Source organism: Crocodylus siamensis, chromosome 2, assembly GCF_052110815.1.
Source record: "Crocodylus siamensis isolate JL-2025a chromosome 2, ASM5211081v1, whole genome shotgun sequence".
NCBI lineage: Eukaryota > Metazoa > Chordata > Crocodylia > Crocodylidae > Crocodylus > Crocodylus siamensis.
The window spans coordinates 121136237-121424594 of record NC_143396.1 but is presented as its reverse complement, the minus strand read 5'-3'; the positions used below and the strand labels follow the sequence as shown (position 1 = coordinate 121424594).

General features: G+C 44.1%; 4 protein-coding genes across 4 annotated transcripts; 3 read left to right on the top strand and 1 right to left on the bottom strand.

Annotated features, from left to right (window-relative positions):
• The first annotated feature begins 33960 nt into the window (after positions 1-33960).
• FAM241A (family with sequence similarity 241 member A) lies at positions 33961-59198 on the top strand. Its single transcript, XM_090036683.1, has 2 exons — positions 33961-34164; positions 55708-59198. Exons 1-2 carry the CDS (start codon positions 34060-34062, stop codon positions 55951-55953), a joined length of 351 nt encoding a protein of 116 aa, XP_089892809.1. The 5' UTR covers positions 33961-34059; the 3' UTR covers positions 55954-59198.
• Positions 59199-111616: 52418 nt separating this feature from the next.
• AP1AR (adaptor related protein complex 1 associated regulatory protein) lies at positions 111617-147124 on the top strand. Its single transcript, XM_090036682.1, has 10 exons — positions 111617-111907; positions 124051-124099; positions 128527-128553; positions 130304-130329; positions 132277-132373; positions 133029-133127; positions 136503-136564; positions 137182-137255; positions 138175-138303; positions 144870-147124. The coding sequence occupies exons 1-10, from the start codon at positions 111825-111827 to the stop codon at positions 145130-145132; spliced, it is 909 nt and encodes a 302-aa protein (XP_089892808.1). The 5' UTR covers positions 111617-111824; the 3' UTR covers positions 145133-147124.
• Positions 147125-152231: 5107 nt separating this feature from the next.
• Positions 152232-172414, bottom strand: TIFA (TRAF interacting protein with forkhead associated domain). Its single transcript, XM_090036681.1, has 2 exons — positions 172252-172414; positions 152232-153508 (listed from the first exon to the last, which is right to left on the bottom strand). The coding sequence occupies exon 2, from the start codon at positions 153486-153488 to the stop codon at positions 152916-152918; it is 573 nt and encodes a 190-aa protein (XP_089892807.1). The 5' UTR covers positions 153489-153508; positions 172252-172414; the 3' UTR covers positions 152232-152915.
• On the top strand, positions 171724-271231 carry ALPK1 (alpha kinase 1). Its single transcript, XM_090036680.1, has 14 exons — positions 171724-171817; positions 213671-213850; positions 220845-220999; positions 236125-236323; positions 239159-239218; positions 242096-242182; positions 242959-243035; positions 245640-245735; positions 248612-248716; positions 249141-251310; positions 254511-254664; positions 257724-257886; positions 260696-260882; positions 261677-271231. Exons 2-14 carry the CDS (start codon positions 213730-213732, stop codon positions 261874-261876), a joined length of 3774 nt encoding a protein of 1257 aa, XP_089892806.1. The 5' UTR covers positions 171724-171817; positions 213671-213729; the 3' UTR covers positions 261877-271231.
• Positions 271232-288358: the final 17127 nt, after the last annotated feature.

Below are 288358 nucleotides of genomic sequence, written 5' to 3'. Positions count from 1 at the left end.
TTTTCTTTAATGAAGAACACGGACAATAAAAATAAGAAAAATGCAATACTGACTGCATATGAGCGAAGCTTGCTCTCTATAGTGATAAATTTTAAACATTCCAGATCATCTGTCTATAATTTAAAAGAAACCATGTATTGTATTTCAAAAAGAATAAGGAAAAACAGACTTATAGGACACAGCTACACAATTAATGGATCATGCTAGGGAGAGATATGCTTCACTGGAGCTCTATAGTGAGGTCCTCAAACATGTTCACAAAAATAGCCCCCATCTACTCTACCCCTCCACTTCCTCATTGGATCTCTACACTTCAGCAACAGCTCTTCTCCCTGACCCCCTGACTTTGCTTTTCTGATATCCCAAAACACATTGCATTTTCACTCCTGCTCCTTCAGCTATAGCTCTTTCCATGATGAAATATGTTAAGCATCTCCATCTGTGCCAACAAACTTTGGGCTAAATAAAGAACATTACCTGAAGCAGAAAGGCAAAAGTTATAGGCTAGGGACAGACATCACACACAAACAGGTTTAAGTGATCAGAAACTGGTTTACACCTGTAACAGAACAGATGTTCAGTACACATAAACCAGTTTCAAAATGGCTGAAACCTACCTAACACCTTCCATAGACAAGTCTACGACCTTAACTTCATAAATCTACTGGATACAAAAAATCATGGACTCAGTATAGACATTGGTTTTATGACACATTACAATCTGCCTGATATCTGCTTCACCAGGTACCCACCTGACAGCCTCTTTTCTACCTTGTACTCTATCACTGTCTCCCTTTAGCCTTTCCCCCCCGCTCTCTTTCTCCTCCCCTACTTCATCTCTCTGCCCCACCTTTTATCTTTCTAACTCCACCTATTCACAACTTCACCTACCTGCCTCTCCATTTGCCATTCTAATTCTACCTATTTACATTTTCACTCACATCCTGCCACACTTCTAGCTTCTTTCATTTCTGGGAATCTCAAAACATCAGAGATGCCCCATGCCTGATGAAAGGTGACTACATCCAAAAGCTTACCAAAAAATTTTTTTCCAGCTACTCAGTTGGTCTAATAAAAGCTATCACATCTACTCAAAGAACCTTGCCTGCAAAATGGCTGAAACGAATCTGAGATAAACCTGGTTGAATGTAGTATCAGACTTAACTGATTTGGCTTGAGCCAGTTTATGCAATGTCTGTCTCAGACCCCTGCTGGTTTGAGTTAAACCAGAAACCCCCAGCATCCCGGCATGTTCTCTGGGCCGGGAGGGGCTCTCTGCTCCTGCCCAGCCAAGCTAGCACTGCCCCTCTGCTTCCCAGCCCAAGCAGGGACAGGCAGGGGCAGGCATCTGGCCAGAGAGGGATTTAATTCCTCCCTCTATCCCACTGGCAGGGACCTGAGCCAGGTCTACTGGGCACTCCCCCCTCATTGCTGCAGCAGTGGAGCACCATGGCCCCTAAGGCAGATGGGGCAGGGAGGAAAGTCAGTCTCCCTTTTACTCCACTGGCAGCCAGGTCTGCCTGCCCTTGCTGCCCTCCCCCTGGGGCCCTGCCTGGCTGTGCCCCCTCTCCACCGCTGTAGCAGGAGGAGGCAGGGCCCTTGTTGGGGGCAGCACCCCTGTCATGCGAGGGAGTGTGAGCCCCTTCCTGGTGAGGGGCTGCGCCGCACGGTTGGGAGAGCTGCAGTGGGCTGCACATGGCAGCACCAGGATCCAGAGCAGGCCAGAGCCCTGCAAGCCCCCCACAGTGCCGCCAAGCTCCACAGCAGCTCTGCCATACCCACAGTGCAGCCCCTGCCCGTAAGGGGCTCATGCTACAGGCATCACCACTCGCCACTCCAGCTGCCAGGCAAGAGGTGGCTTATTCAGCTGCTAGCCCTGAGCACTTGCAGTCCTGGAGGGGTTATCTTGCACCCTATGGGCTCCCAGCTAGTGGCTGCTCCCCTCCATTATTCCTCCCCAAGCTTCAGCTGCAGCTGGGCCAGGCAGACCTCACTGCTGTGCCAGCAGCTGAATAAGGCCCCTCCTGCTGGGCGGGGACAGGGCCTGGCCCCAGCCACTCATTCTGTGCTCAGGGCAAGTGCCTTTCTGGCAAGAGAGCTTGCCCTGGCTTGCCCTGAGCACAGAAAGGCCACTGGCACCAGACCAGGGTCTACCCGGCCCAGCTGCAGCTGCCACTCGGCCTGAACTCAGAGTCAACAGCTGAATAAACCCCCTCCTGCCAGGAGGGGGCTTGCCCCAAGCACAGAGAGGCAGCAGCGGCTGGGCTGGGTAGACCCGCACTGCAGTGCAAGCAGCCTCTCTGTGCTCAAGGCCAGCCCCCTCCCAGCAAGAGGGGGCTTATTCAGGTGCTGGCCACTGGCGCCCCAGCGAGATCTGCCTGGTCTGGCTGCGGTGAGCAGTGAGTGACCATGACAGGCAGCAGCCCATCATGGCTTCCCAGAAAGCGAGCCCCTTCCCAGCGGGGGCCTGCACTGTTGGGGCCAGCAGAGCTGCTGTGCAGTGTGGCGACACTGCAGGGGGCTTGTGGGGCTCTGGCCCACTCTGGACCCTGGTGCTGCCGCTCGCACCCTGCCGCAGCTCTGCCAGCATCACAGCATGTCCCCTCACCAGGAAGGGCCTTGCACTCTCCCACATTATTGCAGGGGCTGCTGCCCCCAGTAAGGGCCATGCCCCCTCCCGCTGCAGGGGTGAGGAGGGGGCATGGCCAGGCAGGGCTCCTGGGGGTGGGGCAGGGATGGGGTTATTCCTCCTGCCTCTGATGAAGGGGACAGCAGGGGGCCTATTCCAGGGCAGGGAGTAAGTGCGTGAGTGACAGCGGGCAGACCTGGCTGCTAGGGGGGGTAGAGGAGAGACTAACTCTCCTCCCTGCCCCCTTCTGCCTCAGGGGCCATGGTGCCCCACTGCTGCAGCAGTGAGGGGGGAGCACCTGGCAGACCCAGCTCAGGTCCCTGCCGGTGGCACAGGGAGGGGGGAATTAAACCCCATCCTGGCCAGTCCAACCCAGGCTGGCTATGCCCCACTCCCACAGCTTCCCTGCAGCTGAGGACATGCTCTAGCACTCCCCAGCACCTGGCCTGTGCAACTGCAGGCGTGTGCCCGCATTGTCTCAGTCCAGAGAGAATGCATGTCCTGTTACAAACTGGTTCAGCCTAGCCAGGTTAGACTAACCTGCAAAGGTTGAGTCAGTGCAGGCTCCAGCTTTTTGAGTGTCTGTCCCTAGCCATAGTGTGCTTAATGAGGAATCCCAAAAAGCGTTCAGGCTATTTGGTCTCCCAAAAAGATACTTTGGCCTCCCAAAAAATGTTCAGGCTATTTGGTCAAGGGCCTGGAGATCAGACAGAAGGAAGAGATTTAAGAGTCTGCCTTATGGCACAGATTAGTAAAATTGCTTTAAAGAATCTTCTGCACAGAGCAATTGACCAGTGTATGATTTGTGGATCAGATGTCCTGCTATTCCAGAATAGCCCCCTGTGTGAATACTCTCCTCTAAAATAAAAGTAATCATGGAATGATTGTAGCTTTACAGTCTCAGATAAAAGCATTGGCTATTTAAGTTTTGAAAACAGAGACAGACAGAAATAGAAACAGGTGTTGGATGACTTCCATTTTCTTTTGTTTGTATACCTACTTAGAGCCATTTGGGTTTTTTTCCATGTCTCCTTGTTTTCCTCGTCTATATTTTAATAAGCAAAGCAGGCTTATAGGCTTAGGGACTTTTTACAGTTCTTTAGTGGCTGTGGATTTGAGACGTTCCAGGTGGATGTCTCTCCTGATCTTGAAGTAGATAAGCCAACAAATCCTTCAGCATTTTATGAGCTGAAACAGCTCTGCTTGTATTTTATGAACTACAAGGACTCTATATCATTAGATTATAAATTCTTTTGGGCAGGGTCAGAACTTTTATGATGACTATGTGTGATGGTGCCTGCTGCAGTTGGGCCTGACTGGAACCTTAAAGTGCTACTGTAATGCAAATGCAGAATAATCTTTAAAGTACTGAAAAATGTTGCAGAAGGAGAAAAAAAAGAAAGCTAGTGCACATTTCAAAGGAGACTGCCCAGTGTTCTCAATACCTGGGGCAGATGCTGCTTAAACTAGTTTGCTGATGATTAGAAAGGTCAGCAGCCAGCAACAATCAAGTTTGAGGGAGGAGTAGTGTTATTTGATTTTTTCTTTCATATTACAGGGTTTGTACATTTCTATTTAATTATGTTTTTTCTTTCTCTGCCCTAAGGATTAACTGTGGTAACAACAGTAACTTGTTTAAATTACTTTAATTAAATTTTGAAAAGCTTATATACTTGCATTTTCAATCTCCTTTCTTTAGCCAAAGAACAGAGGAGTTAATCATATAGCAGTCTTCAGTTCACTCTGAACCCAAGCTAGTACAGTACTAAGTCTTGCTACGTAAGTTAAAATATAACCTGTCATCGCAACAGGTTTCTGCTGCATTGTTGTCTATTTGCTTTTCAATCCAGTAAAGAACTCTGCAATTTTAGAACTCTCTTCGTTTTCAGTTATTATAAATCCTCTCTTTATTAAGCTTCTTGTGTACAAGAAAGAGTTTTGGGAAGCAAATGTTCTGATTCAGCCTCTAAGAAGCATCTGGTTCTGTCATAAGGAAATATAATTAAAGAAATCACTATTATTGCTTGGTGACCACAGCAATAAAATTTCCCTAGTTATTTATTTCATTTTAAGCCAGCATTTAAAGACATTTAGATGTCTAAAATTGTAAACACCTACTGGGATCTTCAAAACAGGTTGGGTGCCTTTACACCTTTGAAAATTCAGTCAGTGCCTCTGAAACTTCTGGTTCCTAAATATCTTTTAAAATCTGGTCCTTTAATTGTGTGCCTCCTGTGCATCAAGATATTGTAGCCAATTATTTTACTGGCAGCAACATTTGCAAAATTTTAAGCACATTTTAAATTTAAAAAAATAGGTGTTGTGAGTTCACTCTTGTGAGCATTTATACCAGAAATCGCATTATGAGATTAACTCAGCCAGTCAGGGAAACATACCATAAAAACTAACTGGCATATCGCATTGTGAATACAAATTCTCATAATGAATTATTCCCAGATGAGCTGCAGACTAAGAATAATTCCAAGGAATTATTTAGCAAATAATTCTAAATAAGTAGTAAATTTAGAGAAATATCATACTGGGATATGGATAATTAACAAACAAAGAGGTAAATTCAAATAAATTATCCATTAGCGTGATAATGCGGAGTTTGGGCAGGAGGGTGCGCAGGAGGGCCTGAGGACCTGTGAGCCCCCTTGGGTAGACATTTCCAGCCGTAGCCGGGCTACCAGCAGCATGCCGCGGATGGGCACACACTGCAACCCAAGGGTCCCCTCGGGGCCTGCAGCCTCCTCCTTGGCTCCTCAGAGAATTCCACCCAGACAGAGCCCATGGTTCCAGGCTCTACGCAGACGGAGCCTCTGGCTCTTGGCTGCAGGGGCTGCCTGTCACTTTTTTAGGCTCTGGGGCCCAGGAGCATGGCCACCTCCCCTTGTGAGGTCTGCTCCCTTTCGGGGTCTCTGGCGTGCCAGTTGGAGGAGCTCCAGGCCACAGTCCAGCGACTGTGTGTGTCATCAGGGACTGTGAGCAGGAGATTGACTCCTACTTGCAGACCCTTCTCCCCCAGAAGGTGGAGGATAGACCACTGTCTCCCTCCAGGACAAGGGAGGACTTGGGAACCTCCCTTACTGTCCAGCCAAGGGGTTGGACCAAGGTGGCCAAGGGACCCAAGGCCCACTGCACCAAAGTCCCTGCCCTGCTGGAGCTTTGCAACAGGTATGAACCTCTTGCAGCCTCAGGAGAGCCTGCTAAGTTGCCAGTTCCTGCAGGCAACACAGGCTCTACTGTAACTACCACCCCTGCTCTCCCTAAGACAAAATGCAAGTATTTGTCGTGGGAGACTCCATCGTGAGGGGGAGTGAGGGGACAGTCTGCTGCCCTGACCCCTTAGCCTGGGAAGTCTGTTGTTTCCCAGGAGCCAGAATCTGAGACATTGCAGAGAAGATTCCTAAACTCCTCCAGCCCACTGACCACTACCCTATGCTCCTTATCCATGTGGGCACCAATGACATGGCTCAGAGAGCTCCTAGCTGGGTCGTGAAGCACTACAGGGATTTGGGAGTGGGGCTAAAGGGTCTGGGGGTGCAGGTGGTGTTTTCTTCGATCCTCCGAGTCTTGGCCTATAGGCTGAGGGGGGAGAGGAGGATCCAGGTAGTCAACCAAAGACTGCGGCGGTGGTGTCATTGGGAAGGCTTTGGCTTCCATGACCACAGTCCGCTCTTTAGCAAGAGAGGCAGTGATCTGCTGGAAAGGGATGCCCTCCACCTCTCGCTGCTGGGGAGGAAGCTCTTCTCAGCCAAACTGGCTGACCTGCTCCACCGGGCTTTAAACTAAGCCCACTGGGGGGCGGGGGGCTACCGCCATTGCTGGCCTCCTGAGCAACCCTTGCAAAGCCAGCAGGCCAAGGCACTTAAGGGAGCCCACCCCTGCCCCAACCCTAGAGTGAACTATGGGCAAGGCAAGGGCCCCCAAGGGAACACTTGCATGCCTGTACACCAATGCCAAGAACTTGGGGAATAAACAGGAGGAACTTGTCCTCCTGCTTAACACAAATAATTACAATGTCATAGGGATAACAGAGACCTGGTGGGACTCTACCCATGACAGGACCATGGGTATAGATGGCTATATCCTGTACAAGACAGATCAAGGGGACAAAAGGGGCGGGGGTGTAGCTCTCTATGTTAAGGAGAGCAACGCGTCCCTGCAAGCTGATATTGGCAACCAGGGTGGAAGACTGGATTAAAATCCATAGGGAACATGGCACAGGGGACATGATGGCGGGAGTCTACTACAGACCTCCCACCCAAAGTTAAGAGCTTGATCAGGAGTTCACCAGGGAATTGGCCAAGACCACATGCTCCCGGTCCATAGTTGTCATGGGATACTTCAACTACCCAGACATCTCATGGGAGGAATGCTCAGCCAAATCCAAGTGGTTGCAAAGCTGCCTCTCGTGTGTGGATGACCTCTATATAACACCAGAAGTCTACAGGCCAACGAGAGGTAAAGCGCTGCTCAACCTGGTACTGGCAACCAGGGGTGACCTAATCAGCAACCTAATGATCAAAGGGAAGCTGGGTGACAGCGACCATGAGCTGATCACTTTCACCATCCACCGTAAACCTGGCAGGTCAGTCAGCAATACAGAAGTCCTTGACTTGTTCAAGTTCGCAGATGACACTAAGATATGAGGAGAAGTGAGCACGCTAGAAGAGTTGGACAGGCTACAACTAGATCTGGAAAGGTTACAGAGGAGGGCAGATGAGAATAGGATGGGTTTCAATATGGACAAGTGTAAGATATTAGACCCGGGGAAGAAAAACCAGCAGCATACCGACAAGTAGGGAAACTCCCTTCTTGTCAGCACAGAGGCAGAAAAGGAACTTGGAGTCACTATTGATTCCAAGATGAACATGGGCTGCCAATGTGGGGACTCAGTCAGGAACTCTAACCACACCTTGTCATGCATCCATAGATGCATAACAAGCAGGTCCAAGGAGGTGATCCTCCCGCTCTATGTGACATTGGTCAGGCTGCAGTTGAAGTACTGCATCCAGTTCTGGGCGCCACACTTCAGGAGGGATGTGGATAGCATCAAGAGGGTCCAGAGGAGGGCCACTTGCATGATTGGGGGCAAAAGGGTAGGCCCTATGAAGAGAGACTACAGGACCTGAACCTGTTCAGCGTCCACAAGAGAAGTTTGAGAGGGGATATGGTGACTGCCTACAAACTTGCAAAGGGGGACCAGCAGGCAATGGGAGAGTCCCTGTTCCCCCAAGCACTACCGGGAGTTACAAGGAATAACAGCCATAAGCTGACTGAGAGTAGATTCAGGCTACACATCAGGAGGAACTGCTTCACAGTTAGGGCAACTAGGAGCTGGAACCAACTTCCTAGGGAAGTGGTGCTCACCCCTACCCTGGGGATCTTCAGAAGGAGGCTAGACAATCACCTAGCTGGGGTCGTTTGACCCCAGCATCCTTTCCTGCCCATGGCAGGGGTTCGGACTTGATGACCTGCTTAGGTCCCTTCCAACCCTACCAACTATGAAACTATGACTTCAGGAAAGCTGACTTTGACAAGCTCAGGAGGCTTGTCAGTGAGGCCCTAAGGGACCATGAACCCAAGAAGAGGGGAGTTCCGGAAGAGCGGTTTCTCCTCAAGGGAGCAATCTGAGATGCACAAGATAAGGCTTGGAGAAAAGGCAGCAAAAGGGCACAGCAGCCCCCTTGGCTCAGCAAGGAACTAGTGGACCTCCTGCATCTAAAAAGAAAGACCTAAAAAGGATGGATGTCAGGATCCACCTCTAAGGAGGAATATTCTGCACTGGTCCAGACCTGCAGGGAGCAAACCAGGAAAGCCAAGGCTGCAACTGAACTCCAACTGGCTACTAGTATCAAGGATAATAAAAAGTCCTTTTTTAGATATGTGGGGAGCCGGAGGAAAAGCAAGGGCAACATTGGACCCCTGCTGAACCAGAAGGGGCAACTGACAACCAACACCTAGGAAAAAGCCAACCTACTAAATGGGTACTTTGCGTTGGCCTTTCACCAATCCCATGGGACGCCTCTGCCCACCACAGGACAGGGAGGCCCAAGTGAGGGAGATTCCCTGCTCTCCTCATGAAGGAACACCTTGAGAGGCTGGACACCTTCAAGTCAGCTGGCTCTGATAATCTACACCCCAGGGTACTCAAGGAGCTGGCTAGCATCATAGCTCAGCCCCTGGCACAGATCTTCGAGAACTTCTGGTGCTCTGATGAAGCGCCCAAAGATTGGAAGAAGGCCAATGTGGTGCCTATCTTCAAGAAAGGGAGGAAAGTGGATGCTGCAAACTACAGGCCCATCAGCCTGACTTATATCCCGGGCAAGGTCTTAGAAAAGATTATCAAAGAGGCCATTATTAATGGACTGGCCAATGCCAACATCCTGAGGGATAGCCAGCATGGGTTTGTTGCAGGTAGGTCTTGCCTGATCAATCCTATTTCCTTTTATGACTAGGTGACCTATCACCTAGAAGGGGAGAGGAGATTGATGTTTCATAGATTTCATAGACATTAGGGCTGGAAGGGACCTTGGGAGATCATCGAGTCCAGCCCCCTGCCCAAAGGGCAGGAAGTCTGCTGGGGTCATAGGATCCCAGCAAGATAAGCATCCAATTTACTCTTGAAGGTGTTCAATGTAGGTGCTTGAACCACCTCCGCTGGCAGACTGTTCCAGACCTTGGGGGCTCGGACAGTAAAGAAATTCTTCCTTATGTCCAGCCTGAAACGGTCTTGCAGGAGTTTGTGACCGCTCGACCTCGTCATCCCTTGGGGTGCTCTGGTGAACAGACGTTCCCCCAGATCCTGGTGGTCACCCCTGATAAACTTATAGGTGGCCATCAGATCACCCCTGAGCCTGAGCTTTTCCAGGCTAAAGAGTCCCATGGCTCTCAGCCTGTCATCGTAAGATCTGTTTTCCTGACCTCTGATCATGCGCGTGGCTCTCCTCTGGACTCTGTCAAGCTTCTCCACATCCTTTTTGAATTGTGGAGCCCAAAACTGGACGCAGTACTCCAGCTGCGGCCTCACCAAGGCCGAGTACAAGGGGAGAATGACGTCCCGGGATTTGCTCGAGAAGCATCTATGGATGCACGCCAGCATTTTGGTCGCTTTACTAGCCGCAGCATCGCATTGGAGGCTCATGTTCATCTTGTGGTCAATAATGACCCCCAAGTCTTTTTCTTCTGTAGTGCTAACCAACATAGCACTGCCGAGCCTATAAGGGTGCTGCAGGTTTTTCCTCCCAAGGTGGAGAACCTTGCATTTTTCGGTGTTAAACACCATGAGGTTCTCGTCTGCCCATTTGCTGAGCTTGTCCAGGTCAGCCTGGATCACCCGCCTATCTTCTGGCATGGATGCTTTGCCCCAAAGTTTGGTGTCATCGGCGAACTTGGCCAGTCCACTCCTGACTCCAATGTCCACATCATTAATGAAGATGTTGAACAGTATGGGTCCCAGGACAGAGCCTTGAGGGACCCCACTGGTCACAGGGCACCATGATGAGTGACTGCCATCAATCACAACCCTCTGGGTCCGACCACGAAGCCAATTTCCCAGCCAGCGGATCGTGGTGGAGCCAAGGCCACAACTGGGTAGTTTGGCCAAGAGGTGATCATGGGATACCAGATCAAAAGCTTTTTTGAAGTCAAGATATATGACATCAATCTCTTCTCCCTTGTCCAGGTGATAGGTCACCTGGTCATAGAAGGAAATGAGATTGGTCAAACAAGACCTACCCGCAACAAACCCGTGCTGGCTGTCCCTTAGAATGTTAGCCTGGGCCAGTCCCTCAAGGATGGCCTCCTTAATAAACTTTTCTAAGATTTTCCCCAGGATAGAAGTCAGGCTAATGGGCCTGTAGTTAGCCGGATCCACTCTCCTCCCTTTCTTGAAGATCGGCACCACATTGGCCTTCTTCCAGTCTTCGGGCACTACACCAGAGCGCCAGGAGTTTTCAAAGATCCGTGCCAGGGGCTGGGCTATGACGCTTGCCAGCTCCTTGAGTACCCTGGGGTGCAGATTGTCAGGGCCAGCTGACTTGAAGGTATCCAGCTTCTCAAGGTGTTCCTTCACGAGGTCAGCATTGATGGAGGGTAGGGGATCCCCCTCACCCAGATTTCCCTGTCCCATAGCAGGCATGGGCATCCCGTGTGACTGATGAAAGACTGATGCAAAGTACCTATTTAATAGGTTGGCTTTTTCCTGGGCGTCAGTTGTCACATGTTGTATATCTTGACTTTAAAAAAGCCTTCGATCTGGTATCCCATGATCACCTCTTGGCAAACCTGGCCAACTACAGCCTTGGGCCCACCACGATCCGCTGACTGGGGAATTGGCTCCGTGGTCAGACCCAGAGGGTGGTGGTTGACGGAAGTCAATCGTCATGGTGCCCTGTGACCAGTGGGGTCCCTCAAGGCCCCATTGGACCTATATTGTTCAACAGCTTCGTTAATGATGCGGACATTGGAGTCAGAAGTGGACTGGCCAAGTTTGCCGATGATACCAAACTTTGGGGTAAAGCATTCACACCTGAGGACAGGCAGATGATCCAGGCTGACCTCGACAGGCTCAGGAAATGGGCAGACGAGAACCTGATGGTTTCCGAAAAATGCAAGGTTCTCCACCTTGGTAAGAAAAACCTGCAGCATCCTTATAGGCTCTGCAGTGCTACGCTGACTAGCACTACGGATGAAAGGGGACTGACCGTAAGATGAACATGAGCCTTCAATGTGATGCTGCAGCTAGTAAAGTGAGCAAAACACTGGCTTGCATCCATAGATGCTTCTCAGGCAAATCCCAGGACGTTATTCTCCACTTGTACTTGGCCTTGGTGAGGCCGCAGCTGGAGTACTGCATCCAGTTTTGGGCTCCACAATTCAAAAAGGATGTGGAGAAGCTTGAGAGAGTCCAGAGAAGAGCCACACGCATAATCAAAGGTCAGGGAAAAGACCTTACAACAACAGGCTGAGAGCTATGGGACTCTTTAGCCTGGAAAAGCACAAGCTCAGGAGCGATCTGATGGCCACCTATAAGTTTATAAGGGGTATTGAACAGGATCTGGGGGAACGTCAGAGTGCCCCAAGGGATGACAAGGTCAAATACTTATAAACTCCTGCAAGACCATTTCAGGCTGGACATAAGGAAGAATTTATTTACTGTCCAAGCCCCCAAGGTCTGGAATAGCTTGCCATCAGAGGTGGTTTGAAGCATCTACTTTGAATGCCTTCAAGAGAAAATTGGATGTTTATCTTGCTGGGATCCTATGACCCCAGCTGATTTCCTGCCCCTGGGGCAGAGGGTTGGACTCAATGATCTTCCAAGGTCCCTTCCAGCCCTAATGTCTATGAAATTTGTGAAATTATGAGTTATTCATCTGGATCTACTGGCAACTTTAAATTATGTAAATGAAGAATCATAATGTATTACTTCTTCCCCAAAGCATCTCAAAATTGTAGGATCTCTTTATTTTAAAATGTATGCTTTAATTCAAAAGCCACATTGACTCATTATTATTCCATCTGGAGAACCATTATCAGATTGTAGTTGAGAGATATTACGTTAATTACAGAAAATGAAACTCTCCTGGAAGCTGAAGGGAGTTGCCCTGTATATCTCAGCAACATGAGTCTTGCATAGAAAGGGCATTACTGCCAGAAAACCAAAGAGCTGCTTTAATACAGACAAATAATGGGCTATTCAAGCTTAAACAAAACCAGAATTGTATATCTTTCTGTATGGCTTATTTATCTCTTCCTAATGACTGCTGTCCCACACGCCAACATGCTAAGGAACCTTACCCAGACAGCTACCTTAGATTTGGCACTGAGCCACTGATCTCATTTTGCCTCCTTATTTTTATTCTGTCCTCCTAATATTTATACATACTGGCCATGCTTACACGTCGCCCTCGAGCAACATAGCAATGCACTACATCACCATACAGCATGCTACAGCAGCGTAGCAATCACGCTGGTCCATGAACGTCACATGCCTCCCAAGGCTGAGGGGGGCACGGCGACCACCCGCAGGCAGCGGTGGCAGTGGCGGCAGCAGGGGCATGGTGGTGGCAAGCGGAGAGCTTCCACAGACAGCCATGGCTGTGTCAGCGGTGAAGGGTTGGGGGTGGCGAGCGCCGACTGGTGATCAGCAACCACCCACAAATGACGCTGGCGGTGTCAGCGGTGAGGATAGGGGGAGAGGGGGAGGCATGGGGAGGAAGGATTATATTATGGGGCATGAAAACTACATAAAACTGTTAAAATTAAGCTAAAGATCATTTCTTTAAGAGACAATCCTGCAATGCCAGGGAATGTACCAGAATGACCTACTATAATAGATCTTTTTCCATACCTAGTTTGATTTTTTCTTTCAAAAAAACCCCATGTTGCTTCCAACCATTAAATAAATAACATACACCACTATTGGAAAGAAGGAATTATTAATGCAGGCTACATTTATCATCCTTTTTGTTATAATACAGAATAAAAGAAGACATTTAATTATTTTTTTCATTTCAGTTTTTGTACAGTAAAGTATAATACATTTTCATATTTTGAATTCCAATTTCTTCCTGCACTACTGTTGTAAAAGCTGTTTCTTATATCTCTTAACATGCTTGAAGGATTTGAAGAAATCACAGAATTTAATAGCTTTACTTCAGAATTCCATGTAAGAGTGAAAGTCACTGCCAAGCTGCTATGTTCACAGTGGACAAATTGCCTGAGAGTTTAGAGAATACACTTATATTAATATCTGGTATATAAAGCAGATAAAACCCAAAGAGTTTGAAATGTTTCATCCATCAGTAAATCTATAATTCTGTACGAAACTGCATTGACCTCTCTCCCGTAATGAAACAATTTTTTGTTATCAGGGTCTTACATGTTTTCCTGGCTGTTTTTAAGATTGCCAAATATTAAAGGTATATGGTCAAATTTTGCCCTCAGATACCCATGTGAATCTCATATTGGAAACAATTAAAGTTACATGTGTATATCAGAAGATAATATTTAATCCTTGTTTTTATTTTAGAATTCCTTGTTCACTTAGAGAAAGTTATCAAAGAAGCATCTACTAGTACATTCTAGCTCTATTCCACACCTCTGACAACAGTAACCATATTGTTATGATTCCTAGAGGTAATGATAATGATGATCTTAACTAAGCAAAATGTGGACAAAGGAAATATAATCTTTATTTAAAAAATAGGAAACCAACATAGAGAGAGTGGTACCTGTGGTTTATGTATAAATTAGAAAGGAATTAAGGTACAATAATTCTATGATTCTGTCCTGTGCCTTGAATATCAAAACATCCTTTCTCCCATTGTAACTTTTCAGAGGTGGATTGATTCCCCTGTCTCTGGAATTCTCTTCTACTCATAAGTTTCAGTTTGTACTAGCAATAACATTCAGGCTTTTTCGTAACTAGATGTGCTTTGCTCTTATCTATTTCTCAGAAACTTGCACTATATATTTTACACAAGATGCAACATCACCGTAGTGATGAGCTATGGTGACATAGCTTGTCGTTACAGCGATGTAGCATTGGTGGGCACAAACCGTGATGCTGCCGCTACTGCACAGTAGCAATGAGCTACTACACAGCAGCTCATTGCTACTGTCCAGTAGGGCTGGAAAAGACCCATGCGCCGCAGCTGTGGTGGAATTCCCTTGCAATCCTTTGAACAGAAGTCCCCTGGATTGCTAGTGACCTTGCTGGCCAATTAACACCTCTAGTGCAGCATTTCTCGATCCGTGGGTGGCAACCCAAAAGTAGATTGCAAGAATATATTAAAGGGTTGCAAACAAACTTAAAAAATGGATCAACAAACTTTAAAAATGGCCTTTCCTTTAAAGGAGAAAAACATACAAAAGGCTGCTTGGGGCCTGGGGGCAGGGGACACTGGGTTGGGAGTGAGGGGCACTGGGTCAGGACCAGCCATCAATGTTTACAAATGGGTCCTGGTACGAAAAAGGTTGAGAACCACTGCTCTAGTGAACCTGGCTGTACTGTGGATCTGTAAAGTTTGTGCATCTGTTGTTTCATTTACTGCATACATTTACAGTGGCCCTGGGTATGACCATAAACTGTGTCTGACTGGAGGGCCTGGTAGCAATGTGATAGGGCTATTCATGGTGGGCTAGCTGCTATAAAATACCACAATATTGCAACCTCCAGAGTAAGGTGAATAAAGGGTGCCTCAAAACCCCAGTCCCAACTGGCTTGTGGGTACTTTTTGGTTGGAGAAAGGCTAAGGGTAATGTACCCTCACTGAAGCATTAGGCAGTCAGCAGCAATTCTTATCTGTTGCTCTCTTGCAGAAGCTACAACTATTTAGGCACTGAATGCCTGGACTCGGTCTGGCCTTTGGATTCTGTCTCAATGGTCTAAAGGGGTAATGGAAGGTCTTGGGCAGCCTCCACTCCTCCATACTCTTGCCTAGGTATATGCGTTGAAGGTCTTGATGTGATGGTCACAGGACTCCATACAAGTGGATTCATCAGGCATTTAAGTAGACCTCTTTCACATACACCATGATCCAGAGGATTGACAGTTACCTGCATTTATAAATACGATACAGACTTTATACAGATTTGGCAGGTCATCTGATCAATGTGGCTCTGTGAATAAACATTCAAGGATACTAAAAAAGCCACACTATGAATAATTGGGCACATCTACATGCATGCTTTACTGCAATTGACTAATTAACTCTGCAGCAAAGCAGCACAGTCTACACGTGCACCCCTATTAGGACACAGTAAAAACTCCTCCATAGACAAGTACTATCCTATGGTGGAGTACTTACCTGCACTGAAACACTAGTTTCAGTGCATGTAAGTTCACCTACTCCATGGAGGAAGAATAACAGACTACCTCCTCAAACTGCTGCATATGGGAGAGGTGAGGAAGACTTCCAGCCTCCAAGTAGAGATAGATGTTAGGTACCCTCTTGAAGAGAGGTAGCCTAGTAAGTTGAAGGGACTAAGTGACACAATCAAGTACTTGCAGGCCCTGTACATATCTATCTAATTACTTTCCTTAACTTTATATAAGTTATATATATGGAGATTAAATGTTCCAGATATACTCCTGTATGTGTACTGGAGAGACACATAGTCGAATCAAAACATACACATGATGTCATATGAATCTGTGAGTTGCAGAACTCATGTATTCCAAATCAATTGCTTTTTAAACAAATGTTGTGAAGCTGGTGCAAACTGGTGTGTCCCATCTTGAAATTGGTGAACAACAGGCTGAATTTCAGCTGCATTCTCTACACAGAGGCTGCGTCTACAAAAGATGCTGACTGTGCAGTTGTTACTACACAGTCATTTACTGCTTGTATAAGCAAGTATTAAATACTAACCAGAGTTACTGTGCAGTAGCCTTGCCAAATGGCTTTTAGGTGATGCTGACTGTACAGTAGCTTGTTACTACTGTGCAGTATCGTCACGTCACACTTCGTGCCACGCAACACTACTGCACAGTAATAACAAAATACTGCACAGTCAGCATCTCATGTAGATGTGACCAGAGGACCACATAGGACCTATTTAATCTAATCTAAAATCTTGTTCTGTCTTCTGATATCTCCTGCTTGATGTCCAACCATCTTTTTAACTTGACATAACCAAACACCATGCCATGCCCTCCTTTCTGTCCTTGCTGGTAGATCTTTTATCTAGGACTTCATTGTATGCCTCAGATACTGCAATGTGTAGTTCTCTGGCCATGACAAATTCAATCTTGCCCACTTATATTCACTCAAAACACTGCTGCATATATAATTGTCCTGGCTTTGATCATATCATCTCCATATCCTTCTATCAGTTTCCTCTTTTCCACTGCATCAACAGGAACTACTCACTTTCCCTACCTACCAATATACCTTCAGGCTTCCAATGCAGCCCCCCCAAGCACAGGAAGAGTTTTCTATATGCATCTGCAAAGCTATCTCATTATGCTCCTTCAAATCCCACCTTAAATCTCTCCTTTGTCGCTATATCTACAAAAGTAAAATAATGTTTAGGAAGCCAGTGTACTATTTCACAGATTTCACAGGCATTTCCCGGGGAAAGGTACGGAGGGCCCCATCTGTCGCCAGGATCCCTCAGCACGTGAGGTATACTGCCTGCCCGGAGCGAAGATTCAGGATGTGAAGGGGATGCTCCAGTCCATCATCCAGCCCTCCGATTATTACCCCATGGTCCTTGTCCATGTGGGTACTAACGATGCGGCCAGGAGAGCCCCTGATCGCCTGATGGAGGACTACCATGCTCTGGGAGGCGTGCTGAGGGAGATGGGCGCACAGGCGGTCTTTCTCTTCCATCCTGCCAGTGAGCGGACGCGGCAGACGTCACGAGATGTGCATTGCGGAGACCAACTGGAGGCTACAGGAATGGTGCTTCGAGGCGGGCTTTGGCTTCCTCAGCCATGACCGGCACATCGTGATGAGAGACATGCTGGGATGGGATGGGCTCCACCTTTCCCCTAAAGGTAAGCGTGTGTTCTCTTCCAGGTTGGTGAACCTCCTTCGGCGGGCTTTAAACTAGGCTCGTCGGGGGAGGGGGAAGATGAGGGCGGAGGAGACGATGACATACCAGGCCCAGCAACAGCCAGCGAGCCCAGACCAATGGTCAAAACGGAGAAACAGGTAAGCGATAGGGGACGGGGCATTGCTGAGACTAGGGGGTCAGTGGGCACAACCGCTGAAGGCCTCAAATGCCTCTACACGAATGCTCGAAGTATGGGGAAGAAGCAGGAGGAACTCGCCCTCCTCCTAGCTGTCACCAGCCCTGACATAGTAGGGATCACAGAAACGTGGTGGGACTCATCGCATGACTGGGCGGTGAGTGTCAAGGGCTATAGGCTATACAGGAAGGACAGGATAGGAAGGAAAGGTGGAGGAGTAGCACTCTACATCAAGGAGGAATATACTTCCTCGTTAATTAGCATGGGGGTAGAGGGGGGGCACTCTGAGGTGCTCTGGGTTAGAGTAAAAGGCAGTCCAGGGGAGAGAGACTTAACGGTGGGAGTCTACTATAGACCTCCCAACCAGGGAGAAGAGCTCGACCTGGAATTCTTAGGTCAGCTTACAGAGGCAGTGAGGGCTAAGGATGTGGTCATCATGGGGGACCTAAACTTCCCAGACATCTGCTGGGAGGAGCAGTCAGCCAAGTCTGATCGCTCACGTCGGTTCTTAGCCAGACTGCAGGACCTCCATCTAACCCAGGAGGTGCACAGCCCCACCAGGGGAGACGCCTTGTTGGACCTAGTGCTGGCCACGGGTGATGACCTGGTGAGGGGGCTGCGGGTGATGGGCCACCTGGGAGACAGTGATCATCGCTTGCTGGAATTCACCATCCAGCGTAAGGTGGCAAAGGGCTGCAGCAAGGCAACAGCCCTAGACTTTAGGAGGGCTGACTTCAACAAGCTAAGGAGGATAGTTGGGGAAGCGCTGAGGACCCAGAGGGGAAGGGAATCAGAGGTCGAAGGTGAGTGGTTGCTCCTTAAGGAGACGATCCTCCATGCCCAAAGGGAGGTAATCCCAACAAGGGTCAAAGGGAGCAGGAGGGCACATAAACCCCCATGGCTCACTAAGAGCATCCGGGAATGTCTCCTTGCTAAAAGGGAGGCATATACCCAATGGAGAGATGGGGTCATCGCCAAGAAGGACTATGTTATAGTCGCCCGAGGATGTAGGGGGGCAGTCAGGAGGGCCAAGGCAGAGTTGGAGATAGGACTAGCTTCCCGGATTAAGGACAATAAGAAGTCCTTCTTCAAATACATAGGGGGTAAAAAGAGGGTCCCGGGTAATGTGGGGCCCCTGCAGGACACGATGGGCAACTTAGTCATCACGCCAGATGACAAAGCTAACATATTTAACGATTTCTTTGCCTCTGTCTTCCTAAGTAGGGACCAGTTCAGCCACCTCCCTGCTGGGCCCCCCTCGGGCCCCGAGAGAGACACGCCTGGGCCAAGGGTTAGCGAGGAGTTAGTTAGGGTACTTCTGGAGAAGCTGGACGTGTTCAAGTCCGCTGGTCCGGACGATCTTCACCCTAGGGTTCTACAGGAACTGGCTGAGGTCATTGCGGGACCCCTGGCACGGCTCTATGAGCACTCGTGGTGCTCTGGCGAGGTGCCGGAGGACTGGAAGAGGGCCAATGTGGTCCCTATCTTCAAAAAGGGAAAAAAAGAGGACCCGGGAAATTACAGGCCAGTTAGTCTGACCTCAATCCCGGGTAAGCTCTTTGAAAAAATTATCCTGGCACACATCCAGGAGGGCCTTGCGGGGGAATGCATGCTCAGGGGCAACCAACATGGGTTTATCAGTGGCAGGTCTTGTCAGACCAACCTGGTGGCCTTTTACGATCAGGTCACCAAATCATTAGACGCAGGGGTTGCTGTGGATGTAGTCTTTTTGGACTTCCGGAAGGCTTTCGACACTGTCTCTCACCCTGTCCTCATCAAAAAGCTGAGAGACTGTGGTGTCGATGCCCACACGGTCAAATGGGTCGCCAACTGGTTGGAGGGCCGCACCCAGAGGGTGGTAGTGGATGGGTTCTTCTCGACCTGGAAGGATGTGGGCAGTGGGGTTCCGCAGGGCTCGGTCCTCGGGCCTGCACTGTTCAACATCTTCATCAGTGACTTGGATGAGGGGGTAGAAAGCACCCTGTTCAAGTTTGCTGATGACACTAAGATGTGGGGGGATGTGGGTGCACTAGAAGGGTGCAATAGGCTACAAGCTGACCTTGACAGGTTGCAACGGTGGGCGGATGAGAATAGGATGGGGTTTAACACTGATAAGTGCAAGGTGTTGCACATGGGGAGGAAGAACCGGCACCACACTTACAGGTTGGGGAACTCTCCTCTTGCCAGCACGGAGACGGAAAAGGATCTTGGAGTCGTCATTGACTCCACGATGAACATGGGCCGGCAGTGTGGGGAGGCAGTCAAGAAGGCCAATCGTACCCTATCATGCATCCACAGATGCATCTCGAGCAGGTCCAGGGAGGTGATCCTCCCCCTCTATGCGGCACTGGTCAGGCCGCAGCTGGAGTACTGCGTCCAGTTCTGGGCGCCACACTTCAAGAGGGACGTGGACAATATGGAAAGAGTTCAGAGGAGGGCCACTCGTATGATCAGGGGTCAGCAGGGCAGGCCTTATGAGGAGAGGCTACGGGACCTGAACCTGTTTAGCCTCCACAAGAGAAGGCTAAGGGGGGACCTTGTGGCCTGCTACAAACTGGTCAGGGGGGATCAGCAGGTATTGGGGGAGTCCCTGTTCCCCCGTGCGCTGCCAGGAGTGACCAGGAATAACGGTCACAAACTGGCGGAGGGTAAGTTTAGATTAGATATTAGGAGGCGCTACTTCACAGTCAGGGTGGCTAGGGCCTGGAACCAGCTTCCAGGGGAAGTGGTGCAGGCTCCGAGCCTGGGGATTTTTAAAAGGAAGTTAGATGAGCACCTTGCCGGGGTCATCTGACCCCGGTGCTCTTTCCTGCTAAGGCAGGGGGTCGGACTAGATGATCTACCTAGGTCCCTTCCGACTCTAGCTACTATGAAACTATGAAACTAGAGATAGATGTTAGGTACCCTCTTGAAGAGAGGTAGCCTAGTAAGTTGAAGGGGACTAAGTGACACAATCAAGTACTTGCAGGCCCTGTACATATCTATCTAATTACTTTCCTTAACTTTATATAAGTTATATATATGGAGATTAAATGTTCCAGATATACTCCTGTATGTGTACTGGAGAGACACATAGTCGAATCAAAACATACACATGATGTCATATGAATCTGTGAGTTGCAGAACTCATGTATTCCAAATCAATTGCTTTTTAAACAAATGTTGTGAAGCTGGTGCAAACTGGTGTGTCCCATCTTGAAATTGGTGAACAACAGGCTGAATTTCAGCTGCATTCTCTACACAGAGGCTGCGTCTACAAAAGATGCTGACTGTGCAGTTGTTACTACACAGTCATTTACTGCTTGTATAAGCAAGTATTAAATACTAACCAGAGTTACTGTGCAGTAGCCTTGCCAAATGGCTTTTAGGTGATGCTGACTGTACAGTAGCTTGTTACTACTGTGCAGTATCGTCACGTCACACTTCGTGCCACGCAACACTACTGCACAGTAATAACAAAATACTGCACAGTCAGCATCTCATGTAGATGTGACCAGAGGACCACATAGGACCTATTTAATCTAATCTAAAATCTTGTTCTGTCTTCTGATATCTCCTGCTTGATGTCCAACCATCTTTTTAACTTGACATAACCAAACACCATGCCATGCCCTCCTTTCTGTCCTTGCTGGTAGATCTTTTATCTAGGACTTCATTGTATGCCTCAGATACTGCAATGTGTAGTTCTCTGGCCATGACAAATTCAATCTTGCCCACTTATATTCACTCAAAACACTGCTGCATATATAATTGTCCTGGCTTTGATCATATCATCTCCATATCCTTCTATCAGTTTCCTCTTTTCCACTGCATCAACAGGAACTACTCACTTTCCCTACCTACCAATATACCTTCAGGCTTCCAATGCAGCCCCCCAAGCACAGGAAGAGTTTTCTATATGCATCTGCAAAGCTATCTCATTATGCTCCTTCAAATCCCACCTTAAATCTCTCCTTTGTCGCTATATCTACAAAAGTAAAATAATGTTTAGGAAGCCAGTGTACTATTTCACAGATTTCACAGGCATTAGGGCTGGAAGGGACCTTGGAAGATCATTGAGTCCAACCCTCTGCCCCAGGGGCAGGAAATCAGCTGGGGTCATAGGATCCCAGCAAGATAAGCATCCAAATTTCTCTTGAAGGCGTTCAGTGTAGATGCTTGAACCACCTCTGATGGCAGGCTTTTCCAGACCTTGGGGGCTTGGACAGTAAATAAATTCTTCCTTATGTCCAGCCTGAAACAGTCTTGCAGGAGTTTATAACCATTCAACCTTGTCATCCCTTGGGATGCTCTGGTGAACAATCATTCCCCCAGATCCTGGTGAATACCCCTTATAAACTTATAGGTGGCCATCAGATCACCCCTGAGCCTGCGCTTTTCCAGGCTAAAGAGTCCCATGGCTCTCAGCCTGTCGTCATAAGGTCTGTTTTCCTGACTTCTGATCATGCGCATGGCTCTTCTCTGGACTCTCTCAAGCTTCTCCATATCCTTTTTGAATTGTGGAGCCCAAAACTGGATGCAGTACTCCAGCTGCGGCCTCACCAAGGCCAAGTACAATGGGAGAATGACGTCCCGGGATTTACTTGAGAAGCATCTATGGATGCAAGCCAGCATTTTGCTTGCTTTACTAGCCACAGCGTCACATTGAAGGCTCATGTTCATCTTGTGGATGAACTATGATCACTGCTTTTCAACCTGACCAATATTGTCTCATCATTTTTTCTGATCCCCTGGGCTACCTGTCTAGCTCTGTTGATTACTTTTTGACTTACTCTTAATCTAAGCTCTGGAGACTATCTATTTGTGGTGTGCATATAAGAGTGAGCTCTTGGTTATAAATGTGGTCCCTAGGGGCTACCTCAACAACAATTTATAAATATATTTAAGTGCACTACATTAACTAAACTGATGTAATATAGTTTAACCAATGCACCTTTTGTGTACAAAATGAAGACTCAATTAACACTTAACACTATAAGCAACAATACCTGTACTGGCGATAGGATAGAGTAGGTGATCTAATAATAATAATCTTTTATTTTTTATTACTTTGTAAACAATGTACTAACTGCTGTACATACTATGAACCTATTTCATGTAATGTAGACATTCTGGGCAGCAAAAGTCGTGCACTAATTTCTATAATAATGTTGTACACTCACCTGCACAATAGGCACTGCAGCCAGTTATGGTTGCTGTGAGAACTATGACCTTATATTTCCTCTCGAGTTCTATAACCTAGTGAAAACAAATAATACAGTTGAACTAGTATCATTCACATAAAAGTTATGCTTACAGTTATCGTAGTAGAAAATGATGTAGAAAAAGGAATCAACAAAGAACAAACATGAATGCTCAGCTGAGTTCTTTGCATTAAAGCAGAGGAACTGTTTTGCAGCATTTTTGGGAGGCATAGAGCACATAATAAATCAAATTATTTTAGAGCTGGGAAGAAATGTTTAATGTCGAAACCCCCAAATATGTTTTGATTGATCAATTCCAGGAGCAGCTCCAATGGGGTGCAGCGGTGTAGTTGCACCCCTCCCCACTTTGATACCCATGCAACCCAAACTTTAAAACCAACTGCTGGGAAGAGGACTGGCATTTCTATTCAGGCAGTGCTGAGATAGTCAATTGACTTCTCAGGCAGTACTGAAAGAGTCAGTGGCTCATTGCCCTCTCTGTGATTCAAGCTAATTTCTATCAACTCCTTGGGTATTAGTGACCCTCTGTTCTTTTTTAAGGGTCTTGATCTTCCACTATTCAAAACTACCCTTTCTTCTGCAATTTTGCTGTCTGTTAGCCATTCCTTATATGTCTCTCTCCTATTTCACAGACTTCAGACTATTTTCAGCTCTAGTTAAAAAACTTAATTCAGGTATGGTAATATTAAGTAAGGTGTAGAAATAGCTGACAGTGAAGAATTGGACTATCAAGATGCTCAAGAATGCTATATTTTGTTTTATGAATCTAAATAAGAGACATACATGTAACTATAATGACTACAGGACTAATGACACAATATCTTTAGATTATTTTGACTATTTTTCCCTAGTTTTTTTTGTATAGAATGCAAAATGCTTGTGCAGATGGCTGTACTTGCCTCTTTCCACATTCACATTGCACAAGAAGGCATTTCACATCACCAGTTCTCTAGCCTCTGGCTAAGATCAAGAGATGATCGATAGGTGGTATGGGCAGACTGAGAGCATCTCAACTTCCAAGCCTCTGGGCCTGGGATTTGCAAATAGAACACCTACCTAGATATGGGGAGTATTTGAACTCCCAGGCCTATGAGTCTGGGAGGGAGGGTACAGGCTCAGCTGTAGTTTTATGGCCCATGGATCTTTGTAGATACAATTATTGAGCTTTTCTCAATCCAGTTTGGAACATAATTGGTACTTGGATTAGATTTAAAAAACAAACAAACACACAGAAAAACACAAGGTGCTACAGGAGGTAGAACTGGTAGTTGTCTGCTGGACTTTGAACAGCCTGAGGAATTCAGGGACCAAGCAATCCCCTCTTATGTCCCACCTCCACCACACTACATCCAACAAGTAAGCAGAGACTGAAGAGGGAAAAAGAACAAGGTGAGTAGAACAGGTAGCACAGACATTACCTGCATTCTCTTCTTGTATTTTAATGTAATATAATTCTTGAACTTTAATTTAATTAGTTTACTTGGTTGATAGCACTTTGGTACGATATGATTTGGTTTCTTTAGCTTACTTGGAATTTCTGTTTGATTTGGTTTTCTTATTGTTCCATAATTTTTTTTAAAAAGCTATGGTCTGGGGTAGCCAGGTCTCACTGAACACTTGTTAAGTTATTCAGTGTTTATGTTTTTGAGTTTTACAAAGTCTGTTGTTTGCTGAAACTGTTAATAATGGCCTCTCAATTGTAGTGAAAGGGAAGCTGTGACCTTGCAAAAAAGATTTTAATGAAGTATAAAAACAGAGCAAATGATCAACACCGTCCATTGAAACAGCACCCATTTCCACAAACTCTCCGGCGTACATAATTCAGTAGACCTTACCAACCAAAAACCATGAAATTCATCACAGAAGAAATTAAATTCCTGCATCCTAGAGGTTTAGGGAAAAATTACAATGAGCAATTCCAAGTCAGGAACCTGTAAAATAACATCTGAAGGCAGGTGGCTCATTAGAGCCTTTACACGTGACATAGATTCATAGATTCATAGATTCATAGGTGCTAGGGTCGGAAGGGACCTCAATAGATCATCGAGTCCGACCCCCTGCATAAGCAGGAAAGAGTGCTGGGCCTACATTACCCCAGCTAGATAAACATCCAACCTTCTCTTGAATACCCCCAGGGTAGGGGAGAGCACCACCTCCCTTGGGAGCCCGTTCCAGACCTTGGCCACTCGAACTGTGAAGAAGTTCCTCCTAATATCTAATCTAAATCTGCTCTCCTCCAGCTTGTGGCCATTATTTCTTGTAACCCCCGGGGGCGCCTTGGTGAATAAATACTCACCAATTCCCTTCTGTGCCCCCCTGACGAACTTATAGGCAGCCACCAGGTCGCCTCTCAACCTTCTCTTGCGGAGGCTGAAAAGATCCAGTTTCTCTAATCTCTCCTCATAGGGCTTGGCCTGCAGGCCCTTAACCATACGAGTGGCCCTTCTCTGGACCCTCTCCAGGTTATCCGCATCTTTCTTGAAGTGCGGCGCCCAGAATTGCACGCAGTACTCCAGCTGCGGTCTGACCAGCGCCCGATAGAGGGGAAGTATCACCTCCTTGGACCTATTTGTCATGCATCTGCTGATGCACGATAAAGTGCCATTGGCTTTTCTGATGGTTTCGTCACACTGCCGACTCATGTTCATCTTGGAGTCTACTAGGACTCCAAGATCCCTTTCCACTTCCGTGCCACCCAGCAGGTCATTTCCTAGGCTGTAGGTGTGCTGGACATTTTTCCTCCCTAGATGCAGCACTTTGCATTTCTCCTTGTTGAACTGCATTCTGTTGTTTTCTGCCCACTTGTCTAACCTGTCCAGGTCTGCTTGCAGCTGTTCCCTGCCCTCCGGCGTGTCCACTTCGCCCCATAGCTTAGTGTCATCTGCAAACTTGGACAGAGTACATTTCACCCCCTTGTCCAAGTCGCTGATGAAGACATTAAAGAGTATCGGTCCAAGCACCGAGCCCTGCGGGACCCCACTGCCCACACTCTTCCAGGTCGAAACCGACCCATCCACCACAACTCTCTGGGTGCGACCCTCCAGCCAATTCTCCACCCACCGGACTGTGCAGTCATCCAAGTCACAGCCCCTTAACTTGTTCACCAGTATGGGGTGGGATACCGTGTCAAAGGCCTTCCTGAAGTCCAAGTATACGACATCCACCCCTCCTCCTGCGTCGAGGCGTTTTGTGACCTGGTCATAAAAAGAGACTAGATTGGTCAGGCACGATCTACCTGCCACGAACCCGTGCTGGTTTCCCCTCAGCATAATTTGTCCTGCCGGGCTCTCACAAATGTGAGCCTTGATAATTTTCTCAAAGATTTTGCCAAGGATGGAGGTGAGACTGACTGGCCTATAGTTACCCGGGTCCTCCTTCCTCCCCTTCTTGAAAATGGGAACCACATTGGCCCTTTTCCAGTCCTCCGGGACTTGACCCGTGCGCCACGAGCGTTCAAATATTCCCGCCAGTGGCTCTGCAATGATGTCGGCCAGTGCCTTCAGTACCCTCGGATGGAGCTCATCCGGGCCTGCCGACTTAAAGGCATCCAGTTCCTCCAAGTGACCCTGCACCACCTCAGGGTCCACGCATGGAAGTCTGGTGCCTTGCTGCTGCCTCCCTACACTCCCAGTGAGAGACTTGTCATGCCTCTCACTTAGGAACACTGAGGCGAAGAACTCGTTGAGGAGTTCAGCCTTGTCCCCTCTGTCCGTCACCAATTGTTTCTGCCCATTTAGCAGGGGTCCTATTCCTCCCTGGGCCTTCCTTTTACTCCCTATATATCTAAAAAACAATTTCTTATTGTCTTTTACTTGGGTTGCCATCCTCAGCTCCATGGTAGCTTTGGCCTGTCTAACTGCCTCCCTACAAGCACGAGCAGAAGAGGTATATTCCTCTTTGGTGATCTCTCCCTGTTTCCACTTTTTATGTGCTCCCCTTTTGGCCCTTAGTCTGCCCAGGATTTCTCTGGTCAGCCAGGGAATCCTCCTGGCCCCTTTCCCTCTTTTACCTCTCACGGGGATCGTCTCGCTTTGTGCTCGAAGGATAGTTTCCTTAAGGCACAGCCACCCTTCTTGGGCTCCCATCGTTTCAAAACTACTACTCTGCAGTGCATCCTTCACTAATCGCCTGAGTTTGCTGAAATCAGCTTTCCTAAAGTCCAGCACGTTCACCCTACTGGTTACCTTACCCACTCGACGCCTTATGTTGAATTGTACTTTTAGGTGATCACTGTCCCCCAGATGGCTACCGATCTGTAGGTCCCCTACTATGTCATCCCCCGTTGCCAATACCAGATCCAGTAAGGCATTCCCCCTAGTGGGACCATGTACCTCCTGCGTCAGGTGGAGGTCCTGTACACAGGTTAGAAACCTGCGTGAGCAGTGGGACTTTGCTGTCTGTGTCTCCCAGCAGATGTCCGGGTAGTTTAGGTCCCCCATGACCACCACCTCTTTAGCTTTTATGGTCTCTGAGAGTTGCCTCAGGAGCCCCAAATCTATTTCTTCCCCTTGATGTGGGGGTCTGTAGCAGACCCCTACCACCAAATCCTTTTCTCCTTGCCCCCCATGTAGCCTAACCCACAGTCCTTCTACTTCCTCATCCTTTGATTCTGTCTTGATGAGGGTTGATGTATATTGCTCCTTAACATAGAGCGCAACCCCTCCCCCCCTTTTCCCCACTCTGTCCTTTCTGTACAATCTATAGCCCTCAATATGTACCGCCCAGTCGTGGGATGGATCCCACCAGGTTTCCGTCAGCCCCACTAAGTCGTAGTCGTTTAGTGCAACCAGGAGCGCTAGTTCATCCTGCTTGTTCCCCATGCTCCTAGCATTAGTATATAGGCACTTGAGCCCTGTGACTGGTGCTTTTGCTACCCCCTCGCTCCAAGTCCTAAAGGGCTTTTTGTCTCTAACCTTCCCGTTCCTTACCTGTGCCGTATTGCTGTCCACCCCCTGCCTTTCACGTTCCCAAAGCTCTCTTTCTTCAGGCTGGGCTGTCCTTGTGGGTGCCATCTGGTTTGGTGGTCCACAGCCTCCCCCACCCTCATCTTCCCCTCCCCCCGACGAGCCTAGTTTAAAGCCCGCCGGAGGAGATCCGCCAACCTGGAAGAAAACACACGCTTACCTTTGGGGGACAGGTGAAGCCCATCCCAGCTGAGCATGTCCCTCGTTGTAATGTGTGGGACATCCCCAACCTTTGACTTCAAGCCTGTTTTATGGAGGTGCTTTCCAGTTGTTGGAATTGGCCATGAAATCCATTATTGTCTAGCTTCCAGGCAGTGTGAAAATACTGGCCACAAGCTTAGCTGCACAGAGGAGTAGGCTACAGAAACATGTACAGTGTTTAGTATGTTGGCATTCAAACATGCTTAGATGCAGTATCATCTAGCGTTCAGTTTTCCAAGTGTTCTATCACCACTCTGCAACTGGAAAGGAATTGTCTGAATGGTAAGGTTATAGCTTGATGAGAGAGGATAGCTGAGATCTACTGAACTAATTTTTGCCTAGTTGTGGTTTTTACACATCTCATGTGTAAAAAATGTCATTAGGAGACAATAAAGTTCCAGGCTCTCCAAGCCTGATCTCCCATGCAACTTACTGGTGGTTTTCACATTTTAATGTATGGACCTTCTTCAGAAAAGTTTGGCAAGCTTTACAGAACATGGAATACTACTTCTTTTAGTTAATACATGTGTTTGCTGCTACAGGAGAACAGACTGGGCACTTCCTCACACAAGTCCATAAAGGTTGCCTCTTCCTAGTTATTATATCTCTGAAAAATGATATGATCCTATTTCACTGTGTTAGTTCTGTTCCATAAATGCCAGTGAACCCTTGGACTTACGATGCATGCTTTAATGGCTATTTTGCCCTTCAAATCTGTACACCTGATTGCTTGCTGCCACCTGTATCCTTTCAGGTCTTTGTGAATCTGTGAAAGTCCTACAATGTCACACATCATGCCTGCCCATAACCTGAGCAACTGGGTCAGTAATTTCAGGCCACTACAAATACACATAACTGCGAAATGTCCTGGGCCAACAAAGCTGTATACAAAGAGAAGCTATGTAATGTCCTCCTTCAAAGCCAGGTGCAATACCAGTCGAACATCTGCTCTTTGGGCCTTTGACAAAGGTCATTTCATCCTGCAATGTACCCTAGACTTATTTCTAGGACTCTGCTTGGCATGGCACGTAGGAACCTGGGAACACTGCATTTCTCTCAAGCGCCAAGAATCAGTGTGGTTGATCTGACGCAACAGTGTAGAAGGGTGAAGGGGGTGGTCACATCAGAGGCTTGCAGACTGAGCCACAGAGCACATCAACATCCATCAGTGGTTCCCAGTAGACCAGTGGTTTCCAAAAGAGGGGATGCAACCCCAAATGGGGCTGTAGCCCTTATAAGTAGGGTTATAAGTCCTATCGACAGTCACTAACTCCAGAGTCAGATGAAACTGGTATCACATCTAGTTATGAGTGACTAGAAGTTGTTTTGCAACCCCCTAAATAGGACTGCAAAATATTAGGAACAGCTAGGATATACATACCGTCATGAGAGCTTGGTTTAGCTACAAGATAAATCAACCTTTTACAATTGTCCTGGAAGGCAGTAATAAGAATAGTGACAAGTATAAGCTGCATTTTTTTTTAATTTTGGGGGTGTTTGTTATACCTATGTTGATATAAGACCATAGGCAGACAAGGTTCTTTGGGTAGATGTGATATCTTTTATTAGACCAACCAAATAGTTTGGGGAAAAAAATTCTTTGCAAGCTTTTGGGCACAAACACCCTTCTTCAGGCACAGGGAGAGTCTGCTGGCATTTGTGTGTTCTCCAGAGTGGAATAGTAGTGTAAGCCAATATGTAAAATGTAGGTCTGTGAAAATGCAAATGCATGGCACAGAAGTTCAGAGTGGATGGGAAACAATATGTGCAAGACAGGTATGTGGTAGGGGGGAAGTGGGGAATGTTAACCTGGAGACAGAATGTAGCTGGTAAAACGCAGAGAGGTTACTTGGGGTTATTGGATGGCAGGCAAGTTATAATGTGCCATAAATCCAATGTCTATATTCAGTCCGTGCTTTTTTGTATCCTGTAGATTTATGAAGTGAAGCTCATAGACTCATCTACAAAAGTTTTTTTTGTAAATTCCCTTTGAGGATTAGAACTGAGAGATTGGAGAGAGAGTGGTTGTCTTGTGAAAAGTGCACGCCCACAAGTAATTGGGTATTTTTGTCTTTGATAGATGTTTGGTGTATATTCATTCTGGTACACAGTTGTTGTCTGGTTTCTCCTACATATTTTCCATCAAGGCATTCAGTATTACATTTCTGGAGGTGCAGGTGTAAAATACAGGAATGGTGATGTTTCTGTGGTAGGGTGTAGTAACTGTGAGGGTGGTGGAGATATGTTTGCAGGTTTTACATTTCTTGTCCTGACATGGTGTAGATCCATTTGGTGTGCTTTGGGCCATAGGAAGTTTTCTTCTGGTGATGAGTTTGGTGAGGTTCAGTTCTTGTCTAAAGGCTAGGATGTGTGGTTCTGGAAAAATCTCTATAAGAATTGGGTCTTCTTCTTGGGAGCCATGGGACTCTTCAGCCTGGAAAAGTGCAGGCTCTGGGGTGATCTGTTGGCCACCTATAAGTTTATCAGGGGTGCTCACCAGGATCTGGGGGAACATCTGTTCACCAGAGTACCCTAAGGGATGACAAGTTCAGATGGTCACAAACTTCTTCATGACCATTTCAAGCTGGACATAAGGAAGAACTTCTTTACTATCCGAGCCCCCAGGGTTTGGAATAGACTGCCGCCAGAGGTGGTTCAAGCACCTACTTCGAACACCTTCAAGAGACATTTGGATGTTTATCTTGCTGGGATCCTATGATCCCTGCTGTCTTCCTGCCCCTGGGTCAGGGGGACTGGACTCAATGATCTTCCGAGGTCCCTTCCAGCCCGAATGTCTATGAAATCTATGAATCTTGTATGGGTTGCAATTGCTTGAGGATTTTCTGTCTAGGTTCCAGGGAAGTGTGGTATGTCATAGTTAATGGTGTATGATTTGTGAGGAGATTTTTTTGTACTGCAGCAATTCTTCATGTAGCATCCAAGTGGCTCCTTCAATAGTGTTTTTTAATCTTTGCTTTTCTCTCTTTTTATGTGTGTTTGTTGCACTCCATCTTAAAGAAAGAGGGATTGGAATTCAACAACTCTGCCATCTAAACTAACCATGTCTTTTTTCCTTCTAAATGGGGCAGTTAATAGCTTCTAGGAAAGTGACAGTGCATGTCCCTATAGAAGATGACAGAACAAAGGGGAACAGGAATAGGAGGTCATGTTAACCTGAAAGCCTTGCTTCCTACTTTGTATTTCAAACACTTTAACTGCTTTTATTATTGTATTTGCCCTGAATGAAAAGTTAAACAATAATATGATTGCTATAATGGAATTGTCAATGCTAGCTTGATGCAAAAGCCTGGAGGACATTTGCTTTTAAGCTTAACCTTAGCTCTGAATTTCCTGGTTTAACAAACCTTAGTTTTTAGATCATTATAAATATTAACAGAATACTTTGCCATATGTAAGTCAAGTGTATTATCAACCCTTGCTTCATTTAAATGCAGTGCTTGTTTTGGACTTTGATCTAAGGGAGGTTGCCGAAGAGAATTTGTTGTACTTCCTGCCTCTGCTTCCAGACAGAAAACAACAGGCAGAAATGATAGGCTTGCTCTGAGTTTCATGTTCTAACAATGGTCAAAAGCTCTCTTGGAGAGAGGCAGTTAGTCATCTTAGTTTGAAGTGTGGCAGGGTAGAGATGAACCTTGTAGAGTAACCAAATCAGAGGTGTTGTAGCAGACGCTGTCGTAAGCCTGCTGCTTAGGAAAACTTCTGCTCCATCTCTCTGACTTAGCTAATCCATATAGGACCCTGTTACATCATCATGTAGCTAGAATCCAGCTATGAAGTTGTTACACAGTTTCAAGCACTAACTTTATAGTTGGTTGACTCTTTTTATAGCTGGCAAGTCATTTTTTTATCACATGATAATTACTTTGCATGGTGGCCCATCTACATTTATTTTGCAGTGGACTAGTCACTTGCATGATATATGTAACACTTGACAACGTTGGAGGTTGTTAAGACCTGGCTGGACAAAGCCTTGGCAAGAATAGTTTCATAGTTTCTAGGGTCGGAAGGGACCTGAGCAGATCATCTAGTCCGACCCCCTGCCATGGCAGGAAAGAATACTGGGGTCAAATGACCCCAGTCAAATGACGAATGATCTAGTTGGGGATGGTCCTGCTTTGAGCAGGGGGTTAGACACTAGATGACCCTCTGAGGTCCCTTCCAGCCCTATTTTTGTGACTCAGTGAATGTGTAGCAGCGGCCCGTAGAGCAGAAAAAGTATCTTCCCTTCATCTTTGTTTACCTCTCACTCACAATGACATTTTCCCGCTGTCCCAGCCATCCTGGAAAGTCACTGACGAGGTACTGAATCTCTCAGTGAGATTTGGAGGCTGTCTCAAGTCCACTACAAGCGAGCTCCAGCCCAGAGGCACAGCTTGAGTGGAGGGTTACAAAGCTAGGGTATTAATTCTATGTTGTGTCAGGGTTGATCTTACGTTGAGTTTACAGGGTGGTTGTATGGGACGGTTTGGATAGGACCAATCCTGTCTCAGGCAGGGAGTCACACTGGATGCCCTCTGGCAGTCCCTTCCAGCCTGACCTCTCTGACTGTGACATGAGAGCGGTGAGGTGATAAGGAGTTGCTGATTGTAGCCGTGTTGGTCTAAAGCAGGGGTAGGTAAAATGCAGGCCGTGGGCCAGATGTGGCCCGCTAAGCCATTCTATCCGGCCCATGGGACCCCTAAAAAATTTTGAAAATTAAGATTTATCTGCCCTGGCTGCCTATCATGTGGCTCTCAATGGCTTACCAAAACTCAGTAAGCGGCTCTCTGCCCGAAATAATTGCCCATCCCTGGTCTAAGGACACAGGCAGACAAGGTTCTTTGGGTGAACGTGATATTGCTTCTCAGCCTCTTGTGGGCTAAGATTGAGTGTAGGGGGAATACCTGAAGTCCCGGACTAAGGTGTCTAGGATGCTTGCCTGTACTATCTGGGGGCATCCAAACGCAAGACCTCTGGGCTCTGGCATGCCTGTAGGTCTGGGAGAAAAGGCAACCCCCACTTAGTGGTCTTAATTGGTTCCTGAAAAACCAAGCGTTAAGTGAAATGAGCATTAGGCAAAACCAAAAGTATTTGAGACCCAAGACGGTGACCACAAGTTTTTTTAATGATCCAAGATGGCAACTGCAAGCGTTCTAACAAAACTTGCTGAGCGCTAAGTGGAATCAGGCATCAATTTATAATGAAAGTCATAGCAAAATAGCACTAAGCAAAACAGCGTTAAGCAGGAGTTGCCTGTATCTGAAGTCCCAGATCATATTGCATTTGGGTAAATGCAATATCCTTTATCAGACCAACTAAATAGTTTGGACAAAATTTTCTTTACAAACTTTCAGGCACAAACACCCTTCTTCAGGCACAGGGAGAGTCTGTTAGTGTTTGTGTGCTCTTCTGGGTGGAATAGAAGTGTAAGCCAATCTGGAAAATGCAGGTCTGTGAAAATGCAAATGTGCGGCAGGATGCTTACCAGTTGCGGTGCCGTGCACGACATTTAAAATAATGGAGTTGTACTCATTGGTGACGTGTAGGGGGTGCACACGCACCCCGTGACTGGCCACCGCCACATGCTGGTGGTGCCTGGGGGTGGTTGCTGCTTGCCACCCCCCTGCCACCAACCAACACTGCTGGTGGTGTCTGCAGGTGGTTGCTGATCGCCACTGGCTGCTGCCAATGCTGCCAGCAGCATCTATGGGTAGCCACCCCCGCTGCTCACATTGCTGCCTGCAGGAGCTCCCACCACGCCCCCCAGCCTCTGCAACCACACATTGTTCACGGTTGTGCCTGCTCCATCGATGCCATCCAGTTCTGCTCTCTCCATAGAATTTGGCTCATCAGACCTGGAACACAAAATTTTGTGTGTGTGTGTGTGCGTGCGTGCGTGTGCGTGTCTGCGTGCGCGCGCGCGCATGTATGTATTTAAAAAGCAGTATCTTTGACGGGCATTTGTGCAAAGCAACAATTTTCCCGACTCTTGAGATAATCTAAAAGCTACCCCAGCTGCCCTCGCCTGCCTGTGCGGTGATATGGGCAAGCTCAGGCCCGAGCTGCCCCCGCCCTATCTGGCTGCTACCCTGCAAGGATGTCACGACTGGGTTGGGAAAGGGCCGCTCCCCCCCGCGGGGCCTCCTCCCGCCTGGCTCCTGAAGCAAACACCGCCCTCCCTGCCTCCCCGCGGCGCTTCCCGCGGACGCCGGCGGGAGGGACCGGCTCCCCCCGGCGCCTGCGCGGGAGCCGCTCCCGCCCCTGCCACCCCGTGACGCCCGGGCGCGCCCTGCCCAGCCGGCGGCAGCGGCGCCGCCTCTTTCCCCTGCGGCCGCTCGGCTCGGGCTCGGGGCGATGGGCTCCAGGGCGGAGGTGCTGCCGCCCGCGGACTGCGGCTGCGAGGGGCACCCCGGGGCGCAGGAGCAGGTTGCTGTCGCCCAGGCCCTGCGGGAGCAGCAGGTGGGTGCAGGGGAGCGGAGCGGGGCGTGGGCCCTGGGGCATGGCTGGCTGCTGAGCCGGGCTGAGGGCACAGATTTGCCGGGGAGGGGCTGGAAGGGCGCCCCCGGCATGAAGCAGTATGCACGGCGTCCTGTGCAAGCCATCATCCAAACTCTGCCTAGGAGGGACAGAGAGGGAGCTGTTGCCTTAATACCTGGCAGCATCTGGGAGCTGCTCTGGAGATTCTTTCAGTCAGAAAAATGCCCCAGTGAGAAGGGATGCATGCGGCAGCTGGGGCGTTCTGAGGCAAAAAGGAGTGCAACCCTCTCCAACTCTTGGGTCCTATGTATTTCCTACCTCTGGGGACTCTTTACCATCTTGAGCTTCCTCTGAGCCTGATGAGGGGCACGCAAGCCCCGCAAGTGTGCAGCAAATGATTTTTTTTTGTTGCCATTTCTCAGTTGGTCTCGGAAAAGGTCTCGGTTTAGAACCGAGAGTTCTAGATTTTTTTGCATTTCTGCAAGTGATGAAGGGAGTCTGTGCCCGAAAGCGTGTGAAGAACAAATTTCCCAGCTGTTTGGATGGTCTAATAAAAGATCTCAAGGTGTCCACAAGTGAAAGCAAAGAGCTGGGCGCCTACTGTCTAGGGCCACTGACCGCTGTTTTACGGTCCCAGCTGCCCATGGCACGGGCAGTCACTTGCCTGGTTTCTAGCTCCCATGATGTGCCAGGTTTCTTCCTGGAGGCCTTGGGGTTCAGATGCCCCCAGTCCCACTTGATCTTAGCTGGAAAAAGGCCAAGATGCAATGGGAATGGGCTGATGACAACCTACTTCAAGAATCGGTTAGTATAGCCCATCTGAATGAGGTGATGCCAGGTGTTGCAGAGAGAGAGATGGCAAGCCAGCTGGGGAAGTTCAGTGCCAGGGGTCTCATTCTTTGGTTTCCTGTCTGGAGAGTCGGTGGCAGCGATCCCTCCAAGCGAGGATGCTCTCTGCCATGGCTCATCTGTGGGTCTTGAGGTGACATGAAAGCCCAATCCTCAAGCCACAGGTCCATCTGCAGATCAGAGTTGGTTGCAGGCTGGCATTCCTTTCTTAAACTTCCTCCACTCTCTCTTCTCTGCTTTGAGGGCAAGCGACTTTACCTTGAACCTGAACACTAGGGCTGAAGTGTGTGTGGGGACGGGGGGAGGTAAGGGAAAGAAAGAGGTTGTTGGTATCCCTCCTGCAAATTAAAGTTCTGTCACTTAGTATCCAGGGGGAGGAAAACCAAACAGTTTTAATGATGATCACTTTAGAGTGAGAGTTGCTTAAAAAAAACAAACAAAAAAACCACTGAATTGGATAAGCCATTTAAAATCTGTTTTCTACAGTTCCTGCAACCAGGCACACAATTTCCTCAGTTTAATGACTTAAGCTAGTGAGCGATCTGAATGACAAGATAAAATTGAGGCGTAAGCTACTCTATTAAAAATGGCTCAAAATGGCACTATATTAATAGCCACATGTATGAGACAGGAAGTGCAGATCGGAACAAATTAGGTGATCTTTCCTGAGCATTTTCTTTACGTTGAGGCTAAAAATCCATGATGTTGGAAGCAAAAGTCTGTTAAGTAATGATCTACTACTATAAGACAGCTTTCAGTGTGTGATATAGAACCACACATTGTTAGCTCAAAGTTTTTGATAAATTGCATTTGCACATACAGTATCATTTTTATTACGCTCCATGCTATAAATGGCTGTTTTGATAAGGTGTGTTTTTTTTTTTCTTAAAATTCTGAGAAATCAGATTTAGCATGGAAAAAAATGTAGAAAAAGGTTTTTTTTTGCAGGGGGCTGTTTGTTTATTTGAAAGGGGGAGGTTTGATATTGTCAGAATATCAAATATGAATCCCTAGCCTGTCACATGCTGTTAGCACTAAACTAGTCTTTAAAACCACATGTTGGGCAAAATCTCATAATTTGACCAAGGTATTAAGTTAAAGGGTTTTCTAAAGCCACAGTAAACTCTTACAATAATACAGTAGTTTTTTTTCCCCCCAAATAGTCTTTAAAAATTATTTTAAATTTAGAATTTATTTACTTGGGTTATGGATGCGATGGTATATGGTGAAATTGCATATCACATTCAGTTAGGCAATAAAAATAGATGGGTTAATGAACTTTTGTTCCTTATGAAAATCTATTACGCAACTAACATTTTCATAGTGGCAAAATGTTTGACCTGCAGATTCTAAATTGCCTAACTTGGCTCAGAAATACCTTAATAGGTCAGAATGTTTTTGACGCTATGGATTCATATTTGAAATCCCTAGAGTTTATCTTGTGGATCATGTGGGTGTTTGTCTGTCTAGCAACACCCTTAAAAGAACTTCACTTGCATGTGTGTGTGTGCAGGTGGCTGAGATAGTTCAGATGGGTACAAAGACAGAAGTAGTGGCTTCATTGTATGCTTCCTACTACGTAAGAGGGTCTTATGCAGAAAATTTTACCGTGGTCATTCTGATTGCCATTCACATTACTGTTTTATGTTCTAGGGAAGTATAAGTTCTGTCAGAAGGGCTCAGCCTTTAACACTGACTGGGCCAGCACTAACTTTCCCTCTGAAAAAGGAGCTTTTGCAGACTGGTGATGACAGGCTTTTCTGGAGCTCACCTCTACATGTTTTATGGTCCACTGTGTTTGATCATGACTGTTCTACTTCCATTGCGCCAAAACTGTCATCCTGGAGGGATAATTTGGTGGCCATAAGACTATCTTGCTGTTAAGAATTTCTCCCTCCCATTTTATGCAGTAATGTTGATGTTGAACACAGAATGGTGTCAGAATGCCTACAGCCAATTAAGGGAAAAATACAAGTTTGGATGTAGTAGAAATATTTTCTCACTATAGCATATTTTCCCAGATTAAGGTGCTGAACTATGAGCAAATAATAGAGCAGACGCAGCATTATAAAATGCAACAAAATATAGGACATTGATAAGTTTTTAATGAAAAAAATGAAGGAAAAAAATTTTAAATGTAAATAAGGTCAAAGCATCAGCAATACAAATATATTTTTCTTTTAAATGAGTGAAAAAAAATATTTTTTCTTCCTTCTTTCCAGATCAGCTGATTCTAAATGGATCAGAATGAATCATGCATGGTTCACTAATTTTGTTATTCTGTTTGTTGTTGCTGACTGAGCCAGTAAATAACCACTAAGTCTCCTGTAGTTCAGGAACCAGCTGTTGACATAATGTGTTTTCCTGTGTTTTGTCTTTCTGCATTAAAAAATAACAAGGGATTTAAGAGTGGAGTGAGAAGGTTCTTAGTTCCTCTGTGCTGTATACAAAGTGTAAAAGAAGTGTATAAGTATACACTTATAGTGTATAAGAAGACACATGGCCACCAGGCAGTAAATTCAGTTAGTGTATGTAAGACTTGATTTTGGAACTAAGCCTGCATATACATTTTGTGTGTGACAAGGCCCTGAACTTTGTAAGAGAGATTTCTTTTATGCCCACTGGGAGCCTAAGTAGGGTTGTACCCAATGTGGTTATGCTAAACTTATTCTTCCTGCCTCAAAAGACCCAAATAATTACAATTACTCTGTTCCAGTCACAAGCACTTGTAATATTGAGTGTTTAATGTGAGTAATATGACTCTCTGGCAAGTTGGGTTTTTGAGGAATGCTAAACTCGTTGGCCTTAAAATCTTTTTGAACTTACTAATAAGATATACTCAGTAAAGATTTCCTTTGCGATATTAACAATAGGTAAATTTTAAAAAAAGAAAAGAAAATTGTATTTTATGTCACATACAGTTGCTCTGTGAACTTCTTTGTCACAGGAGGTCATAGAATTAACTGCTGCCTGCGACTGGATTTAAAAATGTGCAGAGAGAAGAGAGGTGTAGTCTCAGACTGCAACTTTTCTTGCTTATAGATATAAATAAGGCTTTGTCTATGCTGGAAGGACTTTTTTGGAGGAAGAAGAGAAATAACTTTGGTTGCTAAGGGATAGCTTGCCTTACATCCACATAACTTTTTAAAATTATACTATCTCACTAATTGATCCTCTTCAGAAGATGAATATTCTGAAGATGAGTATGGTGGTGTACTTCTTGTGGGAAGAGAAGGACGAGTAGGGGGGGAATAAGGTGTAACTTCTCTATCTTGTACTGCCTAACTTCACACTTTGATTCACTTGTCTGTATGCCCTCTAGCGCTCTGAGGTCGTTTTGACTAGATATGATGCACTGCTCAAATGGTGGGTCACAGCCAGGTCTATCCCTTTATGTTTGCATCTTGTGGCAGGTATGCAAACCAAGTGTCGTGTGACCATTACAGCAGCCGCACTGTACTTCTTGTGGCCCTTCTGGGAAGATTCTGGACTTCCCAGAGTCATGGGATGAGAGAAACACGGGTCAGTGCAATTTGAACAGCAGCCACTAAAATGTCAAGATCTATGGGTAGCTATAACTGCAGACGACATGTAGGAGGGGCATTCCAAGGGAAGGGGCCAGTTCTGCTACAAAAAAAACACAACCTCAGGCCTAAGACAGCATATAAGAATATACCCATGCCCTGCCCCATAATCTGGACTGGACTTCTACAAGACAGCCTACTGCTAAAACCTGGCATTGAATTTTGGAGGGTTTGTGGGAGACGACCTTTGAAGTCATCCAAGTTACTACAAACCTGACCAGGAGCTTCCTTCAGATAACATATCTTTTTGGTACACTTGCCCCTATGTTAGAGACCCAGGTAATTGAGATTCAAAAATCCACGCAGGAATTGAGTACAAGAAAGGCTTACTAGTGAGTATTATGTGCTGCTTTATAAAATAACATCCTGAAGTCTGCTTTCTCTAAGCCACTGTGTCACTCCATCCCCAGTCAGAAGGCAGTGTTGATATGCACCTTTATAAATTAAGTAAATGAGTGCACAAGTTTTCATGAACCCAAATTCACTTCATCAGGTGCTGTGGCTCCTTCCCCCCCAACCTCCTGCTTTCTGTCCTACCCCCTTTACTCTATACCAGGGGTGGGCAAAATGCAGCCCAGGGGCCGGATGCAGCCCGCTGGGCCATTCTACCTAGCCTGCGGGGCCCCTTAAAAAGTTAGAAAATTAATATTTATCTGCCCTGGGCTGCTTGTCATGTGGCCCTTGATAGCTTGCCAAAACTCAGTAAGCAGCCCTCTGCCCGAAATAATTGCCCGCCCCTCCTCTTTACACACACTTGCACATTTTTGTGAGCTCATCAGTACTTTAGGCATTTTCTGCTGCGGTTTAGTTGGTTTCATGTTTGCACTTTTAGACTGAGTAGAGAAAGATTGTTCTGAAATGTTTCATTGAGATTTTAGTTGGGAGAGTTGCATTGCTTCCTAGTAAAATGGTTGCACAAGCACATGCTTTACTTTAAAGGGACTCCTCTTATTCTTCACAATGCATAGACCACCTCTTCATCCAGCCTTTGCTTTGGTAGACTTTATGCATAGCCTTTATGCATAGGAGCCTATAACAAGAGGCATGTAATGATCAGAAGCATCCAACTTTGGCTTGCAGCACCTATACCTTTCTTACAGTTCTTCAGTTGCACACTTTACTCTTATTCTACTTAGGATAGAGTTAAGCGTTTCTCTTCTGTCCACATTGTTTTAAGCTAAAACAATAGTGGATAAGTGAAGTCTTCAAGAATAAGAGGAAGAATTGCAATACCATTAAAATCCTTAGGGTTCTTTGTTACCTTAAACAGAACTGAGTTTCTGAAACTCATCATGGACTGTACCAGACTCCATCCTACTTCCCGTGGTGATTAGCAGGGATCCAGGTGTCCATTTGCCATGGAAAAACATGGGTTTTCTCCTTTAAAAGTGAAAAATACGGGAAAGAGTGGGTTTCCATTTGCAGGCTGGTTCCTGATTGGGGCTGTGGAGAGCAGGACACAGGGGGCGCCATGTGCATGTGCGTGGACACATGCACATGGCCACCAGGCAGTACAGTGGAAAGCAGCTCCCACAGCTTTTTCCAGTCTATGGTGGGAGGGGAGTACAGACAACATGTTGGGAGGAGGGCGGGGGAAGGGGGCATGTGCCCCCAAGGTTTCTGTTCCCACAGTTGGGCCTGGAGCTGCAACCTGGCCAGACTAGCAGAAGTCCGGGCAGGAGTTGCCTCTGCCATCCAACAGGCAGGACCCAGCACGGGTGAGAGCAATGTGGCACCATGGCTGCCAAGGTGAGGCACCCCTTGTCCATGCAGCGGCTGTGAGGGCACAACTCCATGCTGCCATACCTAACCTTAACAGCGTGGTACTCCCTCCCATGCCAGGTCCCACTTACTGAGTCGTGGAGGTGGCTCCTGCCCAGAGCTAGTCTGGCCAGGCTGCAGCCCCATGGGGGGGAGGAGGGCATGTGTCCCCTCCAGCCCTCCCACTATGTTGCCTGTGCCCACCCTGCCCCCTCCCACACACATCACCTGTGCTCATACACAAGGGGGTATGGCCTGGGGGCAGGGGGCAGCAGGTTGGGAGTGAGAGGCACTGGCAGGGCCAGGGGGCTGTAAGTTGGGAGCAAGGGACAATGTCATGGGCAGGGGCACTGTCATATCAGCTGCTCAATGCCACAAAGCAGCAGGGGGGACAGCTGCAGGTGAACCCATGTCCTGGTGAGCAAATGGGTCAGCGGGAGCTCTGATTTTTTTCCATGATAAACCATAATCAAATGCCAAAATATATAGGTATTTAGAATTTATTTTATTATAATGATCGAGGGGGTTAGGCTTCCAAATTACTTTAAAACTGTAAATATACCAGTAAAACATGTTCATCTGATACTTGTATATATAGTGACATTTCACCTTAATCAGAGAAAAGCACGGATTTGAGGGGTTTTAATGACAGCATTTGGATTTTTTTAATCAAAGAATTTGGGATTTTTAAAAAGACAAAACCAGGATCCCCAGTGATCAGACAAGCCTTACAGTACCAGGGAGAAATATACTGTTCTGTTGATGATCTCTGAGGCAAAGTGTGAGGACTAATGAATACATTTGTGAATTTTACCAGTGGGCCTGATTTGGCAGGGGAGACATCACCATGCAAACCTGCCAGGCTCTCTGGCCCAGCACAGCTGCACCTTCTCAGCACTGAAGCACAGCCCTCACAATTGAGCTACTAACAGCAAACCAGTAGCAGTCATGATTGGCAGTGGTTTCTCCACACTCAAGGCGAATTTTATAGTGGCAGTCTGCTACTATGGCCTTTGGGGAAGTTCAGCTACAGACTTCTGGGAAAGTAGCCAGTCTCATCCAGTGTTACTGCAGGTCAGCTTAGTTCTGCATTGATTTCCAGTCCCACCAGTCATCAGTAGCTGTCTAAGTCCAGAAGTAGCATTATTAAAGACTGCATCTTCATTTTCTAGTAAAAGCATATAAATTCAGACCAGTGCAGTGTTTCTTGATGTTTTGGTTTGAGAGTTTTTAGGGGCAATATTACGACTTTTAAACTTTGGTTGCTAATTTGGCCGACTTGTGTTGGTACTGAAGCTTTGGATTTAAAGTTTTCAGTGCGTTTTGCTGCTAGTATTTTTCCAGCTTGACAAGAGCAGAAGCAAAGTCAAAGAGGACAGTTTCCATGGCTATTGATGTGGCAATATGTTTTGCCTTTCAAAGCAGCAGCACTGTCGGTTTCTAGCCTACGGGCTATTTTTAAAGGGCTCTGTTTCCAGCTTGCTATTATTGTGCCCTCTCCAACTCATGTGAACTTAATGCCAGGCACTGTTGTGACATTCCTCTCTGAAATGTTTCATCATTCACAGGATTGTAAGATCACTGAATCTTACTGCTAGTTTCCGGTAAGTCCTTGTTCGGTATAAGGAGAGATTAATGCTTTACCTGTTACCAGTTTATTCTGGACCTAGTTAATAATATACAATTTACAGGTCTGACTTTTTCATCCACTATATATAATTTAGTCCCAGTGCTTCTCAACCTTTTTACACTTGGTACTGCTGGATACTACTTGAGACACTCCATGTAGACTCATAGCACCCTTCAGAAAATTCTTTGTTTTCTGTAGTCAGAAAGGTGAAAAAAATAGAAATGTTTTTCTGTTGTGAAGAACTCGGAGACCAGAACTGTGGTTTCTGTTTATCTCTGGGTTTATCTTGTGAACCACATGTGCAAATTTAGGTTAGTAGTGCTAACATTGTATTGCACCCTGCCACAGCCTTGAAAAGATCGTAAAAAATCCTAGTGTGCTGTGGCATCTGGGGTGAGAATCACTCATCTAGCCAGGTATTTTTCGTTGTTTTGTTTTGAAGGCAACATTTCCAGTACTCAGTTGTAAAGTTGTTTTCTGTTAAAAGGTCCAAAATTAGTATCTTACTTTAGGACCTACCAATCCACAAAGAATTGCCTGACTTCTTGTCAGTTGCGTAAATCCTACACCCCATGTACAGATTTACATTCTGTCTTGTGAAAATAACTAGTAAGATAAATCTGTGTGTGCCACTGGACAATTAAAAGCAGTTGCATCTTAAATACTACTCCCTTAATTGAATCTTGCTTATTTTTATAATATTCCTACTGAAAATCTAAGGTCTTGATTTCTCCTTACAGTATGATTCAGCAGTTGCAGGAAAACAGGGGAATTCAGTTTATGCACTCACTGAAACTTTTACGGCATTATGCACTTAAATTATACAAACTGTAGGTTATGAACCAATTTCTATATGTGCAGCCCTAACTGAAGCATAGGTGCAGAACTGGGCCTTTAATAATGTAGTTTTCAGAACGGAAGTTCTCAAACGGTAGCCTCTTCTTTCTCTGAAGTAGTTTCTTGGCATTTACAGCATAGCATAGTCTCTCAAAAAATCTTTGCCAAAAGCCTTCTTCTTTGGAGGTCCCCCTAGCCCATACTAATATGGCTGTGTTGCCTGTATTACCCAAGTTGGCTCACTCGCAAGTAGCCTGGGCATCTCTTCTGCTTTGTATCGGGTAGAAATGACCATGTAAGCATACAGAAGGCCAACACATAAGAAAATGTAAAACTGAGACAGTCTTGCTTTGAGTTTGCTTTAGAGCTCTGCAAATTGTCATCTGCAAAGCTTCTTGGTATGTGTCCCGGGACGTGCTGTATGAGTGAATACTCACTGGCGGCTCGGAGTGCAGCACATGAGGGGCGGAAGGTAGAGCCCGTGTGGCTTGTCAGCCGCCTGTTTATTCAGCTGCGGCCAGTCGGTGATGCCAGTGCAGAACGCCAGCTGGCACAGATAAAAATGGCGGCACATGCTGCGGAGCCGGCGGGGAGCCAGGGGATGGAGCTGCATACGACCCCACAGCAGAGGCGATCCGGTCCACGGGACGAGGGGAGTAGGAGCCGCCGGGACAAAGGCAGGGAGGAAGAGGAGAATCATCTTGGCGACGCTGCAGATGGAACGACGGAGAGACGCCAGGAACACCTCTTAAGGATGGTGGGGGAACGTCTTGGGAGGATGGAGCAAACGGCAGGTGGGAGTGCGTAGATGGGGAACGCTGGAGGAAGTCCGCCCTGAGAGAGGAAGACTGCGAGGGAACCCAGGAAGGGTCGCTGTCAGAGCGAGCATTGCCACTGGACCTAGAGGTGCCTTGGAGTAGGCAGGGAACCTGATTGCCTAAGGGGATGAGGCAGCCGCTGTCCTTTTGAGACCCGGGAAGGTAGTAGGGTAGTTAAATGGGCAGGGAATCCGGTTTATGTTGGAGCGTTTGTCTTTCTTGAGGGGGGCCCAGTCTTAAGGGTCCCAGGAGTGAGATGTCGACCATCCGAACACCGCTCCACAGGAAGCGTGAGGCCGGGGTGTAGGGGTGGTAGAACCCTGTGAGTAACCGGCAGGAGGAACCGCGGGTCTGCAAGCATGCCTGATGAACAGCCCCGGACACTGAGGTCCAACAAGTCGTGGCAGGCAAGCATGGGGTTGAAGATTCGGATGGAAGACACCAGCTCAGGAAGAGGCATGAGCCTGTGAGGCATGTGACATCAGTTACCCAAGTGAGAGTGGCACGAGAGCGACTGGTCGAGGTCCGGCGGCTACAGTATGTAATAGCGTATAGCATATTGTAGCTTTTTTAAGGTATAGGAACTTTTGCACCCTTTTTGCTTTTAATCTCTTGTTTACTTGTAGAGTGTTTATTTTCACACCTAAATAACATGGTATGTAATGGTCTGTTAAATTTTTCAGGGGGAAAATAATTCTGGAGATAAGGCATAAGGAAATAGTTGTAACTTTAAAGAAGAAATTGACCATAGTTCTTTGTAATCATTCTGTTTTCAAGTAAGAATTGTGACAGGTGGTGCAGGTGGTAAATTGTTACTGTTCTTGATAATCAGTAGTATTGCTATGTCAGGTTCACTTGGTTTTAAAGGAGGACCTGAGGAGACTAGAGGATTTAAAAATATTTGATCATTTTAAATAAAAGACAAGGTGCATTTGGGTTAGGAACTAAAATAGAAGGTGTGTATATATAAAAAAAAAAAAAAAAAATGGTAAATGGATTGTATCCATGATGTTCAACTGCTGGAAGCCGCAGTAATTAATAATGCCACTGCCTGCCCACCACCAAATTTCTGGTCCCATGAGGAGACTCAAAGGGCAGATGATCTGGCGTTTAGGATCATACAGGATCATAACCCCATGTTAGATCCATTGTGCAGACAGGCCCCATGCTACTCATCCTATCCAGAAGGCCAGAAGGTTGGGCACCACTGGATTATAACAATATCCAATGACAGCAGAAGGGGGCATTTCATACAGTTTGAAAGAGAAGGTAGACGTACATCTTTGAGTTGCATTTTAAACTTTCTCATTTAACTAAGGACCTACTTAATTCGCGGTGAGACCAAGCCATTTTTATGGCTTGCTTGTGGCATCAAGGGCCAGTTTCAAGGCATATTTCCCACTGGTCCCATCCCTTGATGTAGATTGGCAGAGAGACTTTGCCATTGCTGCAGATAATATCTGAAGCACATGACAGTGGCAGCAGGGATTGCTGCGTTGTCCAAGTATTGCGGTAAGGATTGAGAGATTCTAAAACAGTGTATTATATGAATAATACGCTGAGTTTTTTGGCAGGGTTATTTTTGTGGGAAACTGCAGCTACTGAAATATTTCCTGGTGATCGCAGATACCGCTGGTTTTCCTGGTTTCCATAAAAACCGCAAATCCATGAATTAAGTAGGTCCCTACTTCCAATAAAGCTTCCCTCTCCTTGCTGCCTTTAAACTTTCTACCATCGTGTTTCACCCTACAGTAATTTAATATTATACTTAATGTAATGTGATAATAAATAGCAAGGAGATGATCATAATGTTGAGATCTTTTTCCCCTTACAGTTATTTCAAGGTAGGCTGGTTCTTATGACTATCTGAGGATAAATTCAAGATGATGGTTAATATTTATTTGGTTATTGTCTTGAAATGTTAGTTGCTATAACAACTTGAAACAACTTGCTCTTTCATACTTTTCCCATTGTTTGCATCCTATTTCAACATTAGTTGCCATAACAGCTGAATACAGCTGATGAATAACAGTTGACTTTTTTTTTTTTCCTATTCACTGTGCATTTGTCTCATTGGTCCTTCATATCAACTTGTTTCTGTTGCTTATTTTATAAAACAAGTTGCTTATTGCAATTCAGGTATTTGGTTTTGATTTTTCAGGCCTTGAGAAAGAAAGAGAGAATAACATTTACATGTGTATGTATAATATATGAATTGTACTTAAAACCTAGACTCTCAAATGACTTCAGATCTAAACTTTAGAATACATAATGCATACAAAACCAATCTTCTCCTTAATCCAATGTTTCAGAACTAGACAAAGGAAAAATTGTAACAAAAAGAAAATAGCTTGCACTCAAAAAAGAAAAAAACAAGCTAATACTCATTCCCATGTATAAAGTCAGAGAATGCTAAAGCAGCATTCTTTAAGTTCAAGTAGTTCTGGTTATTTTGGGGATTTCAGACTAATGTGGGAGTAAATGTTAAAGCAGAGTAGTAGAATAGGTCATTTTACACAGGCAGGCATATTTTCATGTACCATGAAAAGATGTTCAAGATCTGCTGTGTTTACTCAAAATTTAACATGGTGAGAGGAAGCCACTCATCTTGGATTTGAGCATGAGGTGGTGGGGGTGCAGGCAGCAGCTGTGGCTCTGGTCCCAACCTAAGTTTAGGGTTGGAGTTGTAGCAGCTGTCTGCCCCCCAGTACCTCTGCTCCTCCACCTCCCTGTAGCCATGGACCCGCAGCCTCTTCTCCCTAGCCTGCCTCGTCCCTTCTCTCCGCAACCTTGAGTGCCTACTCTCCCCCATCTGCCTGCTGGTTACCATTTGCTCTGGCTCTAGTTCCACCTGGCTGTGTCCATGCTCCAGGCTGAGGAACCAAGCAGGTGTTTGAGCTGGCCCGGTAGCAGCTGTGATGGCTCCAGGGCATAGTCTGAGCTGCCACCACTGCTGCTACAGAGTTGAACTGGGGCCAGAAAATGTATGGTTTGTGCACTAGTCTGGAGCAGGGACAGAGCCTGCTGAAGTAAGTGTATGCTGTGTGGTTGGGGGGCGGGGGCGGAGAGGAAGGTGAGGGTGAGGCTGGGCAGGGTAGGGGGGCGCAAAATCTGGGTGGTAGAGAGTGGGATGGGGTAAGGGTGGTAAGGAACAAAGGTGAGGTGGAGAGTGGGGGTAGGAAGCAGAAGCAAGAGGGCTGAGGTGGAGGAAGGGGCAAGGGATGGGGAACCTGAGGCTGTACAGGGGGGCATAGAGGGTCGGGGCAGGCACGGGGAACAAGTGATGGAGCAAGAGGCAGGAGTTGAGTCCCACTACCTCCCATCCTTTTATTGCCTCTCCCACTGCTCACCCTCCATCCTCTTACTGCTTCTCTTCCACTCCATTCCTATTGTGGCGGGGGGGGGGAATGACAAATTTCAATAATTAGATTCTATGCAGGGAAAATTATAGCAAATGTATACATTTTCCCTATATAAAAAATACCATTTTGGGGGGGGGGGTCATCTGAAATGCAAGGTAATGTTGGATTCAGATATATATGATATATACTTCCTAATCTTGAAAAACATACCAAATGCAGAGAGGACAAGAATTTTGATGAAAAATGAGCTACTTTCTTTTCTCAGAATTGTTTTTTTCAGGTCAGTGATGAAACATGTTTTTGGATGACATTGGGAAGATTGTATATTCTTTGGATAAAGAATTTGTATCAAAAGCAGCTAGTCCTCTTTCACAAGCACTATATTTTATTTAAAATGCTTCCAGGCCTTTTGAAATTAATTGCCGCAGCTGGTGATCTGGCTAACACTTACAATCACATGTGACAACGAGTCTAGATACAACTAAAGTCTGATGGCTTTTGTAGCATATGCAAGTCAATTTCTTTTCTTTTCTTTCTTAAATGACCCTTTTTTGAAGGATGACAGTGGTTGATATTCTCTTTCTTGCTATGTGATGAGAACATGACCTAACTCTTTTTCCTGGAGATTTTGTTATTTTGCTAATGCTACAAAATGTACTATATTGAAATTCCCTGTTTAAAAAATAGTATCCCATGGATACTGCTTTTATTATACTGGTGTTCTGAGCAGTTTTCCTATATTAAAAAGTCTTTGCGTCTCACTGGAAAAAAGTGAGTGTTGGATATTCACTGAGGCTGCGTCCAGACACAGACGTTTGGTTCCCCGGGGACCAGTAGCAGCGTCATCCCTTGTGCCGCTGCTGCTTGTCCCTGGGGAAGGTCCATGCCATATATGCTTTGGCATGCAGCAGGTTACCCCTGGTGGCATAGGGGAGTCTGGGGCCAGCACTGGGCTGGCTCCAGGAGCCTTACCTGGGATCCTGGGGGCCTCCCAGGGCTCCAGCAGTGGCAATTCCGCTACATGCAGCCTGGCTGGCTTTTGAGTGATGTGTGCTGCCTGTGCATATGCTGCTCTGCTTTTATTTTCCTGCAAGTTTGTTTTTTTTTTTTTTTTCACACCTGGATATCCCACAGGAAAAAAAAAAGCGGAGAAACACACGCACAGGCAGCATACCTTTGCGGTGTGGAAAACATCTAAATGTGCAGCGTGTTTTTATGATGCCATATACCATATGACCGCCCTTTTCTAGATGCAGCTTGGGTGTTTTTTCTGTCATCTGATAACTATGTGGGACTCCTTCTCAATTGCTTTCCTTATTTTATACAGTGTATATGTATGTAGTAGAGTGAGTATTGGTGTAAAGTAGTGTCCTGGTCCTCTTCTCACCAAGCAAGTTAATGTTTAATGTTTTCTGCCTAATATTTAGTGCTTGAATATCAGCATCTGATACTGCCCTTAGAACTACAAAGTCAGAGGCACTAATATTTAATTTCATGCTGTCATTTCAAATGTTCAGTGTCACTTGAGGTTGATTAGTGTTTTTACATACACATTGATTGCAGGCTAGACCTCCATAGTTGGTAAAGAAAGCTTAATTCCATTTGCTCCAAGATGTAAACTGATACAAAGTTCATCCCTTCCTGATTAGGAGAAGGAGGACACTAAGAAAAGTAAATATAACTTTGGGGAGCTAGGCCAAACTTTGCTGTGCTTACCCAGTGAAATTAGCTTTGTGACAAAATTAGGGAAAATCTCAGTTATCCCTGTAATTGTGAGAGATTTGACAAGCAGCAGAACTTCTTGGGTAACCACTAGAGCTGTGCGAAGTTTCGATGGGTGTTGTGTTTCAAAGCTGTTTTGACACATTTTGAGCTTGAAACAGCAAAATCGAAATGAAACAAAAGGCGCTTTGAAACAGCTTCAGAACGAAATGAGGGCACTTGAAACATTTCGAGTTTCAAAGCAGCCCAGTGACGGGAGGCGGGGGAGAGCTAGGGCTGTGCTCTGAGTGGCTCCACCAGCCCCATGGAGCTCAGCCCAGTGGCAGGAGGAGGCGGGAGTGCCAGTGGCGAAGCCACTTCAAGCACAGCCCTGGCTCCAAACACAGCCCTGGCCAGTGGCTCTCTGCCATCTTCTGCCCCTAGGCTTAGCTCCATGGGGCTGCAGAGCCTCCCACAGCCAGGCTGCGCTCCAAGCGGCTCCACCACTGGCTCTCCCACCGCCAGGCTGAGCTCCTTGGGGCTGGCAGAGCCTCTTGAAGCTCAGCCGTGGCTCTGAGCACAGCCTTGGCAAGCACAGCTTGGTGGTTGGCGGCTCTGTAGCCCCACAGAGCTGAGCCTGGCGGCAGGAGGCAGCAGAGAGCCCGTGGCAGAGCTGCTCGGAGCGCAGCCCTGGCTCCAAGTGCAGCCCTGGCCAGTAGTTCTCCCACCACCAGGGTCAGCTCTCTGGGGCTAGCAGAGCCACTTGGAGTGCAGCCCAGTGGCAGGAGGCAGGGAGAGCCAAGGCCACACTCCACCAGCCCCATGGAACTCAATCTGCCCTCTCAGCACTGCCACTGAGTCCTGGGGAGAGCCTGGTGCTGCCCCTGCTGGAGCACCAGGAGCTGCCTGCAGCTGCTGGGTTGCATCATGCCACGAACCCCCTGGTGCAGCATCTGCCACTCCTGGGGCTGCAGCAGGGGTGGCACCGGGCTCTCCCCAGCACTCAGGGCAGGCCACAGCGATGGAGGGGGGCTGTTGCCACCCCAAAATTTACTGTAGTCCCCCCACCCCTGCACAGTCCCACAGGCCTCCTGGGGGTGCAGGCCCCCAGTTCTACGCATGAGATGACAGCAAGCTACCACTACTACCTGGGGCCAGCAGCTGGTCCCAGGCAGCAGCAGCAGCCTCCTGTCATCCCATGCACAGATCTGGGGGCCCACACACCTGGGAGGAGTCCGGCACAGCTCCACAGCCCTCCCCAGGATGTGTGCCCCCAGATCCATGTGTGGGATGACAGGAGGCTGCTACTGCCGGCACAAGGCACAAGTTTTGCTTGTGCATCTAAGCCATTGTTTGGGTGTATACATCTTAAAAAATAGAAAACCCATGCATGACAGACATGAATGCTGTTCAGTGAAGGTTAGGGTTGGTACTCTGGAAAAGTTCTGTAGACTCAGGAGTTGGCACAAAGATGACCATCACCAGTGGGTTTATATAGTCAATGTAAATCCAATACCCAAACCATTTGCTTGATATATAGGTAGGTCACTTATATTAAAGTATATGGAGGGCAAGGTATTCTACTCCTTTAGACCATATATTAGCATTTATATATCCAGCAAACATCTGTTTTGATGTTTGTTCTTAATCTTAAGAAACAGAATCCTGGTTATAACTAGGCTGTGTGTTTAACATAATGGATACTTTGGGGTCTTGAAAAACAGGTGAAGGAACTATTGATTAGTTCCTTCCTTAACTGGCTGATACTTGCCTTTTCCCTCTTGTAATTTTGGTTCAGATTCTACTTAAATATAAATATTTAAACTGCATAAATATAAAGCTGAAAGGTCATGCTTTACCCTAATGTTTAAGTGTATATACTTCAGACATCAGTTATACACCCTGTTATCTCCTGTGAAAATAACCAGTGAGATAAAATTATCCACTGTGGTTTGTGAAGATCAGACCAAATAGTAACTTACTGTCTCTCTTGTTTTTTAACAATTCATTTTAGTGTTTATTGATTAAAAGCTTTTTGTGCCTCTGCAAAACATTATTAGATCTTAAATTCAAAATCAGAGTTCTTATGAACAAGATAAAAGTGATAGTCTTAAATACTTTTCTTTTTGTAACTTTGTTCAAGTAATTGGGCCTTATTCATTGCTTCTGCTGTGTTTTGAATCATCTCTTCTGGAAATAGGGCTCATTATCTGTGCCCTGCCTTTTCTTTTTTTTTTAATATTGGTCTGTTGGGCTTATTTTTCTCTCTTAACTAATGTATTTTAGTTTTATTTCTCTCTCCTTCTTTCTGACTTTTGCTCTAAGTTTTGTTTTCCCCTAGCTTACAATTACAGGGTTTAAGCTGGCAGAGATTCATGGGAATTTCATATTTCCCAGACCACTGTAGTGTGTAGACATTCCCACCCTGAGGGAAGTCAGCATTTGTTAGTACCCCACCGTGTTGATGTTGTTTTGCTAAAAGAAAGAGAAGACTAAAACAGATAAAACTATAATCAGTTCTGGTATTGCACTCTTGCTGGAGATGCATGCTGCGGAGAGAGAGAGAGATTTTTAATTTTATCTGGTAGGTATCTGAGCACCAAAAATGCACTAAAGTTTTCTTATATCATGAAATAAGTGTGGGTGGGTGGAGAGGAAGAGGGAAGAGGCTTTTGTTTTGTTCTGAAATGTTTTTGTGCTCTTAAAATCTATTAAATGGAGTTTCACTGAACTCCAGAAGCATTCTTTCTGCCTTCAAATCTATGATCATCCAGTCTGACCTCCTGAAGAGCACAAGCCACTGGTACTACAGCTAACAATGTGAGAGAAATGAAAGCCCCTTTTTGTTGACACACCCTATCCCACCCTGTAGTGTGCAGTAGAACTAACTTTCTGAGTTTGAATTTGCCTTTCATGCTTTGCAAGTCATTTCCATCACTGTAGCATGTGTACTGACTTAAGTGGATTACTCGGGTCATCTAGCACCTGAACAAATTGAACCTTCAGAGAGATTAGCTTTGGATTTATACAGTAAATAGTAATAAATAATTTAGAAAATTAAAAATAAAAGTTCAAAGGCAAGTTGTAACGACTGTGGCTTGAATCCTTTCTTCTGATGCAATTGCTTTATTTGGGGAGTTTATAGTTACGGTATAATGGGATCTAAAAGATGGTATTGACTTATTTAAGTGGTTAAAATGGATATTACTGGGGTAAGGTCGATTAGAAAATAGTTGTTCCCACCGCCCCGCCACCTACATCTCCCTCCCCACCCATCTGAAACACTCTTGTACCAACTGGGTATAAACCACAAAGTTATCACATGCTTTCCTGAACATATGCAGTCAGTCTTGCAGTCAGTGAGAAGTAGGCAAACTTATCACAAATAAAATACAGTTGTGAGATTCCAATTTATTTTACACGTTGTACTGATTAAATGCCTGTGGTAAATTATTGATATTTGTTGCCAAGTAAGAGGGCTTTATTGTAACCCTACACAGATTTTTTCACACCAGGCAACTATTTATTCTAACCTTTCTCTCTGACTTGCAATGGACTATTACCGTGATCATGTAAACACTTAAAATCAGGTATAACTTTATTTGGATATAAGAACTTTACCTTCAAGAAGGCTATTCGTGTAAGTAAAGCTACATATGTGTTTAACTGCTTGATGGCTGGAATAGAGTCTACCTGAAAGAGGAGCCACTGACTCTACTAGTAATGACCACTGCCCTTAACATATGCAATATATTTCTTTTTTGTCAGGATTGTATCAATCCATGTTAACAGTTTGATTGGTAATATGAAGACCACTTTGCTTTTAGGATGTATAGACAACCAAAACATTTAAGATTTTTTGTTTTTGAAAAATAGTAAAACTGTTACTTCAGAGGAATACATCTTAATGTGTGAAAATCTAGTAAGATTTAGTTCATGGCTTTCGCTTTCAGTTTTGTAGTTTTTGAAAACAATTTTGCAACTATTGGGGGTAAGAGTTTAGTGGTAGATTCCATCCCCTTTTTGCTAATTCCCTAAGGGGGTTCTATTTTTTGTTCTTGTAATTTTTTTTCCCTACGATCTACAGTGTGTAGTGGCTGCTTGCCTTTGCACAGCTGTCTAAATCCCATAGCTTTCTATAACCTCTGGACTGTGCACCTCATTTGGAAACCATCCATCCAAGAGCACCCTCACTGTATTCACTTCATGTCCTTCTTCACTTCTCAGGCACTTTAAACAGTGGTAAAAGGTGGAACAAGAGAGTTCAAACAGTAATTTTGTGCCAGCTTCCCCTACGCATTTTGGCAAATAAAAAGGTGGTGGGGCTCACTGATGAGCATCTGTTAGTTGCAGGCCTGGGAAATCACCATTAACAATTGCTTTTGAATATAGACCAAATTGGAAGTAAACGAAGTGGGGTTGTAGAGGGCAGGAATTTTTGGTTAAAAGTTACTAAAGAAATTACTAAATTGTATGCATTTTAAAGAAGACTAGCAGCAATTTAAAGTGTAATTTCTAGGGCCTTCACATTGGAAAGCTGGTGTTTTGTGGTCTATAATAGGTCTAATCGAAATATCCCTTTTTGGAAACATTACAAATCTGATTTCTTAAAAAATAAATAAAGGTCAAAAGTCATTTATGAAAAATGAAAATAGGTGCGCACAGGCTGCAATATTGATGTGTGTAACTTTTTATTCTTGTAGTATTTAATTCGGTAGGATTGTGCCTAAAGTTAGGTCGCATTGAGTAAATATTTCTTTAGCAAACGTGAAGTATTTTACCTGTTAAAGTATTTTTGCCTTTGACAGTGCTAGTGTAGCTCTACCCCGAAGAAAATACTTGGCAAATATATGTAACAATTATGTAGTGCTAGTTAAGAAAAATATTATATTATATTATATTTCTATATTTCATGGTTGATTATCTGTTTTCAGTTTCACTTTTTTTTGTTATCCCTAACTTGTTTCTCTCTCTATATATTTATTTTCAGTAGACTAGAGAAATTACTAACACACTGACCTCGCTAAGGAGCATGACAATGTGTATGATCAAGAAGTAAAATTTTAAGTTGAGGCAACCATCTATCTATGTAATAATATTTAACCACTATTTATTTTTCTCTTCTTGTCTCTTGACTAATTACTAATGTTCAAAACACATAGCTAATTTTGAGAACAGACTAGGAAAAAAAATTTCCTATGCAGTGGACCACTATTAGCGAGAGTGCCTCTGTTCCAGCTATCACTAGACATTCTTATAACCAATGTTCTTTTCCATAAAAGAGTTCATCAGCATGTTCTAACATCTGTTTTGGAAAAAGATGCTGAGAACATTGGTTGCCACTTTGCTGTTTTGTTTTTGTAGAAGATGAGTTTCAGTGCTTTATTTTTAATGAGAATTCAGCATTTTAAAATTATAGGTTACTAGATTCTCTAATGGAGGGAGCAGGGTAGATGCATTCCATTATCATTTAGCCAGAAAGGCTCCAAGGAAGCCAATTACTGTCTTTACTCAGGAAGCAGCATTCCTCTACTCTTTTATGAATATAACAGAAGCTGCAAATTATTTTTTGAATATTAATCTAGATTGGGCAGAGTATTCTCTACTTCTAGAAACTCTATTTTATAATGACCCCTTAATAACTACATAAGGTCTGCAGCCAGCTAGCTGCAAATATTGATTTGTTGGCTGTTGCTGCTTTAGTTGTTATGAGTGGAAGAATTAGCCAAATTATGTATCCTGAATGCCTGATCACCTTGACATTGCACTTGTTAAGCATGTATTTCATCTCTTTAGGCCCAAGCAATTAGACTTTGTGCCAGGGACTATACAGAGTCAAGGCCTGTGGCAGGGGGTCAGGCTAGATTATCTAATCAGGTCCCTCCTGACCCTAGCTACTAGAAAACTGTGAAGGCAGGAGGGAAGGCATTCAAGCCCTTCCCTTGTAATCACTGTTCCAGCCTCTACTCAATTGTAAAATAGAGACAGCTGCTAGTCTTTCATTTTTGTAGTAGCTTTTGTGGAGCGGCATGAGAGAGATTCAGTTGCCATGTTCCACGTTGTTCTGTGCAATCCTGTTTTGAACAGGCGTCAAACCCTTTAATGTGGTATAAATGTTCCTTTATTGTCTTTATTTTATCTAGTTCTTCCCACATCTGGTTGCTTCTTGCTGTGCTCCAGAACACTAAAAAGTTTCCACAGCTTTAGCAGCATGTTTTTCACCTAGCCCAGTGTCTTCACTGGGTTGTCTTTCAGAGCTAATAATATTCCCTTGGTTTCCTTTAATCCTGTGCAGAAATTTTTATCTATATCAGAAGACTACAAATCGTCATTTGTACAGTGTTTATGGGTTTGGGCTCTTATGGTTCTGACTTCTTACTGCCAGTTGTAACAAATAACTTGCAAGGAAAGGTTGGAAGAACTGGGATTATTTAGTCTGGAGAAGAGAGAATTTGGGGATGGGGGTTGTGGGCGAAGGTTTTGATTACAGTCTTCAGATACCTTAAAGATGGTTACAAAAGATGATGGAAGATGATTCTCAGGCTGCAAGGGAAAGGGCAAGTGGTAAAAGCCTTACACTGATAAATAGGGAAATTTAGGTTAGATAGTAGGAAGAACTTTAAAGGTTAGTAAGCACTAAAGCAGATCACCTTAGGGAGGTTTTGGAATCTTCAATGGAGGATTATAAAACCAGGTAAATGAGACAAACACTTGTTTAGGAGTGTTTAAATAGGAGTGGTCTTCCTCTGAGTATTAGGTTGGACTAGGTCATTTTATGAAATCCTTCCAGCCTTATTTTTCTGTGAATCACTTTAATCCATTTATTTAACTTGTAACTGAGTTTCTTTGTGTTGGTGTATTTTGTTGAATTCTTATTCCATAAAATGGAAATAGCTAAGATTATCTGCAGGTTGTGGTTAGGTGGAAATGATGATAATCTTTTGTTTTCAAAACTATTTCCCACTCTTGTGTTCTCTTTGCAGGTCCAGCATGAACAAAGAAACCACACCACTGAACCAGTTGTAGATGACTATAAAAAAATGGGGACTCTGTTTGGCGAACTAAACAAAAGCCTCATCAGCATAGGCTTCACAAGGATGTATTTTGGAGAGCGGATTGTGGAACCTGTAATTATCATATTCTTCTGGATTATGCTCTGGTTCCTTGGTTTACAAGCTCTTGGACTCGTTGCTGTTCTGTGCCTTGTTATTATTTATGTGCAACAATAGAGCGTGGTAGATGGCTTCTTGGATGACCTGTTACTGCTGTGTCACATTTTGATGGATTATATGTTGAAGCACATAAGTGGCATATTAAAGGTTCAGTGTCCCAAATCATGTTTCACATGCGTGCAAGGGGTTTTTTTGGGGGGTGAGATTCAGAATAGCATAGAAAGAAAGTTGGTTCTAGCACATCTTCAAAGGAAAGGGGAAACAATACGTTCTTAATGGTACTATCCAAAGTAACTTGTTACTTCCTGCAATTTTGTGGGCTCGGTCCTATTTAATACAGCATAAAAATAGCCAAATAAAATTGGGCAACTGCTTTTTCATGGCATGTCTGGCTTCTTTTAATTGACATTTCCTTTATAGTGGCAATTCCTCTCTGATTTTAAGAAGTTGTTTGGAATGAGATTTCTTTTCTGTTCAGAAAGCCGCGAATCCAAAATCTGGTCAGCTACCTGAATAACAAACCAGAGTGCATGCAAACATTTTAATGTTGAAGGAGGACTAAGCTACAAAAGGTTTGCCAGAGCTTCCAGAGAGAAACAAAGCTATACCAACAAAAACACCTTGATAGCTGGTATAATTTCAACAACACTGGACTTCTGCTGTTATAGAATGTCGTGCATGAATTGCAACCCCAGCTGACATTAACGTACTGACAAATGTTTCTAGTCATAATCTGGTCTGTTTGCCCGCAGGTGTTTGGCTAATCTTACAGTAGGTGGAAGCCTTGTTTTTTTTTTTATAGTATCCTAGCAAGCTCTGGCCCTAGAATAGGGTACGAGTGATTATATTAGTAGGACTCTATAGCTACATTCCAACTGCATTCTTACTCAGATCTGGTTTGAAAGTAACTGTCTGTTGCATCAGTATCTAAGCATAAATATCCAAGACCACGATATATATTTTGTAGAATTACTGAAATTTGTAAAATCCACTTTGGTTATATAGGTAGGGCCTGATCTTGACCCATACTAAGTTAAGTGAGTGCAGAGTGTTGGACAGTATTAAGGGAAAAAAAAGAAGTGAGACAGAATTCTTCACAAAATGGACTGCCATTCTTTCAAAAATAGTATTTAGGAAGTAATTGAAATGCAGTTGGTGCTGCCCAAAGGTAGTAATGAAAACATGCATAGACTGTGACAAACTACAGTTTAAAGACCATAAGATTTTTACTTATGCTTTTTTACAAATATTTTTGGAGTGACAGACCTCAACAATGTATAGTTTTACTTAATTAGAAATGATGGGTCTAATCTAAAAACCACTGAAGTCAACAGAAACATTCCTTGTGGTTCCAGTCCCAAAGGTTTAGGGACCTTAAAGGCAGATTCTCATGTCCACATAGATCCCTGTGGAGTCTCTGGTTTGCATATGTGGATTGCATGGCAGAATTATTACTCATAAACATGTACTGCCATTTAGCTCAATTATTGGTCATGCTGGTAGATACACGGCCTGGTTCTCTAAAGGTATTTCATTTCTTAACTGCCATCTACAAAAAGGTGACTCTTGGCTTTGTGAAATCAATGGGAGTTGGGTGTCTAAGTACATTTAGAGCATTTTGGTAATGATGCTGATGATATGGGAATACACTACAGCATAAAATATTCATAGATATGTTTTTTGTCAACTGCTGCTGGAAGTTGAAAAGCTAAATGCAAATACAGTATGATCTTAATGGCAAGCTCTGGACTCACAAGTGCCTAAGGGTAAATACTTTTCCTTTTGGAAAAGTAAAATATACATTGTACCTTTTGCATATTGAATATGTTTTTTGTGTGTGTCTATAAAAGGGCTCTATTCCAAAAATTTCATAATTTTCTAATTTCAGGCCAAAAATTTCATCATTTACTAATTTCAGTCCCCTCCCGCCCCATGCAAGTTGCAAGTTAGTGTTCAGCGCATTTCACCCTTTTGTCTCATCTGGTAAAAGTTAACATCTTGCAGGATATCCTTAGTGCTGCGATGGTGTATATACTGTATTAGACGGTGTATTGTGATGCACATTGTACTAGTTTTCTGAAATAAAAGGAAACCTTCCCGTGGTTTGCTGTGTTAAGGGAAAGTGAAGCTAATTGATCACAGACAAAAATGAAGCGGGGACAACAATATAGATCTCTTACTTTATTATATGCATGCTGTTTGTGATTATTACTTGTATTAACATTCATCCCAGACATTCTCCTGGCTTTTTTTTAATGAGCTATCATTTAAGAGCACCAGTGGCCAACCTATGGCATGGGTGCCTCATTTGGCATGCACAACCTCTAACGATTGGACAGTGAACCAGCAGCACGATGGCAGAGCAAGCAGAAGATCAGGCAGGGAGCACAAAGCAGAGCAACAGATAGGGAAAGGGATCAGAATGGCACTTGGCGAGGGTGCAGGTATAATTTGTGGCATTCCTGCTGATTTAGATATTCCTTTTTTTTATTTCCCCTTCAGTAATTTCCCCTTCTTCTCTTTATATGCTCCCACATACAAGGGTTCCATACAAAGCACTCCGCTTTAATCTCTGTAAGCTACAGCTATAATTTTATTTCCCTTACTGTTTCTGGAGGGTAAGCCAAGGAGACAGCTCTGTTGTTTTGAAAATGGGGTTGAGTGTGCAAAGAGACTGAAACAAACATGTACATTAAAAATGAATGTGAATTAGTCAAATGCCATAAAGAAATGGATGAAGCCTACTCACATTGTTTTTTCCTCAGAACTGTAGGTTGAAGTTGGTGGGATTGTTTGGTATGCAAAGAATGTAGATTTAGTGCACAGACTAAAAATAAAGGATAAATACAATTGTAATATATTGTTTGGCTAGAAGGAGTATTTTCTCTTAGAAGCTGAGACCCTTAAGGTCTCCTCTGGTTCTCTGAAACTATAATGATGAATTTTCATTGTTAATGTTAATACAATATTTATTAATTCCAGTTCTAGCTATGTATGTGCAAATACAATTGTATGTAGAAGTTACATCCCTCAGATATTTATTACAGAACAAATTACATAATCCTTATTGGTCAGAAATTTTCCACGCAGCTCTCCTGTTTTTTAAAAATGGACCTTTTAGTACATGTATCTGAGCCTTCCGATGTGTAAGTTCTTGATTACTGTGTACAGTTTGCATTGGAAAAAGTGCCACATTAAAACTGTTCATAAGAGAGAAATCTTGTTTCTAAAAAAATTTGTGTGAAATATGACTGAAAGCACTTTGTTATTCTTTCTAATAAAAAGTATTCTGTCATCACTCACTTTGTCTCTTGGTCTGCCTGATAGTAAATGATTAACTGCCACCAAATTGACCTGTTTTGTCCTTGTGAACCACTGAAATCAATAGTTTTCTGGACCCAGTTTAAAGGAAAAAAAGACTACACGGGTATTCATCAATGAAAAGGATAAAAAAAATCATAGGAACTATTGTGTTGTCCCAAACATTAACAATATTGATTAATATAGTGTTTTACACTGCAATCTGTATAATGCGTATAGGCTTATAATCATTTCTTTTTTTGTAGCCAGAATGCAGTCTCTGGAGAAGCAAGATTTGTGCCATACTTTAAGGCCACAATTCTAAGGCTCAAAAGTAGATATGGTTTTTTTTGTTGTGATGCTTATTGTGAGGGTTATATAGCCATGACACATTAATGTAAATCCACTTGAAATTGTTCATTTCTTTTATTTTTTGATACTGCAGTATACCATTATGGGTACACTTTTTGTATACAAATGTCTGCATCTGTTTACAAAGGTGAAGCAGCTGAAAGAATATACCCCACTCCCCTTTATTTCAGATGAATGTTGTTTAAAAAGACAGAAAGATCTTTTGGGTCACTTGGGACATGCTTTTCAGGTGAGGCAGTTTCCTGTCCTAGATCCAGCCATTGTAGAATTGGCTCTTTTCCCAGTCCAAGACAGACATTTAAAGGGTGGAGGAGAAAGGGCTTTTTCTCTCCCCACCAGGCTCAGGACAAAGAGGTAAACAAGATTCCAAGTTACTTGGAAGAAAAGATGGAGAATTAAGAGACTCAAGGATCTAAATTTGTTTGCCAATCTTGCATCTTGTTTTCTTCCATGTATGTAACTTTGTTTTGGGGTTCTGGGTTTGTTTGTTTTTCCTTGCCTAGTTCAGGACTGGCAGTATTTGCTTATTAATCTGTCTCTGCCTGACTCTTTAGGTATTTAAAATATACAATTTTTGTGGTATCTGTTTTAAAGCAGTGGTTACCTTCACCCTTTTTGGCTAGCAGGCCAGATGGGTAGTGCCCTGGCTGTCCATGGGCCAGATCCAGCTAGTGATCTCGATCTGGCACAATGCAGTGGCAGCAGGGTCCTATCTGGGCACTCAGAGGGGGCATGGGGCCTCCAGGCTCCAACCTGGCCCCATGCGGGGAGGACATGACCCAGCTGTGAGAGGAGAGGGGTCGTGGGCCAGCTCTATCCAGCTTGGGGGCAGGGCATGGCCTGGTTTCATCCAGCTATGGGGGTTGAGGGAGGGGTGTGAGCTGGCCCCCAACCTGTTGCGCAGGGCTCAGGTTTTGGGAATCCGGCAGCAGGGGAGAGTAACTGTATTGATTACCACTATTCCCCCAGATACTGATGACTGGATCATTATGCCTCCACTGGTGGTGGCAATTCAGGATTCATAACACAAGAAACTAATCCGAGAATATCAGAGACAAGAGACTGCTTGTCCCACACTGCAGTGCATTAGAAACTAGAGCTGAACAAGCATCTTTTTAATCTTTTTTCATTTGCAGATGTTAGTATCCTGTTTTCAATAAAATTGTACTCTTTATCACCAAAGCAACATAACCTTGAGGTTTTTTTCCAAGTGCTTTCAAAGGGAATGTAATGAATACAATTTTCAGAGAATTAAACTGATATTTAGGAATATAAGTTCTTTTTTCAGATGGAAAGATCATTCAGGAATCTCTCCTTGACTTGCAGGGAGCCTCAGGCTATTTATAAATTGAACTTGGGCTCTTTCAGAAGCCTTGGCCAGTAATCAAACTACCTTGTCAACTGATACATGCATACATGGATACACGCGTATGTACATACATATGTTCTTTATTTATCTTTGTATCCCAAAAAGAAAAATCTTCCCCTCCCAATAAATAGTTTTGAAGAGTGTGCAAATATAGCCAATGTTAGAAACATTGAGTTAGAACAAAGAACTATGACATATCTCTGCTGTCATGCTTATATTGGAGTATATCGTATACTCTGAACCAGTTCTCCAACTTTTCCTTGGCTGTCGCTTTATGTATTGAAGTATCTTGCAAGATGCTTAGCTAGAACTGATACCAGCCAAGTACTTGCTGTCCTCAGGCATTTCAGCCCTTGTAAGCTCAAGACTCTCTGCACTGATCATACTCTGCCTCAGCTGTGCAACGTTGGCCTTGCTTGTCCGTAGGGAGTGGAAATGTACTCCAGCAAACTGAAGTCTTCTGATTCTGATAGGGTTTATGAAAGTGTGATAATGCTGCAGTTTTTCAAGAAGAGCTAAGCTGTTTGTGCCCTTCATCTTACTTCAGTAAATGTCTTTTATTATAATTGCACAAAAAAATTAAACTTGATCTTGTTACCCGACTCTTAATATTTAGTCCTCTAAGCATTGATGTTAAGTGGTATAGTTTAGCTCCACCCAAGGTACTCAAATGCAGCTTTTAGAATAGAGTTCTGTTAATGCTGATTCCCCTTTTTTTTTCATTTGCCAGCAGCAAGCAAAAGGTAAACAAGAAATGACTTGGCTCTGCATTGCTTAGCTCCTCAGATTTAACATTCTTCTCCCCAATATTCAGAAAAGCAAATACAAATTACTGTGAAATAATCCTGTGATTAATTTCCATTTGCAGATGACTCCTTTAATTTACCCATCTTGTGCGGTAACTATTGTATTTTTATTCCTGTTTTACATGTCTAACAACTGTTGAGAAATAGCCTATGAATTCCACTTCATCAACCTCCTGGATACAAAAAATCATGGACTAAATATAGACGTTGGCATTACGATGCATTATAACCTGCCTGACATCTGACTCCCCAGGTACCTCTTCACTTTTTACTACATTCATATCCCCCTGCTCTGCCCCCCCACCTCCAACACCTCAATTTAAATCTTCACTGACTGGCTTTCTTGCATGCATACCAGCCTCTGGCTTCTTTACTATTCATTCCATCCAAGAAGAGCACCCAGCAACTGCAGACGCTTCCTCCTCCTAGCGAGGAGTTAGTTAGGGTACTTCTGGAGAAGCTGGACGTGTTCAAGTCCGCTGGTCCGGACGATCTTCACCCTAGGGTTCTACAGGAACTGGCTGAGGTCATTGCGGGACCCCTGGCACGGCTCTATGAGCACTCGTGGTGCTCTGGCGAGGTGCCGGAGGACTGGAAGAGGGCCAATGTGGTCCCTATCTTCAAAAAGGGAAAAAAAGAGGACCCGGGAAATTACAGGCCAGTTAGTCTGACCTCAATCCCGGGTAAGCTCTTTGAAAAAATTATCCTGGCACACATCCAGGAGGGCCTTGCGGGGGAATGCATGCTCAGGGGCAACCAACATGGGTTTATCAGTGGCAGGTCTTGTCAGACCAACCTGGTGGCCTTTTACGATCAGGTCACCAAATCATTAGACGCAGGGGTTGCTGTGGATGTAGTCTTTTTGGACTTCCGGAAGGCTTTCGACACTGTCTCTCACCCTGTCCTCATCAAAAAGCTGAGAGACTGTGGTGTCGATGCCCACACGGTCAAATGGGTCGCCAACTGGTTGGAGGGCCGCACCCAGAGGGTGGTAGTGGATGGGTTCTTCTCGACCTGGAAGGATGTGGGCAGTGGGGTTCCGCAGGGCTCGGTCCTCGGGCCTGCACTGTTCAACATCTTCATCAGTGACTTGGATGAGGGGGTAGAAAGCACCCTGTTCAAGTTTGCTGATGACACTAAGATGTGGGGGGATGTGGGTGCACTAGAAGGGTGCAATAGGCTACAAGCTGACCTTGACAGGTTGCAACGGTGGGCGGATGAGAATAGGATGGGGTTTAACACTGATAAGTGCAAGGTGTTGCACATGGGGAGGAAGAACCGGCACCACACTTACAGGTTGGGGAACTCTCCTCTTGCCAGCACGGAGACGGAAAAGGATCTTGGAGTCGTCATTGACTCCACGATGAACATGGGCCGGCAGTGTGGGGAGGCAGTCAAGAAGGCCAATCGTACCCTATCATGCATCCACAGATGCATCTCGAGCAGGTCCAGGGAGGTGATCCTCCCCCTCTATGCGGCACTGGTCAGGCCGCAGCTGGAGTACTGCGTCCAGTTCTGGGCGCCACACTTCAAGAGGGACGTGGACAATATGGAAAGAGTTCAGAGGAGGGCCACTCGTATGATCAGGGGTCAGCAGGGCAGGCCTTATGAGGATAGGCTACGGGACCTGAACCTGTTTAGCCTCCACAAGAGAAGGCTAAGGGGGGACCTTGTGGCCTGCTACAAACTGGTCAGGGGGGATCAGCAGGTATTGGGGGAGTCCCTGTTCCCCCGTGCGCTGCCAGGAGTGACCAGGAATAACGGTCACAAACTGGCGGAGGGTAAGTTTAGATTAGATATTAGGAGGCGCTACTTCACAGTCAGGGTGGCTAGGGCCTGGAACCAGCTTCCAGGGGAAGTGGTGCAGGCTCCGAGCCTGGGGATTTTTAAAAGGAAGTTAGATGAGCACCTTGCCGGGGTCATCTGACCCCGGTGCTCTTTCCTGCTAAGGCAGGGGGTCGGACTAGATGATCTACCTAGGTCCCTTCCGACTCTAGCTACTATGAAACTATGAAACTATGAAACTAGGTGCGGCTGCTTCCCGCAGGAGCAACTGCCTGGGCCCCGCAGCCCCCCCAGGGAGCCTGGCCCCCCGGGCTGGGGCCACGCAGCTCTCCTGGGGCCTTTCGTGGGCTCAGGATTTTGGTTTGAAGTCGGATGCTGCTTGGTCCATGTCCTGGCTCCTCCAGGCTGGAGAAGCTGCGTGCAGGCCTGATACAGTGTCACTGGGGCTGTGAGGGGCTGCAAGAGGAATTTTTTATTTTTCGTTTTTTTAAATCAAACTTAAAAAACCAGGAGATGACCTTCCTTGCCTGGGTGCTGCCAGTGCCCTCCACCCCAGCCCCCCTGCCTGCACTCGGACTGGGGCAGGGGTCAGTCCAGGGCTCGGCCCCGGCTCCCGGGAGCGGGCAGGGGACGCGGAGCCAGGCCAGAGCAGCGGGCGCCTTGCCGGGCGAGGGGGCGCGACGGGTCTGCAGGCACCCGGTGCTTCGTGTCCCAGCTCCCCCGGCCCGGCTTCCCCTTCGGCGCAGCGACGTTCCCAGCGGGACTCGGAGCAGGAGCCCCGCGGCGCCGAGCTGCAGCGCGCAGCTGGGGCGGGATCCGTGCAGCCGGGGGCGGATGGGGCTCGGATGTGAGAGGAGAGGGGCAGCTGGTGCGCCGGTGGCCTCCGCTCTGGGCAGCGCTCTTGCCGGACACGGCGCAGGGGCTGCGACCTGGCGCCTGCTGCAAGCGTGATCTGCCCTGCTGCCCCCGCCCGCATTTCTGGCTGAAACAGCGTCCAGAGGTGCCTGCACAGTGTCCCCCGCAGGCACCTGAGCCAGCCGGGAGCTTCGAAGCCGGAGAAAGTGGAGAATAATAAGCCTTGGGAGGAGAAGAAAACCCCCAGGTGTGTGGAGGAAGGAGGCACAGCTGAGAGCGGCGTGTGCGTACAGCTCGCTCCGTGCACGCCGCGGCAGGCCTCTGCCACGTCCGGTGGGGTCCAGCGCACGTAGCGATGGCAGGAGGGAAGCCTAGCCGGGAAAATCCCTGGTCACAGTCCAGGCTTCACGCTGCGAGTCTCCCGCTGGAGACGGGCACGCAAAGGCACCACACTTACAGGTTGGGAAACTCCCCTCTTGCCAGCACGGAGACGGAAAAGGATCTTGGAGTCGTCATTGACTCCACGATGAACATGGGCCGGCAGTGTGGGGAGGCAGTCAAGAAGGCCAACCGTACCCTGTCATGCATCCACAGATGCATCTCGAGCAGGTCCAGGGAGGTGATCCTCCCCCTCTATGCAGCACTGGTCAGGCCGCAGCTGGAGGACTGCGTCCAGTTCTGGGCGCCGCACTTCAGGAGGGATGTGGACAGCATGGAGAGGGTCCAGAGGAGGCCACTCGTATGATCAGGGGGCAGCAGGGCAGGCCCTATGAGGAGAGGCTACGGGACCTGAACCTGTTCAGCCTCCATAAGAGAAGGTTAAGGGGGGACCTTGTGGCCTGCTACAAACTGGTCAGGGGGGATCAGCAGGTATTGGGGGAGTCCCTGTTCCCCCGTGCGCTGCCAGGAGTGACCAGGAATAACGGTCACAAGCTAGCAGAGGGTAGGTTTAGATTAGATATTAGGAGGCGCTACTTCACGGTCAGGGCGGCTAGGGCCTGGAACCGGCTTCCAGGGGAAGTGGTGCAGGCTCCAAGCCTGGGGATTTTTAAAAGGAAGTTAGATGAGCACCTTGCCGGGGTCATCTGACCCCGGTGCTCTTTCCTGCCAAGGCAGGGGGTCGGACTAGATGATCTACCTAGGTCCCTTCCGACTCTAGCTACTATGAAACTATGAAACTATGAAACTATGAAACCTGAAAGCTTGCTAAGAAAACATTTTCCAACTATTTAGTTGGTCTAATAGGGTCCAAAGCAAGGGCAATGTTGGACCCCTGCTAAACCAGATGGGGCAACTGACAACTGACGCCCAGGAAAAAGCCAACCTATTAAATAGGTACTTTGCGTCACTCTTTCATCAGTCACACGGGATGCCCATGCCTGCTATGGGACAGGGAAATCTGGGTGAGGGGGATCCCCTACCCTCCATCAATGCTGACCTCGTGAAGGAACACCTTGAGAAGCTGGATACCTTCAAGTCAGCTGGCCCTGACAACCTGCACCCCAGGGTACTCAAGGAGCTGGCGAGCGTCATAGCCCAGCCCCTGACACGGATCTTTGAAAACTCCTGGCGCTCTGGTGTAGTGCCCGAAGACTGGAAGAAGGCCAATGTGGTGCCGATCTTCAAGAAAGGGAGGAGAGTGGATCCGGCTAACTACAGGCCCATTAGCCTGACTTCTATCCTGGGGAAAATCTTAGAAAAGTTTATTAAGGAGGCCATCCTTGAGGGACTGGCCCAGGCTAACATTCTAAGGGACAGCCAGCACGGGTTTGTTGCGGGTAGGTCTTGTTTGACCAATCTCATTTCCTTCTATGACCAGGTGACCTATCACCTGGACAAGGGAGAAGAGATTGATGTCATATATCTTGACTTCAAAAAAGCTTTTGATCTGGTATCCCATGATCACCTCTTGGCCAAACTGCCCAATTGTGGCCTTGGCTCCACCACGATCCGCTGGCTGGGAAATTGGCTTCGTGGTCGGACCCAGAGGGTTATGATTGATGGCAGTCACTCATCATGGTGCCCTGTAACCAGTGGGGTCCTTCAAGGCTCTGTCCTGGGACCCATACTGTTCAACATCTTCATTAATGATGTGGACATTGGAGTCAGGAGTGGACTGGCCAAGTTCGCCGATGACACCAAACTTTGAGGCAAAGCATCCACGCCAGAAGATAGACGGGTGATCCAGGCTGACCTGGACAAGCTCAGCAAATGGGCAGACGAGAACCTGATGGTGTTTAACACCGAAAAATGCAAGGTTCTCCACCTTGGGAGGAAAAACCTGCAGCACCCTTATAGGCTCGGCAGTTCTATGTTGGTTAGCACTACAGAAGAAAGAGACTTGGGGGTCATCATTGACCACAAGATGAACATGAGCCTGCAATGCGATGCTGCGGCTAGTAAAGCGACCAAAATGCTGGCGTGCATCTATAGATGCTTCTCGAGCAAATCCCGGGACGTCATTCTCCCCTTGTACTAGGCCTTGGTGAGGCCGCAGCTGGAGTACTGCGTCCAGTTTTGGGCTCCACAATTCAAAAAGGATGTGGAGAAGCTTGAGAGAGTCCAGAGGAGAGCCACGCGCGTGATCAGAGGTCAGGAAAACAGATCTTACGATGACAGGCTGAGAGCCACGGGACTCTTTAGCCTGGAAAAGCGCAGGCTCAGGGGTGATCTGATGGCCACCTATAAGTTTATCGGGGTGACCACCAGGATCTGGGGGAACGTCTCTTCACCAGAGCGCCCCAAAGGATGACGAGGTCGAACGGTCACAAACTCCTGCAAGACCGTTTCAGGCTGGACATAAGGAAGAATTTCTTTACTGTCCGAGCCCCCAAGGTCTGGAACAGTCTGCCAGCGGAGGTGGTTCAAGCACCTACATTGAACACCTTCAAGAGTAAATTGGATGCTTATCTTGCTGGGATCCTATGACCCCAGCTGACTTCCTGCCCTTTGGGCAGGGGGCTGGACTCGATGATCTCCCGAGGTCCCTTCCAGCCCTAAAGTCTATGAATCTATGAAATCTATGAAATCAGATTTACCCAAAGAACCTTGTCTGCCTAACAACTATTGGGAAATTGAGTTCCTTTATTTACAACCTTTAACACGGTTCTAACATAGAGCCTGAAAGGACAACATATTCCTAGTGGCATGAGAAAAGAGGACACAGATGGAAGACCCTCCAGTGAGATCTTTCTTTCTACTGCAGAACATAAGAAGTTGAGTAAAACTCTGCCAGTTTTGTTGCTGAAAGTGGTCATCTTCCCTCATCTCAGTGCAAAGAAGCTATTACTTGCTGTTGCATCAGTAGTAATGAAGTGCTGTGTGCAGCTAATCTGCAGTTGCTGCATGTTTGTCTACACCGGATGCCAGTATAATTTGCACTGATGTAAAAAAAAAAAACCCTCCAAACATTACACTGGTTTTAAAATGCCTGTCCAGAGCCGTAGTTTGATAACGTAGTGGTGAAAGGACCATACTGTAACTTAAATATTTTAGACTGCATTCTAGCCTGGGACTTTGCATTGTAAACTGATACAAACAATGATAAACTTTTGCCTGTTATTCCTGTCTTGGGGTACTACTCTTCTATATAAGCAGTGTAAATATGACCTTACAATAGAAGAGCTTATTTGTGTGACGTTTGCCATCTCTACTTTCCGGTGACTCTGAGCAATACATGATAGCAGCAGTGTTTTGTTAGGATTTGCAGCAATAAGCTTTCCACATGAAAGCGAGCTTGTGTTGGTAACTACATTCTGCTGGTCTCTCATTTTTTTGGAATCATCAGAAAATTAGCTCACTGAATTTTTTTTTTTTTATCATTCACGTTTTGAAGTTGATAACATTGTTCCCTATAGTGTTATCCTTCTCTATAATCAGGGTAACCCTTTTTCTGAAATCTTCCTTATAACCTCCATTATCCTCTTTTCTCTGTGGAATATGGAACATAGGCTGGAAGAAAATCACTTCAGCACTTATTTGCACCACAGGCTTCTGGTGATGTTTGCTATTTTCTTCTCTTTAAGTGCTTCCGATTCCTCATGGGGAAACTGAAAGCATTCCATTCCGAATCAGAGCTGCTTATGTATAAAGTGTCCTGTTTCTTTTTAGTCGCTTACATTACAATTATTTAAAAAATGTTAGTTTTGTTCAGTTTTGTCTGCTCCTACTGCTCACTTTCTAAATTAACTCAAATGAGGGCTTTTGAGTTCCAAGAGGGATTAATTTGTCCCATAGTGCCCAACTATACAGTTAAGCAAAACTGTCGTGGTCAAACTCAAACCTTTTTGTGGCATATAGCTACAAAAATGACACAAGTGGTCTAAGATGCACTTGGTGTGAGGTATACTCAATTCAGAGCTTTTTAGGTAGAAGGATAGATCTAACTTGTATACTGTTCCCATATCAATTCAAATTAAATTACTGTCCTCTTTTTTTTTTTTTTGCAGCCCCTTCCCACACAGGGTGTCATGCTAGCGCTTGGCCCACGCTTGGCTGCTCCAGCCGAGCATCCAGCAGGTCCCACCCCCAGGCTCTCCCCATGCTGAGCAAACACAGCCCCTCTTCTCAGCTTTGCCTCTTGCCTGCAACCAGAAGGAGAGGGGAAAGGGAGGTGTCTGTGTCCCCTGTGTGAACCCTGGCATGCAGGCATCTGAGTCCCTGGGCTGTGCCTCTGCACCCCTGCATTACATAGCACCCCATAATGTACATGCAGACCTCAACACTGAGCCTAGGAAAACCTATTCCCTCAGCCATAGGCCCGTGGACCCTGACCCTGGGACCTGTGCAGCCCATCTCCGAGGCAGTGACCCAGAACCCAGAGTAAACACCCCCATGCTGCTCTCAAGCAAGAGCCAGTACAGGCAGCTCATCTCTGGTGGGTCAGGGTGGTGGGGGGCAGATTATTGGGACTGGGCCTGCACAGAGGTGACTCTCTGACCTCCATGATTCAGCCACTACCAGCAGGCACCTGGGGTGCTGCAAGGGTTTTTTGGCCCACAACTACAGGGTCCCAGAGTACTAGGGCTAGGGAAGGCGGGAGGGAGGGAAGTATTACTGACCATCCAAACTGGGGCAAGCAGGCAGATGCCCCTGCAAACTGCAGGAGCAGGTGGGGCTTGTCCAGCTGCCTCAGCCTTGCAGGTACAGGACACTGGAAATTTCTATGCTGAGGCAAGGGACATTGCCAAAATCACAAGGCAGTGGAGCCCTAGTCCCTCTGAAGCAGGGGCCGCACCCAGCTGAAATGAAAGGGAGAGCCACACACCAGGACCCAAACCTATATGCACCCACCATTCCTTCCATCTATCCATCTCCTTGAAGCTGGACCCTCACCCACCCACAGACACCAAGATCCCATGGGCAGCATCATGGACCATAGAAGAACCGGTCCTGTCCTCCAGTACCCAACCCTGGATGCACAAATGAGGCAACAGGGAGTTGGGGAATTTCATCACCATCTGGGAAAAGGAGAAGACCCAGCACCAGCTCTGCAAAGGACACTGCTACAGGGATGTGTGCAAGTGCATTGTCCAGCAGATGCAAACACAGAGCCAAAATGGACCGGGTGCAGTGCCAAGCCAAGACTAAATGGATGAAGATCCAGTATATAACATGCCTAATGCCAATTTAAAGTCTGGGACCAAGAGGCAGGCCGTGCCCTTCTACAAGATGCTGTCCCACTTCCTCATCACAGACAGAGCCATTGCCACCCTGCACATGTACAGCATCACTGGGGAGGGAGCAGGAGTCGCCAACAGGAATGCCACAGGAAGACCCTGGGATGGCAGGACAACCAGAAGCAGGCCCCCAGGAGCCATGGGCCCATGGTCTGCTGATGGCAGCAGTCCCCAAGGACTCTAGCCCAATGGTTCTGTTTGCCAGATCATTACAGGACCTGGAAGTACAGTAGAGTTGTATCTGCAGCTGGACCTGAGCTCCCTTGACATGTTCTTGAGCATTGCTGAGAGCATGAAGGAGGAAAGTTTCAATGCCAAACAAGTCTAGACCCAGGATGTGGAGCCTGAGCTTATGCCCTCCACCTTAACCCTGCAGACACAGCTACCATGGGTGTTCTGCTCCCCCTTCTCCAACACCTCCTCACTGCCCTGTTTCCAGATGCACAGAGTACCCCCCAGCCCCTCAACTACCAATGCAGCAGCATGACCCACAGCCAGCCCTCCCCCCAGTTCTGGTGAAGAGTCTGGCACTTATTGAGGATTCCCTGCTGCTCCGGATAGTATGGCTCTGCCATGCTCCACATGGCCATGACAGAGACCCAGGTACTGAGGGAAATATGAAGCCTCTGCAGAGAAGGGGAGCAGTCAGGTTGTGCCCACAGACAGTGGGGCAGGCAAGTAGCAGCACAATAATGTTCTGCCAGCCTAAAGCCCTCTGTTCAAGCTTGTCTTCAGACCCAAAACTGCTGGCCTTCCCACCCTGCCCCCTCCCAGCCCCTGGAGGGCTAGTGACCACTACAGGGTACCCCCATGATCACATCACTTCTCACAGATCATTATACCTGAGAAGCCTAGAAAGGCAACGGGTGGTGCATGAATGGACAGGTATGGGGGGCTGGTGAATCACCCTGCCCTGCTTGAGAGGCTTCTGTCTTTCAGCACTGGGCAGACCAATCACTCCCTCCCCTTCCATTCCTCCTTCCTGGACCACAGCTGAGGCATCAGGCTGGTAGGCATGCAGGAGTGCCCCCGTACTTACAGGCCTCAGCTCAGGCTGCCTGTGAATCCTCCCACCCCCAAAAGGGCAAACGTGTATACTGTTCACTCCCCATGTAAACTAGGTCTTAAAACTATGTAACCTATAAATTCCTCCCCCCAGCTTTTTGAACGTCTGTGCATGCCCCTAGTGTCATGCTGAATAAACAGAATGTTTTTCAAAGGTTTTAAGGAAGTGACCTTTCAGCTTTGAAAATTTCCATTCTCTCCTCTCTTGGCACTGCAAGTGCTTTCATTAGCATGTGCCTGATCTTTTGTGATCATAGGAGACAAGTTTTCAAGGGGCTGATTTTATTTTTTAACCCTCAGAGTGATATAGAGTGGCTACCCCCTGCTTTTCCTATTTTTCCAGTATATTTTCATTATGCCATATTTTTCATTTGTAACTGCAGTCTAAATTATTCTAGTGATTCTTCAGGTTCTGGTGCAGAAAGGGACCATAAGGCAGTGGAAAGGAATGGTCTGGGAGACATTGTTAATTCTTGGACTCTCTCTACTGACACCACAGCAGCCCTGAATGAGTGGATCCATTTTAGAATAGGCTGGGACCATGGAAGCACTGCATGAATGGGCTAGATGAGGAAAGTGATGTGGCTGGGGTGGAACTGGATGTTCTGCACCCCTGCAAAGTCCCATAGGAACCACTAAGGGGAGCCAACCTTTAGGGGTACTCTTCTAGCCTTAAGTGGGGGAGATAAAAATGGCCTCTCTTCTGTATCTACAGTGGTGCCTATGCAGGAATTCTTCTGGCTCTTTATTAGATATTACCAGTACGTAAAACTTTTCCATGGACTTTTGGCTTGTGGTTTGCGATGATTTCTTTGCCAAGTGCATAGTTGCATGGATTTAAATAGGACAGACTTTGAACTTTGTTGAAAATGAAGCACAGAGGGGTTATAGTTTTTTTCCTTGGAGATTCTGAAAGGCTTGGCTTTCTTTCTCAAGTAGAAAAGTCATGTTTAAACAATGTTTTTTAAACAAAACACAGTAGATTTAATAATTCTGTACCCCATATGAATCCTGGAATTCCTGTTCCTTTTAAATTTGGCTACAGACCTTCTAAATCTACACAGTCACTAAAGTAGCTACATTTTCTCAGAAGGAAGAATGTAATGCTATAAGGCTTCCATATCTGTTTCTAGCCAGGGGTAGAAACAGAGCAGAACAGAGGGCTTTAGAAACAGAGCCAGGGGTAGAAACAGAGCTGTACCAATTCATAACCATGTAACTTACAGTGGCTCCTGGGAGAGATACTAATGGCACCTGGTGATCATTTTTAAAGGGGCTTTGTGGCCCTAAGCTCATCACTGCTGAACTCTGAAAAGCGTCTTCTATCAACAACAAGAAGAGAGGTGCTATGGGGATGTATGAACATGTACACGAAAGACACTGAAAGCAGGAAGGTGGATGGTGTAGTCAGGAAGGAGGATAGTGGATCCCTGTGTTCAGTCCCTTAAATCCATCGGGTCAAGCATTCCTGCCATTATCACTACTATAAAATGCATTGGAGCATCCCACTGGAAAATCAGAATCCTCCCAGCTAAGGGTTAATAGTGTTTTCAGGGTTGGCTGCTCTGTGCCATGTCTTCTGAAGATTATTATTTCTGCAAACATATTCCTACTTCAGTGATTTTATTATCAGCTTCAGTTTGCAAAACAATTTCGGCACTTCACTGTATGAATTTATAATCTATTACTTTTGTGTCTAGACTGTAACACTTTTACCATCGACACAGATTTGGTAGTGCTGTCCAAGAAGTTTTATTGGCTGCTTTTCCTTTCCCAGACAGAGTAGTAATTTGTTTTATTAACACCCAATTTGCAATGTCCCCTGGGTGCTTACAGAGGCTTGCTTAAAATCTAATAAGAACTGTATGTAATATTGTCTGAAGTTTTATGCAGGATCTTTATTTTTATAGCATATGTATGTCATACCACACAGATTAAAGCAGGCTACCTGCTTTTGCATCTGTGTAACATATTTTCTTGCTTTTGATTCAAAATCCTTTTTTCTGTAACTATGGACTTGCATGTACCTCATCTAATTGATGAGCAATGCAAAATATCCCTGAAAGTGACATGAACTTTGTAAAGCCCAACACACATACCAAGATTGGAATGGTGTGTTAAATGGTACTGAGGATCAAGGTAGAGTTCATAACGAACTGGTCTGAGGACTGATTTAATATTTTCATTAACAATAAGAAGTAGAAATGTCCTAATGAAATCCCATGATGCCTGGGATTAGAAGGCAACATCGACATATAGGAAGATCAGCATGCTGTGAATAACCTTTAAGACCAGCATAATTGAAATAAGATGAAATTAAGTAGTACAAACTGCAGGGTCATGTAGTTGGGGGTCTGATAACAAAAACTCCTGCTCTTTCATTTGGAAATGAGGGAAGACAAACTTAGCTATCTTATTCAAAGGATGACTATTAACCTCCAAGATAATGCAGCCATGAAAAAAGTATATACAATCCTAAAAAAAATCAGATATTTCTTTATAAAAGATAGGAAAGTATTAGTGTCATGAACACCGTGTGCCCCTGGAGGCTGGGGTGGGGCACGGTGGCAGTGGCACTGTCAGTGGCAGGAGCTTGGACGCAGCAAGCGGGAAGCTTCTGCAGGTGGCCACGGCACTGTCGGCAGCGGGGGGGCGGAAGGGGTGGCAGGTGCCAACCAGCGGTCAGTGACCACCCACAGATACCACCGGCAGCGGCGGCAGCAGCCAGCAGCAATTGGGGACCATCCACAGACGCCACCGGCAGTGTCGGCAGCAAGCTGGGGGTGGGGATGGTGAGCGGCGATCATCCACAGGCACCGCCAGCAGTGTCGGTAGCACCTTTTTGCAGGGGGTGCACCGTCAAGCTCGGGGTGCACGTGCACCTGCGTGCACCCCCTACACATTGCCAATGATTAGTGTCGTTGTACAAAGTACTGGTGAGATCTCCTCTGGAATACTGTACACAATTCTGGTCACCTGTATACAGGAAAGATTGTTTGAGATTGAATAGGTGCAGAGAGAGGCTTCCAGGATAATAATGGAAAAGAAGAGCTTTTCTTACAAGAGGAAACTGAAAGAGCTTAGGTTGTTTAGTCCAGCAGCTCTCAACCTTTTTCACCTTATGTCCCACCAACCATTTTGTCAAAAAATCCTGGTCCCACCATTATAATAGCAAAACCCCGCTTTTGCACTGTTTGAGATATCTGTTGATTCATCTATTTGAAGTGCAAACAACTTTGATTTTTTTCAATCAGGCAATCAGTTGAAGTCCCACCTATGCAATCTTTGCATCCCACCAGTGGAATGCATCCCACCGGTTGAGAAACACTGGGTCTAGCAAAAGAAAAGCTGGGAGAAGGTATGATTACTGTGTGAGTTCAATGCCGAATTGTATAAGGACTGAATTAAGCACAGGCTCAGACCTGGATGTTCAATTTAAAACTTTTATTGTTTCACAAAGTCATAAACTAAGGAGGTCTGTTGGTTCACGAGGTTCCCAAATCAAGCCCTTGCTTTCTAACCGGGAGGCTAGGTGCGGCTGCCTGATTCAGTAGTCTCAGAACTGGTCAACAGCTCATTTAAAAGGAGTCCCTTATCTTTTTTTAGACAAAAGATACAAAACTGTCCCCATGTTGGCAGTGAGGCATCTAACATAACTTTACTATCACTTATATATGATGACACATATACATATGTATTTCTAATTCTTATTTCTATTGGTTATTTAGTTAACTTATCTATATTATAATATCAGGTGATACGCTTTGTATTATGATTTTTATGCCTCTTATGCTAATTCTTAATGACCTAACTACAACATGTACCAGACTTTGCTTGCATAATACAGAGCTATTTTTTGTCATTGCGGTTTAGCCGTGCGGTTTCCTGTTTTAACAATATAAGTGGCTTGCAATTTTTATCATTGTCAGCATTCTTATCTAAGGGTCAGAAGTTTAGCATTTCCATCTAAGGGTCAGAAGGTGATTACCAGAATGTCAATCGCTGACTCCTCAACCTCCTTGAAGCATTCTGGGAGTTTTAGTGCATTGTTCTTAATGCTAGGCCTTGCTTAGCATAAGCACTATCTCATATCACCTCTTCCTCCTTGATAAAAATTGCTACCTCTGACTGAGAAAGTTTAACATATCCTTTAAAATACGGATAACAATATTTTAACAAAACTGCAACTGTAATGCAAGTTATGAGAAGTCCTAGAAGGATAACAAAAATCCATACACTATCCCTCATCTGCCAAATAAAATTAGACATTTCTTCTGTAATTCTGTTTGAGGTCTGCATATGTTTAATAATTGTCTCCTTAGCCTGTTGGGCAATATCACCTAGCCAATTCAAAGGTTTACTAAGTCCTTCTAAGTCCTTCTCAAGTAGTCGGGAACTTGACCAGTGGTTGAAAGATTCTGATAAACTACAGAAATAAACTTAGTCAAGTTTTCTTTGATGTAATCTCCAGAAGAGAGCCATATTTCAATTTCGTTGCCCAACTTTTGGAGTCGTAAACATCAATTCCTTGTTTATGTAAAGTTAAATCTAAATCTTTCAATAAAATTTGCCAAAAATCTGCTTGAATAGAATTAGGTTCTTGTATGAGGATATGCGCTTTTCCATGATGAATATAAATACTTTGGTTTTGATATGTAAGCAAGGAACTTCCTCGAATAAGAGAACAATTAAGATCCAGGCATAGGACTGTGCCTGAAGTAAATTTCCACGTACGGACCCCTCTTTGTTTTAAAATCAGAGGTGTTTGACAAGGTCCTACAGCTGAAATGGAAGCAACATCTGCTGTCCATCTCAGGTCTTGATATACACATAAGGTATAAATGGTGTTGATTAAACACTTGGCCTTACTATCCTGATTACATAGAACTAATATTGGTTGTATCATTTGAGGAGTAAATAAGCGACACATTATTCCATCAGGAATTAAACACTCAGTGGTTATTCGACCTGTTGATTCTTCTAAGATACTTCCTGGCGGTGTACAAAATCTTAATGGATTTAATCCATCTATTCTGGGGGTTCTTGCCATAACAGCTGTTAATAACAATTTGCGAACTGTAATATTTTTAACTAATTAATTACAAGGTTTTTCCTGAATTATCTTTTGCAATGCTTTTCCATATATTGAAGTTCGATTAGCTTGATCTAAATCAATAGACACTAACTGCTGAACTTTTCTACCTATGTTCTGGGTATACGTAACAATACTCTGTAATAATTCAATATTATTTTTAGTTGTTGCTAATTGGCTTATTCGAGCAAGTGATCTTTTTTGTTTACAAACTACTTCTAATGTAATTTTTTGTGGAGGGTTCATAGAACTTCCATAGCAATCTGCATTGGAATGGAGTTCTGCCAAGTCATTATGAGGCAAGATTAACATTAAATTTAATTTTCAATGTTGTTGAGCATACCATAATGAAGCATTCAAATATGTCTCATTTTGGGCAGTACTCTATCCATCAACAGCTGAATTTATCTGCCATGTATCGGGTTCTATAACATAATCTTTTCATTTGTCTTATTTGATATGGTTGATCTGCTCCTAATACCATACCAGTAGCTCCATGTACATACGTAAAATTATTTAAGTAAAAGCAAGGGGAACAATTTTTATATCGTGAACAGTTATTTCTACTTAGTTCCCAACAACTAGATTTATACTAGACCCATGATGAGTCTGTACTATTGACTACAGGGAAAGAACCTGAATAGTTCTTACTCTGTTCATACTTAGAAGTTCCTGCAATAAGTGAAAAATTGTAAATTTGACATCCTTTTCCTAATGGTAAACTAGCAACTTTAACTGTAATATTGGCTTTTTGACACCATTTATGAGATAATACCTGTTCAAAGGTTGAATAACAGGTCTTAGGTAATTTAACAAAAGTACCCGTAGTGTTCACATAGTTACAATTAGTAACATTATAAGAGCGTAAAGGGTTCCAAGTAGTATTACAGTATCTGCGCATAGGGTCATTCTGGTACTGAATCACTGGGACTGAACACTGATAAAAAGTCCAAGGAATTTTCCAATTTTGAAGAATTGCATCGGTGGTATTATATTGGTTCACAGTCCAAAAAACTGTAAGCTTCCCAAGGGGTGTATGTAAGGTCAGTCCATCCATTCCAGTGAGGTTATAAATCAGAGTTCTATTCCCGGCCAACTTTGTTTCCTGCACTAGCAGAAGACTGGACACAGTGACCCAGAAGGTTGTATACCGTTCTGTTTCCACTCAGGGCCAAATTCTGTCCTGGCTTTCAGCCTATTCATCCCTATTGAAATCCAATGGTATTGCAGCAGAAGTTAGTGCAGAACTTGGCCCTTTGTGGTTTTCCCTATTTTATGTATTAGATCACTGCTGTACAACATTGATGTCATGAAAATACAATGTGTAGCCTCACTCTGCAATCCTGTTTTGCCTGGTTTGACTAGCAGATTCATTTCCAAGCTTTTAGGAATTATAATTCTCTTAATGTTCTATGCTTCTCAATGTCTAACTTTTTCCGTTTTGGAAGCACAGAATGTAAAAGCTATAATGCTTTCAATGGAATCATCAAAGTGATTTGATCTATATGAGCATGATTAAATCATTAGATAGGAGTCATAGTTACTGCAAATTAAATTCTTGCCAAGTTCTGCTTTGTTTCTGCCATAAATTGTATATTACAGCAGTGAATTTCAAGGAACCTGGAGCTGGGCATTAAAATATTTGCCTGTGAACATAAAAGCTGATAATGTTCTAGTCAGTAATGCAAACACTCCCTTTTGACTTGAACAAAGAAATTGCTTTATCTGCTAGGATTAAGAAACTATCTCATGGTACTGACAATACAGTTAAAAACCTTTTACTTCTAATTTACCAGGTTGAGTCCAATCCAAGACACTGGGAACCAGAACTGCTACTATTTGCAAGCCTGGATGAATTAATTGAAATTTAGTCCTGCCCTCATGAGCACATATGTAGCTAACAAAACAACCATCCCAACTGGCACTATTTGATGTATTTGTTGACAATGGGAATGAAAAGGTGAAAGATTACAAGGACATGAAATCTGAACTGTAAATTCTCCCTCCATTCGAAAAGGGATGGCCCAGAGGTTTGCATGGAAGTATAGGACTTGAGAGACTGAGTTTGTTCCATGCTTGTCACAAGCTTCCCGCGAGACCTTGGTTAAACAACGTAGGACTTACGTGCACAGACAGTCAGGAAAGTTAAGATAAATTAATTAAAGCTGAGAAGTTAATAAGCGCAAGTAAAACACGTCAAACCCATGTAGACACACACATTCAAAAGGAAGGTGATCTAAGGTCACTGTTCCAGTGAGAATTAACCTACCATAAAATAAGATCCCTTTGCTTCTGAATGAGAATGTTTTCAAAGAGATTTAATGCACTTAAATTAATCTTATTTCTGCTGTGTATCCCCTTATAGAGAAGCCGTTAATATCTCTTACTCCCCTTAGTACTGGGTGCCAGATCAATATGTGAGTACATCAATTAAGGCAAGCTAGATTAAGTGGGGAGCATTTTAAGACTTCTGTGTAGGTAATTTTCATTATTTCAGTCTTCTACTAGAAGCCTTCAATCGTAAGGGATAGACATAGTCTTAGATGAGATGATTAAGAAGGGATGAATCCTGCCTTGAGCAAGGAGCTGAACTGGGTAACTTCCTAAGGTCCCTTCCAGAAGTATTTTTCTGATTCTAAAGGTTTACAGTCTGGAAACTTTCCTTAACCCCAAATTATCTGGAACATTTACCAAAGATCTGTGTTATATGTATACTATATTAAAATCCTTCATCATTTTCAAGGCTGAAGAGAACATAGTTAAACCAATATGATTTTAAACTCCTTTCCATTAAGTTTCAAATAACTTTGTTGTTATAAGTTAGTTTCATTTGTGTAAGTCATAGTTACCATTGGGGCAAGAACAGTGAGTGTTCTTATGCGTCTACAAGATAGTTCATGTATGTTTTTGTGTAATCATTTATGTCATGCAGACATACCCAGTGTCTTTGTATGTATACAATAGAGCCCTATCCTGACTAGGTACTCCAATTTAAAAAATGTTAATGTTCATTACACAGTAGTGCCTAGAGACCTTTTTGTGTTGGACACTGTAAATCCACATAAGAAACAACCCCTGCCTTGAAGAGTCTACATACTAAAGAAGTGAGTAAAAAAAAATGACAGACAACATTCTTTGGGTAAATGTGATATCTTTTATTAGACCAACTAAATAGTTGGAAAATGTGTTCTTTGCAAGCTTTCAGGTACAAACACCCTTCTTTCTGGCACAGGGAGAGTTTGTTGCTGCTTTGTGTGCTGTCCTGGATGGAGAGCACACAAAGCAACAACAAACTCTCCTTGTGCCCGAAGAAGGGTGTTTGTATCCAAAAGCTTGCAAAGAACAATTTTTCCAACTATTTAGTTGGTCTAATAGAAGATATCATGTTTACCCAAAGAACCTTGTCTGCCTATGTCCTTAGATCAACATGACTAAAATCAAAAACCCTAAAAGAAAATTCGTCTTTCTAGTCAGAAACTAAGGCACAGAGAGAGTATATGACTTGGTCAGAATCAAACAGGGAGTCTGTGAAAGAATCGAGAATTGAACCCCTGTCCTCTGAGTCCCAATTCAGGACCCTAGCTACATGGCCATTTTTACTATAATTCCTATTCTGAGTCTCTCTAGCGTGTTATTTTAAGAGTAGCTTTCAGGGATTAAGAGAATTTATATAGCAAGACTGAATTCACTGAATTCTGAACTATATCAAATTACTCGGCTCAGTCCTCATAAATTTGTTTTCCTATTGAACTGGTATAGCATGACTGTCCAAGGAATATCTTTGTAAGAAGCACCAGCTAGGCTGCTGAACATGCCAGATATACCCTGAACATTCCATTATTTTCAACAAAAAGTTGAAGACATGATGGCAATACAGCAGGGGGGAGGATTTTATAAGTTACACATCATTAATTAATTGTAATTGTGCACACAGGAGCAGAGTTTACTTTCCATTGGTTTCTGTGTTGCAAGGGACAAGTTAGTTCTGTATGTATAACTTCAGTGCACTGTAATGTATACCCATTTCTGCTTCAATGGTGTGTCAAAAAGATGGTAATTTTGAAACGATAGTTTAAATGCTTCAGTGCTCTGAATGTAATCATTGTTCAATACACAGAGTCAAATTCAAATTCACTGATTATCTACTGCAGTATCCAACTTCCTGCTCACAGGGTTGGTCTGCAGACTAGATCCCACACAGGCTGCAGTGACCCTGCATGCCAGCACCATACACACTGTACAGGGCCTTGTTATCCAGCCCGTGGGGCTCCTCACAGGTTTGGAAATTTGGCAGCAGGGGAATGACAACTCTCCTGAGACTCCCCTGCCACCAAATTTCCAGACCTCAGGGGAGCCCTCTGTGCTGGATTTGGCCCTGCAGGCCATAGGCAAACATCACTGCTCTACTTTGATCTTTCCCAATAAATTACCTTGACTTCCAAGGCCTACTTTTGGATGAGGTGATAAATCCTCAAATTGGCAGTAGAGGATTTGACTCAGACAAATGGAGAAAGTAAAGATGGGGACCAGGAATATGCTGTGAGGTAGCCGCAAGGCAAAATAATATAGCGCTAAACCAAAGGAGTGAAACTAGATATTCATTCTTCTCCCTATGTAAAGCCACAAGAAATAGTGGGCTCTGGCTGTCACCACTCTGAACTGTTCTGTGTGATCTTTTGCAGGGCATCCAAATGTTGTGAGAGAGACTGTGCTGGCAACATGCCAGAAGCTTGAGGTTGACACCTAATTTGCATGTACACTTATTTAATGTTTAATAAATTAATGCACCCAGATGGTGCTTCTATCTGTCTAGGTAGGTATAGACAGATGGATATTCCTTGTGGGTGAGTTCACTGGCAATAGAAACCATAAGTTGATTAAGCTGTCACCATGCCGTTACAAGGGGGGAGAGTAGCAGCAAACTGCATTTTTGGATTCTGCAAATGACATAAAGCCCTCAGGACAGTCTGAGTCAGAGATCTTTTGGATCACAGCCCTATAAGCTAATCAACATGAAGGAAGCTGCTACAGTACATTCACTTATTCAGCAGCCTTTCAAGAAGGAAATTTCAGTGCTTTCATCAGATTACTGCAGAATCTGACGTCAAGCACACAATAAAGAAGCCTACAGTAAGAGAGGAACAGCTATGGAGAATTAGGGTTTGATTCTGATCACTCAGTGGGGAATATCAAGAGCAGTTATCTCCTCTGAAGTCACAAAACTACAAAATATAATATCCACCCATGGGTATTCACCATACCTGAGAGAGTCTCTGTGCTAAATACCTCAAAAAGCCTGATGCAGAATTGATTCAATCTATGCAGCTTTCTCTAATCTGCATAGATTGGGCTGTTAATGAGCAGAATATGCATTTGGTCATCAGCTGGCCAAGGCAGGCAGATGCCTGCAGTGGCCAAGGTTGGAAGACAGGGGATTCTCACATACACCTCCCAGTTCTGCCAGCTACAAACCCCCTGCCACACCTCCTTGCCAGCCCCCAGCCTGTCAGCTGCAGGGATGGGTGGGGGGGATGGACTCCCAGTTGGAGTCTGCACAGTGGGTGGGGAGGAAAGCCCTCAAGGTGAGGGATTTCCCTCCCACAACATGAATCCACCAGGCTGTGAATGTCCCAGTCTCCCACATCTCAAGCCCCCAGCTGGTCAGCCATGGGAGGGTCGAGTGGGTGGGGAATGCAATAGTCTGCACAGTGCAGAGGCAGGGGAAAAGCCCACAGAGGGTAGACAGGTAGAAGACTGGGGAGGGGGCAGGCCTGGGGCATTCGCAGCTGTGTGGATCCATGCTGCAGGGGGGAAAGCTGCTTCCCCCCAACCCACTATACAGACTCCAGCTAGGGGGGAGCCAGGGCTAAGGCAGGTGTCTGTTCCACCCCACCCAACCCCAGGGCTGGGAAAGCTGCCTCAGCTCTCTGACAGCAAGGGGGAGGGCCCCCCCAGCTTGACTGAAGCAGACAAGCTGCTGTGGAGGCTAGCCTGCCTAATCTGTGAAGTGGGGGGGGTGTTAGCAAGGGCTGCAATGCATCCGGGGATACAGGGGGACTGAGACCTAGCTTGTACCAGGACAGGATCTGAGATGGAAGTTCAATAGACTGGTTTAACCTAAATCAGTTAAAGTCTAATACTACTTCCATCTTACACTGGGTTTGGCCATTTTCAAACCAGTGTGTGTGCCCTAAACTTCTGTTCTGTTATAGGTTTAAATCGGTTTCTGATCACTTATACCAGTTTATTCTATATATATAAAGGGCTTAGTCCATCTGTCTGTGTGTCTGTCTGTGTGTCTGTCTGTCTGTAACACTCTTTAAATGTGAATAGCTTGAAAACTGTAAGACATAGAACATTCCTAGGAAACTACTGGACCCATGAAACTATAGGCCCGTTAGTCTTACCTCGGTCCTGGGGAAGCTTTCAAGAAAATTATCCTGGCGCATGTCCACAAGGGGCCAGCGAGGGAGGTTATGCTTAGGGGCAACCAACATGGGTTCATTAGAGGCAGGTCCTGTCAGACCAACCTGGTGGCCTTCTATGACCAGGTCACCAAATCCCTGGATGCAGGTGTCGCAGTGGATATAGTCTTTCTGGACTTTACACGGTCCTCGACACCCCATTCTCATTAAAAAACTAGGAGACTGTGGTGTCGATGCCTTCACTAACTGGGTCACTAACTGGCTGAAGGGCCACACCCAGAGAGTGGTGGTGGACGGGTCTTATTCAACCTGGAGGGATGTGGGCAGTGGGGTCCCCCAGGGCTCAGTCCTCAGGCCTGCACTGTTCAACATCTTCATCAGCGACTTGAACAAAGGGGTAAAATGCACCCTGTTCAAATTTGCAGATGACACTAAGATGTGGGGCGAAGTGGGCATGCCAAAAGGGAGGAATAGGCTGCAATCTGACCTAGACAGGTTACAGGAGTGGGAGGATGATAACAGGATGGGTTTCAACACTGACAAGTGCAGGGTACTGCACCTGGGGAGGAAGAACCAGCAGCATACCTACAAGCTGGGGAACTCCCTTCTCATCAATGCAGAGGCAGAAAAGGATCTTGGAGTCACTGCGGGAGTCCCTGTTCCCCTGAGCACTACCAAGAGTGACTAAAAATAATGGCCACAAGCTGGCAGAGGGTAGATTCAAGCTAAATATCAGGAGGTGCTACTTCACTGTCAGGGCAGCTAGGATCTGGAACCAACTTCCAAGAGAAGTGATGCTGGTTCCTACCCTGGGGGTCTTTAAAAAGCAGCTGGATAAACACCTGGCCAGGGTCATCTGACCCCAGTACTTTTTCCTGCCATGGCAGGGGGTCGGACTTGATGGTCTGCTCAAGTCCCTTCCAACCCTATCAACTATGAAACTATGAATTCGTGTCTTCAGAGAAATTTCTTTGCTAAACATTAGCATGTGTTTAGTCATCATAACAGGATGATCCCAACTTCCAGAACTGGGAAAAAAACTTGGGGGCCAGGGCTGTTTCTACTGAGCTCCTCCCAGGAGGGCGCCCGGAGCCAGCAAGGCGGGCAGGGCAGAGGGAGGGGCCAGCTAATGAAAAGCAAGAGCCGGGCAGAGGCACAAGGCAGTGTGTGAGTAGCGGCAGCTTCATCCAAGCCCTGAGCAAGGAAGGAGGTGCCCGAGGGTGATGCAGAGGAAGCCCCAGGGCATGGGCAGCTGTTGCGTGGCACGGAGCCCACCTGTCCTTGCCCTTGCCCAGCAAAGAGGCGTGGAGGCAGCCAGGTGGTAGCATAGGCAGGTCCGCCTCCAGCCCGCTGGACAAAATCAAGTGCAGGAAGTAATTGGTATCTTCAAACGTTCAGCCTATTTTATTTAAGTTTTATAAATATTTGATTTATTTAATAAATATAAAAGGTAACATCTATCTGTCTGCTTTTATTTGAAATTCATATGCCATTCATGATGGGCAATTTGCTAGTGTGTAATATCTGTCCCTGGCCTGGGTGGCATAGAGCTCCCAGAGCAGGTCTAATCCACTCCCATTGCCCCAGTAAGAGTTTCAACCTTTGCTGTATTATGTACAGTATATTACTCAGTGACTCACTCAAGGACTGGCAAAGCATGAGGGTCTCTGAATCCAACTGAGCTATCAGACCTTCACTGATGGTCTTATAACCTTCAGGCTTGCAGCCCACCTGAGATATCCCTGTTTTCCAAGAAAATCTTATTTTCAGATTTGCACACAGAGCCACATTTTGTTGCATATCACCTATTTAACAGAGAACAGCATCTAACCTTTTATTTTTGCTTATCATAGCAGGCTATCCCACATAAGTGAAATGATTAAAACGTTGAATTCTTCCTGTTCAACCCTCTCTCAGATAAATTTAGGTACTAATTAGTCCTGAGGAAAAATGTACATATACCTTAGTTTATTAAACTGTTTAGGTTATGAGTGTCTGTATAGTCTCTGATCTTATAAACCGGGGTATGTGTTAATTTGCAGGTGGTACTTAGTTGTGTCTTCCTGTAGAATCACATCAATGCTTATTGCCATCCCTCTGTAAAACAGCTGGGAAATTTATGGTGCATTTACTTACATAAGTAGATTACTCTGGTCCATTAATTTTGTAATTTAATCTCTAAACAATCTAATCTGTTTTTAGAATCACGGAAATGTAGGGTTGGGAAAGGACCTCAATGGGTCATCTAGTTCATTTCCTTCCACTGAGGTAGAACATCTATGGCAGATGTTTATCTAACCTGTTCTTAGAAACCTTCCACCTGGGTGATTTCATAATATCTTTAAGTAATCTGTTCCAAGTCTTAACTATATCATTAGAAAGGGGTTTTTTTTAAATACCTCTTTCTCACTGCTTGTCCTAGTCCTAGTGGACATGATGAAAACTTGATCATTGTCCTCTTTTAATTACCTTTAACATATTGAAATTTCTTCAACAATTCCTTATAGGCCATGTCTGTAAACCTCTTATCATTCCTGTCACTTTTTCTGAACTCCCTCCATTTGTCTATATAATAATGTGATTCCCAGAACTGGACACAGTATTCTGGCTGAGGCTTTGCCAGTGCTGTGTACAGTTAAACTTGTCCCTCTTGGTCCTGCTGTATTGCTTTTTCAACAGATATCCAGGTCAGAAAAGACTTTTATCATCACTGATCCTGCCTTTTGGATGCTTCTATTAGTTGCTCAGCAAAAGTTCAACCTCCTAATTAGGTTGTATATTTTAGATCCTACCGTGAAATCATCCTTGTTCCTTTTCCTCTTTTATCTTCACCAATACATGTTCAACAAGTCTGCATCTCACCTCTTCTTGATATTGGGTAAAGTATATGCATTCTTGCTACAATATGCAACAACTTGACCCTTTTTCCCCCTACATGTACAAGAAGAATATTCCTATACAAGCTCTGCCCTTTGTGCTGTGGATTATGATTAAGTCAATTTCAGTTGCATACTAAGACTTCAGTTTCTTCCTATGTATTCCCCATGCTTCTGTCATTTGTGTATAGACATCTCAGGTTCTCAGAGGTGTGACAAGCTGAACTGCTATGAAGACAAATCTTGTGATTACTGATTTCTGTCCCACTCTCCCGCTTCTCCTCCAAGTTTTTTATTCACTTATGGGCTTTGGCCCATGGACCTCTTCAGAACCTTCAAGTCAATCTCTCCTCACTTAGTGGCAAGTGTGTACTCTTCCTTTTGTGTGTTCCATCCCTTCCCAGCAGTCCTTCTTCAGTGAACACTATCCCATGATTGAAGAAGCCCAAGCAATGCATTCATGTCTAAGATTTGCCTGCCCTTACCAGGGTCCTAACTTTCAGCTGGGAGATTTGATAAGACTACTACCTGTGCATCTCTGATCTGTGCTTATTTGTTTCTTTAGCTGTGTTGACCTTCAGCATGCCACATGGCTCCACATGAGCTGCTTCCTAAACCAGAAGCAGCATAGCTGTAGTCATGGAGGCAATCTAATGAGTGTGGGTCAAGCTAATTGGCATTATCACACGTAAGTGTCATCCCTCAAAAGCACCAGAGGGAGGTAGCTGTCATTTTAGAAGATAGCTTGAGGGGACCACTAGTGGGGATGGTAATGTCACCAACCCTACACATAACTTTCCTTTCTCAAGTGATTAGAGTAGGAAACTTTATCAAAGAGATTGCTTTTTCAGCATGCTCTGTATCTTAGATCTGGTTGAATTCCATCTATTTGGAAACTCTTCCATCTAGTGTGCTGGCTCCCAGTTTGCTGAGCCCACTGTGTCTTAAGCCTCCCTGATTCTTAGTGGGAGCATCTACATGTGACACTACGTCACTGTAGTAATGCACTATGGCAACACAGCATCGGTGGGCAATAGCCATAGCAGCTATGTCACTGTAGCAACACGCTCCCTTGGTATAGCCATGCACCACTGGCACAGTGCAGTACGGGCTGTTACTGCACTGTCATTTAGTACTTCCAAGAGGAAGTACTAAATGAAGTACTAAATAACAGTGCAGTAACAACAGTGCTGTAGGGGCATGTGTAGATGCACCAAGTAAACTTCAGAATTGTTTCCTTCCTGGGCCTCTCTGGCACATTTCCTAGGTGCAGGCTCTCAGTGTGGTATCTTTTTCACAGAAATATAACTCTACAGCCTTATGTAGGTCTTATGTAGGCCCTCAAGATCAGAGCTGAGCCACAGCTACCCCAATAGCTTAAGCATGCCCTTTCTTTGAGTTCCAGATGCGTGGGCGTTCTGCCTGGACAAGTGAGAGCTGAAAACAGAGAGGCATGAACGGGGGTTCCAAAAACATGGTCACTCTTTATTTGACTGATTAAGAACAATAATATCTGAAAGTCTAAGAAAACAAAAATCTTGAAGGCCATACCTGTAAATCCAGCTTGCTCTTTCCTTAGTAGTCATTAGGAAGCATGCTCAGGATGTCAGAGCTCTCCCATCGTCAGGCTTCTGCAGAAGCTTCTCTTTATCTTGAGCTGTTGAATATAGTAAAAAGAACAAAAATAACCCAGAAGAAAACTGACCCTTTCCTTTACCTTTTGGTTCCATTCTGTCATGAGACCTGATCAGTTCTAACAACAGATTACAGATCACCTTACTACAAAGTGATCACTATCTTGGTAAACCAGGAGCCAACTGATTGATTTTGGCAATTATAGTTCAATGATAGAACTCTTAAGTCAGTGACCCCTACTGTTAGCTCTTTGTCACCAGCCTTAAAGATTTCCTATGAACCTAGGCAATAGGGCAACTGAAAAGGCAGAGGTTGCCTTTTCCATTGCCCTTACGATTGAAATGTGTAGTCTGACATGGATACATAAAGAGAACCCATAAGCAATACATGGAGAATCCCCAGATCAAATTAATCTCCCCACTCTATTGTGGTTCTCATCACCTTTTATAACCCTCCTGAATTTTCTTGGCAGTCAAATGTTACAGTTTGTCTTCCCCCTCCCTACAATCTATTGAAACCTTCATAATATAGCATTTAATGCACAGAAATCCAATACATGTGCTCATGCTCTTCACAGCATGTTGGTATTTTGTAGTTCCAGACAATAATTTCCTCATACAATAACCACAAAACATATAGCTATAAAGCACAACAGGTGGTGCTATTGGATGACTCTAGACTTCAGCACATTAGAATTACTGATTCATAGATATGCCTGAGAGTAATCTCCAATTAAAGCATATAGAAGAGTAAAATCCTCAGCTTTTTTCCCCCTGTTGTTGCCATGCTACAAATTAATGAAGTTTCAGGCTTAATTAAAGTGAATTCTTCAGAGGGTGTTTTCTCCCCATTGTAGTCCCTATCTGTCACTGACTTATAGAGACCATAAATGACTGGTACCATCTGAAGATATTATAAGCATCCTTATGATGCCTTCTTCACACATTGTGGGGGCCTTAAGGGGGCATATTTCAAGAAGCTTTGGGCTATGGCCCAGCACACTGGCAGCCCTTGGGGAGACTGTCATAAGCTAATAAAATGAAATAGATGGACATATTTCAGGCTGCATCCTCCAGAGCTAACTAGTAAAGGGGGAAATCTAAATATGCCTGGAAGGCAAAGCCACAATTTAAATTTTAAAAAATAGAACAAACATAATTATACAAACTTATGTATTTAAAACAAATATACCTATAGAGAATGCACAAAACAACTTCCTCACTCTGTCTTAGGGCTGCTCTTCTTCCTCTGAGAGCCCCCTCACTGTCTTTATTTTAAAACTTCAGCTGTTGAAAGATTAAATTGTAACACAGTGGATATATCTACATGAGATGCTTACTGTGGAGTTGCCTAATTAACTCTGCAGTAAAGCATCACTGTCTACATGAGCAGTGCTATTTGGCTGAAGTAAACTAATTAACTCCACCATAGGATACTATAGCCCAACACAAGTACTATTCTATGACAGAGTTTACTGAGCCACAACACACATGTAGATGGTCACAAGGACTGACTGAGGCACAGAAATGCTACAATGCAAGGATGCCTGCCCTCTAGCACTGCACTGGAGCATCCTTTTGATCCTCTGGGCCCCCTGCCAGCCAGGGCTTCGCTGTGCCAGCTCAATATGCTGCAGTCTGGGCACATGAGTAAAGGCTGTGCCTGAGAGCAATAACTGTGCTGGAGTTTATCAGTGCATGTGTAGATGTGCCCACTGTGGCTCACCATTTATATACTTGTTTTTTCTCCTTTATGCATTTCTTCTTATACATTTCTTCTTCTTATATATTATAAATCTGAAAATAAGTTTTCTTCATATATATATATATATGAAACACTAGATGGTGGAGTTAAGACTAGATGTCTTTCTAAAAGATGTGCTTTAGTTCTTCAGGGAAGTATTGGAGTCACTACTAAACTACAGTTGCCTAAAAGTCAATAAATGATTCCTACAGCATGAATTTCAGAGGTCTTGAGTGAACAGCTACTAATGCAATCGGTGTATGATTACAGGTGCTTATTATCTCTGAAAATCAGGCTGTGCATGTCCAGTTGCTAATGAAATCAGTTGTAATTATAGGTGCTCGTAAACTCTGAAAATCCGGCTATTCATGTCCAGTCTCAAAAAATTGGTAGAAAATGCATAAAACATTTCTAGTGTTTCTAGATTTATAATTTTTGTTGCAATCAATATCTGCATGAACATAATACTTCTGCTGGACCATGTTTCCTCTTTGTTGTTTAAAAACAAGCTAACTGATTTAAACTGGTGTCAGCTACAACTTTGTTGATCTCCCTTATTAACAGGTGTTGGTATTTTGCTGGGAAACACTGGTTGATCCCAGCTGGTTCACTGTGGTAGGTGATGCTCATAGATCCACCTGATTAAGAGATGGGAGTGATCCCCCTGACTAGACAATTTAGAAGCAGGAAGTTCTACTAAATAATCAAGCCTAAACTGAAGGTTTCCTGTGATCAGAGACCTAAAGAAGAATGTCTTGCATTTGAAAGCTTATCTAACTTTATCCCAACTACATAGCTGGTCCAATAAAAGATATTGCCCTAAGAAATACTTGCCTCTCATTCCTTTTAATTTAATTTAGAATTAGGGTCACTTAAACACATACATTATGATATTTATCATCCTATCCTATCCTATTTTTTAGTATAAAATAAAACCTTAATTCAAGATACTGCAATTTGTTCTAACTCAATACTCTGCCAATAGCAGTGGTGCCATCTAAAAAGATTATTATAAATAGGAATCACTAAGCCATTTAGCATGTGACTTCTAGTCTATTCTCTTGTGTATATTATTATGCCACTGTTCTCAGATGTATTAATACATCAGAAGTCTCCTGCAGTTAGTGTGTGCTCTTCCTAGATGGAATGAATAGTAAAGAAGCCAGAGGCTGGGCTGGTATGCATGTGAGACAGGCAGTCAGTGAAGATGTAAATTAAGGAGTCAGTAGGTGAGAGACAGGCAGGGAGGGGGGTGGAGAAGGGGGATGAATGTAACAGTTGCATAGTGAAGAGGTACCTAGGGAGTCAGATGTCAGGCAGGTTATAATGTGTCATAAATCTAATGTCTACATTTAGTCCATGATTTTTTGTATCCAGGACAGGAGGTTGATGAAGTGAAGTACATAGGCTTATCTCTGAAAGAAGTAAAGCACACTTGTATATGCATCATAGTGTTTCCTGTGATCTTACTTCCATATAATCCCTGGGCCCTGTTTCATACAGTGAATGGGCTGTGTTATAGGTGAATCCTCTGCACAATGCATGCTCTTCTGTTTTGCTGTGCACTGTTGAACTTCTGTAGTGACGCAAACAGGTGTCTGTTCAACCTGTATTATTCAATAGGTAGCATACATTTTGCAAACTAAACTCATAAACATGCTTTTCATCTACAACTGTGTGAATTGCGATTTACTTTAGGTCAGTGGTTTTCAACCTGTGGTCTGCAGACCTATGCGGGTTTACAAACTATGCCTACGGGGTCTGTGAAAGATGACTATAATCAGTCAAAAGTATGTGAATACAGTATCCACAGCTTTCATGCCTTAACACACACAGTAACACCCATGTCACAAGTTTTACTTGTCTGCAGCTTGAGGTACAGTTTCCCCCCAAACCGCTGCACCTAGCTCCTTGAAACTTGGCAGCCGTTGTAGCCTCAGAAGAGGCTGCCATTCCTGCAAGTTTCATCCAAATCAGGCCAGAAATTACAATGTTACAGGCTGTTTTGTCCTTCCCCATTATATCCTATTGGCAAAACATTGAACCAGTTTTGCCTTTTCGACCCTGTTTCCATAGAACGGAACAGAACAGCTGTTTGGAATCGAAACAAAATTCAAAACAGAATGCTGTTCCATCAAAACATCAAAGCACCGGTCAAAACAGAACGCTGCCATTTTGCACAGGCCTACTGATCATTCCCTGCATTGATTATTGAGGACCCGCTGCTTCTCTGGCTCATGAAGCTGTATGTCAGCCAGCTGGACTTCATGGAGGAGCACTTCATTTTTGGATCAAGTAGCTGTCAGCGGGTTGGAGAATGTACCTAAAGTGCGCTGGAGGTTTCATAGTTTCATAGTAGCTAGAGTCGGAAGGGACCTAGGTAGATCATCTAGTCCGACCCCCTGCCTTGGCAGGAAAGAGCACCGGGGTCAGATGACCCCGGCAAGGTGCTCATCTAACTTCCTTTTAAAAATCCCCAGGCTAGGAGCCTGCACCACTTCCCCTGGAAGCCGGTTCCAGGCCCTAGCCACCCTGACTGTGAAGTAGCGCCTCCTAATATCTAATCTAAACTTACCCTCCGCCAGCTTGTGACCGTTATTCCTGGTCACTCCTGGCAGCGCACGGGGGAACAGGGACTCCCCCAATACCTGCTGATCCCCCCTGACCAGTTTGTAGCAGGCCACAAGGTCCCCCCTTAACCTTCTCTTGTGGAGGCTAAACAGGTTCAGGTCCCGTAGCCTCTCCTCATAAGGCCTGCCCTGCTGACCCTTGATCATACGAGTGGCCCTCCTCTGAACTCTTTCCATATTGTCCACGTCCCTCTTGAAGTGTGGCGCCCAGAACTGGATGCAGTACTCCAGCTGCGGCCTGACCAGTGCCGCATAGAGGGGGAGGATCACCTCCCTGGACCTGCTCGAGATGCATCTGTGGATGCATGACAGGGTACGGTTGGCCTTCTTGACTGCCTCCCCACACTGCCGGCCCATGTTCATCGTGGAGTCAATGACGACTCCAAGATCCTTTTCCGTCTCCGTGCTGGCAAGAGGGGAGTTCCCCAACCTGTAAGTGTGGTGCCGGTTCTTCCTCCCCATGTGCAACACCTTGCACTTATCAGTGTTAAACCCCATCCTATTCTCATCCGCCCACCGTTGCAACCTGTCAAGGTCAGCTTGTAGCCTATTGCACCCTTCTAGTGCACCCACATCCCCCCACATCTTAGTGTCATCAGCAAACTTGAACAGGGTGCTTTCTACCCCGTCATCCAAGTCACTGATGAAGATGTTGAACAGTGCGGGCCCGAGGACCGAGCCCTGCGGAACCCCACTGCCCACGTCCTTCCAGGTCGAGAAGAACCCATCCACTACCACCCTCTGGGTGCGGCCCTCCAACCAGTTGGCGACCCATTTGACCGTGTGGGCATCGACACCACAGTCTCCCAGCTTTTTGATGAGGACAGGGTGAGAGACAGTGTCGAAAGCCTTCCGGAAGTCCAGAAAGACTACATCCACAGCAACCCCTGCGTCTAATGATTTGGTGACCTGATCGTAAAAGGCCACCAGGTTGGTCTGACAAGACCTGCCACTGATGAACCCATGTTGGTTGCCCCTGAGCATACATTCCCCCGCAAGGCCCTCCTGGATGTGTGCCAGGATAATTTTTTCAAAGAGCTTACCCGGGATTGAGGTAAGACTAACTGGCCTGTAATTTCCCGGGTCCTCTTTTTTTCCCTTTTTGAAGATAGGGACCACATTGGCCCTCTTCCAGTCCTCCGGCACCTCGCCAGAGCACGAGTGCTCATAGAGCCGCGCCAGGGGTCCCGCAATGACCTCGGCCAGTTCCTGTAGAACCCTAGGGTGAAGATCGTCCGGACCAGCGGACTTGAACACGTCCAGCCTCTCCAGAAGTACCCTAACTAACTCCTCGCTAACCCCTGGCCCAGGCGTGTCTCTCCCGGGGCCCGAGGGGGGCCCAGCAGGGAGGTGGCTGAACTGGTCCCTACTTAGGAAGACAGAGGCAAAGAAATCGTTAAATATGTTAGCTTTATCATCTGGCGTGATGACTAAGTTGCCCATCGTGTCCTGCAGGGGCCCCACATTACCCGGGACCCTCTTTTTACCCGCTATGTATTTGAAGAAGGACTTCTTATTGTCCTTAATCTGGGAAGCTAGTCCTATCTCCATCTCTGCCTTGGCCCTCCTGACTGCCCCCCTACATCCTCGGGCGACTGTAACATAGTCCTTCTTGGTGATGACCCCATCTCTCCATTGGGTATATGCCTCCCTTTTAGCAAGGAGACATTCCCGGATGCTCTTAGTGAGCCATGGGGGTTTATGTGCCCTCCTGCTCCCTTTGACCCTTGTTGGGATTACCTCCCTTTGGGCATGGAGGATCGTCTCCTTAAGGAGCAACCACTCACCTTCGACATCTGATTCCCTTCCCCTCTGGGTCCTCAGCGCTTCCCCAATGATCCTCCTTAGCTTGTTGAAGTCAGCCCTCCTAAAGTCTAGGGCTGTTGCCTTGCTGCCTCTGGGGGATTCACCTTGATCTCAGGCTAAGGAACATTCCCAGCTTAATGACTACTGTGTGCATCCTTCACAATGTATGTGAAGTAAAGGGTGCAGCCATCCTGAAAATTGGCTTTTCTCTGAATGGACCCATGGGTAGGAAACCCCTGGTACTTTGAATAGTGCCTGGGCCAAAGCTGCATTCCCAGCTGAGTGTCCTGGACAAAGCCACCGACAGACCATTCTGATCAGGGAAACCTTGTCTGACTACTTTCTGAGACAACATTCTGTGGGATGGGAGAAGGTTCAGGGGACCTCTGAGTCGTTGTGAACTCTTCAATCGCCGCCCTGTACCTTTTTAATATGTTTTTCCAAAACTTCAGTAAATATATTTTGCACTAACTGTTGGACTTAATGCTCCCTGATGTGGGCAGTGTGGAATGGAGAGGGAGACTGAGGAATGGAGCACCAGGAGATTCACAGGGCACCTTGGATCCTGTATTGGGAGTTTGTGAGGTCTGGCTGAGAGGGGGAAACCAAGGCACAGGCTGCTGGGTGAGTCAGGGTTGTGGGTCAAGTTGAGGCCTGGACAGGAGGTACAAAGTGATACGTTTCTTACCTGTGCAAACTTTATTTCTTCCAATAAGCTGTGCTAAATGTCCTGGGGGTGGTTTTGGGTCCACCCAACTCTCTTACTACAGCTCTCCCTGCTGGCTGGAAGGGTCCTTGGAGGTGCTATGGTGTGGAAGCATTCCTCCCAGTCTGAGCCAGATGGTTTCAAGGAGCTCAATAGCTGCATCTCTGTGAGCAGATCTGAATTACTATTACTTGGGAGCTGGATGGGAGAAATAGGATCCCAAACCATTCTCACATGTCATCATTGAAGTTCAGCCCTGCCCCTAGTGCTGGGGTGCAGGCACATGGGTGGGTGACCCCCACTGTGAGTCACCCCTGAGCCATGAGCCACCCCAGAGTCCCTAGTCACTCCACCAGTTACCCTTTCCACTGGAGTTGCTGAAACTTTCCAGCCATTGGTAATGGGTTATCCATGTTCACTAGCTCCATGGGGGTCTCATCTGAGCTGTCTAATTGGAGCTGGGTTTGGGTGGTGAACACATCCACTGAGCAGGCAGCCACATCCTCTTCCACGGCTGCTTTGATAGGAGGCTGTAAAGAGGAGGCTGTAAAGAGGGGACTCTCTCATTGTTTTCATTGTTGCTATTACATTGCACCAGACCCGGGGGTAAGCAATGCATAATGTGGTGGTAAGCGACAGTGTAGTTCACTTTAAGGATCCTCAACCACTCTTTATGGTAGGGGAGTACAGTCCTTGCAATACTTGAGATCTTACTGGCATCCCTGCCCTGAACACACTGTAAATTCATGCACTTGATTTTAGTGCAGATTTGCTGCCAGTCCCACTGGTGTCCTCAAGCCACCATCTGAGCTGCAATGCACTTGTAGAACACCTGATTTTGTCAGCTGGCCTTCCTGCCTTTAGTGTTAGTGGTGATGGTTCTCTCCTTGTCCCAGATTGTGATGAGGTGAAGCAGCTCATCCTAAGTCCAGTTCATGGCCCTCTCACATGTTCCATGGAGGACATTCTGTGGTTTGATTAAGTTCCTGAAGCTAAGTGATTGCTGTTTGCACTGGAGCACTCAAGCAGAAGCGGCAAGCCTCAGCAAACCTTGAGGTGTTCAGTAGGTGCTTTGGGTGGTGCCTTATGGGCCAGCATCTCATTCCCCTGGGCAGGTTGGGCAGGGGTGTTGCCTTGGGATTGGTATCACCCCTATAGGTGGTAGAGTTCAGATAGGTAGACGAGTGGACCTTTGGAGTAGAAGTTGCGGGGGGCTGGAAGCAGTGCATTCTGGGTTGTTGAAGGACTGGAAATTGCTGGTATTATCTCCATAGTGCAGGCTGACAGTATCTGAACATGTGTTATGGACCTGTTCCCCCTGCTGCTGCCAGGTAAGTAGGGGGTGCCTCAACATGTTGGCATGGCCAGCATGGGGTTCCCAGCCATGGCACTGAGCCTCCCCACCTCACTCTACCATGGAGGCCCCAGAGGGAGGGCAGCAGGGCAGGTAGCCCCAAGCCCACAGCAGGCAGCCCGCATCCATCCTTAGCCCATGCACTAATCTGTGGAAGCATGTTCCTCCACCCCATAACTCCCACCCTGGGAGTGCACTCGGTGGCAGGGTGCTGGTCCCCCTACTACCCGTAAATGAGCCACCTGTGGCTCCATCCTGCTTCACCAGCTGGGCCTAAATTCCCATCCCAGCCCTAGGCCCCCTGTACCAGCCTGGTTGGGCAGCACCCCTACCCCCAGCCCTACTCCACTCTTTCCCTCCTCTTGGGGACCTGAATCTGCCCTCCCCCCATAGGCTTATCTGCAAGGAGCTGTGGGAGCTGTTCTTCATGCTGCCTGGCTGCCATGTGTATGTGTGCATGTGCACATGCATGTGGCGCTTCCTGCCTGATGCCCCTCCTGCCGCTCCCCACAACCCCAAGCAGCTCTTTGCAGGCTAGAACTCTGTCATTCCCCACTTTTTTATCCTTTAAAGGATAAAATCCACGTTTTTATGCAGCAAATGGAAAAGGCAAATCCCTGTTTAATCAGTCAACACTGTCGAGTGTCTTTGTGACCCCATTGTTTATTGTTCCCAAATGGAGTCATGACCCCAAGGTTGGGCACCCCTGCTCTAAAAGAAGCTGAACTTTTAACCAACCCATCTGGTGCCCTACATAGATAGCATGGGCACATGGGGTTGTGCGGATTGAGTGGCAGGAAAGGTATGCTTGAGTTTGAGCAATTGGATTTCAGTGACAGCTGATTTCAGTGAGAGAGTAAGCTGACGGAAATGATTGAAAGCTGTCTGATTGACAGTGAGTGACAGGCCCTTTACCTCAAAGGACTGAATGATGAAAAGTGGAGTAAATGGAGCCTGTATAACCTGCACCTGGGTGCTGTGACAGTATGTCTGTATGAGATGTTCATTGTTGAGGTTTGTGACTGTGTGGGTGACTGTGTTGGTGTGAGGTAGTGTGTTCATGTGAGGTGCTTGTGCTTGTTAGCCTGAATAGTGTGTTGATGAGATCCTTGTGTGCTTTGTGTCAGCAACAGCAGACAGTAAATTAGAGTGAAACTTGCAACTGTGCTTCATGGAGAGCTAGAGTAGCAGCCTGCTCCAGCCTGTCTCCCCTGACCTCCTGGCTTTCCTATTATCTCTCTGGATCAACAACTGTTTTTTGATGCAGACTGTTTTGGATCTGTTGGCTTTTGTTTCATATTTTTCATGATACTGTTTAATCTTTATACTGTTTTGATAAACTGTTTGTATCCCTGTTATAATCCCTTTTTATTCTCCACTCTTCCCTTTTACCCATTCCCTATTTTATTACCTTAATAAATTTCACTTCTTCTACTTTAATCTTTCATTTTAATTCTCTGTGTGTGTGTGTCCAACTTCAGCAAAACTTAGGCTAGACTCCCACTCTTTCTGGGATCTTGGGACACTGTCAGAGATGGTCAGCCTAATATTAACCCAACTCCACTTGCATCACCTAGGACTTAAATTTAGTTAGTGTTTAGTGCCTCATATTGGAGGTAGTAAATGTAATGTGCATTAGTAAAAGCACATTAATGCATGTATAGATGGGCCCATTGGATCCAAATCTTAAATTCAGGCACACAATAGTTTGGCACCCCTGGATGGATAAGTAAGGAGTTAATTTTACTAAACCATTACCACTTTGTTTGCCTGTCATCATCAAGCTTGAGACTAACCACATTAACAAACCAACATATTTCAAAGTTTTCATAGATTTCATAGACATTAGGGCTGGAAGGGACCTTGGAAGATCATCAAGTCCAGCCCCCTGCCCAAGGGGCAGGAAATCAGCTGTGTTCATAGGATCCCAGCAAGATAAGCACCCAAATTTCTCTTGAAGGTGTTCAGTGTAGGTGCTTGAACCACCTCCGATGGCAGGCTGTTCCAGACCTTGGTGGCTCGGACAGTAAAGAAATTCTTTCTTATGTCCAGCCTGAAATGGTCTTGCAGTAGTTTATAACAGTTTGACCTCCTCACCCTTGGGGAGCTCTGGTGAACAAACGTTCCCCCAGATACTAGTGGTCACCCTGATAAACTTATATGCGTCCATCGCATCATCCCTAAGTCTGCGCTTTTCCAGGCTAAAGAGCCCCATAGCTCTCAGCCTGTCATCGTAAGGTCTGTTTTCCTGACCTCTGATCATGTGCATGGTTCTCCTCTGGACTCTCTCAAGCTTCTCCATATCCTTTTTGAATTGAGGGACCCAAAACTGGACACAGTACTCCAGCTGCAGCCTCACCAAGGCCTAGTACCAGGGGAGAATGACATCCTGGGATTTACTTCAGAAGCATCTATGGATGCAAGCCAGTATTTTGCTCACTTTACTACCTGCAGCATCGCACTGAAGGCTCATGTTCATCTTGTGGTCAATGATGACCCCCAAGTCTCTTTCTTCCGTAGTGCTAGCCAGCATAGCACTGCCAAGCCTATAAGGATGCTGCAGGTTTTTCCTCCCAAGGTGGAGAACCTTGCATTGTTCAATGTTAAACACTATCAGGTTCTCGTCCTCCCATTTGCTGAGCCAGTCCAGGTCAGCCTGGATCACCCTCCTATCTTCAGGTGTGGATACTTTGCCCCAGAGTTTGGTGTCATCGGCGAACTTGGTCAGTCCACTTCTGACTCCAATGTCCACATCATTAATGAAGATGTTGAACAATATGGGTCCAAGGACAGAGCCTTGGGGGACCCCACTGGTCACAGGGCAACATGATGATTGACTTCCGTCAACCACCACCATCTGGGTCTGACCATGGAGCCAATTTCCCAGGCAGGGGATCATGGTGGACCCAAGGCCACAGTTGGCCAGGTTTGTCAACAGGTGATCATGGGATACCAGATCGAAGGCTTTTTTAAAGTCAAGATATATGACATCAATCTCTTCTCCCTTGTCCAGGTGATAGATCACCTAGTCATAAAAGGAAATGAGATTGGTCAAGCAAGACCTACCCGCAACAGACCCGAGTTGACTATCCCTCAGGATGTTGGCATTGGCCAGTCCATTAAGGATGGCCTCTTTAATAAACTTTTCAAAGACCTTCCCTAGGATAGAGGTCAGGCTGATGGGCCTGTAGTTTCCTGGATCCACTTTCCTCCCTTTCTTGAACATAGGCACCACTTTGGCCTTCTTCCAGTCTTTGGGCACTTCACCAGAGTGCCATGAGTTCTCGAAGATCCATGCCAGGGGCTGGGCTATGATGGTCTCCTTGAGTACCCTGGGGTGTAGATTGTTGGGGCCAGCTGACTTGAAGGTATCCAGCTTCTCAGGGTGTTCCTTCATGAGGTCAGCACTGATTGAGGGCAGGGGATCTCCCTGACCCGGACCTCCCTGTCCCATAGTGGGCATGGGCATCCCATGCGACTGATGAAAGACCGACGCAAAGTACCCATTTAATAGGTTGGCTTTTTCCTGGGCATCAGTTGTCAAATGTCCCATCTGGCTTAGCAGCGGTCCAGTGTTGCCCTTGCTTTTCCTCTGGCTCCCCACATATCTGAAAAAGGACTTTTTATTGTCCTTGATACTCAAAGCTACCTGGAGTTCAGTTGCAGCCTTGGCTCTCCTAGTTTGCTCCCTGCTGGACCGGACCAGTGCAGAATATTTCTCCTTGGAGGTGAATTCCATCCTCCATCCTTTGTAGGCCTTTCTTTTTAGCCTCAGGATGTCTGCTAGGTCCCTGGAGAGCCAGAGGAGCTGCTGTGCCCTCTTGCTGCCTTTCCTCCAAGATGGAATAGAATTAGCTTGTGCATTGATGATTGCTCCTTTGAGGAGGAACCACTCTTCCTGAACTCCCCTCCCCCTGGGGCCATGGTCCCTTAGGGCCTCACTGACAAGCCTCCTGAGCTTGTCAAATTCAGCTTTCCTGAAGTCAAGGACTTCCATGTTGCTGACTGACTTGCCAGCTTTACAGCAGACGGGAAGGTGATCAGCTCGTGGTCACTGTCACCCAGCTTCAAACTGATCTCTAAGTTGCTGATTAGGTCATCTCCCATTGCCAATACCAGGCTGAGCAGCACTTCTTGAGTCAGGTAGAGATCATCCATGCACGATAGGAGTTAATATTAACTGGGCTTATATTAACAGAAGTTTGATTAGTTTCTTGTTGGTCATTAAAGGGTTAATAGGACATTGATGTTGTTTTGGTGCTTGGATTTCTGGGATACTTTTGAATTTTGTTGGTAGTTATTGTTATTGTGGTGAGGTGTGGTTGACATGCAGTTGGTTACTGATGAAAGTGTATGCACTCCATAGTTAGGGAGTTTGAGGATTGGTTGGAGCTGGTGATACTGAAGAAGAACTTCTGGCACTTCCCACTCCTAGAGTTGCACTTTTGGAATGCTGCTAGCCTTAGGGGTACTGAGAACATTTATGGAAGGAGAGTAGCAAGCATACACATTCCCAGCTAAAAAAGGCCAGCATCATGGGCATTTTTGCATGCAACCGTGAGATATCAAGGAAAGCCAAACAAGAGATTGAGTGTGCTAATGCACTGAGGATGGAGATTGGTTTAAAAATTCAGTAAAGGAGATTACTGAGGAAAAAGATTTGGAAATTGAACATTTGAAAAACCAGATTAGCACCCTCCGGGCCAATTCATGGAAGGACACTAGTCATACTGTAGAACTTAAGCACATTCATAAATTTGAACAGGAGGGTTGTTGTGTGGAAAGGGAGAAGAAAGCATGGCATAGCAAGGCACTCAACTTGCAAGCAGCTTTCCAGCTAAAAAGTGAAGTATTTAGTACACTGGAGGCAGATCACTGTGGCTGTAAGAAAAGCTATTAAAGCTCTGGACATGAAGCTGTTTATGGTTTGTGGAATGCTTTCAATATATCAGAAGGTGCTGGAAGTACCTGAGGTTAGTAGTGATCCAGAAAGTGGCATAAGTTGTAGTTTGTTTACTCACTGTGATCGTAAGGTTGAAGCTAAGGAACTTAGCATCATGGGCATCATGGACATAGTTGTTACTGGAAACCAGATCTGTTGAGGTACCACCAAGATGTTTGTCTCCAAAGGAACCTAGAGTGGCACCATCAGCACCTATGGCTTCTCTTTGGACAAAGGAGGTTATGAGGCTAGGCGTAAGAAGAAAAGCAGAGACTGTTCAAACCACCACTCCATTTACCTGAGATCAGCCCCAAGCTATAGGGCAGGGTTTGTCAACTGGGGGTACGTGTAACCCCAGGGGTACTTGAGAAAGCCCTAGGGGAATGGAGCGCTGCCACACACCATCCTGCATCGATGTGCATGTGCTGCCACATAGGCACTGCTTGCCTGGCCAAATGCAGGAGGCGGGGGAAGAAGCTTAGCTGCACCATCCCAGCCCCTGCTCTGCATCTGGCTGCCAGGGGTACACTAATCCAAAAAGGCTGAAAACCTCTGCTATAGGGAAAAGATTAGGGCCATTGAAACATAAATCTGTTATAAGTTGGCTTGTTGATATTATGGCTGTAAATTCTGTTAATCGGGATACTGTGAGTGATGTAAACTGACCTCATACAAGATTGAATGGAGATTTTTCAGCATTCCCAATTCAGATCAGAAATAGAGCCTATAAGTACATCGGGGTGTGCATCAGGATGTGGGGGGAACAACTGTTCACCAGAGCGTCCCAAGGGATGACAAGAACCAACAGTCACAAACTCCTCCAAGACCATTTTAGGCTGGACATAAGGAAAAACTTGCCTGCAAGGCCTGGAATAGCTTCCTCCAGAGGTGGAGCAAGCATCTACTCTGGACTCCTTTAAGAAGCATTTGGAGGCTTATCTTGCTGGGATCCTTTGACCCCAGCTGACTTCCTGTCCTTGGGGCAGGGGGCTAGACTCGATGATCTCCCGAGGTCCCTTCCAGCCCTAACATCTATGAAATCTATGAACAGTTGTAGACACCGATATGATTAGAGATGCTATATTAGATTTTTACTTCTTTTTGCTTCTTCTGGGACTTAAACTTGGAGGTTCCTGGCTAAAGGAGCTTGTCCTCCCACTCTGGGTCAGAATGATCATCATATTTGGTGTCAGAAAATAATTTTATCCCATGATCAGATGGGTATGTACTGTTGGGGATGGGGTTGCCCCCTCTGTAGTGTGGGGTGTGTCCTTTACTCGGGATCTCTTTAGCATATATTAAACGTTTTACAGAAGCAGGTGTTGGCTGCTGTGGTCCCCCTGCTTCACCTGTGTCTTGTGTTGTGTCAGGGTAGATTGTGTAGTTTTGCTAAGAAGTTAGACAATGGATTTGCATAGGATGGTTTGGCTAGGGATGATCCTGCATCAGGCAGGGTTGATCTAGATAACCTTCCAGCCCTACTTTTCCACACTTGTATGATTTCAGACTAACACAGCTAACTGCACCTCTTTATACTTTTTTTTCATTTTGTTTATAATTCCCTTCTTTAAAATGCCTAACATTGTATTAGCTATATTATTAACAGCTAGTACAGAACCCAGTACTCTGTACATATAATCTAAGTTATTTTCCCCCCATATGGACTTGTTGACACTGAAGCCCAAATGCCATTTTTTGCACACTCAGTTTACTTTGTGAGGAAGTGAATGTGAATTGAGGAACAGAACTGTGGAACTGCATTTTACAGGACTGTTCCCTAAACTCTGCAACTGAGATTTCAGCTATCTCCTGACTGCAAGGTGGGGAGGGACGTTGGGGTCGGAGTCTGCCTTACAGGAAACCTCTGGCTCTGATCTATATCCTCAGTGGGACAAACAGCCTGGGCATAAGAGTTTTGCCTGTGGAGGGTAGAAATCCAGCTTGCAGTGAAAACACAACCATATAGGCTGATCTAGATCTTTAATATTAAGTTGTAGTACGGGATAGTGTCTAGGAGCCTTAATCCTTGACTAGGACCCCATTGTGCTCAATGCTGTACAAACACAAAATAAAAGGACCTTAGTCTAAAACGTACTATATCACCTTTGATCAAGCATCTTTCCTTTGCTCTCTTCTCCTTGTCTTTGCTGTATGCAGTTTGTAAAGGATCTAAGTACTATTAAATAGCTGCTGTGGGAAACTTCCAGCCCATGTTGATTTTACTACTTTTGCATTTGCCTAGAAGTAAGACACTCTATAGTGAAGAGATGGCAATTCAAAAAAAAAAAAAGAGAGAGAGAAATCAAGTGATTCTTTTTTTAACAATGTGAGGAAATATTTTGGTGCTTAAAAAACTGATTCTGCCTTAAGTCTCCAACTGTCAGCATTGATCTGGATGCATGGTAGTCACCTCTGATTAAACTTAGCCATGTGTGCTGCATGACCTTAAAACCTAGAAAAGAGCTGACCTCAGTATCTTCAGCAGAAAAATGCCTTGCAATAATTGTCTCACACTCTGAAGGAAATGGCCACCTCCATTACATACATTCCAACTTTAATGGAAAATTGAAAAACTTTAGTAAGCTCAGAGGATGTTTTCTTACTATTAATTAGAGAAGTAATGAATTGTAAGTGACACTACACTTCGCACTTTGCACCTCAGGGAGTTTAGCAGTATGAATAATTGTTTCACTGTCTAAGGATGTGATGCCTAAATAGTCTAGTTCAAAAAAGTAACACTGTGACATGTCCTATGTATATTAACTTCATCTTCTCAGAGCATCTGTTGTGCAGTGTCATTCCAGAATTAAACCAATCAATGCACTGAGGCCCTCTTTTAAAATCCAGATGACTAGACTCTCCACTACTTATATCTCCCTTCCAGTAGTTGGTACTCTATTTTACTGACATTTTAACCTACTGACTCCCAAATATGCCCACTATTGTGTGGGAAAATGTTAGGATAGATAGTTTAGTTATCTTGTATTTTAGCTCTATAAAGAGGGTTCCCTGCCCTAGAAGTTAGTCATATGAACATATTTTGACACTTCAATTTGTAGTTGGATTTAAATGGACAATAGGAGAATATTCTGTGTTCAAACAAAGGATATACTTTACAGGTAACTTCAAGATTGATACTATTGATATATGAGCTACAAATAAAACCAAAATGATTGGTAGTCATTCAGAGAAAATCAGAATTATTGTTCAGAATATTCCTGATCAGTTCTCTAGGGAAATTCTGTAGTTCTCAGATTTGGTTCCTTTGGCCTTTAGGCCCATTTTTTCCATCAGTCCTGAGTCAAAAACTGCCTCTGAGAGGGATTGGATAAGAGCAGGACTTTAGTCTGCATGAATACATATATCCAGAGTCACGTTGACCTGGCAGTTAGAAGTAGCAGAAGTGTAAACTTTCTAAACACAGTTCCAAATCTTAGAGCCGTGCCATATTTATTACTTTGAAGCTAAGGGAACTGTACCACAGTTTTAAGCCAAAAAATCTTCCAGATGTACAAAACTTCCTATTTCCTCCATTTTAGACATTCTTCTCTCTCTGTTCCTCCATTCTTTTAGTCTCTTTCTAAGAAAACAATTACCCTAAAATCAATTAGAAAAGACAGGAATTTACATGATTAAAAGTCCTCGAGGAATGATATAAACTGTGAGCTTATGGGATAGGCAATGCGTTTCTCAGTGATGAACACCAGTTCAGCCAAAGCCAACAAAAGATGATGCCTCGGGACATGCTCGAATGGTTTTTTTGGTTACAGTAAATTCAAAGAACTTGTACAGGCATTCTGCTTTGAGATTATTGGAACTATTGGTTTTCTCAAATCCATTAAGATATAGGAAGGACAAATGACTGAAGAATCTTATCTTGGCAAGACAATGTGCACTGAGCAGAATGCCAAGATAAGAACCAGAATAAATCCATGTAATAAACATAATCTATCTGAGATGTGTGCTGTTGCAAAGTGGCCTATGGTGCTAAGCTTGTAGCAAAACCAAAGATGGAACAATTTGCTTTAAAAATGTCTTTATTACTGTTATTGGTGTGCATTTTGCTTTAAAATACAGCCATATACACATGCACATGAACAGATCCAACAGAGTATTCATATGCACAGGTAAGGTGTAGTAAATGATCACAGGATCTAATTTAACATATGAATAGTGTCATGAGTAGCAAATACAGGAGATGTGGCATCAGTGGGATACAATAAACAGCAGATTTGTCTCATTTATGTATTGCTAACATTGCCTCTCTATTTAGCAAATACATAAATGAGACAAATCTGCTGTTTATTGTATCCCACTGATTCCACATTAAAATGACAGACAGGAGTAGCAGTGGAGGTTTCATGAAGAACAGTAGTAGAAAGTACATTGAAAAAAGAGTTAAATAAATAAAGCAGGAGCAGGTGATATCACCTAGGCTACTCCAAATTTTGAGGCTGTATGTATATAGTTTTAAAGAATTGTGGGAAGAAATAAAGGGAACATTGAGACAAGCAGATTTAGCAGAGAGTGTAAGAAGGAAACGAGCAGAGAAGCAGAAAAAACAGTGAGAGTAGGTAGTAACAATAAAACTACTGCAGCTACAAAGGGGATCCCTTGAGGAAAACCAAGCTTAGATTAGTGGGAGCAGGTGGCATGGTTGGGTGAAAGAGCTAATGACTAGCAGTGACCTCAGAGGTGAGCAACCGTTAAAGGGAACAGTGTTTTAGGGAGAGAAATGTATTCAGAGCTGGAAGAAAGGATGTTTCAGTAAAGAAGTATAGCAGGCCCTGTTTAGGCCTTGTAAGGAAGGTCCATGTTTGAACTGATGAGAAGAGTAGACAACCAGAGAGGCAATACACAAGTATATGAAATATATGCAAAATAACATAATTAAAGGATGCATTTTTATGCAAAAGCAGAGAGGCTTTAGATGGATGTGCCTTTCTTGCATCTGATAATTCCAAGTTAATGCTGACTGGCTTCCTGTGTAGTCAATGATGCTTCCTTCCTGTGCTTCTGCACTTAATGTGGAGGAAAGATATATCTGCACCTTCCCTGTCTAAAGCACAGCTGCACAGGGCAACCATAAGTTGGCATAAAGCAGGCTTTAATAACATCTGTGGGGAAAGTCTATACTCTACACTTTAGTCTATAATTACACAGCTTTAAAAGTATCTGCAATGTCTTGCTGACCTAAAATTATACAAATCACAAATTACACAAATTTGGTTTCATTCAGGAAACATTTCTGCACATGGTGGAATTCGCTTACTCTGCTTTAATGAACAAGCAGTTTACTAACATTTTTAATACCACCACAATGAACAGGGAGGTTAGTTCCAACATAGTTCACAATGGTTATACTTTCTAATGTGTTGCTTTTAAACTCCTCTTCTGCCTCATCAGCTCATCTCCAATTTTTAAATGGAGTTAAAATATACACTAGCAAAATAGAGAATTTGAAAAGGTGAAAGCAGGGTGAAATGTACATCACAATGGTATCTTATGTCACAAAACATTGAAACTTCTTTATTTCACTGTGATGATCTAGTTCCTATTTCTATCACTGCTGCACTGGATGGAATTGGATCTGTTTTCTTATTCTGTGTCAAAAGCCTTGTACTGCTAATAGATTATTTGGTTTAAATTGCTGGGGACTTGTTGTTTTTAGAGCACTGAGTTTTAAACTAATGGTTCCTCCCCCGCCTCCCCCTTCTAATCTTAATGCTATTGCATGAAGATATGGTAATAATGACAGCCAGAAAGTCTTCAGTGGCCAGGGGAGCTATTATAGAATGAATGATCTACTAAATAGCCTTACTGGCCATGTCTACATAAAACACTAACTGCGCAGTCATTACTGCACAGTAATTTAGTACTGCATAGATTCATAGATTGTTAGGAGCTGGAAGGGACCTTGTAAATCATTGGGTCCAATCCCCCTGCACTAGGCAGGAAAAGACCACTGGGGTCAAGTGACCCCAGCGAGGTAACTGTATAAGTCTCCTTTTGAAGATTTCCAGGGTAGGTGACTGCATCACCACTGGAGGGAGTTTATTCCACAGTTTGGACACTGTGACTGTGAAGGAGTTTTTCCCAGAATTGAGCCTAAAGCGGCCTTCCAGGAGTCTGTATCCATTGCTCCTGGTCTTCCCCAGGCGTGCCCTGGTGAACATCTGTTCACCGAATTCTTGATGTACTCCTCTGATGTAATGGTAAGCTGCTATCAAGTCCCCTCTCAGCCTTCTCTTTTATAGGCTGAAGAGGCCCAAGTCCTTCAGCCTCTCCTTATATAGCTTACCTTGCAAGTCCCTGACCATACAAGTGTCTTTTCTCTGGACCCTCTCAAGTTTTTCCATGTCCTTGTTGAAGTGTGGTGCCCAGAACTTGTATAAACAAGTACTAAATAACTCTGAGCACTGATGAACAACTTTTTTGTAATGCTGCTGCACAGTAGCCTAATACTACTGTACAGTAGTGTTGTGTCACGGTTTCTGCCACATGACACTACTGCACTGTAGTATCGGGCTACAGTGTAGTCAGCATTTCATGTAGACGTGGCCACTGTTTGCATTATTGTCAACTGCAAGCTGTAGGCTACTCTTCTGATATGCCATAAAAGACAGTATCTTGTGCTTTCCAGTACTCTTTGAGCACTAGATACAACTTATGAATACCTGCCAATTTTGACAACTACTTTATTTCTCTTAATACTGTACTAATGTGCTAATTCCTTAGGAAATAGCATGAAGCTAAATTCCAGTGATCCCTTCTGAAACTTGCATCATAATTCTCTTAAGTTGTGCTGACATGCCTCATCTTTTCTAATTTACTTATGGTTATTTTTATCTCTCTCCTTGCCCTGACTCCCAACCCTTACCATCACTTTTTGTATGCAATCACTGTAATGTGCCTTCAAGACTGACCTCATATATCTGGTGGGGGGGAACATCAGAGATCACCTATTATTAATGTATTATATTCCTCCCACCTTCTACTGCTCATCATTATGATAGCAATTTCTTTTTCTAGCTTTCTATATCTGCTTGCCAGTGGTGACAGACAGCAAACTAAGCAATGAATTAACCTCTTCATTGCTGACTTCTTAAGAGAGTATCCATTCAACTGAATGGAAAGCTGAACAGTTAGTCCCTAGTCCACTATATTTCTATCCAGACCTCCAAAGCCTATTTTGTGGATGCAGATACAGTCCATGCAGGAAATATGACTGGATATTTCTTTTGATGCTGGAATATTCACAGCCCTTCACCAAGGAACTCAAGGAGGAAGCAAAATGCTATGGCACTGCTTCCATATAAGGCCTATTGAGTCCAAAGCTATGTCTCACATTGTGGTCCATAGACATTTTTTGGGCTTTCCAGAGAGTTACTGACAACTCTTAAGTCAGTACCACCTGTCTCCACCCCTACCACCTTGATAGCAGCACAATAACACCTGCTTATATAGTTTCTTGTAATTATGCTTTTCTTAGTGCAGTCACAGACTTCACCATTGCACATGGCAATCAGGCTGGGCAAATTGGCATGTGGGGGATGACATTCGGAAATGTACTAAGTATTAAATGTTCTTTTTACATGTTAACATGAAGAGTTGCTTTATCAGGAGGGTGAGAAATTATCATACAGTGTTTCAGAGACCTCCAATATTTGAATCATTAATGTTTGCTAATTCATGAAAGATGCAATATAGTTTCACACTTTTTCTCCCTTCTCCAACTTCAATTTCCATAGGGACAAAAACATATTTACTCATATAAATAACAATGTAAAATGAGATACAGTGGCAATAACTATGCTGACTTGCCCAGGAAGCCTGTTAGAAGTGGATGGGGCTTTCAAGAGCTTAGTATGAGCAACTAATTCCTGAAGAGTTCTGAAGTGTAGGGTGCTGCATGGTATTACTCTGCATCCTTTGTATTTTAGGGTATATATGATTTAATGATATAATGGAGATTATATTATTATGATATAATGGAGATTTAGGGAGGAAGCATGGAGCGTGGTGTTGTCAACATATTGACAGCACTCAGAGGTGTATCTCATGCAAGTCTGACAGTGCAGTTGAACACTGCTGCCTAGCTCAGACTGAGGCATGGGTGGAGAAGAAGCTAGCAACAGCTCAACTCAGGCAATACTGAGCCATTGAGGGAAGCAACCAGAGGAAGTGTAGGAGGTAATATCAGTTCCTTTTATTTAAGAGGCATGGTTCATGTTACCTACTAGGGAACACAATTTGGGGATTATTTTTGAATCTCAGTTCCTTTTGTAATATGATCAAGCATTAACTCAGCCAGATGCATATGATTAAAATCTAAGAGACTGCAAACTTTTTTTGGATAGAAACCTAGTAACAAAATTAGATAACTGTGGCCACAAGATTAAGTTGCATCTACTTTATATAAAGCTACATTTTAAAAACATTTGGAGACATGTTCATATAGAATGCATCAGCCTGCTTATTAGGTGAAGTGTCTTGTTGGAGAATGGGGTGTTGGTTGTATGGGGTGCTGGTCTAATAAAAGTTATCATATTTACCCAAAGAACTTTGTCTGCCTTGTTGAAGAATGATACCACGGCCTCAGCAAAGTTTAAGACGGTGGTTATGCCTCTAATGGTTTGCGACGTACCAATTTTAAGAGTGTTGTGTTAGAATCTCCTTCTCATAAAAGAAAGGGGCAGTTCCCTGGATCCAAAATAGCGTGAATGTGGTAACCTGCTAAAGACATCTGTAGGGAATTTGGAAATGGATGAAGGAAACAGTGAAAATTTTTCAGCGGCTGGTTGGTTGATTGAATTTCTGCTGAATTGATCATGTTGTCATTGCTGAGACTTAAATTGTATTAGTATGATAGGGTGATGAGAGATTTGGATCTAAATAAATATGCTAATGCCATTAATCTTTTAAGCATGTACAGGGTAGACTAGATCTCTTCAGAAGTCTGAGCTGAGACTGATTTGATTGCTATGGACTATAGGTTTTTTTGAGCTAACAAGTCCTGCACAATAACTTTGTTCACATATTCTACGATTCTGTCCTACCTGCTTGCTCAGGTAAAAAACTTTTCCATAAATGTCCTCCTTTTTTCTGGAGGCTGATTGCAACAGCAGTTCTAAACCTTGTTTTGTTTCCAGGAGTTTTTACGCACCATATCACCCACAAGCATCATCATAATGATCTTTGTTTTAAAGATCACTGCCAAATAAGGCAATTAAGACAATCTAGGCCCCACAAATCTTACAGGTTAAAAATCAGTCACAGCACTAACCATTCACTTACTATTTTGAGACGCTATGAGCAAAAAAATAGTATATAATCATATGCAGTGTCAGACTCTGTTCCTCTTGAATGCTCATTTGTAATGGATGATTTCTTCCGATGTCAACAATACACTATGCCCTAGTCAGAATAACCTAATTTTCCTCCTCACCTCTTGGCTCAGCTACTATACAGCATGTAAAATAATACATCCTCTACTTGAATTTTAAAAGCTAAGGTTCATACAGAATTGGCACACCCAATTAAGCGCGTGTGTGTGTACGTGCATGCGTGCGCGTGCACTATTTTTTCCAAAAACAGATCGAGCCCTGGGTCCTGATCTTAAGCATTCAGTAGGCAAGGCCTGTGCAGGAAGGGAAACCACCTTTCCTGATTTGCTTCCCCTCTGTCAGCCATGAGCCATTGGCCACCTGCAGCTGAGGCTTCAGGTTGAAACCCAGATACTCTCAAAAGAGTTTGACCTGTCAGATTCCAATAAATGAGGAATGGTGTTAAGTCTAAACCTCTTGATTAACTATTGCAGTGGTTCTCAAGCCTTTTAGACAGACTTTCAAGGCACCTCTCCATAACTTATCTAAAGTTATCAGCATCCCACTTCAAAACGCTCATTTCACTTGTTTTTTGACGATACAAAACCGCAAGCACAGTTCTCCTGTGCTAAAAAACTCTGAAAAACCAACACAAGTCAAAATGTTTTGCAGATTCCTAATTGCCATCTCTGGCTTTTGTCTTGTCATGTTAAGCATCTTTTTTATATATATATTTATTGTTTATTTTAAATTTTTCGTATTCCAAGCCAAAATTGCCCAATCAAATTCCAAATCCGTGAGTCAGTCCAGAACCATAAGTGGCCCTACAACTGGCAAACATCCTCCACCCCCATCTGGGATTTCAGATGTTTCCAAATCCTTTGGCAGGCATCCTACTTGCAGGCCCAAGCCCAGAGGCTTGGGGTTCGGATGCCCCCAAACTTTGCCTGCCCTCAGCTATAAGGCTGCAGGAGCAAGTCTGGGGGGAGTCTCCCCTTTCAGTAAAGTGGGCATAAAGCCAAGACCTTCCCACTCCAGTAGCTAAGTGGGAGGTTTACTATACATTACCTTGGCAGGTACTATTCCCGTGCCAGGAGAGCAGTCTTCCCCAGGTACAACTAGGAAGATCGCCTCAAGGTCCTGGTGTTTCCCTTGCCAGGCAGGCATAGGACTACGCTTGATCTAAGCCCGCAAGCATATACACACCGAACAGTGTTAATAATGGCCTCCCAGGGCCCCAAGAACAAGCTTTGTCTGGTGCCTTTCCCCCCTCCTCTCACTCTGAAAACAGGGAGTGCTGGCAGAACCCAGGGCTATGGGTCCCTGGCTATGGGAACCTGGATTCCCCTCTCCTCTGAGTGAACTTCTGTCTGGTCCGGGATAACAGTTATAACTCAGAGCGCTTTGTAGAAACCGTTCTGAGTGGCAGCTGCAAGCTGCACTGCTGTCTGCACCCTGTGGCATGTGGGTCCAGAACCACCAGGCTGTCATCCATATGACGTCCCTTATTTTTAATTCCCAAGCAGCTAGGGCACATCCCTCCCGTGAAGGGTCTCACAGAGCTTGAAGTACTGTTGACATGGTGCCGCGAATCAAACGGGTGGTAAATAAAGGCTTTCTCACAGTGACACCTACGTGCGGGTGGGAGGCGCATGCAGGGCCCGTCAGCCCTGATGCTGGGAAAGGCTCCCAGTGCTATGGCACAGCCTCACAAACCTGGGCGGGGAGGAACTGAGGGGGGGCTGCGATGAGATCTGCACACCAGACGGAGATGACAGTAGACAGCCGGGGGCAGCAGCGGTGGGGGCGGGGCGTGGCTTGTGCCACCTCCCAGAGGCGGGGGGGGGGTGGAATGAGCGCCTCATCCAACCCCCGCGCGGGACGCACTGCCAACTGTCACCCTACGCAGACCTCGGCGCGGCAAGGGGTGGGGCCAGCCGTCGGCTCCGCCCCCTCCGCGCGTACGCACGCACGCACGCACCTGGCGGCTCTACCCCCGGCGCACCTCGGCGGGGCGGGGCCTGGCGGCGGTTGGGGCGGTTGCTGGCTCGCGGGGCCATGCGGCGGGCGGAGCGGAGCCGCCGCCGGGCGCTGCCTCGGCCGAGCCCCGGGCCGCCCTCGTAGCCGCCCGCCGCCGTGCGTGGGGCCGGGCCGCAGCATGCGATGGGGAACGGCTGGGCGCAGGGGTGCTGCGGGCTCCTCCTGCGGCGGGACGCGGCGCGGAGCCAGCGCGGCGGCGGCGGCGGGTGAGAGCCGGGGGGGAGGCGCGAGGCCTGCCTGGGCTCAGCGCGGCCCACGTGGGCAGGCGGGGCCGCCGCTTCTGTCGCGGCCCGGTTCCCCCCGCCTCGTGCCGCCCCACAGCACTGGGCGGCTGGGCGGGGGGAGGGTGGTCTTTGCGGGCTCCCACCATGAAGGGGGCGTGTGGCAGGGCGGGCTGGCTTCCAGCCGCTCCTGGTGGGGTTCGGGGACCTGTGCTGGGCCATGGGAGGGTTTCCTCGGGGGCTCCCAGCTTGGGCAGGTGGTGTCCCCTGCCCATCTGCCCATGATGGTCTCCTGGGAAGGTGACCGAGCAGCCCAAATGCACCCCCACCCTTGGCTTCATGGAAGTCTTTTAAACCAGGTCAGTTTTAGGAAGGAGGGGGCTCCTGAGTTTGGACATGGCCCCAAGCTGCTTTGGGAAGCAACAGCGGGTACTATAAAGGCACATCTTGCAGGCTGGCAGCATGCCTCATCTTCCTTGCACACATGGGTCTGCCCAGAAATGGGCTGCTTCCTAGGTCTCGTGGAGGCTTAATGGCAGGAGAGTGGATGTATGGTAGGGAAGAGGATGTGGAGCATTTTAAGTTGTACTGTGGGTGATAGTCGGTGATAGGCATGGGAGGAGATTGCAGTTATGCATCTGGCCGTTGGGATGGCTGCTCTGGGACTAGGGTAATGCAGTTCAGCCTTGAGACCGCTTTGAATTATGCAGCCGACCGTTTGGTTGCTGGCCAGCCCAAGGTCAGAGGACAGTTGTAGCAAGCTTGTTTCTGTCTGAAGAAACAAGTTAGCCAGATCAGAGCAGGTATGTAGGCCAGCATTGCTTGATATAGGATGTAATGGCATTAATCCTGGCTTTGCATGTGGTAGTTACTTGTATCCTAAATAAAATACCATACCAGTCATGAAAGAGGGCATGTAAGTCTCATTACATATAATCCTTGATTTAGAGACCAGACATAATCTATATACACCCCTTTGTTCCCTAAATGGAGTCGCTTATATAAATGGTGGCAAAAATATTTTAGTGCACAGCTGAAACTTTTTCACAATTCCCTCAGTATTCTCAGCCATTTGCAGCTGTAGGTTGATCAGAAAAAAATAATAATAATCTGCTTGCATTAAGGATATTTATGAATTCCTAAAAAGCTGTAGTGGGGGGGAGGTATATGTGTGTCTGGGTATGCTACAGTCATCCCATCTAAGGAAAGGCATGCAAGCTGGCAGTGGTGCTGAGTGCCCGCATGTGTGTGCACATACTTCAAAGGGCCGGTTATTCTAATCCATCAGAAGGGTTTTTGTTCAGAAGAGCATGCTTCTTATGAATATTTTAATGATTGTTATAGAAGTCTGTCCAAAGTTCTGTGTTTATGCAAGCAGAAAATAGGCAATGGTATATGCCCAACACCAGAGGAAGGAAAACTTTTGGGCTTGTGTAAACTTGTCACTAGGCTTTTTGGGTTTTGAACTTGGTATTCATTTGGTCTGCTCTGCTGTGTATCTTCAGTGTTACAGACTCTGAACTTCAAGACAATTTTAATTAGTTTGCGCTAATTTTCATATTCTAGAACTTTTTTTGCAGTATTTCAGAAGAGCATTGAAAGGCACAGTTCAAGGCGAATTATATTAATATGTGTTTTTGGCAATATCTGTTTATAGCTGGAGAACATCTGAGGCTCTTCTTTAGAGCTGTTTGTCTAATTTAGGTACCCAGGAATTTGAGAGAGCACTGAATGCTATAAAGGTACTGCTCTCACTGATGAGGTTTCGTTTAGTGCTAGGCTGCTAGTTGGTTCAGTCTTGATTTTGGTTGACTTTTGCCTCCTTGTTAGGAGACCAAGGCTGAAAATGAACAGGATTTTCTGACTCCAGCAGGAGACTATGACTTACCAACTCTCCCCTTCCTGTCAGATCAAATGTGATTACATTTTTTGCCTTTGTTGTGTTGGTGCTTATATACAGTGCTCTAGTGTTGACTTCTTAGTGTTTGCCTCAGTTCTTTAGTACTGGTCTATGCTCAGTCTTGGAAGTTTACCCCTCAAGTATCAATGATCACTCAGCGATGTTTTAGATGTGCTTAGTCACCCGTTTATTGTGTAGTAGGTTTCCACAAGGCTGTTAACGGTTTAAGTGCTCTTGCAACAAAGTTTGTTAGGCTCTTCAATATCCTTTGTAAATCTCTTGGATTACTACTTGTTTGGTTATCAGGCAACTTCTTTCTTTGATATGCTGGTACTCATTTATCTTCATGTATTTTAGGTGTGGCATCAGGTCAGATATTCAGTAGCTTTAAAAACTTTCAGTCATGGCAGAACACTGTTGAAGTCTGTCTAGTTATCTGGCACTGTTTGTGTGAATCTATTTTGATGTCCATGAGTGTCAGTGCTTAGAACGGCCTAAAGAAACTCAAGAAATAGCACTTAGTCTTCCCAGAGGTATCCAGAGACTCCAGCAAGTCTTGAGTATCTCCAGCTGACTTGAAGTGGGAAGTGCATTCTGATTCATTTAGCAGAATTGGTTGCAAGTGTAATGGTGATAGGAGACTTGGGGGGTCAGGGAGAGAGTGATCATGATGGCATAATATTTAGGATTCTAAGAAAAAAGAGAGCATGAGGTTAGCAAGAAAGTTGAAGTCTGCATATTTCAAGTACAGTATCCTAACGCTGAAAAAATAGTTGGTAAAGTCCCATGGATGGACAGATTGAAGAGTTACGGGGTCCAGAAGGGCTAGCGGTTCCTAAAAGATATAGTATGGAAGACACAGCAAGATGCTTTTCTCACACAGTAGGAAGGTAAGAAGAACCCCAATAGATCAGTGTGGTAACCCAAGAAACTTCTTGGCTCCTGCAAAATCAAGAGAGAAACATATAGAACATGGAAGGAAGGCCATATACCAAGGAGTAGCAAATGCTTACAGAGCCAAAATCAGGAAAGTGAAGGCAAAAAATGAGATGCAATTTGGCAAGGGTGTTAAAGAGAATACAAAGAGGTTCTACATAGGAAAGAAAGACCAGGAAAGTTGTGGGACCTCTACTCAATAATGATGATGAGCTGTTAGTAGAAGACTAAGGGAAAGCAAAGCTACTCCATAACTACTTTGTGTATCAGTCCTCGCACACAATAGTTTGTGATCAGACAACTAACAAAATGTAAGCAAAGAAGGGGCATGGATCACAAAGAGAGCTCATTAAATAACTTTTGATAACATCTGAATGAATTTGCATCAGGAGGACCTGACAATTCATTTCATGGCACTGAAGGAACTGGCTGAAGCTATTTTGGAGCCACTGGCAATAATATATGCGAAGTCATGCATGACAGGTGACATCCTAGAGGACTGGAAAAAGCCAATACCCGTCTGTAAAAAGGGGGGAAAGGAGGGCCTCTAGAATTATAGATGTCAGCCTGACTTCAGTCCATTGAAGGCTACTAGGGCAACTAGAAATGGATTGATGTCAGAATGTCAGGAGGGTTCAAGCAAGGTTCCACAAGTCTGTTTGGAGTCCAGTGCTGTTTGACTTCTTTATTATTGACTTGGATCAAGGAGTAAAGAACTTCCTGATCAGGTTTGCAGATGACGCATAATTGGAATGGGTGGAAACATGAGAGAGAGTGATAGAATTCAAAAGGACCCTGTTAATTTGAAGAACTGGGCAATAAACAACAAACTAAAATTCACCAAAGGCAAATGTAAGGTGATATAGATACAGAAGAGGAGATAACTGGTTAGGCAGCAGCATGCTGAGAAAAACTGAAGATTATGCTGGATCACAAATACGATACGAGTCAGCAATGTGTTGTGGTTACAAAAAAAGAGTTTTTGGGGTGTTTTAACAGGAGTAATGCCTACAAAGCAGGGGAAATGATAGTATCATTGGACCCCAGACAGATTATGCTGGTTATTGTTTGCAGTTCTAGGCTTCACATTTAGTTCTAGGTTCTACATGAAGAAGAATGTAGTGCAGTGCCTGTGGAAGGATCTAGGATTTTAGAAAGGAGGGTGCAGATTCTGTGGTGCATCATCACATAACACAATGCATATTTTTCTCCAGTTAAAAAAAAAACTAGAGTCTTTATAAATATGTTAGAGAAATAGAGCTATATTATTCAGTTTAAGATCCAAGGAAAAAATACTGTATCTGGGTTTGGGGGAGCCTGACTGCTAGCTTCAGTGTGGGGCAGGCCCCTGGTGCCAGGGGTATACAGTTGTTACCCTCCAGCCTGAACACAGATAAAACTGATCCCTGCATGTCCACACATGGGTCCCCCAAACACTCCATTGTGACCCCAAAGTGCCCCTCCCCAGCCTTTATGCATTGTCCCTGCCCACTCAAATCCCCCTGGCTTCATTCTGTCTTCCATTATTCCATTTATTCCCCCCGCCTCCCACATGCTCAACCCCACACCATCATGCCGAACCATCCCCTTTGCATCTCACTAAGTACTATCATGCCCCCTCACTGCCCCCACTACACAGATGTGGTCCCTTATCATCCCTTTCATGCCACATGGAGCCTTCCCGTACTGCTCATACACCCAAACCTGCCTGAAGTGCCTCTCACCTCTCCTCCCAGCTCCTCCTTACTCACAATTCCCATTTCTCCCAACTCCCCTCACACCTCATTTTACTCCCATTGCCTCTGCTCTGGCCTGTCCCTAATGCTAGCATTTCATGGAATTGCTCACAGTGGGAAGAGCCTAGCCTGGCCTGGCTGGGACCAGAGGGTGCTGGCAGTCCTTAGTGCCCATGGAGAGAGGACAGTTACAGCTGCTTGCAAGGAAACAGCACATGGAAGTGGGAGTTGCAGGGAACAGGCTTAAAGTCGGAGCTCAGGGTTGCATCCATGCTGGGGCATAAAACCAGGCCCTCTGACACTGGATAGCATTACCAGGGCACATTGATTCAGAGGGAGCTCAGCCTGCTATGCACACTAGTCGTGGATGAGGAAGGAAATGAAGTTTCCGTTATTCACATGGGTGCTGCTAGCCTTGGTCCCTATCCTGTAGTCAGACCATTGCACCCATGTAACTAAGGGACTGTGACTCACAAGTGTTTTTATTTTCTGACTTCTTAAGTACCTGTAACTGTTTAGCTGTAATACTGGCTTAACAGTAATGTTTCTGCCTTATCTAAAAAGATCTTTCAAAAAGAGACATTGAGAAATCTACTGAAAGGAAAAGAGATTTCATGGAAAAAAAATTGATGCCCATTCATTAGGGATGCACTGATATATCAGTTGGCTATTGGATCAGCACCGATAAAAGGCGAAATGATGTTATTGGCTTTTTTTGGTCATTGTAGCCGATAATTATGACCGCATGCCCAGAGCACCCTGGCAAGCATAGTCTGGTCCCTGCAGCCTGCTGCCAGCCCTATCCTACAGCAGGCTACAGGTCCCAGTGGGGAGTGGGTAGAGACAGTAGGAAGTAGTCTGGGGGCACTGCCCAGCAACAAAGGGACCATTATTGGCTCCTGCTGCTGCTGTCTCCACCATGGCACCACCACATGCGTAGCTGGGGCCTGAGTGCTAGGGTTGCCACAGAGATGGGTTGCACGCAGCCAGGGTAAGGCACTGCACAAGGGATGCTCTGCTCTGCCAGGTGCCTTTACAAAAGAAACTTCTCCCCTGTGGCCGCAGGAGCTCAGCATAAGGGTCTGCCTCACCCGTCTGGGATGGCAGCACAGCCTTCATGGAACTGTGGGTAGGAGCTGTGGGTAAGGGGGGGATGTGCATGGGAATAAGGCGGTCACTGCCTTCGTCACTAAGGGCTGGAGCAGGCAGGAGGTCTGCATGTGTGTGATAAATGCAAAACAGAAAAAAAAAAAGGGTTTATTTATATCAGTAGTTTAAAATGCCTTGCCTTATTACTAAATATCGGTTATTGGATCGGCATCAGCCAATATGTTTGGTTAACCATCACCTATCAGTATTGGCCAAGAAAATCTTTATCTGTACCTCTAACGTTCACGAATGTGATGTTTATATCTTATAGCAATTTGAAATGGGGTGCCACTAAATCTAGAAAAGTTTTGGAGTGCCTTGAGTCTAAAAAGGTAGAGAACTGCGAGAATCCAAAGGTCAGCAAAAAAGATGTTGAAGGGATTGGGATGCAAGTCCTGTGAGGAAAGGTTAAGAGAGCTAGTAGTTTCCTTTTGAGAAGAAAATTAGATTAAAGAGGGGAAAACATAACAGCTGTTATCAAATATTCAATAGGTTACCATAAAAGAGGAAAGCAACTGTTCTCTTGTCATGAGGTAGGGCATGAAGCAATAGGCTTAAACTGCAACAAAGCAAATTAGTTAAATCTTGGGGGGGGACCAAAAACCACTTCCTTACTGTCAGAATAGCAGGGCAATGGAATGAGTTCCCTAGGATGTTGTGGAATTTCCTTCATTGGAAGTTTTCAAGAAGCTGGATAAGCATTTGTCTGGAGTGGTTTAGGAACAGCATGCCATTCTAGATCAGGGCTGTTCAGGTGGTTAAATCATAGGGGCAACAGTATTAACTCTTTTGGCAATGACACTATAGCTACTGGAGGCTGTGTAAGAAACCCCATTGAGCTGACCCAGAGATCTGACTCATGGGGCTTCATGCTGTGGCAGCCAGAGCCACTTTGTTAGTGCTGGTGGTGAAGGAGTTAAAACCATTGTTGCCATGATTGAACTATTTGTGGCCTGCCAAGTCAATTGAGTTGGACATCCCTAGTCTAGATGATCCCTGGGATTTCTTCCAAACCTATGACTCTGGGACACACACCGTGTGTAAGAATTGTTTTATCCCTTATAGTGTACAGCAGAAGTGTCAAACGTGTGGCCTTTTGGCCTCATCCAGCCCCCAAAGCTGCTTTATCCAGCCTGTTGGCTACTGGTACCCACCAGAAACTGGGGGCATGGCCTGCTGCAGAATCAGGCATCCTTGGGCCCTAGTGAACATGGCGATTGGCAAATGAGCGCTGATACAGTGCCCCCCCACCCCTCTGCCCCACCCCTTCCAGCCACTTCTTTGCTGCTGCTACTGTGATACTACCTCCCCAGCTGCCAGCCCTTACCTCATGTCCTATGGTGGGACCACGGCTGGAGCTGCCACTGCAGCACTGGGAACACAGTGCATAGCAGCTCTGGCAGTGGGCATGTGGTAACAGCTGGAGCCACTGCCACCTGTTCAAGATCAGAGCTGCTACTCATGCTCCATCATACTCTGGGCTGGATCTGGCCTTCAGCAAGCCCCATAGTCTGGATCTGGCCCAGGGCTCAAGGTGAGTTTGATGCCTTTGATCCACAGGGCTGGAAACTGATTTTTACTAGCTAACTAACTACTGCTTTCCATCAAAGATAATGATGAGAACTAAGAGAGAGCTCCACTTTTGAGAAAATTAGGGCTTTGCCATTCTTGTGTCCTTTGTAAAGTAACAGGAAAAAATATTTTAAACTGCTTTAAATGCCTTGGTATTTTTTTTTTCAGTATTATACCCTACAAATACTGCTGTAAATTGTCCTTGTGTGAAACTGCTTTGAAAATTATTTCAAAGAAATCTCCAAAATGTCTACAATAGGTATTATCATAGTACTTAAAAGAGCATTTTCAGTTAGATTGCTAAATGTTGTCCAAAAGTTGGCCTTTTTAAAAATATGAATGGTGGGAGGGGAACTTCCAATTAATGTCTGTGTGTCTAATTGAATAGCCTTAAAATTCTTTTGAATTGGTTTTCAAGTAAGACTCATTGTCTGTGATCGGTCACTGTACTTAGAAAGTAGGTCAGTTTGTCACTACCCTCTATAATAAGCATTTTCTCTTTACTTCTAGAACAGTGACACTGAACCATTGTAGACTTGATACATTAAAGTACTGGCTTTCAGCTTTCATTCATTTTGTTTTTTAAAGTAGTAATATTTATTAAAAATAATAGAGCAATTCTGTTGCAAAAAAATTCAGACTGCAGCAGGTCAGAATGTGTTTGGCGCTATGGACTCCTATTTAAAATCTTTGGGTTTATCTTGTAGATCATACATAGGTGTTTGTACACCCAACAGTGCTAATATTGCTAAGTTCTCTTAAAAGAATTGCATGATGCATTGGTAAAGAATCATTGTTCTAGAGGGGCGACTTCATACAGCTGTGGGGGAATAAATATAATTGGAGCATCTGGTTCCTTTTGCTACTGAATACCATCCCCTCCCCGCCAAGACCCAAAACTGAAACATGACAGAAGAGTCTGTGTTTAAAAATCGGTTAAAATATTTTTGGAGTGTTTCTTGGGTTAGGTTTTGTTTTTGTTTTTGTTTGGTTGGTGTTCTGGCACAGGTAGTTTTAATAGTGAAAGTTTTATTTGAAATTCCCCTGCATGTGTAATTCAAAGAAGATTTTTATGGAGTGTGTTTCTACTTTTCTGGATGGTCAGGTTAACAGAGTGTACATGTGAACTTTGTGATTCTTGTAATGTTTACACTCCAAAAGTTTATATGGCTGACTGCCTATGTTGAAAAGTTTAATTTCTGTAGTGATCTTGTTTGAGCTGAAAGGAGTTGATACTTAGTCTGTGTAGTCTTTAATATGCAGCAGCAGTGTAACTTTCCCTTAGGAGTTTCTTCCAGAAACAGCAAAATATATCCATATCCTTTAAACAAAGGAAGCTGACAAATAAATATATTGCTGATCATAATACGTGTTCCCTCTCAACTAGATAAGTGGCAAGGTAAGGAGAAGGGACCACTTCCTTTTTTTGTACTTTTGCCTTCAGTAACTGTAGTAGGATTGTTATAGTTCTCAGTATCCCAAAGTATTTGTGACTTTTTTTTTTAATGAAGCCTGTACAGCAACAGCAGACCCAGGGACTAGATTGCCTTTTGTGTGGCCCATGGGCTGAATCCAGCCTGTGGGGTTTACGTCACTCAGCTCACAGTGTTCCCCACTGGCCCATAAATTTGGCAGTTGAGGAGCAGTGGCAGCATGAATTACTGCAACTTCCACTAGATGTCTCTGAAAGCCATGGCAATTAATGTTGCCATTGTTCCCCCACTGCCAAATTTTTGGACTCATAGGAAGCCCTGCAGGCTAGACTGCTGGCACATGGGTTGTTCCACAGCAAGATCTGTCCTGTGGACCAACCTATACAAGGCTGGAAGATTGAGGGTTACTGCATAAGAGGTTGTATTCTGGAAGAGACCGTTATTAAAAGCTGCTTCGGAAATAAAAACAGGGTGGAGTGATTTTTTTTTCTTTTTTTAATCATTTGATATTAAAAAAAATGATTTCAGCCTTGATAAGACTTTGTTAAACTAATTTGATTACTTGCAGTATTGCAACTTCTAGTTAACATGTAGCAAATTGAACCTTAAAGATCCTTTGTACGTTCCTTGTTTGTATAGAAATAGGACTGATTTATTTTAAAAAGCATACACATACAAGAAGGTAGGTCAGAATCACATGACTTGCTAGTTGCCCATGGATCACAATTTGGAAACCATTTTACTCTCTTTTTTTTATTTAAGCCGAGGCTGGCTGAAGCATAGCAACCACAGGAATCCAAGATCTCCCTCAGCTCCCAGCAAATAGCCATAATATACCTACAGATTGCCATTACTGCCCAATTATCTCATTTGAACTTTTCAAGAGTTGCTACAAGCACAAAACAAAATACTGTAAATTTGAGGCTTGATTCTATGTAGCTATTTGCATAAGGCCCATTAAATTCAGTGGGTCATTTCTGTGTTTAATAGCATAAGCTGCATAAGTGTTTATGCAAGTGTTTTTTTTATGCAACTACATTTTTAATATCTCTTACTAAACATTTTCTTTGTTTTCAGTACATTAAATGTATTTTGAAATATTTTAATATACATATACCACAATATTCAAAACTAGGAAAAAAATTAGGCACTGAAGTGTAGTATTTTCAAAGGCACTAAAATGGCTTCGAACTGACCCCAGTGCTCTTTCCTGCCCAGGGCAGGGGGTTGGACTCTGACCCTAACATCTATGAATTTGTGAAAACTCTGGTGGTAGATTATAACTTGGTCAAATAGTTTGGCTTCCTGGCTGCTGGAATTTCAGTAAATTAGAAAGTTGTGTATGAAACATTGTCTAGCTGCTTATAGAAGGCTCATTTGGCAAATAGCTAGTTGCCCAGTATTGCACAATGGATGGTTAAACCTTGTAACCCAGTTCAGTACTATGTAGCAATGCCTGCTTTTCAGCCACAGACTTATCTGGAAAGGGGAAAACACTGAAACTGGCTGGTAGTTGGTGCCAGGGCTGCTGGTAGTTCTTGATTTCAAAACTACTAGGAGCAGCCAAAAAATGACTAGTAGTCATGGAGATCCAGTTGATTTTTTAAGTCTACTAGCCTTCTTAATGACAAGGTAATTGCACTATAAAGAGGTATGAGCCTCTGATTACCCATTATGTCTGTACCAACTTGGTGGCTGGCTTAATGCAGCTTAAGTGGTGCCTGTCATATAGAGATCAATGGGAAATGGCTTATGCTGTTCACACAATTATAAAAGGCTACTGAATTAGCCATTAGTTGCTGCTGAGGCTTGGCAAAAGACCTTGCCTTGAGAGTGGCAGTATATGACCGTGTTGAATTCTAAGCATCACTATGGTTTACGCTTTCTTTCCATCGCAGTTCAAGGACTTGAACCATTTACTTGGACTGTGTCTTATTTGTGACCCGCTGAATCTTTAACACTATAGCTCTGTCCTCTCATTATTCCTAGAAACCCCGTCCATAGCCTACTTCATCTTATTGTTTGAAAGAATTTTGGCACCAGCTTGGTTTTTTTTCCCTTTAATTTTATTCTGACCCCTCCTCCCCCCTTATCTTTTTAACCACATATTTGTGTGTGCATGCTTTCTTTGTGCTGCAAAACATGCTGAAAAGCTTTAAAAGTTACCCTGACGATGAATTATAGCAGTTATTTTAAATTGCCTGCCCTGAAATAAATTCTAATGCAACAGAAGTATTGGGTCAGTGGTTTCAACCTGTGGCCCATGGACCCCTGGGGATCTGCAGACTGTCTAAGGGGTGCCTGAAAGATGACTATGATCGATCAGAAATATGTGAATACTCACACTTATAATTCAAAGTTATAATTCAAATACAATTATAATTGTACCTCTGTTTGAAATTTTTAGGTGTCCACAAATGAAAAAAGGTTGAAAATCATTGTGTTATAAATTCTAACAGGAATTACCTAAATACAGCCTACCAAAAATGCTCGTTCTCTGCCAGCCATCCTAGATCCTACCTTCTATTTTGGGGGTGAAAAAAAGTTTGGTTGAAAGCCTTAGGGAAACTGCATAGTATGATAAGTTTAATTCCTTAATTTTAGAAAGAAAAACCTTCTTTCAGTACATTAACAGCTATTTGCTGGGAGCTGAGGGAGTTCTTGGATTCCTGTGGTTGCTGTGCTTCAACCAGGCTCTGCTAAAATAAAAAAAGTAAAATGGTTTCCAAATTGTGATCCATGGGCAACTAGCAAGTCATATGATTCTGACCTACCTTCTTGTATGTATATGCTTTTTTTTAACAAATCAGTCCTATTTCTATAGAAACAAGGAACCTACAAGATTGACCCTCCAGCTATGTCAGACTGTCAGAGACATGTTTCCTCAGGCTGGCATTTGTTACATAGGACACTGCTCTTGCAGACACAATGAATTACTGTCATATCATGAGCTGTCAGCTTTTCAGAGGCTGGCTAAAATGATCTGCTTTGAGAAGGAGTTATGTCAGATTTATTGGAGCTGCTTAAAAATGCTAAACGACAGCAGATGCAGAGATCAACATCCTGATAAATCCTTTCCCAGCAAAGGTGGAATTACTTCCATTGCTCCCTTCCTTTTTTTCTTCAAGTACCTTTTTCATATTCTAGTTTACTTCTGCTTTATTACAGTGCATATGTTAATAAATAATTTAAAAAATAATTTAAGAAGTTTTAAGTCAATTTATCTAACTTATTTAAATTAGACTTTAATGTATTTTGCATTTCAAAGTATCCAAAATAAATCATTAAAATGTTCGTTATCAGACCTGGTTTCACTCTTCCATAAATGCAATTTTAGCATAATTTGAGAGACGCTAAACTACAGAACTGCTTTTATGCAATGTAAGTTGTTTTCTTTTCCAGATCAAAGTATTTTAGAACATGTTCAACTGGAGAACATTTCACTATAGAGGCAAGTACTTTTTTATTTTTGTTTTAAACCTTGAAAACTTTTGTAAAGTGTGCAATCTACTTAGGCCTTTAACATTTTTCAAGGCTTGTACAAAATGGAAGCTCTTAATGCTTTAGCCAGCTGAAGTAACAGTGCTGTGAAAAAAAAAGTGGCTTCAGTGGTGCTTTCTGTGGTGGAGCAGGTAAAGGTAAATAAGCCTTGTTGGACCAGTCAGAAATTAATTTGTAGTGCATGTAGGAATGAAAGTATGACATCTGCAGCACAGATGGGCTGCAGGAGCCAGCACTGGGCCAGTGCTGACAAGGACCCGCCAGGAGAGTGCCCTTTGGGGCACCAGCAGCAGGACCAGGTGCTCTCCCCACCCTCAGCTGGCAGCACAAGCAGCCTAGTCCTGTGCCTTCCTGCTAACTCAGGCCATGCAGCCCAGGCCAGGGACGGCCCCTGTGATGAGCAACTCCAGGCCCTATCCAGAGGGGGCCACTGCCCGGGCAGCTAGGTGCTATTCTGCTGTGCCCCAGGAAACTGCAGGCAGCTGGACCACCTCACCGCCACCAGAGATGGAGTCAGACCGCCTGCCATACTCTTCTGGTAAGCCCCAACAGGGAGGAGAGTGGGAGGGGAAACGATGCACTGCAGCCACCTGTGTCTGCACCAGTTGACCTAACCTGCCCCCTGGCGGCACACCTGGAGTCAGGACCTGCAGCAGGGGTGGCCCTCCCACCATACCTTCCCCGACCTGCCTGGCCGAGCTCCCCCTGCTCCCTGGACTTTCCTGCTCCAACATGCAGGGAGTCAGGAGGCAGTTCAGAACTTTATTGAGCAGGTTGTGACCTCCTAGTTAGGCAACCAAGGGCCTGTGACTTGCAGAGAAACTCGTCAATGGCAGCGGAGAGCTTCTCCTCAGCTGCAGGTGTCAGGGACTCTTAACATAGGCAGAGATACCCCTCCAGCTGGTGACACACATTGCAGGATAGTACAGGCTTGCCTGAGGTGCCATCAAAGCTCAGAGTCCTGTGCCACGTTCTCAGCTGCGCCTGGGACACCATGGCAGTCAGCAGTAGCTGTGTGTAGTGAGTTGGGCACCCCTCACTGTATTCAAACAGTTCATCATTGCATGCCTGGGAGGATTCTCAGTAGGGGCAAACTTAGGGTGCAGGCCATGTGCAGCAGGAACCCTGGTCCTAGACAACTCTCCGGAGAGGGCCACCAGGGAGAGTGGGGGACATCACCAGTTGTGCATCCTGGCCAGGCAGGAACCCCTCATCCACCCCCAACCCTGGGCGCCACAGGCCTGGTGGCACAGGAGACAACTACCTGCCCTGTAAGGTGAAGAATGGAGAGGAGTTGGTCCAGAGTTGCCATGGCAGCTGTCAGTAGGAGCAAGCCCTTGCCTGGCCTGGGGACAGGACAGAGAAGGCAGGCTGCCTGCTGCAGATAACAAGTAGCCTGCCTGCCCCTGCAGAGGGAGTGGAAATGCAGGGCTTAGCCAGTGACCATCTATGGCAGGGCCTGCCCGACCAGCTTACCATGGTTCGTGGGTACCTGTGCACACATAATCCCCAGTCTGAGGCTGGGCAGTGCACAGCCCCTCTGTGTGCTACCCAGTGCATGTTATCTCTGAAATGCTGCAAACTCTTACAGATGGCCTTTCTGTCCTTGCTCTGCAGGTTCAGCAGCTGCACGTGGTGAACAAGCACCAGTCATGAGCAAGGACACTGCCACCATCAGCTGGTGCCCTCCACATGCGCTGCCTCCACCACGGCACACGCATGACTGCACCCTTCTGCTGGACAGACTGGTCACAGTGGCAGGCGGCTCATGGGCTTGGCAACCCTAGGATCTGGAGCAAGAGAGGGACCAGGAGGTCCTCACCTTCCAGGACAGGCTCCTTGCCTCCTCCACTACCTACCTATCACTGTACTTCTACCCCACTGATCCCCTCCCCCCTTTGCCTCCTTACAGTTCAGAAAGGACATTGTACATGGTCACACAGGAAGCAGGACCTTTATTGTTGGTGTATGTTGGGGTTCGGGAAGGATGCGTTGCTGGGAGGGAGTGTGCTGTTGAAGAAGAAGGGGAATCTGTGTTGCAGGGAGGGCGGGTGTGTTATTGTGGTGGATGAAAATAAAGTTTGGTGTTGGTTACAAACTGCCCATCGTGTGCATGGTTTTGGAGTTGCCCTGTCGACGTGGGGTTCGTGGATGGCTACTCAGGCGCCCTACTGCAGGGGGTTTCATAGTTTCTAGGGTCGGAAGGGACCTGAGCAGATCATCTAGTCTGACCCCCTGCCATGGCAGGAAAGAATACTGGGGTCAAACAACCCCAGCAAGATGTTCATCTAACCTCTTAAAAACCCCCAGGGTAGGAACCGGCACCAATTCTCTTGGAAGTTGGTTCCAGACCCTAGCCGCCCTGACTGTGAAGTAGCGCCTCCTGATATCTAACCTAAACCTACCCTCTGCCAGCTTGTGACCGTTATTCCTCGTCACTCGTGGTGGTGCTCGGGGGAACAGTGACTCCCCCAATGCCTGCTGATCTCCCCTGACTAGTTTATAACAGGCCACAAGATCCCCCCCTCAACCTTCTCTTTTGGAGGCTGAACAGGTTCAGGTCCCGTAGCCTCTCCTCATAGGGCCTGCCCTGCTGCCCCCTGATCATACGAGTGGCCCTCCTCTGGACCCTCTCCATGCTGTCGACATTCCTCTTGAAGTGTGGCGCCCAGAACTGAATGCAGTACTCCAGCTGCGGCCTGACCAGTGCCACATAGAGGGGGAGGATCACCTCTTTGGACCTGCTCAAGATGCATCTGTGGATGCATGACAAGGTGCAGTTGGCCTTCCTAACTGCCTCCCCACACTGCCGGCCCATGTTCATCTTGGAGTCAATGATGACCCCAAGGTCCTTTTCCACCTCCGTGCTGACAAGAGGGGAGTTCCCTAACCTGTAGGTGTGGTGCCGGTTGTTCCTCCCAAGGTGCATTACCTTGCACTTGTCTGTTGAAACCCGTCCTATTCTCATCCGCCCACCCCTGTAACCTGTCTAGGTCTGATTGTAGCCTGTTGCATCCTTCCAGTGTGCCCACGTCCCCCTACATCTTAGTGTCATCAGCAAATTTGAACAGGGTGCTTTTTACCCCCTCGTCCAAATCACTGATGAAGATGTTGAACAGCGCGGGCCCAAGGACAGAGTCCTGCGGAACCCCACTGCCCACGTCCTTCCAGGTTGAGAAGGATCCATCCACTACCACCCTCTGGGTGCGGCCCTCCAGCCAGTTGGCAACCCATTTGACTGAAATGGTGGAGGAGGTGGTCCACAAGCATCTCATGGACACAGTGCCCTGTCTGCCACTACCAGAGGAAGGGTGGGGAGTATTCATGTCACACTGGCCACAGGCTCCTAAGACAGCATCTCCAGCCAGGCTGTTCCTGCCCCTCCCAGAGCCCCCTAGTATCTGGGCAGCTGCAGCTCCTTCTGACTGCTGCAGGGGGACAGAGCAGGAAAGGAGCAGGCCTGGATCTGCCTACCCCCATTGGGAGCAAATCTGTGCCTGATAGGGTGCAGGTGTAGACACGTTCTTAGGGCAAGTTTACTGCATCTTATTTTATTGCTCAATAAGCTTAAGGCACATTAATAGCACGTGTAGATGTGTCCATAGCATTAAGAAAATAAGTTATAAGGAGGGATCCTGGTTTTCTCTGTTTTAAAATTCTCAAACTCTCTGATTAACATCGCCAAAATCCTCAATTAAAATGAAATACCGCTGTATATAGGCATCAGTTGAACACAATGTTTTATTGATATATTTGCAATTTGGAAGCCTACCAGTGCCTCAATCACTAAAACGAGTTGCATGCAGCTCTGTCCCACTTCCTGCCAAGGCCCTACAGCCACGCATTCCAGTCCTGGGCCCTAAGCTTCACACACCCTGCTCCAGTGGCAGTAGCCTCAACCCTACTCAACTCCCTCCCTATGGGGTCCTCCATCCCCTGCCCTCCCCGCTGAGACGTAGCTGAGGGAGCTGCTCTCCAGGATGCTACGTACATTGCCTGACTGCCTTCCTACCACCCCCCCCGGACTTTGTCAGCCTGCAAGGAGCTCTTTAGCTCTTTGCAAAAGTGACAAATCTGCATGTTTCTCGGTTAAAATGAAAAATCTGCGCTTTTCTCAGTTAAAAGGGAAAATCCATGTTTTTTTTCTGGTTTTCTGCAGGAAACAGAAAACCCAGATCCCTGGTTATTAGGTTTTGTAGGGATGTTGATCAGGCAAAACATATCTATTTTTTGCAGTTATTTTGATAAATATTTTGTCTTTATGTAACATTTCTGTAACATAAACCAACTAAACAAGTATATTATATTAAAAGAAGTACAGTGTATCAGAATGACCAGGCTTATCAAATAAGTCTTTGTTTTTTTTTCTCTTTGCAGTTTGAAAATCTAGTGGAAAGTGATGAGGTAAGTATTTCTGTGCTGTATTATAAAACCTAGTTGTAAAACATGTTTTTTATTAATTATATGTAGTCCTAAGATCAATATCTCCAACCTAGCTGTAATCAACTCATGCATTGATTTATTTGGAATGGAATTGCTGCTATTTAAACCAGTAAGTTTCCTTCCCCAGAAGACTAGTACTGTTAATAATATTCTACTGATTGGGAACAGTTTTTGAGTGGAAGAGGCATAGCAAAAAAACCCACAGATTCTTGCAGTCCTTTGGGAGAAGGGAGGAGTTGTGGGTATTTTGAAAGCAGATTTTTCAGAGGGGTGTATATGTATCCTTCATAACTAAAAATAGTTGGTTAAATGAAATGTGTCATAAGAGCATTAACATTGTCAATACTGTGTTTATATGGGCAATTTGAGGAATGTTAGTTTGGACCCTAAACTATTACAGGCTCTAATTTGAACTTTTATAGAAGCTTTGGAGGCTGTACTGAACCCCTTCTAGTAGTATGCACCTTAGAATTGCTCTCTTGTGCCCTGAACTTAATTTCTTATGCCAAATGCAAGGAGGTAGGTCACTGATTATACAGTTCATTAGTTTCTTATTGAATCTATATCTGCAGTCATATGGAAAAAGGACTTCTGCTGCATAGCTTTTTTCTTTTTTTTTGTCCTAATGAAGGTATTCAAATCTAATAGTCCTGAATCTGCCAAAAAGATGCTACTGCCTTGACTGGAGCAAATTTCTTTGAGGTATTTGTAGTGTTTAGTTCTACTGGACAGCATCAAAAACAAGAAACAAAGAGCAACAAGCACAAAAGCCAAAAGGAAAATTCTTTCTGATCTAGCTCTTCAGAAGTGTTTAGATAAAGTTCTATACTTTTCTAGAACAAGACAAGCTAGGAAATCGCAGCCTCCCCTGGGAAGGGATTGCCTAGGTCTCTTCTCCCTTTGTAATGGAGAATTAAATGAACAGATCAGTGATGAAAACCACTGTTCTACAACCTTTTCTCATTTGCGGACCCTTAAAAAATTTCAAATGGAGGTGTGGACCCCTTTGGAAACTTCAGATGGAGGTGCAGACCTCTTTTAATTGTAAGTGTGGGTATTCACATACTTTTGATTGATCATAGTCATCTTTTGTGGACCCCTTAGATACGGTCTCTGGGCCCCCCAGGGGTCTGCAGACCTCAGGTTGAAAAACACTGATGTAGAAGTATGGAATGGAAAGATGTACCCAAAGGTACTTTGTCTGAATCAGACAAGGGCGTGAATTATGTAAGTTGTATTGCTGAGGAGATAAGGGACAGAATAAACTGACTTGCTAAAGCTGTGAGGTATTTGAAAGAATGTCCAAAATAAGCCTTACAAATTCAGTGACAAGCAAGTTCATCCTAATAATGATAGTGTTGTGAATGTAATCTTAGAAAAAAAAATTGTAAAGTTCCCCAGTCCATCAAAGAAAACAAGCGTTTTTCATAAGGACCAAAAACACTCTTGTTCCAGGTGTGGTTCACAGCTGGGTAAAACTTGAGTAGCTAAGCAGATTATTAGAATAAGGAGGGTGGAACTTTATCATGAAGTCCTCAGCATTCTGGAGGTTTTTTTCAGCAGCCAGTGATGAAACTCTTTGCATCCATCTACACCAGTAAAAAGGTCAAATGCACATTGACTTGTTTCTATTTTAAAGATTAATTGGGTAACATGCCTCTTAATTACTTGGATTTAAATGTTTAATTTGTATTTATAATTTAAATTATAGGGGGAGAGCCCAGGAAGCAGTCAGAGGTAAGAATTATTTGTCTCAAGTGCTTTTTTTCCTGATCAACTTTTCTGTCATCTCTGTCATGTATGAGAAGGTTTGAGCTTACCTGTCAGAACACATACTGACACTCAGCTATCTGTTTCAGAAATTTCTATTATATGCTTCTAAATGGGTAATTTTATTCATTTATATTTCTGTTTCTAATAGTTTATTAAATGTAATGCAACATTGGACAATTTAGAATGAAATGACAATATTGCTTTAGTCTGGAACAGGAAAATCATCTAATATATTACGTTAGTTTTTGATACTTCCACTTCCTTCATTGAAAGGTTGTGACATTTGGGGGGGTTTTCAGATGTATTTAAGTTTCTTCATTAGTAGGTATTGTTTTAAAATGCATTAAATGATTGTGCATAAAATAGTCTTAAACAGCTAAATTAATATGCTGATAAACCAAAGCTTATCTATACAGCAAGACTGCTGTCATGTTTAAAATATAGGTATAAAAATTAAAGTTAATAACTTTCTTCAATTGTACCAAGATAAAGCAGTGCAGACGTTCTGTCTATATTTCACTTCCATTACCATTTTGTTGTTTGTTCTATCTTGTCTCTCCTTTAAACTTATATCTTCGAGGTGTAGTTTTGCTGTATGCTAGCAGTGCAAAAGTGATTATGTTTGTAGCATCGCTTCTGCCTGCCCCACATACTTTGCTCAATACTCACCCCGCCGAGTCTCCCTCATGTGCCATGAGAGCAGGCTGGAAGGAGGAGGCTGCATGCCGCTTCAGCTTCTCCCCGCAGCACACGGCACAAGCAGCTCTGGGCTGCTCCCATACCTGTGTCAGCTGGGTATTAAACTGGTCCAGGTAGGAGCTGTAGGGAGGAACTGTGCAGGGAACCCAGCTCAGCCAGGGACAACAGCAATGGTGTGCAGATTCTTCCTTCCAGTGTCTGCTCTCTGCCAGAGAGAGAGGGGATCCAGGCTGAGAGGAGGAACTTGACTGCTGCTGATGGTCTCCTGGTCAAACCAGGCTCCCTGTACTACTACTTCCCAGACCTCCCAGGTGAAGCAGTCTGATGCTTGATTCTGAGACCAGGCTTTGTTTTCCCCATGTTGAACAAGGGGAAAACCTCATTCTAGAACTGAATAAATACAGTAATCTGTTTCACACATTCAGTTGTTTGCCAGTTTTAGCTTCACTAATTTAAGGAGTGGGGAAGGTATTTTAGTCTGCCAGTCTACCTGTTGGAGAATGTATTAATTTTATTAATTTAATTTTATAAATTTCATTTGAACTTTTTACTAACAAAAGGTTTTTTGGTTGTCTCAACATGCAGGACATGTTTGAGAGGAAACACAAGGCACTTTTACATGTGCCCCAGGAGTTAGGAGGGGGTCAACTCTTTTTAATTAGAGTGGCTTGGAGAGTCACTCTAATTAAAGCACTGCTGTGTCTTGTGTATCAGCTCCCCAAGCTTAAAAACGGTGGCAGGGATGCTTGAACTAAAGCTCTTCAAACAAGCTTTAGTTTAGGTATTCCTGCTGCCATTTTTAAGCACATGGATGCTGATACACGAGATGCAGGAGGCTGCTGAAGCATAGTAATTGACACGCTCCAGCAGACTCAATTTAATTAAGTCCATTTGATTATTCCATTAATCAAGTCTGCTCTGACATACTGGAATTACAGCGCGTCAGAGCAGCTACCATGCTTGTGTATAGGTACCCACAGTGAATGACTTGCCTTCAGTTCAGTGGGGCTTTAAACTGTTTGGATGTGAATTGTACTTTTAGCTTCCTACTATGTTTGGATTAAGAAAACAGTCAAATTAGACCATGAGAAACAAGGCTGTTTGAACAGTTTAGAGACCGAAATTAACTGCCTTTTATTAGCTTGTCTCTTGTAAACTGTAATTGGAGACTTAGAGCTAAAGTGTGCCACCTTTTTTTCCTCCCTCTTGCAGACCTCTGACTGAGGAAGAAATTGCCGATCTGAGAGAGAGGCATTATGATTCCATTGCTGAAAAACAAAGAGCAGTTGATGTGAAACTTCAGTCCGAGGTAAATAATTGTAATGGTTTGTATTACATGAGTAGTCTAATGGTTAAAGATAATGGTCTACTTCAAAAAAGAACTCAAAGAACAAGACCTTTTAATTTGTGGTGAAAATTGCTTTTGCATTATTTTTTCATATGTTTAAGAAAGAAATAGTTTTTATAATGTTCACTTAAATTTTAACAGTTTTCCTTGGGAGAGCAGAATGAGCTGTGTGTGGTAGTCAGGGAAAAAGGAAAAATGTTCTTAATGAAAAACGTAACGTACCCATCTTAACCTGTTGTGGCAACTCACTGAATATGATGCGGGGATTAGGGACCACTTTGGATTAAATCTCTTTATTTAAATAAAATTTATATGCTTCATGTTTGACATTTTCTACCTTACACTATAGTGTTCTTCATAAAACTTACGTATGCATTTAAAACATTGCACTGTTTTCAAAGTGTCCATTTAACAAGTCATTAGTTTTTTTCTTGCAATCAAATTACAGTACTGTAGATAATCAAAGTTTCTGGTGATTACGTGCTGTGGTCAGTTTTATTTTTTGTTTGTCTTCATGAGTAACATTTTCTTTTAATTTAATAAGCTTATGTTTGTATTTATAGGAAGATAGATAGGTTCTGCTTTTGTTAACCCTTATTATTTTGTTTATATACAGTTAGCCTTACAAGAGGAGAAGTTAAGAATAGAAGAAGAGGCTTTATATGCTGCACAGCGTGAAGCAGCCAGGGCAGCAAAGCAGAAAATGCTTTTGGAGGTGAGGGGAAAAAGACCCCAATATATATCAGAGCTGCTGTTCTGTTTTTGTGTGTACAGTTTTATTTTCTCAGAAGTTATATCTGAGAAGCAGTTTGGCTGGCAGCAGTGCCTGTTTCCATGTATAGTGCCTGCAGTCCTAGCATCAAGTATTTTTAGCAGAGTAGCTCCCATTTTGTATAATGCAGCTATGCTTATGAACAGTGATGTTAAATAGCTGGTGCTTATCGCTTTGGGTGTTTTCATTAACCTTCACTTAAATTAGGTGTATATGTATATTGAGGGGGGGTGTGTATATATATATAATTTTTTGTTTGCTTGTTTGTTATTCAGAGAGCAGTTGCTGGTTGGTCTTCTAATACTTATTGCTTTTAGTTCTTCATATGGGTACAGTTTTATGAATAGTAACTCTGGGTTAAAAATTCAGCATGCCTTTTTTTTTTTTTAATGGTACACTTCACTGAAGAATGATAACATTGTTGAAAGATTGCAAGTATGTAAATATTACGTCTGATTTTTTTATTTTTTTTTTCACCATCAGTTTGAACATACTTTAATTTATATGGGGTGGTGGGGTCAATTTAAGTGGAATTTGTGGTTGTGGTCGCAATATATCCAGGAGAACAGGACTTCTTCCGGGACACTGATATGTTACTTTTAAGCAACTTTTATCACTCCATGTATCACCTCACAGAAGAAAAGAATCCATGCATTCACAAGATATCATGGCAGAACAGTTCATCAAATCTTCAGTATTACAAGTCTAACAACTATAATATTTGGAGTACAGTTTATTAGTTACTATAAGGCAAGGATAAATTCTAGTTGTCTTCTATTATCATGTGGTCCCATAAATTCCAGGTGTCTTTCTAGTCTACATTTTTTTTCTTATCCTGGTACCATCTTCTCTCTTCTTTCTTGATCTTTTTAGACTGACTACACTTCCGGATTTTGTTTTTGTTTCTGCTCCTTTCTGTGCTTAAAATAGACCTTCTTAAGACTTCTATAATACATCTTTTATTTTTAATAAAATTACTTTCCTTGAAAAGGGACTCCAAATCACATTAATTAATAAAAAGTGGAGAGGGATAGGAGGAAGTCAGTTAATCTTTCAAAATATTTAAGGTTGTGTAAGAGTGTTGTAACCATGATAGTCTGTAAATTATGCGAGAAGCAAGGATTTCTTTCGGTGAGATCTGTTTTTGGATCAACTATGTGGCTGAATGCAAGATATTCTTCCTTAGGTCTGATCACAAAAGATTTTAAGTGATTTTTATTAGCAAAAATGATTTGTTAGCTGCAGCTAGACAAAAACAGTACACACCTTTTTTTTTTAAAACTATTCTATAAAGTACATTTTGGGAAAATGACCTCAAGTTGTAACATTGACACGATGATCTAGAAATCAGTTCAAAATATGTACTAATCAGCAGCAAACATTGGTTTCTGTGTACTTTTTGGCAAACGCTGTTCTACTAAATCAACAAACTAGTTTTTAATTGGAAATATAGTGTTATGAATCTGATTTGGACACTGTTATTCATCTTAAATATGCCTTAAGTGGATAGTTTGATTCTAGTAGTAGTCACAGTGGGTGTCTTTACAAGTGCTTCGAAGTGGGCGAGGGAAGGGAGAAGGGGGGATACTCTAATTAGAGTGGCTCTTGGGAGCTACTCTAATTAGAGTGGCTCTTGGGAGCTACTCTAATTAGAGCACCCACAGGATTTCATGTATTCAGTGTCCTACACTTCCAAATGGCAGCGGGAATACTTTAACTAAAGCTTGTTCAACAACCTTTAGTTAAAGCACCCCGGCCACCATTTTGAAGTATGGGGATGCTGAATTACACATGCTGCTGCAGCAGATTCAATTAATCAAATCTATTTAGAACACATTGGAGCAGGTGTTGGGCACATGTATAGGTTGCCACTGTGACAAAAATTGTTTAACTAGGTGTTATATCAGCAAAAAGATGTCCTGGGACGTATTATCAGTTTGCTGCTTTTCTTGTTGTTTGTGTCTCATAAAGAGATAACTTCAGAGAATTTTTGGGAAGCTACTTTAACAAATTTAAAGATGGATCTATTGCATACACCAGTAGTTAATATCAAAATTGACTTAATTTATGTCACTGGCAGTGTTATCCTTTCCTCCCTCCAAACCGAATTCTGCCCCCAAATAATATCATGGAATTGTGGAAAAGGAAGGCATTCCATAACTTTCCAGTTCATCAGAAAATTATCTAGTTATGCAGCAATGTTCGCTAAGTGTTGTAGGAACTCTGCTAAGAGAAGAAGTATTGAAGTTATAACTTAGAATTGTGTTAAGTAATATATTTTCATAGATTCATTCAGCCAACCAGAAAGAATCCTACTGGTCATGTTAGAGTGCTTACATAAATCTTTCATTTCACATATTTCCATTATCCCCACTTTTCTTTGCTCTTCTCTTTATTCTACATCTGGGTAAATATGCAAACATATGTAAATATGTGTGTCTATGTAATCAAATCCTAATTTCACTTTTAGCTTTTATTAAATAATCTTATAATGGGGCAAACAGTTTACCTTTAAAATATATTACCAGATTTTTTGTCCGAGAGGTCTGAGGAAGAAAATGCCAGGCAACTTAAAACATCAAGAATGAGTGGAACCTGCTTCTTGGGGCTGAAAAGGGGATGGTTTTATTAGACTGTCTGTCCCTTTTTTTCAAACTCTTCTTGCATGAGAGTATATAATGAAGCCTGTAAACTGCAGAATTTAAACAACTCAATAAGCTTTGGCCACAACACAATGAACTTCTGCTCATATAAATCAAACACTTGCAATGTGTCAGTATTCCTTTGTGCTGAAGTAAAATAGCATGTAAGGAAATATATTTTTCTCTTTTTAAAAGTAGATTTCATTAGTCTGTCAGCTTCAGTGTTACCTATTGATCACATTGCAAGGACAAAATAAACCAACCAGATCTTCAAATCTCAGCTCCTTCTAGAAAGCCTTACTGGCTGTACTGAGGATACAATAAACAGAAGGAATAAAAGTAGTTTGTGAACAGGCTGCATCTCATGATCAAATTTGCACACAAAATGTGCTAGAAGCTCTTCCCTTTTCCATTAAGATGTGGAATTGTTACAAAGACTGTCTTTGGGATTAGGAAGAAAAGAACTGCTTGTATCCATTACATACTTGTGACTTTTTTCAATCAGATGCTTACTTAGGTGAAGTTTCACAATGATTACCCTAAATTAGGGGAGCTGGAGGTGGTAGATTCTAAGGAAAAAGCAGCTTGTCATTGTATGACATTTAAAAATAATGTTCTCTGTTTCATTCTTGAAAACTTGCTGATAGATGGCAATGTACACTTTTTTTTTTGGTAGCATCATAGACTACAAAGGATAATGCAAAGAAGCCAAGTGGGTAATAATGGAGAATATCAAAGGTAAGACATGAAACAAAGTTTTGTTTTTTTAATTGTTAAGGATAAATAAATAAATAAATAAATAATTGTTAAGGATAAATAAAGGATGTTCAGCAACTCTCTTATATAGCCCATACACTTATTTTTTTTTCCGTTAGCAAGGGGGGGAAATAGTCATTCATGCATCTATGTTGTACTGCGTTTCACTGGGGTTACTAAAATAGCGCAAACAAAACTCCATCCCACTTCAAAGTCCCTAAATTATCCCCCTCCCCCAGTGTGGTGTTCTTAATGACTTTTAAATTGTACATTTGTGTCATAACTGGAGATTAGTCAAGTGTAAAATAGATGAATTAGGAAGGCATTTGCCAGTCTTAAAAGACAGAGATGCAGACTTGGACTAGTGAGAGTTAAAATGATGTTTATGTAAACCTGGTAGTTTTACATAAGCTTACTTTTTCTTTCATCAAGTTTATAATTAAGTATTTAGGTAGGGCCTCAATCGGGTTGCCAGATGAGGACTCACTAAAAGATGACCATTTACAGAGACTTAAAAATGATAAGCCTAGATACATTCTGAAGAACTGTAAATGCCACACATTATCCAGAGTGGTGGTAATAATGTATTGTTTTTACAGCACAGTGGCAGAGGAAGATTTTGATTCTTATTTGAGAAATACAAAATTCCAATATGAAGCATTTCGGAGTAGTAGTAAGTCTCTCATTGCTTTGCTTGTTTGTTTGTTTGTTAATTGTTTGCTAAATATCTTGAGGGAGCAGACTGAATGACTGTGATTCTCCAAGGAGAACTTTTACTGTGCCCTTTTTTTAAATCTATACTTTCTGAATAAGACCAGGTAGGACCATGTATCCTTGCTTTTTTTTTTTTAAAGCTTTTGAGGCTTCTCTAGGTGTGCCTCTTGTGCATCACAGGCAGATGTTCAGACTGTATCCAGCATTCAAGCAGAAGTTCCTTCTAGTAAAATAAAGTATATATGAATTTGATGTGTTCTAGGAAAAGTTGCTTTATATTGGGATGGGCAATTATTTTGGGCAGAGGGCCACTTACTGAGTTTCAGCAAGCGATCGAGGGCCGCATGACAGGCAGCCCAGGGCAGATTAATATCAATTTTCTAATTTTTTGGGGGCCCCACAGGCCGGATAGGATGGCCTGGCAGGCCGCATCCAGCCCCCGGGCTGCATTTTGCCCACCCCTGCTTTATATGCGTGGCACACTTAAATGAATTACAATTGATCATTGATAATGCTTAGATTTTAACTTGTATGTTGTTACATTGTCTATTTAAATCACCATACGCTTTTAAGTAGCAGCAATGGAGGGGAAAACGGGACCGAGTTGGTATGGGATCAGCAGCAGCTCTGGGCCTGGGTAGGCACTAAAGTTAGAGCTTCAGCAACCACCTGCTCCCCCCTCCCCCCACCTTCTACTTGAATGCAGGATAAAGAGCTTCTTTCCCCATGTTAAATGGGGTTCAGAGGGAGGGACCCTTGTCTTGGGTTCTAGTAAATACAGTAGATCTTGAGTAAAAGTCACTGTCAAAGTGGTTGCTCTTTCTGTTAAATCTTGAAGCCAAGAACATGTGTGTGTTAAAAATACATTTTTGATGTAGGACTTTCATCTGATGCTACTGTTCTGACCCCAAACACGGAGAGCAGCTGTGATTTAATGACCAAAACAAAATCAACAAGTGGAAATGATGACAGCACTTCACTAGACCTAGAATGGGAAGATGAAGAAGGTATTTATTCTTTCACATAGTTTGTCATGCTGACCTTACACTGGTCAAAAGTACTAACCCATGAACTGACATTAAGTTTAGTCTTCCTTGATATGTTAAATGGAAAGAAGTGGTTTAACCCTTTGAAAACATGCTTTCTTAAATGTTTGCCTGTGTTCTGATTACTGCAGTGTTGATATTGTTCAGAAAGCGTGACATGGAAATACTAGCTAATTAATAAACTTGGCTGTACATCTAATAGGAACATATTAATTTCCTTAGATTTTTCAGGAAATTTGCTTTTTTTTTTTTTTTTAGCATTCCACACTACCAGACCTACTAGTAAACCTACAGCAAAATGAATTGTAAAGAAATGCTGCCCCCTTGTGAATTATCAAGCATCAGGAACAAGCTACTACTCTTCCTTCTGTTGTTTCACTACTGAAGAGTAAAACTAGTCAATTTTTTCACTGAAATGGTTTTATCAAAAGAATCTGATTTTGATGAAAAGCTTTCACTTAAAGAAAATGTGTTAGCTTGAATGAAACTTTTATCAGGCATACTTGTCAGCACTTAACCTGAGTTAGTGCACGTACCAATGCACAGTAATAGGATTTTCTTTTGCCCCTTCCTGTTAAAGCTGTGTTCATTTTTGTTTAAATAAATTATCATTGGGAGAGAGACAAATACTGACTTGCTCTTTAAAGCTAGTGGTCACTTGGAACATGGGAGAACCCAGGGTCAGGTCTCTTGTAAGCAGACAGATTTTGAACTTGAATTTTCTATATTGCTGGATTAGTGCCACAATCTCTTGACTGCTTGGATATTCTTATTTTTTCTCTCTCCTACCACTTTCCACAAAAGATTCTGAAACAAAGGGGAAAGTAATGTTGAACATTAGTGTCTTATGAAATACTGGTTGTTTTCCAGACACCTCTAAAATGTAGGTAGAAACTTTTTTTTTCCAAAGAAGAAAGCTGGCAATAGCAATGTAACTACTGGTAGACACTTTGAAAATGAAGCAAGCTAAAACCACAGCACTGACAACATGGTATATTTAATCAGTGGTGTTTAATTAGCTGTCAGTGCTGTGGCAGCCCTGAAACTGACTAGTTCCCACTATTTTTAGGGCTTCTGCTAGCCCTCTGAAAACTGTTTTTTCCCCTCACCATTTCTATTGCCTTCAACAGTTGTGTCCCATGGGGGTGCAATACAGTTGTATTAAAGGGTTGATGGTAAGACTGAAAGATGGATTTGTGGTTTTCAGGGCAGCAGGGCAGGGAGCCTGAGCCTAAAGAGGAAAGCCCCCACCTGTCCCCACCCCCCACCACAGGCTCTGCTCTGGCTGCGCTGCCAGTGGGCTGCTGTAGCAGCCACCACCTCCCACACAAGAGGCAGCAAGGACTTGGGCACTGCTGCAGGGGGCTGCATACCGAGGTCCCTGGCCCTGTAACCCTGGCAGCTGGGGGCCCCTCCAGCAGGGCTCGGGGGGAGCATATGGGGCTATGGGGGGGGAGCAGTGAGGGGCCTGGACCTGCATCATGGTGTGCAAAGCAGGCAGGGGGAGCTCAGATTTTCCATAATTAAAACCAAAATCAAATGCCAGAATTTATAGATATTTAGAATGTATTTTATTATAGTGATTGATGCACTGGTAGGCTTCCAAATTGGTTTAAAATTTTAAATACATCAATAAAACTATGTTAAATAGATACAGATATATAGATCCCTCTCCTTCTGTGTGTGTGTGTGTGTGTGTGTGTGTGTGTGTGTGTGTGTGTGTGTGGAGAGAGAAATGGACAGATGGGTCTCTCTAGATAGCTATATGAAAAAAATGAGAGATCTCTCTGTCATGCGTGTGTGTGTGTGTATATAAAAAATGATAAAAGCTTTAATCTGTCTGTCTGTCCATAATGCTTTATTAGCACTCTGATTGGCTGACAAATAGAAACATTTGGACAGGTAGCAATGCACTGCCATGATGTCAGGGTTGGGGGTAAGGCCAGCTGTTACCCTCCAGCCTGCTCCCTGTAGGTGTGACGATGGAGCAGGGGGGCAGCCACTGGAGCTGGCCTCACACCCCTTGCTGCAGGTGATGGCAGCGGCCCAGGGGGAGAGCGGAGTCAGGATGCTGCAGGGGGGTGAGGCCAATGGCGCTGGCCTCCACCTGCCCCTCCCTGCTTCAGTCATTGCAGCCTGCATGGCCAACCTGGTGGCGGTGGGGGGAAGAGCAGGCCCGATGCAGGGGCAGAAGCAGCAGGCATACCGTGGCCATGAGGAAAGGAGAGGAGTGGGCCCAGGCCTGATGTGGGGTGGGGAATGAGTCTGGTGGGGTGGGAGCAGCAGGCCCAGCCCAATGTGCCCTGACACAGCAGCAGCTGGGGAAGGGGAAGAGCAGTCTCCTCCCTGCCTTGGACCCAGGCCTAATCCTCCCCTCCGCACCGCCCCACCCCCCACCACATTGGCCCCAAGCCTGCTCCTCCCAACCCCCACTGCCACCAGGTTGGCCCAGGCCCATTGCTCCCAGCCCTGGCAGCCTGGCTTTTCCCCACCCTTGGGCCCAGGCCTGCTCCTCCCCTTCCCCCACCACTGCAGCAGGGAAGGAGGGGGAATGGGCCTGGACCTCAAGCAACAGGAGGGAAGGGGGAAGTGGGTCCAGATGGGGGGGGAGACCACAGGGCTGTATCCCCGCCCACTCCCCCCCAATCCCTCAGGTCATTCTTGATGGGCAGTTGGCTAGTGTGTGTGTGTATGTATATATGAGATAGATAGATCTCTATGTATCCAAATGCCAAAGTGCCTGGCCAGAATGATGGGTGAGTGGTGGGGACAGAGTGCTGCTCCGCATCTGGCTGCATGCAACCGTCGCCCTCGCTGTTTGTCTGTCCCTGTATACCCCCTCCACACAAGAATGATGGGATATAGCTGTAGGGTGTCACATGGGGAGTGGACAGGGTGGCGCATCCGCCCCACAGCCATGTGCTGCAGCCAGTGGGCACTGCCTGTGTCCCCTTGCCCACTCCCCTTGTACCCTGCAGCTCTGCGCCATGCATCCCCCCACCACGTGGGAAGCACCTGCCATTTGCGGGGAGGGGGGTGGTATGGGGTACGTGGCCACAGGGTACCGCATGGGGAAGGGGCATGCCAGGTGCAGGCAGCACCTGTGCCTGCTCCCTGCACAGTACCCTGCAGCCATGCCTCCCCCCACCCCCAGCAAAGGGAGCACCTACCTCCTGTGGGCCGCAGAGGGGGTATGGCATGGGGGGGCTGGTGCACGGGCACAGGCAGCCCTGAGGGGTAGGAGGATGCGAGGAGCGCCCGCCAGCTGCAGCACATGGCCTCAGGATGGGAAGCGCCCCTCATTTCTGCTCCCCACACGGCACCCTGCAGCTCTGCGCCATGCCTCTCCTGTGTTTTGGGTGCTGCCGGTGCAGGGGCAGTGTGGCTGCAGGGTGCTATGCAGGGAGTAGGCAGGGAGGCAGTCCCTGCCCCACAGCCATGTACTGCATCCAGCAGGCACTACCTGCACCCCCCCATCCCCTCACTGCACCCTGCCCCCCACAATTAATTGCAAGCCATGCCCTCCACAGTGGCAAGCCATGCCCCTGCAGCTGGGAGCACAGCCTGGTCCTGCCTGCTTTGGCCCCCGCTTCCACCTGTCTGTCTGTTCGCCTGTCCTAAGGCTCTGGGCCGCACATGCACAGTTAGCCCAGAGTGTTACAGACAGACAGAAGTGGTAAGTTTTTTATTATATTCTAGAGAGAGAGATCTCTATATATGGCATTTCATTTTAATCACAAATTTGGGGGGTTTTAATCTGACAATTTTGCATTTTTAAACAAAACCAGGATCCCTGGTTATAATACAAGCATTGGACAGCAAATATGGATTGGTGTTGTGCTTTGTACTGATTGAATACTACTGAGAGTAAAAGAAAGTATGAACAAAGACACTTATTTTCTCTTGCCTTTCGGTTTGTACTTGATTAACTTAGGCTTGGATACAGTTTTCAATGCAATAAAAAATGTGAGGGAGAGGTTAGATTTTGTGCTCTAAGATAGAAAGATTGGAGAGTTAAAAAGGAAGCTTGAGCTCTGGGCTTATTTATGGCTTATTTATTCACTCCTGTGGTTAATGAACTGAAAGGTGTTTAGCCAAAAAGAAAGACTACTGTCAGATGGGGGAGGAAAAAAACGCAGTGCTTTACCAGAAGAGGAAGCATGTTAGTTTGACCCAGCTCCCCAGCATCTCTATACGTTTGGGTGTTTCAGCAGGGTGCTTTTATCTAAAGCTGATTCAGTCAGTTATTGCATAAAAGTGCCAAAAAGTCCCACTGAAGTACGCAATCTATACAGACATTAGGTGTGCCTGGTGGAACTAAAACTGTGCTTCTTCTGGGCATGCACTGTGCTTGGTCTGGGGTTGCACCAAGCTTAAAGTAAAGCACTGTTTTGTTTTGGATTTTTTCATGTCTAAGCAGCCACAAGGAGTAACATCTTCTTTAAAAGGTTTTTTTGCAATATCAATGCCTAAACTAAGATAAACATTGATAGGGAATTAAATTATGCTTGGCCTTCTAAAAAGTTGCTCAATTTGGAAGGGCCAAACAGCTAGAAATAGCTTTGTCTGTGTACTGCTTACTTCATCTTCAGATGAGGTTATTATAGGAAATAGCAAACGTTTATGTTACAGCAGTCCTTAAAATTGCCTGCTGGGATGGGCTGCATTGTGCTGGTCACTATACAAAAAGAAATCACATGATTGGCTTTGCATAGTCTAAAGGCAGAACAGATGAAGACAAATGGGATGTAGTTATGTGAAGGATTAAATTTCGAAGTAGGTACAAAGCTGCCTTTGGGTCTAGTAGCTTATTCTTACTCTGAATATTTTTATGGCTCACAAGCTGCCAAGTACATGTAGCATAGAGGAATGTGCAATAAGGCAACATGTTTAACTTCATCCTGCTGACAAACATAAATTGTGAAATAGTATATATTTTTCTTGATGACACCTTTAGTGAACCATCAATAGCTAAAAACAATCAGACTGAAATATATCTGTGCTTCACAAGTATAGGGAGTAGATGTAGCTCTTTCCTGTAGTCAAGTGACACATGGGTTTTATGCAAATAACAGTTCTTTTTCACTTGCAATATTGAAGTCAGTTTTAAATGGCAGGAAGTTAATTAGGAAGGTAGAAGAAACTTGACTGATTAAAACAAAAGGAACAATAAGGCTGTCTTGCTTCTCTCCATTTGGAGAGGAACTTGTATGTCACTGGGAGAAACAGCCATATTAGTTGTGTAATTAATACTATCTTTTGAAAAACCTCTGCCTTGCAAGTTTCTGATCAGTTGGGCATTGGGTATATTTTAAATTTGCCCTTTGTGCATAAAAGAACAGTGGTTAATGCATCCAGGGAATAGAGTTGCTAAACTTGACAATCTGTTTAAGAAGTTTTACTGGGTGCAGATTTTTTTGAAATCTCTAGAACCAAATCCATTTCTGTAGACCAAACTTTTTTGATTGTACACCCCTATCAGTAAAAAAATTTTTGAGCATGCACCCCCAATATGTATATTTATTTATTTTTAAAGTATATACATGTACTACTGTACTAATATAGTATGTACATTATAAAACATAGACAAAAAATAGAAATTAAAAAAGGATGAAATAAAGATGAACAATATTTTTAAAATATTTTTATTTTATGTATTTAACAGTACAAAAAACCTTTTTGCTCTCACTAAAAAAAATATTATTTAGTTTTTACCTTGTAATGTGGCTGATGAAGAGCTCATACTAGGAGTAGGAGAAGTGTCAGCTCTGCTATTTTCTTGCTGTTTGCTTGTGCTCACTTCAGTAGTGTTATCTTCAATCCACAGTTTCTTTCAGGAATCTTTTTAAGCCTCTTGTCCATTTTGTGAGGGTTAGTTTAGTTAAAACTAGAGAATATAATTTGTAAATCCATTTAACTGGGCACACAAACTGCAATACATTGCAATACGCTGAAAGCGAACAAACACTTCTTCCCTCAGGATACCATACGTGACCGTCCGACATACGGACTGAATGAGGGCGCCAGTGTCAATCTGTATATTAAATATTAGTAAAGCTTAATTTCTTTCTTATTTTTTTTAGATAAAAAGTAAAAATACAAGTTCTAATATTTTCTTCAAGCACCCCAATAGATCGTCTTGTGCACCCCACTTCGGAGACCACAAGATTAAAGAGGAGTTGATAGCTTTTATAGCAGGAAGTTTTTAACGTTTACATTGTTTTCATGTAGGAAGGCCAATGGATTAGATTTGAGAGAGATTACCAATAAGAACTGGTCCTCTTAAACTGTTTATTTGCCTTTTAAGTGTTAAAAATACAATTTTTTTTCTTTACAGTGATGTGAACCATATTTGATTGGAATGTAAAGTAAGAGTCAATGCAAGCAGAATTATCAAAATCTGGATCATAATGTTTTTGTTCATTAGCTCAAATGTGGAAACATATTTTTCACTCCTTTTTCACCCCTTCCCCCCCACCCCCCAAAAAAAAATTTATGGCTTTGCAGAAAGTTCTCTTAAATTGTAGGCATGAACAGAATGATCCCATTGAGAGAGCGCTCTAAGACAGAAGAAGATATACTCCGAGCAGCATTAAAATTTGGCAGCAAAAAGACTGGAAGTAATCCAACGTCCGCTTCTGATGAATCAAATGGGTTGGAATGGGAGAATGATTTTGTTAGTGCCGAGATGGATGATAATGGCAATTCAGAGTATTCTGGATTTGTGAATCCTGTACTAGAACTTTCTGTGTCGGATGTCAAGAAATCTGATACTAATCAAGACAGATAGTAAAATTACATTGCCCTTATTCATGACCAAATGTTTAAAATTAAATGGAAAGGATAGAAATGCATTGAGTCCTTCTGTAAGAAAAAGGAGGAAATCATGCGGTAAAGGTCACTTGCAAGGAACAGAAGTGACTTGCAATCTGAATGATTTTAGAATTAAGTGCAATTTTATCATCTACCTGCTAAATTTTTATGAAAATTGAGGTGATTCTATTGTGTATATTTCTGGATATCTGGGTTTACTATAAATTATCTGCACTAATTTAAGCTTCATAGCTTGACATACCTATATTTTAACTAGCTATTTTGTCTTGATAATATTTCTACTGATTTGTTTTTAGAAGTTGTCTTTAGCCTAATATTTATCTCAGAAATAAATAGTCTGCATAAGTTCTCTAATACTTGAATGTGGAAACAGAACATTTTATAGATTGTATTTATTTCCATGATGTGGTGGTTGATTTGCTTTTTGACATTTTGAAAGTGGTAGTCAGCAATTTATCATGTGAAATTGACTGTTTACAACATTTTTTAATCCCTGTTTAGTGCATTTTTCTTGCCTCTTTCATTTTAATTATTTCCTTACTTAAGCACAACACATCTGGATAATGTATTAAAGCATCAGTTTAGACTAGAGCCTATCTTGTATAATAAGGTCTTGTGCATACTTGGGAGTAGGCTACAAAAAGAATTTTTTTTTAGCTGGTTCTCTGTGTGCAGTGCAGCTATTGACACTGGAAATTATCTACAAGAGAACTTGGAGGACCAAAGGTTCCATTTTTTCCCCTTAAAACGCACCAAATGCTTCTAATACAAGGTTACTTAACTGAATGTTTTTCTCACCTTGTGCAGCACAATTTCTTCAGCTCCACATGAGTTTAGGCAGCATTGCACAAACAGACTGGGAGTACAATAGAAAATTGCTCTTCTGCTAGGTTTGGAAGAAAAAAGCTCAATTGGAGTTCTGGTAGCTGTACAAACACAAGGAGAAAGACCGATCCTTTCCAATTACGCAGCAGTGCATTCAAGCTTTTTAGCTTTCCTATGCCTTGTAACTGAACAGTTACCATGTAACATCAGCAGATACAAGTCTAAACTGTGCAGTCTGCCACATAGTCTCCCATTACATTTGATATACTTTATATAAAATAAAAGCTAACTGAGGAAAACACGTACAAAACTATAGTTCTTTTTTTCCCCCTGTGATTGCAGTAAAGCCTTACTATGTGTAAATTATGTATTGCTCTGCTTCCTCCTGAACAAGGGTTTCTGTGTGGTTTCTCCTTTTGGAATAAGGGCAGTGCTGTTCCTAAGAATAAGTAGCAGCAGAAAAAATTGACAAGTACCAGCAACCCCCACTTAATGCTGTTTCGCTTAGTGCTATTTCATTATGACACTCATTTTAAATTGATACCTGATTTCACTTAGCGCTCAGTGAGTTTTGTTGTAACGCTCATGGTTGCTACCTTGGGTCATTAAAAACACTTGTAATCGCCATCTTGGTTCATCAGATACTTTTGGTTTCACTTGACATTTAGTTTTTCAGGAACCAATTAAGAGCACTAACCGGGGGTTGTCTGTATATAATAAAAAGTTGTGCAAGTATTTAGGTATCTGAGCCCATGTCAGGCCAGGGTACTATAGTTTGATCATCTTTTCCGTGTCTTTTAGCTAAAATAAGAACACCAGACACTTGACCTAAATATGTACGTATGTGGACGTCTTAACAAACAGCTAAAACTTTTGTTAATGTATTTAACATTTCATTTCTTAATTTAAACTGTAGCTTTGTCATTGGAGATGTTGTAATGTAATACTTAATTTGCAATGCCTGTAACATGCTTCTAAATTTGTATGCATCAAATGTATATTTTTGGTTTGGCATAAGTTACTACCAAGTAATTTTTCCTGACATTCATATGATGAACCTTGAAGGTTGAAGGAAAAGTAACTTTCTTAAGCTGTAAATAAAGACTTTTTTTACATGCTTAAATCTGTAGTTTTCCAGTTGTCATTTTTTTCTTATATTGAAAGCCTAGTAAACTTGTGCTAACAAACTTATCTTCACTTGAAAACTAGTTACCATATTTATTTAAATCCAAGACAAGGTTTTTACATCATTTTACATGTGGGAGGAGCACGTTGCATTTGAGTGCAAGGCAGCTGCTACTGCTGATTCCAGGCCCTGACCTAGGATCAGAGCTGGAGCCACAGCCTCTGCCCCCACAACTCCTTGACCTCCAGGCCCAGCATGGCTCTGGCTGCACTCCATCCCCAGCCCCACCATGCAGCAGCAACAATTCTGGTGGCAGCTCTGGGCCTGTCTTCAGCTCCAGGGTCTGGCTGGAGCTGCTACTGCTGCAGCAGCTACTTCATGGATAGACTGAGGCTGGGGCAGCGATGTGCTCTAACAAGAGCAGGGCTGCAGCCTGAAGGTAAGCAATGGAGGGAGCATGAAGAGGCAGTGGTGGCAGCAAAGGGGACAGGTGCCAGAGAGTGCAGGCATTGCAGGGGAAGGGGGTGTAAGTAGTAAAGAGAGCAGACACGGGACAGGTATCAGGAGAAGCAGGCACTGGGGGAATATGGAGGCAAAGGCCAAGGGTTTAACCATAACATCAATAGAAGCCCCAGATATACGGAGCATTTTGGACAGAGGAAGAAAGTGGCTGGGATAGGCTTCTGCTCTGTGCTGTATGCACCTACATACAAGCAGAAGCCATTGCAGTGTGGGGATCAAGTTGACAGAGCCCTGGTATTTGGGATAAGAGCAAAGCAGTTCATAGGATCATAAGAAAGTACGGCTGTAAGGGACATCACAAGTTTTATCTAGTCCAGCCTCGCTCAAATCAGGGTCCTCTCTGACTACACCGTCCGAGTCAAGTATCTGTTGAACCTGCCTTTGAAGGTTGTCAAGGATGGAGATTGCATAATTTCTCTAGGTAGACTGTTCCAGTGCTTGACCACCGTCATAGTCCAGAAGTTATTACTAATTTCCAACCTAAGTTATCTCTGCTGTAGTTTAAGGCCATTGCAATGGGTATTCTTCCTGCAGCCACAGAAAAAAGCTCATCCCCATCTTCTCTATAATAACCCTTCAGGTATTTGACAGTTATGAAAACATTCCCAAAACTAACCATAGCTTTTTCAATTTCCTAATAAGGCATGCTTCCCAGGCCCCTAATCATTTTGTTGCTCTGCATTGAACACTTTCCAACCTGTCCACATCCTTTTTGGAGTGTGGGGACCAAAATTGGACCTAGTACTCAAGATGAGGCCTCACCAGTGCTGAATAGAGAAGAAGAATCACTTCCCTTTATTTGGACGTCACACTTCTGTTAATATAATCCAGTATGCTGTTAGGGGTTTTGTTGCAGCCTCATAAAGAAGAGGGAAATCCACTTTTTTTCACTAGCCGCAGGGAGCAGAAAATGGACAAGGGACTTGAAGTTGCAGCAAAGTAAGCTTATGTTGAATAGCAGGAAAAACTGTTTCACTATTAGAACAATGATGCCATTGCATAGGGAAGTTGTGAAACTGCTGTCATTGGGGGGCATTCAGGAGAAGGCTAGACAGCCATTGGTCAGAGATGATCTAGGCACAGCTACACCTGTGTTCTACTATGTGTATTTCCCATGCTTCTGGACTATGCTGGTTGCCACATGGGGTGTGGAGGGGATTTTTTTCCCTTCCTGCTTTTACATGTATCATGGTTTGTTCAGCCTTCCTCAGAAGCCGTGGATGTTGGCTGCAGCTAAGATGGGTTTTTGACTGGGTGTACCAGTGCTCCTGCTGGGACTTAAACTGAAAAGTGCCTGCCTAGAGGATCTTGCTCCTTTGTTCAGGGTCAGACCAATCACCATATTTGAGGTCAGAAAGAAATTTTACCCCATGGTCACACATGTATTGTGGGGGTTGGGGGGAGGGGTGTCCTCTGTAGCAGAGGGTGTGGCCCATTTCCTTGGGTCTTGAGCAGATTTTAACAACTTTTGCAGCAGCAGAATGTTGGCTGCTGTGGTCCCCCTGCTCTACTTGTGGCAAATTAGAGTGTGATGTCTTGTGGCTGTGTGAGGGTTGACTGTGTAGCTTTGCTCTACTGTTAGACAGTAGATTTGTATGGAATGGTTTGGATACAGATGACCCTGCCTCAGGCTGGAGGTTCGACTAGATCAGCATTTCTCAATCCGTGGGTTGCAACCCAAAAGTGGGTTGCAAGAATATATGAAAGGTTCACAAACAAACTTTAAAAGTGGATTATTCTTTAAAGGAGAAAAAGTGGGAAAAGGCAGGTTTTCCCTTGCAGGCTGGCAGTTTCAGCTTGGGCCTGCAGGGAGCAGGAGGAAGATGATCAGCAGGGATCCGGGTTTTTCATTTCCCAGAGAAAAACAGAGAAAACACGGATTTTCACTTTTAGAAAAGGAACCCATGGATTTCCTCTTTTTGCAAAGAGCTCTGCAGGCTAGCTGAGTTCCAGCCTGCAAGAGCTGTTTGCAAAAGGGTGGGAAAGCCCCAACCCTGCCCGGAGGGGAAAGGCAGAGCCTGACGCTCACACTTACTGGAGACTGCTTCAGGATCACTCTTCTTGCTGGAGGTAAGTGGGGCTTGGGGGTTGCAGGGCAGGAGTGGGCAGAGGCTGGCTAGGGGTTAAGGCAGCAGGGAGGTTTGCAGCCAGCTGGGCGCTCTGGCCAGGAGGGGGGTTGCAGCCTCCCCGTGCCCAGCCAGAGTGCTCAGCCAGCTGCAAACCCACACTGCTCCCAGCCAGCTGCAAACCTCCCGTCTCCTGGCTGGAGTGCCTGGACAACTGCAAACCCTGGGTTGTAAATGCTGCACTCCCCACCCTGCTGCTCTATCCCCAGGCTCTCTGGAGCACAGCATGGGTGACTGGTGGGGCAGCACGCAGTAGGACCATGCATGAAAGCTGCCTGCTGCTGCAAGCTCTACGCTGCCCTGACCAGGCTTTCTCTGTGCACAGGGACAGTGCAGGGTTATGTCCCTCGCTGCTGCCCCCACCTGCAGAGGAAGTGTGGCCAGGGCAGCACAGAGCTCACAGCAGTAGGCAGCTTTCATGCGTTTCCTCCCTGTGCGCTGCCACACCAGGTTGCACATGCACTCTGGAGCGCCTGGGGGAGTCCAGCAGGGTGGGGAGCACAAGCCCGCAGCGCACACACCCGCTCCCCCCACCCCCCCCACAGATCTGGGAGATGCAGGCCCTCCCTGCCCCTGGGAGTGCACGCTGCCACTGGGAGCCAGCCCTGCCTGAGCCAACAGCAGGCAGGCAGGGGTGGAGGGGAGGCCACTCATTCTCCTGCTCTAACAATCCCTGCCTTCCATTGGGGGCAGTTGGCTGAGAACCTAGGTCCCTGATCCCATAGCCCTGGCAGCTGGGGGCCCCCTCCATTAGGGCTGGGGGGCAGGAGCTGTGGGTAGGGGCAAAGGGCACAACCAAGGCTGGAGGGCTGTGGTGGGGAGGGACACCAGCAGGGCTGTGGGGGGCGTTTAATTTTAACCACAGATTTTGGGATTTTTATCAGAGAATTTGCGATTTTTTATCAAGAGAATTTGTGATTTTTATCACAGAAAACCAGGATCTCTGGTGATCAGGCAGGGGGGGCACCACATGTATGTGTACATGCACATGTGCACATAGTAGCCAGGCAGTGTGGAGAGCAGCTTGCACAGCTCCCCATAGATAAGTCTATGGGGCAAGGGGGGCATAGACAATGCATTGGACGTATGGGGGGAAGCACGTGCCCTCCCAGATTTGTGTGTGCACAGCAGGCACAGGGCTGCAGCCTGGCTAGACTGGCATGGGCAGGAGCCATCTCCGTGGCCCAGCTGATAGGACCCAGCATGGGAGGGCAGAGCAGGCAGAGAGACATTACCATTCCCAGGACCCCTGCACAAGCTGTGCCACCAACAGCATGAGGAGTAATGGATGTGAGGGATGAACGCACTGCCCTCACTTCCTACCACTACCAGCCGCTCATATGCCAGGCTGTGGCTCTACCCCACTGCCATGGCCTGGCTTCCACTTCCACTCAGGCCATGGTCCTACCCTGGAGGTACGGTAGGGTAGTGGGGAGCCTAAGAAGTGTGCAGAGGGCAGTTGGGCCATGGTGGGGTAGAGCTACAGACCAAAGCCTGAGCAGCTGGCCACAGGAGGAGGTGAGGGCAGTGCAGCCCCACCCCCCGCCATTATTCCTTGTGCTGCTGGTAGTGTATGGGGGCAGGAGGTTTGGAGAGAGTGGCACCATGGGTGTCTGGCGCCTCGAGTCAGACACCACTCAGTGACTGGAGGGGGGTCCCCTGGCGGTCGATCCCACTGGCCAGGGGGGTGCCTCAGTTGATCCTGCTGGCCAGGGGAGGGAGGGGAGTCCGATTCTGCTGGCAGGGGGGGTGCCAATCTCACTCACCGTAAAAGCAGCTGTGCCACTTCCAGAGCTCTGCAGCCACTTCCCAAAGTGCTGGCAGCCCTTGCTCCCCAGCCAGTGCTTGCAGGGGGAGCGCTGGTGCTCCTGCCTGCCCCTCCTGCTCACCAGCTACATGGGGAGTGCAGCCTGACAGGGAGTACATCAGTGCTCTCAGGGGGTGCATGTGCACCTCTGTGTACCCCTTACACCTTGCCCCTGGCTGACACAGACAGAGGACTTTTTTTCTATTTAAACTATTTACTGGGTTGGGACTGGCCTTCGATGTTTACAAATGGGTCCTGGTACAAAGAAAGGTTGAGGACCACTGAACTAGATGACCTCCGGAGGTTTCTTCTGTATGATTCTATGAGTTTAGGCCTGCCTGAAGCCCCCTCTCAGGTACAGCCATTTGTTATTAGTTTTGTTCATTTATTTTAAATTTAAATTAATTTCACTGAAAAACGCAAAAGTTTTTTGCTGAAATTATTTCAGCCAGCTGAATCTTGGAATAAAGCATTCCAGCTGGGAAACCACTCATTAAAAGCTAAATATAATTTGTCCTGGGATCGCTATCAGTAAGGATTGCTTCTCCTGTGAATCTCTCTAAGAATCATTTTCTTTGTGGTAGCTACTTTCAAAGTACCTCCAAAAAAGGAAACAATTCCCTACTGGATGTGAACATATTTTTAATAAAAACCTCAGCTGGACAGTCACATGAGATGAATACTGGTATCATACGCTCATATGTTTCCTTATAAAAATGCATAATAAAAATATATTCTTAGAAGCATATGCTGTTATTTCCATTATACAATTAGAAGAAAAAATATGATTCTGTGAACCTGGATATTTCAATTAGAGTTTATGTGCATAAATATGCATAACATATTTCAAAGCGGGGAAAAGAACAGATTAGGATTGGTAAGAGATCTCATCCTGCATACTGACTGCACATCAACATGAAACTTATTAATACACAATATAGCTATGTTAAGTATAGTATGACTAAGTATTCATACAAGGAGAGAACTTTGTGTTGTGCTTTGTATTTACTACACCTGTGTGTGTGCGTATGCGTACGCGCACACACACACTCCTTCAAATGGACCTGCTGCCATGAACCTTTCAACTGACACAGATAATGAGGCTAAAATGTAGTGTGTGGGAGGAGACAGGGAAATTCAAACCTGATCATACTGTAGATATAACATTCTGATATATTTCAGTTAAGAGTGTGTGTAGAATTAGATAGCCTAAGTGTAACAACCATAGAAAATAAGGCAAAACAGTGGGTTGAGTGTCCTGGGATTTTGGTCTCTAACATGATATTCTTTCAGGTAGAGGACACCATTGAAGCCAGACTTCTTCTCCCCTTCATCACAATTCATTTTCATCCATCTCTACTGGTTTCTCCACTGGGCTTATAGCTTGGGAATGAAACAAAGAAGGAGAAATACCACACTCAGGTATGGGCTGCAGTGAGGGCAGGTAATGCTCTTGCAGCAGTGAAACCTGGGACAACTCCAAGAAAGTCTCAAAAAAATCCACTGACTCCCCTTCCTGTACATGCATTAGAATCTGGTAGTCTCCAAAGCCAACCATGCACTTAAAGGGCAAGTCAATTTTGTTTAGGTAGCCTAGTTCCAGGTTGTTCACAGTCAGCTTGGTCCTTTTGCTCATGTTCTTGATCTCAAAACACAGTTCCGAGCTGCTGAGCTTTCTGAATAACTGCAAGGAAAACTGAATCCGGGAAACACGAGCATCCACTAAAATATAATGGCAGATGTTACTGTCTCGGCCAAACTTTGCCACCTCATCTGCTCTGAGCTGTTCTCTCCTATAGAAGTTTAAGTGGCGGAAGACCTGCTTTTCCAGTTGGGAAGGATGGTAAAACATCATGTGGAGACATGTTATTGTTTCTTCGGTTTCAGCTTCTTCAAAACTAGTCATGATGGCATTAATTCTCAGAACTATAAGAAGCAAACAGATCATGAAATTATGCAATACCAAAAAAAAAATCATTCTGGAATTTCATGAATGAGAGAACTTTATTATTACTACTACTACTTCTACTAAGATTTTGATCCCACCCTAACCAGAAAGGCTGAGCGTGGCTTATAATTATAGACAGACAACCCTCAAGATAAGAAATAACTCAGGCATACCTGTTTAAGGAGAACTATTGATAGTAAATGTAGTCTAGTTAAAGTGCAGATTTGGGCATTAAGATCCTAGGTTCATCACAATAATTTCGTTCCCAGCTTTGTCACGGACTTGTTACACGACAATCAGTAAGACAAAAACCTCTCTGAGCTGTGGTATCCCCATCTCTAAAACAAGGCTGATAAGCACAGGCTGTTTGTTGTAAAGGATACTTAACATTTAAAAGGTGAATATTTCAAAGTTTGCCAGGATCCTCTCTAATATTTGAGAGTGGGTTTTTTTCTAACCATGCACCGAATTAAGTCTGAGCACAGGAGCACAGCCGAGGCAAAATAATCCAGCACAATGATCTTGGAGGAACTACAGTGCATAAAATAAATAATAAATCCAAAAGACAGAACTTGCAAAGTAACTCAAAGAAGCTGGTATCCCAAACTCCATTGACTTCCAGTGCAATTTAAGGGCACTGAAAGACATGCAGCTCCCCACCGTTACTCATGGTGTTTTGCAGGATGCGCCATAAGTAAGTTACAGTGTCTACCCCCGACCTAACAAATGTTTGCTGTTGGATCTGGGGTATTAAGGGATCGAGTTCGAGTTTCCCCTAGCCTGACCCCCTCCTCCTCCCAGCTTCAGAATAGGAGAGGGAGAAGGGAGGGACAGGAGTTTGTCGGAGAGTTCCCCAGCCTGCACTGGAGGACGGGGTGGGCGGATTGGAGCCCCCTCCGGCATCTCGGTGCTTTGCTCCACTTTGAAGTGTCTTCATCTGAACCCTCATGTAATGTAATGAGGGTTCAGATTGTCGTGCAATTGGGCACTTCTAAAGCGCTCTGCAGCCGCGCTCTTTTGTAAGGCCCCAGCTGTTGTCAAGGGGGCAATTATGGGACAAATGTAACGTCTGTCCATACTGCTTTGAAAAATCCCTGCCTTAACAGGCAAGTTAAAAGTGTAATGCCTGGCCTTGACACTGATAAGAGATTAAGAAAACAACTTGTGAAATGCAGAACTCACCAAGAGACATAATCTTTATTACTAACCTCATGCCAATAGCAGATACATTATAGGTAGGGATCTCTGTAAATCACGCCAGAAGTGCCCTCTGCAGTGGCTTCTTTAATGCTTTTCATTTCACCACTTGCCCTCCTCCCACCCCCCGGCGTGATAGATGGAGGTTTTAAATATGCCATGGTTTTCAGTTCCTTGGCGATCAGCGGCAAATGACCTGGCCTGCAGGGATCCTCTGCCAATCGGGGCAGGGTGGGGGGAAGCAAATGGCAAAATAAAAAATATTAAAGGAGCCGCTGTGGGGAGGACACTTCCAGCGCAATTTACAGAGAACCCTAATTATATGGTATCATAATAATTGTATGGTGCTCACGGGGTAGCTGCTGTATGGAATCTATATGTTACAGGTATTAGAGCTGAGAAATGAATTTGAAAAGGATGTAAAAATGTCTCTGCTTTCCTCCTGCCTCAAAAGAAATTGCTACATAGGACTGTTGTATTAGGTAGTATCCAGCCTCTAGTTCTGGCTGGCACAAGCTACTTCAAAAGAAGGAACAAGAAACTGGATGTGGCAAGCATAGGAATCTGCCCTGAGAGGAAGTTTCTTTCGATCTTCTGTTCACTGTTGATCAGCTCACACATGGAAATATAGGAGATAATACACTTCACAGTTTCTGGCTTTCATTTGTTTGATTTAATCATTTTTTCTCAGTACATGAACAACTATTTTGGGTTGGAAGCTTCACATTTGCTGCCTTCACATTTTATTGAATGTTTTCAGCAAAACAAAAAAACTTTAAAAAAATGTAGTTCCTTTGAGATCTAAAGAAGTTTGTCACTGAAACAGCTAAATCCTAGTATGTGTCCTCTGCAGTATCCATTGCTTTACTACTAGAAACAGTTTAAAATTTAATCTGTTCTACATTACAGCTACATGAATCACCATGTGATATCTACTTGGAACTACTATTGCCTTTCCCAGCATAGATTTGATCACTTTGGTTAATGATTTATAATGCCACAGACAATGGGTTGCTGTTAATACACCACTCTTCACAGATGCCAGTATTAAAGATCACATCTCAGTCTTGAGACTGTTGTGATCACTATGTTTGTTAAGTGGCCATGTTCGCCAATCAGAAAAAAGTTACACAGAGTTATGTAACAGTTGCTAGGCAGACCATAGTTGTTTTTCTGCCATCAATGTAAGAGATAAGCGGTAGCTAGAACTTTCCTCAAGGCGGAGTCCAGCGTCAGTCAGTCAGTGCCATGGGCCTATCGAAAGGTGCCTCATGCAATCACACCACCGCACGTCACCTAAGCTATAAAAGGAGCCTCCACCTAATCGTCAGGGTACTTTCTGCGTCTAACAGACTCGGAACGATTTATGGCAAATTATTACGGACATGGCTCGGCCTTCGGAGTGGCCAACCGAAGGAGGACGCAGAGACCCGCCTGATCCCGGCGACCTGAAACCCCAGAAACTACTCACCAGCCAGGTTCATCGGTCTTGCACACCATTAGGGCGCGTGAGGCGTGGCGAGTTCTAGCCGCTGCGCGGCTACGTTAATAGTCACTAATAAAAGTTACCAAGCCTGTTCACTGTTCTCCCGCCTATTCGTGGTCTGTAGTAAGCCCGACCAGGGAAAGATCCTGCAACACGGCGTCACGAACAGGATGGTCGGCTGCAGATCACGATAGGGATGACCAGTCACGGTGTCAGGTTTGTCCTTGGGCATCTGGCCATCGGACGACCAGAAGCTCTGATGAACTGTGGGGTCATTTACAGTTTCACCAGGCCCCCAGCCACGTGGATAACGATGGCACCCAGCCGTTCTGTGTGTGGCATCAGTCCGACCCACGGCACCCCTGGGAAGTTTGCTTAACGGGCCGAGCACTAGGGTGTGTGCTGAGGGACTCGGATGTGTTATTCGCTGTTCCGTCAAACCAAGATGTCCCTGATGCTTTGTGTAGTAGTAGCCAAAGAGCTTCCCTCGGGTGACCAGCAAGATACTGACCCCTCTCAGGATTGGGACGCTTTCACGAAAAAGATAGTGGCTCTGACAGGCGAGAAGCGCTGTACAGAGGGGGTGAATCTTTCTCAGTTTGTCATCCCCGGCGGCACAAGTCACCGGAGGTTACGGGGAGTCTTCACCGCTGTTGGGGCAATAAACAATAAGCAAAAGGGGAAGAAAGCGGAGTGCTTGCATGCGTGTTTAGAGGGTTTTGCTGCCACGCTTGGGCGCCTTAACGATTATGAAATGGCACTGATCACCATCAGCCGCGCGGCGGGAAGAAATGACTCTTCTTCTGGCAGCAGCCATGAGCACAATGTCTTTGAGCCGTTACCCGCCACCTCAACGGCACCACCTACTACTCCGCCCCCACCACCTTATCCGGAAGGGAAGGCGCCGCCTTCAGTGGTGACGCCGCTGTACCCGCCCCTCCCTGACCCAGGGGGCAGGGCCCAAGCAACGCCTCCTATGGACACCACTCCGCCAACGCCCGGCTCCTTGCTGATCCCTCCACTCCAAGCCCAGCCTGTCGAGATACTAAAGACTCGGCAAGACGGAGATGGGAATCTCATTACTGAGCGGACCACCCGAGATTGCAACCGCGGCGAGATGAACGAGCTTATTAACAGGACAGCAAGACAAGAATATGAAACCCCAGCGCAGTGGCTCGGACGATTAGTATTGGAATGTGGCCATGAGACACTCAGCCAGCGAGAAGCCATCAGTCTTGGTACACATAGAAGTTTCAGTTTGGGACTCCTTCCCAGTTTGACTGTCCTGGAAACTGACAACACGCCGTGGCCTATCTCCCTCTCAGCCTTGTTTGCCAGTGCAGTACATGAAAAGCCACACCAAGTCCACGAGGGAGCTTAACCCATTCATGCCCCACATTTGCAGTCATTCATCAATGCCCTCACAGGAGCTGTTTATCTCTCCTTACCCAAGCGGCGGATCACAGCTTCACGCGCGCTTCTCACAAAACCAGCATGTTCGAGCGGCAGCACCGAGAGTTCCAATGAACTCGCCGATTCGGCAACAACGCCCACCCGTGGTGGGGGGGCCGTCCTTTCCTCGGCAACTCCTTAACACATTCACTGGAATCAGCGATGATGGCGGTCCAGAAATTCCGCGTCCTTCACAGACCAGTTGTTCATCACGATCCGTGACCACAGAGACATTGTAAGGATCCCCTTCAACTTGAGTTCCCTCCAGCGATTCTTCAAGCTACAATTGATATTTACACTGATAACCTGGAGATGGCGGAGCTCCAAACCAGCTCTCTTCATAATCAACCCCTCTCATCACTGTACCGCTTCCAGCAACGGCGTGGAAAACCAGAACCACTGTGCGTGATAGAAGTCACCCCAGTCGCGACTGCTGCACATCGCAAAGAGCAACACCAAATACTGAACTCTACGCAAGGAATCCCACGTCATTACCCTGAGCGTACACCTGAGGACTGTGCCCGTTTCAGGTTCCTGCTAAATCAAGCAGGCATAAAAAAGGAGGTCCTCAGGAATTTAGATGATGACACCCAGAAGCAACTGGCAACTCAATTGGGATTTCAGTTCCCACAAAAACCAAAAAACGAGTAGGGGCGGATGCCGGCCATGAAAAGGAAGACGTCCACCAATGAACTGAGTTGAGAACCCTATTGTCTTCAGATCAAACTTTTTGTGAAGCTTCTTGCTTACCCATTAGTACTCGACAACTAGATCCCCACCCCATGCTACCATTCCCGTCATCCATCCCACCATGGGAGAACGAACTCCAGTGTGCTTTTTGCTGGACGCTGGAGCGGAAATCACCGTAATCGACTCCACCGTCCCGAACCAACCCACAAACCACATCATTTATGTAGCTGGCATCAACACCACCACCACAGCTCCGTTGGTTAAGGTACGTGTCGGCGACCCACCCATAGGCATCGAGGCTGTCTTAGGCAACCAACGACTCCTAGGAGTGCACGAGATATGTGTCTTAAACCTGAAAAGCAAGGTTTGCAGCGTTCTCCCAGTTCTCACCTCAGTGACGGGACTACCACCCCCATACATACCTCGACTCAAGAACCCTACAGTTGCCCCATGGAAATACGTTCCCATACAGACCAAGCCTCAGCTTATTCCATCGCTAATCACCCCCTTAGACCACCTCACCACCGAAGGGAAAATAGAACCAATATTTCATAGTCGCTTCGTGTCCCCTGGCTGGGGAATACTGAAACCGAAGAATCCCACCGAAGCCCGCTTGGTAGTAGATTATCACCAAGCCAACAGGCGTTCAGACCTCATTCAGCTAGTACCAGTGAAGACACTCCCAGATATCCAAGCCGACATTCTCGCAACTATGGCTCGCGGAAGTTGGTCAGCATGTACCATTGATTTGTCCAACATGTTCTTTAGTCTCCCTCTTAACGACAAAGGTGGAATCTTATGTATGGGAGTACAAGGTCGAATTTACCGTTGGAATGTTTGCCCTCAAGGTATTCCAACTCACCCGCCTTAGCCACGCAAGCCTTGAACAGCTCGTTGCGATGCTTTAAGCACCCTGACGATGAAGGCAGTACCCAGGTATTCAACTATGTTGATGACATCTTAGTGTTGGGAAGTAACCCCAGGGACATCAAGCTCACTGCCAATCAACTAGTTGACCATTTATGCCTGGAAGGGTGGGAGGTCAACATTGCAAAGTCAAACCTCGAACCATCTGTCACGTGCACGTTTCTTGGAACAGAATACACACAAGGAGGCCGTGTAACGCCACCCGCTTCTGTTCCAACTCCACCGTGGAATATCAGCTCAGATATGTCCCCTACACCAAAACAAGCTCAGCAGTTTTCGGGGCATATCAACTGGTTCCAGCATCATATCGCACCCAAGCACTTACCTGCCTTGAGCACACTCCAGAGTTACTTGCGTAAGAAAGTCGCCAAGCACCAGTAGTGGACGCAATGCAACAACCATCGCATCCAAGCCCTGATTGATTCTGCTACTACTACCTCACTAGTACCTTTTGGACCTACAACACCGCTTCAACTTACTGTTGGGTGGACACCCATTCACTTGTGGATCACACCCCACACTGCCGACGGGAAGCCGGCAATTTTCCTCAACTGAGCCCTCCATAAAAAACAATATTGCTACGGTCACCTAGGCAAGCTATTGTTAGCTCTTCGCCTCGCACAGGAACACAACCTACACCATGGGAGTGGAACACTAGCCGCTCCCGGTGTCACGTTGCTCCCCATCATCGATCCCGAGCGGACTCCAAGCGACTTCCACGGAACAGCGGCAACATGGTATACCTTAGCCCCAAGTGGTCAGTATGCTTGGGTAAATTGGATGTACCACAACAGTGCATCAGTTACCCCGAACCCTGAGCAGCGTCCAGTGTTACACGGTACTTCCCTTCCCAGCAACGTTGCTAGCGACAGAACCTCCCGATTTGGAGGGGGGCATGCTTGGAAGTGCACCCTCTGCGGTAAGAGCTCCATAACGTGGATTAACCCCCCCGGCCAAGTATTGGCTAATGCGCCAACACCTACGAACGCCCAGGAGATGGAGCTAAGAGGAGCCAAAGCGGCATTGTCACACATCAACAACATTCACGACCTGAATTTTACCCCAGTCATTTTGGTACTCGACTCACAATGGATTTGTAGCACGCTTATGGGCACAGCCGAACCCGAACAATACTCGGATGAATGGGACGATATCTTCACCATCATCGAATGCATGCAATACCCGCCAATGGTTCATCATACCCAGTCTCATCAAAACGATACAGACCCACTCCACACAGCGGTTGATGCAGACCTGTCTCTAGCCCCAATGCTAACAGAGGAGTTCACTAGCATTCACACCAGTGAGCGCCAGATCGCTAGCACAGCAGACGCAGGAACATCCAGAAAACCCATGGGTGATAAATATCTCAAGTGGTTACACGACACGTGGGGACACCCAGGAAAACGAACCGCCGTAATTCGATACTGCAGTACCAGAGGATGGAAACACTCCGCTTGAAATGGCCTACCAGGCCCCCGAGACTGGGAACGCGTCACCAAAGCTTGTCAGCAATGCACCCGGATTAAACCCCAAAACCACAAGTTTCTCAAAGGAGCTTACAACTCCAACCAGTTCCAATCTGGAGCCTTCTGGCAGGCTGATTTTGCAGGACCTCTGCCAGGAGCCAGTCAATGTCATCGACCTTGGATCCCGTATGATTGGTGTTATTCCAATGACCAAGACGGATGGGCCCCGTTGTGTCCAGGCCTTCTTACAGCAGTTCTCATGGTGGCAGATACCCGCAGAAGTTCAGACTGACAGAGCACCCCCATTTAACAGTCGCTGCATTCAACAGTTCTTTACCACCCACAACATCTGTCATCATCTGCATTTGCCGTATCATCCGCAGTCGAACGGCGTTGTAGACCGAGCGATAGGCGAGCTAACACGTAAACTCCTCTTAACCCTCCAACGCACCGACTTCAAGGGCTGGGACCACATATTATCTGAAGTTCTAATCAACTTAAATGCTGACAAAGCCCCTTGGGCCGCGCATACCCTCCAAACTCGGAAAGGATGGCAGCCAAACTTTAAACCCGGAGATCTCATATGGGTTGCCGTTCCCACTTCAACACCCACCAAATATCCACCCGTGTTCCCAGGCGAGATTATCGAAGCTACAGCCCTAGCCCATACTTACAAGCTTTGCCTGGTTGATTCATCCGATGACCGCGAGCACTTAGTTCATCTCAATTGGTTAAAACCGCGTAGTGATTTATTGAACTAACATCTAATTATTTTACAGATCAAGTGACCTTCCGAGATGTTCGATCGACAAGACAAAAGAGCTGACACCGAACCTCTGCTTCCCCAGACCACCATGCCATTGCCACAAGACCGGCGGGTGTCACCCCTGTCATTTGCAGGATTATGGGAGAGGCTTGTGGGAAGGTCGAAAGAACCAATAGCAGCTGTACGCCCATCCCGCCGACAGCAAAAGCTTTGGCTAATTTTTCTGATTTACCTTTCACTATCAGCAGGTATCATTTTGATGTGCATCTTACACCGCGGCATCACCGGACACATGAAGCAGACTCTCATTACATCCCCATCGTCCATCGCAGACAACCTGTTTCTCCGTACCTCGCTAGAGTGGATGCTGCTTACTGGGCACACATCAGGTTCAGTTTGTGGGCATACACCTACCTCCACTGCAGACAGTCCCTTTCGCATAGCTGTCACCCCTGTTAATTACTTGGATTTATTTCTAAGTTTTGTACGTGCATCCCCCCGGTAACAAAACCATTCGCTACTTAGCCTGCGACACGAGTTGTTCCATTCAATTCCTCACTTATGCGTGGGAATGGAATGGCACATCCCCAATCAATTGAACTGTACAAGGTATCCCACAGGATTGTTTCAGTTTCACCCATGGGCCACCTTGGGGGGGCACCACACTCCATTGTGCCCGACCCCGACAATGTTACTCTCCCCATTCTCCCACTCCCTCAAACCGTCTTACGAACGGTGAAAATTGAATTTTCCACTCCAGGCACCCCGTGCTATTGGCCAGGATGTCATACTACTCCGTGCACTTTTAGAACCTCCATGGCGAGGAGGTCTTTTGAGGATGCTGAAGTATTTTGCCTATTCCCCGTAAAAGCATTTATAACGATGGGCAGTCACTTTGGTCCACCTGCTCATCGCGCTGCATTCAAGTTCATTACTGGACACTTTAGCCCACATCTAAAACCATTATTGTCCCTCTTTGACACTAGACACCCCCCACCAATAGCACTGATCCCACCTCCCCACGATACTATGTTCTATTGTCAACAAGACGAAAACTCAACCCAAGCCGTTCTGTACAGTCACTTTCCCTATCATTTCAATGTGTGTTGTATTTGGTCCAAGTTACGCTATGCCCCTATGAGTTTTCCAATGTTACCCATTGGACCGCCCCGCTTACGTTTCCCAACCATGTCCGGAGCACCCGTAATGTGATCCCCAATGAAGAAATTACAGGTGTCATGGGGGAGTCGAAATTCTGGTCTAATATGACTGAAACTGAGCGCAGGAAGTTTACCACTGGGTGGACCCTGTATGGCATGTTTGTTACTGGAGCCTCCGCCTCGGCATTGGCCATCCAGCAGCTGCAAACTCTGGAATTGCTAGCCAGACTGGCCAATAGTACGGCGGACACTTTGGAAGTATTCAACCGGCAGTTGCAGGATACTTCTAAGGTTGCCTTCCAAAACCGCCTTGTGTTGGATTTCATGTTGGCCAAAGAAGGTGGGTTCTGCGCAGTGCTTAACCTCACTGTGCCAGACGAGACCTGTTGTCTGGTTATCTATAACACCTCGGAGCCCCTTTCTAGAGCCATCAATCAAATCCAAAAGGTATCTGAGGATACGCGTACAATTGTCCAGACCCCCTTTAATTGGCTAGCTGAAACATTCCAATCCGCATTTAACCTCCGGCTTTCACCATGGTTGGCGAATCTACTAACTCCCCTATTTACAGTTCTACTTGTTGTATTGATAGCATTCTGTTGTGTTGGTTTGATCATTCATTGCATTCGTCGTCAAATTACCTCAGCTATGCAGGTCACCTACTATGAGTGCCTTCCTCAAACGAATAACAGCTGCCGTGAGATCCAAAGTGTACTGTAATATTGACCTGGCAGCCTAATCGCACTTTGGTTTAGTTGATTGAATTTATTCACTTAACTCATTACAGTTGGTATTACGCCGCACCATTCATTTGTTTGTGTAACTGTTTTATTTTTTTTCTTCTGTATAACTGCCGCGCAGCACTCTCACATTTATGTAACCTTGAAGTCTTAACTAGTATGCTAAATGAGCGCTTTGTATTTTTCTCTGTTGGCATTAAGCTACACATGCGCATTTTGTAGATTTTATTTCTTATCTAGAAGTGTTATTTTTGCAGAAATGAAACTTATGTAAAAAGTCTGCCTAGCAATTACTATGTAAAAGAAACTGTATCCCTGTATGCTCAGCTTATATTGTAGTTAGCGTCACAGAGGCAGTCCAACCAACATCTATAAAGAGGCAAAGAAACAGAAAACAGCAGAGACGATGGCTGGAAAACTCTATAGGCCCGATCACCCTATAGACCAGTTCTCAGGCTCTCCGTCTGGGCATACCCCAGCGAAGACAAAGGCCTCGAAAATCCGACAACTGACAACGATTCACCGTGTTACAGTTTTGTACTGTATATCCCATTCATGAGCTGTTGACCGGTTCTGGGACTTAAAGAGCCGGCAGCCGCACCTAGCTTTGGACTAGCTCCACTGTTGGAACGCAAGGGCTGGCTCTGGAACCCCGTGAACCAACAGACCCCCTTTGTATCCAGCATACTGTAACTGAAGAAACATCGGAGACTCCACTCCTCGACTGCCTCCCATCATAGCTTAGACAGCATATCTACGCTCGCTATACTTGTATTTACTGCAGCTTCGTTCCAACCAGCCTCCCCTCTTATTCGTAAGAGGGTGAGGCCAGGTGAGTGAATAAAATCTTTTTGTTTTACTCTATATCTACTCTGTAATAACTTCTACTACTAACAACCCATATCAATGAGCCGTTGACCAGTTCTGGGACTTAAAGAGCCAGCAGCCGCACCTAGCTTTGGACTAGCTTCACTGTTGGAACGCAAGGGCTGGCTCTGGAACCTCGTGAACCAACGGACATCCTATAGAATAAGAAAACTAACAACTTACTCTAAGTCGTCTACTTGTGCCAACTTGGCGAACCTTGAGGGCGGCTATAAAGCTTTCTCCAATCCCGGCCCACAAGCCGTGCGCTCGCACAGCTCCGCAAAGCCCGCAGCTCCCCTAAGCGGTGCCGGAACCGCTAGCCCAGCATTCCGCCACAGTTTGTAACCTCCCTAGCAGAGATCAAACATGTTAAGTCTGTTTTGGTATCTGTTGTAAGTTTTTTGGCTCACATGGCCGGGGGGCATGTTGTGATCACTATGTTTGTTAAGTGGCCATGTTCGCCAATCAGAAAAAAGTTACACAGAGTTGTGTAACAGTTGCTAGGCAGACCATAGTTGTTTTTCTGCCATCAATGTAAGAGATAAGTGGTAGCTAGAACTTCCTCAAGGCGGAGTCCAGCGTCAGTCAGTCAGTGCCATGGGCCTATCGAAAAGTGCCTCATGCAATCACAGCACCGCACGTCACCTAAGCTATAAAAGGAGCCTCCACCTAATCGTCAGGGTCCTTTCTGCGTCTAACGGACTCGGAACGATTTATGGCAAATTATTACGGACACAGCTCGGCCTTCAGAGTGGCCAACCGAAGGAGGACGCAGAGACCCACCTGATCCCGGCGACCTGAAATCCCAGAAACTACTCACCAGCCAGGTTCATCGGTCTCGCGCACCATTAGGGCGCGTGAGGCGTGGAGAGTTCTAGCCGCTGCGCGGCTACGTTAATAGTCACTAATAAAAGTTAGCAAGCCTGTTCACTGTTCTCCCGCCTATTCGTGGTCTGTAGTAAGCCCGACCAGGGAAAGATCCTGCAACAGAGACCTCTGGAATTCTTCTTCCTCAACTGATAACCCACACAGAGTGCATTATTCTGTGTTCCTGCAGAACAGCATCTCTGGTGTGGAAGACACCCTCTGTATCCCTGGGTACATCTGGTCAAGGCAGTCACATTAGTGCGTATGTGCATCACAGCATGTCCTGCCAGAGGTGCTCCCAAGCATGCCCATACTCGCACGTTCTGAACAGGGAACTATAGCAGTGAAGGTGTTTTGGAAACTTCCCTTGTGGTCACTCCTGAAACATCAGTTTCTGGAAGTGTTTGCTAGAGACAGCCCCAGAGTGGCTTCAGTGGCTCATTTCTGAGTTTGGAGGTTGTACACACGATGGGCCCAGGGGCATTCGTGCTGGAACCCACTGCCATTACAGCATACAGTGCTTAAGCACAACCTCTATAATGGTGACATGTTAATACCAAGTAGATTAAAAAACAAGATTAACTGGTTTTTGCTCACCTCACCCTAGTTGCTCTACTGTGCATTCATCTCTGTGCTCCTCTGCTGCTTTGTATTTTTTTGTGAAAGCAATGCAGTACATGAACTCGGTGCAGGCCTACTAGGAAACCAACTCATTTCATTTAAGCAACAGACCAGCTTGCAGAAGAATATCACTTTATGTCACTGCTGATCTGGACTGGATCTGATGTTGCAAGTTACAAGTGATGGTCTCTGCATCCCATCATCCTTGTCCTCAATCCATTTTAGAAGCACATTAGTACCAGCTAACAGCATGGGGTAGCACATTGGGAGGAATTTGCAAGGTAAGTGAGGCTGTGATATACCAGGGCAGATTTTTGTGCTGTTTATAATGTGGCTTATTAATTTTCACAAAATATCATAATTCATACTTATGGCTTGGCAGAATTTGATTTGTATTTTTTAAAACATTTCGATGGTTAAAATTGATGTTTTAAAAAATTCAAAATTCTCTGGTAAAAAACCCCCCAAATTCTCTAATTAAAAACCCTCAAATCCATGTTTCACCATGATTAAAATGAAATGTCACTATATGCGTGTGTGTGTGTGCATGCGTGAGTATCATTGAACATAATGTTTTACTGAGATATTTATAATTTTAAAGCAATTTGAATCATTATAATAAATACATTCTAAATACCTATATATTTTGGTGTTTGATTTTGGTTTTTTTATCATGGAAAATCAGAGCTCCCCCTGCCCCCGTTGCTCACCAGAATGTGGATCCAGTTGTGGCTGTCTCCTCTGCTGCTTCGTGGTGTTGTGCAGCCCTGACATGCTGCTTAGCCCTGCCCCTGCCTATGTTGCTGCCCCTCACTCCAAAGCCACAGCGCCCCCAGCCCAGCATGGGGCCCGGGGCAGCATTCCTCCTTGTGCTGCGCAGTCACAATGTGCTTGGGAGATCCAACCTGTCGGCCCACCATGCCTGCTACAAGGAGGAGCCATCGGTGAATGCAGACTGGGCAGGCTGCAAAGCTCCAGCCTCCCACCCTGCTCTCAAACAGAGAGGAGCAAGGCAATGGGGACTGAGCTGGGCATCCGTGGCAGCCTGGCACAGGGTTTGCCGTGCTCTGAGGTGGAGGACTGTGACATCCAGGCCCCGGAAGTCCCCATGTCCTTCTGGGAAGTCTTTGACTGGGACTGGGACTGGGCCTGCCTCTGGCTGGACAAGCCCCTTCCCCTCCATTCTGACCTCCCCTAGGGAACCAGGGGGACTCTAGGGGACCAGGGGGCTCCAAGCACCTTCCCCTCCAGGCCCGGCTTTGGTGGCTGCTTATACCCAGAACAACCCTGCCCATCTCTCACATGCACATAATTCCCACTGCAAGGTGCCCCGGGGCCCACAGCATAGCAGAATGCATGCAGCAGCAGGTACCACCAGGGAGCAGGGGGTGGGCTGAACCCGGGTCCAGACCTGGATGCTTGGCTCTGGCAGTGGCCAGCACCAGCTCCATGTGTCCATCCCACCCTGGGCACATGCTGACCCCCAGTGCTCTGAGCATTGCACACCGCCCCAACTGGGCAGCATCCCTAGCTGCAGCCCCCAACCCTGCCCTGAGGACACCCGGCCCAGCAAGCACAGGCGCAGTGCATGCTCCCTGCAACCATCCCTGCATGGGCTTGGTGTGAGCTGCCACTGCCACCTGTGGAGCACAAGGTTGCAGTCCAGCTGGACCCAATGCCCTGGAGCAGCAGGGCAGCCATAGTTTCACAACACATTGCACACTAAAAGAAAAATAATATAAAACAACACTATTAATGTTGCAAAGTCAACCCTTCCAAACACAAGAAATGCCAGAGTAATGAGTATATGCATGATGACTTGACCTGTTATTTCATATTCATATGGTATTTATTTTCTATAGGATCATTGCCTCATTCAGTGCACAGTATGAATGGTACTCAGTAAGCAGATATTCCTTATTTTGTTTTATTGTCAGTGTTCAGTATACAGTCCTAGGTCTTCTTTACTGTACACCCTGTTCTGAAGATACAATTATTTGTTTTCTCTTGTACTTATACTGTGACTATCCAAATGGTTCACAGGTATTAATTTATCTGCATAGACTCTCCATAAGGAAGGGAGAATTTGTATCCCAATTTTACTTGTTGGGCGCTAAAGCATGGAAATTAAGGTAATAAATATCACTTGAATGCCCAATTTGAGAGGGCAAGTTCCTGATTTTTCCAAGTACTCAGCATTACATTGTATGGTATTATATATACAACTCCTACGCCCACTGTCTTCTGCTACAGTTCTCAGTGCTGCACATTTCTACAAAGTCAGGATTACAACGCCTGAAAGACCACGAAATGAGGAAAGCACAATTTGTGATATTTCTGGTTTAACTTCCTGGTATCACAAGGGAGCTTTGAAAGAGAGGCAGAGATAAAATCCCGTTCTCCCAGGCAGTGTTCAGTTTTCTTTAACGTGAATCTCTGATTTCTATTCATGCAGTCTAGTGCTTCCATCATTTCCTGTCTCCCAACCTGTAACAAATGAGGCAGGGATGCTACAGACAAAAGCCTCCATTCCCATACAACTCTGATTCATCTCCAGAGCACAGTCCATTCTGTACACTGAGTGAGACAGGAGTCCCACAGAAAAAAATCCATGTGATCATACAATTAAAGACTGTGTCAAAATGTATAAGAGGATGAAGTAAAGCTGGACTCTGTTCTGGCATTTTCCCAATTTTTGACTGACTTTTGCAACCCCAATAATTTCTTTGGATATTGTTTTTGTGCAAATATATAATTTTACAAGGAAATATAAAAATATTAAACCCTGCCCTGACTGGGGCCAATTACTTCTATGAATACAGACTTTTTTTCTGAGCTTTGCATGCATTAGGACAATGGAGGCTTTCTCACTCATGGGAGATGCATGCCAAAATGTCTCCATTTACAATGCTCTCAAATTTTTCAGCAAAAGGTCCCAGAGCCTTGGGCTAGGAACAGAAGTTACACATACACTGGTTTAAGTGATCAGAAACTGGTTTATACCTGTAACAGAACAGAAGTTCAGTGCACATAAACCAGTTTCAAAATGGCTAAAACTGTTTTAAGATAAACCTGGTTGAATGTAGTATATCAGACTTAACTGATTTAGGTCAAACCAGTTTATGAAACTTCTGTCCCAGACCTCTTCCTTGTTCAAGTTAAATCAAAGTCCTCCTGCAGCTCAGCATCCTTTGCAACCCTGGACTGGGCTGTGCTGTCTGCTCCAGAAAGCAGGGCCAGTCCTGCCCCTCTGCTCCCTAGCTGGCTCACTGCCCCCTCCCCTCTGGCAAACCCTGGCTGGCATCTGGGGCCAAGGAGTGGGGGGTTAAACACTCCTTCCCCAACTCAAATTTACTGCTGGCTGCAGCTGTAGACTACAAATTCCAGAGATACCTGAAAGCAGGAAGAGGAAGTGATAAACAACCCTGCAGAGTCCTACTGTTGTGATTTTTTACTATAAATCCCAGAGATCTCAGGGGCAGCAGGAAGAGGACGTGAACATACAGTCCATGCTAGCTGTTCTAGACAGTTATGCTGTGGCACGCCTTGGCTTCTGGCCTGAGCCAATGCAGGCATGTGGCTGCATTTCCTGAATCAAAGGTAAATGTCTGTTAAGTTGTTTTTCAGATTAATCTCTGCATCTTAAACTAACCTGCAAAGACTGAATCAATTCACCCTTGAGCTTTTTGTCTGTCTGTACTTAGCCCTGATGATTGGCATTACAAAGGAGAGGACTACTGTGGATTTTTTGCTGGCAAGTTAAGATGACAATACAGTCATCCTAGAACTTATTTTTCCTTATATTCTAATTTAATGTTTGCTGACAAAAAACCTGAAACATCAGAGGGTCCACTAAGCCAGATTACACATGAGAAGACATTCATTGTTGTAAGAAGAAGTAGTTAACAACAGAACTTAGATCATCAGGTCTACCTGTGTCCCAGGATGTCATGTCCCAGTCAAAGCTATTATCAAGTTGTTTGTACATTTCTACATTATAAAGAAGTTCTCAACTACTAAAGACACCACCACAATGCGTATGCCTAAATAACATAAGCAGGGGATTTAAATACAGAGCTAAATTCTATCCTCCAAGGGTGCATCTGCACATGCTATTAAAGTGCTATAGGCTTACTGTGCAGTAAGTCTATGTGTACCCTATTGGGAGCAAATCTGCTCCCAATGGGAGCAGCCCAGTACAGGGCTGTTGTACCCTGCTCTGCTGCCCAGCAGCAGCCAGGCTCCCCCTGGATGCTAGCCCAGGGGCTTGCAGGGGACACAGAGCCAGTCCTGATGCTCATGGGACCAGGAGCGCTCTGTCAGCTGCAGCAGCAGCACCTGTCTCCTGGCCCTATGCACATCAGGAGGGATCCTGATGTGCATGGGGCCAGGAGACAGATGCTTCTGCAGCCAACAGAGCAATCCTACCCCATGCACATCTGGACAAACCATGTAGTTAATCTAGTACCTGACTAATTCTCTCCACAGTAAAACATCACTGTCTGCACATATGGTGTTATTAGGATGGACCATGGGATAATACTGCCAGAATTATTTACTCTGCCACAAGGCACATGTGGGTGCTGATGGGCCTGGCTGGGGCACAAAAGTTGCTGGGTAGCCCCGCACTGAAGCACTCTTGTGCCCCAGCCAGCCTTGTGCAGCATGTTGATCTGGGTTTGAGCAGCCACTCTGGTTCAACATGCAGCAGACCCAGGGACACTGTAAACAGTATACCTAGGAGCAATAAACTATGGTTTGAATTGCATCAGATGTTATTCAGTAACACTAATTTCACTTGTAGACACACCCAGTTTATACTATATGTAAGCTGGTACAAAAGTACTGTTTTAAAAATGAGTTTATGGAGTCCTTTTACTAAAAATTGCAGCAGTTTTAAAAAGTGTGAAATGCATCAATTCTAGATGAACTAAATCTATATGCAAATTATTACAGGTATGTTTATTTCAAAATCAGTGGTTTGAAATATGCATTTCCATGTGCTCAGGGAAAGCAGGGGCCGACAGCAAGGATGGAGGAAAGGGACTACGGGGGAAGAAATTTAGTGAGGGCAAAGGGGGTACCTGACAACCCTCCAGCACCCTCAACATTTATTTTCCCTGCTGTAAAAGTGGGAGGGGGACAAATTTAAGGCAACCCTCCAATAATTAGATTCTGTACCTGGAAAATTATAACAAATGTATACATTTTCCTTATATAGAATCTAACTATTGCGGGGGGGGAGGGGAGGTCATCTTATATTAAGGGTTATCTTGTATTCAAGTAAACATATCTTCCCAGGTTTATTTTTTTTTAAGTTTTCCTTTTCTTGAGAGTACATATACTGCCAGCTGACAAGCCAGCTGGTGAGTCTAAGAAATATGTCAGCAACCTATGGCCTGTGGGCCAGGTGCAGCCCATGGAGAGTTTTTTACCCAACCCTCCAAGGTGGCAGTGGGAAAAATCAGTGGCAGTGAATCAGCCGCAGTAACAGCAGGAGACATGAGCAGCGGCCAGGTGGGCAGCAGTGGTCTGCCTTAGGAATGAGCTGTAGTAATTTGGCTGAAGAGTTGGTGAAAGGTTGTCAACTTCCAGCCTAGGATATACATCAAGGGACCAGATTCTTAAGGGCTCAATCCTGTTCCAAAATTTCAATTGCCTTCAATTGCAGGGTCAAAGTCCTAAAACTGCCTGGGGATGTCCTGATGAATACCCACCAATCTATGGGATGGAGGGAGTCAGGGGACATATATCCTCAGAAAAGTAGAAACAAAATCACTTTAAATGGAAGAGGAAGGCAAGTCTTAGTGAATGCAGAGTCCTACTCAAACCTCAGTCTCTGAACAAGAAAAGACCTATCCCATTCAACGACAGTAAAAATGATATATTCACTTCCTCACCACCTGGGGTTTACATCCGGTGTGAGAAAGTTTCTTTTTCTCCTTTCAGCTGGGAAAGTCCAGAGAAGCAGTTAACTTTCAAGTACATCTGCAAAAGCCAAGGAAGTGATCACCCCCTTCAGTGCTGCTTCCAGTATATCAAAAGGTAACAAGAACATTTGCATTGCTTCTCACATTTGTAGCTCATCTGATCTCTCTTGCACAGAAATCTCACGCTGCACTTTGCCAGCACTCAGAACTGGTGCACTAAGGCTGTGTTTCCTTCTCTAAAGCAGGCAAGACAGACCAATAGGAAGCTCCTTGCCTTGCTACCAATAGCACAATGCCACTCAATTTACTGAAGTCAGCGCAAAACTCCCACTGATTTCACCGGCACAGCCCCCCTTTGCAATCTAGCCAATCCTTTTTGAGGGCAATCCAGAGTGGTCCCTCTATCCCTGCCTCCTCTCCCTGTTTTTCTGTCATAGTTGCAGTCCCTAGATCTGTCTGCCCCTCTTTCCTATCTGTCATATCATCCTCCTAAGTTGCAACCGCCAAAGAAATAGTGGCAACAAAACTCCTCCAGATCTGTGCTCTCACCTGCTCAGTGTCACCTTAGAAGGCAGCAAAGTGGATCTCTAGGAGGTGTCTGGGGAGCAGGAGGCTGGGCAGACTGTGGGTTTCTGACACTGTTAGCCTTCTGATTTCCGGGCTGGGAGTAAAGAAAAGTTCTGGCAGAGAGCTGCAACACAAGACAATATGATTCCTCTGTCCTTCCTCTTCCCTCCCACCAGCTGCCCGGGGGGGGGGGCGGGGAGGGGACTGGAGAAGCAGCTGCAACCCAGGACATGCAGTTTATTACAGAACAAAGTTCTGCAAAGTTTCATGCACGACTTTTACCAAAGGCAAGCAGCGGGCTTGATTCATTCAGCTGTGGGGGACCCTGTTACTCAGAACGTAAAATAACGACATGGTCACTGTCAACTTAAAATCACAGTTTGAACCTAGTTATGTGTTACACCTAGGGACTGCTAAACTTCGAAAGAATTAGCATGAAAAAGAATGCCTTTTCTTTTTTCCACTGTGTTTACTTCATGCCTTTGATAGCACTCTGTATATAACTGTGCATACTGTTTTGCTACTGACTCAGGCAGTCGGTCAGGTTCCCTCACTAGCGGTGTGAGCCTTTCACCTGAGAAATGAGGAGAGAAACAGTTTAATAACAATGAAAGTGTGATTGAAACCATTACAAACACTGTTGCCAGACAGGTAAAGTGTCTGAAACTACATCTAGTTCATTTAATTCATAGTTATCTCTGTTTGATCAGCATATTAGTCATACATTTCTTAAGTCCAGGAAGGATGCATTTAATGACAGGAGAACAGGGATAGGCAACCCCTGGCATGCGTGCCAATTAGGGTTGCCAACCCCCCCGGATTGGCAACTGGAGTCTACTGGAATCAGCAATGATCTCCCAGTGACTATTGAAAGCAATCCAGGAGACGGATATTGTGAACGGGCTGAACAGTACAATTAACAGCATTACATCATGTTGGGGGGAAAAAAATCTCCCAGAATAGCTTCAGTCACCATTGACACCCCTAGTGCCAATTAGTGGCACGTGGAGGCATGAGAGGAAATTGTTTTAAAATGATTTTTTTTTAAGTTGCTGCTCCAGGCTCTTGGGAGCAGCCACAGGTTGCAGTGCCACAGCAGGCAGCAGGGGCAGCGCCAGGAGAACACAGGCAGGGAGGCTGGCTGCTTTCTGCTGACCCTGCCCCCTGTCCCCGGGCTGTGCCCTCCAGCCTGGCCCGGCCCCTGGAGGGGAGCTGCAGGTGGGTGAAGCTGGGGCCTGGGCAGGCGCTATGGAGGGCCGCTGTGCTGGAGGCTTCCGCTGGCTCGGCCCCAAATGCTGCCTATGGTGGCTGTTCCCAGGGACCAGCCTGCCCCTGGCGCTTCCCCCAACATGTGCTTCTCCCCACACTGCCCTAAGCCATGGCCCTGGTGCTTGGCACCCCAGTGCTGTCCCCCCCACCCAGTGGGAGGGGGCATCCATCTGCCCGAACCCCGGCTGGGCCCTCCCTCCCAGCCCTAGGCCTGGATTCCCCCGCACTCCAGGACTGCTGGGGGGGCCTGAGCAACCTGGCCGTGGTGGGTGCTGCTTGGGTGCCACTGCCTCCCTCCACAGGCACTGCCCTAGACCAGCGACCCCAAGCTGCAGCTGATAGCGATGGGAGACATGGATGGCAAGGGACACACCCTCTTTCTCTTTTTCCTTTTTTTCTCTCTTCTCTTTCTTTCTCACTCACCTCTTTTTCTCTCTTTCTCTTTTTTCTTATCCTCCCTTTTTCTTCTCCTTTTTTCTCTTTCTCTTCTTTTTCTCTCCCCTTTTTTCTTTCTCCTCTTTTTTCTTTCTCTTTCTCTTCTTTTTCTTTCTTTACTTCTTTCTCTCTTTCCTTTTTCTCTCTCCCCTCCCCTTTTTCTCTCTTTTGTTCTCTTTCTTTTTTCTTTCTCTTTCCCTCTCTCTCTCTCTCTCCTTTTTCTCTTCTTCATTCTGGCCTGAGGCACAGAGCACATGGTAACTCCAGCCCCAGTCCATCCAGGTAGCAGTTGTGGGAGTGGAGCCAGAGCCGCAACTGTTTGAGTTGCAGCACAGGGCGGGAAGGATAGCAGAGGCTGCAAAAGACAATTGGCAGAGGGTACATGTAAAGTGGTTGGGCGGCAAGCACTGGGGTTACAGACACAGGGGAGAAGGCAGCAGGGATACAGGCACAGGGGGCAAGCAACAGCAGCAGGTATCATGGGTGCAGGCACTGCTGGGGGGGCAGGCAGCAGCAGCGACAAGTGGCAGGAGCAATGTGCAAGGGATGAGGGTCAAGTCACTTGCTTTATCTGCTGCTTGGCCTGCCCCGCTAACTTCCAACCTCCTGCTACTGTTTTTCCTGCTGTAGCAGTGGCAGGGGGAACACATTTAAGACACCTCTCCAATCGTTAGACTCTATGAAAGGGAAATTATAACAAATTTATAAATTTTCCAAGTACAGAATCTAATTATTAGGAAGTCATCTTAAACACAGGTGTCTTCGATTCAGGAAAAATATGGTATATGAGCAAGGGTTTGTGGGATCAGGCTTCGTAAAGGAAGCTCATTTCAGATGGAAGCTTTCAAAAAAATTAAAACATTCAAAAGGTTATAAACACGTTACAGATTACAAAAATCATCTGAGAATGTTTTAAAAGCAGGAGGCCTTGAAAATTATTGGAATATATCAAGTTAGGTTATTTATTTTTCGTTAGTTACATGCAAGTGACTTTGAGGAAGTCATACAATAGGAGGAGGGAGAATCAAATTTCTAAATCCTAACTGTCCCTGCTAGACAATTCCGCATGCCTGTATTACAAAACTCATAAACTATATTTGTTAAAGGTGATTCAAGGGAGCTGTGTCTGAGTAAGCACTACAGACTCTGTTGTTCTTATGGCAGTCAGCCAACAAAGCGTAAAGACGAAACAGAAATTTTAAAGTCTATAGCAAGCATGTACATTCCTACACACTGACAGCATGCCTGCTTCTGGAAAACCCAGAGCTCTGCAACCCTTCCTTCCTTTCCTGAAACTGAACTCACTTACAAGAATCCTGAACTGTTAGCTACCCATAAGGAAAGATCACCTTCCCAAATCAAATGAGCTTGATTCAGCATTTGTTTCTTTAGATTTGGGTGAGTATTTACCTGGCTTCCTGTTTTTATTTTTCCACCAACCCCCTGACTGCTAATTGATTCAACCTGGGTGCACATGGATTTCTGTAGGACAGTGAAGTCAATGTGAGGGTAAGGAACCTTAGTGACTTGGGTGTTTGTAGTACTATGACTGTAAGGGTGAGGGTGTGATTACATGGTAGAGCTAACAAGTGTTAATCCTAAAGAATGTTAGTCTGTGTTCAGGTGAACAAGTGCTAGTGATTAGTCGTGCATTCAGCATTAATACCCTCTCTAATGTGCACTGCTCAGAGCTGCTGCTAGAGGGCTGGTGAGGAGGGGCATGACTACGGGCTGCAAGTCTGGTCTATGCCTGCCCTGTTCACTGGCTCTCTAGCCACAGTGTAGGCCAGGGAGGAGGGGGAGGGGTACCCCATGCTACTTAGATCACTCTCCCTGCCCCCCAAATCAGTCCACTGCCCCCATCAGCCCCTGGATCACCACTGTACCCCACAATGTGCCCCTCCATCTGCAGATCACTGCCCTGCCACCCCAATCAGTCCAAGAGCAGGAGTGGTGGCAGGGAGGGTGGAGGGGTCCCCCTCCCTGTCTGCTCTCAAGCTCCCTGCAGCTCTCTAGCAGCAGATCTGAGCAGTGCACATTAGAGAGGGTATTAACCCCAAACATGTGACTCATCACTATCACTAGTTAACTTTAACACAGATTAACATTCCTTTGAATTAACACCTGCTAACTCTAACACGTTATCTCACCCAAATACTGCCCTATGAGAGTCCATACATGGGAAAAGAGCACATGTGTTTAATTCTTAGATGTTTACATTGTCTGGTGGGTCGCAAATTGGCTTGTGGGGGAGGGATCATACCCAGAGAGTGGTAGTAGACGAGTCGGTATCGACCTGGAAGGATGTGGGTAGTGGGGTCCTGCAGCGCTCGGTCCCTGGATATGCACTCTTCAATATCTTCATCAGTGCCTTGGATGCGGGCGCAAAGTGTACTCTACCCAAGTTTGCGAATGATGCTAAATTGTGGGATGAAGTGCACACTCCAGAAGGGTAGGGAAGACTTCAGGCAGACCAGGACGGGTTGGAAAAGTGGGCAGTACACAATAGGATGCAGTACAACAAGGACAAGTGCAGAGTGCTGCACCTAAGGCATAAAAATATCCAGCACACCTACTGGCTGGGAAGTGACCCTCTCAGCAGCACAGAAGCGGAAAGGGATCTCAGAGTCATAGTGGACTCCAGGATGAACATGAGTCATCAATGTTCATCAGCAAAGCTAACCACACTTTATCATGCATGCAGATGCATGACAAAGAAACAGGGAAGTGATACTTCCCCTCTACACAGCATTGGTCAGACTGCAGTTGGAGTACTGCATCCAGTTTTGGGCGCCGTACTTTAAGAAGGATGTGTATAACCTCGAGAGAGTCCAGAAGAGGGCCACTCATATGGTTAAGGGTTTGCAGGCCAAGCCCTATGGGGAGAGACTGAGGTACTTGGACCTCTTCAGCTTCCACAAGAGAAGGCTGAGAGGTGATCTTGTGGCCGCCTTCATTAGGGGAACATAGCAAGGACTCAGAGATGCTCTGTTCACCAGGGTGCCTCTTGGGGTAACAAGGAACAATGGTCACAAACTGACAGAGAGCAGATTCAAGCTAGACATTAGGAAAAACTTCTTCATGGCAAGGGTGGCCAAAATTTGGAATGGGTTTCCAGAGGAGGTGGTGCTCTCCTCTACCTTGGGGGTCTTTAAGAGAAGGCTGGATAGGCATCTGGCTGGGGTCATCTGACCCCAGCACTCTTTCCTGGCCAGGGCAGGGGGTCGGAGTCTCTCAGTCAGACTCTCTGTTGAGGTCCCTTCCGATCTTAGCATCTGTGAATCTATGAGTCTTCTCTCTGCAACAGTCTTACATTGATGGAACTCTCCATACTTTAGCAGAGAGACTCCAGACATACATGGTTATGAGACAGAGGAGATTCAGGTTCATTAGGTTCATTCTTCAAAACTCCTGTTGTTAGTACAATAGTACATTCAGCTAGGTTATTAGAGTTCATTTCTTTCTCACAGTGACTTCTTTATTGGCACTGTGCTTCAATCTTCAATCTGACTGTGAAGACAGATGGATTGCAGACTGGCTGAAGGGTCAAACTCAGAGGGTGGTGATGGACAGGTCATATTTGACCTGGGGGGAAGTGGGCAGCGGAGTCCCCCAGGGCTCGGTCCTTGGGCCCACTCTGTTCAATTTCTTTATCAGTGATTTGGACAACAGGGTGAAAAGCAACCTGTTTAAATTTGATGAAGATACCAAAATTTGGGGTGAGGTGAGCATGCTAGTAGGGAGGGAAAGACTGCAGCAAGGCCTGGACAGGTTACTGGGGTGGACTAACAAAAACAGGATGCGCTTCAATACCGACAAGTGCAGGGTGCTGCACTTGGGCAGTTGTAACCAGCAGCACACTTATAAAATGGGAAACTCCCTTCTTGAGAGCATGGAGGCAGAAAGGGATCTTGGAGTCATTATTGACTCCAGGATGAACATGGGCTGACGATGTGAGGTCACGGTTGACACGGCTAACCCGGACCTTGTCGTGCATCCACAGGTGCATCTCAAGTAGGAGCAAGGAGGTGATCCTCCCCCTCTATGCAACACTGGTCAGGCCACAGCTGGAGTACTGCGTCCAGTTCTGTGCGCCCCGCTTCAGGAGGGATGTGGACAACATTGAGAGGGTCCAGAGAAGGGCCACCCGGATGATCCAGGGACTACAGGGCAGACCCGACAATGAGAGACTGCGGGACCTGAACCTGTTCAGCCTTCACAAGAGAAGGCTGAGGGGGGACCTGGTGACCATCTATAAACTCACTAGAGGGGACCAGAAGGGTTTGGGAGAGACCTTGTTTCCCCTAGCGCCCCCAGCATAACAAGGAATAACGGCCACAAGTTGTTGGAGAGGAGGTCTAGATTAGACATCTGTAAGAACTACTTCACTGTTAGGACAGCTAGGAGCTGGAACCAACTTCCAAGGGAAGTGGTGCTGGCTCCTACCCTGGGGGTCTTTAAGAAGAGGCTTGATGCCTACCTGGCTGGAGTCATTTGAGCCCAGGCAGGGGGTCGGACTTAAAGATCTATAAGGTCCCTTCTGACCCTATTTCTATGATTCTATGAATCTTGCCTTAGCCAAAAAGTTAGATCACAAGTAAATCCTAAGTGAAAAAATTTAGAAAACTAGGCCATGTCATCTCATGAAAAGGGTGCTGACCTTGGAGTCAGAGGCTCTGATTTCTGTTATTAGCTTGGCTTCCAATAGCTGTGCAATCATGGTCAAGTCTCTTCCCCATTCTGTACTGCAGTTTCCCCCTTATGGAAAGCTGACAGGGAATGACTGAGGTCATGGAAGGAATGGTTACTTGCAATCAGATGCCCTGAACTAGACCTGGAACCCCAGAAGGACCTTTGAGAGGGGCTGATACAGGTTGGTCAACAACAAGGCCCCTGTTAGGATTTCTGAGATATGCCTGATATTGAGTGATGATTTGCTGTGAAGACAGGGCTACTGATATTGCTGGTTCAGAAATTAACCTGAAGAGCTTTCTGTCTGCTGACTCTTATTTTTACAAATAGCAATTCTGAAAAAATATATTTTAGCACTGATCAAATTTTATGACACATGGACAACTACACACACATATGCATGAGTGACTGGTGCCTCCTAAATCTGGGAGGGGCACCCGCAAAAGCCACTGACAACAGCGGCCCTGTTGGGGGGCACCAGCCCTACCGACAGCATCACGGTTGGCCATCGGGGGGGTGGTATGTGCACCCCTGTGTACTCCCTACCAGTTGCCTATGCATGCATATATAACATGCTTTTGTTATTTGGGCATATTTAGCTGATTAGAGTCCTGCTCTGCCCCGTCCGTTCAGATCAACAAAAGATGCTTCTGTTTGTCCCAAAGCTTCCCAGTATATTGGAGAACAGAAACAGTTTCAATGCCACAAAGATACTGCCAGCCTATCCTAAAATGTACTTTCTCTAATGGAAGGTACATCCAGTATGGCATCCCTGAAACTACAATTTCAATAAAGGCAACACAAAGGGCTAAAAGTACTAATTGCCTGTGGGTGCATCTACATGTGCAATTAATGCAACTGAATATACTCCCAATTTGAGCTGGAGTAAACTAATCCCAACATCACCATTTACATGTGTGTTTAAGTGTAGTAATATACTGCGCTGCTGGATACCATTTGTATCTGACGGACTACCTGGCAGTGCAGTAAATTACTCTACTGTGCCCTAATTGACATGCATGTGTAGATGATGATGGTTTACTGAACAGCAAATTAGTCTGCTGCCCAATAAAGCATCTCATGTTGATGCACCCTGTGAGAGTAAGTGCCATGAGCTTCTGCACAATCTAATCTTTTATTAAGAATAAAAAGATGCACGTAACAGTTTCAAAGAGAACCTTCAAAAGGGAGCTGAATGTAAATTGAAGCAGTGCTGTTTCCTAAGTCTATGGAGAGGTATGGCCACATAAAATACCTTCAACTTTTACTTATTACACAAGATCAAGAAAGCTGGTGACCAGGATGCCCTTTTGTCTCGGGCATGGGCACCATCAAGGAGGGAGTTTCTGGCTATGCTGACTCTGTCCTATTCCCACATACCACTGGCGCTGTCAGCACTTGAAAGACACCACATATTTGTTAAAGACAGAGCTACATAGAGAAGCTTCCAAAAAACACAACGTTAGCTACCCTAGCTGTCATATCTTTGTACATCTTTGTACAGCATTCCCTGTAAGGAAGGACTACAAGCCATAAAGAAGTCTTCATGAACAAGGACATTGTTTCTGTTTCTGTCACACTCTCCTGCTTTGTCCTTACACATAACTGTTTCAGATTTGGAGAATCTCTATACCCACAAATGAATAGCACTGCTATGGGCACATGGATCTCCCCCCCGCCCCCATATGTCATATGCTTGTAACAGACTTTGAAGACCATTTCCTATGTAGCTGCCCTCTCATCCTGCTGATTTATCTAAGGTACACTGATTACATTTTCATCTTATGGACATATGAGAAGGAATCGCTAGAGAAATTTCACCAGGACTTTAACAACTTCTACCTCCTCCCCATCAAACTAATTCCAGAATACTCCAGCCAGAAAATTAATTTCCTAGACACTGCAGTGAAGGTTTGCAATGGCCACATTGTCAGCACATTGTATTAGAAACCCATCAACTGCCACGGCTATCTTCACACCATCAGCTTTCATCCTAAACACACCACACATATCTGCTCTGATTCCACTGACTGGGACAAAACTTAAGGATCTGAAACTGGGATTCCTAAAGTTACAATACAGTCCCAAAACTAGCCACTCAAATCAACAAAGCCAGACTCAGACCTGGCTCTGATCTGCAGCAATACCAAGTCTGAGACCAGGACAATGGAATCCCTCCGGTGGTCACCTATAGCCCCAGCTTGAACACCTTGGACACATCATTAATAACCTTCAATTCCTCCTAGAAAAGGACGACCATCTTAAAGTAACTGTGGGAGACAAACCTGCCCTGATTTACAGACAACCCTCCCCCCACCTCAAATGGCATCACTCAAACAGCAAGCTCTATAACTCTCAGTTTCTCTGAGGCACCAGGCCTTGCATCAGACTCAGATGCAAGATGTTCCCCCTCATCAATACAGACCCACATCATCATTAGAGCAAATAACGTGGATTATAACATCTGAGGTTCATTCACCTGCACCTTTACCCACATCATATACACCGTCACTTGCTCACAGTGTCCCTCTGAAGTCTGCAATGGACACACAGGGCAATCCTCAGTGTAAGAATGAACGAACATCAATCTGACCTCAGCTTCAGAAAGATGCACAAAGGGCTCTGGCTGAACACTTTAACCTCCCTGGACATTCCTTCACTGACTTCAGGGTAGCTGTTCTTAAACAAGAAAACTTTAAAAGCAAATTCGAACGTGAAATTGCAGACAAGAAATCATCCACAGGCTGGATTAAGTATGATCTAAACAAGAAGTATGGTTTCTTGGCCCATTACCTGGATTAGCTTTGGTGATGCCTTTGTCCTTATGTGATTATTACTCATTTCCTTCTCCCAGCACTGCTCTGCCAGCCCCCCATTCTCCTCTTACTCCCTCCTTTCCTGGCTTTTGTATTCAAATCACTCTCTCTATATGACACACTGCTCTGTGTAGGTCCTGTCACAACTACTGATGAATGAGTTTGGGCTTACAAAGCTAGCTGATTTGGATATGTTGGATATTACCGGCTTACAGTGCCTGTTTGTTGTCTACGTGGGACAAATGGGGCAATCCCTACATGAAGGAATGAGAGGACTCTGATTTGACATCAAGTCCAAAAACACACAAAAGCTGCTGGCAGAATACTTTAAAACTTCCTAGATATTCTTCGAAATATCTTTTCTTAAGTAGCAGTCTCTGATTGATTTCCATCACAAATCCAATAAGCATCACCCCTCCATCCGGCTATCTCTTGAATACTCCAGCACCAGCATCTCCTTTTTAGACACTATGATCGATATCTAGAATGGAAAAATACAAACCACCATATACAAGAAACCCATGAATGAACATACATTTCTACACAGAACCAGCAATGATCCTAAACACCCCAAGAAAGCTGTAATTTACAGCCGAGCCCTCTGATAACACCAGATTTGCAGTGAAGCGAATACCTGCAATTGCCACCTCGCAAATCTCAAATGGCTTTCACCTGAGAAGAACATTCCTTCACATTTTTTAAAGAGTCACCTGGATACCACATGAAGAATTGCTGCAGTACAAAAAGAAAATCTCCACAAATTGCACACCATTATGACATATCGATCACGCTTCCCTGAAACCTATACGGAAAATCCTGAAACAGTTGCACCCCATACTAAAAGAAGACCCAATTCTTAAAGAGATCTTTCCAGAACTACCCATCCTAGCCTTTAAACAAGAACCAAACCTTGCTAACCTCATCCCCAGAAGCAAACACCCTATGGTCCAAACCACACTGAATGGATTCAGAACATGCCTGGATCAGAAATGTAAAACTTGCCAACACATCTCCACTAGTCCCACAGTAATTACATCCCACAATAGAACCATCACCATTCCTGGATGTTACATCTGCACCTTCAGAAATGTAACCTCCAGTGCACTAAATGCTCTGATGGAAAATAGAAGAAACCAAACAACAATTAAGTATCAAAATAAATGCACACGGAAAATCTAACAAAGACAAAAATATCCAATTACCTGTACTTTTCACAAGACAACCACTCTCTTTCCAATCTCTCTAATTCTAGTTCTAATTCTCAGAGGGAATTTACAGAACACCTGTTGTAGACGAGCCTATGAACTTGACATCATAGATCTACTGGATACAAAAAATCATGGACTAAATATAGACAATGGATTTATGGCACATTATAACCTGCCTGCCATCTGAGAACCCCAAGTAATCTCTCTACATTCTTTCACTGGGTCAACATTCCTCTTGCCCCCCATTCCCCCAGCCCCAATGCATCTACCACACATATGCATTTTTACAGACCTGCATTTTTGCATATTGGTTTCTAATCTACCCAAGAGAGGACCCAAACCAACAGCATACTCTCCCCAATGCCGGAAGAAGGGTGTTTGTGCCCCAAAGCTTGCAAAGAACATTTTTTTCTAACTATTTAGTTGGTCTAATAAAAGATATCACATTTACCCAAAGAACCTTGTCTGCCTGTGTTTTTAAGTGGCAGAACTTAGAAGCCAACTTGAATGCAAAATTGCAAAACAAAAAATCATCCATAGAATGGATTATGTTAAGCATGGCCTAAATAAGGACAATGGAGTTTTATGGCAGTACCTGGATTCACTTTTCTGACCCCTTCATCCCTACAGGTTTCTTTCCACCTCTTTTCCCCCCTGTCTTTGTATTCAGATCACTCTCTCTGTTTGATAGCCTGCTCTGTGCATATCCTTTCATAGCATCTAATGAAGTGAACTCTTATGCATCTGAGCTTATGCGTTTGCAATTCAGTGCATCTCTACCTAGCCTTCTGTCTGACTTCAGACTAATATAGCTAACTACCTCTTTGCACAATAAAATGCATGTTTTAAAATCAAATAATACAAAGATATAAGACCATACAAAGCTTATTACTTTAATTTTGTCTCAAACTTTTATTATATGTACTTTATTTCTAAAGTGATGTGCAAATCCATATCTACCCACATGCAAATGGCAACAAATAAAAACCTATTAAAGTGCTCTAGGCACTTTTGACAACACTTTAAGTAAGTGCAGCAGTACAGAAGCAAACAGATTTATATTCCCTTCCCTCTAACTTTGCAATTCCTCTGCCCTCACACTTGTTTTCTCTCTCTTTCTCTCTCTCTCTCTTTCTCTCAGTGACCCCCACACCCACATTTTCATATCCCTGGACAAAAAGATAAACTTGCAGCATACCCTGAAAGTCAACAAACCTGTGCTATTTCAGATCATAGGTCACATTAGTTTTCCATTTTGGTCTTAAATACTCTTCTAATACATAGAACTCATACAGTTAAGTTAGACTTAAAATTCAAGATTTTTGTTATATCATATTTCAAGGAGATGATGAGAAAATGCTGTATGACGTTAGTTACCAATGCAGAAGTATTTTCCTGCCTGATTTGAATATTTATCTTATCCAGTGTTATTGTTTATCTTCTAATGTATTAGACATGTCTAAGGAAGAACAAGTAGTGTTATAGTGTTGTATTAACTTGGGTTCATATATGTAACCTGATAACATATGCTGCTAGGTACTGAATGCTTCAGTCATACTTAATTGTTAACATGTGATAATTGAGTTCTTCTTTTCAAGGAATTAAAAAATGTCATCCTTTTTTTTAAAAATCTGAAGACCATTTAGTCCTTGACAGCTCATTTCATATTGGGGAAAATTTACTACGTGTTCTCTCAAACTAGGAAAAAAGGAAGAAATGTTGCCCTATATATAAAGATGTAGTATGAAATGGCCTGTTAAAAGTTGCTAGGTAAACATCAGAGGGGAGAGCAGCAGAGGGGTATGTCCTGGGCCTATCTTGACCAAGGGGCTAAACTAGATAACTTTGTAAGGTCCCCTCCAGTCCTAATTTCCTATGAACTAGGATGGATGTATTTTTAATTTATACTTCCCTGGAAGTCATCTGAAAATACTAGTTGTAGGTGTCTACCCCTAAGCGAGAATTCTGGACTTTGGATCCCAAGTGAATGGATGTTCCTAAACTCCAGAGGGGGGCTAGATACCTGCCATACCCGTGTCCTCTGGCTAGTTTTAGGCAGCTCCTCACTCCGCGTGTGGATTTTCATATCAACCCATGCGCTGTACTGAGAGTCTAGGTACCTAACCCAGGGCTGTAGATTTCCCTGTGGAAGTCAGGGCCCTAAAAGTCAGGATTTGTAATGCTCAGTATCTCAACACCTAATTTCCTTTTTGGATCCAGCCCTTAGTATCTGCATCCCATTTCTCATCTGTCAAATGGTTATGATATTACCGATCTACCTCAGAGGGATGTTGCAGAGATAAAAACCTATTAATGGTTCAGATACAATGGGACCCACATAACAATCTAAAGAGATTGATGTTTTCATTCTGCATAAAAATACTTCATTGTTTTTTGTAATCCTGCTAAGTTCTTGGCCATAGTTTTTTGCAGTAATGGATTTGCGCAAGTTGATTATGTGTTGCATGAGAAAGGTTTTCCTTCTATGAATTTTAAATGTTTTGCCCTTTGATTTAATTAAGTTTTGCAACCAGTAGTCTCACAAGAAGGATGACAAAAAAACGATTCCTGCAATGATTAAAGGCATGTAATGGTATATCAAGCTGTATAATGTTTTGAAAACATTTTCAACTGTTAAAAAGCACCACTTGCACTTCTACTCTTTCAATGAACTTATCTTTATCTTAAAATCTATATAACCCAGCTTAGATGTCTATTTTGCTAGAAGTATTTGTACTTCAGCACTTAAGGCTCTTTTTCTCATTGTATATACAACTTTTTCTATAGACAACGTACATTAGCCACATATGATTGGCTTTCCCTTTTTTTTTGGCTAAAGATGGTTTGTACCTTGCTTTTTCAGAAGAAGCCAGTGCTGAAAATCAACAACAAAACATTTATAGAACTTCAAAATTTTTTCAATATTTCTTGAAACCTGGGCCTAACAATTACTTCCTTAAAAGATTTTGTCACCGTGCATCCTTGTATTTACAGTTTCTTCCACTAACAACAGATTTGCTACTTCTTTTTTGGGGCGCCGTACTTTAAGAAAGGCGTGGATAGCTTTGAGAGGGTCCAGAGGAGGGCCACTCATTTGTTTAAGGGTTTACAGGCCACACCCTATGGGGAGAGACTAAGAGACCTGGACCTCTTCAGCCTTCACAAAAGAAGGCTGAGAGGTGATCTTGTGGCTGCCTACAAATTCATTAGCGGGGTGCAGCAAGGTATCAGAGATGCTCTGTTCACCACGGCGCCTCTTGGGGTAACAAGGAACAATGGTCACAAAGTGACAGAGAGCAGATTTAGATTAGACATCAGGAAAAACTTCTTCACGGTAAGGGTGGCCAAAATTTGGAATGGGCTTTCAAGGGAAGTGGTGCTCTCCGCTACCTTAGGGGTCTTTAAGAGAAGACTGGATAGGCATCTGGCTCTTTCCTGCCTAGGCAGGGGGTCAAACTCAATTATTTGTTGAGGTCCCTTCTGACCTTAGCATCTATGACTCTATGATTTAAACTTGTCTAAAGAGCATAGTTAGTCATCTTATTCTGAAGTCAGGCAGAAGACAGGGTAGCGATGCACCTTACAGGCTAACTGAATCTGAGATGCATGTACTTTCATGAGCAATGGCTCACTTCATCATACGCTATGAAAGGACAACTTTAACGAAGGGAGCAGAGAATCATAGCCAGGGAAGCACAGATAAACTAAGCCTTCTTCTTCATCATATTCTAAGTGTGTTGCATTCATTTCTTTAATAAAGAATCAGCATTATCTGTATGGGTACCCTATGGCTCGGGAGTGCAGGGGGCTCAACCTACAGCCTGCATGCCACATCCAGCCCACAGACCCATGTTATCTGACTGGAGGGACTCCCTATGGATCCAAGAATTTGGTGGTTAGGGACCAGCAGTAACAACTGCCACTCCCCTGCTGCCAAATTTCTGGACCCAGGGCAGCCCTGAGGACTGAATAACATGTCCCTCTATGCTATACTTGGCACACCGGAGCTGGTGGAGGGAGCGTGGCCCAATCCCAGCATGTAGGGACAGGCAAAAGAGGTGCAGCCCAACACCAGTGCCCTCGACCAGGCAGAGGCAGTGCAGGACCAGTTGGGGAGCACAGGACCCACAGCAATGGTACAGGGCCCAATCTACATATGTGGGAATGGAGGAAGGCAGTGCAGGGCCCAATCCCGGTGAGGTGGCATGAGGCCTGATCCTGACAGCTGGGGCCTGATCTGACCAGTCCCACACCATTCACCTAGCTCATGGGGCCAACAGGTAATACCACCACTGATATAGCTGAATGCATATGACAATTCTCACTGCAGTGAGTTCCACAGAAGTCCACTGAGTATAAGGAGCTAATGATGGGACTGGGTGCTTTACGGCCTTACTATCTAGATTTGTGCATATCTGTATACTTGTGAGTACAGATGATACTAAGAAATAAGTTATTAGCTGTATCTGTGACTATACACTGCATAAATGTGGATCTTATTACCAAGAAAGATACATGCATCAGCAAACTTTAAAAATTGATTCTCCTTCCAAGGAGAAAAACTGTGGAAACTATGGCTTTTCCCTTGTGGGCTGGCAAAGTTCCAGAGTTTCCCTTGCAAAGGGCTGCCTAGGGCTCCCCGTGTCTCCCACATGCCCCCTTGCCCCCTACATGCACCCATGCCCCACACACTGGGGGCCTGGGGCCAGGGGGCAGCTAGTTGGGAGTAAGGGACACCGACCGGGTTGGGACTGGCCATTGATGTTTATAAATGTGTCCTGGTACAAAAAAAGTTGAGAGCCACTGGACTAGATGATCCTTGAAGTCCTTTCCAGTCCATTGATTCTTTGATTTCTACTCAAATATCTAAGCTTTATGCATGTTGTCAACTACAGGACAGTTAAGCCCTTACAGTCAGTAGGTGGCAATGTTGCATTAGACGTACGTGTTACATGGACAACAGTTACTAGGAGCCCTAGTAACTAATCAAGTCATTGATTTGTTGTTCTTTCAAGGAGTTTTTTGATAATTAAAGTCCTGTGAACACATGAGCTAGAAACTATTTATTCACAAGAGTTTGTTTATGAATGTAACCATCTAATCCTTCTAATACTAATAATATGAGTACTAATTAATACTTGATACTGTGAGCATCCTAATAACATATTATCCTAATAGTGCCTAAATCTTCTTGATGGAAAAGTTTGGGTGTATGATTGGCAAGAATAGCCTTTTTCTGGCAAGATGGATTTATCGCCATCACTCTTGTTGCACTGAGTTCAGTGAGACTCCTCATGAGCATGCTTGCAGAACCCACATTTAAAGTATGGGATTGACAACTCTGAGAGGTGAGGATGAGATTTTCTCTCTAAGGCACAAAAGGGAATAAGTTGCATAACGTTTCTTTGTGTCCTTGTCTTTGTGTTCTTCTCCAAAGCCTTTAGTGTATCCAAAGGACAGGAGCGTAGCAGCATGATCAGATCCTCTGTCACTGTCCCATAGCCCTGGTGTTGATTCAGGTTGGAATTTAGCAACTGCAAGAGCTGTAAACCTAGCTATTGCAATACGTTAAGTGAATGCCTAGGAGTGATGCCAGTGATGGCTGGTTATAACCCACTGGGGCAAGGCAATAAAAACATACTATCAATCTGTATTCAGTCACTAGCATTGCAACTCTATTAGCATTAGGATTAGTATGCTACAGCTACCAAAGTGTCTGGGTGCTATATAGTAATTAAGCAGGCAGTGATCCTTACCCTAATGAGACCGTGATCAAAATATGACAAGATTTATAGCTGCTTTGGAATGAAGTGGGGGAAGGAAGGAAAGAAGAGAGATGTAGGGTTAGGAGGATAAATTTGCTGGAAGCTTACTTATCGTTTCTCAGTGGGAAACAGAATTTGCAGAACAGCTCTTAAACCCTGACGAAAGCAGCACAACTCAGAAACTGTTTCCTTGGTTCACTTCCATTTCTAGTTCCCCTTTTCTTTGCTCAGAGGAAAGAGGATTCTTTCCTTTCACTCTAATGCTGCCCTGGTATCTAAATCAGCTCTTCTTGATGGAGAAGCAACAAGAAGAGCTGTTTCTGGCAACATGGTTTTCCCCCCTCCCCACCGCACACACCATTATGCCCTCCTTATCCTCTCTTGTTTTTTTCCTGCTTCTCTCTCCTGATCTGCCTGCAATTCAACTCTGGGCCCACCCTGTTTCTCTTCCCTCCTGGACTTCCCTATGCTCCTCTTTATTTCTCTCCTTTCTCCTCCCTGTCTCACTCCTGCTTTCTCTACCCCCTTGCTCCCCTGCTGTTCTGGGTTTGTTGATCTCGATTCTCTTAGCTCTCTCTGTCATTGCCATGCCATTCTTTGCCCCTGCTACTGTTCACTCCTTTGCTGTTCCTTGATACCCCTTCTTTTACTCCCACCCTAGATAACTGCAATTCTTTGCCTTTTCGTTTATCCCCTCTGCCTTTCTGATTCTCTTCTCACCTGCTCACTCTCCCTGAAAAGACCTTGTGTGACAAGTGAAACCACGCTGAGCTGGTGCAGCAGGCCATTCAGTGAACACATAGCTGGGGGCTATGAACCAGAAGGGGACAATTGAATGTGCTGTTAATCTTGATAGGGCAGCAGAAGCTGACCCTCCAACCACAGGCTTGTACCCAGGTGTGAACCCCTCCACAGACCTCATAGATCTGCCCCAATTCTGGATGCATAGTCAGAGCTACTCCTGAACTGGTCTCTGGCAACAGAGAGGGAAATGAACCACAGGCCATGGCATGGGGGTGACTCCATGGCAAGAGAGCTAGAGGGTTCTGCCACAGAAAAAGGACTCTTGCATCACTTTGACCTGGAGGAAGGTGCCCTCTCCAGAGGAGAGAAAGTAGCAGGTTCCTATGTGTACTCCATCAGTCTTTTCACTGAACTTGCCAGTAAGATGCCAATGGTTCTAGTGCTCCTTAAATAAATGTTAAATACATCATACAGCAAGTATCTGTCTAAAATACACTGTCTCTTCTTTTCCACCTAGTCACAAGCAGTAGGGCCATTTATTCCCTTTTTGTTTCTGAGCTGACATCTAGACAGACAGCTTATAGTGAGTGCCATTACAGACCTGGCGTTTACTTCACAAGAAACATAATGTAACTGGATAATCTTCCTATAGTCCCATGAAACTGCATAGAGAATGGCAACCTTGCCACAGAGCTTTAAACCAATGGAGGTCTAAACATTTATTTCTGTTTTTTACGAAGGACTTTTAGAAAAACACCAAGTACCATGAGTCTTGTGAGCAAACAAGGAGAATGGGCAAAATTTGAACACTACCGTGAACAATCTTCCATACAATTATGCTTGCAGAATTAATTCTGTATGTGTGCAACTATATAAATAAATCAGTCAATTAGTTAATTTTAAAAGGGGTCTTCAGGAAATATTATGCCCTGTGAAAATCCTTATTTTTGTTCCAAATGATCTTTAGTAAGTCACTGCCTGCACAAAAATTTGCAAATAAGTGACTCTTAGGTAAATCTGGTACAAGTTTTCCAAAAGACAGCATTCAGGATTTACGGCCATTTTCAGTTGTTCAGTGGAGGATGAAGAATGATGTTCACCTTCCTGAATGGTTGCCTTTACCTGTCATTCTGCAGGAGGATGAGGCCATCCTGATCTTATCAAAGATGGAGCTAGGAAACTTTATCACATTTACCAGCTGAAGCAGCTGCTACAATGGCAAACCAGTCCAACTTCTGGCACACACTACTGTAATGGAAAGACTATTGGCATCATTTATCTATCCTCCTCCCCCCTGGCCCACTGACAATTTAGCCTAGAATGATTCAAGGTCAATGGAATTAAACTCTGAAAAATCAGAACCTATACTGCACAGTTAGAAACATGGCTGATAAACAATGGAGAAGACTGTGTGTGAATGCAGGGCGTTTAACAACTGTGCCAGGGATAGCAATCACTAGTTAGCAAGTCAGCTACTCTGTGTAACTGGCTTGATAAATCAGGAAAAGATTCCTAGAGCCGCCTCTCCTGGCACATCACTCCTTTCTCAAGTAGATCATGGTTCTCTTTGAGAAAAGTAGAATAATATCCTGGTGCTATGGGACTGGGCTTTGTTAATTATGACTAGTTTATCACAAAACGAGAAAGAAAATAATATTAGCAGGACCAAACCAGGACAAGGAGGCACTTCTGTGTGGCTCTTGATAGACCCCTTCTGGCTGCGTAGCATTTTGAGGAAAGGAAGCCTCATGTATGCAGCCTGCAGAGCAGAAAAGGGTTACTGTGGTGCAGAGTTTTGTGAGTACGAAGTTCAAGTGAATGAAGGAAGAATAATAAGGAAAATGCCAGCGTGACCTCTATAGAGGAACAGCTGCTAAAAATCTCTCCCATTGTTTAAAATTGAGCATAAATCATTCTTAAAATCTGATTGAAACAGGACAGAACTAAAAGAAATACTTCCATTTTCACCCATTTTCTTTATGAAAGCAGGAACCAAGGGTTCCAAAGCATTATGGAGAGTACAAGTTTTTGAGAAGGAATTTCTAATGGATTTCAGTAAAAGCTAGTAATCTCTGATCACAGGGTACAGCCATTGTGATGAGTTACTATGCGCCTAATTCTTGGCTGTAATTGTTTTCCTTAACTCACAGCTATACAGTAAAGGAGTTCTTTTGCATTTTCTCTGTAAAACATCAAAGCAGGTTTCTGTTTGGTGGCTAGCCCCAATGGAGATATGCTTATCTACATAAACTGTGGATCTCCCCTACACAACCCAAATGAGGGTAGGGACAGACAAAGCAATTAGACCTATTTAAAAGAGGGGGATTTACCACATGTTAAACTGTTACGCTGCAACTGCCTTGTGTCTGCTCTATCCTACAGTAAGTGGAATTTCAACTGCAATAATTTATTTTGAAATGAAACAAGGTGTAACTTATTATGGGTCAGCTTGCATTTACCATGGGGTAGGGCAGGCAAACAAAGCATGTGCAGTTTAGTGCACAGTAAAGCCTTTCTCCTCCTTTTTAAGTGGTATAATTGTTTTCCGTATTGCTATCCTGAGACCACCCCAAAATATGCATTGGGAAAGCTGATTTACACCAGTTGAAGATTTGCCACAATATTTTAGGAAATCTAAATACTGTAACTTAGTCATTAGAATTAAAGCCAAACTGAAGAGGAAACATTAAATGTATGCCAAAGGTTTTATTCAGTTTGTGAAAAGCCCTCCCAAAATTTCACTTCAATTAATATTTTCTTAATCAGACAACTCAGAGACGTTTTTGTTTATACATGAAAAGACAAACTTAATTCCTGTTTTCAAAAAAGTGTTAATCCCTATAAAATGGTCTGTAAATTAGTGGTGAAAAATAAATTATTAGAAGCTGTCCCTAACTCCCCACAGGCAAAGAATTTGGATGGCTTAAGTGACCATAAAGAGAAGCTGAAATATTGTAAGCTCAGTCATATTGTATTCATTCAGAGGTGTTTACATGCATTATCTGTGTGCATTCAGGAGCTCCACCACTCATATGGAGATGTTTAGACCTTTTATCCTTTTAGAATGATGCACCATGAGTCTTTCACACATTAATCTTGAAAGCTGTTATGTCTTCTCAGCCCGTGATCACAGCAGATCTCATGAGCTGAACAAGATTTAACCTACTCAGTACTTGGCTGGGAAATGCCTTTTATGCTGTAGGAAGTGGCACTGATAATTCAATGTAGGGTATAGTTTTCCCCATGTAAGTAAAAAAGAAATTCTTCAGACTCTATGGGCAACTGGAGGTTCCACCTTTCAAATGAAAAATAAAACTGAAGATTTAACCATCAGAGAAAGCATTGGAATCAGTGGATTATGATCCATCACATAATGAGGTATTAACCTTTGTAACCCTTCTGACCAGATATGACCATTAAGACCCTATGGCACTCTTTGCAAAAGTGAGGGTATTAGTTTTGGTGTCACAGTCAGATTACACTTTAGGAAATTATGTCTGCCTAGCTAAAATCTTCCTGCACATCCAACTAGATACAGTGCTCATATCCAATACTTACTCTAAAGAACTGGATACCTATGAATAGCTTGCACGTTCCAGAGAGGGTTGTATCACAGTGGTATATAAAATGGTCTTTCTGCATAATTTGCCTAGTAACGGGTTACTTCAAATACCATACTGGGCATGGAATTGATGCATGGAAGGGGTTTTTTTTTAAATCACATTAAAAAAAATTCTTCTGCCCCCTGACAGCAATGCATTGGGTATAAAGGAGTGTGTGCAATATTCAAAGGTCTGATGTAAGTCAGTTTGCTGAAAGAAGAAAAATAATCAACTTACGAGTTTTGAAACAGGCCTGTATAAATACTGCACATATAGTCCTTTGAATTCACTGGGTGATGACTTATGTGTTTTCTTCCTTCCAAATATATAGCAGTGACGCTAAATAAATTGTAGATTAACAATATTTGGGGTGAAATCCTGGCAGTACTGAAATCAGTGGAACTTTAAACATTCACTTGGCTGGAGCCAGAATTCTGGTCTCATTAGATTCTCACTGATGTAACTACTTTTTAAAAAGGAATCAATCTCAATGTGTACCTGTGGAACATAGAATAAAACCTCCAAGTTGCCTCCAAAATTAAGGAAGGTGATCAAATAAAGAAGAATACATTTAAAAACTGAAGTTAGCTTAAGCCCTAAGAGTAATAAACAATTTCCTCTGTGATATATTGCAGGAACAACAGCGAAGATTGTTGATTTTCTCTTTTTATTTGTTTTATTATATTTGTTATGCCCACACGATAACATATCTTGTGCACCTGAGTGTAACCTTGGGCACTGGACAGCAGGAGCAGGGGTCACAAGTGCTGGAGACCTGGGGCAGAGGAGAAATGCCAATTGTCAGAGAGCAAGGGTGCAGAGTCCTGCAGGATGCTGCTGGCATCCCCTCTAAACTGACTCCTGGGGTTAGTGCCTCATTCATCCTGCCCTAGGGCACATCTACACATTCATTAATGCACTTTTGCTCATGTGCACTAAATTTAGTACCTCCATTGTGAGGTACTGGAAAAAAAGGTTTATTAACCTATTTTAATGCCCATTAGCAAAAGTACACTTTTTTGTGATGCTTTAATGCACATTAAAAAGGCTAATGTGCTTTAAAGCACATTTGTAGACACATCCCTCGTTACCCTACTGTTGTGCAGGCTGACAATTCCACTATCCCAACTATAAAAGAGCTAAATGAAATGCACTGAGGATCTGCCTCTGTGAGAGGAAGCCTGTGCCAGAGGTGAATTACATCCTTTTCCTGAACAGACACCTATGGGATAGCCAGCAGAAGAGTGACAAAATTGTCCTGGCCAGCAGTTACCTGTGGCGACTGTTGCACAGTGAATCTGACTGGGATGATACAATCCTGCCAGTTACACTCAGCAGTAGGCATTGATCATAAACCTTCTTTGGGAGATCAGTCTGGCACCACTCACATTTTACAGCTGCCAGAGGATTTGATCCAAATACCACTCCAGTAAGAAAGGGCTTTGGATCAGACCCACAGAAAAGGATATAGGAAGAAAAAAGAGGCAGAAGCAATTATGGGAGATACAGATGATAGCACACAGGACTGGATATAAGAAGGGAGAAAGAAGGATGGAGTGGGAGGAGAATAAAGGAGGAAAAGCTACATGGTTCAAAAAACTATAGTATTCCACATCCCCTTCACACTCAGGAATATACTGGCCATCCCTCTTTAAAATGGGACTGTCAGCATTTTCCTATGGGAAATCATGCTGTAAGACCATGTGTTTATCTCAAAAAGCTGATCCATCTTTATAAACTGCAAACTTTTCAGAAGTTTGTTTCCCAGTAACAGCTCTGTTTGAATAACTGCTTGTTCATAGATTTAAAGACAAGGTATATCTTATTACTTGGAGCTGCTTACACTTGTTTGCTAGACTTACTATACATATGGCACTGAGCAGAAATGAAGGCAGACAAGCATCTCCTTCCTCTTGTGTATAGCCTGACCTTATTTTGGGGGGAGGGAGGTTCTGTCCCTTTATAAAAATTCTTCATCATGAAAACAGTAGGATTTCACAACACAGGGAGCATTGGTTTATGGGTTTGTGTATAGCCTCACAAGGGAACACTGTTCAATAGCCTTCAAAGTGATTCAGTCATGGCATAACTGTGGCTGCGGCCACATGTAATATAGCCTGTAGCTCTTTAAAGAGGATTAGCCTTAAGATCAGGAGGAGCATTCATCGCTGGATTTCATGTAAAGTAGAATATGCTAATGAAATGGAAATGTCTACAGCAAACATTGCATAATATTGTAAACCCTCAAAACTGAGCTTTGTATCTTGATAGCTCTACTGGAAGGCAGGCTTCTTTATTTCATTATTATTTTAGAGACAAAGTAAAGTATTTGTTGTTACAATATATAGTTAGTAAATTAAGTTTTGGTTTGTACCCAAATCAGCTTACCAAAGGCCAACAACAGTAACAAATGCCTCAAGATAACTGTATAAATAATATTGGATGTATTAATAATTGTATAACATTCCAATAGGGAAAAATCCATGTTTTCAGCTAAGGTCTATAGATGCAAAAAGTTTCTGGCATATATTTAATGATACTCCAGCTTTAGAACCCCATTTCTTCCTTCCTGCTGTACATAAACCTCAATGCAGTTTTGTAAAATACCATGGGCTAGATCCTATTTTGACATATTTCAGATTTAAGCCAGTTCTTTCAGTTGTTATGGATTTTACCTTTTGCTATAATGAATATTCTATTTCAGAAACAAGAATTTCATAAAAAAATAAGAGCCAATTTTCAAAAGGGGCTCACAATTCTGGCTGTTCAAACTGAAATGTTTTAAAAGGGTTTGATTTGCAGAAAGTCAAGCCCTTTTGTCTCAAGGTGGGCAGTGAAAAATATCATTAGTTGCTTTTGAAATTGTTGACCAAGTCATGTATAAAGCAGGGGGACCCATTTCTGCTGTAGAAAATATCAATATAGCAAACATGTCCGCAGGTCTGATTTAACCCATATATATTTTTAGTCCATTTGTAAATTCCACAAGAGTGAAATCAGGATGTGGGTGAAACAGACCATGGGTCTGGCCTTGAAACCCCTGCACATGCACATAGTTGGCATCGCATTAGTAATCCTCTTGAAATCAGCTAGACTACTCACACGAGTACGCTAGGCTTCACGTGAGTTTGGGTTGCCTAAGTCCAGGTTAGTAGCTTATGCTTTCAATGCTTGTGCAGTACATTTCAACAAATGCTTCTTACAAAATATAAAAAGATACGCATAATATTCCCTTATGGGCCATTTAGCTTGTGTATATTTGCTCATGGAGACTTCAAGTGTTCTATAGACTTTATCCCATCTGACAGGCAAACAAAAGTCCACAAGACGACTTTGAGGAGAGGTTTCCTCGGCTTGATTTCCAAAGCGTGAGGTTTCATTAGTTACTAGCATTTCACTACGTGCGGCTCCATAGCTAAGGATTTTGTTGGTTTTTTGTTGGTTGTTTTTTCATATTGCAGTTTTGAAGGGTTTGTCTCTGTAGACATGGAGGGATGGTGATACATATTCATGAAAGAAAGTCTTTCCAAGCCCTGTTAACATTGACAAAGACTTAGCTGTTTCACACAGCAAGCTGACTGGAATTGTGTGTGGGGGGCTGCCTGGCCAGATTAGTGCAAACAGCAAGCTTATTTCTCGAGTCGTTAGGCCTTGCCTTCCTAACAATTTCCCCAATTGTCATTTTGACAAGGCTGTCATTAGGTGATGGCTTCTTTTGGCCATTTTCAGATGAAGATAATTTCCTTAACTTCCATTTTATTTGACAACAAGTAGTTTGGAAGAGAAAGGAAGTGCTTCAGTAGTTTATGGATTAGGGGTTTGTCACTTCAAAGGCATCTTTGATCTAAAAATATGTGCTGTACCAAATTCATTATGTCTTTTTTAAGAGCTTTTTAATTTATTGATCTGTCTCTCAGTCATTCCTTTTTCTGCATTCATTAATGGTACATGAGATAGCAATGTTGAGGGGGAAAGAGCCAAAATTGGCACTTCTCAAGTCATTTCAAGAGCAAAACAACAGGTGCTTTTGTTCACCAAGTACCGACTTCCTCACAGTTCAGCTTTTCCCTTCTGCTATTACTATCCTGTGCTATGGCAGAGGTATCAGTTGAGGGTGGAGGAGTTCAAAGTTTGGGAATTGCAGGGCTGTTAAGGCAAAATATGAAAATATTAAAAACCCCATGTTTCAGAAGTAATAGTTCCTAATATGTTTCATATACACTGATCAAGCATGCTCATGTGGCCTATGAATAGCACGGTAAAGCAATGACTGCTTAGCAAGCAAGCACTTGCCTTGTACACAAGCATAACTTGAGGTCTGTTAAGATCACACCCCTGAAGGTTGTCCAATAGGATAAATGACTGGGGGTTTGTATTTGTTTTTTAAACAAATTGAAACTTCAGTTTCTGCTGCAGTATCCTCTCACAGATATCCCTCCAGTATGTAAAGTCGGTAATTTCCCTACTGTTACCTAGCAAAGGTCTGGGCTAGGTGACTATATTTCACCAAAAAAACTATGCCATTCCCCCTCAAAATCCTTGCAAGCAGCCTCTTTTGGTTCCTATGGACCATACAAATAACTTGTCAATAAAAGAAATGAGTATAAAATGAGAAGAGTCTGTCACCATGAAATTTATGGTCCATTTCAGAAAGGATTCCTAGCAAGATAAGCATATGCTTATGTCCTTTTCTAAATAGAGGACACAAGGCCTGATCTTAGCAGGTGTTTAGCACCCACAGCTCCATTTAAGTTCACTGGGAATTCTGGGGCCTTGATACCTCTCAGCTTCAGTCTCTTTTTCCGTAGTATGCTTTATTTTGTGGATGATTAACTGAAAACATATTGGAATAAATTTAGAACTGCAAGGATTATTTATGCTTAGGAAGACAGGGGTGTGTCTACATGTGCATTAACGTGCCTTTTCTAATGCACATTAAATTGAGTACCTCCAATGTGAGGTACTAAATTAACATGGTAGTGCATTTGCACACTTTTTAGTGACACTTAATGTTTGTAGACTTTTACTGTGCATTAGTGTAGTGTCACAGTTTTTTACATGGCACTTTAATGTGCAGTAAAACAGTTTACTGTGCATTGAAGCACACATGTGGACACACCAAGGGAGAAATAAAGGCAATTATTTTTAATTCCCATCCCTAACTCTCAAGGAAAATGTGGAAGGACAATACATGCAGGAAAGCAATAGAATCTAAATGGTCTCCATATTTTTTAAATATCCAAAACACAATGTAATCTGGCATTGTATCTTTTAAAACAAAAACTTTCTTTCCCAGGTATTTAAAATGTGCAATGATATCTGGATGTCTCAAAAAATCAAGAAAAGCTTTACGGAAATATCTCATTTGTCTAAACTTTGGACACTCCCTAATTCAAGTACTTCATGCCACTTCCCTTAAAGATGCAGATCGCACCACAAAGTACTGAAACGATAGCTTTGAAATAAGTCAGTGGAGACTTAAACAAGCAACAGTTATTTCTGATGTTCTATTTTGTATCTACGCTGTATGGAAAAATCCCTGAAGTTTTCTAAAAGAACAATCACAGATGTGTGAATACTAGTCAAAGTAGTGCCAGGCTGAAACATGCCATCTCTGTGCTGAGATACATTGTACTTGCCCCATGTGTGCTTTTTCCTCAACCACTAGTGCAGCTTGGAGCACGAGTCAGGAACTCTGTCTCTAGAGCCACTGACAGACGTTCGCCTGTTGGATGGTGGGGGTGGAGGGGGGGCGGGTTGAGGAGGAATTGAGCCTGGCTGCAGGAGCCTGGAGAGCCTGCCTGAGTCACCCCTCTCTCCCAGCCCTGCTCTTGTGCTGTCTACAGGAAGGAAGGGGGGAGAGGGGAGAGGGAGCAAGTTGTGGGGTGGGGTTTGCCTGGTCTGAGCTGAAGTGGGGAGGCTGAAGGGACCGCAAGTGGGGGGCAGTTCCAATCCATCCAGCCTCCCCTCCAGCTCACGCTGAGGAAACTCCAGCTCACAGCTTGCTACCCCTCCTTTCCTGCAGACAGCCCCAGGGGTAGGGCTGGGCTGCATCAACTCAGCCCCAGCCACACCACAAATGAATCCTAGGGAATAGAAGTTCCCAAAGGTGCTCCAAAGTTGGAGTGCCTTCATCTGATCCCTCATTTGATGAGGGTTAATTTGTTGAGCTATTTGGACACTTTTAAAGTGCTCTGCAACCATGCATGTGTGTCATGGTATGGCTGTAGAGTGCTTGATCATGTGACAAATGTAACTTCTGTCTGCACCTTAGAGTACATAGCACGTATGAGTACAGCACTGCTTCCTCTGATATAGACATAGCCCTCACAAGTCCTTTCCTCAAAGTATTTTTTTTCAATTATGGACTAGCTTAGTGGTTTGCAACCTTTTTAGACTCAGGGCACTCCTAGTTAGATACAAGACAGCCCTCAGAATATACCAGCTTCTAATTTTCACTCGTTTTTTGACTATGGAAAAATAATAGAGCAATTTTTCTGTTGCAAAGAACTCAGAAAGACCATGACAGGTCAGACTTTTTTAATACTGTGGATTCCTATTTGAATCCTACACATTTATCTTATGGATCACGTTTGTACACCTAATTGCGTGGCACCCTGCAGCTCCCTTGAAAGAGCCTCAAGGCACTCCAGTGTGCTGCAGCACCCTGGTTGAGAATCACTGGACTAAGTGAATAATGAGGAGTCTGCTTGTAATAGAAAACTTTTGTCTATGGATCTATATGGCCACAAATAAAGATGTAACAAGCTGAAAGTCAGCAGCCAGAAGTATGGCCGGGTATATCTGCACTCTGGTGCAGCACAGCACACAAGGCTGCCAGCACAGGTGATGTGGCCAGGCAGCAGTGGCAGCAGTGTTATTTTTGCACCCTCTCCCCATGAAATCAGCCCCTCCTTGGTTACAGAGCTAGATTTAAGGGTGTTTAGATTCAGGTTCTTGATTCATCCAGTTAGCGTTTGGCTCTGCAGCTGGATCCAAGTTTCTGCAAAGTTTGTAGCAGTGGCTAAATCCTGGGTTCCGCTTTGGGCCTATATCTGCACTGAAACATTGGCCCAAGTTCTGGTCTCTGTTGCCAATTTAAATCTATCACGGTAACAACATTAGTATGGACTGGTTTAACCAGGGGCAGAGTGTGTTCTCTTTTAATAATAACATCTACTCCACCTCGCTAGATGTGAGCTCTCTCTGCAGCGCTCATTTCTGGTCCCTAACAACAGCAATCCCCTCACTGCTGTGCACTGTTCCTGATCCTATTTCTAAACACAGACACTTCTGCTTCAGCTTTGGCTGGGGGTAGCGGTGCAGAGGCCGGCCTCCCTTCCCCCTCCTCTTTTTGCCTGTTAATTGGCTGAGACCACCAGAATTTGGAGGACACAGATGTCACTGATAGTTTGCCTAGGGAGCACATTCATGCCCATCTGTTGCAGTCTAGAAGGCTGTTCATATATCCACAAGGCCTTCATTTAATTCTTGTCAGAAAGTAATGTAAATCCAGTTTACCTCAGAGGTCACAGCCGAGATTTATGCCAATGAGCCCCCTGCAATTTACACACACTGTAGTTGTATAGGATGAAAAGAAAGCCTTTCATGTTGGTGCATATTAACAAGAACGCTTGCCTTAGGAGAGGCTTTTTGATTGAGGTTCTTCCTTATTTTAATACAGCCGATGCCAGTTGGTATACCCAGCTTTACAGAAAGAAAAACATTTCATCTTTAAACCAGAGAAGTAAAAAAATAAATAAATAAAGCCCCGAGCAAATAGTACAGCCACCATGGCTCTCTTATTCTCTCTTATAAGACAAAGCTTCCACGCACAACCAAATAATAATAATGATAAATGCTTGAGTGAAGCGAGGAGGTAATCATTCGAACATGCAGGAAACTGAACTTGCTTGCTGCTGGGAATGATATTAATATTGATCAAGTGAAGTGTTCACTGGTGATCTTGTTAAGTCCTTGGTTGCTAGCCCTTTTTTGTAACATACATAGGGAAATGCTAGGATGCAGAAGGCCTGACTTTCAGTTGATATCGATTGGTGTAGATATCGTTTACGTCAGCTAAGAATCTGGCCCAAATTTGCTCTGTTGTACGTGCATAATTGGAGTATTCTCTGTTCTCTAAGAGTACTCTAAACAAATCTCATTTTTCAATTATCTTTGACACAGACACATGGCTCTGAGCATTTGGGTCTAAAAGTATGAGGCAGAATAATATGGAAATATTATTAAATATTATTATTATTTATTATTAAATAAATAAAAGCACATCTAGACCTCTGGATTTCACAAGTCTAGGGCTAAATCTTGCCCGTCAGGGAAGTGAAAAGGCAGTTTGCTACTGGCTTCTGAAGGTTGGATGATCAGGCCTTTTATTTCTGATGCATGCAACTCACAGTGCAAGTAAAGAAAAAAACTCCATGTGATTTTTCATAAGCATCCACCTCAAAGTCATAAAGAGAAAAATGGTAGTTTATGTTCTCCGTGGCCTGTTTAAAAATAAGATTAAATAAATCTATGTGATGACTGTTCTAATGGCATTATTCTGCATGTTTTCAGTCCCCATATGGAAAATAACAGGACAGAGATTGAGTTTTGCATGCTTTGGGGGGGCATGAGATTATAATCCAATTAATTAAATGAAGGTGTACAGCAAAAGTGGTTCTAGAACAGCAGCTGGAGGATCACAATTCCAGCAGTGTTTCCATTCATCATGTGGCTTCCAGCTAGATCCTCAACTGGTGCAAGTTCTGTGCATCGAAGAAGCTACTTGCATCTATATCGTATTGGGTGTTGGCTGCGGTGAAGGCTGGGGATTCTGACTGGGGCGTCCCAATGCTCCCGCTGGGTCAGAGGTTCCTGGCTAGGGGGTCTTGTCCCTCTGCTGAGGGTCAAACCAATCACCATATTTAAGGTCAAGAAGGAATTTTACCCCGGGGTCAGATTAATATGGACCCTGAGAGCAGTTTTGCCTTCATCTGTAGCAGGTGGTGTGGCCCTTTTCCTGGAATCTCTCAAATGCATTTTAACAAACTTTTGCAACACTCAGATGCTGGCCACCATGGTCCCCTGGCTCTACCTGTGACAGATTAGGGTGCTATATCTTGTGATGTAGACTGTGAAGTTTTGCTAATAGGTTGGATGATAGATTTGTATGGGATGGTTTGGATAGGGATTATCCAGCCTCTGGCAGGGTTGGACTAGGAGACCTCTGGAGGTCCTTTCCAGCCCTGCTTTGCTGTGATCCTACAACCATCCTGTGAGGATGTTATGCTCAGTTTTCACGTTGGACATTTTATACATGCATCTAATTATTTGGTTAGAAGAAGGAAAATGAACTCCATTGCCAGCCTAGAATAAGTGCTCCTTTCCTCTCCACCCATCTGAAGTGTCATGTTGAATATGGTGCTGGCATGAGTAAAGGTACTGGGAGGGGGACGAAACTGTACACCTTACTGAATTAGGCAGGAGAGGAATTTAAAGACTGTATTTTCTTAAATGGAATTTTACACTTGATTTTAATAGTAGTGTATTCATATCAAATAAATTATCTATTTTTTAAGTTGTTTATTGTTAGGACAAAAGAAAAATATTACCTAGAAATGCAGACATGCAGACAAGAAAGATTAAATCCTTTTTGCAAGAGTTATTATCAGAGTATCTGAGTAAGACACAACAGAATTACATTTCAGAGGCATTTCCAGCTCTAATAGAATACGGGCAAATGAAGAGTGCACCTTTATACCTATCACATCAGTTTAACACTAGTGAATCTACTCTGACTGCTTGGTGGAAAGAAGGCATCTCTCCCTCTATGTGTCTTGTCAGTGGATTTTGCTTTGGGAAATGCTTTCTAATATCACTGACATGAAGATCAGCATCATTTACATTGTGTCATTTAAAGCTAGCATGATTTTAGGGTCAGAAGGGAGCAAGGGAGGGAGGGAGGGAGGCACAGCTGACATAAAAATGAAAACAGTGCTTGATTTCTGAGTTTCTGTGTAGCACTTAAAATAATTAAAATGTTTATTTGAAAGTCAAAGCAGCCCTGGTAATAAATAACTCCCCATTTCTCAATTGACTGTGTTGAATGCTCCTGGGCTGAGGTTTATCTGCTCCCTGTTGGGATTAATCCATAAATGCAGTCTCCACATGGAACTCATCAGGTCTTTGCTTCCCCTTCAGGGGTCTCCCAGGAATTGTAGCGTAGCCTGAATAAGATCAAAATTAGGATAATATATTTTCAGAGGAAAAAGGCTCAGGAGCTCTTAATTGGTATTCCAAGCCCACCGCCCAGTCTTGTCTCCAAAAATCAGATGATTATTATATTTGCTAAGTTTTGAAGCATGTGTTGACTGAGTTTTAGAAAGGCTTCAAAGCCTTGTATTCTTAAGATAGATTAAGTCCCATGTTTCATTCCATGTACAATAAGACTTAAAAAGTCCTTTCCTTAGACCAGTTCTCCAACTTCACAAGCATCCTCACACTGTTGTCCAGATCTCCTTAAAGGTGGTATGATTTTCTTTCTTTTTTTTTTTTGCTTTTCAGTTTATCCTCTATATTTTCTTCCCCCAGTTCAAACACACACCCTTGTTTCTTTGTCATTGGTTCTTGTCCCCTTTGGCATGTTTTGTTCCCCTCTTTTTTCCCCCACACAGCATATGCTTCCTTTTCCTATGGTCCTAACCCTCACCGCTTGGTTGCCTTATCATCACCATGCTTCCCAGCCTCCTGTTTTCCTTCACCATCCAACATCTTGTCCCCATCTCCCCACTCCCCCCACACTGTACTGCTGAGCCAGTTGGTAACTTCTTCCCTAGATGTTCCTACTGAAAAAATATAAAGCTGCAGCTCCTGGTGGTAGCTAAGAGATTCAGTCCTCCTGGCAGCAGTCCTCCAGTCCAACCCTTCGGACAGGCCTCTAGCTCCCATCTCTGTGCAGCACTGGGGAGCATAAGAGCTTCTTCTCTTATTTATGTCTAGCACCTACTTGTTAGAAGCAGGTGGGAACAGAAGGAACCAGCACCATTTGACCTGCAAGCCCTCCAGAATTCATGAGCAGTTTGGGAACCATAGTTGTTGCTACTCTATCCCTAGTGTCTCCCTAGTGTCCTATCTCTCAGGCTAATTCCCAGTGGCAGCTTCCTGTTTCAAGAAGGATCCCCGCAAAGACGTTCCCCCTCCACTGACCTCATTGAATATCTGCCCCGTGGAAAGGTGAGGCAGAGTGCTGTTTACAGCAGTGATACATGTCTGGTTGCCCCAAACTTCAAAAATGTAGTACCTTCCTTACTTGAACTGGAGATGCAGGCACACAGAAGTCAACAAAGGTACATGCAGAAGCATGAATTATTGCCTGTGTGAACAATCCTGCCTAATCATAAAGAACCTATATTGAGGGGTCAATTACCTTGCTTTTTACCTTGGGTGAAAAAAACAAAATCAACTTGGAATCATAGAAATACAGGCTGGAAGAAATTTAGGGCTAGAAAGGACTTCCCTGTTCAACCCCAGTCTGAGCCATTCCAGAAGGGCAGGTTAGCCAGCAAAACAAAAAAAAAGACTTCCAAAGACACAAATTCCAATTCTCTCTAGGTAGTCAGTCCCACTGCTTAACAACCCTCCTTAATCGTGGGCGATTATTGTACCAACTGCATGGTTGAGATAGACTAGACAAGCTTTTGAATTCAGAATATTTTTCTTCAGGTCAGTAACTCATTAGTTGTAGACGGTTCTTCTTAATTACCCAACCTAGATTTCACTTGTTGCAGTGGAAACCCACTACTTCTTGTCTGAGTGGACACAGAGAACAAACTGGCACTACCTTCTTTATAACCCTTTTGTACCTGAAGACAACAAATCTCCCCTCAATTCTCTTTCTGCCTAGAAGAAATAATCCCAGTTCTTTGCGCCTTTCCACATATGTCAGGGTTTTTCCCACTCTGGATTTTATCCAATTTGTCCACATCTTTCTTAAATTGTGGTGCCCAAAACTGGACATACTGGTGCTGAGTAAAATAGAAGAATTACTTCCCATAACTTGCATGCGACATTACTGTATTATATCCAAGTTGTAGCTGTGTATCTGATCATTCCTTCCTACGTATAGTACTGTGCAGTTGTCCTTACTGACTTTCATAGTATGCTTATTTCATACTTTTTTTTAGAATTTAGTAAGGTCATTATGAATCCTAACCTGTCCTCTAAAATAGGGGTGCACAGCCCCTGGCCAGTGGGTTAGATATGGCCATCAACATTGTGTTTTCTGGCCTGCAGGGCTCCCCATAGATCCTGGCACCCACAGAGCCAGGCAAGGGCAGTACAGGGCCTCCAGAGCCTGATCCCAGCCATGTGGAGATGGCACAGAACCCAGGAGCACAGTCCCAGCCAGGTAGGGGTGGCAAAGAGGCCCACACCACCCTCATCTGGCCCCCACACATAGGGTTCAGACCCCAGGGCCCTATGTTGCCCCTGCCTAGCTGGAATCAGGCTCCAGTGGGGTTGAGGCAGTGTGAGGCTCTGGGGTTTGATCCCAGCATGTGGGAGTGGCACAGGGTCTGATCTGGCCTGAGGACTGGCCTCACTCCATTCATCTGGTCCATGGGCCAAAAGTGTGAGCACTGCTGCTGTACTCTAAAGAGTCTGCCACTCTGCCCAACTTTGCGTGTGCACAAATTGAATAAATGTATACTTGGTTCCATCATCCAAGTTACTAATGGAGCTATTAAATAGTACTAGACTTAGGGCCCAGGACAGACCCCATGTGATATATCCACCTAGTTCGACATTCAGCATCAATGACTATTTGTTCTTCTTTCAGTATGTGGGATCTACCTTTATTCAGCAGGCCAACTTCCTGAAATACTACTTCTTGGTTAGAGAAGTCAGAGCCTTGAAGGCAACACCATCTGCACAGCTATGCATTGATCTCTAGGTTTCATGCGTCCCTGTCCCTTGACCACTGGAATAGACAGGAACACAACCTAAGTGCATGCTTTCTTCACTTTTGCATGGTGTAGTCACTTCTGATCTGCTCAGGGCCAAAGCCCTGGCTACCGTGGAATATCTGAAAAGCTAAATTTATACCTCAGCTTACCTTCCAACTTGTTTGAGAACCCATAACCTCAGAGAGACTGAGGTGCAGCCAAGGCACAGCTAGCCTTGTAAGCATGACAGGCTCACCAAAGCAACACTCTCTGGCATGCAGGGTTCTTTATTCCAGCCACCACTTTTGCCTCCCTTTTAATCTCTAGTTTCCTTCCTTTCCATTGTTGATAAAGAAAGTGCAGTTGCTTTAAGTCTGTAGGCTCCATGCTGTTCACCCCAGCAGTCTTTCACTATTAGTGGTGACCAAGGATCCTGGTTTTCTCTGTTAAAAAATCCAAAATTCTCAGATTAAAAAACCCCAAATGTTCAGTTTTCCACGATTAAAATAAAATGCCACTATATATATAGGTGTTAGTTGAATACAATGTTTTATGAATATATTTACAAGTTTAAAGCAGTTTGGAAACCTACCATTCCCTCAATCACTAGAATAAAATTAATTCTAAATAACTATAAATTTTGGTATTTGATTTTGGTTTTTTTATCATGGAAAATCAGAGCTCCCCCTGCCCTCTTCACTCACCAGGATACAAGTCCAGCTGCAGCTGTTCCCCACACTGCTTAGTGGTGCTGTGCAGCCCTGATATGCCATTGCCCCTCACGGCCAAGCCACAGTCCTGCCAGTGCCCCTCATTCCCAACCCACAGGCCCCTGTACCCCCCAGCCCCACAGGCCCTACTTACCGCAAAGGCTGCAGGCCCCCTCCCCTTACCCTCTCCCCCTCCGGGTAAGACTTAGGGTTTCACCAGTGGTGGATTTTCTGTTTTCCCTGGGCAAACAGAAAATTGCGCCCTCCCCCCACCCCCCAGGTGAGGCCAGGTTCCCTCTGCACCTGCCAGGTCGCTGCGGCTGGACCCACCCAGCCTCCTCGGCACATCTGGGGCAAGTTCATCATTACTGAGAGACTGCAGGACCTGAACCTGTTCAGCCTTCACAAGAGAAGGCTGAGGGGGGGCATGGTGACTGTCTATAAACTCACTAGGGGGGACCAGAAGGGTTTAGGGGAGACACTGTTTCCCCTAGCGCCCCCTGGCATGACAAGGAACAAGGGACACAAGTTATTAGAGAGTAGATTTAGATTAGACATCCGCAAGAACTACTTCACAGTCAGGGTGGCTAGGAGCTGGAACCAGCTTCCTAGGGAAGTGGTGCTGGCTCCTACCCTGGGGGTCTTTAAGAAGAGGCTTGATGACTACCTGGCTGGACTCATTTGAGTCCAGTCTTTTCTCCTGCCCAGGCGGGGGGTCGGACTTGAAGATCTACAAGGTCCCTTCCGACCCAACTTCTATGATTCTATGAAGTTGGGGACATGAGTGCTGCTAAGGTGAAGGTGGCCCCGGCCCCAGCCCGGCCTCACTCCACTGTCCAGCGGGTGTCATGCAGCCAGGGCTGTAGTCCCCAGTGCCATGGGATGAGCGGGGACTGGCTCTGCGCCACCCTTGGCTGCCTACCCACACTTCTGCTGGCCTCAGCAGGGTGGGGCTGTCCCAACCCCTCCTGTCCCAGCAGCACTGGTGCCAGTGGCCACCTGCAGCATGTGGGAAGCAGGAGCAGGACTGCCCGCCTGGGTGCCCGCAGCCAGGATGCCAGGGGAAATCCGCATTTTTCCGCAGGAAATGGAGAACTCAGATCCTTGGTGATGATGCAAGACACAAGACTATACTTGGCATCTGTTTAAAGGATGGTGCTTTCTTTTAAAGCTCTTTGGTATACATTACATTAATTTAATTATACAGGTCATTAATTTAATTATACAGTCTTCACCTATGCCACAGAAAGGACATTGTAATATTAGTTATTATGGTGTTGATGTAGTTATTATGTCTTGGTGATGTGCCTGGTTCTGTCATTTTGTTCTTACTGTTGTTGTAATTCTTCATTACTGTAAATTTACTCGCCAGCTATCTAGCCTTATGAAAAACATGCAATTGGCCAAATTTCTCATTTGCTGAATTGTGTACATAATCACAGTAAGCATTTGTAAAGTTTTAGCTTACTGTAGTCATTCCAGATCTGGAAAGGGAAAGTCTGCTTATTCAGATGCCAGTGTAAGACTCCCTGCTAAGGCCCATCAATTCTTTGTGATGCTCACACTCTGTGCAGATCACACAGCCACATGGCTACTCCTTACAGCTGACCACAAGTGCAATCTTACAGTCTGCAGCACTAAGGCCTGTCAATCCTCCTGATGTGTTCAGCAAAAAAAAAGAAAAAAACAAAACCAGTTATAGGAAGGTAAATGGTTATATTCCAGCTGTTTTCCTCAGCTGCTCTATAACTTGCACTGACATGCCCAGCTCAGAAGAAAGAACAGCTAGTGAAGAGAAACAAAGGATACAAACCAACAATTGTTGGTTGTAAGTGGTGAATACAATTTCAGCATTAGTATTAGTATTATGCCATAGGATTACAGCATGTATTGAGGTGTGTACAGAACACAATGAGCTCTGCTTGCTCAAAAAGAAAACTTTCTGGGTAATTCTCACTATCCATAAAAGCACAGGTTTTTTGAATGAGTGGGATGGCTCACTCCATTCCCATTGTTGTAAAGGGCTCCACAGTCAACTCCATTCACAGACAGCTATGTTGAAACCATACTCACCTTCATAAAGCGCCAGATAATCCTCCATTTCTGTGACCAAGTCATTAGTTTGTCTCCAGTGATGTGTACTGCACAATGTCATCTAAAGGGATGGCAGTACAGTGTCCTGGCCTCCTTATCCCCAACCTTGTCTGATTAGTTATCTGGTCCAGGGTCCAGTGTGTGACGGTATCCCAATTTGGTTTTTGTCTTCTTCCAGCATTGCAGTGGCAGCCTATCTTTGCACCAAGGGGTGATGGCAATCTGCTTTTTTATTTGGAATCTAAAATATCAACATCTCTTTTTGTTCCTGCAGGCCATCAGGAAGATAAACAATTTTTTGCTGGAAATGGTGCAGATTTATAGTTTGATATTTTGCCAAACAAAGAAAGAGTTTGATACTGTAGTTGACATTTATTCAGGGCTGAAACTGGAAGATATGAGAGGAAAAAAAAAAGTTTTCAGGATAGTCTTCTTGTTGCCTTCTCCCAACTGATCAAGTACTTTGACTAGGCAAAAGTACATCAGAATCTACACTGTGGTATGCAGTAACTACAAGATATATTTTCTTTCCTGATTACAACCTACAATTCCTATATATCCTTTAAGGAAAACTGTATCTAGAGTAGCTAAGTCAAAACCTTACATTTTTTACCTGTGCTTTCATAACAAATCATAAATGATCCCCCTCCGTGAATTTAGGGAAAAGATGTGTTTCTATATCTTTGGGTGGGTGGGTTACCTGACAACCATACCCACAAAATCACAGGTAAAACCTATAGAATCATTGGAAAATTCTTCATGAAGAATAATGAGATAGATTTTGGGGTCCAGTTTTAATATGCACAGCATATGTCAGATCATGTATGCAGTGCTCTCATTTGACTCCCCTGGCTCTTGGGCCAATGTATATATGGCCTGTCTCCCTTATTCTGCCATCTTGGCAAAGATCTCCTCTCACACACATCCACCCCTACCCCTGAATATTTATCAGTGAAGTTTAGGATCTGTTGTTCAGAACATCCTTTGTCCAACAACCTTCTACCATGTGCTATTTCTAGAGGTTATGGAAGTCTCTCCCTCTCTCTCTCTCTCTCATGTGAGTGCATTTGTGTATGTGGCCTATAATACATACATGTCTAGATAAGTATACAATAGGCAAGGATTTGGGGGGGTTGACATTTTTTATTGGGCAAACTGCATGGTTGAGATAAAGTTAGACAAACTTTTGAATAAAAGGTGTTCTTCCTTAGGTTTACATAACACTACATAAATATACACATACATGAATGTGTATCTTAATGCAGGGCACTCCAAGAAGTCTGGATTTTAAGTAATCATTTACATACTTGAATGACGCCAGAGCCAGATGGCAGGGATGCTTCATTTTGACCTGTGATCTACTCATGGGATTCACCCATACTCACCCATTCACCAACAGGATTGTTTAACCAGATAAATCAATTGATGGATGTCAATGGATCTAATAGAATGGGTAACGATAGCATCAGTGCTTTTTACAGTAGCTTGAATAAGGGGATCTTTTCTTTCTTTCTTTTGACTGAAGGGGAACCTTCAGCTGGTTCAACTACTGTAGTCCTGATGGGGAAAGGAAGAGAGAGTTTTGCTGTAATAAAAATACCTTTCCAGTAATATTGCAAGTCTTAACAATTTCTCCCTATTTATAGCTGTACAAAAGATACTTAGGAAATTAACTGATTAATTGCACGATTACCTGGAGACCAGCTCCACATGCAAAGTAGCTATCACACAATAAAAAAGCTCCAACCAGCTATAAATTAGAACTTGAAAAAGTGTACTGACTTTATAGCTGGTTGCTATAGAGCTTTAATTTGCAAGTGAGCAGGGTCTCCCCTGTGGCTGAGAGCCCCATTAGCTGACCAGGCTCCTAGCTGCAGGAGTGCACCATGCCCAGCGTGAAACCCCTGTGCCCTGAGGATTCTGACTGCACAAAGGAAAAAGAATATTATCAAGGTTGTGAAGTCAGGGATTCAATAAGGAAGACTGAAATTGCCTGATTGAAATTAATTCAGCCTCCCTCGTATGTACCCATGATGATACCCTCTTTAATCACAGGATCATTTTTTCCTTAAGCCCCCTGCCTCACTGCATGGGATAGATGGTGCTCACTTAATGAGCAGCCATTCATATACTGTTTTCTTCTTTTCATTCAATATATGGCCCTAGGCCCTATTTGGTACATGCTACTTAAATCCTGCTGCAAGACAAAATTATTTACCTCGGGGCTCCCCTACAGCACACCTCACTATAGCATCTCAATACTTCATAGATATGCATGAATTTATTTTCACAACACTCTGTTTGATGGGGGGGGTGCCATTATCCCCATTTTTACAGGCACAAAATTTACATACTTAGAAACTAAAATCAAAAGTATCCCCTGATTTGGGGTGTTTAGGAAAGACTTGAGTCCTAATTTCTTCAGACCATTACCATTATACATAGGTATATATGTTCAGATCTAGTTCCCATGAACTGCAGCTGTAGCTGGGAGTGTTCAGCACTTCTTCAAATCAGACCCCAGGGTCTCATATTGGGCATTTAGAAAATGAAAAACTCACAACCAATGTTCACGACTGAAAACTCAGTTTAAGCAACTTGACTAGAATCATATGGAAACTCAGTGGCACAGGCACAGATAAAATCCAGGTCTCCAGAATGGCATTTAGCTCTTAACTATGAGCTCCCTTCTCCCTCTTCCTGCAGGCCCGAGCTCTATTCACTGCACCCCTTGCAACTTCTACAGCCAATGGAGCAGACATCCTACGGACAACAGCCTCCTTACTTACACCCCCAGAGTAGGTTCATGAGTATGTGGGGCCAATTTAAGATTGCATTTGCAGCCCTGATTCTGGCATTTTTCACTTTAAGCACTCTTAATAATGCTTGTTCAATACACATTTCTGGATAATGTCATAGGTTTTTAGGAAAGGAACTGAAGAAAAAAGAAGAGAAATTCTTTTATGTAGCATCATGTTGAAATTCACATGGGCAGTCATTGCATTGGAAACCACCTCACAGACCTCTATCACTTGAGCTAAGGGAGCAATTAATAGCAGTAAAAGGTTTGCAGCCTTTCTTGGTACTTGCTCTATAGGGAGGTTGGACTCTCCACTAGAACGTTTCACAGCCATTTTCTGGCAACAGAGGAATGGAGAAACTCAGAAAAATTGGGTTCCTTTCCGGGGTCTATTGGAGAGCATTCCCTAGCAGATAGAGACTCAGCTACCATTTCCCCCTTAAGCTTGACGTCATCTACCCTATGCTTTCCAGTGTGGCCCAGTCTCAGTCTTCTCTTTATTGGCTTAGTGTCTCTTCCCAGATCCATTCTCCTTACCTAGCCATTGCTAATCTTTGCTTTCAGCCATTTCAGACCAGGATTTACCCAGGACTAGGATGAGACCCAGCCTTTCTCCCAGTTCCAGTTTCCTTGAACAACCAATCCCAGTTTCCCTTTCCCAGTTTCACCTGGTGTCTCTCCCCCATGCTAGCCTCCAGTTGTCCCACTTATGTTTCCCTTCCTCAGCGGCTCACAATCCCACTCTCATTTATCAATCCACTCTCAATATCTGTCCAGCCCTACCACTGGCTTCTTGTCCCTGTTTTCTTACAAACCCTTGTTCTTCATCAGGTCCACCTCCCTTTGCTCTTCACCATTTTTTCCTCTGCTCTGCTTCAGTCCCACCCTCTTTGCCCAGTCACTCTCAGTCCCTGCCCTTGGTTTTCAGTTCTAGTCTCCTCATCCAATCAGTCTCAACTCTCTCCAGCTCCCAGTCCCAATCTTTTTGCCTAGCTGGCCCTAATTTCAGCCCCAGTCTAATCTATGCACAGGTCTAGCTCTTGTCCTTTCAGTGTTTCAATCATGCAGTTTCTTCTACCCTGGCACCTGAAGCTAGCTGGGGAGTCAGTAAGAGCATCAAATCCCTACATTCAGGTCTGGGACTGGTAGCTGCAACTTTAGGGAAACTCCTGTTCAGTTGAGAGGGCTGAATCTTCAGGGAACTCAGCCACTGCCATTCTAAGTTGTTTCTACTGAGAAACATTTGGGCTGATTTTCAGGAAGATAGCAAAAAGCACAGCAGGCCACACTCAGCCACATTTTAAGCTCTTGCTTCTGAACATAGGAGCACCACAGCATTTCAAAAGGAAAGGCCACCAAGATTTTTTTACTGGGGCTAAAACAATTTTTTTCCCCATGCTTGAAAACAGCTGAATCATTTTGGCTGCAATATTATCCAAACATTGTGCCAGGAAATTGTGGCAAAGTTAGAAACGACTGAAACAAAATCTGAGAATGGGAAGCATTGAACATCCTTGCTCAGAGGGACGGGATTCCTTGTTCCACCCTTGCTGAATGTCACACGCTTGTTGTAGCTGAACTAATTTCACAGTTCTTTTTTGCAACTTCATGCTGGATCTTTGTTGTATAGACTGTACATATACACTGTTTGGACAGCTGTTGAAGCAGTCAGAAAGATCTTTAGTTTTAGTTTGAGTATCAGGATAAACTTCTTTCCAGACTTTACTTGTTATCACTTTCTTATACAAAGAGAAAATTCTATTGGGAAGATTAGCCACCAGTTATATTGCCTGGAGTAAGAAAGGGGAGAGCCCCATTCTACCGTGCCATGAAGGGAAAAAAATTATACAGCCTTACTGTTTCCTGCTGGGTCTAGTAGGCACATGCAGCGTCACCCAGCAGGCCCTCCAAAAAATGTGAAGCCTGCATTAAAAGGTCTGCAGTGCAGTTCAGACTAAAAGCACTTGACTGCATGAGTCTCCTATGTGCAAAGGGATTCAGTGCACCCTGGCTAGTCACTTCACTGCCTGTGATGTTATGGCTCCATTGAAAAGGGGGTCATTTCTCTCTGCTCTCTGGTACCCCGGAGATGTTTGCCTTGCACAGTTTGTCACAGAGACCCTGCAGTAATTTCACACACTCCTCTAATAAAGTCCTCAGAGGCTGTCATGTATTTTCATGTATTTCCCCTATTATCTCTCCCTGCTTGAGTCTCACAGATAATTGATGATGCTTTAGTTAATCATCTTCCCCCTCTTTTGTTCACCAGGTACCTCAGCCTTGAAGGGATCCTTTTCATTTAGAATTTGTGTCTTCTCCTAGGTAATTGATCACCACGCACCCGGGGACACCCAATTCACAGCAGAGTGGGAGCAGGCATCATGAATAATCAAAAAGTCGTGGCTGCGCTGCTGCAGGAGTGCAAGCAAGCCTTGGATGGGCTTTCGTCAGAGGTGTCTGACACAAGCAGGGAAGACGAGAGAGAGTACCAGCGGTGCGGAGGTGAGGTCCCAACCAGTAGGTTGCTCTGCGCTTCCACGCCACAGTGACAAGTCCCCATCCCTGCCCTATTTTTCTTCTCCTGGCAGATGAGTGTCAAGAGATGACTGGATTTCTAGGGCATGAATGGGATATGGGCTACTGGCAGGCAGGGAAAGAAGCCCACTTTGTTGCAGTGAATTGCTGTCAGTTCTAATTTTCAGCTTCAGTAAACATGAGGCTAGAAGGAACAGTTTAGTTTGGGAAGAACAATGCCCAAAAGTTTGCTGGTGCACATAAATTTCACTTATTAAAAAAAATGCAAGTCCTGAATGCTGGCACATGCTTACTTTCCCTCACTAGGAATTTGTGTCTGTTGCTGAAGTGTTTGGCAGTTCCTCCTCATGCAAGAGTTCACCACTTGAATCTCTTTCTTGTAAAACAAATGTCATCTCTACAAGTGGCGTCCTAAGAAATATACACATGGAAGAAATAAGCTCTGCCATTTAACACTCAAAATAAAGCCACGGAAAATGAGGACTATGATGGAAGAATTTTACTGTGGGGGAGCTAGCATTTTGTTTTCAGCATTGTTGCTGTAGTTGGAAATTGGAGGTGAATTTTAAAGTCACACTAGACATGAAAAGCTATTAAATGCTTCAGTTAGTTCTGTAAAAGTTTTCCAAGGGGTTACTAATATAGCTGTTACCTTTTAAGCTTGTATTACTGAATCTGTCTGAAGCATGTGTCTTTCCACCTAGGATTTTGCATATTCTATTTTGCTTCAGAGAAAAGTCAAATCACACTTGTAATGAACAAAAAGGAAAAGATGAGCAATTGAAGATTGAGTAATTGAGCAATTGAGATTGTTTTTCAAGTTTTTTTTTTTAATCAGAGCCAGTGCATGGCTCTCACTATCTAGTTCACTTGTCTGCTGTAGTTAGTGCTGTATAATTTCCCAGAGTCCTTACTTTACATGAGTCCATGCTAAACTTCTTTTTTTTCCGTATTTTATTCTGTTTGGGACACATGCAAATGCTGTGCTCTTACTAGGGGTCAGCTGGCTGGACAGCACCTATGTTTGTGTCTGACTATGGCTGCGGGTGATGCATAGGTTATAGATACGGGAAGATTTTCTTTTCTTTTCCTTCCCCTCCACCCCGCAACAAAGGGTACTTTGTTTTCTCATCACAAATTCCTTTAAGCTTTATTATCACTTGTCAGCATGGGCTCTTGAGCTCCTAATCAGGTAGTGCTTTATTTTTTCTCCTCCTCCTGCTCTTTTCTCCTATTAAGGGCCACAGAGCATGAGAAATGGTCAATTTAGTTCCAGATAAGGCAAATCAGTGCCCTTATAATCACTGAATTAGACATGGCCCTTCAGGTAAACTGCTTCAGGAAATGGGTGATCAGAGACCAAAGTGAGGCTCAAGCTTTTCTTGGGAAGCTGCCTGAAAGCAAAAAGGATCTTCTTGCAGTGGGTCAGTGACACTAATATTAATAAGTAATCGTAATTACGAGCAAAGTGCATGTCTCTCCGACCTGCAGGTTGGTTGATGGTCTCAGATTGCAGATCCCCTTGCCTCTGGCAGGTGGTTTTTAAATACCAGTAACAATCAGAGTGAGATATATAACTGATTCATCAGGCCCACATGTGCTTCCACAGAATGGCATTAGTACAGGGTCACTTATGGCAGCAGTTTGAGCCAAGGGGATTCTCTGAACACAAACACTGAGGGGTTTCTTCACCGCCCCCCCCACCCCCTCCCCCAGACATTGCCTTTGTTAGCTTGGCTTTTTCAGACCAAACACAAGAAGAACTGAAAGCCAAACACACATAAATGGGGGGGAAAGAAAATCCTCATCTTACTTTACTTGAGGGAGATGGAATGGTATCTTCTTTTCTTTAAAAAAAATTACAAATCCTTCCAATCAGTATCAATGCAGTTTTACCTCCCTCCCCCACACCTCCAATCACAGTAATTGATAGTGCATTTACGTGACTTATGGTGATGACAATGCCATGCCAAAAACCTATTACTTTAGGGGTTAGGTAATCTGAAGAGTTCAAGATGACTCAGAGCCACTAACTGCACAGTTTGGGGACTGTGATACATGTTGTCACAAAATAATACAGTAAGGGTATTTAGAGTGATTATTTTTACTGTAGTACTACCCTAAAGTCCCAATCAGGTTGGAGCACATTGCAAGCCCATAAAAATACATAATCCCAAAAACAATCTAAGGGTAAAAACAGACATCACCAAACAAAATGGATCAGCCATGGTGAGATATGACCCATCATAGATGATCTGCTTTATTGGGCAAAACACATATCACCTGTTGTTGTTCCCTGCCTGATGCAGAACAATGGGCAACATGTTCCCTTTGCCTGGGAATTTCCTGTGTCCCTCACTGCCAAGGTGATGGGATGCAACACTGTGTACCTACACACCGGGACCTGCACCAACCCATGCCTGCGCATAAAACATGGGTCAGTGTGTGACCTGGCACAGGTCCCAGTCTGGAGAAACTGAGTGCAAGGAATTCCCTGGGTCCTGCAGCATGCCACAGCTTCTTGCCAGGACCCACGCTGACCCGTGCTTCACATGGAGCCACAGGTCAGTGCAGGTCCCAGCATGAAGGCATAGGGCATCAAAAATTCCCTGGGTCCCATGTCTCCATGCTGGGACCCATGCAGGCTTTCTCTGCTTACAGAGACATACCCTTGGAGATCTTGGGGTAGGTGCCCATAAGCAGGGAACCCTGACTTACCCTGTTTCCTGGGAGGTGCCCTGAGATTCCCTGGCTCATGTCTCTGTAAACAGGGAAAGCCAGGCAGGCACTCACATTGCTTGAGGGGCCTAATCCTGTGTATAATTCCTGGGGAAATCCCAGGGGGCACAGGATTGGGCCCCACAAGCCCCCAGAGCACCTGCCTGGGGCAGTTAGAGAGTGTGGGAAGCTCTGGACTGCTCACACTCTTCCACCACGGAGCAAGTAGATGTCCGCAACACTAAAGCAGCATTTTTACGCTACCTTTTGTCAGCCACTGATGTGGCACCATAAAAATTTGTGCTGCCATAAAAAATGTTATGGTGACACAAATGTGACATTGGGTGAGGTCTGCTTCTACCCCTATCCTCACTGACTTTCATTGGAACTTTGATTCCTAGGTGCTTGAATACTCACTTTTGAAAAATGAGACTTTTTAGTCAATGAGATGGTTTTGAAAATGTTGCCTCAATCCAGTTCTAACCAGTAGAGCAAAAAAGGGTGCTTGATGACTGTGTTTGCTCCTTTTTTTTCCTTTTTTTTTTGACTGCAGCTACATAGAAGCAAGATTCACCTGCAGGATAGGAGCCAAAGGAAAGCAAGATGTAAAAGAATGTGACAAAAATAGAGGAGCATAAGAGTAACAGTTACAGTTATGCACACAGAGAACCCACCAATGATCCAGACCACAATATTTACTATTTTTACTAATTACTACGCCTAATGTTATTATAGTTCCATAAGTATTAGAAATATTTAATGCATTGTGGGGGTTTTCATATGGGAGATATGAGGAAGATGGAGAGAAGTAGGACACAGCAAAGGATGAAAACAGGAAAGATGGGTAAGCTGCAAGCTAGAGGTAGAGCAAATGAGTACCAGAAGGTGCAGATCAAATTTATCTTAACACAGATGGCTGAGCCAATGTTTCAAGGTATTTTCTGGAGGAGAAGCTGAGTCTAGCATCTCTGTTACCTTCTTGCTTTTCTAGGCTTTTAGAGAAGCTGAAAGCTTTAAAGGCCCTCCCTTGGAGCTATCAGTCCCATGGGACTGCGTGCAAAGTGGCAGAAAAGCACTTGCTGTGACTTGGTGTCTCCAGCCACACATCACCATGCTCCACTGGGAAGAGGCTCTCTTCATGTATTAATTTATTTCAGACCACCCTGTAAAAAGGTAGGTCCATAGTTAAGTATTTCTTGTGCTGAGCCATATTTCTTTCAGCCCTTTTCATGTGCTACTAGTATCATCATGGAGAAGTTGGCAGCAATCGTTAAATAGTCCTTTATCCTGCCCATCCATAATATTTATTCACCTTTCCGTGGTTTGCAGCAATAGGAAATAAGTAGTTCAGACAGTACTTGAAAACACTGGGGATACCTGGCTGTGCGGGGAGCACCAGCAATATATAATGGCATTACTATACTGCACACTCAGAACTAAAGCAATATCTGAGAACACATGGGCAGGAAATCATGTGCAAGAATGTGGGCATAATTTTAGAAGCAATTTTTGAAACTTTGGCCCTGAATGTCTGCCATTTTCCAAGGAAAACTATTCTGTAAGCCAACAGATCTAACTGTTAGACAGTTGGCTTTAGTGTGAGTAGGAAAGGTATGTTTCAATTTATTATTATAATCTCTAAAATATTACAGTTTTGTAGCAATGCAGAAGTACATTTCTCTCATTAAGCAATGATGATCTCAGCACATGGCTTTTTCCTGGGAATTAATGACCAGATGGGGCCAGATATGCAGCTGATGATCACCATTAACCCCAGCTGGTCAATAATCCCTGGCTTAATCTATTTTTATTAGCACTGGGAGTTAGCGTCACTTGATAGTTAGCACAGAAGACTGAGAGTCACAAGCCTTGGATTCTATTTCTAGCTCTGCCACTGACTCACTTGGTGATATTTGGCAAGTCACTGAAGGGCAGATAAATAAAATATACTTGCTATATTTATTTGAATCCAAGACAAGGGTTTTTCCCCACAGTCAGCATGTGGAAAATAAAGCCTCAACTTGGTTTTGAATACCCACCTGGGGCAGGCAGTGGCTCAGTTCCAGCTTTGGGCTCTGCTGCCTGCCCCAAGCTTGAATGGCTTGTTTGGGGGGGCAGGGGTCACGTGGCCAGGAGGAACCTAGGGGAGACCAGGGGTTGGGGGGAGCCTACAGCCTGCTCTCCCACCCCTTGCACTCTCCATGCCTGTCCTGCCTTCCCACTTCCTTTTACTCTTACCTCCCACTCCCCCCAGCTACCCCTTTCCTCCCCTTACCTTCTGCTCCAGCTCTGGTTCTTCTAGCCCCAACCCAGCAGGGCCAGAAGCTGCTGCTGCTGCTTCACTCTGACCAGGCTGGGCTGAGGTTGGTCTGAGCCACTCTTGCTGCTGGCTGCCCTGGAGGAGCAGAACTGCAGCAGAAGGTAAGGGGCAGACAGAGAGTGGGGGGACAGGCTGCAGGGGAGAGCAGGGGGTGAAGGTGGCAGCGAATGGGGAGCAGGCACAGGCATGGAGGGTAGACAGCAGGGGGATGCATGGTGGGGCAGGAACAGGCCCATGGAGACAAGCAGGGGAGCAAGGGGTTGGGGCCTAGCCCTTCATCCCCCACTACTGCGTTCCCCACCACAGCAGTGAGGGGGATGGATTTCAGATGACCATCCACTAAGTAGATTCTATACATGAAAAATTATAACAAACGGGTGTTGAGTGGGGGGTGCACACTATTGCACATCACATGCACGCGCTGAGCGTGGCGGTGCAGCCCCTACAAAATGGGCCACCAACACTGTTGGTGGGTGGGTGGTCGCCGCTTGCCCCTGCCACCAACACCATCGGTGGCATCTGCAGGCAATCAGTGATCCCTGCTGGCTGCTGCTGACACTGCCATCGACTTCTGCAGGTGGTTGCCGACCACTGGTTGGTGCTTGCCACCCCCAGCCCCTGCCATTGCTGTACCACCCCCCAGCCACTGTACCCCTCTCGCCCCATTTTCCATGTACAGAATCTAGTTATTAAGGATATTTTTGAAGTCATTTTGGATTCAGGTAAATCTGGTATTGTATATGTCATTAGGAGAAGCTGAGATGAAAGGTACCATAAGAGCGGTTTTCAAAAGGACAACACTATACTAACTGTTCCCACTGAAGTCCCATTGACTACAACAGGAGCAGAGTTCAGTTGGTGTAGAGCACTTTGGACAATATGCCCGAAATTTGTGCCACTACGTTTTTGCTGCTGTGTACACCCCTGCACGTGTGCTTTGGTGAGGGCTCCACTCCAGGCAAACTGCCCTTACCTGGTTCCTTCCAGCTCCCAACATGCTGGAGAAGCCAGGGCACAGCTGCAGGAGTGGAGACACATTGGCCAGCAGCCAAAGCATCTCCCTGGAGGACTGAGCCTCTATGTCTTCTGGTGCGTGCTCCTGCCATGTGCATCATGCCACTTTTTTTCCTGGGCTTGGGTTGGGTTTCTTTTGGTCTGGGATTTCCCAGTAGCAGATTTTGGCCCCATGCTGCAGCTATGCCACATGGAGCACATTTCAACATTCCCTGTGTGTGGGTTGGGGCACCACAAAGAAGTTTGCAGGACCACAAACTACATGTGCCTGCATGTCTGGACATGACCTTTTATTGCAGTCAACCTGTTTCTGGGACTGTGATCCCTAGTTATTTCTGTTAGAGAAAGACAGATGGCTTGTGGCCAACAACCTTATCTTTTTCATCAAAAAATTATTCCTGAATACATATAATTGTTATTCAGCTTTGACAAATCTCTGTGTACAGCCCATCCCCCAGATTTGAAAATAATGTTCTAATTACCATGGTTTATTATTAGTAGTAGTATGATTATTATTATCAGTAGAATCCTAATATGGTCCTTCACAAAGCAGATAAGTTTACCATTGGCTTCATGCACTCTGCCAAAAATCCCCTGCTCACTGCGGGGAAAACATTTCCTTCATTTCTCTAGTTTTTCATGCACAGATGGCCACCGAAGTGTTTTACTTCCTGCTAAAAACCTTTTTAATGGCTGGCAGCTCTAATTTACCTGCAGGGCACAGCAGAGCAAAGTAACTGATGATAGGCAACCTCTCATTATTAGTCTTGTGGCAAGAATAAAGGACTCTTAGCAACTGAGAAAAGGTGCAAGCCAGGAGGGGAATGCTTTTTGGAAGCAAGGTGCTACATGACAACATTTACGGCTGAATCACCTGTCATTTCCTTACATGCACTTTGACCTTTTCAGCTTTGCTCCCCGATGATCTAAGGACCCTTATCGAAGAGGCAAAGGAAATGAAGTGGCCCTTTGTGCCAGAGAAGTGGCAGTACAAACAAGCCCTAAACCCAGAAGACAAAACAAACCTGCAAGATATAATCAGTCCAAGGCTGCATGACTTGCTGGTATGAAGTTCAACACACCTGTCCTTTCCAACTACAAATGCAATGCTTGAATGTACAGTGTCCTAGTAGATAATCTTCACTGCATGCCCATGACTCCACTCTTCACTGGCGTTTTAGCAGACAAACAGAAATGAGGAAGTTTAGATCAGAAAACGGGCAGTCACAAATGCACAGAAAGACAAACTAGAGTTAGGACTCCATCTCTTCAACTGTTACTTTCCTAGACAGATATTTATGAGCAGCTTGGAATTAGTCTTTTTGTGATTTTAATATATGTATTGGAGACAGGGTTTTGTTGCCATCAGTGTCCATTGAATAACTAATCTCCAGGTAGGAAGGACGTGATAAAAGGGGAAAGAATGAAGGACAGCAGTCCTTAGAAACCAAGGAGCTGGTCCTTAATTGAAATCAGTAGGAATTTTGCTACTGACATCAGTGTATGATTAGGCCTTTAGTTTGGGGCTAAGTATAGACAGTCAAAAAACCCTGAGACTGAATCTATTCAGTCTTCACAGGTTAGTCTAAGCTGCATGGATTGCACTGACAAGCAAGTGAACAGACACTCATTTCAATTCTGGAAATGCAGCCACATGCCTGCAGTGGCTCAGGCCAGAAGCTGGGAGGCTCTAGAGCACACCTCCCTGCTTGGGTAGAGCAGACAGCTTCGGCCAAGCCTAGCATGCCCACCCTGCGAGAGGGCATTTGCGCCGGAGGTGCAAAGCATCCTGGGATGTTGGGGGACTGTGAGTTAACTTGAATCTGAAGGGGATCTGGGACAGAAATTCAATAAATTGATTTAACCTAAATCAGTTAAGTCTGATACTACATCCATCCAGATTTATCTTAAACTGGTTTGCCCAATTTGAAAGCAGTTTATATGCACTGAACTTCTGTTGTGTTACAAATCTGAACCAGTTTCCAATCACTTATAATGGCTTATGTGTAACTTCTGTCCCTAGCCTGGATGTCTCTGTTATGCTGTGTCAGACTTCAGCTTGAAGTCTCAGGTTGGGTTTCCTATCACTTCCTCAGCTCACCAGTCTACTGAACAGCCTTTATAACAATCATTAAGAGAATCTTTTGCTGTCCCTTATAATGGGAAAAATGCCTTAACATACACAGCAGAGCTCAAGGTGGGGAAATAAGTCTTGATGAACAGGGCAGGCAGTGGGTACCATGCTCCCAGGCAAAATAACATGGGTGAAACAAGAGACATCTTCCATATATGCAAAAAAATTGTGACAGTGCCACAAGGAAAGTATCTCAATTATTAATGAAAAAGAGTATGCAGAACCTAAAAGGGCTTTGGTGGTTTTACCTCTTCTAAGACTGTTTATATACAGTTGCAAACTCCGGCAACAAGAAGCAGTGTGCACAATCAGTTCCTTAATTCAGTAAGCTGGAACAAATTATTTTTTAAAAATCACTTTACAAAATCCTTTTGGTCTAACACCATGCTGTTGCACTGGGGCTTCCAACAATAGATGAGAATTTTCTGGGAGGATTTAAATACTCTGCACTAAAATGAAATCAAACCCTGAAAGTATGTGCACAAGTAAAATTTTAATAAACCAGATTTGGAAAAGAATATATAACTGATGTAAATCAGTGGGACTGCTAACAGTCAAATGAGCTGGTTAGACCAGGTCTGGCAGGTTAGACCATCCATTTGAGGATAAAATTATCTGACAGAATCTCTTTGGAGACCTCATCCTGCCCAGAAGTATTTGTATACAGAGAGGAATCCCCTCTGATACAGCTTCTCATGTAAGAAAAGGAAGCTCCCTCAAGTATGGATTTTCAGGATGTGACCATATCAGGTCCCTGAAATGTCCCAGCCTGGGAAGTGATGAGCTTCAGCTGGAACAAAATGGGTAAAAAGTAGAGGAAAATATTATTTTCTCTGATTTTGTGAACAAAATGGGAGGTGGGTAAGAAATGCAGATGGAAATGCGGTGTTTAGGTTGATGAGGTCCCTTTAAAACTGGGATGCAAAGGGAAGATGAGGCACCACATTTTCCTCCTGCTTACACTGAAGTAAATCAGGACTAATCAGTAGAATTACACTGGTGTAAGTGAAAGGGGAGTCAGGACCGAGAGATCTGAAGGAAATCCAACCCCATAGACTTCAGGGAAGCTAGGATTTCATCCTTCATCTGTGTGGTTCAGTGGACATGCCATCTGAGTTAAGGACAGCAAGTTTTGTATCCAAGAACTTTAATCACTTTTATACATGAATATAATTAGCTTTATAAAAGCAATTTGGAAGTTTGTGTTAGTCACTGTTCTTGTTACTGATGAGAGGGGAGGTTTCATTTTTATACACTGCACTGGTGAGGGAGATTTTTATTGTAATTCAGAATTTGTTTTGCTGTTTTCTTTTTCTCCTTTTCTTTTCTTTTGTGCATGATTTTTTTGTGTGTGTGTGGCCTTAGACAGAAATTTATGGCAGAGGCCGACCTCCTTTACAACACACACAAAGCTTTCTAAGTTTGGAGGGTTTGTCTGCTCTCTCCCAGGATAAACACCTGCAGTAAACTCCCCAAGAAACCTGGATAGATGGGAGATTAATGTGGCTGTAATAGTGGAGCAGTGTTTTCAGCATTATGCCCTCTCCCCAGGTAGATGAGTCTTTTCCGAGATGATACCAATTATTTATTGCCGAAACATCTGTTGATAACTGCAGCTGCCCTTGTTAAACAAAGCATATCATGGGGTCATACACTATAGGGACCTAAAATCCTACCGCATGCTAGTTTTAGACTATTCACCAACACCCCCTGAAGTCCATGGGTTACCGTCTTCTTCAATGTTTCATCGTGCCGTTAAAAATACTTTGTAAACACTGTGCTGCCTTTCCCCATGTGCTTTGAAGTATTATTTCATCTTCATTGGTAATTTATATTCCAGTGCTATTGTACTGTGGGAAAAAAGGGAAAACCTTTTTTGTTTTCCATTTAATTGTAGATAGACTGACATTTTGACCTGTATTATTAGTATTAGTCAGGAAAAGGGATTTTTTCCTTCTCTCTGCCTTTACCCCCCCTCCTTTTTTTTTAAATAAAATTTCAAGGCAGAGCAAGAACTTCTTCAGCTCTTTGAATAAAAAGCTGAGAGGAAAAAGAGGCTGAAAAGAAATGTTTACAGTTTGATGAGGAAAGATAAAAGTCTGAACAACTTTTTTTTTTGGTGTGAGGGACAAGGGGATAATTTAATTCTCTGAAAGAAAAATACGCCTTTGTAGACATTGCTTGGGAAAACCTTTAAAATTGTTCATCTCCATTTATTCTAAATTGTTATGTTTAGAATAAGCTCTTAAATTTAATGAACTAGGTTTTGTAAAGCGCTGTGAGGATACTTGAATGAAAGCATGTTATTACCATAAAGCAGTGCTGTTCTTAGGGAGGGCTGGATTTTGATGCCTTTGCCCATGATAAGTAATATCTTACTTGGCAAGTAGGCCATTGATTACATGGAGATGGTCAAAGTGCATCAGAATTTGGTGTTGTGTGTTCCATTTTTACAAGTATATCAACTACAGGCTGATATAGGCCATATAAAGAATTTGTCCAATGTGTCAAGAAGACAGCATCTTTCTAAACTGCTCAGTGTGAATTTGCTAGAAAATTGCTGTCTTTCCAAAGTGACAGAGAGAGAGAGGAATACTCAATGTTTTCCAAAGGAAGAAGAGGAGAAACTAATTTAATCAAGTTATTACAACCTGAGCAGGAATTATACAGTTATAAGTGAGCACAGGACTTAGCACCATAAGCAGATTTTCTTCTTGTCTTCCCAAGTTACTGGACCTGTCCAGTGACTGGGAGGCAGAAGATTTATTGCAATACTTGAGTGGTGTTACACAATCTGTGACTATAACTGAAATCTCTTCAGAGGACAATTCACTAACATATCCGAAAGGTCATCTCAACTCAGCTGGTTTAGCATATTGTCTCTTGCTTTTTCTAACAGAGAAACAGGTATGGAAAGACCACTGCTCATTTTTGGCTAACTGATACGACAGTCCATCCCACTGGATCCAATTTAGCAGTCCTTAATTGGCCAGAAACCCCATATATCCATTAAGTAGGAATTTGGGCTCAGTGACGATTTCAGGGTGGGAGCCCAGTACTTTTATTCCAAAAAGCTATCCCAGCTATCAGTGAGATCCTAATGCTTACAGCCATAAACATTTGGAAGTTTAAGGGCTCTTTACTCATAAAGAAATAATTAAGAAGCAAAATCAGCCTTATCATGTAAGGTGACAACCTGTATCTAGAGAGATTCTCCCTTCCCCATAATAAAAAAAACACAAAACCTGCAGAGCTCAGACTAGAATCCTGATCCTGCAGAATAGGCTTTTCCCACCTGTGTTATTGGAAGATCTTGGGGAGTTGTTAATTGTTAGCTATAGAAAGATCTCTGTGTTCTGTAACCAGCCAACAGAGGGCAACGTACCCACACATGGCTGACCTTGATTGCAAGCATTTTAGTACATGAGTAGTTTCACTGAGGCCCAATTTTATGCACAAGTGTGATCCTCTTGTGGGACTACTCATGTAACTTTGTATTTTGCTAGATCAGAGACAGAGAGCATGGCCTACCACAACTGATGCCAATAGCAAAAAATCTCTCACTGGGCACGTCTATAGGTGCATTAATGCACTTTTCCTAATGCGCATTAAATTTCGTACCTCCAGTGTGTGAGGTACTAAGTTAATGTGCATTAGGCTGCCTGCTCAAGCACAGGCTTTTTAGGTGATGCTTAATGCACAGTAGCCTATTTTATTGTGTATTAGCCTAATAACACGGTTGTTTACATGCTGCTTTAAAGCACAGTAAAATAGGCTACTGTACATTAAAGCGCACATGTAGATGCACCAACTGAGGCTAATGGGAGCAGGATTGTGCCCTATGTTCTCATTGTTACTATTAATTTTCATGGAGGCAGTGCCCATGAGTTCCACTGTGCTAGGCACCGTACAAACACCAAAAATAAACATAGTTCCTGCTTCTACAAGTTACAATCTAAAGGCTCAGCTATCCAGGCAGATGGAAGGATGGATTTGGACCTTATATAAACTAACTAAATCAGAGATGCATAGCAAAAGTTTTCATAAGCAGCAGCTTACTTCATCATATGCTGCCTTCCACAGATGCTACCCTGCCTTCTGCCTGAGTTCAGACTTACACAGCTAACTACCTCTCCCATCTATCCAGGGACATTCAGGAAAATTCACCTGAATTACATTCTTAAAAGGATCAGATTAACTTCATTAAATCTCTACAGACCAGTGATTCTCAACCAAGGGACACAGCATCCTGGGGTACCTGGATAGCCTTCCAGGAGTGCCACAGGGTAGCACACAATGTTAGCACTGTGAGGTGTGCAAACATGATTCACAAGATGAACCCAGAGATTTCCGGTAGGAATCCATAGTGTCAAAAACATTCTGACTTGCTGTGGTCTTTCTGAGTTCTTTACAACAGGAGAATTGCTCTATTATTTTTCTGTAGTTAAAAAATAAATGAAAACCTAACAGCTGGAATTTTTGAGGGCTTTCTTGAGTTTACTGTGGGGTTCTTGGGCCTAAAAAGGTTGAGAACCACTGGTATAGACACTCATCCAGCATTAAAGTGACTTTTATTCAGTTTAGTTTAATTCACTTTGGAAATAGATTAAGATAAACAAAATTAAGGCCACTTCAATTGTGAAAGGAGTGTCCATCCAGAGATTAATGCTGTTTAACTACTGCACTTTATATATACGCTTTGTTAACTCAAATTAACTTTCCTGACTGTCCCTATGTAGACAGGTCACACATATAAGACACGAGACAACAGATGAGTACAGGCAGACAGACTGACCAGGAAACAATGAGATAATCTGGTCATCATCACAGGCAGTGATCTTGGCACATCAACAGCATTACCATTTTCAAGTGGTTTGCAGGCACCAGGACAAAGAAGAATTACCCTCAGATAGGAAGACAAGGTTCTTTGGGTAAATGTGATCTCTTATTAGAGCAACACAACAGTTGGAAAAATTGTTCTTTGCAAGCTTTTAGCCACCCTTCTGCAGCTTGCAAAGAACAATTTTTCCAATTATTTAGTTGCTCTAATAAAAGAGACCACTTTTACCCGAAGAACTTTGTCTGCCTGTGTCCTTAGTCCAATATGGCTACAACCAACACCCTTCAGATAGGAAGAAACTTGCAGTCTTAACTACTGGAAAACTTATACAGACCTCACTCCTGCAAAACTCCATTGAAGTTAATAGGAATATTTAAACGAACAGGAATTGTCCCTGAGTAAGGACTGTAGAGTGTCTGCTTAATTAAATGTTAATGAGTTATCGTGGTACCTAATGAAGGTACCATGGGGTCCACATGACAATTCAGAGATGGGAGTCTTTGTAATGGAAGGGAAGAAGGAGATGAGTATTTGTTTTACTCCTTCTTGTACCAGTTGTTATGGTAATAAGGAGCATTATAATATAAAGCCCTAATTCTTAGCCATGGCTTGTTAGATATCCAGCTGGCTTTTTTCTGTCTGACTTTCAAGAGCTCTCTAAGGTGTTCCAAGTGATGTAACCAAGAGCCGTGCAACTGAGAATTCAGGTTTGTTTGTTTTGTGCCAAGTACATTACAAAGGAGAGTTCATGACAGTATGGACCCCCTTCCTTTCCGTTGGTCTTAAATCCCAGATATCCCAGGTCATCTTTTTTACAAGAAATATTGCAGATCAACTTTAAAGCATGAGAGAATAACAACTCTCTAACTACAACACAGTTTGTAGTACTCAGGATGTTGTATACCATACAAACTCAAAACTCTTCACTTATCCTACTAGATCTTGACCTCCTGGTTTCAGGAACTGACTGAGAATATTTGCCACAAATGTTGAAAATCTTCCAAGCCTATATAGTAGTTTTTCTATTAATTAGAGTGATCAGTGTGAGATTAGGCAACAACCCACAACCACTTTAAACTATGATATCTCTTTTACCTTCGGGGATTAAAATTAATTTCTATACGGGTAGGATTCCCAGATTTCAAATGATTGTATGACCGCATATTTGAGCGCTGATAATTAGCATCTGAAATTCACACCATGCACATTACCACGTTGCATATTTTCCTCCAACTTCAACTCTGACTTCACGTCAGTGGTTTCTGTCCTGAGAATTATTAGCTTTGGCACAAATGAAGGAGGAAAGTGAACTTTTACATTCTGATTATAAAAAGGTCTGATCCTGAGAAGTTTTGTCACTAACTTCAATAAGCAGCCATTCTGTCTTAACTATTTAAATAGATTTGTTTACTGTAGTGTCTTTACTGCATTTTTCCTCACATCTCTGAGAGGCAGGGAAGTTACTCTTATCCCCATTGTACAGATAGGGAGCCGAAATACAAAGAAACTAAGGACTGAGGTACTTCAGTACAGAACAGAGGTATCTAAATTAAGAGTGTGATACCTTAGACATATATAGTCTTCAGGAACTTAAGTTTTTGCCACTAAAGATCCATAGTTGCCTAAAATGTTCTGCATGAGCCCAGAATGGCCTGTACCTAGGCAGTGCTGAACTGTTCAGCATTTACATCACCCACAACACCATTCAGGATCCTCATAGTATGCACTCATGCAAGTCCTGTCTGGTACCTGACTTAGTAGCTATGTTCAAAGCATGCCTAGCACTTACTGACAGCACTCAGTTCACAAAAACACAGTAGCCCTAGCCACTTTCATTCAAAAGCTGAGTCAGGAGTGGTGGTGACCAGCTATTAATTCTAGCATTTTTACCCAGGATTTGAAAGATTTGGCTTCAAAATCCCCCTTAGCTTCCCCGCTGTTGAAACCATGCTTCAGAAAAGAAATTTTGCATGAAAAGGCTTCAGGAGTCACTATATCAGAGAGAAGGAGCAAGCATGATCTTCGCTCCCTAGCTCATTAATTCAGGAACTCATGTGGAAAAGTGAAGACCCTAGGTTCTAACTCCTGTGCAAAGGTCAGCATCTGCATTAGTTAAATGCATCAATATCCTTAAAGCAGGGGTCAGAACCCAAACTCAGATGAATGCCCTGGCCATAGGCCTGCAAAGTCATGATCACACTTGCTTCCTCCCTCTGGCCCAGTGGATCTTGAATTGCTTTTTAGCGAAGTCAGACAAGGTTCTTTGGGTGAACCTGATATCTTTTATTAGACCAACTTAAATAGTTGGAAAAAAAAATTTTAGCAAGCTTTTGGATTTAAAAACCCTTCATCAGGCTGAGAAAATTTCTGCAGTTAGTGTGTGCTCTTCCTGATGGAATGAATAGCAAAGTGACACAGCTTCAGCAGCAGGAATGGACAGTGCAAACACCCCAGAATAGATGACAGCCTGGCAACAGCCCAGGGGATGAGAGATATGAGTTTAAAATCCTGTTCCATTGAGGGCCTAAATGCCAGCTATCTCATATCTTGGGAGAGTGCTCTAACCACTGAGATGTGGTAAAGCACGGCTGTCCAACTTCAGTGCACACCAAGCTGACCATACACTGTGAAGACAGCATCCTCAGATCCCCACCCCACTGCATAGGCTATACATCCCACCACCTCCCTATTGGCATACACCCCCCAGGAGTCCCTTCCTATTGCACAGCAATGGGAGAGGCCGCTGTAGAGTTGGACAGCCCTGGCATAAGGTTGGGGCAGGAAGGTGTGAGGGAAGCTGGCATAACACCTCCTCTGGCTCTGTTCTGAAGAAAAGATTAATCCTTCCTTTACTGTGAAAAGAGTGACTTAGGCACTTACATTCAGGGGAAAGTTTCTGCAAGAATCCTGGTCTGACATAGACACTTCCCTGAAATCCTGAGTTAGGTATCTAAGCCCTTGGGAGGAATAGGATTTAAGCAACACCTCTGTCCTCAATATTTCCTACTTCCTTAGATGGATACCACCTCAGTACCCTGGGCAATTTTAACCCCATTCAAGGGATTAGGTATCAAACTTCCACTCAGCGCACATGGATCACCTAACTCAAGGTAACAGATTCCATTCCAAGTGCCAGGCACCTAAAATAGTAAATTGGTGCCATCATTGCAACACCCAGTTCCCTTTGTAGATCAACTTGGCCCTATGTCAACATGGAAAGTCTGTAGCAGAGCTGAGTATTGAACTTAGACCTCCAAGCCGCAAGACTGCAGCCTGGCAGTCACCTAACCCCCTTGGATCAGGCAAAAACTTAGTACTTGTATAACAATTTACAGCTGTCCATTGTAGCTATAAACATCTTGGCAGCATTCTGGAGAGACACAAGTCACCCAGGGTCTGTGTTCCAGCTTTCTGATATCTCCAAGACCCATCAATGTAAGCATAGTCTTGGTGACTTACAAATGAACAGTTGTCAATGCTCTTTTCATGCACATGAAGTCTACAGGCTATGCGTAAGCAACAAAGGAAATTGCCACGACATGTCATGACATGACATATTACATATATAATATATAGTAATAAAAACAAGAGTTGAATGCTGCTGCTGTTTTCATTTGGTGATGAAAGAGATTTACTCAGACAAAAAATGTCCCTTAGATTCTTCTATATTTGGGACTACTAGTCATAAAGGACTCAATCCTGCTCCTAATCCTATGGCTCATTAAAATCTGATCCCAAAGTGAGAGCCATTATACTAGATTGCAGCAGGGTCATCTGCTAGGGTTGAGCATAGAACTAAACAGTACGGAAGTTCAATAAATCATTCTAACCTGAATCAATCTCATTTGAGTATACCTCGCACAAGATATATCTTAAGCCACTTGCACCATTTTTAGACCAGTCTACGTTCACCAACCTTCTATATGGTTATGGGTTTAGATCAATCTATGTCTAAAGACCAGTCTAAGTGTAATGTCTGTACGTGCCCTAATTATTAGTGTCTAGAATCATGGGTTTCACTCCCCAGTCTAGAGATGATCTGCAGTATGACTTGATCATCTTGAGCGTCATCTTGTGCGTCAGTGCATCTCTCTGCACAAAGGTGGGCATGTTGCTAACACCTCTCAAAAAGTTGCTGCCAAGCTGTCTAATGTTTGTAGACTACAATAAGATTATCAGATAAAAACTTCAAGATTTGACAGAGAACTCTTGTTCAATGCCCCACAGTTAAAAATGCCCAGCAGATTCTGTCTTCCCTGGAGAAGATGGGGTCTTCTAACCCTGCTTTAGACAAATGGAGTGAAATTTCAGATTGTGGTATTACAGCTCCACATACATTTGACAACAGCTGGTACAGATAGATAGTATAAATATAGGTTATATACAAGTACATATTATATATACTTATGTGTGATATAAATTTAGGATAGGTTCAACCTAGGTGAAATAACTAAGGCTTCTGGAAATATACACCCTGTTGCATGGAATTAGAGTCTTTCTACTGAGCAAAACTGGTTTATTACACATTTAAATTTTCAGGGACAAAATAAATGGAGGCAAAGATATTCAAATGTGGATGACTACAACTAGGTCCCTAAATTCATAGTTGGGCATCATAAAAATGACAGAGCACCCATAATCTCAAAAAAATGGGGTATTTATTTAAGTGCCACATTTCTAACCCTCTTAGCTGCAAAAGCACCTTCCCAAATTTGTACTTTCCTGAGTCTGCAGACAGGCAGTGCTTTCATTTATTTCTGTGATCCTTTTTTATGTAAGCATTACTTCAGATATAAGACTGATAAATATTGATTCAAATCTATTTCTCTTCTTTATGCTTTTACATTCCTTTTACAACAATTATAAGGATTTCCCTTCTCTCCCTCCACCCCTCCTCCTCATTTACTATGCACCAATAATTTCCTTTTTACACAGTTTCTTGCCAGTTCTAGTGCCAGATGGCTCTGGTTTGGAGTTTTTTTTCCCTCTTGGGAACAATTCCCATTGTCATAGCAAAGAAGGTGTCATGGCTTTAAACTCAAAGCAGGGACCCAAATTTAAGGCACAGTGTGAGGAGGAGTTAGAGCACTAATGCTAGAAACCATGAAAACAGCACACACTTCCACTCACTGCTGTTAGGCAAAAGCCCTTCAGCAAAGGCTGTTTTGCATTTTTCCCCAAACGTCTGTGTATAGAAATCTAGTGCAAATTTAATTCCGTCACCACCTGACTCCATTCCCAGCCATGAGGTTCCCTTTGTGTCATAAACTCAATTAGACATATGCATTTCACATTGTCGAAACAGATGTTAAAACAAAGTGTGCGTGTGTGTGTGTGTGTGTCCCCGTCCGTCCGTCCCAAGGTATAAATATAGATAGATGCATACTTTAACAAGAAGAAAATTAGTAAATCCTAGTTTTTGGATAGGTACCTATGAAAGACCAAGTATTCATTTATGAACAGCAAAGCAGAATTTGTGTTTGTTCCCAGGGAACCAGTCACACCTTTTGAAGTCAGTGGAGTTTCTCTGAGTTCTTACTCATGTGACCAAAAGCAGAACTTGGTCCTCTGTCTCATTTTGTTTAAAAGTTGTTAGGAGACTTCCTTTGTATACCCTTTGTGTATATTCCCAGCAGGTCAGTGCATTATCTGTGGGTGCTGGGGAATTTTACACTGCTGTAATTTGGCAGAAAATGAAAGACGTGGGTATTAATTTCTCAGTGTACTGCTTGAAACACCCAAGCATAATTACAAGGACTGACATCAAACTACACTTCTCTGTGCCACACAGCATGCAGCCGTTCCTTTAAAGAAATAGTGAAGTTTCTCCCCCTGCCTTGACTTTTCTACATTTTGTGTCCATTTGGTTTTGGAGAGGGATACAAGAGGTTTCAGCATTGAGCAGAGAGTTAAATTATGCAGCTGCAAGGCTGCCAAGCCCTCCAGAATAGGATGCTTCGTTTAGATTTTTCACAATGCTATTGAAGTGCTTATTTTCCTCCTGAAGAGACACAAACAGATGCAAACTTCTGTAAACACTTTAGAAATGAATTCAGTGAGTTTGGCCTCTCAGCAGTGCTCAATAGCTGACAGAAAAATGTCTAATTAGTGCAAGTGGAAATAATAGGGCCACTTGGATTCTTTCCATCCTCCTCCAAGTCTACTTTTCCTAGGAACTCAAAGGCCCTTTTGTTTGGCAGGTCACCCTCTCTCAGGCTTTTGTGCTCCAATCTATTAAGGGAAGGAGGGGAGGAAAAAAAATAGATTAGGCGATGCTCTGTGCTTAAATATATGGCATGTTCATGAGCATTTGGAATGGGTAGTTTGCAGTGTCAGTTTACAGGTGCTTAGAGAGAGAGATTCCTCCACTGTCAGCAGCCACGAGTACAGCATGTGCATGCAGTGCAGGGAAGCCTTTTCAAGAGCCAGCCTTTGGGAGGATGCATACACCTCACATTCAAGGGGAAGTAAGCTTTTTAAAAAATCCATCTTTTCAAAGCATGAACATGCTGGAAGCTGGCAAACACGCTGCTGCGGTTTGATTCCACAACCTTAAGATCAAAAAGTGCACTTTAAGGTTCTAGCCAAACCATCTCCAACTTACTTTTCCTTTCATCTGAGAGATGCATGATAAGCTCTACATTTAAAAGCTACCTGGTGCACCTTTGGATAGATTACTATGATCACCTCCATGGGTTTGAGCCTGATCTCACTTGCACCAGAGTGACTCAAGAATAACTCTGTTGATGACAAGATAAGAGCAGTATGAAAAGAAGAGTAGTTTCCATAGCCCACATATTTAAATATACTAGGGTTACCATATTTCCAATTCCCAAAAAGAGGACACCTGTGGGGGGAGGGCCATATAATTGTGGTGAGGGAAGCAGTGATATGCCCCCTGCTCCCTCCCACCCCAGCCCTGCTTGTGCCTCTCCCTCCTGGACAAGGGGTCCAAAAAAAAGAGGACATGTCTGGGAAAACCCAGACATATGGTAACCCTGAAGTTAGGTACCTAACCTAAATACTTCTAAAAATCTGGATCTGTTTCCACACAAAGAAAAAAAATGAGAGAAATGTTATGGGCCAGATATAAGAACTGAGCTACTGGCCTAGCATTTTTCTTTTGAGATTTTGTGCCGACTTGGGTAACTTTCTCTCTCCTGCTATTCAATAGGGTTTGGAGGCCAGATTCTTCCTCCTTCCGAAAAGTTTTAACTCCATCAGTTTCACTGGAGTTAGTCCTGATTGATGCCAGTGTGAAAGAAACAAGAACCAAGCCCTTCCTGGGAGAGAGCTCGACCTCTCATCGCTCTGATACTTTTCTCTATGTAAACAGCCCCTTTCATCCAAGAACCTAAAACAGAAAATACAGCACAAGCTTTCCAAGTTGGACACGTATCATTCCAAGTCTCATTATTTATAGGGGGAGAACTGAGGGGCCTGTGAATGTGGTGGCCAAAAGCCACCATGCTTGTTAATTTTGTACAGGAAAAGCATAAAGGGGATGGGTCCCTGATTGCAAGAGTCACTTTCTGAGGCCACGTGCATCTCCCCTTTGTACAAACAACCCCTTTTACTTCCCTCCTGCTTCAAACAGAGGGCTAGTGTAAGCCATGGGAATAATATAAAACAGGGTCCCAGTTAACAGCAGTTAGAGACAATAAATCCACTCTTCTGCAGTCGGTGCTCAGGGAGTAATTTCCAGATGGGGAAGAAGTTTCCTGCCATGATTACTAGCCCTTCATTCTCAACTAAGCATACTAATGTAATTTGTGTACCTCCGTGGAATAACTCTACTTCCCCCTCTCTCAAGGCAAACCCTTGCAGGAGGTAAGAAACTCTGAATGTCAGCATGTGCAGGTTCCCTCCCCATTGTTCCATTGGGGGGCTGACCCCCAACCTCCATGGAGAAGGCCCCCTAACCTGACAGATGTCCCAAGATCTGCATGGATCTCTGGACACCCACAGAGGCTCTGTGCTTCCACACAGCTGCCCTGCTGGCCTCCCTTCCCCCTAACAGCATGCTCCTTCATGAGCTCTGGCTGATTTCTCCTGCCAGTGTGAAGGATCAGCTACAGAGGGGACACCAAGGGAGTTAATACTGCTTTAAAAATCATTAAAGGTGACCTAAAAGGAAAAACATTGGACTCCTGCCCTGTTTGCTGCTTTGTGATGTATGAAGGAGTGTTTGATCTTGCAATCTTTAGTGTTGAATTAATGCCACTTGTTTATATTTAGGGCCTGATCCCACAGAGAGCTGAGTGCCTCCCCTATCAGACTTGTAAAGGGGGAAGAAAAAAAGAGGAAAAAATCTGGAGGCAAAATACACTCCCACTGAAGTGACTGGGAACCCCCCACAGCTCAGTCCTGACAAGCAGGCCTCTTATTTAAATATGATTTGAATATTCACACACAGTTAAACAACCGGCCTGATTTTTCAGAAGCACTCTCAAAGTTTGACAGTTTTCATCTTGACCTCTCCATGCCACCTGGAAGGCAGGAATAGTAAGATATACATACCTCCTCTAGGTACTTTGAGACTTGTGGTTACCAGTTACAATACAGCGCTGTTTCTGAAGTCATCCTGTGCAACTGCAGCTCTCATTGGCATCGGGCAAGAACTACAGAGCTCAGTGCTTCACAAGGTCAGGTGCTAGAAGGCCCAGCCATTATTAATTTTTTCAGTATTCACTTACATGTATCTGCAGAACACCAACCTTTATAGTTCATGGGCTGCAAATAAAAGGACAAAGATTAAAGCCATAGTACACTACCACAAGCAAACTCAAACTACCCAGCCAGAATCTCCCCTGCTAAAAAAAAACAAAAATCAAAACAAGGGCAGAATTAGTCATATTTATAACATGAATAAACACTTCATCATTATCACCCTTGCCTATCCATAACTAAGAGCACAAGAACAAACTAATTGCAAGCAGGTTTTGAAATGCACGCAAAACATTCAAACCAGCCAGTGGAGGTTTGTTTTTCCTCGTGTTCATTTATTTCATCTCTGTAAAATTGTATTTCTGTCTTGCAACGATTATGGAAAATTTTGTGTAACTGGAAATTTGCCTGCCTGCATAATGTTTTTTAGCCAGTATCATTAGACAGAGAATTGCTAGACCTGAATATTTTCTGTAACCAGTTAACTGAGCTTCTTTTATCTCTTCAGTTTCTTCCTGGCTGCCTCATGGTTTTGGCGTTCTTTTCAGGTTTATCTGAAAGCCTCCATCATGGTCAAGGACTATGCAACAGCAGCTGCTATTGTGTTCTTGACTGACCGATTCCTATATTGGGTTGATGCCTCCAGCAAACTTCTTCAGATTGCCAAAGGCCTGCATAACCTGCAGCCAGCAACACCAATTGCCCCTCAGGTGGTTATTCGCCAAGCTCGCATCTCTGTCAATTCAGGTAACAGCACTTTTGTTGCATTTTCTTTCCATTTTTTTCAGCTCAGTTTCAATTAGGAGCTACTTGACTTTCAAGAAGATACTTTGTCCCATTCAGGGGCTGACATTCCTATGATCCCAGTGCCATCTTTTTAAACCTCCATCCCACTCCCAGCCCCCTTCATCCCTCCCACCTCCTCTTGCCAGCACAAAGGGGCTGGCATAAAGGGCTTCAGAGCCAAAAGCAGTAGAGAAAATTGTGAAAGGGTGTGGAAAATACTAATTGGAGCTTTTGTTCCTTAACAAATCTGCCCTGCTGGTTTCAAACAGGGGTATCTGAATTGCTATATTTCTGATCAACAGCCTTTAAAAACTAGATTAGAATCCTGGTATTTTCTCTGTACTATCCCAGCCGCTTTTCATTAGGGCCACTTGACTATGCAAACAATGCAGCAGAGAAACCCGCTCATATACCCTGGTATCTTTTTATTTGTTTAATTTTTTATCACTTTTTTCCAGCATGGACAGAAACTGAATGTTCTTTAAAATACCTTCCTGCTGTGGCTTTGGGCATCAAATAAAAAGCAACAAAGCTAACCTAATCCAAGCTTTAAAACCTAAGCTTTATTTAAAAATATATATATATTTTCAGAAATCATGGTTAGAGAAACTATATAATCTACCTTAACAGCAGCTCTTGTCTGTCCTTATGCATTTCTAAAGTTTCCATTGCTGTGGGGTTCAGTTATTGGACTACTCAAATGTATGGCCTAATTCTGAAAACACTGACAACATTTTACTCACTTAAGGAGGCCTGTCATTGTCAGCTGGACCAGGCAGTGGTCATTATGAAGTCTTTCAGCTTTACGTCCTTTCTCTTGGCCGTCAAACCTGTCCTGTGCGACACAAACCATTAAAATGTGTAAGCAACAGCTAATGCATGGAACACCCACAGTTAGCTGCACATTGTGCCACAAGTGACAGATCTCACTGTTGTTTTCCCACAGTCAGTCCTGTATTTAGGATATGTCCAAACTAAAGGAGTCAGTGCTGAGTGGTGTTACAGATGGTAACAATCACAAAGAAAGTCAGGCCCAACTTGCTCAAAAGTTGGTGGTGCACGAAAAGGCTCCCCGAGTCAGTTTGCCAGGGCACAAGAAGAGGGAGAAAGTATTCAGGGAAATAGGATGTCCTCTGCTCAGACTACCCCAAAATAGTCAACTCAGGCCAAGCCAACCTCACCCCCCTCTCCTCTGATATAAAGAGTTCATTCCCTTTCCCTGTGTCTCTGCAGAGCTTTAAAACTACTGCCTCTGCTCTCTCCAGCCCTCCTCTCTGAAGAGCAGAGAGATGGATCCAAGCTGCCCATGATTTCAATGGGAGGCCAAAGGGAGCAGTCTGGCATACTACATTTTTCATGAGAAGAAGAGGGAGAGGGTCTGCCAGCCCTCAAAGAGGCCAGCAGCTCGTGGTCTGTTCCACGTTCTGCTTTCTGTCCCCTTCTGAAAATACCTTCAGCCCAAGATCCTCTCCCTATCCTGTGCCTGTGCCTATGACCCTCCCTCCTTAATAAGGGGTGCTGAGAGAATGAGGTGCTCTGACTTATTGGAGGAGAATCTACTCTTTTCCACAACTTCTTGCCTGTCAGCTGCTGCTGCTTCTGGTCCTCGAAAGGCCTGCCCTGGGAAACTAGAAACACAAGTGAAGCCCTCTCTCCTAAGAGCTAGATCATGCCTGCTCCATACATGCTGCACTAATGTGCACACACACACAGAAGAGGCAAAATGCAAGGCATCTTTACAGTAAGCTTAGCTGCTTGTCATTTGAAGGGGAGTAGAGTAATGAATGGCTCCATCTACCTCCAGCCCTCTTGTAAATGCCTTTTTCCCTCCCCATAACTATGTAGCTGTACAGGGGCTGGCAGACATGATTAAAAATATGATATTAATAACTTCAGTGACAGTCATGTTTGAAAGGAATGAGGTAAGACCACACTAGGAATCCAACCAACTTCTGTCTCCCTGGAGTGGACAATACCATCATTAGTCATTAAGAGAACGAGAATGTTTTCGTTCAGTCCCCATCTCCTTCTCAAACCCACCTATGTACAACCCAGGCACTGGATGACAGGCCACTCCTTGCAGTATTTTATATCCCTATAGCCTCTTCTAATGGAGGAGCATGGTGCTTTACAAACTTGCACTTCCCATGTAAAAGAGATGGGTTTATCAATGGGTTTTTTACTACTAATCTTCCCTGTCATATCTGAACACCTTCCACATAAAATCAACAACAACAGTGAAGTCCTTAGTTGATTTAAGAAAAACTCTGGGTCTCCTCCCTTTTTAAAGTTAATAGTTCATATTAGGATTATGTTTTTGTTGCTGTTTTCTTCTGTTAAAAAAAAAAAACTAAGTAGCATTATCAGGCATCCTGCAAACACACCACTGAATATATCACATTAATATAAGAGGAACTACAGTGTAGTAAATATATACTCAAATGACTTCAGGATGGTGCCACAGATTCCTTGTTTCTGCATGCACAATTTTCTAAGTACAAAGAAACAGTGGTAGCCTAGATAAAGAGACTTACTTTCTTTATCACTTCTGCAAGATTTCTGTGTATTTAAATATGCATGAGTCTTACAGATTCCCGACCACTTGTTTAAAACTACCTGTGCATATTTAAAAAGCAATTCTTACTCTAGAAACTTACTTTTCTATACATTATGGAACTAAAAACATGTAAGTATGACTAATGAATGCACTAAGAACAGAAAGACAACTTCCAACAAAGACGCCTTGATTAATGAATAATTCAACACACTTTCAGTGTTTGTTTTTTATTTTTTCAGGTAAACTTTTAAAAGCTGAATATATTCTAAGCAGCCTCATAAAAGACAATGGAGGTACAGGTATGCTATGATATTTTGCAGTTTGGTAAATCTTTTAATGTATTGTACCATTCATTACACTTACACATCCTTTGAATATGCTGCTTCACTCCCCAACTCTCAGTAATGATAATTCTTTATATCATATTTTCCCCCTTAACCTTAATATGATATGGATGGAAAACCTTTTTCTTTTGGAACTTTCTTAATTCATTCAAAACCCAAACTCTTCAAATCTTTGCTTATATCAAGAAGTACTTTGCACCTTTGCATTGCCTGTCTTCTGCTTTTTTGTCTTGGGAATTTCTAACATTTTGAACTTTTGAGTAGTTGAGTAGTTTGAGTAGTGTCAGATTTGCAGGGGGGAGGGAGGGGAGGGGAGGGGAGGGAACGGAAGGGGGGGATAGAGGAGGGGAATCAATCAGCTATCAGATAAATATTTTCTTTCTTCCATTCCAAACATGAAATTACTCTCCAAAATTACACTGATCTTATCCACAGAAATATGTCAGTGCTGATTACAGGTTTAAATATCATTATTTAGTGACCTTCATATCTAGAACTGAAAGGAAGATAGAGTGAGTCCCTGGGTTTCATACTCCTTGTTCCTAGTCTTGGGACCTGTAACAGAACAGACATTCAGTTCACATAAACCAGTTTGAAAATGGCTGAAACCAGTTTGAGATAAACCTGGTTAAAAGCAGTATCAGACTTAACTGATTTGGGTCAAACAGATTTATGCAAGGTCTGTCCCAGGCCCCTTCCTGGTTTTACTTAAACCAGATTCCCCCAGCATCCCAGATGCTTTGTAGCCCTGGGTGGGGCTCTCTGCTCCAGAGCAGGAGTGGCCCCACCCCTCTGCTCCCTGGCTGGAGCTCTGGCAAAAACTACAGGCACTCCCCCCACCCCCTGCTCAAGCAGGGATTCCTCCCCTCTCCCACAGCATAGACGGTAGCCAACATGTAATATGCTAGCTAAGGCAGACAGGACAAAGGTAGACAGGACAGTGTCCGCTTAGGGCTTTTTGGTGCTAATCAACAGGGCAGCTGGTAAATTTCCTCTATTCCTTCCTTGGAAAGCTGTTTAAGAGCTTGAACTAATGAAAGAAGCTTTTGTTTGCTTGATGGGGTGCTAAATGCTGTGTTATCAACTCCCTGATGGCTCCCTCACTGGTAAGCAGTGGGGAATTCCTTCATAATCAGAGCATCCTGCCCAGACCTAGCCATGCCCCCACTTAGCTCAGCACTATTGAAGGGAAGGGAGGGATCCTCTAGTGCCCCCCGGTTTCTAACCTGAGCCAGTGTAGACATGTGCCTGCATTTTTTCAGTCTCCAGGGAATGTCTGGGTGGTTGCAGACTGGTTCAGCCTATCCAGGTTAGATTAACCTGCAAAGATTGAGTCAATTCAGGCTTTTTGAACATCTGTCCCTAGCCAGAAAGATCTGAAATGTTCTTCTACTATTTTGATAAGTATGTTAGCATTTAAAAATGTTCTAGTTATCATTTCTCTCCTCTGCAGAAGCCCCTATAGTTATTGTTCACCTTAAGCTTGGAATGATATGTGGCTCTAACACTCAATAAGCAAGAACCAGGCCTCCAAGAAATATGAGATTATTAAAGAATCTTCTCCACCAAATTTTAGGTTCCATTTGTTTTCTGGTTTCTGTGTCATTAGGGCTTACTTGACTCACATAGTCAAACTTTTCTTTGTAACCATGAGGAATAAACTCTGGTTATTTCTTTTTTATGAAACAGATTCTCACACTCATGAAACATCAGAAACTGGGTTTTTAAGGGGGAAAAAAAAAAGAAAACCACCAATTAAGATAAAACCTATGATAAAAAAATAAGTTAGAATTGGCAGCCCTGGCTACTGAAAACACCATCAGACTAAAAAAATAAAAATAATAACCTCTTAGTTGGGCGGCACTCAGTGAGGACAGTTATCTGTAACCTTTGTTTGTCACTTCCTTTGTTTATGTTTTTTAGTGATGTACGGTACAAGTGTGTCTGATTTTGATTTGCACTTAGCACATTTACCTTTTAGCTATTAACATTCTATGTATGTGCATTTATATGTGAATCACCGCTAAGAAGAATTAAGAATCAATTTATTTTCTTAATCAAGGTAGGGTATTATGAACACTAGCATTTTAATATAATAGAGGCTGTCAAACTTCTAAGTGGCAGGGGCTGTACCAGTGGAGGGCCACAGGCCCCAGGGACTGTATGGCCCTCACCTCTCCCACTGTACTGAGCTCCCAGGTGTACCCCCTTTCCCCCCACTTCTCCATACACACTGCCCTACCCCACTGCTGCACCTCAGGTGCTCCCCTATCCCCCTGCTGTACCACATGCCTACCCTGCTGCTGCTCTTCATACCCCTACTTGGACAGCCCTGGTATAAGGTATTGATAGGGGATAGGAAAACAACTTATATAGATAGCAGCATAACACTCCCTCTTTTCAGCTAGTAATAAATCACCACAAATAAGTAACCCTATATTAATGCATTCGACCCCTTAAATTAATATGTACGTATTTCAACATTATTTTATTAATAGTTGTACATAGCCAAGTTTTGCAAATCACCTCAAAATCCCCAGAGGAAAGGTTCTATATAGAAGTGCTAATTATCCACTCTTACTACTGCTGCTCAATACTACATCTGTTCATGGTTGGTAAAAAGCTTTGTACCTGTATATTTATATAGGATCTTATTATAGCCTGTTACCTTGATATCTGAGTACCTCTAAGATATCTGAAGGTATAGCACAAAATGCATTGAAGTCGATGGGAAAAAATCCTAGTTGACTTCACTGAGATTTGGATAAGGTTTTAAGAACTCAGAATGTAACAATACTTAATCTCCAGTGAGTTTTTAAACTGTAATTTCAGGTACATGGCTGTATCATAAGGGAAGTGATAGGATTCTTGTTCAGTCAGTCTGCTTACAGATCAGAGGACAGATTCTGCAAAAGCTTGGTAAGATTCCTCTCTGCTACACTAGTATTTTTCCTATAGCAATTCCACAATTTTTAAGAGATAAAGAATACACTTCTCATATTCACAGCTCACTATAAGGTAATTTTTGGGTTCAAGACAGCTTATCTAAAACTTGCCCCTAGCTTCTCTGACATAGAAAGTCACAGAAAATTAGTTCTGCACACAGCTGGTTGAGACAATAAGAACTCACAGCTGACAGGAGCCCATTGACCAAGCAAATGCACTTTGCAAATAGGCAGTCTGTTGCTGAAACAATGAGGTGGTAGGGAGCACTCACAGATGATGTCTATATTGTCATTTTTAATGTTAAGCTATTCTGTCTTCATCCACACTCTTTCCCAAATGCTTTATTCCTGAAGCCAGTAGCCTACCCTGAGACATATTGCATGGAAGCTCCCTGTGCAAGCATGAGATATCTTCAGGCCGAGGGGCTGACAAGTTCCTGTATGCAGCCCCCCTGCATGGAAGGCTTCTCATCCAGACAGACTAGGGCTGCACTGTTCCTTGTGTGTGAACTACTGTTTTCACTGGCTGCTAATCTGGGCTCTTTCAAAGGTATATTGACATGTACAAACCAAAGCAAAAAGGAATTAATAAATTTTCCATTGTAAAATTTGGAAATGTGCCACAGAATGGTTTTATACAGCCTTGAAATCTCCCTAATCAAGGCAGATGAAATAAACCCAGAGACATACAGCAACAGTATCACTTAAGGATGCAGCCCACTTATTGACTGTTTCTCTGCTTTATTTCAGGAATGTGGTATGAAGCAGCAGAGTTGATTTGGGCCTCTTTGGTGGGCTATTTAAAACTTCCTCAGCCGGATAAAAAGGTTGGTTTGGTTTGGTTTTTTCACACTGAATATTCTTACTAATTCAAAGTCAATTGCAGAATCCTCATAACAACATTCTCCTAACTAAATAAGAAAAATATATGCTAGATAGAGTCAATAGTAAAGTGGATACATAGTTGGCTAAACAATCTCAAACTAAAAATAACTAAAATGGATAAATGTCAGGATGGCAGGAGGTTCGTTTGGAATCGAGTGCTATTTAATGTTTTCACTACTGACTTGCAAGAGAACTTTCTGATCAAGTTTGCAGATGATACAGAACTGTAAGGGACTCCAAACACTGAAGGAAATGGGTAGGATCCAAAAGAACCTTGATAAATTGGGGAACTGGGCTACAGACAACAAAATGAAATTCAGCAAAGGCAAGCGTAAGGTGCTATATTTGGGGAAGAAAAACCAAATGCATACATACAAAATGGGAGGGAGGCAATTGGGTAGGTAACTTTGATGCTGAGAGAGTTATAGCAGATCACAAATGCAGCATGAATCCACAATGGTCACAGAAATATGGCAATTTGCAGCTGCTTTAACAAGAATGTTGTATGCAAGACAGTACTCTACTCTAGGCTGGTTAGGCCTCAGATGGAGTATTGTATGGAATTCTAGGCTCCACAATTTATGAGGGATGAAAAGAAAATGGAGTAAACCAAGTAAATAATATGATAAAGGAGCAGAATGAAAACTGTGTGAGAAAAGGTTGACAGAACTAGTTATAGTAAGTTTGGAGGAAAGGGGATTAAGGGGGAATGGGACAGCAGTTCTCCAATATTTGAAAGGCTGCCATAAAGAAGTGAGAGAACAATTGTTTTCTTGCTACAAAGGGTAGAACATGATATAAATTGTAGCACAACAAATTTAGAGTCAATCTCAGAAAATAAGAATTCCTCATTCTGAGAAGAGAAGAACCAAAGAATAAGCCACCCAGAGCAGTGTGGACTCTCTTTTACTGGAGGTTTTCAAGAAAGCATTTGTCTAGAATGGTTAAGGATAGCGTATCCTGTATTTGTGCTGGACTAGATGACTGCTGAGATCTCTTCCAAACCCAGGGTTCTATAATTCTCTTTACCACAACCTTATTTCAAGATGCATTCAGTTTCATGTAGTGCTGGTTTTCCTTCAACCAGGGTTAATACTTGGGGCAAACAGAGCTGAAGATTACACCACATTTTGCATATATTTGTATTTTGACCACCATATCTTGACTTCTGTTTTATTTCTGAAAAGAAATAATGGGATGGTTTTCAAGTGGCAGCACCATCAGATGCATGTCTGTCACTGTCCAATCGAACAGGACGCTGCAATGCAGACCTCTGACAGAGTAATGCCATGATACACAACTATTAGTATTACTAATTGCAGGGATTACTTCTTTAACCTTGGAACAAAACAGCAGAGTGTTAAAACTAAACACAAGCAAATAAATAAAATGTCTTGTTTTCTTAGACACATTTAGCCAGGATGTAATGTAACTTATGTCCATACGTGCTGCTTATGGCTTCTCTTAGGCATACTCTTTAGCTCAGACTTGCTAATCATCCACATTACAAAACTTTTAGTTTGCTCCCCCAGCAGCAGTCCTGCCCACCCATAGAGCCTCTTGTGAACATCATGACTCAAGGTCAAGCTGTCTGATAGTGCACACCATCCCCATGCAAGATGACTTTTACTGACTACACATGTGTACAACTGTGTACCCACCCACCTACCATGTACCCTACTTCACACACCTAGTAGGTATGTACACACTTGTAGATCCACCCAAGACCTGAATCAGGATTATAAACTCTGGACAAATGCCAAAAATGGCAGTTACCTGACTGGGTAACTGCTATTTGAGCATGTCATCAAGAAAAACAGGACTCCACCTATATCATCTGTGAATTTGGAGAAGCCCACAGGTCTGAGGCAAGTCAGGAATCAAGGTACCAACCAAGCTTGGGAGAAGTGAACAAAATTCAGGCACAGGCTAGGTCTGGAAAAGCCAGGAGATCAGTCAAGAGCAGGGTTTAGGAACAAGCTGAGATGAGAAAGCCGGAGATGAGGCAGAGAGTAAAACTGGAGATCAAACACAGAGAGAGCACATGCAAGAAGGAGCTTCAAAGCAATCTAAGATCAGACTGAGCTCCATTCATCAAACGCTTCCAGTTCCAGCTCAGGGATTTATGTGGAGGAGCTGGAGGGTCAACTGGCCCTAGCCAGCCACTCCAGTGAGAGGGGGGAGAGTTAGGCCCTTCTGGAGACTTCAGGACAGTCTTGACCAAGTCTGTGACAAATTGTAGGGTGACAGTCTGGGCTGAGTGGCTGTGCTGGTCAAGCCACACCAAAGTTGTAGGTCTGAGATGGTGGCCTGACAGATGCCAGTCTATGTTAGTACTTACTTTTCTGCATTGCCTACAGGTGTATGATAATCTGACTAACCAAAATCCAACCAAATAATTCGTCTCTGAATTTCCAGTCCTGTCCTCTCTTCTCTGTTTCTATCATTGCTTCTTTCAGAGCACCAAGCACATTGTAAGCATTAAATAAAAACAGATAATAAAAAGGGGAGGAGGGAAATAAAACTTATTTTCATTTCTTTCCCAGGGAATTGCTACATCACTGGGTATTATGGCGGACATCTTTGTTTCCATGAGTGAGAAGGATTATATTCGTTTTAAAAACACTTCAGAGGTTGATCTGGTAAATATTTATGTCCGAGAATTCCCTTTATATAGCTGTACCACACTCATCCACATTTCCTGCTCTTGGCTTTGCACTGAGAATGCTGCTGTTTCCCCCAGGACTCCAGTGAAAGAGTTTATTTCCCCTAAAAAAAAGATCTTTCTCTTTCTTTCAGAGTAAATTAAAGGAACATTGTGAACAGTTTCTAAGAACAAGGTTGGACATAGTTTAAACTTACACAGGCAGCAAAGGTGAACATAGTAGACTACAAAAAAAAAGAAAAAATTGTTACAGATCCAGTCATTGGGAAAGCTGGTCTGTACCCTACTCCTGTCAATAGAGAGTCTCATTGTGATGATCGAATGCTCTTATGGAGCCAAACCTTAGAGGTAGTGATTATCTACAAATCCTAAAATTCAGACTCTGTGCTTACTAGGTTCTAATCCTCAGTGATGTTATAGCAGTTCATCTGTGTACACCAGGGGCAGGGAAAGTCCCGCCTGGGCCTTCAGCGGACTCCATTTCCCAGCAGCCCTTGTCTGTGTTGCTGTGGCTGGTTTCCATGGAGACCCCAGGAGCTGGGGTGCTGTGACAGTGCAGGGCCAGGGTTTCATGGGGATCGGCCCCGGCAGGGTGCACAGCTGGGTGAGGAGCTGCTCTGGGGCTGGGATCTTGTGGCAACTGTGGTCCAGAACCAGGGCAGAGCTGCGATCCACTGCCTGCATGCCCCAGGCAAGGGTACGCAGATAGTGGATCGTGGCTCAGCCCCAGCTCTGGACCATGCTGTCACCACTTCTAGATCCCAACCCCAGCCCCGGCCGCAGAGTAACTCCCTGCCCAGCCACACACCCTGCCAGTGCTGCTGGGACCAGTCTTCATGGAAACCCTGGCCCCGCGCTGTGATGGAAGTACCACTCCTGGCATCTCCATGGAGACCAGCCACAGCGGCACAGGCAGGGACAACTGGGGAATGGAGTCCAACCTCTGGCTGGATCCTCCATTTTGCCCACCCCCGGTGTAATCACTGAGGTTTAACTGATTAAGGAGGTTATTAAATTGTAAGTGAGTGAGAGCACACTGTGCATCTCAGGATTTGGCCCATAATGAATGTATATCTAAGGCTTCCCTCTACATGCAGAGGTATAGGCACAATGGGATCTAATGCACAGTTTACACAATCACACATCCTGTCACAATCACACATGCATGGTAGGAGGCATTATTGTAGGATTGCGTATTAAATCCCAGCTCATTTTATTGCCAGTTGGGAGGACCCTTGGGGCTGGGGGATCATAGCAGCTGCAATTTCCCAAGCTCAGGGGTGTGTGAAACCCATGGGCCCTGGGAATCATGGTAGCCTTGATCCCAAGGGCTCAGGGATGCATAAAACTTCCAAGACTGTGGATCAAGGTAGCTGTGATCCTTAGCACTCAGGGCCTGCATGGAACCCCTGAGCCTGAGGCATCACTGCTGCCTCAATCCCCAGGACTCAAAGATTTCATGCTGGACATAATGCACCCCTGCAGCTGGGAGCCCTGTCAGCTGATAAGGCTCTCAGCTGCAAGGGAGACCCTGCTACACGTGCAAATTAAAGGTCAGTAGCAACCAGCTATAAAGTCAGTACACATTTTTGAGGTCTAACTTCAGCTGGTTGGAACTTTTTATCATGTAATAGCCACTTGGCATGAGTAGCTGGTCTTAAGGTAACTGCACAATTAAGCAGTTAGTTGCACCATACCTGTAATGTGTAGAGGGGGCCGAACAAAACAACTTGAGAAAAGTGTGTTCCCTGAACCCAGAAGTGCAAGCTGCTTAGAGCATTGCACTGAATAAAACTTGAACTTCCATTCTTTTCCACACAAAGGCAAGACTTGCAGGCTGAACCCAGTGCTTGTTCAGGCAAAATTTCTATGGAACTGTATAAATATATATAGTAAGGCTCCACACTTAAAGTCACAAGAATTCAAAGTATGTAAAAGTTAAGATCCTATCTTAATTTGTATGTGTTACCCATGTTCAGTACCTTCTTCCCCTGTTTTTTAGTTAGATGTGTAGCTTAATTTATCAATGACATCAAATGACTTGCATAAAATCCCTGGCCAAGTTAACACTGCAGTAGGCCTCCCTATTTAAATTCATAATCTGAGTTCCTTTGTTTTGACTGCCCAAGTGCAGCATTTTGTCAACATTGGACGAAATCCTGACTCAGTTTTCATCACTTCAAGAGCTGAGCCACAGCTAAGCCCTGCAAGGAGGGCAGGGCCACTGATTTCAATAGTTACTGTAGATTACAGACTCTCATGTGTTGATTCTGAAACTACTCCCTTCCCCCCATCTCTGCCATTTCTTTCAGTAATGAGCTGTCTTGAGTATTTTTAATGGTTACTTGCCTCCCCAACCCCCAACACACACCATTTCCTGAACAAAAATGTATCATTATAAAAGCAGGAATATTTATTCTACGTACTCTTTAATAGTTCTTTTCTTTAAACATATGTAGCTTTTCTGTGAAAGTTGGGGCAATAACTTCTCCAAGTAGCTTTCTCCTTATGACTGCTTCAAGTTAATGTTTTGTCATGTTGAGTATGATTTTAAGAGGAAAGGAGAAACCAGGCCAGCATGTCCTGTGATTTTTCTGCCTCGTTAATACTTCCCACATAATTTGCAACAGATTGTCAGAGAGACAGGTATTGAAAAGCCACTATAAGTAGGTAAAGGTGTCCTATACCATAAGGTGTTTATTTTAAATTAAAGTTAGGACCTACAGTTGTGGAATCCAGCTAACAACAAATTGTTTTGACTTTGGTTCTCATAAAAAGGAAAATCAAAATTAAGTCTCTTTTTAAAAAAGAAAACTAGTGTCTGGATCATTTTCCCTTCTGCTATTTCAACAGAGCCTTCTCCAAGAGTCTGACCATCGCTTACTGTCAGCTGCTGAAGCCTGTAAGCTGGCAGCCACCTACAGCCAGTATACCCCACTTTTTGTGCTCACAGCAGTGGTAAGTGTGAAATCAGAAGTTAGCACTTCCTAGAAGTTAGTGCTGCATATGCTTTCAAAGAGCTTGGACCATGGCCATAAAATATAGATCTATAGCCAGATAGCCAGCTCTCTATTATTTGGGATGCTCTCTATTATTACATATGCTGGCTCCCAGCTACCTTCCAAAACCAAATAGAGAGAAAAAGGGCAGAGAAACACATCCCCAAGAGCAGTGATGATTTTCAGATCAATATTGCACTCTACCTGCCATTCTAAATGAATTTAAAAGGTGATGATGTCTTATTTTCTAGAAATGCAGAAGCTGATGGTGAAAGCTGGCATGTGCACTTTGAAATCCACAAAGACGAGCATTTTTTAGTGTTGGTCTGAAGCACATTACTATATTTTTAATTCATTGGTTTCTAATCCATTTTCCTTTTCAGAACATCCGTGGGGCATGTTTACTGTCCTATAGTCACTCCAGTGAATGCCCTCCAGAGAGGAAAATGTTCTATTTGTCTGAAGCTAAGGAATCCTTTGAGATTGGCCTTCTCACCAAGAAGGATAATGACCCCATAACCAGCAAGCAAGAGCTTCACAGTTTTGTTAAAGCAGCTTTCTGCCTTACAACTGTGCATCGACAGCTCTATGGGGAAAGCGAGAGCCTCTCTGAGGTGAGATGCCTATGTACAGAAGCCATGGAGAAACTGTACATTTACATCACTTCATTTACAGAAGAACAAGACAAAGGAATGCTTTCCAAGGAGATCATGACTCTGATCATGTCTGTGAGGGAGCATTTACAAGTGCAGAGCTTCCCTAATTCAGATGCCAGGTCTTACATTCCAGACAGCTACAAAAGCAGTGTGGAAAAACCTGTCTTGTGTGGTGAAGTGAACTTTGAGAAACTTCTTGAAATGCATTCCCAGCATCATAGGTCAGTGTGTGAAGTGTTTGAAAACACTTGCAGGAGCCATAAAAACCAGCTAGGAGAGTCCAAAGCAGGCGCATGTATCACTGCCTTGAAAACAGAAACCAAAAATGTAGACACGGTGTGTAACACTGAAGAAAGAGGGTTCTGTAGGAAAGATACTGCCAAAGCCTCTGCCTCACAAAAAGCCAAAAGAGGCCATGAGAAGCTCAGTGGCCAAACAAGAAGGAAATGGACTGATTCTGGTGCAGTGAAAGTCTCCCTTAAGGAAGAGATGGAGACTGAGCCATTAAACGGAGAAGCAAATAATGAAAGAAACAAGTTGCAAAGCAGAAGTCAAACTACTAGCTCTTTAAAGTCTTGGAGCAAGTTGTCAAAATCAAGTTCCTCTTCCAGCTGGGAGGAGATAGATTTTGATGACAACAGTGAGTTGCCTAGAGAAGGGCAGAAATGGGAAGAGGGCTCAGTGGCTGAGAAGTGTTGCACAGCCATTTCTGAAGCTGCTGAGGAAGATGTTCAGGCTAGTAACCTGTCTTCCAGAACTCATCATCTCTCTCTTCAAGAGCCTCAGGGCAGCTGCTCAGGTTCTCCCCAGTGTCCTTTAAAGAAAAATGGACCCTCAAGTAACGGGGTAAAGACTGCACCCTCAGACTGTAGAGAAGGGCTCTTCGGGAGGACAGAACATGAAAGGGATGCTTCAGAACAGAAAGCAGAGGCGGTCAACAGCATAGATTGCCAAAACAGTGCTGTTTCTTTCTTGGATCCTCACCCTTCTGGTCCCAAAAGATCTGACAAGGAGGTAGGCTCCTCTTGCTTGACAGAACAAAAATCCTTCGAAAGGGTTGACCCCTCAGCAGAAACTGATTCCAGAACCAAGGACAGCAACAGAGACGCCAGTGTTATTCGCAGTCCTTCTCCCAACAGCATCAAGAGTGGAAAAGTAAGAGATGTGGGAAGGTTTAACAGAGTCCCAAAACCATTATCAAGAAATAACTATATGTCGATTGACCCAGAAGGAGAAACTGTAGACTCTACAGAGGATCTATCAGCTGAGCCACACATAACTATAGATAAGGTGTTTTCTACTAAACCTACAAACAAGCCAGAAATGGCCACTGATTCCTTTGCAGATGATTGGATTAAAAAATCTTCTGCTGCCATGGCTGGAAATGGATCATTTGAAATATCTGAAGTTGATACCCAAGCAGATACAGTGGATGACTGGGAATTTGCTTGTAGCAATAGTGGAAGCTCAGTAAACAATTTTCCTGCCATAAGTGTTTCAAAGCATCGGGCTAGCCACCAGGATAAAACTAGGGCTTCATTATCAGGGAGGAAGAAATCAGTAACTGACCACTTCCACGACTGTGCTACCACTGAGGAGGATGAAGGTGAAAATCTCAGGAACGTTCTGAACAGAAGCCACATTTCAAGTTCCTCTTGGTATAAATCATCTCAGTTTTCCAGCAGTTTTTCTGAGTTAGAGAGTCCATCATTTCTGAACTCCAGTGGGAGCTCTTTTGTTTCTGTGTCCGGGAGAAGCAAGGAAGAAATCCTAGAAGCTCGCTTTCTGAGAGATGATGAATATGAGAAACTCTTGTCAGGTGCTGAGCATAACTGGCTTGTGCAGAGACTGAAAGCTACCGGAATATTCAAAGCTAATCATCTGCATCAAGCATATTGTAAGTACCATCTCCCCTTGGTGCATATGTTGTATTCCAACATATCCTAATCATATGTAGAAAGTTCATGCTTTCCATAAGTGGAAAGTTCAAGCCTCAAGTGTATTTCATATTGCATACATGCTGGTCCCCATACTACAGTGATGAGCATGTTACAAGACCCTAAAAGAGAGATATAAGTATCAGAAGGAAATCTGGAGTCTAATCTTTGGACACTTATTCATGTGTATATACGTTCTGGCCTTCTACATCAGAGTTCAGAGCACTGGTCTTGTAAAATAACAGTTGTACATTGATTATCATCAGGGCCTTACACCAATAATTTAGGTCAAAATAGACTAGGGATTGCTCCCTTCTGGCCAGAAAGATGCATGAAATTGTGTGTGAATGAGGCCTGCTTGAGTAAGTAGAGGCCACAGAATCAAGTTTCTCCTTTTTTATTAGCAGCATGCATTTCTCAAGGCTTTGGGTATTTTTAGGCTCTTCCTTTCCCACAGTATCTTGACTTCACTCAGGAAAGAAGCAGGCAGGAAAGAATAATGTTTTGCTTTAGTTATCCACTGCATTTACTATTATATTTAAATGTTATTCTTTAAGAAACACAAGTTATATTTTACCTGCTGCCAAAATCCCTCAATCACTTTTCATTTGGCTCATGTTCCTGTAGAATTTGCTACCTTTATCTTTTGTTTATTCCAATAAAACTCCTATCAACCTCTGAAACTAAGGGCTCTGGTACTCCCAGAGTTAATAAGTATGAATACTGCAGCAGATAGCCACTGTTTAAAGCCTGCTTCTAGTCCAAAAAATCACCACTTAAAAATGGTGCCATAAATTCCTCACTCATTCCTTTCTGATTACAGAATAGTAGTAGCCAGTTTGCCAGTTAAACAATGTTTTCTTCTATCTTAAAGCCCAGTAAACTCAACCTGGGGTTTGGTAGTTAAACTGTGCTCTCTCCAACTTCTTACGTGTTACCAGTGATGGGGATTTAACTTACCAAAAGACGGTCTTTATTATGTCTGTTTAACATTATCATATGCAATATCTATCCTCATTGCCTTCATGGGGTCTACACAGGTATTATTTCGGGACACTACAGCCCTGTGACTGGAACTTTGTTGGCAGTTTCATTATTATGTCCAAAAAGCAATCAAGTCCACATACGTTCCTCATAGCCAGATTACTTCCACTGGGGTAAACAGGAAAAAGATTGGTAAAAATGAATTTTTACTTCAAAAGTGAAATTGAATTCACAACAGGCAGGCAATAGATCTGCTTGGCAAAGAGATACCAGTTTGCATAGATGCTTTTCAGCATGTTTAGCAGATGTGCAGGGCTATTATCAAAATTTAATCTACAGTGTCAGTTTCTTGCATTGGCAGTTTCAGGAACTTGCTTTCTTTGGGAAATTCAGTAATCTACCTCTTCTGAAATCCTAAGCTGAAACCTTGCAGGCAAAATAAATTATGTCAGTGTAGTCTATCAGCAAAACCCCATAGAAACACAGTTTTAATAACAGATGAAATTTTTTTGATTTTTTTTAGTTAAAAACTATCAATTCATTAAAACTAGAACTTTCTGTGGGAAATGAATGAATTTCTCAATTAATTTCTCATTTCAAAATACTTGTGGAAATTATAAGTATTGAAACTACAGAACTATTCTGTTTTGGCATTCCAAAATATGAGCTTCAGTTTTGGGGTTCAGAATGACTTTTCACTTCAAGGCGTAAGTTACATTACAGTAAAAAGCTTTGAAAAAAGGATGTATATAATTGAAACCAACCATTTTAAATTAATGAACTGAAACATTTCTGTTGATCCCATCTGATTTGTTCTTTATTTAATATTTTAACTTTGACTTTATTTGAAAAAGAAAAAGTGTTTGACAACTAGATAGTTCTAAGAGGGTAGGAAGACTATTTCCCACACAGCTCTAACTGTTATTTTAGATCAGAGCCTTAGTCCTCCTGACCTCCCATACCAAAAGCTTCAGAAAAAAAGTTTTCTGAAAGCCCCATAATAGGCAACTGTGGGATAATCTGCCCTCACTGAACTTCTCATCCTATTCTCTAACAGTAGGTTGGTTAAGCCCTGCAGCACGAAGTTTTATATCCCTTGTAAAAAATTTGTTAGTATTAACTTATTGTTATTCTGAATATTCTTATTATTCATATACATAATTATAGATAAATACCCATGAACTCTGGTATTTTTCAACATTATATAGTCTGTGTTCAGAAAAGATGAAAATACCTAGGCACTACAAACAAGGCTAAAGTGTGTTTGTTTCCTTCTGTTTCTTTTTTGTACTTTATTATACTTTACCACTACTTAAATATTTATTAGTATGCTAGATGTGTGCAAGAGCAGCTTGCTACCCTAAAAGTAACTGTACATTGTGCTGTCCTGCCAAAGCTGGTTATTTTTCTTTATATTACCATCATAACTCAAAACTGTATGAATTTCAACCCCATGGCCGCATCCAGATGAGCAGGGGTTATGTGGTTTGTGGTGCCACAAACCTCTTTCTGGTGCTGCAAACTGCATGTGGTGATTGTTAAAACGTGTGCCATGTGGCAAAATTTGCTACTGGAATTTCCCAGTAGCAAGAAAAAATGGCAAAACGCGCACAAAAAAAGTGTTCACCAGCACAGAGGGAGGCCTGGCCCTCCAAAGCAATGCTCTGGCTGCCAGCCAGGCATCTGTGTTTCCTGAGTTGTGTCGTTGCTGCTCCAGCATGCCACCAGGACACCAGGTAATACTGGTGGGCCAGCACAAGTGCTGGCCCCAGCCTCCAGCTCTTCATGGCTGAAGAGCTCAGAGGATCTGGGCAAGGGTGGTTTGTCCCAGGTGGGACAATGTGTCCCGCAACAAAATGCACATGTAGGGGCATGCTCCGTGGCAGAAGGTAGCGGCACAAATTAGTGCCACTACCATCTGTGTCGCTGCAACCACACACCCCTGATCATCTAGACGTGGCCTATGAGATGAAACTTATAACCATATGACTTTCAAAAGATGCTATTTCAACAGGTCAGTGTAATAAGCTGTAGGGACTTAGTGCAGGACATACTAGGTCTTGGAGGCTTGGTGTTCCCTGATCCAGCCAGGATAACCTGACAGCACTCATGATTCATCCTTGGTTACTGATATTGAACAATCTCTAATTATAATTGTGGATCTGTCTTCTTGTAGCTGCTCTTCTTTTGAAATACTCTAAGAAATCTGGTCTGTGGACAGGCCAGGAAACAGCTGTATATATTGGAGACTACCTGAGGGTGGCAAAGGAAGGCAAACAAAGGAATGCATTTTGGATACACTTTTTGCATCAAGAAGAAACACTGGGAAGGTACTGATGGGCTACAAATTGCTGGTGTGAAATGTTTAATCAGTATGAATGCTGCACTGTATTGTACCTGGCGCAAACACACTTCATTGCTGCAGTGCAGCAGCATCTGCATGGCAGTCCAAGTAGACTGATTACTATGTGGGCAAGCTAACTGCCCTGTCACTCAACTGTGCTAATTAGCCAGTCTGAAGCTTCAGGTGGACATGGACATACTGCTTACATCAGATTAGCACAACACGCTTTATGGCTGCTGGAAATGATAGAGGTTTACCTTGTAGACACCACTGTAGGAAAAAAAGAAATTTCCGTAGATCATCAAACCTGTGCTTAACTTTGTCCAGTGTCCTTCCTAACAGTGGCCAACATCAGATCCTTTAAAAGAATATGCAAGAAAACACACTGTAGGAAGCTGTAAGCCATTATGTTACCAGGGAAAGGCTTGCCCTAATCTTCCCTAAGGTAGAAACTGGCTAATATCCTGAAGCAAAAGGCTGTTATAAAACTTTTCTGAAGCTCTTGGTCATCATATTGATCCTGATTAACATAACCCTGGGAAAAAAAGCTTGTTATCTAGTGTGATTCTCAAATTATGATTTTTTTCAAAGGGACAGAGTATTGGAAAAGAATGAGCTGCATCGCTATGCTATCTGACACAGCCATATGTATTCTTCATTTTCCCATTATGATTTTGGATTTGCCTACACATATGTTTTTGCCTATACATATGCTTGTACTGAAATAATTAAATGAGTTTTAAATAACTGTTTTTTAGCATTCTTATTTTGGTTTAAAAGTGTCCACTATCTGATTTAAATTAAATCCTTATAGGACACTCTTAACCTGAAATGAGTGTGGCCATGCCTAGGTACAACTGAATAGGAAATAAAACCAACTCAACTAATTTCATTCCAAGTTGGGTATAAGCAAGCACCTTAATTTTGCAGGGCCTTGCAAGATATCCAGAAGGTTGTATAAGAGTGTTTTGCTGGAGTCCAAGTATGAGCAGAGGTGGTTCATGAGTACAAGGTTAAGGGCTAGGAAAAGCCTTTCTCTTTGTAATTTCCTAGATTTCATAGACATTAGGGACAGGAAGGGACCTCATGAGATCATCGGGTCCAGCCATAGGCTGGAAATCAGCTGGGATCAAGTGACCCCAGCAAGAAATAAATCCAGCTATTTTCTGAAGGAGTCCAGAGTAAGTGTTTGCACCACGTCTTGGGGGAGTTTGTTCCAGACCCTGGACACATGCACCGTAAATAACATTTTTCTTATGTCTAGTATAAATCAGCCTTCCTGTAGTTTATGGCTGTTAGGCCTTGTTATCCCTTGGACAGCTCTGGTGAACAGATGTTCTCCCAGGTCCTGATGTACCCCTCTTATGAAGTTGTAGGCTGCCACCAAGTCCCCCTGAGCCTTCTCTTCTCTAGGCTGAAAAGTCCCAAGTCCCTCAGCCTCTCCTCTTACAGCCTTCCCTCCAGGCCTTGGATCATATGAATGGCTCTCTTCTGGACTCTCTCAAGCTTCTCCATGTCCTTCCTGAAGTGGGGGACCCAATACTGGATGTAGTACTCCAGCTGCGGTCTCATCAGGGCTGAGTAAAGCAGGAGAATGACTTCCCTGGTTTTGCCTGAGATGCATCAGTGAATGCACACCAGAGTTTGGTTAGCTTCGCCCTCCATTGCATCACATTGGTGGCTCATATTCATCTTGTGGTTCATCAAGACCCCCAAGTCCCTTTCAGTCATGGTGCTAGCAAGCATAGCACTGTGAAGCCTGTAAGTATGCTGAAGGTGCTTCCTACCGAGATGCAGCACCTTGCACTTCTCTGCATTTAAGGCCATCAGGTTTTGGTCAGCCCACCTTGAGACTGTGTCCGAGTTGGCCTGTATTCTCAGCCTGTCCTGCGGTGTGATGGCAGTCCCCCATAATTTGGTATCATCTGCAAACTTGGCCAGTTCATATCTGACTCCCAAATCTAGATCACTGATGAAAATGTTAAAGAGTACTGGCTGGTATCTCTTTGCCAAGCAGATCTATTGCCTGCCTGTTGTGAATTCAATTTCACTTTTGAAGTAAAAATTCATTTTTACCAATCTTCTAGTACTCTTTGGGTCCGACCCCATAGCCAGTTGCCTAGTCATCGGACCATATGATGATCAAGGCCACATTTCCCCAGCTTAACCATGAGGACATCATGGGGAACTAGGTCAAAGGCCTTCCTGAAGTCCAGATAAATGATGTCCACATCATCTCCCTTGTCCAGGGAGGAGATGAGGTTGGTCAGGCAAGACCTGCCAGTCACAAAGCCACATTGGCTGGCATGCAGAAGCTTGCTGTCTGCTAGTCTGGCATTCATTGATTCCTTGACAATTTTCTCCAGGATTTTTCTAGGGACAGACATCAGACTGATTGGTCTATAATTCCCCAGGTTATTCCTCCTCCCTTTCTTGTAGATAGGGACCATGTTGGCTGTTTTCCAGTCATCTGGGAACTCACCCAAGCACCATGATTTTTCAAATATCCCTGCCAAGGGGGATGCAGTGATGTCTGCCAGCTCTTTCAAGGCCCTCAAGCACATTCCATCTGGGCCTGTGGACTTATGAATGTCCAGTTTCTTAAGGTGTTCCTTCACCTGATCCACATTGATTTTGGGCCCATCACCCGCTCCCAAATTGGATTGTGCCATTCCGGCCAGTGTGATCCTCGTGGAAGTGTGAAAAACCGATGCAAAAAAGTCATTTAGGAGATTGGCCCTTTCTTGGGCATCTGATGTCAGTTGTCCCATTGGATCTCTCAGGGGCCCAATACTATCCTTGTTTTTCTTCCTACTTCCCACATATCTAAAGAAGGACTTTTTGTTGTCCTTGATCCCCGTAGCTAGCCTAAGTTCAGTTTGTGCCTTGGTAAGACTTTTAAGTAATTTTAAGTAAGACTTACCAATAAAAAACTTTGCCTTTGGCCTACCCCATTTTAATTTATAGTGACATGTTGCATCACATTCCCTTACTGCCATCTGCCCAAGGCTGAGCTGACTATGCTGTTTGCTTTTTATTATTTAGGTATATTGGGAAGGAGTATAAAGAAGAAAAAGGACTGCTTCATCATTTCAATGATGTGGAACGACAAATGACTGCTCAGTACTACGTGACAGAATTCAACAAAAGGCTGTACGAGCAAAAGATCCCAACACAAATCTTCTACATTCCTTCTGCAGTGCTTCTGGTAAGAACCCCTGCCCTGAGGGCTACAGACAAGTCAGCTGAAGCAGGGATCATAAAAAAGCCAGCAGGAAATGACCAATGTTTCCTCTGCACTCTGCAGAACAATAGGGAGAGTTAGAGCTGGGGTGAAAAAGGTATGGTCGCAGGCTGGATCCAGCCCCCAGTGCTGCCCATGAAGTGAACCCACATGCTGCCTGTGGTGCACACTGGATCAGCCCAGTGTTGCATGTAATGTGGGCTGGGGCGGATATACATTGCATATGGTATGCAGGGCTGCTCTGGGATATGCACTGCACACAGTACCCACACTGGACCAAGCTATATGCTGCACATGGAACCCAGGCCAGGCTGAGCGAAGCTGCACACACCACATAGTGCCTGCACCAGGCCATCCCTGCATGCTGGATCTAGCATACAGGGCTGGTTTGTAGGCCCACTCTGACCTGTGAACCAGCCCTGCACCATTTTCTGATCTGTAGGCTGGCCCTGCACCATTCACCCAACCCACAGGGCCAGAGGAATTTGACACCCTGAAGTCAGAGTATAAGACAAGGAGAGTTACCCGGTCTCTGCATGCCAAACAGTGAACGACTTGTAAATATATCATCATTCCAAACAACAGCACTAAGTCATTTGTGTCCAATACACTAAAAGAGAAATTATATTACATCAAGGGTGTCAAACTCAGTGGGGCCCCCAGGCTGGATCTGAACTGTGAGAAGCTTCATGAGCAGAATCTGTACCCAGCAGCAGCAAAGGGGTAAATATAAGCAGCAACACAGGAATTATAGCAGCAGTCTCTCAACCTCACCTGTCACCAATATGTATCTCCAGAGCAGCTGCATAGCTGGGAATTTGTCAGTGGGTCCACTTCCACTTGCCCTGCCCGCTCTAGGAGCACCATGACCCAGGTGAAATGGCTATGGGCCATATCTTTGGCACCCCTGCATTTCATGTTTTCATACATTCATACATTGTAGTCACAAGGGACCACAAAGGATCATTGTGTCCGACCCTCCTGCCCCTGGCAGGAAAGAGGACCGAGGTCAGATGACCCCAGCCAGGTGACTATTAAGCCTCCTCTTGAAGACCTCCAAACTAAGTGATAGTACCACCTCTCCTGGAAGCCCATTCCAGATTCTGGCCACCCTTACTGTAAAAAATTTCTTCCTAATGTCTAACCTGAATCTACTCTCCACTAGTTTGCACCCATTATTCCAAGTTACTCCCTGGGGCGCTCTGGTAAATAGCGCATCTCCGATTCCCTGTTGTCCTCCCTTGATAAACTTATAACCAGCTATAAGATCTCCTCTCAGCCATCTCTTGTGAAGGCTGAAGAGATCTAGATCCCTCAACCTCCCCTCGTTGGGTCTTTCATGGAGGCTACGAATCATGTGAGTGGCCCTCCTCTGAACCCTCTCCAGATTCTCTGTGTCTTGAAGTGTGGCGCCCAAAACTGGACACAAGTACTCCAATTGTGGCCTGACCGTTGCATAGAGGAGGAGCATCACCTCCCTCAATATTTTGGTCAAAAAAATAATCCTGGATGTGGGGGTTTGTTTGATCATTTAGAAGATGGAAAATACCTAAGCCTAGATGCACATTTTTTCAAGGAAGGGCAAAATGGGTGCACCTGGCAAAAGCATGTCTCCTGTGTTTTATGTGCCAAACTTCAGGTCTGCTGAATTAGGCAGATAAAAAAGTCAGGGGTTGGGAAGTAAGTCTTTAGATTGTCATTTCCTTGGGACAAGAACCTGCCTTTTTTAAAATGTGGTCAATAAAGCGCAATAGAACAATGAATAAGTAATGAAGGCACGGGAAATAATCTTGGAAGCATGTGGGCCAGCCTGAGATTTGTACCAATCTGCCTTGCTTTGTACTTTTCTGTATTACTTTGTAATTGAACCCCAGAACTTATTATAATGGGAGTCACTAGAGTGCAAATTCCCAGCCTTACCCCCAAAACATATAATGCATTAAGATGGGAGGATTTAAGCAAAGGTAACTAAATAGCCTGGAATAATCTCTATTTGGCGACTATCTATCCCAGTACAGAAGGACTAGAGCACGGCCCAGTCCATGTAAAGGTACAGTTTTGTACATCCAGGTCATACATTTAACTGAGTATTTACTTGACCTCTGTGTTTCAAATACAGATTGTCAAGTAAACTATTCTGTAAAGAGTCAGCATCCTATTTTTCTGTCACTACATGGTAGAGAGTGGAAGTTAATGTTTCAGTGCTAATGTATACCTTAAAAGAAATATGTACATGACCTCAGAAAAAAATAACTTGACTGTTTTTGCTAAGTCTGCTGCCTTACACCAGAGCACTGGCAAGCAAAACTTAATGCAATTTTAGCACCAACATACTGAAGCCCATAAGTATGTAGAAAGTGCTACATCAGCCAGTCATGAACAGTGTAAAAGAGGGAGAGTTGCCAGTTGCTGACCTGCCATTCTTCTAGTTCTTTCACCTGCTCCTTACACTGATTTTCATAAAGTCTGTTTCTGATTTGCATTGCAAGCAAGGTGGTTAGAGAACTGGTTGCTATCCAGTCCCATCAGTCTGAATTGTCATTTCCAGAGCTAGCACTGTCTTATCTATTGTTAGATATGAGCTCCACTTCTAGATGTGCTATGATGAGGAAACAGCAAACTGTGGCAGAGTATGGATGTTCTTGACATGCATTTTCCTTGAGCAGGAAAAGAAATAGTGAACATAAGAACTGAGATTTCTGAGATGTATGACATGTCCTCATTTTCATTTCTAGTGGGATCATTGTAACACTTATGTTCTGGTTTCTTTCAGATATTAGAAGGCAGGTGCATAAAAGGTTGTGTGAGTGTGGAACCCTACATCCTGGGAGAGTTTGTGAAGCTATCTAATAACACAAAAGTAGTAAAGACAGAATACAAAGCCACAGAGTATGGGTTAGCCTATGGACACTTTTCCTATGAATTTTCCAATGCTGCAGATGTGGTTGTTGACCTACAAGGTTTGTATTATGGCTGATACTATTTTTGTATCTCTTCCCCATCCCGTCCCCTCCCCTCAAGTGTAACACTCTATAAACAGAGCAAACCATTTAAAATGCTACAAAAGCAAGAGAGGCATGTAGAGAAGATTTAAATCCAAGCAATGTAAGAAAACATCAGGGTCTTTAATTTTTGGCATGTGCTTTGCTGCTAACATGATATTCTCACTCTCTTGTTGAGAAGAGACAAATTGGAACAAATCCTACCTAGTATAACCTTCCATGCAGCAGGAAAAGCCTTTTCACCCTTGTAATGCTAGGCTGCTGCCCACATATATAAAACTATATATGAGGAGCTCTCCTGTAAAGGGGATACTCAGATGATGAAGAACCACTGAAGCAGCACCTCTGATGTCACCCTCCCTCTCTTCGTGTAACTAGCAGGTCCCATGATGGCTCTCTTTGGTTTGAATTAAGAATCTGGCCTTCTACTTTTTATGTTCACTCATACAGTTTTTAGACAAACTCTTATTCTTTGTTTTTTCCTTGTCAGAGCTTAGTGAAATAAAATAGAAATTTGAGACTGTTGGGACCTACTGGTCTGCTTGTGTCTTTCCATGAAAACTGATAGCAATAGTTAGGGCCATATTTTGCTTTTGCTTACACAGGTTTAAAATTGAGAGCAACTCATCTGATATCAGTAGCATTCTCCCTATGTCAGACTGGCAGAAGGATGCTCAGTCTCCCAGCCTTAGTTACAGAAAACAATAAAGCAATGGGATGATTGTGCTTAAACTGTTTCCGTTGCTCTGCAGGTTGGGTGACAGGTAATGGAAAAGGCCTCATCTACCTCACAGATCCCCAGATTCATTCGCTTCATGGGAAGGATGCTTCACACTCCACCAACTTTGGGGAAAAAGGCATTTATTATTTCTTCAACAATCAGCATGTGGAATGCAATGAAATCTGCCACCGTCTTTCTTTAACAAGGCCATCAATAGCAAAACCTACTTAGTCACGTGCAAAGGTAGCATAGCCAGTAATGGCAACCATAGTGTTTGATCCTGTACACATTTGTAGAAAGCTGTCTCTACATGTGATAACAGACTGTAGCAGGCTTGGACCAAAAGAGGAATTGAGCCTACCCATCATGGTGGGATGACCCTGCCTCCTGCAGTTCCCTAGGGTTTTTTCCCTCTCATTCACCTGAAATGATTCTTTGATGAAATCTGGATCTCTTGAGAGGTTGCCTGTAAATCTGAAGGGGAGGGGCAATAATCTGGTGTTACTAAACTAACTAGATTCTGCAGCTAGCTTATCTAGCCAACTCTGTCTCTCTCCGTTTCTTTCTCCTCCTAATTTGCCTTTTGTGGGTTCTGCACCTCAGCAGCCTATACAGTGGCTTGTGGGCCTTTCTTGTGGCTTCCCCCCTCCTCCCTAGCAAAACCCATGCCTCATGAGAGCCAGCCTCAATTTTGTGGGGCCTCCCAGCCAAGACAGTAAGTTCCATCCCTTTGTCCAGGCGTAAGCCTTTTTGGCTTTGGCTCCCTTTTCTCTAGCAGAGGCTCTTGGCACTGGCCCATTGGTTTGGGCCTCAGCCCGGAGTATACCTATGCAAGGCTCAAAATGCAAAATACCCTGCAGGCACTATGCTGTGTGGCCTCCAAACTACCCCTTAACAGCCACTCCCAAGCCACCAGTCAATAACACCCAAAACTCAACTGAAGTCTTTGACTCACCTGAGTACACAAAAAAAAGAAAAAGAAAAGAGGGAGTAAAATATGTATATACAAATACACACGCACGCGCACACATGCGTGCGTGTGTGTGTGTGTGTGTGTGTGTGTGTGTGTAAAAGTATTATGTCTCGGGCCAAATCAGTTCTGTTTTCTATTGACTGAGCAGAGCTCAATCGTTCAAGTCTGTGTGGCAATACCACTGGCAAATATCCTACCTCCTAGGCTTCAGATACTCCCAAATCCATGGTAGGCATCCTAATGTGCAAGCCCCAAGCCAGGAGGCCTTGGAGTTCAGATGCCCCCTAGTCTTGCTTGCCTCCAACCAAAAGGCCAAAGGAGCACTCTAGAGGGAACGCCCGAAGGCAGTCCCCCATCCCCCTAAATTGTGTAGCCAAGATCCTCGCATTAGAGGCATTATAGACTCTCTCAGGGATTAACCTGTCCACAGTGCAAGAGACAGGCCTTCACCCTCAACTATACTGAGTCATTCAAGGCCAATAAAAAGGGTATCTCCCCTGCCAGGTCAGTAAAACCACCTGGACCAAAACCATCATCATGGTATCCCCAAGCATACCCCACTGGGTAAACTAAAATAGCCTTTAAACATGCGTCTTAGCCCACCATTGTATACTCAGGAGCCAGAAGAGGGTGAAAGTGGCCTACTAACAGTCCCTCCTTCTTCTGGAAGCCCCTTTCTCCTTCTTTGGCATGGACTTATCCACTTTTCCAGGGACAGCTACTTCCCTCTAACATCCAGGGCCTCACTGAAGTCATTTACATGTTACTTCCCCTCTTTTTCCCCTAGGGAAGCTTTTTGTGCTGGCCCAGCCCTTCCCCTATTGGGCTCTATGCTGCTGCTCACACACAGGTGTTGTCCCTTTTTCATTCAGCTGTTTCTCTGGCCGGTTACTAAAGGCAAGTCCACAGCTTTGGAGCTGTCCCTACTGACTCCACATTTTTCCCATCAGCTGGAAGTACTCAACTCCCACTGAGTTTGGATACCCTTTGAGGGCAGCCTGTCATCAGCCCACTGATCTGCCCTATTGGCAGGAGTCGTCCTGCCGTGGTTCCCCACCCCCTTCGTATTATGGGAATTTTCCTAGGCTTAGCCCCTTTACCTTTTATTAAGTTCACCTTATCCAAGTGCCATCTTGTTCTGGCCACAGAAGTGCTGCCCTTAAAGGGGCCTCATGGTCTTCTCAGTCCATCTTCCCTGAAGCAGGCTCATGGCCACAGGAGTGGCCAAGATGCCCCCTGGTGGTCTTGTGGCTCCCAGATCTGACTTTAATATTGCCCTCCCTCAATTGCTCACCTACCACGCCTTGTTTTTATTGAAAGTTGGGTAAGGGAGGCTGCCTACAGGCCTTAGATTGAGCCTTAATCTGGTCTATTCCCACAGCAAATCTCTCCTGGGCCCCACTAGTGTAAATCCCAGCCTCATGCCTGATAGGTCATTCTCAGCCTGGCTGTGCCCCCGCAGGGTACCTGTATAGCCTTAAGAGCAAATTGTGTGGCTCCACTCCTCCACTACACCACATCCCAAGTCTCACAGGTGTTACCTTAAATGTTACTTTCACACACATGGCCCTCGGACTCCTGGCCCCTCGCTCAGCCTTTTCTTTGAGCTTCCAGGCCCCCTGGTTCCATGTTCAACTCCCTTTTGGGCTCCCAGACCCTTGGCCCCAAGGACAACCCTTCTCTCTGGGCTCCAGACCCCTGGTCCTATGTGCAGCCCCTCTCTCTGGGCTCCCAGTGTGGCTCACTGTATACCCCAGTGCCTCACTACACTCCCTTCCTTAGAAACAGGACATATGTCCCCTGTTACACAGATTCATGCAAGACTCTTCAGGTGAGTAAAGTCACTTCTACATATAAAGTGTCTGAAAGATCCATTCCAAGTTGGAAATCCCATGTTACCACTTTGTGGACCAGCTGAATACAGCTTGTTATATATATCTGTTGGAATTAATAAAATTGTGTAACAGTACATGCAAATAGCACAAAGGGGGCACGTCTACATGTGCACTTTATTAGTAGACTAATTAGCTGAGGAGTAAAACTTCACTGTCTGCACATGTGATGCTATTAAGCCTCAGTAACTAATTAATCCTGCCATAACTGGATAGTGGACCAGCCACCTAGCCACACAGCTGCCCGCCACCTAGCCACACAGCTCCACATTTTCAGCACCCTCATGCCCCAGCCAGCCCCTCTGTCACCCTCCACTGCCACCCAGAGCCCAGGGCAGAGCACAGCAGGAGCAGTCCTGGCATAAACTGCTCTACACCAGCTCAAATTGCTGCTGTCCAAGGCACACATGTAGATGCTGCACCCAGAACTAGTTTACTCTGGTTCAAACTGCTCTGGAGTTTACTGCTTCACTTTAATTGCACATGTAGGTGCACCCAGCATGGCCAAATGTGTGTGTTCAGAATCAGCTATTTTATTTTAGCTATTTGTGTTTAAGTCTATTAATGATTTTTCACCAACTGATGTAAATGTCTCAGGTGTCTAGATATAAGAAGCACTAAAGATGTAACTTCTTCTTCTCTGTGTATACTTTCTTATGGAAGATTTTTAAAAGTGTTTTAAAATACTCATTAGTGTTGACTAAGTGTCATGGAGCAAATCCTGCAAACTTTCTACAGGCTAAAAACTACCAAAAGAAGCCAAAAGAAGTTTTTCCAGAGTAAGGACTGCTGGGATTGGTCTGAGCTTGTTAACATGCCCATTGGAAACTAAAAACACTCACCATCAGGAGTGCTCCAAATTTAGGGGCTGTCTTGTAACCCCTATTAAGATAAGCAGCCCCTTTGAAGTGAGGGGAGTGACTTGTTTGAGTTACAGATTTACAGAGGCAGGCCCTTTTCCAGTACACTCAGGTATAAACTAAGCGATACTGAAATAGTATAGGTTTCCCTTGCTTTATGTTGTACATGTGTTCCTGGAAAACAGCACATAACTCAAATTCACATAAAGGGAACCTACTTTACAATGTAACAAATAGGGATACGTTCCAAGACCTCAACTGTACTGACCCCAGACCCGTTTCTACCACTTACAAATGTGGCATCATGCCACTCCCAGGGCAGCTGCAGCTCCAAAAGCATGGGCACCAGCTGCCCTGAACAGTGGCTGTGGGCACTGCTGCTGGGTGGCTTCATGGCTCACAGCTCCCAGGGCGCCATGCTGACAGGGCCAGACTGGACCAGCCTGGGCACCACCACATGGCTCAGCCCCCACAAATAAGTTTTTCTTCCTCCACTCCCAAAATGCACCGCACAAAGCAGCTGACTGCAGGCTTCCACCACACCAATCACATAAGAGTGAATTTACCTCGCATATAATTAATTTGTGATATAAAAAGGGTCATCGCATAAGAGTGACTTCATACATACAGAACCCACATAAAGCAAGGGAAACCTGTATAAATAAAAGAGTTGTTTTGGGATTCCAATTAGGTGGAAGAGCATCCCCTGCTATTCTCAAGACCCAGAGATTTGTTCTGATCTTTCTTCATTATATGGTCAAACTGTTTTCTGCAGCCAGTGGGCAGAAGACAGAAACTTTGCTTAACTATCCACTCAGGCACTGCGAGGAGAGGGGTTGTGATATCCTGTTGGCAGCAAGAAAAATATTTTGAAGAAATTGTGCCTCACAAGTATAGCTCATGTTGCAGTGAGTGTGTCTACACAAGATATTTTATTACACAGCAGACAAATTTGCTGCACAGTAAAGCATCAGTGTCTATTCCTGCTCAGCAAGTAGGTTACAATAGACTAATTTACTGTACTGCCAGATAGGCCTGTCAGATACAAGTGGTATCCAGTAGTGCAGTAAATTACTGTGCTTAAACACATGTGTAGCCAGTGATGTTGGGATTAGTTTACTTTGACTCAAATTGAGCTGGAGTATATTCAGTCGCATTAATTGTATGTATAGATGTGCCCAGTATCTCCAAGGGGTTAAATTTGATGTCTAATGACATATTAGAGCCCAATGTGCTCCTCCAGCACAGCTTCTCCTCTCTCCCTTAACATTGTCTTATTGCTGATAGCTTGAGAACCACCTCATCTATAATCCTTGTCATGGGAAAGGCATTCCTGTGTCTCTCTACTCTGTTCCCATCTATTTCCAAATCTACTCTGAGATAAGATCTTTCCTTCTTTGCTTATAGATCCTGTTTTCCCTTTCCTTTAATTTTTGAAAATATCTTTATATTTAACTCCATAAAATGATGCTGTCAAATTCCCTATATGCTCTAGCAATAGTTTTGCAGAATATAGAAGGTTATACAAAAATATAATACTGTTGCCTTTATGATTGTGAAAATAAGCTGAAGAAAAATAGCCTAGACAGCCTGGAACAGCAATTCTAAGCAAGAAGGAAAATTGCCCTTATCCAGTTGAGCAGTTCACTATGAAGTGTAATAACTAAAAGAATGTGTTTTTCAGGTAACATAGGCAGGTAATTGAACTTATTGCAATTGTGGAGGTAAATTAGGCAACTGAACATGCATGTGGTCAAACAAACAAGTGTCAGAGACAGAAGAAAGTTCCCACCCAAATGTGTCCCACTGAGTAATGGTGAATGCATTAGTAACTTACCAGTTACTATCTCGGTCCACCTCCCTTTGAAGACAGAGAAAGGGAGTTCAGTGCTTTGCTTTGACTTCTAAAGGCTTAGCTATGATATCAGGGTCATATTCTGGCCATCCTTTGTATAAGCCTTCCATTCTCATCCATGGGAGATCTGCTGCTGATTGCTGATAGTTTCATTCAATATGTAATGCAGCCCTCTGCTCAGATGGGTTTGATGTTCTAGCATTTTGGGGCACAGTTACGTGCAACACTGTTTTAAAAATAAAAACCTGTGACAAAATATGTAGACAGTAGGGGCTGGGTTGAAGGGAGGGAGGTCTGTCTGTCAGTATAAGTTGTGTGAATGAAGCAAAAGTGCCTGGGAATATTCTGAGCCTCAGGAAATATAAGTACATAACCACACAACAGCCCTCTACACTCCCCCTCCCCAATCTAGTCCCCCACGCCTTATCGCTTGCTGTGATGGTCTCCCCCACTCTCAAATATTTTATTTAATTGGACCCACACTTCCAGGACTTTCCTTGGAGTTTTTACCTGTTTTCTGGCTGTACAGGGAATGTCTTGCTATGCATGGCCATACAGTTGCTACTTTGAACATTTCTTTATATTTCATACATTTTAGCTGCATGTTTTCTTGTTGTTCAGAGTTTGATGCTCTACAAAAAAAATACACTCCAGAACCTCTGATTTTTAACATTCCCACTCCCTGAATGTCCTCTGGTATGTCTGCTGTCCACAGGCTTCAATAGTGTTCACCCGACATAGAGGCAGCTGCCGCAGTTTACTTTTTATGAAACAATCTTTTGTTTTTTTAGAGCAAAGCCTGTAATTCATGGACATGACCTTCTTGGACTTTTGTGAGCTACCACCTGGAGAATTGGAAAGCAGCAAATGCAAAGTTATGTCATTCCCTTCCCAGAAATCTACTGGGGAAGTATTCAAGTGCCGGAAAATGTCAGCCTCTGGCTGAACCAGATATCTGTTTTCTTAAGTTTCCCTATTAGTCCAGTTTCCCCAGCAGTAGTGCGTGCATCAGTACAGTGTACCCTCCAGGGCTTACACCAGTGGTCTCCCATGAAAAGTAAACAAGTTATTTATATGGAAGAAAAAAAAGGCATCTACCAATGGTAAATTACAATGTCTGCTATGCACAGAGATATGGTCTCAGCCACGTAACATGATTTTGTCAAGGTCAACTTCATCTTTCATGTAACGCCACAGACATGTGTGGGTGTCTTTGGCTCCATGTGAGACTGTAAGACTATGTGACATAGTCTGACTGGCTGAAGAGTGTCAAATCTTGGAGCATACTGAGATAAAATATTGCAATGTAGTTGGAGTGTCCAGGATTGGTCTGAGCTGTAGAATAGCTAGCTGTTTTATTCTCTCATTTCTCTTGAAGCTTCATGCTGTTGAAATGGAGTTTGGAAAGCAGCTCATACCCTTCTGGTGTCAAATGCTATAGATGAGGGGCTTTACTACGGCAGTAATGCTTTGCTATGGCAGTAATGCAGACAAACCTTAAGAATACAGTTGAACTAAGATAAGTGTTTTAAAAACATGTCAGGCCAATACAACTTAACTGCTGCACTGTAAAATCCTAATGCAAACCAGACACATTGTATTTTAATATGATAGCTCATGAAGATGAACCCTAAGCTCTATCTTAATTCCAATGCCTAGGTAACATTTGGGAGAAATGCTGTCTGTGTTAGAGTTTCAACATTCCTCTCACTTCCTCCTCACTTCTCAATACACATCTTTGGGTCTTGCCCTCCCTCACTCACTCCCTTGATCCTCTAGACTAGTGGTTCTTAGCCTTTTTTGGACCAGGACCCATTTGTAAACATCAGTGGCCAGTCCGGACCCACTGCCCCTCACTCCTGCCCCGCTGTGTCCCACCACCAGGCCCCAGCACCCCAGTGCAAGGGAAAATCCAGTTTCCCATGTTTTTCTCCTTTAAAGGAGAATCCATTTTTAAAATCTGTTCACAACCCTTTCATATGTTCTTGAGACTCACTTTTGGGTCATAAGCCACAGGTTGAGAAACGCTGCTCTAGACTATGGAAAATTAGTTGCCATTCCTGGTACTTCAGAAGAAAAGCAGGGAGAGGGGAAGGACAAAGGAAGAACGTTCAAGCCTTTTTTTTTAACATCAGAATGAAGGGAGAAAAAGGCACAAGCCCAATGGTTTTAAAATCCTTTCCAGATCATCTTGAAATGAAACCAGAATGTGCCTTGAGACAGAAAAAAGTACTTAAAGTGGTTATATTAAAACACGCAAACACCTCTTAACATATTGACTACATCACCTCTAAAATACTGATATTCTGAGAGAAAAGACATATAATCCTATAGCCCTTTAGTGTTGTTTTCCTGGAGCACTGACCAGAAAACAGTGTGGGTCTCTTTCTATGATGATGCCAGACACAGTAGGTTTCGGTACATTCAGTTCCATGATGGGCTTGGCTGTCAAGTGGCTTGACTTGCCTGTTAACCAAGTTAATTTGGTTCTCTGTGGATTAGTTTCCCAATCTATAAAGTGAGGATAATAAAAACCAATTTCATAAGGGGCTGACAAATGTTTGTACAATGCTCTGAAGATGCAAAGTGCACTGTAAAGTGACTGCTAAGTGATACTACTATTAATGTTCCCCTTGTATCTGGAGACCAGCTAATAGCCCCAATCCTTCAAATTATTCCAAGTGGCAGGATCTTGTGCCTATGTGGAACCCCATTAACTTCACCGGCATTCCTCCTCTGTGCAGGAGTGAGGGTCCCCCTACAGGAACAGCATGTAAGGACTAAGCCCAACATCTTTCCTGCTCAGGAATTGGCCTTTCCGGATAAAATGAAATCATAAGCTTTGTCTTTCCAAAGAATCTGCCAGCACAGCCAAGCACTTTTGCTGAAGGTCCAGAACTGTGTGAATGTATGGTAGTTATTTTTCTGCAGTTAAGTGTATTTTTAGTAGAACGAATTTTTTTTTTAAACAAACCTAAATATGTCTTAAAGTTCCAATATCCTGCACCAGAAAGGCATCTGTTTGACACAGGGTTTGTTTGGGAAGATTTTTTTGTTTGAACTGGAGGGGAAAGAAAAGTGAGTACTGAAGTTCCATAAAGAGATGGGTCCCCAGTACAAAGTTAGGCTTAACAAAACCATCAGCTTTTGTTTCTTCAGCCAGCAGAGATTTCAGGCTTTTTGTTACTGCCTTTTAGTGCTGCTATTGTTTTCAAGGTGATGTTTGTACTAAGTTGTTTGAATATACAGATGCCCTATAACTGCACACAGCAGTGGAAACTAGGTGTAAAGAGTGGGAAGTTAGAAAAAAAATTAAATCTCTTTATTATGGTGCATAAACCTTCGGTGCTGGGGAGCCGTGCAGCTGCGCAGCAAGAAAAATGCATTCAAAAATATAATGCAAGTGTGAATAATCCTTTCTAAAATGCTGCTTGCAGACTGCTCCAGCTTTGTCAGGTGAACTTGAACTGGGCCATCAGATTTGTTCACATTCCCATTGCACACTGTCTATCACCCCAGGGCATTCACCATCTTGACTGTTGTTAAAAGAGAGCAAACAATCCATCATTGAGCCCGGGAGTCACTTTCTTATAGAAAAGTAAAATCGGCATGTGACAGTACACTCAGCTCAAATGTTTCGCAGATTAAAATGATACATGAAAACTCACGTGTTACTGGGAAGATTAAGTCAGTTATCTTGTTCCACAGCCAATAAAGAAGAGTGTTGCCTGCAATAGTAAAATACTGGATTTAACTAAGTGATCAAAACTGCATGTTCATATCTTGGTGCGGGTTAAAAAAATACAGCCATTGAATTTAAAGAAAAAGGATAGTAAGATTTAAAAAATAAATAAGCTGGAAAATGTTGTAAAGCCTCACTGAAAGACACTAGCCGGGGTTTGCTTTTTTTTCAATTGTCTCAAAGATTATTTGAAAAGTGTCCTAACAAACTGCAAGCAACCAACCCTAGTTTTAAAGTGCATTCAGACTACAATAAGCAATGGGTTTTTTTTCCTCATTCAAATAAAAGGAATATGCATATATATTTAAGCTACCATCAGTCTGAAGATCCTTCTTGAACAGTGGCACCAGTAGCTGGCTGCTATTGCGTGTGTTTTTCAATCTTGAAAAGAACTAAATTCACAGTCATTAAGCTACTATTGTTTTTATTTTACAAACAGTTTGTAAGGAGTATTACTAAGATGAATCATCAGCTTGTCTACTTTTTAGTTAAAATAAATATCATGGGGTTTGATTCAGCAGGAACTTCTGGGACTAATCTTCTGGGAATAACTTTCCAGCACAGGCCCATAAATTTAGCAGCAAAACAATACTTTATAGTTACAGGCTGAGATTCAGTTTTGCTGACTTTGAATAACCTAAGATTTGTCATTCAAGGAACTGAATAGCCTTCATAGAAATTAAAATAACATCTCTAAGAGATGATCTTTTCCCACTGGCAAGGCAAGTGTTTATTAACGTCACCTCCATTTCACATATAGGAAATATAAGCAGCAGAAAGTCTAAATGACAGTTTGGATATATGAACAATATACTGTGGAGAAAAGGGGATCAGGCTTCCTACATGTCAGCTGCTCTGTGCTGACTGCTAGGGCTGTGTGAAATTTTGCCAGTCGTTTCGTTTCAACACTGTTCCAAGTCAGTTCAAGCTTGAAATGGCAAAATTGAAATGAAACGAAGGACTTTGAAACAGCCTTGAAACAAAAGGAGGCTACTCGAAACATTTTGAAACTTTCGAAGCAGCCAGGAGCCAGGTGGTGGGAGATGGGGAGAACAAGGGTTGTGCTCCCAGCGGCTCCAGGCTCAGCCAGGCAGGGAGCTCAGCCCCAGCTCTCCCCGCCTCCCATGGCTGGGGTGGAAAGCCAATCACAGCACAGGGAAAGGGAACTGAGCCCCAGCTCAGTTCCCCTCCCCTGCACTGCAATCGGGCTGGAGCAGGGAACTGAGCCAGATCACTCAGTTTCCCTCCCCAGCCCTACAATCAGGCTGGGGAAGGCAACTCAGCCCAGCTGGGCTGACTTCCTTCTCCCAGCCTGATCTAGCGCTGGGGAGGGGAACTGAGCAATCGGGCTCAGTTCCCTTCCCTGGTCCCAGGTGGCAGCACCAGCTTCTCTCCCTTATCTGGCAGGCAGATCAGGGGCCCTATGCCCCAGGAGGACTGGCACAGCCCTGGCAGTCCTCCCAGGTTTGGGCCCTGATCTGCTTGCCAGATGAGAGAGGCTGTTTCAAGCTTCCCCATTATAGCAAATGGGTGAAATGTCTAAACAGCATCAGACGGAACAGCTGTTTTGACTCAAAATGAAATTCAAAACAAAACGCTGTTCCATTGAAACCTCGTAACTCTAGTCGAAACAGAACAGAGCCGTTTCGCACAGCCCTACTGATGCCCACATGCATTCTCATATGCCACCATGTAACTTAGCTGCCAGAGAAAAACAAAATATCCTGAGTTAGCTTCCTCTTACTCCTGTATGCACACAGGAAGTTGCCACAGAGCAGCTGACAAGTGATAATGCCTTATCCCTTTTTATCCTACAATAAATGGTGTGAAAAGCAGCACAGGTCACTTGAGGCACGGCAGCCAGGCCAGCATCTCAGCTGCTGCTGTTTTTGCATCCGTGAAGTAATCTTTCTGAGGAATGATATTATAGGGAAACATCAGATGTTGTAAGAAAGAAAACCCGACTCCTTTTCACTGAGAGTTTTACAAGATCATAGCATCATAGGAAAGTAGAACTAGGAGGGACCACACAACATCATCTAGTCCAGCCCCCTGCTCTTGAAAATTGGCAAGGATGGAGATTCCATGGTTTTCTAAATAGCCTGTTCCAATGATTGACCACCCTCATAGTCAGGAAGTTCCCCCTAATCTCCAACCTAAATTTCCTCTGATACAGCTTGAGGCTATTTTTCCTAACCCTGTCCCCTACTGCCACAAAGAAACCCTATTTCTATCCTGTCAGAACTGTCCTTCAGGCATTTGAAGACTGTTTTTAAATCCCCAATCAGTCTCTTCTCCAGACTATATAACTGTAGTTCTTTCAGCTTTTCCTCATAAGCCTTGCTTCCCAAGCCCCTAATCTCTTTTGTCGCTCAGTACTGGACTCACTGCAATCTATTCACATCCTTCTTGAAGTGCAGGGTCCAAACTGAACACAGTACTCCAGGTGAGACCTCACTAGTGCTGAACAGAGTGGAAAAATAATTTCTTTTGATTTGCAAGTGAAAACTGTTAGTACAACTCAGTATGCCATTGCCTATTTTAGCGAGAAGAGCGCACTGTTGGCTTATATTCAGTTTATGGTCTACTGTAAATCCTAGACTCTTCTCTGCCTAGTAAGTCATTCTCCAGTCTGTATTTGTGCATGAGGTTATTCCGTCCAAGGGCAGGACTTTGCACTTGTCCTTGCTGAACATCACCTGATTGACTGCAGACCATTTCTCTGGCCTATCCAGGTCATTCTGGATGCCAACCCTGCCCCCCAGAGTATCTGCAACTCCACCCAACTTGGTGTCATCCACAAATTTACTAAGTATTCAATCCCATCATCCAAATCATTAATGAAGGTGTTGAACAGTACCAAATTCAGGACAAACCCCCACTTGATACTTTCACACAATTAGACATTGAGCCATTGATGACTACCCATTGAGCACAATGATCCAACCAGTTATGTATCTACTTTAGAGTACTTTAATCTAGTCTGTATTTCTTTAGCTTGTTACTGATAATTTTGTGGGAGATGGTGTCAAGGTATATCACATCCAGTACGTTCCCCCACCTACAAAGCCTGTCACCTTATCATAGAAAGAAATCAGGTTGGTCAGGCATGACTTACTCTTGGTGAATCCATTCTGGCTGTTCCTGATCACCTTGTTCTCCTCTAGGTGCTCCATAATAGATTCCCTGAGGTCCCTCTACAAGATCTTTTCAAGTATTGAGGTCATGCTGACTGGTCTGTAGTACCCTGGCTCCTACGTCTTCCCTTTGTTAAAGATGGGCACTATATTCACCCTTTTCCAATCATCTGAGACCTCACCTGACCTGTAGAAGTTCTCAAAGAGGACAGCTAATGGCTCCAAAATTACTCAGACAACTAATAATTTTTCCATCTGTTTATCAAAAAAGAAGGGACGATGCAGCAAAAGGACCTGTGGTCCCCTTAATTTAAACACCACCTCAATTTCTTGCCTTATGATGAAATCATATAGGAATCCATTTGTGAAGGGCTAGGGAATCAATTAGATCTCAGCAGCAAAACACCACTGCTTACTGGTGTGAAAGCACAGCAGGTCCAGCCAAGCCTACCTCAAACAACCCCTGTGTGGCCTCTCCAAGCCCTGTGGCTCACTCCAACAGTGGAAAGGCCTGCTCCTTAACAGAATTTCTGGATGTTTCTAATGGATTGCTGAAGTACAGGAGAAACACTCAAAACCATGTCCCCTCCAGAATTTGCAGAGCTTCAAGGGGCATGCCCTGGCCTCAGCACAGTATGGATATAGCCCACTGAATGACTGGTCTTAGCTGCCAGCTGAGTTCATGTTCGTTAGATAAGTCTCCTGTGGGTGCCTTTATGGTCAGTTTTCTATTTACAAGAAGAGAGGGAGAAAGACAATAGTGTAAATCAATGGCGGCAGGCCCAGGCCCAGAAGAGTCAGAAAAGGCAGATCTAAGAGCAAAACCAAAGAGCAATTCTGCTGAAGTTTCCCTTCATTTCCATTTCATTCTCTTCTGTTTCAATGAAGAGCACCAGCACCTGTAATACTCTAGATCTTGATTTAATTTATTTTGCCTTCTAATTCCTTAGATTATTACATCCCACATCTGACTAACCAAAGAAGGTGAGATTATAGCTTTGAAATAATTCTCAGTGATTGGACAGGAATGTCATATGAATCAGGGGCAGAATTTTGCCCCAGCCAAACATTTTGACATGTCACCTTTGAGGGTGATTCTGTCATGACTTACAGTACAGCACATGCTGTCTGCTGGCTTGTGGTTTGTAAGTATATTTATTGCTGTACGTGTGCTGTTCTGTTTATCTACCCAAAGCAAGTGAAATAAGAGGGGAGCTGCTAGGGCTGTGGCACAGCTGATCCACCTCAAGCCTGGTAGTAATTTGCTGCTTGTGTAGACAAGTACCAGATTTCCATGCCTATCATATACAAGGAGGAGTAAGGAAGAAATCATAGCTCACCTCTTTCTTGTGTTGCTTCCCCAAATACTACCCCTTAAAATAGAAAAGGGAAGAAAGTGTAATACTTCATGAAATGCTACAGCAAAACCTTCAGGGAGGTGCTCAATAGCACACATAGAGTTCTTTTGGGTCATATAGCCTGAATTTTTGCCATTAAAATCATAGAGAAATAAGGTCTTTTAGAGACATTTAGTCTGACTCTCCCTTCTAAAGGTAGGATCATTCCTGTATAAATCACTGCAAACAAACGTTTGTCCAACCTGCAGTTAAAAGCTTCAAAATACTTCCACAGTGTCTGTAGGAAACCGGTCCCAGTGAGACCATCCTTATGGTTTGAAAGTTCTTCCTAATATCAGGTCTAAATCTCCCTTGTTTCCATTTAACCAAAGATATTAAGAAAATGTTAACCTTTTTTATCGCTTTTTAAATCTCATTTCAACCCATCCTTTTGTCCCAAACTATTTTTAAACTGTAATAATACTTATAATACAGCCCACAAACATTTATTTTTTTATGGATTATAGCTAAGGTACTTCTTTTAAATTTAATAGCTGTTGTAGCAGACTGTCACTGGGCCGCTAATAAGTTTCCCCATTGATCATATTTACTCAGCCTAGGGCTATATTGTACATGATAGGCACTCCATATGCCTCATCACCTGGTGAGATGAGACTCTCAGCTTTCATCTAAAGATTAAGTCTCTAGCTAGCATGAATGCAAAGAAAACTTGGAAGTGAGCCAAGTGTAAGCACAGCCTGCCAGAATCTGAAGGCAGCCTGAAACCATTTCTAGAGGTGTGAACTTCCCCATTCATCTTAATTCTCATAGTTGCTGCCAACCCCAACTGTGGGGAGCCATTGCAAAAGAATCTATTGCCACAGTCTGGGGTGGGGTTATAAGGGCCCATGTGAAGTGGGCCTAGCCTCTGTTATGTCTGGGTTCACCTGAGTCTTAGACTTCAGCCTTATATGTCACAATCCCACTCAAAGGACAAATTAACAATCCAGTAGCACATGTCTGGTCACACAAAATGCAGTGTTTAAAGATGTGAAGCTATAGAGTTACAGGATGCAATAGAAGGGTTGCTTGTGCAATGCCTTATTAAAAACAGAGTGCCAGATTCTGATACCTTTATTCCCTCTGAGCCGCATCCCATATAGGGTCTAGTCCCTTTCTCTTCCAAGAGCTCACTACTGCAGTCAGGTGCTACTCTGCAGGAAAATGTATTGGAATCTGGCCCTGATTAAGATTTGGCTCCATAATAGTAACTGGTCCAACTGTTTCCCAAGATTTATTGTCCTTCCCATCACTCTTATACAAAAACGAGACAATTGAGGGCCTGCTTTTTTGTCATCAGGCATCACTGATTATCATATTGTTCAAACATTAATTTATTATTACCTCTGCTTTATTGTACTTAACCATTTAATCGCCCCTCTCCCAAAATGAAAAAAGAAAAGCAACCATCAACCATGATAATGAGTCCAATGATGTTAACAGTCAGTTGAGCTGCATAACTTGCATGGCCATGCAAGAAGTGGTTTTGTTTCTTTCCTTCGTTCAGGAGCTGATATGAGTAAAGCTGAAGTCCAAACTGCTGCGCTTGATACCAGAGGCCTGGAGATGCAGTCCCCCTAGAGTAGGCCATCATGTTAATAAGGGTTGATTTGTAAACGGCGTCTCCCCCCACCCCCCTTTGCCTGACTCCCGCTTTTCTGCTCAATGGCACAGATGCTGCTTTGTGCTGTCTGGAACCAGGCAGCTATTAGCAGCAAATCCAGCGAGGGAAATTAATGAAGGGGACTACTAATAAAAGACAGCTCAGGACAGCCATACCAACTTGCTCCAAGCAGTAATTAACTTTTTTTTAAAACTCATGAAGGTAAATATGCCATCAGCTTTGGTCCAGTCTCTTTCTCTCTCCTTTATTAAGAGAGGAGAGAGAGAAAGACTGTTCATGCCTAGCTAAGACAATCAATATTCTTTTCCAGTAAGAACAGTCTTCACTAACTTGCTGCAATATGACTCAAACTCTCTGGCATTGAAATGTAGAGCAATTCTCAAGAGACCAGAGACTGCCTCTGATTAAAGACATTAAAAAGACTAAATAAAACCCCCTCTAAAATAGATATAAGCGCAGAATTTCTTGTAAAAAAAAGCCCTACTTTTCCTAACCTTACTGCTTTCCTTTCATGGTAAGTTCTGAATTTAACACAACAGCATGCTAAGGATGGACAACAAATTGCAAAGCTAAATATAACAAGTATCAAAATAATGTTGTTGGTTGCTTCCTGTTAGAGCACACTGCCCATTTGCCCTTCAGATAAGTTTAGTTTTGATTGGGCAGTAGAAATTATTACGGCGAAATTTCAACCTCCCCTAACTCCATTCAACCCACTGAAGTTATGTAGTTTCTTAGAGTTATGGTTTCATAGATTGTAAGCCCTCAGGAGCCTTTATAATCCTGGCATGAGCTGGATTACTTAGATATATCTGAGGGCAGGATTTGGCTGTTGTAAGTGTCTAAATATCTTGTAATCCATGCTCTCAGATTAAACTCTCACTGAAGTCTGTGAGGCTTTTCCCTTCATAAATTGGATTTTAGTACTGAGATTTTTATCTATGAAGCATACACAGTTGAAATTGTACGTGGGATATTACTTTAGCATTTCTAAAATAGCATACACTACAAATACCAGAGGGGCCCTGTCTGCCTACAGTGAAACTTAAAGTTTTACAGGACAGTGTCAGTATAAATTTTGAAGCTCTGTCTATACACAATGATTCTCCAAGTTTATTCACTCATTGATGCCCTCATAGACTGACTTCTCAAATATACTAATATAATGATATCTCAAAGAGCTCTATGCACTGTTTATTATGTATGACTGACACTGCTCTAGAGGTGTAAAATATTTTCTATTTATTTGGGCACGTGCAATCATAAACACATTTGCAAGTGTGATCCTTAAATTGATATCTCAGTATACAACCAATCAGAAGGAATGGACATGTATTTCTGTGTAAGATTGTTGTCCCTACCTACAAATATAAGATTAGGTAAAGTAGCTACTTTCTACTGTTCAGCAGCTTGAATGTGCTGTTGAGTGCAGCTGCCCTGAGCTGTTTGCCACAAAGTCAAACTCTTCCAAATAAGCTTTCTATGCTTGCTTGAAAAATACAGGCTTAGCCTTCATTTAACCGTTAGCCTTGCTTCTGGCTCAGTTTTATTCCTTCACGCTGAGTTTATCTGATTACCTCAGCTGGCTGAAACAGAAGGCCTGTTGACATCATCAGTGAATGCTCTGGCCTTGCGCATGGCTCTGAAGCAGTCATCTAGCATTTCACGAAGTGGCAGCACTCAGTTTTAGGGAAGCACTGGGATAGCGTGGCTGTAAAACCTGTACTAAAGAAATGTGCTCATTCCATGCAAAGCAGCACACCTTTCTGTATGCAGCGAGTCTTGTGTTTTGATTGTAGAGAAGACTTTCAAAGATGCACAAGTAGCATCTATAAAAATAGAGGCTATCGTTTGCATAATTTAATATCAACATCGTGTTTCCAGGGAATTGGGCTACAGACCCTTTAGCTGGAAATGATAAAAGGAACAGAACGCAAGACAGACCGACATGCAAAGAGGAGATTCAGATCCAAACTATCACTGCTTTAAAGGAATATTTGGATCTCAGAGTTTGGTTCTAGCCATTTCTATATCCAAATGTGATGATCTTCTTCTGCTGTAGCTTATAGTGAATGATGATTTGTGAATTTAATGTTTTGTCTAGTAACAAAGAATGAAGTTCTCGCTCCACACCAATTATTATAAAAACACTACCAGAACCCAACCAAATGTTCAATGCTTGACCTGGACAGTTCCAGGTATGAGAAGAGCATAGAGTCCAATCTTCTAGCTCATTCGGTGCCTGGTTTCTGTATCAATTGTAAGGGTAGCTTTTTTCTGGCATGTGCCTTGCTGACATGATTCTCCATCTACTAATCCAGTCAATCTGTCCTTGTCTCTGAAGCTCAGGTACTTGGGTCACTTACAAGGTGCCTGTCTGTCATTACCTTGTTTGACTTTTCTCTACCTTTCACTTTAACTACATCCATATCCTTTTACACTTCCTGTAACTCCTTTGTGACTATTCTCTCTTCCTGCCCTGTCCAGATAAACTTGAACTAAAAATAAATCTAGCATGGGCTACAGGAGAATCCTTATCCATAGCCCTCTCTCTCCTGTAACTATTAACCACCCGTATCTCAGTTTTAATTTCAATTTGACTTTATATCTCTCTCACCCTATCTCCTCAGCATCCCCTGTCTAAGGAAATCTGTTTCTTCCCACTTCTATTATACTGTGCACCCTATCGCCTTAGTTCAGTCTGCTCATCCATGTTTCTATCTCCTCTCTCCTGAACCAATGCAAGCCTCTTCTACAGGCCTTCTGAAATCCTAACATACAATCCCCTTTAGGCATAAGATGCTTCTGTTTGCTCTGTTCTGCACAAAGGATCACCACATCAAACTCATCCAGAGTTTCACCGGCTCCTCATTCATTTCTGGATCAAGGTCAAAATTGCCCTTTCATGATGCCCATACCACCTAAATTTTGTCTCTCATGAGTCCCTTTCCCATCGCTTCCATTTGCCTTGTACTGACATCCGTTCAGTGCTGTAACCAGTGACCCTTCTCTATTTGCTATATACCTCATCCCAAAAGAAAAGCAAGAAAAACCATAGCCCCAGGCTCATGGCACCTCAGTCAAGCAGGAGGCCCGTGGTAAAAGGACTCTCAGTTCTCCAGCAACTTCTATCCTTCTCTCAGCAGAGTTTGAATTCAGTTGTAAAACACAGAACTTGGCTACCTGAGCCAAAGGAATACTCCATTAGCTGGTAGCAACACTGTACCAGACTGTCAACTATGGCTAGAAGAGCGGCCAAGAGAGGACAATATCCTGTGCATTACAGAAGCCTGAAGAGCTAGCTCAGTGCCTCATCTTCCTCTTCCACAGAAAATCAGGTAAAGGCAGAATCAAGAAAGAAGAGAAAAAAATGATGTCAAAGAAAAAAAAACTAAATCCAAGCCAGGTACAGCCTTATCATGTGGGGGTTCCTGGCAGGCAAATGATTCTGCTTTTTTCTCATTCCGAGCTCCAGAGCTTTGCTCTATCTATTCCTTACTTCTTTGCTACATTGCACCCCTGAATTGCTTCCCCTCAAGCCCTCATCCACGGGGCCTGAGCCTCCGCTCTGTCTCTCTGCTATAGCTTCCCACTGCCTTTACTTCCCCTGGCCCTAGCTGTATAGGAACTCTGCCTCCTGCCCCTTGTCACATGCACATGCCCTGCCAGAGCTCTGCTTGCCACTCCTCCCCCTTCTCAGCCACCTGCAGCTCTCTCTCACTGTGCTAAGGACTGGCTCTACATTCACTTGTTCCCTTTCCCGTGGATCCTGGGATTTTTTTCCACCCTGATCCTCCCTTCTGCCCAGGTCGCCTCAGCAGGGACCTCACCTTCACTAGCAGCTTTAACCACATGCAGCTCTCATTCTGCTGCAGCTTGCCTGGGGGGTGGGGGAGTCTCAAAAAAGCCAAACCCTTCTAAGGACAATCCCTCAGCTCTCCACAGCAACATCAGCTGCTGCTCAACACCGGGTCCCCTGGAGCAATCAAGCCCCGTCTGGGTAATCCCACAGCTGTCCTACACAGCCATGCAATGCTCAGAAACCCCCAGGCATTCAAGACGTGCCAGGAGTGATCTCACACCCATTTCCTATGACCACATAAGATTGGATTTGCTGGGAGATTCAGAGTCGGTCTGAGACACCCTTTCCAGCCCCATGTTTCTGTCCCCTGCCCCTGCTTGATAGTCCAGGTCCAGCACAAATACCACTCTTATCTATGTCAAGTGGGTTTTGAAATGTTGCTTGCTGAACCAAAACATTTATAAATCTGGGGTAAAGAAGGGTTAAAAATCAGCCTGTGCTTCTCTCTCGTGTTGGAGATTGTGTCTGAAGGAGGCAGACCTGAAAGGTGGCAAACAAAGCTTGTTGTAAAATAGAAAATAATTTCTACCAAAAATGATTTCAGGTTTTTTTACTGCCGCATTTCTAATGCAGATCTATTAGCAAGACTCTGTCAGATAAAACAGGAGTTTACACTTCCAGATGAACAGGCAAGTGACGGTGGAGACAGCCAAAGCTTTTGAGTCGGTTTTCAAAAACAGATCAGCTTCCCTTAAGCTCAAAAATAAGTAGTCAGGTTTTCAGAAGAGCTAGCCAGACCAGTAAGTATTTCGTGCAGGGACTATCCCTTTTAAAGGATCACAGTGTGAAACTTTGAGCCAGATGGAAGCAAGATACTAAATGAAAGGGTTTTTTTTTAAGCACCTGGTTTCAGTGTGACTCCAGAATGCTCTCGGACTGATTACTGAAAACCTTTCTGAGCTATCCTGACTATCTGTCCATAAGAATCACTATCCTGACTATCTGTCCATAAGAAAATACTGGATGATCATCATTTGAAAATCTGGCTGTCAGTGAAATTCACGTATATGAGTGTAAAACCCGATCATCTGAGCTTGTAGCATGTGCTAAGGCACATCATCTTCCTAGTGGAAAAAGGGTTGACTTTGGCAGATGTATCCTACAATCTTCCATTTACACCCTATTACATCTTTTGTACTGCATGCTACATCAGCATAATGCAGTGCTGCTTGTGACAGGATAGAATAGGAGGGAAGATGTATAAAAAGGAAAATGCCTATCCTGTAATCTGATAGCTCTTCTCCATTCCTCTTCCCGTCTCCTTACACTTGCCTTGTTGTAGAAGTGAGGTTGTCAAACTGAAATGGGTTATACTAACCTTAGATAGGATAGAAGGGATGTCAAGTCTTTTTTACCTCCTGCTCCCAAATATGTTGATTTTTCTATAAGACAGGAATGGGAGAAGACTATAGTAAACTGCTTCTTTTTCTTCCTTGCCACATGATTATTATTATCATTATTATTTGAAACTGAATATTTTCTCCCTGGCTTTGCAATAGTTTCTACCTCTCATTGTGCCAGGTGCTATACAAATACATAGTTTTGGGGAAATCCCTGCACCCTAAAAAAACTATATAGACATATGAAACAGAAAGATAAAGTGATTTGCCTAAGATCATACAGCAGGTCAGTAACCAAGAGTCTCTGAATTCCCAAGCAAGTGACTTGATTTTGTTTTCCCGCTTATTACTTGCTATTTGGCTATTTTAGTTCCCAGTCCTGCAGGAATCATTAACAAGATTAACTTTACAAACCGTCAGTACTTACACTGACTTAAATATCTGTGCTGATCTTTGTGGAATCATTGCCTTATTAACTATTTAACTGGATTTCTGTTTCCAAGAACTCCATAAAGCTTTTTGAGATACAACTATAAGAGATCTGCTGAATTGTATGTAGTTCATGTATATTTAATCCCTGTTCCATGTACCAGGCATATATCGTTGTGTGGCATCAAGAGCCTCAGATTTTTATGCATATGGAATTTCACATGCAGAGTTTGAGCCAACAGAAAGTCCCCATGTGTGCAGATTTCCACATGTGCTTTTGTCATTGCAGAGCCCAATCTGAGCTAAGAATCTACCTGAAGTTTCAGCATCAGTCCAGTTCTTTGTGGGGTCACTAAACAATTATAAAAGTAATTTGTATAGTACATATCCAACCTTATAGGTGTTCACAAAAATATTTCAGAATACATTTGCTTTTAGACAAGCACTACTTCTACTTAAGCTTCCCATATATTGTCTTGTGCAAATCAAAAGCCCAAATGGTTAGCCTTTTCAATTAAAAACTAAATTATGAAGCAGCCAAGATATCAAATGTTAAAAATCATGCATAACATTGTTATTGCAGTATACATTGCAATAACATGAACACCATTAAAGCACCTAATCTAATTGCTTCAAATACAATGTGATTACTTGTTTCACTGGCATAATGTCAAATTATATCATCATGATAGGTAACATAATTAGAAAAATGACATAATAAGAGTAAAAATAACACCTAATTTTACATTCTTTGTGTATCAGAAACTCAGTTGAAATGAAGATAAAGGGAATGCAAGATCAGACTCATAAAGGAATGAAATAATAACTCAAGAATGCAAAACAAATTCCTCAACCATAAGGAAACTGATGTGACAATAACCACATTTAAGTTACCACTAAGGTCCAGAGACAAATCCACAGAATCAATAGAGAATAAACTTCCAGTATTGAGGAGTTTTATTTCTGTCATTCCTAAGCCTAAGCCATGTGCTGCCTACATATATATTCAGATTTCCCAAGGAAGCATACATGAATTGAATGCAGTTTATGTAGCTTTTTTCCGTGCTATATTTAATTTTGCAATCCGATCAGTTTCTCTATGCAGTGGGGGTAGGGAACAAGGTAATCAACAGCACTCTCTCTTCCTGCACCAAAGCCCCACTTTCTATCTTTGCTTATAGATGTTTGCCCAAGTGGGAGGGGGGAAATCTTTGTTTAAAATTACACAGTCAAATTATAGCTGTGTCAGGAACACTCTTTTTAATTATGGTGATATGTTGCAAGATTTATGTGTTACATGAAAGAAAGCAAATGCAAGCCCTTGGGGTTACGCTTTTGTCACACTGGCACTAGTTTGGCTTCTTGTCACTATTCTTATGCCAAGGAGGGCAATAAACCCCCTTGAGAGTCATAGAACTGCCCGTTGAGTTCTGACAGCGCAGAGAAGCTTTTATGCCAAAATACAATACACAAAGGGCTCATAAACACATTTTAAAGGGAAGATGACCTCTTTGTCATGAGGACTTAAGCTTTTATGGCAAGATGCTGCTATGGAAACCAGCCCCCTATTTTTCCACTTATTTTGAAGGGACAATTTTCCCTTTTACACCCTTCGTCCTCTATCTATTCCCATTTTCACTTGATGGGCTCAGAGTTGGGTGGTCAAAGGCGCTGAACACCCTCAACTCTTGCTGAAGCCCATGGAGGCTAGAAGTCCTCTACACATCTGAAAATTAGTTGTCACACACAGATTAATAGCCTCTTTTGTCTGGTTGGGGGTTTTTTTAAGGATTTGCTGAAAAAAAAAACAGCAGAGGTAGATATATTAGGCAATAAGGACTTCCACTCCTAACAGTGGGATTCTCATGTATATTTTAATAATGCTTGTATTAATTCATGTTTGTATTGATAATGCTTGTATTAATTAGCAAAACGCATTGAAGATCTTCCAGTCTGCCCCATCTTGGTCCGTCTGTAAGATAAATGGTAACGGCAGCATTTAGTACCACTTAGAGTTGGTACTTCATTGTCAGGGCCTTGTTCTTGTCCTGCATGCACTTCAGGGGACATCTCAGGAGTCTTTTAAAATGAAGTAGCAAACAGGTGAATCTGGGAGCAAAGATTTCACGAAGTCCCAAGTTCCCAGGCGAGGCAGAGGCTCTCGCTGTAGCTCCAGCAACATGAGCTGCTGTCAGGCACACGCCCTGCTGGCTTTTGGCCCTGTTCAGGCCCTTGGGGTTGGGGAGGAGCAGACCTGAATTTGTAAGCGTGAGTGGCAGAGGCTGACAGGGCAGAGTGGATGATGTGTCCTCCCTCCCCCTGTGCAACTGGGCAGAGATCCTTACATTGTGTTTGGCCAATAATAAAAACAGACATTTCCTTTCAGGCTCTGAACGGCTGGATGACTCGGGAATGCAAGTGAAACGAGTAAGTCTCAATAACCTCGTACCTCCCCCTTTTCCACCAAGAGAAGCTCTTCAACAATCGTAATGCACGTCCACGGGGTCAAGCCAGATTCCCTTCCCCATCATAGCAGGCAAAAGAGGATTGGCCTCTCTAGCACATCCTCCAGTCCTGCTCAGTGTAATGGATTTGTGTCTCTCTCTTTTAAATCAGGAAATCCCTCTTCCTCCCCAGGAGCCATAGAATGAATAGCCTTCTCTAGCTGTGTTTCAGACTATCCAAACTCTTCTGACACTATGGAACAACTCCCCCACTCTTCTCCCAGTTTGGTTCAGTGGCTTCTTGCAGCTGAGCTGCTTCTTATATTCTGGATGTGATATGAAATTCTGTAGAATTTCCCATGTTTTCACATGAGTTTGCCTGGAGGACACAGAGGGTTTTTCATTGTTTCCACTCAAACCCATACATTTGCTCACGCCAATCCACCTTAATGACCAGCTCCAGTCCAAACAGAACCTGTGAGTGCCTCTGAGAGACCTGTCTCTAGTTTCTGGTCCAGCAGGAAATTCCAAGTTAGGCTTTTAAAAATAAAAGCTCCCAGTATCCCCAGTAATGAGAAGTAGTTAGCTGTGCTAATCTGAAGTCAAGCAGAAGGCATAGCAAGGTAACACCTTGAACCAGTTAGTCTCTAAGGTGGCACCCTGCCATTCCCAGTAATGTGAGAGCTGTTCCCATTCTTCCTAATAGAAAAGTCAGGAATGAACCAGGCACTGGAGAAAAGAAACCTGTAGCCTGAAATAAACAGAAAGAAGACATGCTCTGCTCCAAGTACCACACTCTTTTATTCAGCACTTGAAAGCTATACTCCAGTGCTAAGTGGCTTGGAGTTTTGCCCCTCACACCTGCAAGGTAGCAACACTAATTTTCACACAAACCCTTTAATTATCAAGGAGAAAGTAAGATGATCAATCTTGGCTGGGAAGGATATGAACGCACCTATTACAGTGCCTTTTAAAAGTGAATTTGGGAGCAGGACAATGGAATCTGCTGGCCCGGTGTTAAAGGAAAGTGAGAGAGAGGAGTCTTGTCTTCTTTTTTCACATTCCTGGAGTTTAATCATTAAAAGGGATCATTAAAGGACAGAGAGAAAGTAAAGCTGGTCCTGATGCGCTGCCCCACACACTGTCAGGACCATAAAAGAGTGGCTCTTGTTTTGTTCCTTCTGGCCAATGGCAGATTTGGGGGACCCAGCCTCAGATTGCTGGCCACTTCAAAGCAGTGATTATGCAAATATCCACTTTTTTTTTTAAAGGAATTATTTATCACACAATAACTCCCCTGCCAGGGTGGGAAACAATAGATCAGGCCAGATAGCACTTCTAGCCCAAGGCTGGAGGGAAGGAGGGGGAACCCCGCACGTTTTTATGGGGCTAACCTAATTTCACTAATTCTCTTTTCACACGTTTTTTTCTTTGGGGACTGTGTTTTAAGGGCCGTGTTTCACGCTCCCAGGATCTTGTGACATTGGACAGATTCATGGGCTGTGCATTTTATTCAATTAATACATTCAAAAGCATCCGCTGGTTGGTGTCGATTGGCCCCTTTCTAATGATTTCCAGGTGTTTATACCCAGAAGTCCTGAAGTGCTCCAGGGCCTATGATGATGAAGATAATAAAAGACAATGTGATTTCATCAGTCACGTTAGTGTAACTCAGGAGTGACTCTCTGATCTCACTAGAGTTACCTAAGATTTACAGAGTTAGTGCAGATCTGGCCTTAAGATATTTAAATTGGATTCCTTGTCTGATATGAACATAAGAGTGTAAGGGGTCATTGAGTCCAGTAACCTGTGTTCAGAGGCAGCCATTAATCCAAAGAGGCCTAAAAACTGACTTCTCCAGCCCTGCACATATACCACAACCACAAAGCACTTTGTGAAAACAAAACCAGTAATATCTGTTATTATCTCCTATGTCTATCAGATCTCTCTTTCTCCTAGAGCTATATTAACTGCTGAGAGCATGGCTTTGGGGGTCTGGAAAGGAGCCTAAAGCCCTGGATGCTTTGGTCCATGTCTGTGACCTATCGTAGATTCCATGCATTTCCTACGTGCTATGTCTGTCTCTGGACTGAGATCACCCAGGGTGAGTTGTTCTCTGTAACGCCATGTGTTTGAGTATGTTTCATACCTGAAGGATGTGTGTGACAGCTGTTGATCTGGTTTCAATGCCTTTCTCCTGCTCCTCTGGGCCTTAACCCCTGGACCCATGTTCTGGGACTAGAGGTAAAGCTGCTGCTCTCCACTTCTTTTGGTCAACGCCATTCAAAATAGATAAAGGGAGAGGGAAGCAGCTCAGCTATCTCTCCTCCCATCCTTCTCCTTCAGCTGTAGCCACCAGGCCTGTGTGAAGTGGCAAGTATTTGCTTCAGATTCAGCAAGGGGGGGCAGATCACTGCCCCCACAGTGAGGGAGGGATTGGGGCTGGGGCTGGGACTGGGACAAGCTGTCCAGCTGGGGCAGGGGGGCATGGGACTCAGGGAGGGGGGCAGAGGGGCATGGGATGTGGGCCCGGCAGCACTGGTAGCGGGGCCTATATCCTGCTGCCACTTGCTGAGTCAGGGCAGGGGGAGGAGGGATGCAATGCAGGCACAGCTTGCTCCGGACAGAAGGGGGCAATTGGCAGCAGAGCATAGGCCCCACTCGCAGCACTGCCGCGCCAGCATCCTGCACCCCCCACCCCGCCCCAGCTGGGCAAGCGGCAGCAGTACCCGCATCCTGCGCCCCCCCGCCTTGGCCTGGCAAGTGGTGGCAGAGCCCACATCCTGCCCCTGCCCTGACTGGGCAAGCAGCAGCAGTGCCTGCATCCTGCACTACTTCCCCCTGGCCCAGCTGGGCAAGCAGCAACAGCACCCACATCCTGTGCCCCCCCACCAGGGCTGGGGGTGCGGGATGTGGGCGCAGCAGTGCTGGGAGTGGGGGCTATGCCCTGCTGCCACTTGCCCCCTTCTGCCTGAAGCAAGCCGTGCCTGAATTGCATCCCCCCTCCCCCCGCCCTGGCTCGGCAAGCGACAGCAGGGCATAGGCCCCACCTACAGCCCGTGCCCCCCTTCCTCCCTCCCTGAGTCGTGTGCCACCCCCCGCCCCCGCTGCCCCCACTGGGCAGTTTGTCCTGGCCCCAATTCCTCCCTCGGTGTGGG

What these genes read in the sequence shown, in the direction of transcription:
- FAM241A (XM_090036683.1), top strand. Translation starts at nt 34,060, where the DNA reads ATGGGCTCCAGGGCGGAGGTGCTGCCGCCCGCGGACTGCGGCTGCGAG. An exon ending in AGGCCCTGCGGGAGCAGCAG is followed by an intron (nt 34,165 to 55,707) that starts GTGGGTGCAGGG and finishes TTCTCTTTGCAG; the next exon opens with GTCCAGCATGAACAAAGAAA.
- AP1AR (XM_090036682.1), top strand. Translation starts at nt 111,825, where the DNA reads ATGGGGAACGGCTGGGCGCAGGGGTGCTGCGGGCTCCTCCTGCGGCGG. An exon ending in AGCAGAAAATGCTTTTGGAG is followed by an intron (nt 133,128 to 136,502) that starts GTGAGGGGAAAA and finishes TTTTTTTGGTAG; the next exon opens with CATCATAGACTACAAAGGAT. An exon ending in TGAAGCATTTCGGAGTAGTA is followed by an intron (nt 137,256 to 138,174) that starts GTAAGTCTCTCA and finishes TTTTTGATGTAG; the next exon opens with GACTTTCATCTGATGCTACT.
- TIFA (XM_090036681.1), bottom strand. Translation starts at nt 153,488, where the DNA reads ATGACTAGTTTTGAAGAAGCTGAAACCGAAGAAACAATAACATGTCTC.
- ALPK1 (XM_090036680.1), top strand. Translation starts at nt 213,730, where the DNA reads ATGAATAATCAAAAAGTCGTGGCTGCGCTGCTGCAGGAGTGCAAGCAA. An exon ending in CAAGGCTGCATGACTTGCTG is followed by an intron (nt 221,000 to 236,124) that starts GTATGAAGTTCA and finishes CGTTCTTTTCAG; the next exon opens with GTTTATCTGAAAGCCTCCAT. An exon ending in TCATCTGCATCAAGCATATT is followed by an intron (nt 251,311 to 254,510) that starts GTAAGTACCATC and finishes GTCTTCTTGTAG; the next exon opens with CTGCTCTTCTTTTGAAATAC.